This window comes from Calonectris borealis, chromosome 9 (assembly GCF_964195595.1).
Source record: "Calonectris borealis chromosome 9, bCalBor7.hap1.2, whole genome shotgun sequence".
Classification (NCBI taxonomy): domain Eukaryota; kingdom Metazoa; phylum Chordata; class Aves; order Procellariiformes; family Procellariidae; genus Calonectris; species Calonectris borealis.
Window position 1 is genome coordinate 19,833,187 of NC_134320.1, and position 236,195 is coordinate 20,069,381.

Genomic DNA, 236,195 nt, shown 5'->3' on the forward strand with positions numbered 1-236,195 from the left:
CCATTCATACAGTAACTGCTAAAAAAGCTAGCAGGAAATAAACTGATTGTGGCTTTGCTTTAAAAAAGCCCTGACTTGCACAGCTATGGTCCTGAAATGAGGGAGGAGCAGAACTTTTGGACAATAAAACAAAGCAGTGGGAAAACTTAGATGTGTGATGAGTTCAGTGCTGGCTAATCAATCATTCATTGCTGAGATCTGGGGGAATTGCCAGCTACTGAACTGCCTTTTTGTCATGTAGGTTGTGGAGTACGATTACAGAAGCCATTACTGGCGTAGCATCTTGACAGCAGTGTTACTCCATCCGTAGGTCCTAGCTCACCTTCAGTTGCTGCTGCTGCTCAGTGACTAGACCTTAATATTCTTGGCAAGCCAGTTGCATAGGGCTGCCTTCACTTCTGGAGGTCCAACTGTGTCCATGTTTCGTGTGCCTTGTTTGCTTTTGGTAGCTCCTTTTACAGTGGGATTCTTTCCTCTGTGGTGTGTGTCTTCTGGTAGCAATTTGAGTTTTGTTTCCCTAGGTTTAGTTAACTGCTTCTAGTGACTGTCCCTAAATTAAGTAAACTGTGCTTTGTTACTTGATGTAAAAAAATACAGGAGTCGATAGCAGCAGTTGATGACACAAGATGGTGCTCAGAAACGGCGTTGACGTAATTTAGGACGTGGATTCGTAAGCGGCACAGTTTGAATAAAGAGCGAGTCGGTATTTATATATTTCTTTTGTCATGATTATTCACTAAGTTTTGTGAGCCATTTTTGTGTATTTAGCTCTTACTGACTAGGTGCTTTATTGTGCAGTCTGCAGGAAGGTAGAACTGATGGTGGGTGTAACTAAACTGTACTGTGATGTGTTAGTGATTGACCTGGGCTTACACAAACATGTTGAGCTTGGATTTTCCTGTTTTTTTTAAAAAAAAAAAAAACACAAAAAAAACAAACAAAAAAAAACAAACAAAAACAAAAAAAAAACAAACCCCAAAAAAACCCTAAGTTTTCCCACTGGAAACAGTTACATTGAATTAAATTCTCAAGTCGAGTGTGCTGTTCCCTGTTACTTGCTGTACTTGGATTAACTTGGGAACAGTCTGATTTTTGAACAACAGCGTACCTTTTGTATGCCATGTGCCTGGGATCGGATGCCTGTGGTGTGGGAGTGTTAGTTTAACAGAGGGGAGGGAGGCTGAGCTAGGACTTCATACCACAGTACCAACCATTAAATAAAGATCTTATTTTGCAGCCAAGAGAGTAACCCTTTCTGCTCTGCTACTCTCCATAGGATGGACACTTCTTCTGTACTGCTGGCACTAACTGCTGGTTTTTCCTGACCAGACATGACTTTGGTAGCAGCTAGTCCTGTAAATAACAGCATAAACTGGCCAGTGGCAGATAAAAGAGCAGCAGATAATGAGTGGATCTTGCAAAGGTTTGAGGCGGATTAGAGTCATTAACTTGTGTGTAAATGTGCTTGCTTTTTGTGCAGAATTGGCCGGGGTGGTCGCTTTGGCAGAAAAGGCGTGGCTATAAATTTTGTCACTGAAGAGGACAAGAGGATCCTGCGAGACATTGAGACTTTCTACAATACTACCGTGGAGGAGATGCCGATGAATGTGGCTGATCTCATTTAATCCCTGGGATGAGGTGGTTGTGAATGCAGTGCTCGCTGTTGCTGAATAGGCGATTCACAACGTGCATTGTGCTTCTTTCTTTGGGGATACATTGAATCTTGTCTCAATGCTCATAACGGATCAGAAATACAGATTTTTGATAAGCGAAGCGACTTTTTGTCGTGAGCTCTTGTGGGGAAAGCCACTGGCTTTATCCACCTTAGGGTTAGACTGTTGGGGTTGGGTGGAAAGTCATGGGGTCTGTAAATTTTTTCTTTATTAGAAATTTATTTCCTAGTTCCATAGAAGTGGTTGTATTAGATGTTCTTTATCATTTAATAATTTACTTATGGACTAAAAGATATAAGTGCTGTATAAAGTCAGCCAATTATGTTAAACTAGCCTACCTTCCTTTATTGTATGTACTTACACTTCAGATTGAATTGGAAAGGCCTTTCAAAATCTCTAAACTTTTATAAGAGCATTAAAATGCATTTTTGTTTCATATGTATTTATTCAATAAAGTATTTAATTAGTGGTAAGTGTGATCTGGACCCTGTTGCTAAGCCCCAGCAAGCAAGCAATCATACTATTGTCTTAGTTAGGGTTAAACCCAGTAAAATTTGCCATATTGCACATGTCTTAATGAAGTTTGAATGTTCAATAAAATACTTCTATATTCACTTAAATTGTAAATAGTTGCTTCTTGGTTGAGGGGAGGTTGGTAGCAGCTGTGTCTGACCTGTCCTGTCTTCAGCAGTGGGTGGAAGTGTCAGCTGCTGCAGGGGTCAGCTAGGAGCTCAGACCTGTGCTGTATCAGTTACTGGGTGTTGGGGGGGTTCAGTGATTGCAGGGGCTGCTTTTGGAGTAGTAAATGGTGAGCTTGATGTGCTGGAGACTATCCTTATGTGACACAGGTGATGGACGTGTGTCCACCCTCTCATCAGAGTAAAAAATGTCTCACTTAACAATCCATACTGACTTGATTAAAAATCAATTATGCTTGCTGCCAGCCCAGGGCCTTTACTGCATTCAGGGAGATGGGGCAGTACAGAGCATTCAGCTTCCAAGTACTGAATCCAACAGGTGTTCAAAGTAGCATCGATGAAAGGAACAGGTCCGAGACTACCCCAGAGATGCTCAGCCACCACCGAGCGCTGTGGTGTTTGTACAGGCAATAGCTTCACGAACTGGTTTTGTGAGCAAGAATGGAATGAGACTCTCAGGAAAACCTAAGCAACTTCTTCAGAACATGTTCTGACCCATGACCTACCCTTCACCCCACGCTTGAGTAGCTTGTGTGAAATGAAAGCATTGCAATACATTGACTAGAAAGTGATGTTTACAGCATTTAATGCTAAAGGGCCCAATACAAGATGGAGGTGGTGTGAGACGTGTTCCCTCAGGAGCCTGGAGTTCAGTAAAGATGTCATCTTTTTGCCAATGCAACATGGGGCGGAAGGAACAACTCATCCTTCCTTTCTCTGCTTTCAGCTGATGGTGACTAAGCATAGTCTGTATACACTCATTTTTGATGCATTTACCTACGTCAGGAGCATTACTGGCCCCTCAGCAGCCAGAGATCTCTTTATCCTAGTGTTAAAAAAAAAATTCTAATATTCCAGCATGAGCTTTTCCAACTGCTGAGCAGTCCTTTTATTGCAAAAAACCCGTACAAAAATACACAGGTCCCTGCTCACCTCAGAACCTTGACACCCATGAAACAAAAAGCTGCTCTAGGCAGCTGCCAGCCGCTGCTGGAGGAGCTGTTAAGTGTTCTGCGTCAGCTGCTGCATCACAAGGGCACACAGACTCATCAACTGCAAGTACTCATCAGCACCATCTGCCAGGCATTTGTCTACTTCCTGCAGAGAGAAAAGCGAAGGTAAAACCCTCTTAAAACGGTGGTGCTCAAGACAGCTGTCTCTTAGGCTACAATGGAGAACACCAAGATGCAGTTTGCCAACTCTTCACTTAATGGGCAACGACCTCTCCACCAGTGACACGTCATGCACCCATCATACCAAACGGGGGAAAATGACCTCTCCGGCCTCCATCTTCCTGAGGAGGCCAAGACGTCACTGTTTATATACAGGAAGGGATGCACCATTTGCGCTGCAACTAACTGCTGGGAGCATCACTCTGCAGGTCATCGACACTATCTGCCTTTCTTCAGTGAATTTAGCAGACCTCCACCACAGCTGGCCTTTTCTTCTCAGTCAAAATTTAGCAAGTTAATTAACTCTTTTTGAAAAGGCATATTTTACACACCAGAACAAAAACTTGCATTTTGCAGTTCCCAATTCGTTTAAGTGCTGACTTAAAATCTTGCCTTAATTTTCCCTCTCAATTTATATTTAAAAAACCAACCAAGCCACAAACCTCTTGCTTGAGCACCATTAGAACAATATAATATGGCTAATAATTCACTTAACTGGATTCCAATTCCTCCTCATGAAATTTCTCAGAACAAAAATTTAGGTTCTACCAAAAAACATTCAGAACTAAAAATCAAAATGAATCGTTATGTATATTTCTTGGGAGAGAGAGTGAGTAAACAAAAATTAATCAGTGCAGATTAATGTGGGTTTCTTTTAACTCAAGCTACAGACTTACCGCAAGTTTCTCCACTATGACAGATTTCTGCTTGTCACTGTAATCTTCGCTCTCAACAACAGTATCATGCAGCTGGTTTACAAGCTGAGCAACAGCATACCCTTCATTTATGAGATTCTGTGTCAGGGATGATAGAAGAAAATGGAAATAATTCAGCAGCAGAAACACCACAAACTGGAAAACCAGTCTGAAAAATTCTGTCTGAACTGAAAGACCGTACTGAGATTTATTATGGAACTTCCACATTTTAGAGGACAATTCAGCATAGTCCAGCATCCTGCCTGACAGTGACCCAAAGTGAGCACCTAGGAAAGACTGCAAGAGCACGGCAGGCATACAGCAGTAATTTTGCCCAAATATTCTTCCAGCTTCTGACAATTTACGTCTCAGGGATTTTGTGAGCTAGAGACAGTTTAAGCATTTAACAAGCTCCACTGAACCTGTCCAATCTTATTCTAAAATTAGGAAAGCTTAGCATCCACAGCATCATGTGGCAGTTTCACAGCTTTCACATTTTAAAGTGCCACCTACTTTGATTTATTTTCTTCATCTGGTAGTTGCCAGCCTCAAGCATACTGAGATCTGTAGGGGCAAAACTTCTTTCATAAATTAAAAACCAACTAAAGATAGCTGCTTTTTTTTTTTTTAAATGAGTAGTGCCCAGTTTCAAAAACAGCAAATATTGAGAACAATAGTCCATGAAGCCATTTAGGCAGAAAGAAGTTTATGAAAACAGGAAAAGAGTTGGTGCCACCTTATTTTTCTGTACAGCAAAACATACACCCATGCTTTACAGAAGTATGCATTCAAGTTGTGTCAACTGCATATTGAGCACTAATATCTGAAACAAAACCCCCATCTACTCTAGAAACTGGAGAACAGTTCCAAACTACTACATTAGATGAAAGACTACACCAGCTCTAAGGATTTAGAAAATCCGTATCATCACCTCTTAAGATCAACACATATGAGACATCATGGTAAGTAAATGTGAAAGTGTAAGGCAGTGACGTCTGCACAAGTCCTGGCGCAACAATTCTCACATTTGCTGCAAGTTTACAGGAGAATAAATCCAGACTCAAAACCAGAGGTCCTGCCAAAACTATACAATGAGGCTCAGCCGAGGAAAAAGCAGAAGGCTGACCAATACTGGCCTTTTTCATACAGGCATGGAACATTTCACTGGGAGAATGATACCATAGCATGCTCCCCTCTGTCAGGGACAACTCCCTGATTTAAAATCCAGTTCAAGACTGTCTGAGCCTCCTTTAAACTCACAAGATTAGGAATTTCCCATTCTTCAAAGAGAGTAAAATCTTTTCTGCATTAAAGAAAATAAATCCACCTCTATAAACCAGTAGCTTGTGCCTTCTCCAGCAAGATCCAGTTTAAGTCACTGCAGTTTGTAAGACAAACTTACTCACTAGTGTACTGTAAGACCAATATGAAATATTTTAGAACTGAAGACTTATTACAGCTTTATTCAGATACTTATCTAACACAGCTTCCGTGTAACGAAGAAGGTGACTAGTCCAGAGACTAGTCCAGTCCACTGAAGACTCAGTTCTAAAGGCCTGAGCCAAGTGTCTTGCTAGGAATTCCTACTCTGCCTAATTCAGCCTAGCAGCTCCACATGTCATCAGTTTAATTCAGGAGAAAGCCAGAATCACATCAGTAGGGAATCTCATTTGCAGCTTTGGCAGTTCTTCCTCAGAAGGGAAAGATCAGAGTACTAACTGGTAAAAGACACGCTCCCCGAAATCTGCATCCTAACTGACCTGAGCCCAACTTTCTTCAGCTGCAGCCCAGCATCAAAGGATTCACAGGGCAGTGACCTAGAAAAATATCCAGGCTAGAGCACTAAGAGGACTCTACCTTTGCCAGTGTTTCCAGTTTCTCAAATGAACCGCTCTGGCAGACAGATAGCAGTTCATCAGTTGTTTCTTTAGGAATGACCTGTAACAAGAAGTTACATTTCTTAATTCCAACTTTGTAAACTTAAAACTGAAGTTGATGCTTACAGTAACAGAGACAAACTGTTTATGAAGGAGGCCATTAACATTTCATTCCTCTACACACCCAACCACTTTCAAGCAAGTGTGTAAGACAGACTAGCTAAATTTTAAGAATGAAAGCTAGGCTGTAGTATTTGTCCTATATTGGTGATAATAAAATAAAAACTATATAATGATAGTGAATTGTCAACATCACCTTCATAAATCCAACACGCAATCGCTTATTCAGGCCACTGACTAAGTGGAGGATCTAATTCAACAATTAGATCACCCAATGCTTTCTGTACCATTCTACACCTAAGCAAAACAGCAAATCAGTTTTCAGTGACGCACCAGGGACATACAAAAAAAGCCCAGTACAACAAGATCAGATAATAAATCAGAAGATAAAAAGTTGTCAGATACTGTTATTTAGCTCTGAGCAGGGAAGCACTGCCCACATTCTCCCCTCTACTCATTGTCATTCCTGTCAGTTGAGTGTCTGGACAGCTTGGTTTCAAAGCTTCTTTATTAATCTTTCATACTAAGGTCACTCCAGGGTCACAAAAGTTATGCGCGACCAAGAATTTGGAACTCTTTATGAAGATATGAAGTTGGGTTCCTTTGGTTTAAACAAGTATTATTCAATAATGGAATTTCATGCTTCTCTTTCCTATCATTACAGTCAACTTCTGCCAGGTGTCTTAGAAACTGTGATTTACAGCTATCTGTAAGTGAAATACAGCTCTTTTCTACAGCTAGATACACAAAACTGAACAAGTTCACTGAGAGAATTGTTTAAAACTGTTGTGTAAAACACACACAGTAGCAATTGCCTCTGGTTCCATCATAGTGAAAGCCTCATAACCCTTATAATTAGCTATGATGGTAGCACCTTCAAGGGAAGCGTGTCCATCATTAAAGCCCATTTATTTTTCAGCTCCTCAACTCCTTATCTCACATTTCTTGCTTTAGGGGATAAGTGTTTTGTTGCTATAGGAACACCTTCACACAAGTTTTATTAAATGCATTTCCTCTCAGGTTTCTCCTGTCCCTGTCAGTATTACCTATGCCATTCTAGAAGAAATCACTGCTGTTTTGTTAAAAAGCAAAATCTACACAGATCCCTGAAGAGACACTGTCACTGTGAACGTTAAGTTGAAAATGGGCTGCTACTTAAAGTCATTCCCCTGTGGTTTTTCCGTATTTTGCAATGTTCTATACTTATATACGCACACATACATATAAACACACACACACATATATAAAAGCACCAAAAAGACGTTCTAGTCTACTGTCCCAGAAAAGGCAATACATTTTACATTCACGGGCAGAATATTTCAACTTCAGTTTGAATTATAAGACTATTTTACAGTTTTCCTTGACTTGCAGAATAAGTTGCTAGAAACTTGCTATGTAATAAGTGTACAGAATGAGGCAGTCTTTAAAATTCTGGTGGATAGTGTATCGGTACCATACTGCAATACTAATGGGTATAAAACAATTTTTTAATCAAACTTTAGCAAAGGTAGATACAGGTAGCAAGTACACTTACTACACAAATGCTTTTCAGACTAATTACAGGAGCAATTGTAAAGCAAGGCTTACCCCAGCAATTTCAGTGACTATCTTCTCTGTGATCTCTTTCCCGCCCATTAGGCGAGTGGCACTTTGAAGAAAAGTAATTGCTTTTCTTAAGTCCCCTTCTGACACTTTAACAAGGTAAGACACTGCCTGAAAAATAATGTCAGAAAATGCCAAGTTATTTGTTCACTGTTAATTAAAACGCAGTACAGTTTCTCAGCACATTGATTTTAAAACGTCAAGTAGTGCCTAGAGCAGATTGTCACGGACAGGCACAATACACAAGTTACAAAGCAACCTCTACTAATATAAATGTGTGCTGGCAATTTCAGAATGAAGCACGGTTTAACGTAAGTATACTCCGTACAGAACAAAAAGCCCTACAGTTTTGCTTCAATTTTCTCTGGTGGACATTTCTCTGGTTTTAGGAAGACTCTTAAAATTCATCCCATCTATGGAAGGAGAATAATATCTAAATGAACTTATGTATTGTATTTAATACAATCGAGCAGTCTGGAAAAGTGTGCTGGCTTAGCCCCTTTCACAGTAATGCAATGTTGTGGTTTAACCTGGCAGGCAGCCAAACACCACACAGCGGCTCGCTCAGTCACCCCCAACAGTGGGATGGGGACGAGAATGGGGGGAACAAAAAAAAAGTAAAATTTGTGGATTGAGATAAAGACAGTTTAATAGAACAGAAAAGGAAGAGATAATAATAATAATAATAATAATAAAAGAATATACGAAATACGTGATGCACAATGCAATTGCTCACCACCCGCTGACCGATGCCCAGCCAGTTCCCAAGGAGCGGTCACTGCTCCCTGGCCAACTCCCCCAGCTTATATACTGAGCATGACGTCATATGGTATGGAATACCCCGTTGGTCAGTTGGGTCAGCTGTCCTGGCTATGCTCCCTCCCAGCTTCTTGTGCACCTGGCAGAGCGTGGGAAGCTGAAAAGTCCTTGACTATGTAAGCACTACTTAGCAACAACTAAAACATCACTGTTATCAACATTATTCTCATACCGAATCCAAAACACAGCACTATACCAGCTACTAGGAAGAAAATTAACTCTGTCCCAGCTGAAACCAGGACAGCAATTATGCACTGGATGAAGCAACAAAATTACATGGCAACCATGAAGTTACCTCACTACTGATTTTCACATGTTCCTTCTCAGAAACGTCCAATAGCCTCTGCTGTTGGATTTTGTCTGACAAAGGCTTGAAGCGGAATTTGGAGCATCGAGATGTTAAGGGTTCAATTATTCTGAAAGAAAGAAAGGCAAGTACTTGGTAAATGAATGCATGGGTCACGTTCATACAGACAAAGCTATCAAGGCAGAAAAGGGCAACAGCCTCAAAACTGCAACATTGTAAAAAATAAAAGTTGATACCTAAACATTGTCTTCAGTTTTGTACTTACATAGTTACATCTCTTAACTATGAAAACTATATATCAACTTCTCAGTGAAGAAGAAAAAAAAAGGAAAAAAAAAGAAAGAGTACAGAATAAGAAAACCAACAAGTCCAAAGAAGCAACAAATTCCACACATACCTGCTGATGTAGTTACAAATAAGGCAGAAACGCGTTGTTTTAGATTCTTTTTCCATTGTGCGTCTTAAAGCTGCCTGGGCAGCTGAAGTCATTGAGTCTGCTTCATCCAGGATTACAATTTTAAAAGGAGGACAAACTTTACCACTGAAAAATAAGAAATCTGTTATCCAGGAGACATGCAATGTATAGAAAAAAAAAATCACTGCAAGTCATATTTTATTTAAGTATTTATACAGGATAAATAGAACATATTTAGAGGTTCAATCTTTTTCCATTATTTTTAGATAAAAGACTAATACTTGTAATAAGGGGGGGACTGAGTTCCCATAGAAAGACCAACACTTGAATACTGCAAAAGTCCTCTAAAATATGTACTCGTACTTTAAGTTTCTTTTAATAACTAATGCAGCACTTCTTTTTATAGGCTTCCTGACTCCCTGAACTTCAGAGAACACTGGAACAGACTAACTTCAGTACACAAGACCATTTCTTGCCAGATAGTCCTGGCATGCACCTTCTTCCTGCTACTTTCCACAACCTGTTTTTTCCACACATACGGCTTCACCTGTACAGGGCTTCTTCTCACCACCTAACACCTGAATCTGGTTAGTATCTCATAAACTAACACCCATCTTGTACAAAATGCTGCAGATTAGAGGTACTAGAGAAGTAAATTCCACCACCATTTTCCCAAAGAAGCTTTTATATGGTAGTCAGACAACATTTGCAAAGGCAACAACGTATCAACAAATCCAGAAGGCTTGATCTTTTGGGGTTTTCCTTGTCTGCCTCTCTCTCATTCTAACAGCACTAGTAAAAGTTCCTCCCAGGTATTCAAACTCTCAACGTGAAATTGCATGAAGTCAAAGCTTAGCCAAAGCACTGCGTGTGTTGCAAACTTCTGGGTAGTGCTGACCCATCATTCATATTAGAATTATAAAGTTAACTTGAACAAAAACAACCACATGCTTTGTCCTAAGCAAGAAAGCCCACTAAACAGAGCCAGCTTTGATCCAGCACTTACTCTGAACGGCTTCCAGATGCAGTTAGCTGAGCAAAAGCCTTCACTTTTTCCCGAATCACTTGTATTCCACGCTCATCAGAAGCATTTAACTCAAGGACTCTTTGCCGGAATAATTCAGGCCTGCAAAATTTTTATGACAACATGTTAGCTGCTAACTTCTGTAATGATACATTATAAAGTATATCAACAACCCTTCTGGCCTTTTTGAATGGCAGGTATTATTTTTGCCAGCATTACTAAATAACATATTTTGTTAAAAGACAGTTAAATTGAGATCATTAAATGTTAGGTATGAATTTCCATTAGCTATTTTTACAATTGCCTCCCAGACTGCAAAAAACAATGAAGTGTAAAATTACATCAGTTACCAGGGAAAAAAAAGTAGGAAGTTAGCTTCACAAGTTCAGAGCACTATATTATATGCCTTTCTACTTATATGCTGTGAGCAATGTGGAAGAACAAGTAAAACTCCCAGATACAGTGACTGGCAGTGCTCTGCCATTGCAATACTACCAGAAAGAAATATCTAGAAAATATAATAGAGGCAATATTTAGCAGCAGTACTATACAGCAGCACCTCTGATAAAAAAAAAAAAAGAATACAGTGGATTTTAAGTTCTGGGAATTGAAATGGACACACACAATGTGGAGTTGTCTTCCCACTATTAAACTAGAAGGGTCTTTCCAAAAAACAACATGAGCCAAAAATTAAAGACGACGATGAGGGGCGGGGGGAAGGACTAAAGTCAACATTAGATTTGCTCATAACATCAAGCCACCTTCTCATCCATTTTTTGCTTATGGGTCACTGACTTCACTGCTCAAAAACTCCCAAGTGTTACAAGTGAGTTTATGAATGTACACACGCTGAATTTTAGTCTGACTCCCAATATTACTTCCAGACACAATTCAATGGTGCATAATGGAAAGATTACAATCCAGACATTTTATGAAGTGCTTTGAGATCTATGTGTAGCTAACAACTTACTGAATACAGCATTAAAATAGGAATTCCTTTACAAAGTTCAGAAAGGCATATGCAAGCCATTTCTTTTCATACTCTTCGCTACAGGCTTACATGGCTGCTAGTCTCAAGTGTTCTCAGTCTATATTGGTAACAGAAATCAATGACTTGTGACAGGACAAATGAGAAAGAAATCTCACGTTAAGAGCTGAACTAGAATGTGATGATATTCCTGAAAAAGACCTAGAAGCTACCCAAGAACAGGCAATGACCAGAGGCACTCTGTCACACAATTAGAAGACGTGATAGTCGATTACACCAAAGCAACTTTATTCCAGCTTACCCATAGAGTTCTCTTGCAGCTGCTAAAATAGTGGAAGTCTTTCCAGTTCCAGGTGGGCCATAGAACAACAGATTGGGAAGCTGAAACAGCAAGGCACCATTTTTAAAAAAAGCAAATGAACAAAAAAAACCACAAACAGGAAAACCTACTGAAAACCTGAGCACCTAATGGAACAGAAACTATCTACTCCTCCTGGTAAATAATATCAGGTCTTTCACTTCTAGCTCATTGCCCGTAGTGCTCTAAAGGAGGACAAACAGTTGCTGTTTATAACACGAACAAGCACAAACAAGCCGTTATTTGGTGGCACCATCACATGTTCTATCAAAATTGATACTTCAATTTATATTTTATTTTGATACATTCCCTCCAGGTCATGTCTGAGATCACTAAAGCCTACAGAACTTACTGTTATGGCTGCAGTGACGTGCAAATTTATCCAAGGATGCCCTTCAAACAGTCTGGATACTACTAGCAGCGCAGCTGTGACAAAATTTGGCACAGGTTAACTATCCTGTACTTTTTCAGTTCCTCAGACTGCCTTTTCAAGCCATGCTGAGAATTCTGTGCTGCCGTTAACTCCACTGCAATAAGTACAAGGTAGCTTGTGAATGCCTGCCCTATACTGCAGTGAGTACAATGCAGACATACCCTAACACTAATCACAGAGACGCTTGCAACGACTGACTGGAATGCATAGCACTGGCAAATTTCTACATCCATCCAAGGATTTTTCAAACGACGAGACCAGTGGCATTTCTTAAAGAGATTAGGTTAACTGATCTTTCAAATAATTTAATTAATAACCTCAGCATGAAAAATAGGAATGCATTAAAGAAATATGCTGACACAGGAAGACCAAAGCAGCACAGCAAAGACCGCAGTAATAATATAGGATGACACTTAGCAGCACAAAGCATAAAATCTCACAATTTGAGAATATAACTAAGTATCTGATAGATGTCTGGAATTCATCAGCTGGAATAAAATACAAGCTGACTTTGTTTTGTCTGTCAGTCAGAGGAACAGCATAAGCCTGTGTAACACGTGGTCCTAGGATGTGCACTTTCAATACAGAAGGAAAATTACTAAATACTAACATGGGGCTAACAATACTTCATCTGGAAAGCTACACACAGTTCAGGTCACCTTTAGTCAAGGATGATGAATCCAAACTGGGAAAGGCGATTAAAGGAGTGAAGAGCCTATCTCATGAGAAGTGACTCTTTTTTAAAGAGTTTGGTTTAGTTAGCTCAGCAAAACAAAAGCTGAGAGGGAATATGACTGATCTCCATAAAAATCTCAGAGCAACACAGGAACGAAGAACAAAGTTGGCATAAACCAAATTTGTATAAGTTAGCCATGACTAAATTTTGGCTGACATCAAGAAACTTTCTAATTAGCATAGGAGTGATAGCTTTCTATATTACTATTTCAAGTGATCCCTCTTACAAATTATCAGGCTGCACTTTAAAACTGCTGCCTTTGACAGTAGGGGATGTTCCAGTTCTACATTCTTAGAACAAGAATCCAAGAGTCCCCTCCGATCAATAGCAAAAAGACAAACCTCTCAGACTGACTTGATTTCAAGCCCTTAATAAATGTTCTATTTTTAAAGAGTCAACTAAAATTAGATTAGAGAATTTTATGCTGAATATAGCAAGCAATGCAGACAGAATGGGAACAGCAAAACCAAAGACATCCAAAGAGCAGAGAAAAATGCAGAAGTACACAATCCATGACTGGAAAATGAAATAGAGACAGACCAGTTTGGTAACAAGCATCCCAATTTAACAACTAAGATAAGACACAGAGAACAGATTCAACTGTGTATGTACTGTAAAAGTACAGATAGAAGAGTTTCAATCTTCAATCAATTTATAGTAAATAAATCCATTTCAAGTTTTGCCTGCTCTTTCTGCCAATCATTCGTTGCTTGTTCCCCTAGTTACTAAAAAGTAAACAGCATTCAGTACTAACAAATGTTTTTTCAAGTTTCATTAGATACCACAACATTATTATCTCCCTATATCTCTTAGGAAAGCTCCAGGGAGAGGAAATGTTTATGAATGTCAGCTGAAAATTCACAAACAACCATGTTTAAGGTTAGCACACTGCAAGGGTAGACATTTTCGTGGAGATTCGTAATTTCATGTCTCTGTGCTAATTCACTCCCTACTAGTTCTCAAAACAAGCATTAGCAGGTATAAAGTTTTAATAAGAATCTGTTTCCTAATTCCATTAAACCCATACTTTACTACTGTTTCTGTTTCAACCTCATTTATGCTTGCTTCTCCCTGAAGTTATCACCAGTATTTACACTACTTTTTCACCAAGTACTGCCTAATCCTTTACGTAACTGTGGCAGTATTTTTAAACAGACTGCAACCTGATCCGGTTATCCATTTTTCCGTGCTTGCCAGGGGTAAGCAGGATACCTGCTGGCATCATCCTGCTTATGGGAAAGTTACCACATACAGTGCAAACCCCAAGTCCTTTTCTAGAAGTTTCAGTACAAGTGAAGATGTAAATTGCAATGATAATCCTACAACTAACTCTCTTTTCAGTCATTAAGATATCATCAGGGAAATGAAAATTAAAGAATACTATGACACTTGTCAGTTTCTTTGCAAAAAGCAGTAACAAATCAACAGTCCTGGCAGACATAAATCAATTTCTCCAATTCAAAACCACTTGGACTCTGGTCTCCCCAGTTTATAACAAGACAGATGCTTGCTATTACAGATGGAGATGTATCAGGGACTTAAAAGTCCTGCTCCATTTAGCAGCTCCCAAACCAAGGTCCACAAATATTTATAAGCCAATCAACAAAGGACTGGCTCTCCATTTTCAACTCTAAGGTTTAAATAAAGCACATTACATAAACCTACACTGTTGTCACAGCTGTTTCTTTGATCTTCCCAGATCTCCAAATTCAATAAGAACTTCTGAAATAAGTACCAGCCACCTCAGAGTTTAAATTACACTTTTGCCTTTTTGACGGAATGAGTCCTTTCAAGAACTAACAAAAATGCCCAAATTTTAAAAGCATCAAATATTTTAAAGTACTTGCATGATTTTGTTCTCAAATGCCTTGCTGAGTTTGGGTAGCTATGGCAAAATACAAAGCCTGTAACAGTAAGCAGAAGTTATAATTTGTCTTTTCAACTCAGGAGGCAAAAAGTTAAGACAAGTGTACTAGGCTCATAATCCGAGAAACATTGCTGATCTAGAAGCTCTAAGGTTTTAAATAGCTGTTGCTCAAAATAGAATTTCACAACCCATCACCTAAGCGATGTTACATGACTGATATGTCCAGACAGAATAGGTGGCAGCACCTCATTTCTCCTTAGCTGTTAATAGTTCCTCACTAATTACCTCAACTGCACAAATATTATAACATAGCAGCATTGCTGTTGAAACCCAGATTTCTATGGGTACAACATTACATGACAAGGTCACGTTATGACAGCATTCTCAAAGTAAACTAAATCTGGAGACATGAACTAAAGAAAGGAATTATACAAGTCTTTCCCACTTCTACCATACCAGTTTCATTTTGGCTCCCTACGCTCAAACAAAGAAAGTACTTCTGCTTTTGCTAGTTCTGATGAAATGAATATTTTCAGGTAGAAATAGACTCACATTAGTCAAAACCAGAACTGCGAAGTAAATTGTCATAAGATAAAATTTTCAAATACCAAAGAATACCTGTGCATACTGTGCATCAGAGCACACTACAAGTGAAAGGCTTCTTGCATAAAACTGAAAAGTCCAAATTGTTCCTTTCAGCTCTTGGTGAGCAGACAGCCATATCACAAATGTCATTTTCAGAACATCCACCAACCACTTCAGCTGGCATTAGCAGTCCACGAAAACAGAAACAGCTTTTGGAGCACAAGAATGACCTTTCTAGGTGAAACGTGGAGCAAAAACAAGTCTCAGCATGTACGAAGGAAGGAATTGTCCAGATTTGCAAGAAAGCACAGCCATTTCTTGGCTACCTACTTTATTTCTCCCTTCAGTCCCTCCACTTCCGCATCCCCTGGTTTGGAGGAAATAACCACAATTCATACTGAATATTTACTAAATTTTTATCCAAAAGCAAATGCAAGTGTAAAGCAAAAGCAACTGAAAACGCTCTGCTCATCTTTATATTCTTAGGTCACAGGTGCCAACACTGCAGTGAAGCTAGTGAAACTGTCATACTTAGCTTTTTAAAGCCAAAGAGACTTACTTGGAAACTCTAACCCAAAAAGTTTGGGGATCACTATCTTAGTAGTAGACCTGGCACTTATAACTCAAACTTCCCTCGTTAGCAAACAGTACATTTGTTTTAATGTTTGACAGTTTCATAGAAGCACTGATCTATCAGTTCCATAGAACTGTTTAGGAACAATTGGCAATCCAGACTTTTCCATGAAAGAAAAATTTCCCCTCCCCTCTTAAACACAATTGTCAAAAGTACTAGCTGAACAGTTGTGTAGACACAACAAAAACTTTTCCAGATTTGAAACCATTAACAAGAAGTTTACCCATTAAGCTTTTCCAGAAAAATTCCGAACTGCATCACACAGCTGACAATTTTACAATGTTTAGAGGGCTGGAAACATCACAGACTTTACACATATATCACAACACACTACACTCAGCTTGTTTGTAAAGCACCACTGTAAAATGATCACTGCCGAGTTAGGAAAGAGAAGCTTTCGTTATCACTGGCTAAAGTTTCTGCCTAAACATACTGATTGGGTAGATGTTATCATTACACTCACATCAGCACCCTCCAAGGACTTTTTCAGCACAGCAACAACTTCATCCTGGAAGGCGACCTCATCCACATTTTTGGGGCGACTAAATAAAGAGACATTAAATGCAATTTATTAGCTAACAAAGTTTCAGAAGAAAACTGAAATTGAGAAAAACAACATTTCCCTTTCTGATTACATCAGGTACTGAAGAATTACAGTGAATTTAGTGGTTCAGGTCAAAATCATAACACGAAATCTGTCTAATGCCTCTGGTCTGTATTACCGAAGTGATCTAATTTCTCAGGAAGCTGTTTGTCTATTTCTATTGTAAACAGCAGCCTGAGCCATTTTTAGAAGCAGAACTGTATTGCAGACTGCAATATTTCACCACTTCGTGAGCTGATAAAGGCTTCTCAAAAACGAAGCATTTAATGCACTTCTGCACCAAGCCACAGCGATGAAACCGCACCGCTTGACATCAGCGATGGAGGCGTTTTCTGCCCAGTGACACCAACAACGGGCTCTTACAGTAGTTCACAGCGCTGGTTTTCCCCTATAACTGATAAAGTTAAAGCTGTTCGCCCAGGTGGAGGCACCGACAGCTGTAAGCCCCTTTGCCACGCACCCACTCCCTCTTCCACAACCCCCCTCCAGAGCCGAAACCCCACCACGACCAGCCACGGCCACCCCGGCCAGCGACCCCGCTGCCCCAGAGGAGCCCTTACTATTTCTCCACCCAGGGGATGGGTTTGAGCCTCTTGCCCTCCCCGCTGCTCCCCGCTGCGCCGGCCGCGCCCCTCTCCTTGGCAGCGGGGGGCTTGGTGCTGATGGATGACGGGCCTTTGAGGAAGGCCTGCATGGCTCCGGCCGCCACCTCCACCGCACAGCCCCCCCGCCCCAGCCCAGCCGTTAGGCCGAGCACGGCACCGCGGGCCCCACCGCCCCTTCCCGCCAATCCGCGCCCGGCCGGGAGCGGGGCCGCTTCCGCCTGCCGAGGGCCAACCACAGAGCTCGGCGCCGCTGCGGAGGCGGGCGCTGACGTGCCGCCTCGGAGCCAAGGGCCGCGCGGCGCCCGCCGGCAGCGCTGCGCATGCTCCGGTTTCTGAAGCGGGAGGGGGGAGTGGAGGGGGTGCGCGCGCTCTGGGCGCGGAGCGGGCGGGCCCCTGCGGCCGGGCGGTGGCGTTCCCTCAGGGCGCCGTGGCCGCGCTTCTACTGAGGGCGGCTCCGGCAGGGTGCCGGGCGGCTGGCGCCCGTTCCTCGCCATCCCTCCCACATGCCCCTTCCCCGACCAGTGGGGGAAAAAAAAAAAAAAAGTGCTGTACAAAGGCAGCGCCGAAAGCAAGCGGAGGAGGGGCCTCTCCTGTCAGGAGGTGGGAGCCGTTGCGGCCCTGGGGCGGGGGCCGCTCCCCCCGCCTGGCGGCTGACGGGCGCCTTGGGGGTCTCTGGAAGTGAAACCCACGACAGCCGGAGTCTGTCCCAGCCCTGTCCTGCTCCAGCTGCCCCTGCCGATTTGCGATTGTACGGTCGTCGCTCAAACCTCCGGCCCCTGCGGTTGCCATGCGAGCAGCTCCCCCAGGTGTACAGAGGCGGGGGTTATCTATGCAAAAGCTACCAGTGAAACGAAAGTGAATCCTTTCTGTTTTCCCATTGCTTCTAATAATCTCCACTACAGCGAAGCCAGGAAAAAAAAATGAGGGGTGTGATTGATGTGACAGTTCCCTTTAAAGGACAAAAAAGCACCCTACCAGATTTGGCAGTCATGATGCACGCCCACGTTTTCATGCTGCTGGGTAGCTACAGCTTATCCTCCCAATTATGTACCAGTTTTGTGGACAAAAAATTAAAGGAATTCTGCTACCAGCAGTTGTATATTGTATGGTTGCAGATTATTAGCTTTACTATTCCCCCTTGGCTACTCCTGGGCACGAGGCACAGCCGGAGTGGCCTGGGCAGCCGAGGTAGCCATCACCCAGAATAGAACCTGTGCAAGGGAAAAGACTGGATTGGAAATGGTCTCTATGGCAACAGATGAACAATCTTTGGAAAAGGAGATGCGAGAAAGAATTTAGGCTGAAAATACATCATTCTGTCAATGAGACAAGCCTGTAATCCTTGTCCGGGCAATTTTAAATAAGCTGTTTCCTCTCATCTGGCATTCTGCTATTGAAGCATGAAATCCAGATCGTAGCCTTAGCAGCAAGAAATGCCCACACATATAATTACTGAAGTTGTCTTGCTCTAGACAAAAAATGCAATGCTATTTTTTTTCCCCACTGTGATTATATTTGGTACTTCCAAGTCATGGTAACTTGGAAATGATAGGGATGTATAAGCAGCTAGAACTGATCAGTTTTCTTTCTGAAACTGTATAAAGCTTTGTTGTATTTTTGAAGCTTCCTTCTATTCGGTGGTGTCTATTCAATGCACTCTCCTTAATGGGGCCCCTTCAAATGTACCTGGCATTTGAGCATTTTATCAACTATGTGTGAGCCTCAGGTTCAGTTCAGCAATGGAGCTTCCTCTCTGCTACATTAACTTAACTTCATAACACAACTTTGTCTTTCATTATGTTAACAAGAGTTAAAAATTCCAGAAAGGAATAATCAAACCCAAGCTCCTCTCTCTTGCTCCCTGTTTTTCTCTTCCTCCCTCTCAGATATATAAGGACTGAAAATTATGCTTGCTCTATTCTATTGAATTGCATTCATTCACCATCTTAAAGTCCAACAGATCAAACTCAGACAGTTATGATGTCCTCTCGTTTGCGCAACCCAGCATTTCCCATGGCAAGGACTGTGTTTTTCCCTAGCTTCATCAGTGCTCCTCAAATGTGGCCTGTAGAAACTGCTACTCTAATGCACAGAAAGGCCAGTTCAGCTTTAAAATGCTAATCATTTGATGCATGCTGGATTTGTTCTTACATAAGACTATTTAAGATTATTTATTTTAATTTATAAAGCTATACAACTCATGATGTGTTGGTATTTAAAAACCGAAGTACCCCGGTGGCAGATGCCTCATTACTGATACTGATTGAAGGCAACCTTCTTCGTTCTCATCATAGCCAGGTCCTCCAGCCACACTTGAACCCTTGTATCTTCCAAATACCTCAGGTCTAGTTTCACAACCGGTACAAGCAGATCCAGCAGCTCAGTGAAATGATCCATTACATTGCACTCCTACTACAGCAAACAGGAGGTAGAAGTGGGAGCGTGTGGTGGGATGAGTAGGGAGGTGAATACTGCATCTGTTGGTGGCAGGGCAGTTTTTTGGCAGCTTGAGCTGATCTAAATGGGAAGCCTGGTCCCCTTCCTTCCCAGTCTTCTTACGCCGGCATTTGCAGGTGTACAACCACGGAATAAGGGTTCAGGAGCTCATCTGGCAGAAAACCAACGTGTAAGGGGTTAGGGACAGTAGCAGTGCAGAAGAACTGATTAGGGGGAGGACATCTGTCTTTATAAGTTACTCGGCACCCATGCATCTGTCAGTCTAGACCTTCAGCCAGTTGACATTAACACTTCCTGGGAGATAATCTTGGGTTTTTTTAATGACACTGAAAGTGGACAAGTGGCTTCCTTAAACTACATAGAGTTTAGGAAGTAAGCTGACCCTAAAAATTGCAGGATCACTGTCAACAGCTTTGTCCAAAATTCAGCCTTTGTCTTAAAAGAGGAAAGATGCTAGAAAGTATTGAAAGAAATGAATGCAATAGAAATAGGTACATATTGGTTTTCTTAAACGTTTAACAGCAAACATTTATCTAATAACTTTCAGCATTGGAAGACTGCTGTCAGAATTACGTAAGCAACACAAAGCAGACTGAAACTGGCAATCTTCACTGTCCAAGCTGCGTAAACAAGAGAAGGTTCAAAGCAAGATGGCAAGAATGTTGAAAGGTATGAATTGGCTTTTTTTTATGAAGAGATAGTAACTAGGACAGCATTTGACTCAGCTCAGAAAAGTGACCGAGGGATATGATCGCTATATATAAAGTCATGGCTAAGATGACTTCTCAAGATGAAGGAACCAGAGGCCTGAAATTGAACTATCAGGCTTCAGAGTTAAAACCAAAAGAAGTAAAGTAGCTGAAACAGCCTCTGAGGCAAAGCAGGTCAGGCTTTGCAAAGCTTAGCCAAAAGGCTAAGCATGAAGGCAGGACCTAGGCATTGCCGGGGGAGCTGTGTGCAGGAGAAAAAGTGTACATGCACATTTCGGCAGAGAAGCCCAGACTTGTCACAGGAGCTGACTGAAAGGACAGTGGAAAGCCAAGAACAGCCAGAGAAGCACTAGCACTGTGACCCTCTTAAAAGCTAAGCAAGAGCACTGTTGACTGAAGTGTTCCAAAAAGAACAAAAGTAAGAAAACTTGAAATATGGAGTGGTATTTTCCTTTACTATGTGACTGATGTTACAGAAAGGAAACAGCACTCTCTGTGCCTTCTTTGTAGGTGTGCATCAAAGAAGTATCTGACTCATTTATCAGTTTTCTCTACTCACGGAAATGCACTGCAGATCTGAAGTCCTGCCATAACCAGTCAGAAGTGGACAGTGTAATTAACTTTCCTGATTGTGCCAACAGTGTTAGAGTTCTTCCCAGCCAGTAATAGAGCTCCAGCCTTTGATATGGGGATCAGACAGTCTCTAGACAAAAGTTAAGGGAGGAAGAGGTATGATACCAAAGTAGCTTGTTTGCAAAAGAAGAAAATTGGGAAAGGGATTCTAAACTATTCTGTTATTCCATCAGCCTGCCTTTTTTCTGGTATGAAAGTGTCTTCAGATGCACTCTGTACACCACAAGGTTGTGATCTTGTTCTGGAAGGAGATCTTCCTGAAAAACTAAGAGATGGGTGAGCCTATAAAGGTTATGTAGGACTTATGGGAAAATGGAGATAATCAATACAGTGAAAAAGATAGGCTAGTTTCATGCATGGGTCTCATTTTGATCTTTAATAGCCCTTCGATCTCAGTTGGTTTTTACTGACACAAGAAAGAGATATGTGGCTACATAAGATGAAAAACAAGGAAAGATTAGATTAATCTATATATATTTTTTGCTGTGAGAGTTTCCCCTTCCATCTGGCCAGGCCATAGGATCTTGTAAACATTTTTTGTTTGCAGTGTGCAATTTACTCTTTATTAAAATTGCTTACAATGCTTTGGCCTCAGCTGTTTGATTCAGGATCTAATAAATGGCTGGTGATTTGTCAGGTTGTCACTCTATGGAGAAATCAGATTCTTTTGCCTGTTGGCCATCATTTTAATAGTGGAATCATGGTGTTCATACAGCCCCTGGCCCTGCTTTCTGGTGAGACCCTGGCTCATGCCTGAAATGTAAATCATCATCTTCTGTACCTCTAACACATGTGTATCGGCAACGGCTTTTATCCTTCAGAGGGGAAGTCTGTATTTGTAGTAAAAGTGCTGGCTCAATTTCACAAATACGCGCAGCACTGGAAATTGTTACCATCACAGTGATGGACTAAGTTGCTTCAGCATCTTTGAGCCATTCCTTGAGTGATAGGCACAGCGCTTTCATTTCTCTCTGTTCCAGGAGATGCCTATAGTCCAGGCTCCTGCTTTTCCCCCTCTCAACTTGGGTCTGGAACTGTAGATCACCAGTGCTTTTGCAGTATTTCTGACTTGGTTGAGTCCCTGTGTCTCTTCCATTTGGGAATTTGTAATAGCAATACACACTATAAGCAGCAGCCTTTTTTAATGCAGGCACCACTGAATCTTGACAGTGTAAAGAAATCATCCTGTGACTGGTAAAACTAGTGGAGTTTGCTATCCCATGGCTGTGTCCTGCAGACTAAACCTTCCCACTAAAATAACCCCAGTTTCCCCTTTTTGTTCATTATAACTCATATCATAGGATAGCGCCCTCAACTCCGACTGAATCCTGTGTAACCCACCCCACAGTATAACCTGGACAGGGAGGAGACACAAAATAATTATTCAGTCCCTACTGCGTCCTTTCCCCTTTCAGTCTTTTTACACCTTGCTAATTTTCAGTGAACCTGTAAGAACTAATTTCTGTCTCCTGCATCAGATTGCAATTGACCAACAGGTTCCAAAATTATTGAAGGTATAGTGGAAAACTGGAAAGCAGACTAACATAGCAGGAACAAATAATAAGAGAAAAAGGATCTTAAAATAGCAAATATACATGTGTCTGTAGTTACTGATGCTGAATAATAATGTTGGTATAGGAGCATATGGTCTTAAAATAACAGAATAAATTTAGCTAGAAATAAGACAAAGGCTCTTAGCTATCCTTGATGTTCTTGAACAGCCTTGCTGTAGATTAGTGAGAGCAAATCATCTACACTGCTTTTCAGTGGAGTTTAATTCATTTATGAATGGGATTATATAGTGTCTCTGCCTGCAGAAAAAAAAAAAAAGAAAAAATCTGTTAAGTGTCTGGAAACACGGTGACTTTTCTAGTCCCGTGTTCCTACCTGCAATCTGTGACTCTCTGAGAGTAAAATAAAGCATCCCAGATCATTCAGACCCCTCCAAAGATTATGTCTGGGTGGCAGTCTGCTTCCTATATGCTTTTTTTCCCTGATGATGGCATCTCTTCCCTGGTCGAGGGAATCTTTTTAATGTTAGTCAAGGTCTTTACAGTTTGAACTTTACTGCAGTAAAAAGAGGATCTCAGAAAAAAATGGCTTTTGCTTTAATCCCAAAATGTTGGCAGGTGGGTGGCTCTCAAGTCATCCTCCTCACTTCTTTTCAGGCAGACTTGCTGTTAAACTAACTCAACAAAAGTATGCAAGACACCGCTTAGCACAGTTGGTCAATCATCCAAAAATGAGGACAACAGCACAGATACTCACACTGGCTTGTAGGTCAGCCAGTTGATTATAGGATTTTCCCATCACAGAGGTAGGTAAAACCTTTTGCAACACCAGGACTGACGCACTAATTGTGCTCTAAGATCCGATGAGCCCACGGGTATTTTACAGCTCCAGCTTTGTGTATACATGATGTCATGTTCTTTGGCATGTCTGGAAAGGTGGACCCAAGCAAAATTCTATGGATGGGTAGGGAAATCTGGAATTAGAGCTGAATCCATTCTGTGGGAATAGAGCAGATTTTGCAGGCAGCTACACCCTTTTCTATTTTATTTCTTTATTTTTAGATGTGTAATAAATTTCCCCTGTTTCCAGAAGTATCTTGCGTGGAGCTTCAGGTAGGCTTCAAAGGAGGAGGTGCAAAGAGGGAATAGAGACATAAAAGTCTCTGGCATGCGCTGCCCTTTCTCACTTTCTTGCCTGCCTCACTTTCCCTCTTCTCAGATCCCAGCTGGGGTCTGTAGCCAGGAGGGTTGATGAAGCTTTCCCGTAGCTCAGCAGCCAGTTGCCCTATGGCAGCCACGCATCTGTGCAAGGCTCAGCTGTGTCCCTGGCACCCAGCGGCAGCTGCTCCCCACAGACCTGCTCTGGCCCACTGCTGCCCTGCCTGCCCATGGGCACAGCTGATCCCTGTGGCCATGATCGCAGGTGAGACCTGCCCAGCACCCAGGGCTAATTAATTCACCCTTCTTGTATACGTGCAGCAGGAGAGGGTGCTGTGGGCACAGTCACACCAGGATCCCAGGGATCCTGTCCGTGCAGGAAAGCAACAAAGCCTGTGGCCACAACACCCCTAAAAAGCCCACTGACCCCCTGCCCCTCCACATATGTGGCAGCCCCATTTCTCAGGCAAGGGCTTTTAGAGGGGGTGGGAGGAGGGTCTCTGGGGACATTGGGGGGTTCCACTTGGGGACAACCTGCAAGGCATCTGAGCCCCAGGGGCCAAGGGGGAGCACCGGAGGCTGCCAGCGGGTTGTTCTTGACTCCCAGGCACGCTGGTTAAGAGAGCGTCGCAGAGCAGCTGCTGCTGTTACAGCTCTCTTGCCAGCTCCACTCCTCCCGATGCCATTCCTACCTCCAGGATTTTTCCCTGACTCACAGCATCACCATCCAAAAGTCTCCCTGGAGGAAGGTATCTGCCTGCTGGTTTGTCTCTTTATCCTTTGCCTCATCTGCGGGAGAAGGGAGAAAAAAGCCATAAGCAATCAACTCGCCTGCTTCTTTTTCCTTTTTTATTTACCCCCTCCTGCTCCCTTCTTGTTGTCAAGGGGGGTAAAATCCCCCTTTAGAAGGAGCTTTTCTAGGTCCATGCATGGACAGCAGCAAATTGGAAGAGGTGAGCAGCCGGCAGAAGATGTGAGAGCTGGAAGGGCCGTGCTGTGGGAGTGGTCCTCGCTTTGTGTGCAAGCGAGGCAGTGAGTGTGCAGCCTCCCACTCTGGGTGCATCTTTTTTTGGATGCTGTGCAGTTCCCTGTGTGAAATGCTTTTTTGGTTAAAAGAAGAAGAGATGTCACATCAGGAGCTCACCCAGCGACTGACTACGGTTATCACCCATGTGGGTAAGACATCTTTATTTTTCTTCTCACTACATTTGTGTAGATTTGGGGACCCTATTCCCCCAGGAGGTGCTGATGCTCTGTACAGGCAGGAAGCCTTTGTGTGACAATATCACACCTGTGTGTGAAATAGAAGCCATCAGCAGATTGCAAACCCATGGCTTTGGGTGATTAGACAGCCTTTTATTGATGGTTTGGTTTGTTTTTCAAGCATGCAGTTCTCTGAAAAGCAGAAACAATAAGAGCAGAGAGCGTCCTACCTGTGAGCTGATCTGTGTAAAATACCCAAGCACAGCCCTTCTTGCAGGGAAGTGGTAGAGAAAAGGGGATGATGGAAGGATGCTAGAGCAAAATCAGTGCTAATGTGCTTTGCATTTGATTGTGATACTGGAATAGCACCCCATTCTCAGAGAGTCTTTTTTATTGCCATTGCTGATTCAAAGGTTCTGGAAGGTGCTAGACAGGATCCCAAAAGCTCTTCTCCATGTCAGGCTTGATTTTACTGTTTGCTAACCTTCAAATGCTAGTGAATACAGGTAAGGCCCTATACTATGCACTGGCATCCTTGTAAGTCTGAGCTGGCTACCCACTTGCTGGCATTGGTGACCAAACTACAAGGAACCAAATAACCTGAAACTAGCAAGACAGTAGGAGATGCTGGTGTTTAAAATATCAGCTGAGAAAATCTTTTGGGATGCTTTTTTGTTATATACAATTGAGTTAAAGCAGATTGTGGCTGTGTTGCATCATGTAAAGAGAACATTTTTAGTTTAATTGCATGGGAGCAAATTTTCTAGCTGTCAGTGTTTATAATGGATTGTGTGTTGTGAATGCCAAAGATGTTGTACAGGTTCCTGAAATGCCTTTGCCATTGACTTTGCTCAATCTGTATATGAAACAGAGTGTGACCAAAACGTGGCTTTTGGAGAACATACAATTAAGATTTTAGACCAAAATTCTTCTTGGGTTTGACATTAGCTGAAGCAGCTGAACTAAGTTTAACAAAGCAAATGCAATCGGTATCTTGCCTAAAGAAATAGAACAAAAGCAGATTTAAACTGAATACAATACTTAAGAGCAGGTCTCATGTCTCCAAGCTCTTCTTCAGGGATCAGTCTTGGTGCTCCTGGTAACCTCAGCAGGGGCTTGGTATGGGGGAGAGAGTATGATTGCCAGGAGAGCTTGCAACATCAGCCCCTTTGACCCAGTGATGCCAACACAAGTTGTTTGCAATTGTAAAAATTCAGATTGACACATTATCACATGAATTCACATTTTTATTATGAAGATTTTGAATTCAATATGAGGCACATTTAATTTTTTTAGGAAGAGTATTTCAGTGGAGCCAAAGAGATTTGTGCATCTCCTGGTTTTCCTGTTAGGCTCAATACAGGTCCCTATCATCCATACTGAGGACCCTCCTTGATGTCAGGAGGGATGTGTTAGAGGTAACATAGCATTATGTTAGCATTTAGCAATGTAGGAAATCATTCTGGACACTAGAAAGATGTTAATGAACCTTTCCCCTGTTCCCTGACAAACATAGAGGTTTCTGGGTCACGTGCCTGAGGCTAGAGAGTCTCACTGGTTTCCTGGACGTCAATCAGCAGGTCAGTCCTAGGGAGAGGAATGAAGCTCAGGGATCTTGTTTTTTTCCATTTCACACTGAAGCAAGAGCCTAGTTCACCAGCTTCCAACAGGGAAGGATAGTCCCACCATTTTCCCAGCCATTCGAGACCTAGAAATCAGACCCTGCTTGTGGAGTCTGCTTGCCTTTTTATAGACAGTGCTCATTTTTTATCAAATCATGTAACTAGAAAAAGCAGCTGTACAAAAATGGAAGCAAGTAATGTTAAAAAAATTTGTTATTGGCTGAAGGAAGAACATTTCTTCCAAACCCACTGATGATGCACCATGTTTATGAATCACACCTTGTAACATGAGTTGCCTTAGCTGAATCAGCAGTAGCTTATTGAAACAGTAATTCCTGGGCAGCTGCAGGGGTCTCTTGAAAGTTCAGCGGGAATCTTTACAGCTCAAACAAGTGAAAGGGCTCTCATCCTTAGCAAACTGAAGGGGTCCCTTGCCATGAACATACTTTATAGTGTTTACTACTTTTACAGCATCTATCGCCCCCATATTACGACTTGGACTCATGGCATTCAACCTGTTTAGAATGTAGCCAACTCTTGGTTGGAAGCACAGCTCTCAGCTCACCCAATAGCAGGAGGGAAGAAACTTATTCGCAAAATTTGCAAAAAGCCAAACAAGAACTTTATGGGAGCATTAAAAAGAAAGACCTTTATATTTGCAATAAAACCTTTATGGGATCATTTTGGTCTGTGTGAAGTAGATGACACACCAGTTTATTTTTAATGTGTCAATAAGAGTGTCACAAACACAGTTAATTGCCTGGAGCTCAACTTATCTGTCCTGGGCAGAAGCTTTGATCCCTCATTAGCTGACTCGTGTTAGACAGTTCACGTGCTTGTAAAAAAAGCCTCTTATCCTGCTACAGACTTCATACATATAGCTACCTGCTTCACCCAGGTTAAAATCAAAGCATTGAAGTTATTTAACTACTCCACAGTAGCTATCTTAACTCGGTACTTTTCTAGTACCACGCACCCTGACATGTTTACACAGTGTCAGACAACAGAGGACCAAATCAGATCTCTTAAATAGCCCTGTGCTCCCTCAGCCTCTCTGGGATTATTCCTGATTGCCCTGGTGTGGGTGAGGTAATGGGGCCACCAGAGGTGTCTAGGACAGGAGTAGTTTGTGAATGCTAGCAGGCTTTCTCCGTGCTATCCAAGATTTAGCACAAAATGTTACCCAGCCTTGTTACCAAAACTACGTCAAGATTCTTTTTTTAATTTAACCTACTTTCATTAAACTTGATTGTTGGGAGGTGTTGGGGAAACACTCATCTCTTGAAAAAAGCATGTCCTTTGGGTAGGTGGGCAAGTGGCAGCTCTTCTGTGATGGGGAGGGAAGAAGCTTTCCTGGGTGACATGCCTGGTGCTGGCAGCAGGATTGTTTGCATGTGGGAATGGTACAGCTCTTCCAGCTTGTGAAGCCCACCAGAATATGCTTTTGTGCACTCACCACCCACCCACACTTGGCAGTTGGTTCCCAGGAGTCTGATGCCAGCTTCGCTATGTGCGGGCAATGTTCTGGGCATAGTTACGCACACAAGTGCCTCCACCCAGTGCCCCATTTTCCACAGATTTTTATTCTTAAAATGATTTTATAATAAGATGGAGCTGCCAGAACCGACGTCAGCTGTCTCAAAAGGAAACAGCAGAGCTTGGCTCCTCTCTGTTACCGGTAAAGAATTGCGCAGCACACTAGAGGCAGAGTTTTATTAGAGGCTCCCCTTAGCCTCACATCTTCAAATGACAACTGGATCCAGATGAGCTGTCTGTCAGCGTCCCTGGTAAGGGAGGCATTGATGTGAAATTGCAGAAAGCAGTACATTGCACAAATGATATATACAAGAAAAAAACCATACATTCACATCAGCTTTCATCTGGTTTTACACACTCTTATTTGCCCAATCTCCCATTTTATGAATAGAAGAAAGAATTTAAGCAAGATGAGAGATCAAAAAGAAAGTCAGTTTAGGATGGTCATCTCAGGACTTACACAATCACTTAAAATTCCTATCTGTTAACCATGGTGGGTCTCCTACCACTCTTGGCTTAACCACCAGCTCTGAGGAGCAGTGTAAAATATCCTTGTGTGTGAAGAGAAGCTGTGCTACAATTTGGGACAGGAAGAGAAGGATGATACTTCATCCACTTGACTGTTTGAAAGGAATTTAGGTCAGCAGAACGGAATAACCCGAACTGGCTCTTGTCCGAGGCCAATAGCTTAGCATCACAAGTCACAGAATCTGTTTTGTGCTGCAAAGCCACAAATAATCTAATATGTCACAGCTGGATAGACGATTGCAATGTTTCTGATCCATGTCTGTGTACAGCAAGGACACTCAAAAGAGATTTTTTAAGAAATTAGCTTTCAAGGTACCATATCAAATAGGCCTTCTGCTACTTCTACACAAAGGCTTAAATCAAGGCAATGGAAATTCCCCTGCCTGCAACAGAAAATTCTTCCCTTTGTTTTAGAGCATTCATGCATTTCAGGAACTCTTTTCGAACCACCGAGTCTACAGCTCTGTCCTACTTTCAGTTTTCTGGTGAGCAGCTAGGGGCGACTGGTCTTTTCCACCAACCACAGCACACCAGGTTTCCTTACCCAAAAGTAAGATACAGGATGGGATGTGCATCTATCACTGCATTCCCAATGAAACAGGACAATAGATAACTGCAGAAATGTGTTTGCTAAATTTACATGGGATCTCATGCTAACAAGAAGTGGTAATTTGGAATTCCTTTCCCCATTAATCTACTTTATTAAAAAATTGATCGTCTCTGATCATGTTATCTGCATCTTTCTCTCTGTACCCCAATAAAGCTTTTGAACTCTTGGCCAATTTTTACCAAATTTGGTGAAGTGACAAAGGTCATAAAATATTAAGTTCATTCAAAATATGAAAACAGTGACTGAAGAAAAGAGAAAGATGCAATTAGTGAAGAAAAGGCTAATAAGCTCATTCTATTAGACCTCAGAGAATCCACATGGGAAAGTGGAACGGGGGAAAGGCGAACTAATAACAACTTATCTTTTTTCGTTTCGCAGCTTAAAAAAGCTACTTGTTTACATTTTTGTTCCTAGATTGTAGTTATTAATTTTACCCCATTCTATATGGCTTATTCTGTGCAGCTGTTTCACTGGGAACTGTTTAATAAGGAACTATTTAAAAGTATTTTGCTAATGCTGCAAAGTTTCTGCCTATAAAAAATGGAAATCAAGCTTTCACAGAAATCCATGAAAAATGTGCAGATGCGCCTAGTGCACTTTCCAAAATGTAGACTTGTTTAAAGCCCACATTCTAACCTGGTTTGTCAAGGCATGATCAGAAATAAAGACCATAAGAAATTGTTATGAGTTAGGGATCTGGAACACTAGTTTGTCTTTGTCTCAGGGCAAAATATTTATGTGATAGTTTGGCCTCATGTTTAGAGAGACTAAAGAACTTCCCATAACCAGTAGAAACAGTAGTCTGCACTAAGGCTACTTCTGTTTCAGGAAAGAACAGCTCGGAGGTGTTTCTCTTCTACATGCCGTCTTTTACTTTAGCTGAATACTTTTTCATATAGGATGTGACTCTGACTCTACCATCCTTAACAGAATTCAAGAGAAAGTTAGAAAAATCCTGCAATATCCAGGTGTGTTACCATTAATCATTTCTCTTACAGCAGCATGCAGTAAGCAGAGCCATGCAGAGCCCCACAGAACTGAAAGGCTGCTTACAGCCCTAGCTGTTTTCTCATTTATTGATATCGTCCCCAAAACTGGTTGTTAAACCCTGAGCTTTCATTCTCAAGCCAGTAAGAGACCAGGATGTTGGGGAGAAAAGGGAATAGGAGTAGTTACCATCCACCATCTGCTTGCTGCAGGGTTTTCACACTTTCTACTTATGCATTTTGTGATGGCAACTGTTGGAGACAGGGTACTAGGCTGGATGGAACTGAGGTGTGATCCAATCTGTCAATCTGTAGGTCACTGTTTGTTTCGAAAGCCTCCACATTGCTGCTGTTAAATCTAATCCTACAGCAGTCTCCTCCTGTCCTTTATGTTCCAGCCTACCTCAGTGTCGCGAATGAGTGGTCTAGAGGCCGCTTAAAATGCACCACCACACTCAGTAACGGCTTGTAGATGTTTGTTTCTTGGAGTGAATGCATGGAGGAGTGTTTAACATGTGAGGAAATTATTGAAGGAAAGTCAGGTGGCAGAATCTGAGTTTTGCTGTTAGTACTGGTAGTGCCCATGGTCCTTTCCACAGCTATGCATGCGTGCATCCTTAGAAAGCTCTTCTGGGCTCTGTAGTTTGTCTGTTGGTGCCTGGAAAGTAGTTGGGACTCAAACAAATTATTCTAAGATGCATGTTTCAGTTGCAAGCAAGTCTGTATGTCTGCTGTTTGGGTCAGCTCTTCTCATGGCTTTCCTGAACCCACCTTCGTCTCAGGACTGTATTTCAGACAGTGTTAGCCCTCTATGGCAGTTCTAATACAGCAGAAAGCAGGAACTTCAGACTTCCAGAGGAGACATTTGCAAACACTACATGGTGGTTTTCTGTTGGGTTTTGTTTGTTTTGTTTGGGTTTTTTTGGGAGGGGGGATGGGGGAAGCTTGGTTGTTAAATAATAATTAAAAAAAAGAAGAATGAGGTAGCTTAGGTCACAAGCAGGGGAAAAATGCCTTCTTGCAGCATCATTCGATGAGCTACTCAGACTGCGGCACTTCGCCTTCTTGTTTTAAACACTCCAGAGCAAGCCCAGGGCTACCTGGAAGGAGGCGGCAGGGGGAGTCTCCAGGGGAAAGCACGTATAGGAGGTTTCCTCCAGTGTGAGGTCTCTGGGTCAGGCACAATGAAAGTTGCTGGTGGTGACAGAAGTCATTGCTTGCTAAAAGGGTAGGCAGTTGTGACCATTCTGCACTGCTAAGTCCCAATATTAAAAAGCAAATAGGGCCAAAAGGAGGTAGAGAGGAGCCCCTGTCTGTTCCCATCTCTGTGGCAGAGGGAAGCTCAGATGGCCTTGCTGGAAATTAAACTGAGCTGACATCTATCACAATTCCTGGCAGCTCGTTAAATACAAGGGCCTTTTTCCACCTCTTGCCTCATCTTTTATTTAATTCCTTTTCTCGCCTTCCATATGGTGCCTGAATCCAAAAGATCCCCTGAGAGGACATCTCCCTGGGGCAAAAAGGTTCAGCACTTGGCAAGGTACTTGCAGCACCAGACTGTCTCAATGAGTAGAGAATAAGTTAAGCAATTTCAGTGCTGTTACTCCTTGGGGCCTCTCCTAACTCCTGAATGCTTAACTCAGCATTCAATCTAGGATGAACCTTTCTGGATGAGGCTTGGATGACTGCTAAAATCATTTTGACAGCACAATGTCTGGTACACGATACTAGCCCTGTTTGTATATTTTCTCCTGTTTTTCAGTGCTGGGCTTGTGTACAAGCATTTGGGAGAAGATAAACCGTAAATGTTTTGTGTTAATGCTGATGTGTTGTAGCCCACTGACTAAGCCTTTTGTACCTCACTTTAGAGTTCAGCACAGTAGCATCTGGATTTCCTCAGGTGGTCAGTGGGTCAGCGACTGGGAGAAATGAGAGTTCTCTACAAAGCTGCCGGCTCCTACTCACATGAGGAAATGCTGGAGAATGATGTGAAAGGGATAACATGGCACATGGATCATTATTAGTCAGTCAGCTTTGGTGACTCACACTAACCAGTGCAGCAGACACGGCCAGAATTGAAACCAAGGAACAGGAGGGAGACAGGGTGAAGAAACAGCCAACTCTTACATGCATAGATGGAAAAATATCACTTGTAAATACCTTAAGTGATCTGTAAATCATGGCACAGAGGGAGGTACTGCTCTGAGAGCAGAAACATTGTAAAGAAAAGCTTGTAGGTTTAGTGGAGGAAAGGACAGCAGGCTCCACTTTGGCATAGGGACAGATGTGTAGGGGACAATTGGGTTGAGATCACAGCATCTTCAAGCTCCACTGTCATGTAAGCACAACATAGATAACATCTGTGGATCCAAAGACATAACTGTCTCTGACGAATGATTGAGCTCATGTACTGGAACAGAGCCATGTTCAGCATGTGAACTCAGGCTGGTATAAGTCTGAAGCAACAGCATTTACTCAAGGGTGAAATACATTACATTTGTATGCACCCACTTCTTGTCGTTTGCAGTGCAGCATTACAGAAGGCTGATGCCTTTTCAGCAGAGGCTTGCAAATAATTCAGCATTAATGAATAGTCCTTTATCCTGTTTTCTATTAGAATATTCCTTGCAGTGTAGTAGGGAATGAAGCACTGAACTGAGACAGACAATCCCCAGCTGCAGTGGACCCTAGGATTTAGTTTACATAGCTGCTGTGTTCTGTCTCCGTCTTTTCTAGCCATTGGGGGGACCTGACAGTACAGAACAATATCCCAGACAATATGGCCAAAGGAAAGACAGGCTACCAGGATCAAAAATCCGTGCTGTCATGAAATGATTGTCTCTTTTGTTTACCAGAACAACACACACAATAGCTCAAAAACAGCTTTGCACCTGCTGTGCATTGTATTTGGAGTGTTCTTGAAAATGCATTGTTCCGAAATCACTGCTGTCATGAAATTTGAGTTCTGAATCCTTTAGGCAGTCAAGTGCTAAACAAGCACAGCCAAAGCACTGATTCTCCGTGCCTCCATAGAGATGCACTGCCACTCATTTCAATATCATTACCCTGCCTGCCTCAAAGATGGGTTGCACCCATGGTTTGGCTCTGGTATAAGGTATTACCTTCTAATTTGAGGACACAGGGGCTTGTTTGGCACCTCCTGAAGCTTCCCCGATTCCAGCGCTACACGAATGCAACAGAGATGGAGTTCTCCAAGGACTCCATTGCAGGAAGTGCAAGACTATTACAGTGAATGCAAAGCTGACTCTCTGGAAGCTTAAACAGAGATACAAAGGTCCTTTTTGGGACGTTAGTCCAGCTTTTGATTTTAAAAGTCACTGATTCCTGACCTGGATTACTCAAGCATGGGAGTAAAGCTTAAATTGCTGCAGAAGCCCAAATCCTTTGAAACGTTGCAAAGAGGTGATGGGAAATGATCTCTCATCAATATTACAACAGAGAGGCTCTGATCCAGAAAGGTGCAAAGAGCACCTTTATTTCTGTGTGAATAAATGGGGAACTGTTGGCACTCAGCACTCTGCAGGACCAGATATTTTTGTTAGAGTGTACTCAGCTGTAGCTGACCCAGCTATAGCCCCTGCTGCAAACAGGTTTAAGAGGCAGCACAGTGCAGGCACTGCCTTGGGAGCTGAGACTTATGACCTACTGTCAGAATTGCCCTGAGTTCATTTGGGGATCTTGGGTCAGTTCCTATAAGAGCTCAAGGAAAGCCAAGCTGAGAGGATCTTGAGTCAGATGCCCCACATTTCGTGAGTGCAGGCTATAATCTCTGTGCTTCCAGTTACCTCCATCCGTGTATCAAAAATCTTGGATGGAAACCAGCAGCTCTTATCCTGAGACTGTTTAGGCACTCACCTGTATCACCTAATATGTGAGCACCCCAATGGTACTACAGTAGGGCTTTCATAGTATCAAGCCATATATTAACACCATATGTTACAGACTTCATATGAGAAAGGCTGGATCTGCCACTTCCGCAGTGCAGGCTGTTGCCTAGGGCAACGAGATATGAGGGGCTGCAAACCATTTAGCTATTGCTTTCTCTGCATGACTGTGAGCTATATGATTTTCAGTTTCCCTTGGGCAATGAATTCTCTACAGCTGGCCCTGGATACAAGAACAGTTATCTGCAGTTCCAAGACATAAATACAAGCCAAACAATGCTAATGTACAGCATTTTGGCCTGCCTGGCAACAGCTGCTGACAGGATCTGACTCTCCTCATTCAATACATGCCTTGAGCTCTAGAGATTTTATAGGAGTTACTCCCAGTTAACACTGGAGAATCACTTCAAGATACTGGAACATGGAGAGGTGAAGAAAATCTAAATCCAGAGATGGTATCTTTCAGTATTTCAGGAGAGTGATTGTTGCCTTTAAATTCTGAGACCTTTAAGGTAGCAGCCATATTTTAATTATACATAGGTAGAGGATTAGCCCACAGTTACTGGCATCTCCAATTATTATTATTGCAATATCTATAATTTAGTTAGGACTTTCCGAGGATGTGCAAGTGCTGACAGACAGGTACTGGGGGAAAGAACTGCAGCAAACACATGCAGCTCTAGTAACAATGATAAGTAGGAATGAGATGATTTGGATGTGCGAAGTTTGGATATGTTGTCTGTTAATTACATACGTTACAACCTTAACACTTCAAATGCATTTTTTTCTGGTATGGCATTCATATTCTAATAGAATTGCTGTGGCCAGAATTACTATCAGGAGAGTTTGCCTCTTGTTATCAATCAATAATCCTTCACATAACAAAGGATGACTATAAATATTTCCCCCTTTTGAGTCTGAAGTTCACTGTTGCCCATTACACTTTGGTTCAGAGGTCTCTGAAGCCAAGGCTTAATTTCTGAAGTGATCAATATTGGTATTTGCAGCATAAAAGCCAAAGCTGGTGACGTACATAGGAGCCATACTATTGATCTTGCATTATTCAGAGAAAAGGTTATTTCAAACAGAAATAGCTATGGCCTTAGTATGACTCCGAGCTGTAATCAGCTGCATAACTAATCAGAAAGCTCCCAGCAATTACATGCAAGTAGTTGGTGCAGGAAGGTTGCTGGGAAAATCTGATTAATCCCTGTTAAGGTGATCAGCTTATTTTGTGAAAACAAAATTCCTAATCTTTTAAAAGAGAGATTCAAAGCTACTCTCACCATTTCATCTGTCTCAGATATTTGCACTGTTATCAATGTCTAGTATCTTTTCCCCTTCCATACTGTGGAAGCCAGGAGAGGCTTCACAGCAGACTTTGAAGTCACAGTTCAGTTTGAGGTAAACTTCTTGGTTCTTTTTTTGTGTAGCTCATAAAAATCCTACTTTCTGGCTTTGTTTTCAGTAGGGGAGAATGCAGTTTCAGCAACGTGCCATTGTCATTTTGGATCATGTTGCATTACACTGTAGTTATACAGCTGAGCCGTGTGCATAGTTGCATCTTGAATGCGAAAAGAAAGTTAGCAGTCAAGTGCACTTTGAGGAGCAGTATTGTTTGGACATAAGCAAAGAGGAGTTTGTCAGTGATATTCTGTGCCCATTCTGCCCCAGTATCTGCAATAGTAGGTCTGTACAGGCCATACTCTGCCTGTCCCACTCGCCCCTTCAGACCTGGAGTGCCACCACCATGCAAGGTTTCCCCAGTCCAGCCATGGGAAGGAGGAGACTTGAAACACAAGCAGTCATCCCTCTGTATCCTCCTCTGTCCAGCAGGATACCAGATCAGGGCTGCTGCCTGGGGAAGGAGGTGTGTCTGTGGTCTCAGGAAGGCAGCAGTGCTGGAGCAGCCTTGTCGACTGCAGGGGAGAGGGCATCAGAAGGCATGTCAGTGCCATTTTGCGCTACACCTTCTACTGTCAAAGTCCCTCAGAGACAGGGTCAAACCATTTTATCTTCCTTTCTCAGATCAGCTGAAAGGCAGGGTGTTACAGAGTTGAGTAGAGGAGCCTCACTCCCTCAAGCCCCTTCTCCACGAGACTTTATGGCACTGCAGGGTTTGGTACCCATGAGTTACTTTCTGTTGATACAGAGCCCCGTCCAGTGAGATTCAGATGGTCCCCATCATTGCCCCTTTGGTTGAGGAGCCACTAGAGGGCACAGGAGGGTGTAACCATTTCTCTGCACAAACCCTACAGGAGCAAGGCCATCTCCTTGTTCATGCTACAATAGCATCAAAGTGCAAAATACCCGGACAACACGAATTCAAATAAAGGCGTGGTCTCCAGAGATAAATAGCCTGTGAGATGGGTGCTGAACCTTTGACGATTCAGGTACACAAGTTCTCTGTTTAAGCTTTTCATCCAAACTAGGATATACTATAGAAGGACATCACTTGACTACAAGTGTGTAATTCTTGATCTCTTTAGGAACCATAGTTATACATAAAAGCCATTTTCCTGTTTAGGAGTAAGCACATCCATTCCTTTTAATCTCTGGAAAATACAAGAAAGAGCCTAATCTTACAGCAACTTCTCTTTCAGCAAATGTGAGAATCTGATGTGATTTTCGTAACTTAATTGAACACTACAAAAGTTACTAAAAGTCTTAAACATCTGCCAGGAAATGCGAAGACTAGGAATATACCTTACAGGAAAACAAGGCTGGCATACGTATGATCATCCTCACCCCTCAGAGAGCAGTCCCCCAATACCTGAGCAGAGATGGTGACAGATTCAAATGACATATCAGGTCCAAGTTAATCTAGCAAGTCTAAACTGGAGGTCAGGAACAGCAGAGAAAGCAGCTGAAAACAGCATTACCCACAGCATAAGAAAAAGAGGGACTGGGGGCCCTCTTAAATGGAGAAGCGGGAGCATTGGGTGGAGGGTGTGTTGGTGGGGCCCTCAGGTGAGAATGCTCTGGCAGTTAAGGCTGATTAGTGCACTCAGGACCCTGACTACATGCTGCTGCCAAATGCAAAACTTTTTCTCAATACAGCCCGCATTCTCTAAAATACATGCCATGTCCAGTAGCAGTACTGACATTTGGGATCAGTCACTGAGCCTGATTTTAAAACTCCGTGTTAGTGTTTTGTTTTTATTTCAACCAATTAGCTCATTCTTAGTAGTTTCTGTTCAGCAGCCTTCACTATCAGACCTGCTGCCTCTGAAATTGTACATAGTAGTAATTAGCCTGACGTAAACAACAACTGCAAAACCTTAATGAGCAAGATGCTATTTTAAAATACAGTGTTGAAAAGATGGGGATATCTACAAATGATATAAAATATAGTTGAGAAACACTCTGTGTGCCATGTTCAAGGCTGCAACCAAGAAAGGGACATTTCTGGATATGTCCCCATTTATTTTCCAGTTTTACTGCAGTAATTGCAATTGATCTTAGACAAATTGTATGAATACCTTGGGATTCAGTTCCCAGCTGAAGACTTTTTTCCTTATGCTTCATTATTTGTATTGAGATTTTAAAGTTCATTGGTGGGTTCTTATAATGCTTCTGACAAAATTAAATATATTGCTTTATTTTTTGTACAGTTGATTGCTATTCTTGAAGCAAGTGTATTTAAAACAAGAGACAGACAGGAAAATACTGTGTCGAATTATGTGAATTTATGCTACAAAGGAGCAGCAAAGAAATGGTTAAAGAGGGGGTGAAACTATAATTTCCCCACCTGAAAGCAGGTACCAATTAGGAGCAGGTGTTATTACTAATAGTGGCGTGGAGAATGGCTACAGGGCCTGTTCTAAAGGAGCTGTGGAAGAGATACTAGCTGGAAGAAATGAAACAAGAAGGTAGATTGTTAGGTGTAGAAAGAACTATAGAAGAGAGGCTGGAAGGCTGTATGGGAGGTGAGGTTGGAAAGCTGTATGGGTGACCCAAAGGCTGTGTGGAAGGCTGATCTGAGGATTGAAGCTTATATGCTGCGTGGAGACCTAAAGGGTGTGATCTGTGTGGGAATCTGCAAGAGTGTATGGGAGGACTGAAGGCTGTTAGGAAGCTGGAAGGATGAGTGGGATGCTGGAAGGCTACATGGGAGGCCAGGTGAGTGGCTGGAAATTCATGTATTGCATGGACAGGCCAAAAGCCTGATCTGAGTTTAGTGTTATCAGCTCATGTGGCTCAGAGACTTGAGAAAGAAAGATGAGTAATTATTTGTAAGAGATCCTGTGGATATTCCAGAGCCCAGGGAGGTAAGCAACAATTATGGTTTATTTACCAGCACATTAAACAATTAGATTCTCTTTCAGTCAGGGTGACTGTAGATAGTAATTTTGTGGAGTCAGTTGTTAACCTTGAGCTCTCGGAGCCTTTAGGGCTACAGGAGGTGGAAGAAAAAGTGAAGACCATTCAGATGTTACAGCATCTTAAGAGTAAGCAGCATTTGAGAAAGAACAGGCTGTTTACTCTGAATATCTTTATATCACTTAAGAATTAATCTGAGTGATAAGCTGGATGGAGGCTGGCTCTAATATGTTTTCCTGGGTGCTACAGCTGGCTTTCAATGCTGTCTAAAAGCACTGGCTAGGTGAGCAGGGTGGTGCCTGAAGTCTGCCTATGGTGTTGCTCTCCACTGGGGTGTGTGGTCAGATGGCACAAAAGTCCTCATAGTAAGAGAGATCTCTGCAACTGTCTGCACTGTTGCAGCAGCAGATGCACTGGGAGCTGGAATCCCTCTTAAATCAATGCAGACTCCAGCAGATGTGTCACCTACTCAAATCTACTTCTTTTAGTGGTGCATATGTAGTGATAATGCATGGTTCCATTTTCTTTGCTGCCCATATGCAGCATTCCTCTGTCAGTATCTTTGGAGCCATGCTCTAAATACAGCTGACTGAAAAGGGTGCTGTGCTACAGAGACCGTGCTGGCAGATATTTCTAGTTTGCAGGTCCGGGAGCAATCACGCTCATCTACATCAGTGTTGCTATAGATCTTTGAAACAAGGACTGAACACCTCTAACTCCAGGCGGTACCAATGCAAGCATAGGTCTTTGGTACCTCAGAGAATCAAAAGTCCAGTGTAGACAGACCTGTATTTGGGAGCAATTAGGAGAATGGCATGCCACTTGATCCATATGCCCCTGTCCACTTTGAGGTCATGTCAACAGTCTCATATGTTAAGTCTGGCATGGTTTCATTCTTGACAACAAAACAGTCCTAATTGTGAACTTACTGCTTTTAGCTGCTTTTGAACTATTTTGCTGTTGCTTCTTTAAGTAGAACATCTTTGCATTTAAAGATTCCCTTTGCATTTAAAGTATAAACCAATTCGAAGGGCTCTCAAGCCAGTGGGAGATGTATGGATATCTGCTTTTAGCACATTCCTCCACAAATTTTGGCTTTTGTAGGGCAAAACTTTAGGTGAAATTATTCCTGCTCCCCACCCCCAAGCCTTTTTCAAATGGTTCTCAGGTGCATATTCAAATAAAGCAAACAAACAAAATTATTCTTAAACCATATCTTTTTATTGGCAGTTAAATGGGAAATTGTCTATTTCATGGCAGTAACAATCTCTCTGTGGTGCCAAAGTGCTCAGCTGAGAATCACTGGAGAAGTACAAAGCATTATTTAATGCTATATTCCATGAAGTGAACTTATGCCTATTGGGACTAAGGTCCATAAACGGATGTGGGATTTAGATACGTTTTATTGAGTTAATCTGTGCTGGTCAGCAGAAAGCATTTGCAGTGGGGTTTCCTGGCAGACTAAAGAGCAATTTCTCATCTCATCAGAACACTGCACCACTCAGCTTTAGGCAATTAAGTCCACAGTGCTGTTGAAGTCAAAGCACTGTCCTTATTTTATGTTGGCTGAAGGTCTAGCCTTGTGCATACAGTGTTTAGCATATCCCAACATATGAACACTGCATGTCCTGATTGCGGGACACTTGAGTTGACAGGGAAGGTCATTAGTGTAATGTTGCAGAGAAACCCTTGCACTGCCTCTTGTAGGACAAGTTATCTCAAATGCAGCTCTATACTGTTTCTGCACCTGAAGCTCACTTACAGACATCTTTTTTTTACTGTGTGGACCTACTTGCCTGATAGTATATATGGTTCCTGCATGATTTTAGGCTTGCTATGAAAGGAAATGAGGCTTTCATGCTTATGCTTTGTCTGTCTATCCCAGCTGGCCCTTTTCCATATAATTTTAGCAGCTCTTGCTTGGTTTTGACAAAGTATTGAAACTCTCGGTTTCCTGTAAATCTTGTGAAAATAGGTTGTGAGAGAGCTGATCGTTAATTTATCCTACTATTAGACATTACAGAATCAAGACAGAATAGGGTGATGAAAATCAGTAATTGTGCTGGTTGGGGAGGAGAGGAGAGGAAGAGGGCTGGGAGCGTCGTTGTGTGTGGTGTGGCAACATCTTGGCCTTGCTGTGCTCTGGCGCTTGATGCAGCGCTCTGGGTGGGGAGAGGTAAATGAAGTGTACACGTGATGTACACTGATGCACACACTAGCAGATTATCCATCTCTCTATTTTTCTGCTACACACCAGGGTTTAGTGTAACTTGGGAAATCACCCTGTAGATTGTGTCTTAAATCCATTACAGCTGATGGCTTAGAGACAAAGCTGGGGAGAATAACCTGTGAACAGCTCAGGGATTCAGAATGTGGGTGGATGTGAGGAAGGAACAGCTCTGTAGTATCAGGCATTGAGCGGGACAAATTCCTACTGCGTGGGTGTAGGTGTGTGCAAGTGTCCAGCTGCCCGGTGTGATTGCACTTGTGGGTGCATACAGAGGAGAATGCTGCAGCCTCTCGTTTGCAGGTGCCCAGCACTGAGAAACTACCTTGTGGGCAGGTCCTTCAGGACAGACCTCTGATTTCTGACAGCAGCCCTGTCCTGGGAAAAAATAAGAACAGTTCACAGTTGCCAGGCTAGAGGGAGTAACTCCGCTTTGACTGATTTTATCCTCAGTTACCTAGGAGGATGCAAGCCTTATCCTAGGGGATGTAAAAAGCGTGTGTTTGGTGTGTATCTGCCAGCTGAGAGACCCCAATCACTCAAAGCCTTGGTGTTCAGAAAAGTCTAGATAGGAGCTCCCTTTTCCTTGTGGACTGCTCAGAATAACAGTCTGGACTGCTCAGTGAGTGAACCTCAGTGCACAGACATGCAAACAGGAAAAAAATCAATAGTCCCTAAAGCCCAATATCCCACCCTATGTAGTAACTGATGTTGAGTGTTTGAGAGATAGCAATAAAACATTGGAAATGCCTTTACTGTACTCTGTAATGTGAGAAGCTGTTTCTTCCTGTTTAGCTAACATTTGGCATGTGTCCAAAAGCCCTGAGTATCAACAGCCCTTGTGATTCTTACAGATCCTATTTTTATCCCTGTGTCTTTCTGGTTCTCCTTTATCTGCTTTAAGTTATGAATTGCAACAACAAAAAAAAGCTGCTTCCATCAGGGAATGTGCACAGCTGCTCCTCAGGGAAAGCAGCTGTCCTGGTGGTCTTGGCTGCATGGATCCAGCAGCTGTTCTGCACTGCCAGTGCTCCAGTGGTTGGTTGCAGGGAGAAAAAGGTGAAGGGGGAGAGAAAGAGGAACAGCGCAGTGCTCTGGATGAATCAGGGCTACGGTCACACTGGAGGTGACTCAGTGTGTCAGTGGCAGAGTACAGGGAGGAGAAAAACATGTTCCCTTCTTATTGTCCAGAGACTTTCTTTTCCAGCACTCATGCTGCTGCTGGAGGGCAATGGCACAAAGACTGTGCCTGTGCATCCACCTCTCACAGTGCATGCTGCACTGGTGGTAAGGTGATCATGGTGTTTAGGAGTGTGGGAGAATGGTGGCGTGACACACCCAGTTTTATGGATCACAACCTTCTCTGGGTTACCCAGTATCTCTCTCATCTGTTCCTTTTGCATTTACTTGTCTTTCATTTTGTTCCCCTGACTCTTTAAGCCAAGAGCTATGTTTTGGGTATGAGTGGCACAGAAAGGCTCTTAGCCTCAATTGAGTCCTTGGGCATTTTCATGATCAAGATTGGAATAACTTTGCATTCAAGCCTAAACCCTGGATCTAGCTGTTCTTTACCCCTGTGCCAGTTACAGATCGGTAACTTTGGGAATCTGTTGATCTTGCCAAGCAGATGCCTGGCAGGACAGAAATGCCTTCTTGCTGATGTGCGCTTACCTGCAGAGGTCAAGAGAGCTAGATAAAATAAACCCTGCAGGTGCAGCAGCCAGTCCTGTCCACTGCTTGGCCTGTGAAGATTTCACTGATCTCCTGGGCAGCTTCTTTAATCCAGCAGTGATGGCACTGGCTCTTTTTTTTTTCTTTCTTTTTTTTTTTTTTTTTTAATAATGATGGTAATGGTCTTTGTTTAGCCCTGGATCTCTATACAGCTTTGAGATGGCAACAAAAGTTCTTTGGCTAGGTTGTCTTTTGATCTTCACTTTACTCACTCCTGCTTTTGGCAGCTCGTGTGGGAGTAAATGTGCACCAACAGTGGCAGAGTTCCTGTTTCCCACTGCTGAAGGTGACCAAAAATGTTTTGTGCGTTGGTTAGGAAATCACTTTAAGCAGATCAGTGTAATGAGATTCTGAAGCCATATGGCACTGGCATTAGTGCCTTCTAGTGCAGTAACTGCATGCTGTAATTGCAACAGTGCTGTATGCTAAAAGTAATTTCAATAGCAGAGATATTTTTTCCTTTGCTCATTCCTTTAATTCCTTGGGGCTTAAAACAATGCCTGCGATGTAGCCCTTTATTAAAAAAGGAGGGGGAAGGAATCCTGGTCTGCTTTTTATTAGTTGGAAGACAATAAATGGAAGTTAATAGAAAAGACCAGTTTCAGTTTCTTAGCTGAACAGTGGAATGGATGTTACCTGTAACAGCACTAAGTGTGCTCTGAAAATAAACCTTCAAGCTGCTGAAATGCCTTGTTGCATATCAGATTCATGATCTGGATGGTGGGGAAGGTAGAAAGAAGGTCATGGAAGTATATGCAAAAGGAATGGTGTGTTTCAGCATAGCTATAAATGAAAAGAACAGTTCAAACTTCAGATAAAACGTCACATGAAATATAGGAAAATGTGAAGCTGGGGTTTCTGGAATGAAATATGGGTTTTTTCTTATCTTCTATGTATATCAATCTTATAGCAGCATTGGATTTAGATTACTTATTTCTCAGCCTCGTAGAAAACTATACATAGGTGGGGGGAGCTGGTGGTCTTCATGAATAAATGTCTCTTGCTGATCTCACTGTTAGTTTTTTTTGTTTGTTTTTTTTAAATCATTGATGGATAGGAGAGGCAATTTTTGATTCTCATCTACTAAACTTTCTTGATGGTTCTTACAAGGCTCTGTTGGAAAAGGGATGTCTGTTTCCCCTCAATTTTTTTAAGGACTGTGTGGGGTAAGTTGCAAACAGGGAGTGTTTTACGTTATTTTCTAGCTGCCTCATTTACACCTGCAGCAGAAGTAGACTTCTCTCCCTCCTCCCTCTGGCACATAAATGCTGTTCCCAAACTCAGTTCTTGACTCTTCACAAGAAATTATGTCCATTGTGCCCCGTATCGTTGAGATCCAATGTGTTTGTTGCATGTTTCATGCTTAACAGTGATACCAACCATTGGAGCGCTGCTTTTTGGGGCAGAAGCATATTATTTCATGAGAAGAGATACAGGGCTTAAACTGATTTAACTGAGTTGACTTTAAATTTGTGGCAATCCTCTGGCCATACAGTAATCACAGCAAGCACCTTCCAGCAAGCTCCAATTCCAAGGTGAACTGATATTTCTAATGAAACTAGGAGCTAGTGCAGTTCCTCAGGCTGTTTTGGTTAATGGCAGCTGAGGGTATCTGGGTGGTGTTTTTTTTTTTTTCATTTCTGATGACACTTTCTTACATTTATTTACTTGCTTATTCATTGACAGACCAACCCAGATGATGTTGCTAGGCAATGCTGGCAATTCGTGAGCAGAAAATGTCCTCTTCCGTAGCTTTTCCAAACATTTTGCTATGGTTGTCTGGAGCAGCAGGAAAGTAACTCCCTTCCATCCTGTGTTATCTGTGGAGAAGACCCAAGGAAGCATGTTTGCCATTTCTGTACCTGCTCCCTCCACTATATTCTTCTGCATGCAAAGAACAGTAACTTGCTTTCAGTCAGACCGATACCTTTTAGCTAACGGAGCAAAATTGTGAAGAATCAATTATCCACGCTGAGTGCATGTTTGGTAACATATTACATAAAAGCATTCCTGCAAGCCAGCCCTTGCAGCAGCTCCTGTGCAGATACCTCCAGTGCAGTACAGAAGAGGTAATTTGTGTGATAGGAAACAGTGCAGGTCTCTCAGTGCTCCCATGTCAGAGATTTCTGATACCTGTCAGGAGAAGCTACCCCAGCTGCTTGTGAAATGTGAATGAAATGAAACTTACAGGAGAATAAACAAATCCTTCTGTCCATCCATCCTAGTCCTTGCAGCACAGCACTCAGTCCCTGAGGTAAACCTTATGTGCCCTGCTGCTAAATGTGCAGCAGCTACAGTCAGCTTATTTTTTGTCTGGAGCTGGGTGATGGCAGTGGTACCCCAGGCATCAGAGATGTGTATTTAGCATTGTAATGGATCAGTGTTTCCTAGGGAAAGACTGAGACTTAGATGATTTTAGATAGTTTTCCTAGCGTGTGCTGTGGCTACCTGTGCTTCAGAAGCTTACACCTAGGGCAGATTTCTTCTTGCATCCCACTTCCAGCATCAAGTCTCCCCCTTGGAACAGTGTGTCTCACAGATCCTCCTGTTGCTAAGCCATGTGGATACCGGTGGGAACAGCGTATGCAAAGGAGGGTGGCAGACAGAAGCATATTGTCACAAATGCTGGATTCTCCCCTCTTGTATATCTATATATGTGCAAGGTTGAAGTGCAATTATTCTGTCTATGTCGGACATATACACATTGTCAGAAAAGCTTATTTTCCAAGGTACATCATGTTTGCCTGTGTATGGAAGGACACCTTGAGCCCCTGTAATGAAAGAAAAGAGGATGGAAGAAAGGCTTTAAGATAAAACTGCTGGGTTATGTTTCTGGTTTTCTTATCTCGTGATGACGGTTTTCTACAAATTAATTCTGCCTTCTGTGCCACTGCTCTCCCTATCTGCAAAATATTGCAGTCCCCTGGGGATTTCTCTATGGAAGGTCTAATAAATATTTTACAAATGCTAATGAATCAAGTCACCCAACAGCTCAGTACATCATTGTCCTCGCTTTGCAGGCAGGGTTTTGGCAAAGGCAAAGAGCAGGAGAGTGACCAGCTTCATGCCATGCAGCAAATTTTGGGGGGAAGGGAGCACAAATCTTTTACTTTAAGATTGGAGATCCCCTTTATAGCTTCCTTTCATCAAAAGGAGAGGTCCTGAGACTCACTACTTCCCAGGTCTGGTAGCTGTTTTACTGCATGGTCAATTTGTGTGTACTGGGTTAGGGAGCTGAAACAGCTCACTGTGTGGTTGGGGAGCAGTGGAGCTGGCAGGGGAGAAGCGGCAGAAATTTGTGGAATGGGGAACAAGTAGGGCTGAGTTGACTTCTGTATGCTTCAGCTTGCAGGCATTCATGCCTGTCCATCTAGTTATTCACCATTTTAGTAATGGCATCATGTGAGGCTTTTTTTTCCTGGGCATCTTTGGCCCCTCTAATTCATTCTCTGATTTCTATTAATTAGGCTTCTCCTTTCCCAGTCTATGTCTAGGGGTCAGCTGTGATCTGAGAGGGCCACGAGCTGAACAGCACTGGGTGCAACTATGTAAAGGGCCAACAGGTGGTAGTGCTTGAGGCAGAGGAGGGCAAAGACTTTCCTGGCCTGTGTATAACATCCTTGCAGGAAGCTGGTTCTGTGCTCAGGTCCCTGCAGTTGAGCTCTGGGTTGCAGCTCAGCCCTGATTCATTAAGTTCTCATTGTATTCTTTGCACTGTCACCAGTGCTGGCCTTGTGCCTGTTCATGCATCTCCTGTGCAGTCCCTCGAGACCCCAGGGAAGGCTCCTTTTTATTTCACTGCATCAGGATTGAGTGCTCTCTGCACTCAGTTCCCCAAGCACTAGTTCCTTCACAAGGCTCTCTGATCAGTGATTTGTATTACAGGAATTGTTAAAGGGAAAAAAGTCAACTTAAATATCCAGCACCTTCAAAGAGAGATTTCTAAACGTATGTTTCAGATCTCTCATTTTGGTGTCAGACTGATGGATCCAACTTCTTTTTTAAAAAAAATTTGAGTCTGGGGTTGCACAGCTAGCAGAGCACGTCTGCCAGCAATATTTCCCTTTTGTCTTCCATTTGCTATTCTGTTCACTTAGATTATCAGATCTTATGAGCAGGGACCGTGCACAGCAGCAGAGGGCTTTTCTGTACAGTTGCAGCCTCCCAGTAGCACTGCCAGACATATGAGTAATTGGCTGAGCAGCTCTGCAGAGCAGTCTCCTTGCACCATCCAAGCTGAAATGCAGAAGTAAAAGTGATGAAGAATCCTAAAATCATAAGCCTGAAAGGGACCAAAAATCATGAAGAAAAACCTTTTCTTAAAGAAAAATTCTTTGTAAACATATCTGGCATGCTCTTTAAGAGACATTCTGTGATCTTGCAACGTGCTTCTGGGATCTTCTCTCTTCATCGTCGCTTATAAGATAGCTTTAAATTAATGATAAGGAAGCCATTCAGGGCATGGGCTGTGCTGAGGTTCACAGCTTTCATTGTGAATGAGAGAATAAAGTAAACTGATATTGAAAGCAAGGAGGGAGATACAAACACAGTCAGTAAGCCTATAAAAGTCTTAGCCAATTGCAATGGCGAACATCCTGCTGGCGAGGGTGACCTTGAATGAACTAAGTGGGATAAAGTCATCAGCCTGGACTGACGGCTGAAGAATCAGGCTGGATTCCAGCAAACTGAGAGAGCAGATTCCTGACAAGAGTCTCCTGAGCTGTGGCAATGGCTTCTCGGTGTCGGAAATGTGGACAACAGGTGCCCAGGAATCCACCTTTCACTGCTGTCCGGATAACAGAAGGAGAAATGAAATCTTACCATGATTTTATCGGAGGATGCATTAGACTGGAGCGCATGGCAAAGAAAGGTATGTGCAGCATCTTTAAAAGAAATAGCATCTTCTCTTAGTGGTAGCTGCATTGCATTCCTAGGAGATTTGCAAAAAGAGATTATTTTTCTAGTGCTTTCTCCAAGGATTCAGTGGTAAATAAAGACAACTGGCTGGATTTGGATATTAACTCAGGTGTGAGTGCATCATTTGACTTGGCTATATATTTCTGGGATATTTGCAGTGATTTGACATAGAGGAGGTTAAAATGAATGCTAGACTCATTCTGAATAAATGTTTATTTCACTCGGGTGTTAGAGACTGAGGTTTCTGTATATGTCTGGAGCAGGTATTTGCTGCGCATGTAAAATACCTTTTTGAAATGCATGTAAGGAGATGGGGCAGTGGGTATCACGACCCAGTTGACCCTGTCACCCTGTGCTCCTAAATTACTATGTAGAAGGTCAATATCTTTCTCACTGTAAAGATTCTGGTTTCACTGTACTCATAACAGAAACTTTGACTATCGAGCTTTTTGTGCTCTGTGTGAGTCAGTCTGGCTAAGGGTAGTAGTCCACTCTGAGTGGATTGCTAGTGTAAGATGCTGGTGTCCTGGCAATTCATCCTAATTGCATGTTAACGCTGAAGTGGAGTGACGGTAGTTGAAATCTAGGCTGTTGACTGTTTAGTCACATATCAAGATTGCTGAATCATAGAACACTCTTTCTCTATGTGTCATTTGAGAGGAGCCCTTTGGTTTCATTTGCTCTGTTAACTTGAATAAACACTTAGCAAACCTTACATCCAGAAATTTATAACATGTTCACTAGTACATGACAAAAAGATCCCCAAAAGCATGCAATATGATTGTACTTTCAAGTTGAATTGTTTATTATTATTTAATTAGCTCTTCAGCAGAGAGAGTTGCATTCAATGTGGTAAATCGAGAATATTCTGCAGAAAAAGAAGTGGACCAGAAGCAGGTCATCTGCTAGCAGCTCCTGCTTACAAATTGGGGTTTGCAGATGCTTTCTTTAATAGGGCTCTAATGCACAATGCCAGGGTTTGAAAACTGCAAAGCCAGTCCATTGTACCTCTGCTTCTGTTGGCCATCTATCCGTGCTGATTTTTGGGCTCAGTGCCTACCTATGCGTTGTTGTATTTGGCTGACCTTTCGGTAACACTGATGTTTCCAGTTGCACTCTTTGTAATGAGGCATTCTGAGTTCAGCGTAGCATGGCAGAAATGTCTGGTATCTGAGTAAAAGACAGAACAGAATTAATTGAAGTTCCTTTCTGAATCTTTGATTAGATACTTCCAGGTTACTTATGGCTCTGGGGGCCTGTGGGCCTGCTGGAGGTAGAGTTCAGGCATCTGCTGTTCTTTTTCTTCCTGTAGGTAGAGAGGGGAAGACACTGGTAAGAGCTTTGCCATGGTTACTGTTCCCAGGGAAACACCTTCCCTGCCTCTCATGTTGAGAGATGACCCGGCATAGTATTATGGGTGGAAATCCCTTGGAAAATAATTTTCTGCTAGAGAACAGATAGTGTGTCAACTAGTCTGAGCCTGTTGCCATTTTGTGAGGCAGAAAGCATCTTTGCTGCTTTGTTTTAAATCTGACCAAAGAGGCCACAGGAGGGGCAGAAGTTAGGTTATTGCTAGGGGCAATTGCTAGGGCCTTCAGGTGCCTGCATTAGAGCTGCATGAGCTGTGAGAATGCACCAGCGACGTCTGCATGCAGTGACCATGTTAGAAGGGGGCTAAGGAGTTGGCGAGGCGGCACAGGAATTCATAATAACAACACTGCCTAGGTTCTTTTCTCCTGCTTTGAACTGACTCTGACCCTGTACTCATCTCTTGTCTTGTTTTTTGCCTTAGTTTTCTTATCTGTAAAGTAGAAGCACTGGGAATTACCTGCCTCCATAGTGGATCTTGATAATGTACCTATGACTATCCTTTGAAGATGAGACCAGTTTCCCTTTGCAGTAGGTGCTGCATAAACACAGGGAAAGAAAGATGATGTGTCCCAAAGAACTTGGGCTCTGCCTGCCCCGTCTTGCTAGTCCTTTGCTACTAGCAAAGATTTGTTGACAAACTCTAGGGGTGGACGTGTGCCTCTTTCTCAGACTGGCTCTGTCTGAACATAGTGGCAATGCAGAATCATGGATCTCTGTGGCATGTTCTGACTTGACTCTCACTTAGGGCTACCCTTTCTGCAATGTAAAGATCCAGCTGGAGTGTTGTTGAGGGCTAATTGGCTAGTGCTTATTCAGTACTTCAGGCACTCCAAAGTATGAAGCATTTTTCACATACAGACCACATCTGTGGAGCCTTTGGAATATTCTGTGTCAATTTTATCTCTTGTACTAAATATCATAACTAGAAGAGATGGAAGGCACACAGGTAACTACAGCAGAAATAGAGGCCACGTGGTTGCAGTCAGGCCTGCAGGTCACCTACCTTTGATCAGCAGTACCCTATACCCTGCCAAGCTAATCCAGTTCCTGGATCATGCAAGTTCAAGTCTTCCTTTGAATCAATGTGATTTGTTTTGATGAGTGGTTAAAAGCGTGGTTGTAGTCTCCTGTTCATGTAAAGAGATGAAAATAGTGAATGCTTACAAAAAGAAAGTGCTGCTGTGAGGGGCAGTTGAAGGGCAGTTTCCCTATGGCCATGTGATGACTGCTCAGAGCTCCACAGCCCTGGCTCCCTGCAAAAGGCAGAGAAAGGATTTTGCTGTATGAGGTGGCCTACGGGTGCTGAAGTCCCCTCTGGGGTCTGATGTACAAATGGTGCTATTTTGAGTACCAGTATGTGACCTTGAGACTCTCTGGGAGCTGCAGCTCCAAGGTGCTGTAACAGACAACCAAGGGGAAGGAGCCCCCAGAAAGCCAGGCAAGAAATGTGGCAGGGACTCCAGTCCAGAGCTGATCCACCTTGTAGTGCTCTCAGTTCCTCACAAAAGAGATACTGAAGCTGAAAGCAAAGCATAGCCTCTTGTCATGAACTACATCATTCTTGGACAGTGGCTCATGTGCCTTTTCAGCACTGACATGACTATTCATCCAGCTGCTGGTTCACATCTTTTATGCTTGAGGACACCTCCTGCCAAAATGGCCCCCTTTGTCCCCAGATGCTGTTAATTAGCCTGCCTTGTGATGCTCGAGTCCTCCAATGGGACCGTACAGCTACTGGAGCTTAACATGGATGGATGAGCATTGGCTGGTTAGACTGTGTTTCTGCATGCTGTGGAGCCTGAGGCTGCATGCAGATTATATACTTTTAAGTGAATAAATGTGTGGTTTTTATCTGTGCTCAAGGCTGGTGGCTGCATAAAACAGGGTAATGAATCTGCAGACACTAAGGAGTATGCAGCTCATTACTGAGGCTTTTCAGGATTTTGCTGTTGCTGCAAAACCAGGCAAGATCCTCCTTGCCAGTAGGATGGGGACCTGTCTCTTGTGCTAACAGAGTACTTCTGATTTTGACTTTCTGTAGGACAGAGGAATGCTGCAGTTCTGTCTGTCCACCAATCATAGGCACTTGTTTTCGGTCCTACTGCTGTGTCTTTCTTACTGCTGGAAATGAAAAGCAATTCTTCAGATCTATCTGCTCAGGGAGGAAAAGGGACTGAAGTATTGGAAATGGTTTTAGAGCAGTTAAGGATTTAAAGATAGAAAACAACTTCTATAGTGCTATCTCCAAAAGGAGATCTCATCTGAATGAGATCAGGCTGAAATTTCTTTCACCTTCAATAGTGAAATAAATGAGAAATGTTTTCCTTTCCCACATGGCTGACCTTTCTACAAAGGTGCTGGTTACTGGGGAAAGTATCTCTTTCATGTGAAGACTGAAATCTGCAGTGTAAGTGGAAGGTGTTTCTAAACCTCTTGAGACTTAGTCACAGTGCCTCCTTGTGCATTGCTCAGAATTTTGCTTGGTTTATTTGCATTCAGTATTTATTCTCCTCTTTAATGTAAAATGCTACCTAGGGAACCTGGGATAAATTTTTTTCGGCTGGCTTTCACTGCAAAGAAAATAGCTAAAATACAATATTCTGTTTTCCGTAGAGGTTTTTCTAAGAAAAGATCCTTATCTTAGATGCTTGTGTCTCTATTCACCTGTTCCCATTGATATGCAGCCTGCTCTGCTGCTAGTGAACAATACTGAACCCTGTTTACCTAATCAGAAAAATCCAGAGAACGGTGATGAAAATAGGGAAGGCATAGCTTGATTTCCATTTAAAAAGAGTTTTGAGAGATAAGTAGTACTGAGAAGATCAAGAGAACAAATTCTCAGAGGGCAAGTTATAGCAGAGACCTTCTGGGTATTTATGTTTTTCCCTTCCTCCCACGATACCAGAACAAGAAACAACTCAGTGAAATGGAAAAGCATTAAACACGGATAGACAGATTGCTGTAATTGGTAACATTTTGTTAACTTGTGGGACTTATTACCACAAAATAATAGCTCAGTTTGCTTTTTTTTTAATCGCCTAAATTGTAGTGTAAACTGTCTGGGGAGAAGATTTCAGGGGAAAATGGTGCTGAATGTACTGGGAGGTTGGAGATCATCTGTTCAGAGCTCTCACGCTGTTTACGCCCATGGAGCTTATTCTACAATTTCAGCCAGTTCTGCTGCTTCAAGCCCCACTTAAAGACCCACTTCTGCTGTGCTAGTATGTTGATCTTGTGTATAAATTCTGCTGCTTATTTATTATCTGAATCTTGCTGTGGATTAGCCTGCCCAGTGGGGTTTCTAAGTCATGGACTCTCCTCCTTCACCACCTGGACATTATTTAGTAGAATTACTGGTGTTCAAGTATAAAAGAATGATAAATAAAGCGTGGTTGTAGCAGCCCAGCTTCCTATATATGAATATTTGATCTATGCCAGGTGTCTTGTTGCACAAATTTCTGATCCTATTAGTTCATTCCATTTCTCAAGGGCAAAAAAAAAAAAGAATCTTCCAGGCTTTTACAACAGACAAGAATTATTGACCAAACATTTCTTTTTTTCACCTTTTTCTAAGCCAGGATGTCTCAGCAACTTTGTTCTGCACAGAGACAGCACTTTATTCATATTCAGAATCTGTTCCTGTGAGTCATTAAGTTGGGGATTGCTGAGTTCAGGCTATTCATCTAAACTCTTGAGTCACCACCTTGATACAGTGTGCTGCTGTGGGGACCTCTAAGGAGCAAGGGTCTACCTGGCTGAAGATCTGATTATGAAATTGGGATACTGTTAATTAGTAAGGTCATCCTCTGCTAGCACTGGGAAAAGCTGAGGTGAGATGGGAAGAGGTAAAGGAATGGGATAGTCTGTTCCATTTTCCCTTGACTTTACCGCTAGACTTAAGAAGGGAAATCTGCCAGAGAAAGGATGAAATTGAGGGCAACTACCGAATTTTTAAGTGGAAACCACAATAAGAATCAACAGATTGGAAATTAAAGTTAGAGCTTTGAAACACAAGCCAATTTCTTCGTGTTAGGTCAGCTCCAGGGGAAGCAATGGATTCGCAGTTGCCTGGAGTCTTTAAAAGATTAAAGAGCTTTTTAAAATGCTGGTTTAATCCAATTTCTGTGAACTTCTTGTGTGTTCAACAAGTCAAACACAATGAACCTAGTGCTCCCCCCTGGTCCTGCAGTGAAAGAATCTGGGAAGATGATCTCTGAGTTAGAGGCACTCAGGTATGAGCCGTTCCTTGTCATGCTTTTGGAGAGCCATACCCACAGGTGTGAACACATGAACAGATGCTCGGATGGTGCAAGTTATTTCAGTGAAACTGGGATGTATTGTAGCAACTGAGGATCAGGTCCTTGATTTTTTTAAAAAAGTAAACTTCCATATGTACTGCAGATTCTTAGCAGTGACAAAAACATCAGTAAGTATTACTCTATTCCATATGCTGCATGCTGGTGGGACAATATTTGGGTAGTACAAAATATTGTTCTACTGACAGAGGCACAACTAAGCCTTTTGAGCTTGGCAAAGACATTTTACAGATGCACTCTGAAATTACCTTTACTAATTATGCAAATGAAAAAATGTCTGACACTTGTAAATCTAGTTTATGAAACTGGAAGTGCTGTTCGATGAGTTTTCTTTTGCGTGTGCAGTGGACTGAGAGGAACTTCTTGGTGCCCCTTCTATGGTGAGTTCATTCCTCTCCTTGTCTCAGTAGTCAGCACAGGTTAGCCATTTATGTTCACTTCCAGAATAGCATTTAGTCTTCTGACTCCACAGCTGGATCTGCTACTTCTGCAGCATTTCTACACACAGGGTTAAAATGATTTTTAGAGTGTAATCATCTGGCACCTTTATCAGCCACTTACATCGATGTGACACTTGTCCATAGCGCTTTGGATCTTCTCCCACCTCTGCTCCTAGAGAGGACGAGTCTCTGCAGGAAGGTTCCGAATGCTGCCCGGGAGAGGGCAGTGCACTACACCAGACCTTGGCTGGGGAACTTCGCTGTGCGCTGACTGCTGCCTGTTGTGGGGTTCCCAGTGGCTACAAGCTGGGTCTCGGAGCGTAACTGGGCTGTTGTCCCTTCACTGTGCGCAAGCAGAGCTGGAGCTAAATCTCCCACCCACAGCCTCTCCTCCAGAGAGCAAAACGTGTCTGGAATAGGAGACAGATTTTGATTGTAAATTGGTTACGTGTGAACATTTATATCAGTATAGGCAGCAGAGAGTAACATTGCACACGCACTACAGCTGGTAAATTCATTTGTTTAGCATGCAGTTTAGGAGAGGCTGGGGAAAGACAGTGCAATGTAGAAAACTTACTATGCATCTTGCCGCTCTCCTAGTCTACCTTTATCCACCTAGTGTCTATCTGCAACACTACAGGTGTCTTAAGCTCTCATACGTATCTTGTACCTAGCATGGTGATGCTCTACTTTGATTTGGCATTTATCTGTAACTACATATAAAATCCTGTTAGTTTTCTCATGCTATACTGTAAACATTGTGATAATTCGTGTTGGTTGGCTGATGGGGGAAGGATGGAAACACTGGGTGTGTTATCCTTAAGACAGATCCACTCCAGTAGCCTATCTGTACAGAAGACTTTGGTCTGCTCCTCATTTTACAAGTGGGGAAAACTGAGGTTGCTGGTGACCTGGATTCCTCTCCCTGTGCCTCAATTTCCCTGTCTATAAAATGAATGACACTCTTTTTAGCCTGACTGATGGCAGGACATGTAGAAGAAACAAGATGTTATTACTGCATCATGCATTCTAGGAGACAGCTGCTCTGCTGTACCCTAGGTAAAGAGTGACTTGTATCTAAGGTTACTGATTACTGAGCTGCTGGGGTTTGTGGTAGGAAAGGGACAATTTTATCAATAGACCTAATGCTAAAGTGATGACCCAGTATTGCTTCAGACAGCTATAGATGCCGTGTTACCATTGTCACACCAACATGAAAGCACATGTGTACTTTCTTCATGCACTGTGCAAACTTGTTGAATTTGTTGAACTAGATATGTAGAACCGATTACTCCACTGTCCAAGAGCTGGCGTCATGTTTCCAACCAAATTCATAGGTCTCGTGCAGTCTTCTCCTTTGTCTTTAAATGACAGTACTATGCTTTGGTGTGTGGGTGTGCCCTCGGGATAGTACTCCAAGACTATTCACAGCAGCGCTGTTGGTTTCCCTTGGCCCTGAATACTCTACTATTTAAAGTTATTTTAATGAGAGCCCTTTCCATGCCTTAGTCTGAGCAAATGAATCTGTTTTGTCTCTTGTTGGGATGTACCTTTATGTGTTTGTAGTAAGCTGTGAATGCCTCCGAAGTGTCTAAGGGTCTGAGTGGAGAGCTGCCTGGGAGGGAAGAAGCCAGCTGTACCTTGGGGAGGGTTAAAGCCTGGGTATGGTGCGTGTCAGAGGTCTCTGCTGTGGTTTGCGTTGAAGCAGTTACTAAGCAATTTGTGCAGTCTCCTCCAGGAGAGCGTCAGCTCTTTGGTGCACCGTTGGTTAGATCCAGGACTGCTTCCACAGAGGGCTGCCTCTCTTCATCCCTCCCCTCTGCCTTGTGTGAACTCATTACCACAGCGGGACTGCAGAGAAGCCAGCCTGCGACACAAGGGAGGGTACATGCTTGTGAGTGTGTGTGGGTCTAAAGGGGAGGCATCGGTCTTCGCAGTGTGTTTCTGTTGCTTTTTCTAATGGGCATCTGAACTGAGATGGTGGTGACAGCTTGGAGAAGGCTGCTGGAGTGATGGCTGGATCTCGTCGGGCAGAGAGGTCAGCTGTGAGTGGTATTTGTCCTGTTACTGAGATACATATTCAGAGTGCTGCTGGCAGCAGTGATGGCTGCTATGGCTCACTGTTTTTCTCCAATGGCAGTAACCAGGGAAATATTTTTGAGCTAACTGGCCTCTATTCAGGAGTAAGCAAGAAAACAGTCCTTCAGCTCCTGAGCTGAGTGGTCCCTCAGAAGTTATGTGAATAGGCTCTGAAATGATTTTGCTGGTTGCAATAGTTCAGAGCAGAGCCAGTGGCTGGAATTTTTCTAAGATAGTTTCAGCTGTGAAACTGTCTGCTGGCAAGCTCTGGGGAGGAAGGAATGAAGTCTGCCGTATCTCTTGATTAGCTTAGTGTCCAAGTATTGTAGTGAATGTATTTTAGCTTTGCAGTTTGCCACACGCGGTTTTTGTTATTCATGATGGATTTTAACATGACAGTGTGGAAATGTGAAACCTTCTTTTGTTGCGTTCTATTCTCTGAGCAGGAATTTGTTTTCTAGCAATCCAGCGTTGTTGTGAAGCACAGATTTTTGGGAAGAAGACGAAATAACTTTTCTCTGGTAAAAATTAGAAACCATCAAGAAGTTTTTACTACTGAGGAACTAGGCAAAGGGCTGTGCCATGCTGCTGTAAATCTCTTGAAGCCGATGCTGAGATTAGACCTTGGCCTTTAATGCCCTTTGTTAGGGATGTTTCTGTTTTGTGGAGAGCAGGATATAACATCCCCCTATAATATCCAGCATGTGCTCTGGGAAATCAAGCAATGTCTGTCTCAAAAAAAAAAAAAAAAAAAAAAAAAAATTTGCTGAGCAAATGATGTGGAATGGTATGTTTCTTTAGCTCTTTGCTCGTTATGGATAGTTCATAATGTATAGTGAAGATCTGTTAATAATTTCTTATCTATCCCTTGTGATTTTACAGAAATGTTATAAGAAGTGTCTTCATAATAGGATGCGATACGAAGTCACCTGAACTGAACAGTGAGAGTATACACTTTAAGAATTTTATATTAATTTGTACAATTTAGCTTTTATGGGGATTATTAATCAAGGCTTCTTAGATGTGTGCATAAATATATGGTGCATTCTGACAATAAGTAGTTGTTGAAGTCCTTGACGTGTGACTATAGGTATAGATTCATACACACCAATGTATTTTTGTAGAATGTACCAACAGTAAATCAAAATACTGGCTTATTTTCACTTTCTTCCAGTTTACTTATGTAGGAGAAAGATTTTGATTTTTTGATTCACCAATCAATTTTAAGACATTTTCTTTAAAAACAGACAAAAAAATCCCAGCCAAACAAGAACATCAAAAGACTTCAAGAAGTGGTCAAATGGATGTCGTGGTTTAACCCCAGCCGGTGACTGAGCACCACACAGCCGCTTGCTCACCCACCCCCCCACCCCCCCCGATGGGATGGGGGAGAGAATCAGAAGAGTAAAAGTGAGAAAACTCGTGGGTTGAGATAAGAACAGTTTAATAATTAAAATAAAATAGTAATAATAATAGAATATGTAAAGCAAGTGATGCGTGGATGTAATTGCTCACCACCTGCTGACTGATGCCCAGCCAGTCCCCGAGCAGCGGCCCCCCTGCCAGCTTTCCCCCAGTTAATATGCTGAGCATGACGTCATATGGTATGGAATATCCCTTTGGCCAGTTTGGGTCAGCTGTCCTGGCTGTGCCCCCTCCCAGCTCCTTGTGCATCTCCAGCCTTCTCAGTCAGTAGAGCATGGGAAGCTGAAAAGTCCTTGATTTAATGTAAGCACTACTTAGCAACAACTAAAACAGTGGTGTGTTATAAAAATTATTCTCATACTAAATCCGAAACACAGCACTATATCAGCTACTAGGAAGAAAATTAACTCTATCCCAGCCAAAACAAGGACAATGGAAAAAGTGGCAAAATCCGTTTCTTCACCCAAGGAAGTCTATACCAAAATCTTTTGAAGTTGGCTTAGAAAAGCTGAAGTAAACCCTAGAGGGTGCACATTAGCAGTAGCAGCACTGCATATAATAGTAGCAGGGACCCATCCTGTCTGGGTTGGTAACAGCCTGCTTGCCAATTTGACACAGAAGTGAATAATTGATTAAACTATAGATAGGTCTGATTGAGAACTGTCAACTTCACTACTGCTGAGTCTTGGGGTTCCCGGGCTCAGATTTTAATTCTGTATCTGAACTTCCTGGCCTTCTGCTATAATTTTAGATTAATACATATTTAGATGTTTAACAGAACAGGACTCCAAGCATATATACGTTTCCTCTAGTTTCAGTGCAGCCGCACATGGACTTAACTTTGCCTTATGCACATGCCTGAGGGGTCTGCTGAATTAGCAACCACCTGAAAGCCTGGATCTAAAGGCTGGGAGAAGTTCAGGTTTGGATCTAAAATAACTGTGGTTCACTTGCATTTCCAATGTAAAGAAGGAGCATGCTGGACTCTTTGTGACTTGAAAGTCACTGCAAGCAAGTCCTTGAAAAGTCCTTGCAGTTTGCTAATGGCTGGTGTGATCTTGAAGGTAAGCTAGAAATTTCTCTTTTATGTAGTGGCAATGTTGACCTGCAAATAACTGGGAATTATAATTCTCCCCAGTGTCCCTGCTGCTTTGATGCCTGCCTGTCTGTCGTCCTTACCTTCTTACTTGGACAGCATTCAAATGTGTCCTTTGGAGGTTGCCGCTAACATGAACCAGAGTTACTGAAATGTTTTAGAAGAATCTTCTGTCTTTGGAAGTTAGTTAGAAAACTTCGCTGTGAAACTTGGTTTTAATGAGAATAGAAATTGCATTTAAACAAATACACTTTCTAGGTTTTACAGTTGTGCTTGATTAGCAAATGATCTGAGAGAAAAGATGACACCAGTCACCTACCTATGCTGCATTTTGGCTTTTGCTCTAAGATGATCTAAGTGTGATTCTCTGCTGGAAGAGGTAGTCCTGGCCTCACCATTTCCCACCCCGCGCCTTGCTGGCACTTGTACCCTTCAAGCTCCTTTGCAGAGAACTAACCCAGATAAGAAACAATCCACTAAGAAAAAGATTGCTTCACTTTGTTTACAATAACATTTCTCCTGGCTTAGTTTTCAGTTGACTCAACATGGGTTAGCAAAAAAAGAGGTGGTGGGAATGTGCAGAAGAATAAAAGCAAGGATGGGATTTCCTTTCTGTTTATAGCTGGATTTTTAGTTCCTCTTAAAGCAAACAATCTGTAGCACAGCCAGCTTGTATCAGTAACTGATCTTGCTGTTTCTCTGTCTGGGCTGAAAGAATAAACAAACCTTTTCAAAAAGTAAACAAAGGGCACAAATAGTGAGGAAGAGAAATAAACAGAATTAAAAAAAAGAAACCCAAACCAAGAGCTTCTTTCCCTGGTGTAGTAACTTTGAAGTTCTTTTTGGCCTTCAGGAAGGGAAATGTTTTGCTTAATGGTTTGCATTGGGAATTCTGGTGGGACAGAATATTTTCATATCCTTTAGCTTGCTCAAGCCTTATCAGTGAAGACATGCAAATTTGTCTCCTTAGTATGTGTAATTCTTGAAATCTCAGTTCTGCTAGACTCTTAGTTACCTGTTGTTGTTCATGGCCAGCAGAAATTGGAAGAACAGTTGAACTGTAGATACTTTGCAACTTCCAAACTCTGAATTTGTGCATTGCCTTTTGGTACTTTTTAAGAAGAATAAGAACACATAACATTAGGTGTCCTTTCATGCTCTTAAAATGAAATCTCTGGCCTTATTGCTTAACCCTGTCGAACTCTTTTCCATCACATCAGCAATCTGATTTTTCCTCAAATCCACAATTTTGATTTGAATGCTGTGAGGGTCATTTTTGACTAAGCTTGCACACAGTAGAAGTAGGCTGATGTACTCTGAGTTTAGCAAAGATTTTATTTCACTCCCAGCTGTCTTCCTTTCCTGTGAATTATATATTAGGCTGTCATTAAGAAGAGATTAACTTTGCTTTGGAAATTTGTAACCCATTATTCCAAGATTAGTGACTTAAGATGGGGGATTGAGGCAACCCCCTCTTCTAGTCAACAGAAGGCCAGGCAGTTGTAGCATTCCGTCACTAAAAAACAACGAAACCCCAGTGTCCTGTTATGGCTGGTTGCCTTTGGTTGTCTTTCATGGGGCGATAGGCACTGCTGTGTCAATCTGCTCTGTGCAGTCCAATCTTTCACTGCAGCAGGTCATCTTTCCAACACTGTTGGAAACCATTAGTTGCTGTTAGCATGTAAACTAGTTTCTCTCTGCTCAGAGAAGAGAAGAGGGAACAAGATTATGTTCATTGTAGCTTTTATACAGCTGCTGGTGGTGTAGCCTTGAAGGCGGCAGTCTGTGGGCTGTGCTCCAGACATGCTGCAGGAATACATACAGCTGTGCTGAGAAATGAAATAGGCAAGTGTGTGTGGGGGCAAGCCCAACCACGTTTCATTTTTAAGTGAGGAATTATGAAGCGTAACTGAACGGCTTTCCTCTTAAAGATTCGATAGCACAGTTGCAGCTAGCCTCCCTAGAGATCTGGGAGGAAGGAGAAGCTGTGTCAGACAGATGGCTGTAGTAATTGCTTTTTTTTTCTCCCCCTCGATAGAAAAGCTTGGGAAGCAAAACTGTAAGGCCTAATTCTTCTGCAGGGAAACTGGTCTTGCATGTAAAAACTTGAACAGTCTCTGCTAGGAATTGAATTTATAGCAGTTTAAGAGGAGAGCCAAGAGTGGATGGACTGACTTGTTTCTTTTTTTTTCACCTAGTGTCAAATTCTTATTCACATTTTAATTGTCGTGGCAAATTCAATTAGCTCAAGTAATGAAGAACTGCATGGGACGTGTAAAGATTCAACTTTGGTGACCTATGTAGGGGATTGACGTTGTTTCACATAATACTATTTAATCAATTAAGCTTTTTTCTTTTTAAAATTTGAGAAGCTATGTGTAACTGCTTCTTCAATTAAAAAAAAGTTAAGACCACAAGAATAATCACACAGAAGCTAGGAAATACCTGAGTCAAGGTTGCCAAGATAACCATGTTCCAGCGACTTGGCAGGTATGTGTTTTGGTATGATCTTTAGTGGCATGGCTATACAGTTGTTTGGTTTTTTTTGTCAGGACACAGGACTGCTCTGAAGTGACCAGAGCTTGTCCATCTCTTATGCAGATGCTAGCAAGGTGCAATGAAGCAAGACAGTTGTTGTCAAGCTCCTGCCACTAAAACCTTCCCATTGACTTTTGGGTCCCTGTGCAGTGAATAAAAACATGCCTATCATCAGTAAGTTTTTCTGAAGTAGTCTATGAACCTGCAGCTGTTCACTCAATGTCAGCTCATGTCAGCCTAAAGCAGGGTTTTCTCAGCTGTGGTATCTGTCCTACAGGAAAATGGTACATTTCTTCTGCCCAAGAGGCTGAACACCACTTCCTGCAGGCTTGTGCCATGCAGTACACAGGCCAGGAAGGCTACAGAGCCTCCTGGGATAAAGTTAGTGGAAATATGAATGGATTAATGCTCACTAATGCTAGGCATTTGGTTTGCTTTTAAGAATTTTTTCAAGCTTTTCTTTTAGTCAAAGATTAAAAACTTGCTTTAGCAGTCCCAGATAATCACAGGTTTCTAAGGACTGGGACTTCTATTGCAAGCTCTGTGCTTGGTGTTGGTGTTACGAATTCATCAATATTGGAGAGTAACTACCTTTAAGGACTGTCCTAGAGGAAGATGCAAGAAGGCAAATGATATCTTGTGTGCTGTTGGCTACAGCTACTGGCATTTCGTAGCCGTGTGATCTGATTTGCCATTCAGGCTCACGAGGCACTTTTGCTTGTTTCCTCAGACTTTCTCAGTCTCTTGCTAGTTTCTTTTGCTATGATTTCTTTTCCCTGCATGTCAGTGTGTGAGCTATGCTCACTTACTTGAACGTGTGATTCCTAGTCACCAAATGTATTTTATACCACCTTTCTCATCATCTGAATGTCTCCTGCCGAGTGTGGCTTTTACAGCAAATCCCATGTGGCTCACTGGAGAGAGTCTTGCCCAGGCAGGGGATTTGATGAGACCTAACTGGCACTCTGCCGTTCCTGTTTCTATTACTTCATCTTATCCTTACACTGCAAAATTCTTTAGAAACCAGAAACCAAGCTATTTTTAGAGCAAGCTAATAAAGCAGCTATATGAAGGCTGGGGGGCGTGGAATCTCTTTGCTCAAGACTGGTTGATATTAATGATGCCTTCATATTGCAAATATTAGAAGCAAGCTATTGTACTGGCAGGTTTGTTACTCTGGAGGGATGAGCAAGCCTCTGAGAGGCTAGAGATGTGGCACATTTTCTAGTTCATTTTCCATTCCTTGTGATTGTCCCATCCGTTGTAGAAATCTTTGCTCCATCTTTGCACTGTTTGGCATAAGCTCAGTCCTGGTCACCCTAGCCTGAGTGCACCTGTCTACCTGTGGGACCGCACAGTTGTCACAATACCTTTGCATGCTGAAATCAACAGTATTGTCTTCAATGGATGCTGCAAGGTTTCTTGGAGTCCAAGCTCTGTTTTAATATTTTGATTTTTTTTCCTGCTTCTGAGTTGGTTTTTTTTTTTGCTATTTTTTGATTCAGCTATAGTCACCTCTAAACACCCATTTTTCTCTCTGCTGCCTCCATCTTGCTGCCAACCTTTGGTTTGAAAAGGGCATATCTATTACTATTATGGTGATTCAGAAACACTTCAAGTAGACTGTCTGAAGAATGCTAGAAGTCTTTGACCAATGATCTGGAGACACTTGTTAGTACCTGTTGAGAATTGTATTAATAGATTACAGGCCCTTTTTGTTGCTAGTTCCTTGGGTGTAGTATTTATCTGACTCTAAACAGGGCTATCAATATGCTATTCTTAAGCAGCTAGCAGAGAAATCAGGCCTATGGTGTTCTCTGCTTTCTAATAAATAACCTTGTATATTCAAAATTATTTTGTTTTGCCTTTCCTTTTTTACTCTGCAGTTTCCCCCACAGATCCCATTCTGGACATGCATGGGGGAAACTGCAGAGGAAAAAAGGAAAAACTTAATGGGTTACTGTTATTTTGTTTGCTTTGGGAACGTATACCTGCCTCTTTCAGTTTCCTCAAAACCTGGAGTACCATGTGGCTGTTGGCTGGGATCTCTGTACTGCCACTATATGCATAATGAATTGTCATAAAACTCACTTTAGGTGGGCTGGGGGAGGAGGTAAACACAGCAACTCAGGGGGGCAGGCTATAAACTACTTTGTGGGTCCTCTGACTTCCCTGTTTTGTCTGAGACAGACGCGCAAGACGGGTGATGCTGTGCCAGTTCGCACGTCCTTCCTATGCGCAAAAATGTTGTCGGAAGGGGATAAAACAGACTCTGGGAATCCTGATGTCTAAGGATTAAGGATTTGTGGATGTTTGATATACAGACAAGAAAAAGCTGTGGAAGGACAGGTGAGATTACTGCTGCAGCATGGTACTCAGCTGCCTTGAATAATGTCAGCTGGGGTGAGCAGGATACCTGCGGGGAGATCAGGAGGCTGTTTGTCCTTCAGTCTCTAAGTGACCATGTGCTGTACTGAAAGCAAAGCCCAGCAAATAGGATTGCTAGTTATGGTTTTTTAAGGCATAGAATGGAAATCAGTTCTCTGTCCCTAGCTGTTCAGTGGGCTTTCCTTTGAGAAACTGAACATAACTTGCTGAATATGATGTACTGAGTTTAGCTTTACTATCCATTTCAGTGGATTCTCACAGACCATAACACCAAGTTATCTCAGGTCTAGGGTGTCTACAGACACAGAGGCTCAGAACAGTGTTACTGTTTTAGCCGTTCTGTTGTTCTGTCTAGAAATTTGCAGGCTTTTGTCCTGCTTCAAAATCAATTGCAAGTGAGTGTCCTGCTGATGAAAAGGTCCTAATGGCTGTACCAATCCTGGAGAATGACTCTTTTTCAGCACCTGCAAAACAAAGCACAGAGAAGATCATATGCTGCTTGAGTGGAAGAGACCAGCCCTGTTCTGGCCTTGTGCAGTCTTTGGTCCCTTTGGCCTGTTTGTTATAGAAGCCTTGTGAAATATAGTCATGAAAGTCATGAATCTATTTTCCCCAAGCAGATTTCAGAACAATGTCAGTGATATGCTGGAATATCATCCACCAGTGGCACCCTGTGTAGCACAGGGCACTTCTACAGGTAGATGTGCATTGCTTTTAGCAGTTCTCCTGTAGCGATCAAGGCTGGAGGAAAGAGGGTGTGATGGTGTGGTCCAGACAACCACTGCACTGTGGCTGCCAAGAAATAGTGTAATGCATCAGAGTACAAGGTTAAGTTGCCCTGATGTCAAGGCAGAGATGAGGCAGATCCTACTCTTAATTCCTGCTCTGTGAAGTCTGGAGAGAAAAGCAAACACTGAGCTGGTGTCAGAATGTATTTGTACCTGGCAGAATGACCAGGATCCCTTATCTTACTTGGACAAGCTGTGTCAATCAGTCAAAAGCAACGGGGCTTTGTAGGGTTTCTTGTCATCCCAAGCAAAGGCAAACTCTCTTGGTTTTGACAGGGTCATCTCTGGAGGTTAAGTCATGAATCTGTGTGTAATTTGCTGTTGTGAAGCTGTGTTGGGATGTAGTTTTCATTGTTGCAGTTCTGGTGCCTTGGGGTGGGGAGAGGATATGGTGGTTTTCCTACAAAGGCTGTATCTGCCTTCTGATGTGTTGTGATCTCTACTGCATATTCAGGTTTTGACTGAGAGAATAAGCCACAAATCTTAGTTGTCCCACTATGCTTTCTGAAACAAACTGCTCTCTTCCCTACCTGCAGCCCCCACCAGTTCAGGAGACCTTGAGTCTTACTGATCTCTTATGTATACACGCTGTACCTGACACAGTCAGACTCAAATCTTGGACAACTCTTGGGCTTCATTCAGGCGATGAAAAAGGTAGTATAAAATACATTTCATGACTAGGAATGACACATTCAAATAAGTGAGCATAGCTCACACCCTGACATGCAGGGCTCGTGGGCTATAACTGTGTGGCTCAGTGCTCTGCAGGCACCCAGCTTGGTTACTTGGAGCAGTATATCTCTGCTCAAAGTAAAAATAAACTAGGCTGTGTCCAAAGCTAAGCCTTAGCTCTGCTAACTCTGTGCAACAGTGTAAATACATGACCATAGCAGTAGATTGAAATTACAGTAAGTTCTATGAACATGACTGAAACCAAGCTCTTCAGCTATGATTCATTAGTCTGCTCTTCTGGTTGCTCTTAGCCACCTGCAACGTCAAGTATCAGAGAAGCAGATAGTGGGCTGCATAAACAGGATGGAAATGAAGGTCCCACGTCGAAAACATCACTCATTGTAGTTTGACTTTTCCCATTTTTAGTTCAAAGGGAGCATTTGCAGAATCAGCCCCCTTGAGATTTTTTTTCAGTTGCTTGGAATTACTGCCCTGTTTTGTGCATCAGCCAAAATCTACGCAACTTCTTTCCATACTGTGTGTCACCATCTGTCTAGGGGAGGGCAATGACACATGCTTTTCGGTTACTTTGTCTCAAGGCATTAGTGAAGTGTTTGAAAGTCGAATGAGCCTGAAGAATTAGGGAATGAACAGAAAAGTTTCCAAGTGACATTGTGTAATTTGAAACCTGGAAGCCCTAGTTCTGGAAAGGATCAGAGTGAACGTCTGAAAGCAAGACAGAGGGGGTATTTTGGGCAGCAGACTAGGACACAGGAGAAGGAAGCTAACTTCTAACCTCTCTGACCTCCCTCTCTCTTTCTGGACAGTTTCTTTAAAAGTATTTCAGTGCCTGCATTGTATTGACATCAGTGAAGATCTTGGTGCTTAAATAAGGCAACTACCTGCCTTTAGTCTGATCTGTGGTCTATCTGGACCCAGCTTCCTTCCTTCCACCTGTTGTCTGGGCAGTTAGAGGTGAGCTGTCAAAGCCAGGACTGGTGGTTGCTCTGTAGCTGTACAGTGGCTAAAGGCCTAATTATAATAGATGCTATTGTAACGTAAACCTGGCTCCTGCCGGTTGACCTGGCATACACTTGCCAGTAAATGTTGCTGGTCTAGACTGGGGTGAAGAGTGGGGAGAAGAATTGGGTGCACCTGTTACAGAAAGAGATCAAATTAGCTCAATGTGAGATTATAGTTGCTGGTCGCTGAACAGATCACAGACAAAAATTGTGGTGATTTTTCCCCAGCTGCTTGCCAAGTTATTTTTTAACTTTTCAGTGTTTACTTCAAAAGAACAGGCTTTGTTTCATGAGAAGAAAGCCTCACAGCCCCTTATTTCCTCCTTTTACTATGTATTTGCTTGTAGCGGAAAAAGCATCAGCAAAGGAAACTATTCTGGATTGGTTGGTTACACAAAGTCCTCCAGCAGAAACCAGGGAGTTCAGGGTGGAACATGGCACTGTGTCTGAAATAGACTTTACTGTTTCAAAGACTGAAAAGCTGCTTTTTGTGGGAGGCCAAATGCAGCGGCTTAATATGGAACATGAAGTAGTAAGGAGCAGGCTGTCAGCTTGAGCAAACCTGTGACAAGCTCTGGCAAATATACTGGAGCTGGTTTATGAAAAGCTCTCTCTGAAATCACGAGGCGATAGATAAAGTAAGTAGGCTGAAGATGAGACACTGTAAGTATCAAACTCCTCGGTGATATTCATATAACATCTGAACCAATAGCCAAGCCAGGCTCTTTTCCTTTGAGTGTCATCTTTGTTTTGCTGTGTTCTTAAAGGATGGAAAAATTGATGTTAAGGTTTTATTAACTCATTGAAGATTTCTGTTTTCACTTGCACAGATGAAATCATGCAGCAGGAGATACGGCCACTGGTTGCAGTGGATATAATAGAGCAGCTCCACAGGCAATTTGCTATCTTGTCAGGTAAGAAGTTGCTGGTAATTACACTGCAGGATTCTCTTGGAAACGTATTGGAATTTGTCATGCTGACTGTCACCCTTCAGCTCTGTACAGCAGTTGCAATAGTATTTTTATATTGCTAATGAAAATTGCTGTCACAATCAGACATTCACAGTGTGTGGAACTGATAAATGCCAACTTGCTGTGCTTGTTTTTCTTAAGGCAAGTTAATTTTCCGTGTTTTCCACAATGGAACAGATTTAGAGGGTAAGAAATTAAACAAATCTTTCTGTACATATCTTTGCACAATGCCCAAGCACCTTGTTTGTGGGAAAAGATTTTGGTCTACCAGGGAGTTATTCGTGACCTACCCCTTCTTCCTCATTTGCCTTTTGTTTTAGAAATGATTCATTTCTAAAGTGTAAGGTTCTAATCTTTTAAAGATTTGATTATTCCATATTCCTTTGTTTGCCTGAAGTTTGCAATCACACAAAGTGACGCAGTTCCTGCCCCAAATAAATAGCTGATATTGAAATATTTGCCAAATTATTTAATACACTTATTTCAGATACTGTGGCAGAGAAATCCTTATCTGGGTCCTAAAATGGCCTCTGCTGTTGACTGTATGGCCTCTGGCAACTCCTTTTGTCTCTGTTTCTGCCTGTTCTGCAAATAAGGGAATTAAGAATTTGCTTTCCTTCTTCCCCATAGACACACAGTGAAGTATCATGAATTTGCACAAAATACTGAGATGGTCATAATAAGGTTCTCGTGGACAGCCTGTCCCTCTCTGCTTGGTGGAGAGGAACACTGGGTACACAGTGCAGAGAGTACACGGGCCCAGCTCCGCAAATGATCCAACTCAGCAGGCCTAATCCTTGCTGCATCTTCACATTTTTAAGTACACTCTGAACTGCCAAATGAAATCCAAATTTTAAGTTGCTCAGAATTCTTTATGGGGCTCTGAGTATTAAAACTTGATTTGGGAGGTTTCTAGGTAGCGTCTTGTGGCAGTTTCATAAGCTTGATAACTAACTGTTTTGCATTCGGCAGAGGGTATTGACTGAGCAGAGGTGGAACCAGCTGCCTTCTCATCTGCAGTAAAGCACCTCAGGGTCACATCTTTCTAGAATTCCAAATAAACGCACACCTCCATGCAAAACAGTGTTAGCAACTGCATAAAATTGCTCAAACCTTTTGCATCCCACCGTTTTCCTCAGTGCAGGGTAACTAGGAAATGCGAGTGCAGCATCTATCCTAAGACAATTTTTGTGGGGTAATGTTGCAGTATTCTCCATTGGCTGTCCAGGCATTTGCTTGCATACTGTGTGCTTACTATAGCTCTGCCATGCCAAACTGGAGAGGATGGTGAGTAACTTGGTATTATTGTTAAGTGCTCCACACCTGACTGCCAGAGATTTCAATGCACAGATGCCACAAGGTCTCAGAAGCATTAGGTGGTCAGGGAAAGCTGGGTACCCCTTTCCCTTAAGGTGCTAGCTGCTTAACAGGAAAAATAATGACTGATGGGTGGGAGTTGACACCCATCTGGGGGCTATTGTCAAGTTTGAAACCAATCCGCACTTAAAGAGCTGTTTCAGGAATGCTACTCAGATCCCTTTTATTAGTGCTAAACTGACTTAAAAATATTCTAAATACAAGGATGGGAACAGGGAATCTAATCGATGTTCAACTCCTTTTGGGTTTTGATGTTAACTTCAGTCTGCTCTTTGTAAGCAAGAAAACACTTATCAGCTGGTCTCTTTAGAATGCTCTGCTTGCTTTTTCCATTCACCAGGCATGCAGAGCTGCTGAAACCAATATTGTTTTCAAGGCCTTTGATTTAACTGATACACGAATGCCTGAAAACACTTACATCAGTGTAAAGAACATCATGCATGTTGAGAATTCAGTGCCTCATGTGCAATGTCTATCTGGTAAAATGTGGAGGACTGCTTTTCTTAAACCCCATTACCTTGCAAGATTTGAGACCATTAATAAAAAGCTATATATGGCATGTAATGAGCAACTTGTGGAAAGTGGTTTACTAAACAGGAAGAAAAACCCATTTCCAGTTCCAGCTAGAACATTAAACATGGCACAGAAATGTCAAGAGTAAATATAAAAAAGCATTTTCATATTTCTTTATGGACTCATCATTTCAGCAGTACCTGTATTCTCACCTGCCATTTTAGCAAATTCAACTCTTCACATTTGATCTAATTCTTTTATTGTTGGAAGTTATGAGAAAGATGTTTGAATAAGACAATTTAAACCTAGAGTGCTTAAAGACTTTGGAAATAACTCTTCATAGAAGACACGGCTGAGGGGCTTGTTTGTTAGGGATTGGCAAACAACTGGTTCATCAGCATACAAGTACTAATAACAAATATCAAAAGTGAGTGAAAAGGTGTCTTTCATGCCCCCATCTACATAAATAACAAATCCCATTTGAAGAATTCTCAAGCTTATCTAAAATCTCCTTGGTACAGTCCAGAAATAATATCCTAATGAGAAACAGGGCAATATAGTTCATAGTTTCTAAGTTGATTTCAGTCTGAAATTTACAGCTAAATTTGGAAACCTTGAGTGCCTCCCCTCCGAAATCCCCATGGCAGCCTGTGAAAAAGATCATGAACATAAAATCATCTACTCAGAGGCCCCTTTAGCCCAGTATCTTATTCTGTTGGTGATCACTGGTGGGTCATAGGTAAAATATAAGAACAGGAATCTTCCTTACTGTCCCTTTATTGCCTCCTGCAAACTGAGGTTTAGGTACAAGCCAGAAATGACTATACTTTTCAAAAGTGTATTTCTCTAAATAAGTGTAACTTTCTTTTTCCTCTAGCAAAAGATTGATTTTTTTCATCCAATGAAAACAGATCTGGGCACTCGCCTGCCTCATTTCACTTATAAAGTAATTCACACATAAATGACCTCATTTGATTTTGATTATTTTTTTTATCCTAGGCAGCTCTGCAGCTTTTCCTTAAAGCATGCTGCTTTTCATTAGGCACAAGCAACCACAAATATTTTGGTGCTTCAGTGCTTGCCTACATGGAGACTGAAAACCTCCTGATTCTTAGCCTATTTCCTGGTTTTCCATGCTGATACATTCCAGCTCAGTAGCCACTGTCTGAAAAAAATGGCTCTGCTCTTTGGCCCCATCACCGTGGGCAGTAAAAGACATTCCCAACTTACTTGTAGAGTGGTTTGGGCATATAATATGTTTTTCTGAACAACTTCATAAAAATGGTATATGCCGATTTATACTAGTTGGGGTTATTTCTTTCACTCTGTAGGCTGCAGCCTCCAGAGGGCAGCTAGCCACCTCTTCCATGTATGCACGTGCAGAGCTCAGAGGATGTTAGCAGTGAGTCTGGTTTGTGCTACTCCACAGCCTCTAGCTTTGTCGAGCTCTCCTGTTCAGTCCTGTGGACCCCAAATCCATTTGTCCAGTGATAATGAAAGTAACTGGTTGACTGTTGCAGAGTTTGTTATAAATTAATATTTATTTGGTTAATATCAGCTTTTTATTAACAGCTGGCGGCTGAGGCGGATGTAATGAAACCATAATATTCCCTTGCAGTAAAGCAGAAAAGAAAGACGACTGAAGTCAAAGGCTCTTTGTTTTCTTTGGACATGACTCATTAGAAACACTTTCATCTACTATTGCTGTGTACAAACTTCTTAGAAGACCACCTGACTGTCTTGCAGTCTCTGAGCAGATGGTAGCAATTATGTAACAAGCCTAATGAGTTTGGTGTTTGATTGTGTCAGGGTCTAGTTATAATGAATAAATTAGATACTAACAGCCTCCTGTTTGTCCTGGCCCTCTAGCTACCAGACTAACCAAGACTGAACAGCCCATGCCAAAAACAGGGAAACTCTCCAAAGCCTTCCCTGGTCTGCTGTGGTCATGGAAAATGCTGCAGTGTAATGTGACAATGTCCTTAATCACATAGATCTACTTTGGTCATCTCTTTTTCCATGCCCTGATCTAGCCCTGCTTAGCTTGTGAGATCTGGCAGAAGTACTGGTTCTTGTGGTTAAATTCAAGTTTTGAAACCACTACTGCCTCCTTCCATTCCCTGAAAACTGAACTCCCAATTATGGGACTACAGCTGTGACAACATAGGATTGCACAGCTATGTTTGTGTGTTTCCTGTAGCTGTTAAGGGAACTAGATCACAAAGTTGGGTAGTACTAAAAACCTGGCTATTCTAACACACATCAGTTTTTACTGAAGAATGGAGAACCACTGGTAAAATACTGTTCCTGTCCTGCTGACAGTCTAATAACTCGCTGTACCAGTCTGATCTTGGAACTACTACTACCCCCTCCCTTTTTATCTGCAGCTTCACAACCTGTTCCTATCCATAATTACTCTGTCAAAGAGCCCAATCTGCCATATCCAGCAATAATGGATCCTGTTACTAAATCACGAATTTATTAGACACACTGTCACGAAGTGTATTAGCAGAGATGAATTTTCTTTGTGTTCTGTTCCTGTTAAATCAATGGTGTTCAGTGGATGGGAGACTATATCTGAAAATGGTAACTGACTCTGAAGCCAGTTTATTTAATTTCCAAAGCCTGGAGGGTATTTGGCCATCTGCCTCCTGTTTAAACTGAGCCTTTTGGAAAACCTGGCCTGACCTTGCCAAAAGGACAGTTTGGAGCTTGTGTAAAAATCTAGACCCAGGAAGCATGATTTAACTTTAATGAGAAATTCAGCATTCACAACCCTTAATCAATACGGAAAACCAAAACAAGAGAGCATGGAAAAAGCAAAACCTGACCAAGGCAACGAAACTTCAGGCAAGATATCACTGAACTCTTCAGCTGTCTGACCCAGGAGATGAATTGTATTCAGGTCTGCTATGACTAAGGGAGCTCTCTGCATGTGGGCAGACCCAAGCAGTTAGCCTGCACATGTCAGCAAAATTTGAAAGAAAACTTTCCAATACTAACTGATGAGTTGGTGTCTGTGGCAGTTTGGGGAGGTGCGCACTGTAAACTTGCAGACAAACTTTTGGAACTTCTCCTGCCCGTAGCCTATTTGTTGTTGTGGTTTTTTTTCCAAGGGATTCAGCATATTTAGTAAGCTCTAGTTAGATGTTACTTGACGAATCCTGCTATTGGTGTTACAACAAGAGCTGCTGACTATGGAATAGGACTTCAGTGTAGCCCCTGATTGTCTAAACCATGGATATTTTTGGTCCCTGGACAGGAAGCATAGGTGGGCTAGAACCTATGGGACACTTCCTAGGATCCCCATCGTGTCCAGGAACTTGGCCTGCAGTTGTGATTGCTTGCTGCTTTTACATCAGTCATACCAACATGCAACTTCAGCTCTCAGAGCTGAAGCGCTCAGAATTCAGCAGTCGCACCTCATTTGTCAATCACACCCTTTAGACTGCAAAGCAAAATTAAATTTTCTCTGCTGCCATATCCTGTTCTCCCCCATGCATATTCCTCCCCCAAATACTTCAGCTGTTTTGTTTCCACAGCTGAATTCTGGCCCCATCTTTACTGCAACAGCTAGCCAGGCTGCATTGGCAGCTGGGAAGTCTATCTAATAGGAGCAACTATGAATGCTGCTTTGTGTCCTGGGGCTTGGGGAATTGGCACACATAAGAGTGAGCGATGGTCCCATTACCATGCTCTGTACTACCCTGATGCAGCTTGTGCGCTATCTCTTCTACTTTTCTTTCCCTTCTACATTCACTCTGTACTTCTGTCCTGTCGCCCAGGTTCTTCCTGTCCCTTTGCCCTTGGGCCACAAGAGAAGAGGAGAAGTTGAGCAAGAAGCTAGGGTGGAAAATAAGGAAAGTGCCCAGGAAGAGGAGGAAAGGGATGCTGTCATTCTGAGTGGCAAACCAGGCAGAAGGTCAAGCTGACTGTAATCTTTTCTTCTTCAGTCTTGCCTTTTTCCAGGCAGTCCAGCCTTCTGCTTCTCTAACTCCTGATGTTGTCTGCCTCGTTTGTGCTCCACGTTGTTGAGTTTGACACGCCTCTGTGTGTGACCCTGAATGCAAATGATTTAATGGCTTGCTGATAATTTACCTCTGATCATACATCAAGATCTTTAATCAGAATGCCCTTCCCCAAGCAGCAGTGGGTCCATACCTTTGACACAGTGAGTTTGGGTTGGATGCAAGGCAGGTTGCTATCTGCAGAGGTAGAGAGCAGAAAGGAGGCGGATCTCTTGAAGGAAATTGATGGAGATGAATCATGTGTTGCATTTGTGGGTGCTATCTGGGAGGGGAGCTCAGGTCTGCATCGCGAGATGGTAGACAAAATCTGGTTGAGTTTCCTCTGCAGGCAAAACTCTGGGGCTAGCTGTGACAGAGCAGCCTGGGGTCTGACTGAGGAGTAGTGACCCACTGGAGACTGCCAGTGGGATGGCCTGGCTCCCCTAACGCAGAGTCAGGAGAGAGCCTCATGTTAGTTCAGCCAGAGAGTAGCCCTGAACCTCCCCTCCTGCCAGCTGAACCTCCAACTCTTGTGGCTGCTGCTTGCAACGGCCACTGCCACCAGCTGCTCTTTCCCTGGCCTGGCACCAGCCTTTGGAGCTGCCAGAAGGTGTTGGAGGTGGCTGGGTTGCTTGAAGAGTGCTGCAGAGTGGCATCTAATGGCGCCTGGAGGAGCTGCAAGTCAGCGAGACAGAGGCCTGTCCACTGCATGAAGACAGCTGCCAGGCATGGCCATGCGCCTGGTACCTATTTTTCGGTGTATCTTTGTTTCTCCTTCTGACTGCACTAAACTCAAGTTATTGCTCGCATCTCCCATGGGGCTCTTTAGCTCGTGCCTCATGTTGCTCTGGCTTTTTGTCAAGCTCCTTTGCTCCTGGCAGTTGCCCAGGAGCATGTGGGTTATGCACAGTCCCAGCAAATGCAAGGATCATATACAGACAGTCCTTGGGGCCAAATTCCATGCACTTAGTCCTTATGGCTGTGGAACGGACTGGAGACTGTCCCTGTTGGTTTTTAGTTTGTGCTCTCTGCCCTTCCAAGACGTTGAGTAGCCAGTTAAGGTATTTCAAGGACTGGAAGAAATCTAGTGGCAACTCCCTAGAAAGCAAGGTTGATGGCCCAGAAAAAAAGGGCTGCAGCTTGTCAATTCACATTCTGCAGAAATTTGCATACTGCAGCAAATCTTGATTTAGTGTCAGGAAAAAAAAATGGCGTTAACATTTAGATGTATGGAACTGCTCTCTCATCCAGAGGAGAGACTTTTCCAGACACCTTTGGTATATAAGGAGCTTCCCTTATATCCCTTAACATCCACTCTTGTTGCCTTGCTAGATATATGGCTAAATGGATATGGATCGTTTTCCCTTGTAACTCAACTACTACTGAAGGTTCAGATATGGGCAGGAACAACCCATTCCTAACATATTTGTGTTATTACTTGTCACCCAACACTTCAGGCATTCCTGCTCTCTCCTTGTCATAGTACTTAACAATTTCTGACCACAAAACTCCCTCAAACTTCAACTAATTTCATGGTATGGCAGGAACCGAGGGTTTCTTTGTTTGTTTCCCTGTCTGAAATATAGCTGTATTCAAGAACCTTCTGAGCGTTCTTCTGCTTTGGTTGCAGCAGGAAGTGCTACCTTCACCTTGGAGAATGAGATGGAGCCCAAGAGCTGTTAAGGGCACTTGGCCTAGTCAGAGGCAAGGTGCTCCTGGCTCTTAGTTGAATACTCAGTCTGAGGCTGCTTCTAAGTGTCCTTCTAGATTTGTTGCCAGTGGTGAAGGGAAGAAGTCAGTGTTCAGTCTGCTTACATTCATTCCTTGGATGGCTGGTGACAAAAATACACACCCACATACGTACAGTGCGTCATCAGCCTGCCTCATCTAGCTCGAGGAAATGAGGCCAGAGGAGGAAGAGCACATGTATGAATGTGGATGCAAGAGAAAGAGAAGATAAAAGGGACACAAACAGATCCTGGTCAGCAGGAGCATTAGAAGTGCCATGTGAAACTTGTAGTTTAAACAAATCTTGAGTATAACTGCAGGTAAACTATCAGGTGTTGAAGGAGGGGATCCAGGGGAATCTTTATCTTATCCTCCAGGGGCAAATATTGCTGCTTTAAACCAAAATATTCCAGGTTACTACATCTCCCCCGTTTAGAGTATCTTCACATATCTGAAATACATGAAAGGGAAAGCGTGGTGCCCAGGAACCATGTGAATGCATACAAGATACCATCTATACCTTGGCATGCATTGAACTCTACAAGAAGAGACAGAGCAGCAAGCTTACCATTTCATTTTCCTGGCTGTTACTGTTTGTGTCCAGAAGATGTCACTAAGAATCTGTAACAAACCATCCTAACTGGGTACCTGCTGGTTGGAGTTCCTGGTCTCTAGAGCGCAGCAGTCTGGGGAAAGTCTGACTAAATTTGCATGACAGCATATTCTATGTCACTGCTGACTGCAGATAGTGCAGCTAGAGTGCCCTGAGGTCAAGCTGCCATGCATCAGGATTTGGCATTATCCCAAGGCAATGTGGAGGTCAATGTGGAGGCCGTGGCTCTGCTCAGCATTTGAAATCCCCCTGAGTCTCTGTTTCCTCCCATACTCCTAATGGGATAGATTTTTGGATATTTTTCTTCAGGAAGGTAATTTTCTCTCTCTCTTCTCACAGCTTACCCTTCACTAAGGGGAAACCCAGAGCATGGTTCTTCCTTGGACAAGAATCCTTTACGGGTGATAAATGACTAGGAAAACTGTGTGTGCTGCAGGACTAGGCTCAGTATTGGGTTTGTAGAGAATTCCTCAGCCTAGTGCGAAAAATAGGCTTACATAGAGATTACAGGGGAAGGAGAAAGATTCAGGGAAAAGCACGCCCTTAATGCCCTAAGCAGCACTAAGCAATAAGGTACCTGTACAAAAGCTTTGTTTCATCGTACTCCTTTATGTGCTACTGCCTCATTAGTCTGTTCTTGGCTCTGAGTCCAAGTTGGTGAGAAAACTCCTGTTAACTTCTGTGTGGTTTGAGTGACGCCCAGATTTATTAGCAGAACCAAGTTAGGATTGGTCCTGCAATCCAACAGGGTTTGTGCTGTGTACTACAACATCTCCTAGAGCTGAGCAGGAGATGTGTCAGGAGAACTGTAAAGGCTGCTGGGTTATAAAGGACTCTGCTCCATGCTTCCTGTAGTTCTACCAGAGTTTGAATACTGCTGTTTGGATCAGGGAGTCCCTCAGATAGGGGCTTTTCTTGATCTTGCTGCTTATGACCTTCCTGTCCTATTTAATGGAGGTTTGATGCAGATAAAAAAGACAAGAGCAAAACTCATTGATTAAATACTCCATGCACTTCGAGCGGTTTTTTTGTTAAAGAAAGACCTAAGACTGGATTGGTCCTAGGGCTGTGTCATGGGTTATATGTGTGTATTCAAAGCTTGTATGCTCTATTATTTCATTTCTGTTAATGTCTAGAAGGAATCAGAGAGTGCTGTACCTATACATAGGGAAGTGTTGTAATATTATCACAAGAAATTACTTGGAAATGGAAAACAAAGAACCAAAGAAAGCACTTAATCAGAATTATGCAAAAGATTCATAAAAAAGCTGAGAATAAACAACAGAGGCTAGAATCTCAGCTGGAGTAAACTGAGGTAATGAAACTACAGTGAGTTATAATATCAAATGGGAAGCTGATCACGTGTACTGGATCTGCGTGCTTTTCCATGAGGGGTATGTCAGTGTTTCCCATTTGAGTACTGACCAGTCTGTCCAAAGGCATAAAATCACCTTCTGATCTTTACAATCTCTCTTCTGCAGGAGGAAGAGGGAAGGATGGGGCACCTATTATAACCTTTCCAGAATTTGCAGGATTCAGTGACATACCTGATGAAGATTTTCTGAACGTGGTCACATATCTAACCAGCATTCCCAGGTGAGGCTAAGCACAATTGTCTGTTGATTTCCTGCAGACCTTTGCTTCCTCAGTGGCTCACAGCTTTTAGTGGTGCTACCAGGATGTACCAGTGACTCTGCATCCATCCAGTCAATATGAAACTTTCCTATGTACTGGAGGCCCTAGGAACCGCTTACATCATTTGCATGGGAAAGAAAGCTTCACACAGGACAGGTTTTTTGTTCAGGACTTGAACTGGGTGGGAGGGGGTAGATCTGAAGAGCAGCGGTAAAGATAACAGATCAAAAGGGAGCTAAGAGGAGCTATTTGTGAAAACTCTCAGGGGCGTTGGATGCAACAAGTGAAGGGTTGGATCTGGAAGAGGCCAAACTTATATAGGTCCTGTTGCTGCTTATTCTCTAAGTGCATCTTTCTGGGAAAGCAAGCTAGGTGCCCTGTTGACAGGATTCTGGCAAGCACCGTGTGCTTTCTGATGCTTCGTTTATTGGGAGATCGCTCCACAGCTAGGATATTTTCCTTGCTGCTTGCCTGCAGCTGTGCAAGGATGGTGAAACAAACTCACTTCCACTGCTCTGAGGAAATGCGCTAAGACATGGCTGCTGAATTACTTCTTGTTTATCCAAAAAGAGAGCTTAATATTTTTTCAGTCCCCTGATCCTGTCTCTGGACCATGGCTGTTTGTGCTAGTTAGAAGCACAGCAGGGATTTATTATTTCCTGTGGTCTTGTGCATAAAGGTGCTTAGAGGATGATGAGGGGAAAACGTGCCTCCTTCAAGTTTGAGTAAGAAGTTTTCCAGCTCTACCTACATGTATTCCCCATACTGAGTTGCCAAAGCAAGCTGAGAGAAGCCACACACTGTGAACTTAACAGCTTCATTGTTTCCCTCTGCTCTGTAGGGCTTTTGTTCTGCCAGGAGAAAATCTGTCTTATGTATTTCTTCATTAGCTTCAGGACTGGAAGGATGACCCGCTTCAGGATTAATAAAACAGCAATAGTAGCTGAGAAAAACACAAAACTAGTTTTCTAGTTCTTTGTATTTGGTATGCTGGTGGGTGATTCACAGTAATATTGTCACGTGTTGGGGAACTAGCACGTTACATTGTGAAATGGTAGACAGAAATGCTTTATGCTTCTTCAGCCTGTGTGAAAACCAAAAATACAGATGGGTTCAAAAGAAATTAGCCAAATTAGTGAAGGATAGCTCCATCAATGGCAGCTGAACATAACGGCTCAGATGCAAATTCTGGCTGAAGAAATCCATATGTTCCTTAATGTTGGGACTCGGGAGAATATACCAAGAAAAAGATTGTTCTTCTCACTTTCCTTCTGCTTTTGCCTAAGTATCCACTGCCTACCAACACTGAACACAGGGTGTTGGGTTAGATGGACCTCTGCTTTGATTCAGTTTATCAGTTTTGTGTTTTCTCTTCCCCCGAGGAATCCCAGAGCAACGTGCAAAGAATGATGAATTAAGTTTCAAAACTTTGTAAGTCAGGAGCGCTGCAATATGCCTATTTTAGAGATGATGAGGTATGTGTAAGTAATATCTTACACTACAGACAGGCTCACCAAAACTTGTGTTGAGTAAGTGATTATTCTGTTTAATTTAAATGACCTGTTCAAGGTCGGTGAAAGGCTGGGGCTTGAACCTACATTTTCTGCATACTAGCACATTGGTTTGACTCTAGGTTCAATCATAGATCACACTGTAGGGATGTGAGTTTTCCAGGGAGTTTGCTAGTCTTTGTCACAGTGCTTTTAGAAAGTTTGACTGCATTTCTTGAGTCACTATTCGAAAATCGCCACCCTTTATGTAGATGGTGAGGGACAAAGGTATTAATTTAGAAGAGGAAGAACCTGAGCAACAAGCTTTGGTTGTGTGATTTATGACATAATTATATGAAGTACAATCTTAATGTGGCATAAGTAGTGGACCTGTTTGGGTGCAGCAGAGCCTTGTTAATCTGCAGTTGGCTGGGCCATGCACAGAGAGTGTCTCTGTCACACATCTCATCGAGCAGTAAAGGGACTTTCATCAGCCCTACTGTACTGCGTACTACTGTATGTATTATGGTAGTGTTCCTGTACCTGTTATTTCACTTCTAGTGGTTCACCTTTTATTTTAATTCTCAAGGAAGATGTGCAGGTATCAAACAAAGCGACTAAGAGAAGAGAATAGTCTCTAAATCTTGTGGAGTTACAAAGGGCGTGGCCATGAATCAGGTAAGATGAAGTATAGTTTGAAAAGCAGTTCACCCTGTTTATCATAGAAAATACTTCCTTGTTCATAGCTCAGTGAACTGGAGAAATCAGCATCATTTCTCAGGCAAATGTAGAGAAAATATCTGTCTTTTGTAGTGTCTGTTTCTGTGTATCCTGTAGAATAAGGTTCATGCTAGTTGTGTAGATAAGATCTATGAGTGCAGATTACATCATTCAGTGAGTTAGTAACTTCCTAAGTTCCTCTGGAATGATGTTATTCGGATGCACAGGCATGCACTTTTCTTTGACGTTGCTGAGCAAATTTGCTTTACCAGCTGTGGCATACCACAGTATTTGGGGATGGGCTGTAAGTAAACCTTGCACTTCTGGGCTTTAAAACATGAACTACTCCTCAGGATGGAAGATCAGCCCAGTGAGACTTTTGTAATCTGATTAATTTTCCCTCTGGTTCAACACCTGCTCACGAGAGTGCTCCACCAAAGGGATCTACATACATACACATCCACAAACATTGAGTAACATGGTGTATGCACATGCATACCTCTATGCATGCACACTTACAATAGATAGGGCCAGAAAGCCCTTTTTTACTTGCTTTATTCCATGGCTGGAATTCCCTTCTCTTCCAATTGACATGGATCAACAACTTTGATAAAGAGGTGCCCTTGTCTCCTTCCAAAAGAGGTCAGGAAATTTGACATCTCCTGGCCTCCTCAAATCAGCGTTCAAGGGCTAACCTGAATTCAGAGCTCAGGATGGAGCAGCTCTGCTGATGGCACACATTGCATTCAGGGAAAGGGAACCTCTCTGCCAGACATCTGTAGATCTAGGCAAATATGCCAGAATTTGGTTTGGAAGTAAGCTTGATGTTTATCTGCTATGCAGGATTGTCTTCAAATCCCTCTTTTCAGCGAACTGGAGAAACCCCAATGCATTTCCATAATGAGGGTAGAGATATTACAGTACTGACGCTGAGAAAACATTGATAGAGTGTGTGTGTGTGTGTTTGTTTTTAAACAAACTCCCATCCTCTGGATACACATGCTAGTGGGGTTTCTCAGCTGTACATCCACTTGTGCTGATGCTGCCGTCTTGGTTAGGCTTCTTCCCACGCTGTTTGCCTGCATGCATTCCTTAGTGCCAAATGACATTCAGACCTTGGTATGGCCTTTCCTTTCAGCTTGCTGACTGAAATAGGATCACTTGCTGACACTCTCTCTGTTTCTCTAGCTAAATTTAGGTCTTAAATCAGCCCTATCTAGTAAAAAAAAAAAAAAAAGAATTAAAAGAGACATACAAATACCATTGGCTTATCTCAGTGAAGACAATTGATACCATCCTGAATATCAAGGTGAAAAGCAGGGAATAACATTGCAGAAGGCTGAGGTCTAGCTTTGTGCCAGGGTTACAGGCCCATTTTGAGTTTTCTATTGTCCAAAGGTACCTCTCTTGTCTAGCCTCTTGTCGTGTTGCATCCATCAATCTGTAGCAGCCAAGATTTACAGAGGTGTCTCTCTCAATGGTTTTTTGCTGCTTGCCTTTGTGTAGACTGCCAGAGTGATTTTGAGTGATGTAGCTATTCTCCCATATTTTCTTCTATGCTCTGCTCAGCTTCTTTGCTTTTTAGCAGCATGTGGTTTCCTCATCTTCTCTCCCCACTCTTTTCCTCCTTCTTCAGATCGTGTATTCTCCATTTTTTTACCCACTTCATCTCAGACAGTGTAATAAGTTAAACGTTGTAAATGATATATTCTGCAATAGGTAACTGAATTTTTTGCTTAATGGCCTGATTCTCATTTTACCCTGACAAATGTCTCTCAAATTTCATGCCTTGGCTTGTTCTTCGTACTCTTCCGCAGCGAGGATTGTACCTGCACTGTTTGTGTAATAAAGTGTTCTGGCTGTGCTGTCCCCCTCGGCCCCATGTGCCAGGCACGGCTGCTTGGCAGGTTTTGTCTTTGCCAGCCAGCTGCAGTTAGTACACTTGGTCTTGGAGGGAGAGAGTTGCGAGTAGCGCCCCACCATAGCTAGACTGCACACTCAGTGGTGTTTTGCTCTCCTTTGCTCTTTTCTCAGATTTAAATCCAAGTCAGTATATAAGTATCTATTTAATCTTTCATTCCTCAGTCTCTCTCTTTAACTGGCCTGCAACACTGTGATTTGCAGTGGCAACTGATAAGCAATGTTCCTGTTCCCATATGTTTGCTATTCCCAGCTCTCCCCACCCCCATGACCGTTCTTCCCAAGCCTAATTTCATGAGAAAATTCCTTTGCTGCTTCTCTCTTGCGTTTTCTTGTCTCTATCTGTATTTCATAAGCTCTTGTTCCTATTATCTATGAATTTAATTTTTCTTATTGCATCCGATGCCTGGATGCTTTTGTGCTGTTACAAATCTCCATGCAGAAGAACATCTGAAAAAATGAACTGCTCGATCATGGACATGTACTTGAAAAAACAGCAAAGGTCTCTTTTTAAGTGACTTCTGATCTACATATTTGAGGGACTTTTAAAAATGGGACTTAAGAGTTAGTCTGAGGCACAGAGGCAAGTTTTACTTGGCACAAATACTTTTGTGTTTGTTTAAATCACAGTTGTACTTGTTGCTTTTGGCAGATGCTGTCTTGTCAGTTACTTCCATTGCAGTTTGCTCACCCAGGTGTGATTATAAGGGTCTGATTCTGAATTCTTTTAGGCCTCCAGTCCTCCAGGTACACTCCTTTTAGAAAGCCTTTAGTGAGTCTCTCAAACCAGGCAGATGGGCAAAACAAGGCGATTTCTATGTGCAGTCAGCTCGTGTGAATATGGTGCTTATGGATATAGTTACTTGTGGTTTAGCTACATCATAAATTTTGCGAAGAACAGATTTTTCTCATTTTTATTAACCTGATATTAGTTGAATGATGTATTTCTTTAGACCAACATCAGCATTTTGTTAACTTCAGCTAACATACCTACTTTGTTGGTCATTTTGTTATAAATCACTGGTGTCAACTGCATCAGATTTGAACCTGATTCTGTGTGTCCAATTATTGGCTAAGAGATATTCAGCAGCTACAAATTGGTTGTGTGAGTCTGAGCTGAAGACATAATTAGATGCTGATTACAATATATATTCCCTGTTTCTTTGGAGTAGAGGCCATATTTTGGTGATCCATTTGATTGAAATTATGTCCTCTTACATTCCCATCTTCCTGCTGCTTTAACATGGTTCTCAGAAATTAACATGGCTGTCACAAATATGTAAAGCATATTAAAGAGACAGCCTTTTCCAAGATCATCTAAACATGTAACTGTTGCAAGGAGAATTGCATTGTCTTAATTCCCCCTTCATATCTCTATCCCCCCTTCATATTACTAATAACTTTGTTCTAAACAACAGACCAGTTTCAATAACACACTGTAAGCAACATGGATGTTGAATTGTAACATTGTTCTCTTGGAATAATTAGTCACAACAAGCACTTTCTGTATTTGTTCTGGTTAACCAGATATTTGGATCAAATCCTGTTCCCTGCAAGAGCAAAGAAACCTAAGTGGGATGTGCATCTTGGGGTTACTCATTTCTCTGGTCATTTGAAGAACCACGAATAGAAGATCTAACCTCCACCTGTATGGGGCCAGAGCATGCTTGAGTCTGTGCTTTAACAAGAGGCTAGCGAGGGTGCTGGGATTGTTTTTAAGAGCACTGGATTGTGACAACTGTTAGTAATATCAGTATCAAATGTTTAAAAACTTTATTCTGGATTAGTCTGAACTGGTGGATAGTATGTAGGAGAGTTTTCAAGTATTTGTTAATGAGTATGATCCTGTCTTTAACAACCCAATTTTCTGTGGACTGGATGGTCAGACAGCAGTCAGGGTCGACTGGATGGTTTCCTATTCCCTAGGCCAGGGAACTGGGTGCAAGCCACATCAGTCTGGTTTTTAGAGTGTGTTTCTGTTTGACAGCTTCTCAATGGCTTTTTTGCCTTTTGGGGTGGTGGTTGTATTAACTGCAGGATTGGGGGCTTGTAGTTTCCAGGTTCATCTGCAGCAAATGGAGTAACTGGAGCTGTTGTTGGCACAGGGGTTGGTAGACCACTGTGCCCAGGGTGGATGCAGCTCTGATGCTGAGGAGTGGGGGTTCACAGCTTGGAGGGAGATGCTGTGCCAGGGGTATTAAATGGGAACAGAGAAGCAAAAAACCACCCTTCCTTTCCTTTCCCTTGTGTCTCCTGAACGCATTTGTACCCTACAGTTTCTAGCAGTTGTTTTCTTTCTGTAGTGACCTAAATGTTTCTTGGCAAATTACTAAACAAAAAATAATTTTTTTTACATGTATCACACAAGCAAAGGAGGAAAATGACACATGGCTTTGTGCTCATTTTTATTTCCCAAACTATCAGCAAGTTTACCCCAATCTTCTCTGTTTGAGATGTAACCAGAATTCCTGGCACCTCACCTATAATGCAGCAACATCGGTTGTCAAGGCAGAGAGAAAAGCCTGACCTTATCCTATGTGTCTCCATTAGGCAGGGCAGGCACCCTCTCTTCAGAGATGCTACCTGGTGGTCTGGAGGCTGAGGCGGATTTGTCCAGGCCTTTCATGCCTACCAGACTTCCAAAGCAATTTTTGGTCCCGATCAGCAGAAGCAGTTTGAGAAAACTAATGCAGATTTTTGGGTAGGTTAGGAAGCCCCCAGGGTTGAGACTTTTGTGTTTAGTTTCTCACACCCTTTCTGTAACAATCTGCAATACACACAATTTCTTTGTTGCCTTCCTCTGAACCTTTTTTCCCTAACATCGAGAGCAAACACATAGATACCACACTGGGCATCTTTTTCCTTGAAACACTTGTCGGGCTATTGAGGGATATGCATATATTTGTATATATATATGAAAGGAGAAACTGGCGAATTATCTTCCCTGTGCTTGAGAGGCACTGCTGCAAACACATTTTCTGTCCTCTGCATAAAGAGCTGCATGTTGCACTACTTAAGAGGAAACGTTGTCTATTGTCATTGAATTTTTTAATTCTCAGAGGAATGCCGTAAAAAATATCGAAGTGTGAAATTCAGTGAGTTTTCCTAGTACCAGCATGAACTATTAGGAACACTTGCATGGCATCCCAGATTTGCACAACCCTTTGGCTTCCAGGTTGCTGTTCTTGATCCTGCAGAGCTGCAGCAGAAGCTCAGAGTTGGTATTGTTGGTGCTCTTTAGTGGATTATTGACACGAGTTTGCACAAAATGACCCATGAAAATGGTGTTCCTGGGATGCTTCTTGTATGAACAATGGAAAAGGGTTCAAGGAAATGTTTTATACAATTTCTCTTGATCTTAATCTGTAATTAGATGTTCGATTGCAGTATGTCCTTTGATTATGACAACATGTATACTCTTTCTGCCTGCCTCTGGTTTGTCTAGAGATGACTGAGCCATCCTGCTCAGTTTCTGGAGATTTTTCTCAGTGTGTGCTTATTAGCTTCTAAGGACTTCTCTCCAACTCTGAGCTCTCTTGGAAGGCAGGGAGTAAAGCAGTCCCACTGAAGCCCTGCACATCAAAGTGGGATTTTTGAGAGAGAGAGAGGATGGGATATTTGAGGTCTACATAGATGGGATGGAGCATCAGATCAGTGCCTCATAGCTCCTCCTTGAAAAGTACTGAGAAGGAACAGTAACTGTTATTCTAGCCAATATGTTAAAAGGATATTTTCGAATGACTTGCAACCCTAGAACCAGTTTGTGGTTGGCAAGATATAACTCTTCAATTCCTGCTTTGCCTACCAGAATTCCTGGGGCATTGTGTACACAGGCAAGGTGGTGACAGTAGGGAGATACTGACTCCCTGGAGTTAAGTGCCTCTGTCAGATGTCAGCATACTTGGAGAATGAAGACTGAAGTGGGGTGTCTAATAACTTGAATTATTTTGCAGAGAAAACAAGATCTGATGTTTTTGCCTTCAATACAGCACAGTGTAATTCATGATCCTGAACTATTCATATCATCTAGATTTGGCAGCAGAGTAGCATAGCAGCTGAGAGATTTAGCAGATAAAATATTCATGTTTTGTGTAAGCTGCTAGCCTTACGCTGGAAAGAGAAAATTTGCCGGCTTTCATTTTCATGTGAATTTCTGCCAAATATTCATTCTTTCCACTGTACACTGCATTTTCAAAATGGGCTTAGAGGGTGATCTGACGGAGGCTGTGTTTTGCTGCAGTACACTTCCTTGGAACGGGAGCATCTCCATGTAACCCAGCATACTTATTTCATCTGTTTTGCAGTCTGGAGGCTGCCAGCATCGGATTCATCATCATCATAGACAGACGACGGGACAAATGGAGCGCAGTCAAGGCATCCCTGACACGGATAGCAGTAAGTGCTTGCTTTTGTTATTTATCTTCTAGAAATTAAAATTACCTGCTGAACCTTCAGCACAGGATACAGTCTCATGTGCTCATTTTTAGCTCCCATTTTCTGGCTGTGGATGCAGATTCTCCCCTGCCCTGAAGCTCATGAGTGTTAAATAAGAGAGGGAGGAAGCTGCAGTAACAAATTACACAGCCTTGTTTACTGCTGAATTAGGACAAATTCCTTATTTGCTGGGCTGACTGCAATATAAATTCTAGTAATCTGAAGTTGGTTCCTAGAAGAGTATGACAGAGGTACCCTTCTGTGCACCGAGGAGGGATGACGTGGCCTGTTTACGAAAGAAACAGATCCCAAGGGACTTGTGTTTGCGTGGTAGTAAGTGATCTCTGTCAGAAACTCTTAATAGCTTATTATATCTCATTTGCAAAAGTCAGAGCTAAGCACTGATTTTCAGTGCTAATAAAAGCAGATGGTTTTATACATCTATTACCAGGAACATGTGCTGTGTGAGGAGCAAGCACTTATACACAGAGGTGTAGGATGGAGGGATGACCAAGGTGACTTTAAGTTCTTTCAAGGAATTTAGACAGAGTTGCTTTTCATTCTCAGTTCTTTTTAGCTGCTCTCTTCTAGAAATTGTTCTTTTTTATGCTTGGTGAACTCAGAGGAATGCGTGAGAGACGTAGGCTGGGTGTTGCAGACAGGGCCATGTTTGATGAATGTGTTGAGTGCCTGTGAGTGGGGAAAAATATGTGAGATTAAAAAGATTAAAAACCCTTTCCAGAGTGCAAAGGTAGGTCAGCCTGGGGAATTCATTTGTGCCATGAGCTTTTTTCATCAAGTCCAACGTGGGTAGCCAGTTTTTGTAGGTAGCCAGTTTTGCCCTCTAGTGGCTGCAGCCTGAAAAAATGGGAAAACCTATGGTGTGGTGGTGCAAAGGGGTTCAGATCTGGGGGAGGAAGGCACTAGTGCAGAAACTTTAGAGCTCTGTGCTAAATGCATATCAGAAAGCAATGTGTGGCTGGGCAGTAAAATCCATGGGCTGGTCTTTCTGTTGGCTTTGGACTCTGTGACAATGGGCACGTGCTGAATGGACCAGCTGATATTATTAGCAGCTGGACTGAGCAAGGGTCGGTAAGTCCTACCTGCTCTGCCCCCTTTAGGAAACACTTGGCTGAAAATTCCCTTGGCCTTCCTGTAAGGCAGAGTTGTGCCTTCTAATAGTTCTATATTTCTTGCAGGGAGCATTTCCAGGAAACTTGCAGCTGGTGTTTGTCCTGCGACCCTCCCGCTTTATCCAAAGGACAATCGCTGACATTGGCATTAAACTCTATCGAGATGACTTTAAAATGAAGGTACCGGTAAGCATGCATTTTTTTTGTCCATGTGTTTTCGTTATCTCCACGTCTGCAGTTCTTAGGTGTGAGCAATTTCTCATAGCCCAGTAATTGAAATTTGATTGCAAGTGGCAACTGGGGACTTTGATCTGGGTCTCTATGGTATATATAGTAGTAATGCCAAAGAGCTAATTACCAGTGGATGCTTCATAGTATTTATTGGACATGTTCCCATGTGGAAGGTCAGTGTAGCTATAAAATGTGACTTGGTTTTTAAGTATTGACATCTTAACTCAGTGGAGCTGTTCCCCTGATGTAGGCAGAGGTAGATCTTCTCACTCCAGTGACAAACATAATTGTTTAGGACTACAGAGCAGTGAAAGGCTAGGGCTGAATTCTGCACTGTTTTCTGTATTATCCATGGGACTGCTGACAATCTGACAGTGCCCCTGTTAAGTGCTTGCATAGCACTGCCTATTCTTAATGCCTTTTATGATCCCATGACCTCAAGATTCAAAGTTTGTTTTTTACTTCTTTTTATATGCACTTGGCATATGCTGTGGATTGACAAGAATGTGATTTGAGGCAGGTTATCAATCCTGAAAGAGTTAAAAATTTAGATTATTCTGTGACAGCTCTTTTGGGAGTTGTTCCTAGCTGCATGTTTGCATGTGGTTTCAAAATGTTTTATAAATAAACTTGAATGATGATTATTAATGGTATTTCATCCTGGAACAGACTCATACTGTGTTCCACAATGACTTTACTGGAGTAATTTCATACGATTATTTTGGATTTTGCTTGTGGTTTTATATTGCTTTGCAAAAGACCCATGGCTCTCCTCCAACGAATTCTAGCTCTGTCAATGCCTAAGTTTGAAGTTCAGGTGTTTAAGACACTTTATGCTGCTGTTGAAGTAAGAGACAGCAGCCCATTTATTACAATGCATACAGAAAAGGAAGCATGAATATTCATTTGGTTTTTGGGGATTAAATTTTAACGTTGACTGTAGTTTGGCAAAGGTGGCTTTTTGGTAATTAAAATGTAAAATTGATGTAAAAATGTATGTTTGATTACAAAACAAAATCTTTTAATTTTATTTCACCTTGAAAAATAGATGTTCCTGTATTTAATAAGCCACAGTCTGTTACCATAGCAACTGTTGTACCAGTGACTGCAGCCCGGGAAGAGACAACTTCATCAAGGACTAGCATTTTCTATACTTTTAGCAATTTATTTGATGCCAGTGTTGCATTTCAAATAACTAAAACATCCGGTATTATCAACACTGTTTCCAGCACAAATCCAAAACATAGCCCCATACTAGCTACTGTGACAAAAATTAACTCTACCCCAGCCAAAACCAGCACACCTACTGACATACGAATGTGGTTAATAAAACCTCCTGAGGTAAATCTCTGTTGGGATAGTTATTTGATAAAATATCATTACCCGGGAGCAAGACACAGAAATATTGGAGATACACTAGGGTTCATCTGAGATAAAATCTGGTAATTCAAAAGGAACATGCAGAGATTTACCTAAGGAACCTCCCATCATGAGAAGGGAATTAAAGCATCTTCACAGCATACATAAAAGGCTGAATAATGTGTCCATAGCAGGCATTTCTTTGACCTTTGTAGACTGTGACTTCTTTCAGATGGCCTAACCCATCATGAAGCAACCCCACTGCAGCTCTGTGTTCCGTGCTGACCTGCTTATTCAGACCCCCCCTCTTCTAAACTGCTACACTCTTGTATTCTCCAGCTTACTGAAGGTGACTGTCTTCAGTCTGGCAAGAAGTATGGGAGATGCTAATGCTCTGTGAGATTGGTTTCTTAGGTGGGTGTTGGATTGCTCCTAGGCTTTCTCCTGCAGGATGAAGACTCATGCCCTGTTGGGTAGCACCATAGCTGACCATATTAATAGATTTGCTTTGTGGCTCATGCTGAGTGTATCAGGTTAAAACAATCATCTTCCTAAAAGAAAAGTGCATGACAATGTTCCTCTGTAGTTTCAGTGAAGTTTGGAGTATCAAAAGATGTCCAACTTGTCAGCAGCATCTCTGATGGGGAAGAGCTACAAAGCAGTTACGGCTTACTTTCTCAAATGTGATTTGCAATTCAGAAGTAGTGCATAGATTTCACGTTGCAGTCTGAGGCTACTCCAGGATGATCCAGTTTTTTAGTTTTCTGACTTTGATCATAACAAAACAGCATTTGGTAACACACTCAGGGAATAGCTTTCCCTTTAGCTTTGGCTGAGGTACTCTGTGCTTTCTTTGCCTCAGTTTCTTCACCAACAAGGTCTCCTCTGTGTTTAAAAGCAGGGTTCAAGGAGAAGATGAACTGCTGGAAGTGGAAAAGAATTGAGTCAGGGACTACTTGAGAATATTCAACCCGTACAGGTCCATGGGACCAGATGCGTCTCCCACAATATTCTTGTATCCAAGTTAGGATGTTAAAGTCTGGATGTGTGGACAACTAGATGGATTTAAAAACTAGTTGCGTAATTGGGCTCAGAAGGTAATGGTTAATAGGTCATACTCTACCTGTAAGTGGGCAACAAGTGGAGTGGTGTAGTGATATCTGCTGGGACCTGCCCTGTTTAACAACTTTATCAATGGCCTGAAAGAGGCCACAAGGTGCGCTGTCATCAAGTTTGCAGATAACCCTAAATTAGGAGGAGCGGTTGGTACACTCAAAGACAGGGCCGCTGGAACATAAGCTCAAGGAATGGGCTGACCAGCATATTATGAAAACAAAAGGGACAAATGCAAAGTTCTGCAACTGGGAAGGACTTCCTCAGGAAGGAAGAACCCATGTTCTTCCCCTCCAACAGCACAAGAGTGTTGTATTGTTGACAACAATACAAGCTGCAGCTTGACTGTCTGGGGAGCAACTCTGCTGAAAAGGACCTGGGAGTGGGTAGACAGCAAGCTGTACATGAGCCAGCAGTATGCACTGGCAGCAAAGGAAGCTATCAGCGTCCTGCATTAACAGCAACAGTATTAACATGAGCATAGCCAGCAGATTGAGACAAGCGATAATCCCCTTTCACTTGGCTCTCATTAGATTGCATTGAGAGTACCCCTCCAATGCAAGAAAAGTATTAATCTGGAGTGAGCTCAACAGAGAGCCATCAAGAAGGTCAGAGCTTGTGCTCTATAAGGAGATGCTGAGGGAACTGGGCTTGTCTAGCCTGAAGAAGGGAAGGCTTGGGAGGGTTAATATGACATAACAGCAGCTTTCCAGTCCCTCCAAGCAGGCTACTGAGAGCATGCAGCCAGGTTGTGCATGTTCTGTAGGACAAGAGATAACTAACATAAAGTGAAACAAGGGCAGTTCTGACTTGATATAAGGAAAAACTTTTTCACCACAGAGATAATCAGGCAGTGGACCAGACTACCTAAAGAGGTTGTACAGTCTCAATCCTTGGAGGTTTTTGAGAACCAGGTGGATAAAGCCCTGAGCAACCTGGTTTGATCTCACAGCTGACCCAGCTTTGAGAAAGAAGTTGGTCTAAAGACCTGAGGTTCCTGCCAACCTGAATTATTCTAGAATGATTCTGTAACAAAGATCAGCTAAAAACCTGTTCAGGTTTGTTCTCAAGGCTTTTCTTAGAGCACTATCAGCCTAGAATATACATCCTCTTGCCTCCATACATCTGTGCTCATCTCATTGTCCACAGTGCTTGCAAGTGTACTTACCATGCTCCCTTGGACCCTGCTAATAGGCATAGCTAGTTATCCTTTCTTTAAACAGCAGAGTGAAGTAATACATTTGACATATATTAAAGCCTAAGGCTTAAAATTTCTAGTCATTTGTGCTCAACACCTTGTTTTTCTGTTGCTGAAATCATGGTGTATTTTCTAGCCCTTAGAACAACAAGGTATAACTGAATACATGTATGTTTATTTGTGTAACCACTTGTGTTGCCAGATTTACAGTGGTAGCCAAAAGGTAATACTGCTTACCTGAAGCTGAATGCAAATCTTTTGCTTTCATTAAGCAGATCTAGTGGTAAGGAGGATCTTTAAGGAAAATGGATTTAGGTTTGTCTCTCCTTTCTCTTTCATCGTGGTTTAAAATGGAATAATGCCAGTGAGCTCAGTGGACATACAGTGCCATAAAAATGATGCAACTGAAAGGAAAATCTTATTCTCAGTGGTCTTATTTCAGGACTTCCCTGGACCAAGTGGTTAGTGTTGAGGAAGCTGTTTAACCTGCCTACTCCTCCATTTTTCTGTAAATAACGGTTATCTAGAAAATATAGAAATTATTTGATGGAAGTTTGTGTGAACATTATAAATACCATACTTTTGCTCTCGATGCATATGCAAAATGACTGCATCTTCAGCCTAGCAAGGAGCGAGATGATGTCAAATTACGCTTAGTTCAAGAATGGCCATGTACATGTTGAGAAGGCAAAATCTAGTGGAAATAAGCTGTGGCCATTGCATGAACAAATACATAATGAGAACTTACTGCCTATAGTGGAACTGCAGTTTGGTCATATATGTTTGAGGCAAACCCATATCCTAGGAACAATGATTGAAAGGGCTCGTTATTTCTCTCAGTCCATTGTGTTTGGATTTGTTTCAGATCATCATGTTAAATTCTGTCTCTGATCTGCATGGCTATATTGACAAAAGTCAGCTGACCCGGGAGCTGGGAGGAACCCTGGAGTATGGCCACAGTCAGTGGATACATCACCGAACTGTGAGTGTTGGTGTTGCTCTTACGCATGTCTACACCCAGAATTGTCCAGATGATGAATGTAGAGCAACCATTAAGTAGTAACTCTTCAGCTGCATTTCAGCCTACAGATTCTGCTAGGGATTCATGGAAAGAGGAAATCCATGACTCAAATAGAGAAAGGTAAACTCCCCAAAAGTTTATAATAGAAGTAGTAATCTGTCTCTCACTGTTGATCTGGACTAGGGCCTAACAGTGTCATAGTATTCTTACTCAGAAAGGCCCTTTGGCACATTCTTAGCTTTTGAATAATTGATGAGATTTGTAGGCCTTCAGCTCATGGTTGAAGTTAAACATATGCTTTAGCACTTTACTGAATCAAAGGTCAAGATTGTCACTTTAATGATTAATTATGTCCATGTTTTTAAGAGAAGAAAAATACTCAGGATACTAGATTTTATTTTCCTTTGTTTTCATTTCTGTGCTATGTAAACATGTACTCTAGCTGGGTCTTATTTTGAATAACCGAAGAACAGTTGGTAATGGTAGCAAGGCAGAAAGACTTTTTATTCTGTTGCCTTTGAGGAAACTTGTTACAAGTTTGTTTGTTCCCTTTCTGGGTTGCTTCATGCATCTCAGTGGATGCTTCAAAACAATGTAAGTAATTCATTAAGGTGCCCAGAAAAGATGACCGTTTACAAAAACCAGACCCCAAACTCTGGCACATCAGCAGCCAAAATATTGTCTCATTCTACCTAAGCAAAAATGGGCAAAGCTGGGTCCTGACCCTGGAAAATGAATTAATTTCCTGGAGACTGTATGCAATGTTTGCATCTGTCTTTGTGGGTCTACTTGCAAGACTGGTATGTTAGAGCTCACATCTAAGTAGCCCCAATGTTTTGCAGTGTTCTGAGCAGCCTTGGATTTGAGTCTGTTGGTTTTGACCTGCAGGTTAGGTCTAACAGTCGGAAAAAGAGCTTTTCTGAGGTAGCTTTGTTAAGTCAAATCACATTTGTCACTTTCCTGCTATGATTTTCTGTGCTTTACTGTCCGTATAAAATTAAATTTTACTCTCCTTGAGAACCACCAAATATTTCAGGCTTCTAAATATGCACACACAGAATCTGAATTTCCTCTAACGCTGGTTTGCTACATTTATAGCTGTGTTGACTACAGTGAGGTTAGGATCGAGATAGGTGAACAGGCTTACATGTTAAAAGTATCAAAAATATGAAACTGTCCTTGCAGGAGGGGTGATTCTGAAGGAATCATCTATATGAGCTTTCAAACAGCTAAGGCTTGAAAAATGAGGAAGGAAAGTAAAACGAGGCACAAGACAGGCTGTATTGTTTATTAATGACAAGATTCACATAAAGCATGAATATATAGTTTGGTAAAATATGCAACTAAAAGTGATCCAAGATTTGAGGTGAGTGTGGCTATGTAATCCTCACATCTTTTGGTTAAATTTGTTTGAAAAACTTTTACCAAGCACAGAGACTTGAAAAAAACCCCACAGCCATAACTTAGGTATATGAAACAATTTATTGCTCATACACACAGGAGAGAGTGGGGGCAAGCATGCTATTAAGTGAAACACTGATAAGCTCATGGTGTAGTCAGCGAAGGAATCTCTGCTGGATACGAGGTTGTCATTAGGGAAGCGTCAGCCTCCATGGCACCTTGAAACAGCCTGACTTTCAGTCTTGCTGAGCTACTGTCTTCATCCCCTTTGCTATTTCTCTTACTGTTCTCATATCTTGTCCTGGCAGTGCTTTTCTTCTGAAACAGCTTTAAACTGTTGCTAAATGGTAGTGACACAGCAATCTCACTGCATTGTTCTTTGTGTCTGCTTTCTTATCTTGAATGGTTAGGAGCCTATGAGCTTTCTTGCCTACAGAGTACATTTTTGGCTTTTAGTAAACGGCCTTTGGTGGTGGATGGCTCTATCTGTGTTGCAGTCAGAAGTGTGATATTTCAGCCAACTTTAATCCAGTAGTTTCAGTGCTGAGAACAGCAGGCTACAGCTGCTAAGCACTAAGCCAGAGCATATGTGGGTCTGTACTGCTTATGTTGAAAGCAAACATGAATTTATGGGAAAAAAGGGAAGACAGCTATGAACCCTGCTAGCATTGCCTCATCTGGGGCATGTTTCAGATCACATATGTGGCATGTAATTTCTCTCTGCACCTTTTGAATGATGATCTACCTCCAGTTTGTTCTTCACTGAGCATAATTTTAACTGTCATGGTTGCAAATGAGGAATCCCCATCATTGCTGGAGAAGGGAATGCAACTTGCAACAACTATGTAGTGTCTGACTGGGTATAAGAGCATCCTAGTACTGTTGACTGACTCAAATCATTGGATGGTTTAGATCAAAAAGTGTAAAGAATAAAGACCTATACAGGACAATAGAGTCCCTAAAGAAATTGGGGCATGAACATAAACAAACATCCCATGCAGTTACTTGCTAATAGATACAAAGGTTTTAATCACATCTCACGAGTCTCAACAATATATCCTACTCTGAAAAGGCAGCATTCTTTTTAAGACTTCCTCACTTCCCCTTTCTTCAGTTAAACCACAGATTTCAACAAATTTTGTGTTGGTGCACCCAAGTGATAAAGAAACAGCAATGCTCCAATGAATTTATGCATTTTAACTGTATTTGGAATAAGTTGTTCTTCTATTTGTGTACTAATATGAACAGATGGGAGGGAGTGACTGGAACGCATCTAGTACAGATAGGCAGGATGGAGATGCACATTTTCAGAAGTCGGGGGGAAGACAGGTTGCTGCTGAGTGAACAATAACTGTATGAATATAAATGTAAAAGTGCTTTGCCCTATATACTTTCAGAGTCTCGTCAACTTAAATAAAGCCTTAATTAAAATTTTAAACACAGCAGAATTTCCCAGCAAGCATGGGCAGAGAGTCTGAAGTTCCAGTCCTGGCTTTGAAGCTGATGTCCTCTGTGGTTTCATTATGTCTGTTAACCTCTGGGAGTTCCCCAGCTGGTTCATTGAGATTATAATACTTGTAGGCCTGTGAAAAGATCATTTGTGACACAGGATTTAATTTGTGATTTTTAGTATCTCCACCCAAAAAAGGGCAATATGGCCAGCTTTACAGGCATGTAATACTTGCAGCACAGTGTGCCTGAAGAACTAAGCATTGTTAAAGGGCTAAGGGTAAATAACCAGTCTGTGACTTTATGCTCTTGCTTTTCCAGGCTATTGAAAACTTTGCAATGACAGTAAAAACAACAGCACAGATGCTACAGACCTTTGGAACTGACCTAGCAGAGACTGAACTTCCCAACGATGTGCAGTGCACAGAGGAGCTCCTCTCGGCACACACTGACCACCATAGCAAGCTGAAGGTGAATGTTGTCTCATGACAGCTCCATCAGTGTCATATACAATTTTTGATTTAACAAGATTTTCTGCCATCATTTGGGAGTCCATTGTCTGGAAACTACTGAAGAGGAGAGAAACCTGGGTTCAGGAGGTCAATTTGATTCAACTATGAAAAAAGACTTTTTACAGCTTCAGTAATGATAGAACAGGAAAATGTCACTTTTATTGTATGAGAGGATGTGATGGGATCACATCTAGAATAGCATGGGCTCCTGATGAAGAGTTCATCAGAAAGGATGAACTCATATTGGAGCAGATGTAGAGAACATCTGTGAGGATAATCCAGGAATAGACAGAATGATCTGGCTAGATGATGACTGTTGTTTTGTTTTTAAAAAAAAAGTTGGGGCAAGTTTAGCTTTCCAGAGTAAGGCTCAGAAGAAAACATTACTGCTGTCAACAAACACCCTAGGTTAAACACAAGAGAAAAAATACTACTTAATCTATATTAGCAGAAGAACAAGTTTTATGCAAGAAGTGTGCAGTGATGTGGGGGACTCCTCAGCTGACACGTTAATGTTTGAGCCTCATTGTCCTTTTCATTGCTCATCTTCCATGCTGGGAAGACACCTTCTTCTGTGGATGACTCCTTGATAGCTGACGTACTGTGGCTCAGCATGTCACAATGTTGTTTAAGGAAATTCCATTAAGAAGTGCAATGTCTCAGCACAGTCTCTCAGCTCACTGAACGATCTGCGGCACACATTCAATTTGTGGTAGAATAATTTATTCTGCAAGTTGCCTGGTCAGAAATGCAGTCTGCTCAGAAGCTGTATAGTATTCCTTTTCTCAGAAATATATCTATTATTCGAAGTGAATAGATGTAGTCTCTGCATTTCTAGAAAATCCTATCATCTTTGTAAGCATTTATATTTTGTTCCAAGTATTTAATACCTATGAAAGAATCCTCCTTTAGCATTACAGTGTTGTCCATCTAAGAGATGTGAGTGTTGTTAGAATAAGTACATATAATTTGTTTGGCTTTTTTTTTCCCCTCAGGATGAGCTGAAACTAGCTGTGAAGCAGGGGGCCACCCTACTGACGTGCATTAGGGAGCCAGTCACCCGAAGCGCCAACAGCAAACTCAGTCCAGATGAACTGGAAAATGTGGCAACAGTAGAAAGGTCAGTGAAACTAGATTACCTTGTGCAAGTTGCTAATTTATTTCTAAGAAATGCAAGTGTAATTTAAATGATTTAAATATGCAGGTTATAAATTCCCACTGGTTCAGCTCCTCAGGATTTATTGGACAGGTAACTTAGAGAAGGGAATAGCTTTGAGAAAGTTACTTGATTAAACTGTCAGGGCAAGTTCAAACAAGTCCTGAATTTCTTGGTAATTTTTGGTTGGGCCACTAACTACCTGGCTGAAGATTTAATGTGGGACTTACTTTCCCCATAACATATGCATCCTCCAAACTTTTATGCCTGGTTAGAAAGTGGCATCTGAATCCATGTGAGATGAGAGGGTATGTGCTTGTGGATGTCTGTGGAAACACTGGGGGAGGAACAGATGATGGTGATACTCTGAAACATACCCCTTCACAGTTGCATAGAGAGAGAGAGAAATCCCTCTTCCTTCCTACAATGCTCGTTATTACCATAACGCTTTTAGTCACCGTGTAGAAGTTTCTGCTGTGCCATGTGAAGCATTGGAAAGAGAAATGTCATGCTAGTGTTTCAGCATGTCTGCACTCACTGGGAACAAAGCTGCCAAAAGGAAAGTTGAGCTGCTATTTTTCACTGAATACTTTAAAATCCTTTAAACAGTCATCCCAAAAGAATTTGCGAATTCATCTTGAATTCAGCAACTAGCTATGATTAAAAACATGTTTTTCAGGGATAGATTGAAAACAGAACTTTGTTTTTGAGAGGAATAGGAGGGAGCTATTGGTGTTTGCCCCAATAACTTGATTCCAGCACTCATTGGGCTTGTAGGAGATCAGGCCTGGTCCCCTGCCTGCCCAAAGAGTGCCCATCTATTGAAATGTAGGATATTCAGAGAAGACTTTCTTTTCATTTTTTTCTGTTTAAACTGTTCTACTTTGTAATATAATTGATAGATCATTGAGAGATTCACATTGAGGATGACTCACTAGTCTGGTGTCAGACATTTTACTCAAGATGTATGACACCTTAATACTAATTTCTTTGCGAATAAATGTTTCATCATTTACACAAAGTGAAACAATGTCCACGGGAGACATTATGATCTTCTAATCTATTGTTTTTAATGGACTGGGAAAAATTATTCAGTCCTTGCCTATTTCTGATGGGTGAAGAAAATGAACAACTTGTAGAGTTCCGCTTTAAACATTCCTTAAAATAATAATTGCATCATACTCAACCTGCATTAGCCTGGGGTGAATTATCTTTGAAGAATTGGGTGGAAGCTAGGGAGAGACAGCTGCCTTTGGCTGCCAGTGCATGGAACAGCTCTGTGTTCTTGTTGCAGTTCAGGAGGCAGGACTGCAACTGCCACAGTGGATCCATGTAGCTGTCGCTCATCAGTCACACTCCTGCCTGTCCCAGTGCAAATTTCATTCCTTTTTGCTTAAGGGAAAGTTGACACAGAGCCTTCTCATATGGGTGTAGGCTCCCCACCATCTCCCTACTCTGCTTTCTGCCATCAAGCAACGAACTACAGGAAATAAGTAAGTTCTTTTCATTCTAATTTCTTAACAGGTTATTGGCTCAGTTGGATGAAACAGAAAAGGCTTTTGATCAATTTTGGACCAAGCATCACCTAAAACTAGAACAATGCCTGCAGCTTCGACACTTTGAACATGATTTTAGAGAGGTATTTCATTTGTTCATTCTGTCTAGCCTTCTCTGGTAAATAAGGTCAAATTTTACCCATACTTAGAGTATACTGGCAATCCAAAAAGGAGGTTGGGAGAGAAGCCCTTCATTATGAAATAGGATATTCAAAAATTAAATTCTTGACAGCTATCAGATATCTTACAACATTTGAATAAGGCACAGTGAGGAAAGTGCCAAAATGTGAAACGCCAACTTCTTAATAAGTCATTTTGCATTTATGTGTGATGTTACCAAATATCACTTCTTCTGTGATGGTAAGTTGCCAATCCCACCAGAGTCAATGGAATACAGTTCAGAAAGCCCAACTGTCAGCCCAGAGGCTGGAGTAATACAGATTCTGGAGTAATACAGACTCTTGAGTTACAGGTCTTCAAAACTGTGTGCACCTAAATAAATAGTAAGAAGCAGGGCAAGTCTTTGAAAAATAGTTGATTGTTGCTTTATTCCTTGGCTTTTCCATTTTGGAACGAGCTGAAAGACTAAACTCGAGATGCAGACTCTTCTAAGAAAAGATGTAGGTGAATGTCTAGAAGCCATAGGTTTGTTGTAATTTTATGAGTATCTTGTGATGGGGTTTTGGGTGGGGCTTTTTGTTTGGTTTTTTTTTGGTTGGTTGATTGGTTGTTTTTTTTTTGTTGTTGTTTTTTAGGTAAAACTGGCATTGGATAATCTCATGGAAGCACAAGCAGGTTTTGCTGACGTTGGAGACAGTGTGACTCGAGTGGAGCACCTCCTAAGGGAACAGAAACAACTGGAAGAGAAAGGACAGGTTTGCACTCAATGTAGTATTCTAGCTGCTAGAGACATGATCTTCTAGACACTTCTCTGTCGCTGTCCTTACATCACGCTTACTCTCTTCTCATAAGTCATTTTAAACTCCTAAGATCCTAATTTCCTGAAGCCAGGGTTGTTTACACCCAGTAGTTCCAGTTTGTTACTTGGAAAGGTAGAATCCAGTTCAAAAATCAGTATTTCAAACCAGGAAAGGTTGTGTCAATCTTTGGAATCTGAAAAGCTCAGAATACTTAACAGGTTACCTTGGCCAGATAACTTTTAAGACCATTCTGTTCAGACTCATAGCAGATGGAGGAACACTCATGCCTTCCAATAAACACCTTTCTTTTCCAGACATTTGGACTTTGTAATTCCATCAGCTGGTCAGCTGCAATATACGTCACATTTAGTATTATTAGAAAGCATTGAACAAACGAGCAAGTTGATCAGAGGAGGATGCACATGAACAAATGGAAAAGATGATGATCATCTTTTTTAAGAATAGGATTAAGATCTAGAAATATTGTGATCTTTGCACAGCTCTTCTGCAGAAGCCTAAATAAATAAAAGTTATAGTAACATGCATTTTCCTTCCATTGTGCACATCATGTAACATATTGATGTGTGCTCTATTCCCGCTAGCCACCTCTGATTTCATCCTATTCTGACTAAGTTTATGAATTGTACTCAGTCAGTAGGATCTGAAGAGTTTTCCAAAATATATCTTGGAATCAAAAATAAACTAAAGCATTATAAACCTGGCAATTAGTGAGTGAAAAAAATACAGGTTTTTTGATTATTGGGAACTTTGCAGGGAAAAAAACTTGTATGATGAATGTCCCCAGTATGTGAGAAAGAAGGAGGCATACACTCACAGAATCACAGTTATCACAGGAAGGGAGGATGGAAGGGACCTCTGGAGGTCATCTTGTTCAATGCCCCTGCTCAAGCAAGGCCACCTAGAGCCGGTTGCCTAGGAGGGCAGGTTGTCCAGATGGCTTTTTAAAATCTTCAAGGGTGGAGACTCCACAACCTCTCTGGGCAACCTGTTTCAGTGCTCGGCCACCCTCACAGTAAAAAAGTGTGAGTAAAAAAGGATGGAACCTCTCGTGTTTCAGTATACTCACTGACAACGAAGTTGGTCTTCAATGTAAATATAAAGTAAGACATATCAGCTAGATTAATATCCCAAACCTTTAGCCCTCCAGGCTACAGCAGGGATTTACAGAGCTGGATTGTCTTTATTATGCATGTAATTTTAAGATCTAACTTTGGATTTTTTTCTCATTAATTTCACAGGAACCTTTGGAGAAGGCCCAGTCTCTAGCTCTCCATGGAGAACAGCTCATCCAAAACAACCATTATGCAGTTGACTCCATTAGACCAAAGTGTGTTGAACTCAGGCGTATTTGTGATGACTTTACTAATGAGACCAAGAAAAAGTATGATATTTTGGGAAAGTCTCTTGAGCTGCATAAGCAGTTAGATAAGGTAAGTGAACCTTCTCAGACAACAGCCCTGGTAAGGTTCTACTGAAAATGAATGGTTTTATAAGCTCAGGTAATTTGGATGAAGAGGAAAAGTATTTATTCCTTTTTTCTCCATTGCATTCAGAAACTGTTACTATAAAAATTGGCGCAGTAGCTTCCCATAATTATGGTCTTAAAATGATGAAAAGTAGGAAATAAAAGTATGAAAAAATTGAGCTAGGCCTAAATTTGAAATGAGAACTAAATGTATTCAGTGCTTAAAAATGAATAGTTTACTGCTTGTTCAGTTGTTTTCACTTCCTCTGCTCTAGCTAGAATAGCAAGCTAAATGCTTTGATAATGTCTGCATGTTATTGCAGCCTCATCTGAAACAGGAATTACCAAAGTTTTAAGGTAAAAAAACGCTTTGGAGTATTTTTAATTGAGTTTTATAGGCCTAAGAAGTTTTGAGGAGTTTTTATATGGTTCAAATATTCGTTTCGGTTTTTGGATAATTGTGTGAACACCGAAATGAGGTAGTACAGCTGACAGATTCGGTTTGCAGTAACCACAGTAACACTTCTCGTCTTTGCTCAAAATATTATTATTTTACATGTTACTGGACCATCTAGCCCATGAGAGCTGAATTGAACTTGCTAGTGTCCTACATACCTAGGTGGGGTGACTTGTGACCAGGAACTGTTGGGTGCTACGAAGTAACATTCACTCCCTTTAGTGACATGTTAGGGCAAATCTGTATTTCATGGAGTAGAAGCAACACTTCACAACGTGGACTGTCAGTGATGATGGAGTCCTCCTTGCCCCATTTTTCTTTAAAGGCAAGCCAATGGTGTGAAGCTGGAATCTACCTCTTAGCTTCCCAAGCTGTGGACAAGTGCCAGTCACAAGAGGGAGCTGAAACTGCACTCGTTGAAATTGAGAAGTTCCTGGTAACAGCTAAAGAACACCAGCTCTCTAGCCCGAAGGAGTTCTACAATCAGTTTGACATGATCCTCACCTCCGAAATAAAGGTAAAACCCCTCAGATGTGCATGCACTCACTTAGAATTTAAAAATTACCGATTGCCTTGTACATGACAGTGTACTGGGCTATATATTTCATTCTGCTCAAATATGCCTCTTTCCCTACACCAAAATGGTACAGAGGCAAGCACTTGGGACAAAAAGTTTGACTCAGATGTGTAGTCATGGAACACATATGTGATTTTCTTCAAAGTATTGCTAGAAACACTGCATGAGTCACCATGTCCTACTCAGTGAAGCTGAGATCTGTGCAGAGTGCACGGGCCAGGTTGCATGAAACTGCAGCACAGTATGATCTTCAGCTCTAGTCTCAGTCTGGGTAACAGAAGTCCTTTCTTAACTTGCTCAGTCCAGCACTGACAACGATCTGTTGTTTACCTTTTCTTTGCCTAGGCCAATGCCCAAAGAATTCTGCAAAAACTAGAAGATGTACAAGAAATGTTTGACAAGAGGCAAGTAAGTCTGAAGAAGCTGGCAGCCAAACAGACCCGGCCAGTACAACCTGTTGCCCCACATCCTGAATCTTCCCCAAAGCGAGCATCACCAAAGATTACCAGACCTGCAGGAGTAGGTAGGCCATGAAGAGCTGCTTTCAGGATACACACCAATGTTTTGTCATTTTTAATTTGTTATCAGAGTGAAAAATTGCATTTGATGTTCAGTGTCAGCCTTGTAGGCCCAGCTGTTAAAGATGAATGTGAAATATCTGTCACTGCAAACATACAAACAAGGGTGAATCAAAAAAAGTTCAGGCTTCTCTTCCTAGGTCTAATCTACAGAGTACATTTCTATACTGTTTCTCGGTATATCTTAGATTGCTAATTCTTGAAAACCCAAACCAGGCTAGTCACTGCAAGTATGCAAAGTAAGTATGAGAACGTCTTTTACATTGCATATATTGTAATGTGAATACTTGGCTTTAAAGGGTCACAAACCCTCAAGCTTCAATCAGATACTTGCAAAGGTTAAGGGTTAATTAGCGACACTGACTTATTTGTGCAATTTTTGCTTTTTCCCTCTACATAACTGTAGAGTAGTGTTGTCCTCTACTAACTATAAAAGTTGAACATTGCTTCTGTTTGGAATTTACTGAAAGTTCCTGATTTGAGGTTAGCATGTACCTTTAACCAAGATAGCTCTTTTCTGCAAAAAAGAACATGGGTGAAGCTAATTTGAAACAGTGGATCTTGGAGACAAGCTACTCTGTACTTCATGGCAGGAAGGGCTTGTCCCTTTTTGGCAGAGATGGTTATAAGAAATTTAAAAGCAGAATCTTAGGGCTTTTTAAAAGGCGAACCTTTAGCAAAAACCCTTGAAAAAACTAATTTGCATGAAGAGCATGCAATAAACTTTGCTTTCTCAACAGGAAGATTAGGACAGCCAGTAGCCTGACCATTTTGCTTTCTAGGCATACTATCACAAGGTCACACAAATGTCCCTGTTGTTCTCCTCTCACCACTTATCCTTTCTCACCAAGGAGGATCATCATCTTCTTCAAGTTACCATGCCGGTTTGACATCTGTACTTTTTTCCCCCAAACCATGCTAGCCATGTTCTTAACATACAGTTGCTACCTCAAGTTTCAGCTTCACTATTGGCTTAAGGCAAGCTTGAGACCACAGTGCCTTTGAAGAGATTCTGCTCTGCTACCTACACATCCTCCAGCAATGTGTTCCCCTCTTGCACTGTTGTTGGCAGTCAATTAGCTGTATGAGTTGTGATTTACCTTGAAAACTCAATGAACTAACTGCAAAAATGTAGTAGTTAGTTTTCCATTGCATGAGTTAGAAAAATGTAGGGAGATCTGGCGATCACATAGCCCAATCACCTGCTCAAAGCAGCACTAAATTCAAAGTTGGTCAGATTGTTCACTGAGTGGCCACTAATGCTGAAGCAAAGGAAGTTGCAGAAAAATTATGGGGTTATGGGGTCAGTAGATCAGAGCTAGTTAGTCCCTGTTAGCGGTAGTACAGCTTTAGAATGACTTTCACCTATTGTGAAACTGCACCTTCAGTCTAAAAGCTAGTCTTGTATTTCTGTTTATGCACGCAGTCTCTGTGTTTGTGTTTCTTGAACTTCTTTCTCGTCATTTTAAAGCACTTGCAGATTTTTTTAATTAAACTTTTGGTATAGGTAGAACCTTAAAAAATAGTCACTAATAATGAATAACAATGTTTTAAGTTTTGATTCTTGTTCATACAACCAATTCAATGCTCTCAGCTCATTCACAGAAAATCATGAGATGCTCCCTTGCTCTGACCCTTGCATTGCATTTCAGTGTTATACAACACAATACAGGGTTAATTGTGTGACAAGGATTAGCCTCTGATGTCCTGTTGCAAATTAATAGGTAGATGAAATTTATTTTAAAATGTTACTCCAGTTGTTCTCTGAGGAGATGCGAAGTGCAACCCAGTCCTGTTCAGACATTGATAAGTAGACTATAGCATCTCATTCAGATTGACCTAGAGTACCTCTGTACAAAGACTATCTACAGCTTATCGTGGGGCTCAAAACCAGTTACTTTAACTGCTGTGAACAGTACATGTATATTTACATATACTGTGTCATGGCATCGTTTGGGTATTATCCAATTGTCCACTACAAAGACTTATACTTTGAATTTCCTGAGTGCCCTTTCCCTCAGAATGCCAAAGCACTTGGCAAGTACTGGTAAGTATTTTAACCTCTTTTTTTTCAGAAAGAAAAATGAAGCACAGACAAACTGAGTGATTCATCAAGGGGTTTCACAGTCTGAGTCTGAAATGTGGCTGAGAATAGAAACAGGGACACGGAGTCTCCTGTTCCAACCTTGAAAATGAGGCGGTGAAATTCTGTTCTTCTTGAAGCTACCCTCTTTTGGACTTTCCTCTGTGTCCTTTTTTCACATTCACAGGATCAATGCAGAATCAGCATTTATTTATGGGGAGAATTTATTGAGCACCATCTTGGAAAAATGAAAGAGGCTAAGAGCATCTTCTTGAAGCAGATATTGTAGCTCATTGTTATTTGTTACCCAGGACATACCTGAATATTTCTAAAAGCTTGCAAAATAGAATATGGCAACAGGAAAACACTATTTTCCTAGGCTGTGTAAATACAAAGGCAGGCAAAGGCAATAAAATGTGGTAAACAGAAATAGAAGACCAGAAAGAAAGGCTTTTGTCCCCAGGCAGCAGATGTAACAATGCCATGGCAGCATTGCGGTGGTTGTCTGTGAAAGGAAAAAAAAGTTACATTCGTTCTAGAATAGATTTTGTTTTGTTTTGTTTTGTTTTTACTTGCTGACTCTCCATTTCCCTAACAAGGAGTGGTAGGGAAAATTCAATCCAATTCAGGGTGCTAATGGAAAAATCTTAACAGATGCAAAGGCTCAGGCATGAAATACTCCATTATTGTAACTGTGAGACTCTTCATTTTACATGGATATATACATAGGTGCATACAGGCAGAGCTGATGCATATATGATGCTGATACCATATATGAGAGAAAGGGCAGATTTCTATCAGGGAAATAGCTGTGACAGTGTCTTACGTTTATGTCCTTATGGTCTCTGGTGACTCTTGGCAAAGTCTTAGCTCAATGAAGATCCAGAAAGGCAGCTCAGAGCCGCACTGCAAACTCTCCCTCACCCAACGCTTTACTGTAGGTCTGGAAATTCTGAAGCAAAATTTTAAATTCATCCCATTTTTGCTTGAAGCTTTTGGTTTCACAAATGAACTTGTAAATTTTGCAGGGACAGGCCTGTTCAACATTGAAAAAATAGTACTGGAATTATCATGATGCTCAAAAGATTATGCCAGCTGGACTTGATGCACGTTTTAGCTGTGGGAATCTGCTTAAATATTATTCACAGATCAACCCAGAAAAGGCAGAAAACCCTCTGCTGACCCTTTTATAAGTGTCTTGAAAATATTTAAGTAGTATACATGACACCTCATTTCAAGGAGAACTCTGTTTACTCCCAATGGAAGCTGCTTGAATGCTGCTAATGGCTAAACTGGTCCCTGTTATGTGTTGGGGGGAAAGAGGTGGCACTTGATGGGAAATTCATTTGTTCTAGTTCACTTCTGAGGGCATCATTTTTGATGATTTGACTACATGTTTGTGGACTGCGTTTCTGTACAAAACTCCTCAGCTGGAGTGAATTGGGATAGGTCCACAAAGTTAAACCATGCAGGCTAGTATTGCCCATAGGCTGTGAGGCACAGTGGGATATGCCACAGAGCTGTAAAGGATAATGTAAGCTCTTAGGGATGACTGTAGTTAGCATTTCTCTATAACTCTAACTCTTTGAAATAAAACTTTCCCAAAGGCTATCTTCTTCAGCCTGACCCTTTCTTGGAAAACTTCAGTAAAACATGGTTGGCCATCTCACTGAACAAGGCTAGGAAAACTGTCTTGTTTTAGTTACCTTCGTGGCAAGAGCTGGAACATGGCAGTACAAAATAGTTTTGTCCCTTTCTAAGTGTCCAGATTTGGCAGAATTATAAGCACCTGGGGGGGGGGGAAACTCAGCTCATACATGTTCATTATGTATGAACTTCCTAGTTTGGCTCCTATAGTCTCATTTCCTTTGCTGTCAGGAAAAATCTTTGGAACCCAGAGACAAAATATATTTCTTATCCCCTGCACTGCTTGTTTCCTTACAGTATGATCTTGCAGCAGCTTAAGCCCTTCTTAATGCAGGGCTGTCACAGTCTCCCTTTCTCGTCTCCTCTTTGCCCAGCACAGCAGCGTGGTTGTGACTCTGCTTTCTCTCAGTACTTATGGCCACGTAACTAGTGGGAGGAACAAAGGAGGGAACTGAAAACTGTCACGGCGTGGGAGAGGGTATTTTGTTTTGGCTAGCTCAGCTCCTCATCATCCGATTCCATGAACAGCAGTCCTGACAAAAAAGGAGACAGAAGTGTGTGGCCAGAGGTTGGGAGGAAAGGGAGAACTGTACTAGACACAGTTCAGATGGGTTTCAACTGTTTTGGAGTTATCCCTGAAACTGTGACTACTTACTGCTGCTTTTACTCCTGCTGACATGGGAAAGAGAAGCTGGTGCAGTAGGTGTAAAGGTTTCAACCCTGTTAAAAACCCATGTGGGTGTTAACGTGATTCAATTTAGTGCAATTTTGGGGGTTTTGTTTTAGTAAGTTCTGTGCAACTACATAAAGAAATCTAAATGGAAAGAACAATGAAAGACCGAAACCAGAATTGCTGGGCAGGGCTTGTGCTCTTGAATATGTGAAGTGGCATATAATACTCAGTAACCTGAAAATTCAGTTCGAAAAATGTCAAATTGGTCTCCCAAAGTAGTGTGTTCTCTTTTGATCTTTATCTACGAAACTCAGAGATGTCTCTGTGGTTGATAACAGCCTGTTACCTCTGAGAACCTGTCACCTGTTGTGAAAACAGTTCAGTAAATATTTATGAAGCACTTGAATTGTAAAAACGACTATTAGAAAAAAGACAATTATTTTCAGAGCAGGGATTGAAATAGCATATGGATAGATAAGGCTCTGAGACCCAACTAAGAAATACAGATAAATCAAAATAGTGAATAGCTGCTCATGAATTAAGTGGTTTTGATTGCATGCGCTGAATGAGGCAAGGATTCATAGAGGGGGGTGGACCAAGATGCCTTAGCAGCAAAGAGGCAAAATTAGGGTTGCACATGTAGCTTTGCTTCTGGCATCTCCTGTCTTCTAAATGCTATAAAATATTCACCTAGGGATTTCTTTGTGTGCAACATAAATGTGAAAAACAGGAGCAGAGATGTCAAAATTTCTGTGAGCTCATTAAGCAAGTAACATGTTTAACAGCACATTGCACATACAAAATCCATGACTCATCCTACAAGCATCTTAGAAGGCCAACTTGGAACATGAAATTCATAGGGGGGAACACAGCTGGAGCCTTTAAAAAAAAAAATTATTCTTTAAATAATAAAATTTAAACTGGTTCCATCTCAGTTAAATGTGTATGACTGCTCATTGGATCCATTCCAGCGTTCCTCACAGTCGCTAATGCAAAACACTCACTAACTAATAACATCTGGATAGAGGATAAAAGAAGAATGTCTTGCAAGAGTCTGGGGATGTGTGCAGGAGAAGTGAGGCTGCAGAGAGATTAGCTGACTCAGAAAAGATGGTGCATGTGATTTTCATTAATGGTTTTGGGAAACCACCAGTTTCTATAGTTCAAGATATTTCTGTAAACGAAATAGAGAAAAGGAAACGATGCTTTCAATTTTGCGGCTACAGGGCTGCTAAGACAATTGGGCAAGTCTGAGGAAACCAAGTAGTGTGTCTCCTTGCAGAATAATATTCCACATACAGGGGCCTCATTCTATGCTGCTTATACGGGCAGATTTTCAGGGAGCTTGACAGCAATTTTGCTAGAGCAAAGTAGTATAGATTATATTGCCTGAGAATGGAAAAGACTTTCTGTATTAAGTCATTAAATGATAAACCTTAGATGCTCTGGTGTTTCTTTAGCTGCTTAAGCATGCTGTTTTGTCATCACCAGCATTCAAAACCACTATGAAGTCATTAATTATCTTCAATTATCTTTGATTATCTTTGAGAGGAAATGGCCTCAAGTTGCGCCAAGGGAGGTTTAGATTGGTCATTAGGAAAAATTTCTTTACTGAAAGAGGGGTCAGGCCTTGGAACAGGCTGCCCAGGGAAGTGGTTGAGTCACCATCCCTGGAAGTATTTAAAAGACGTGTAGATGAGGCGCTTAGGGACATGGTGTAGTGGGCATGGTGGTGTTGGGTTGACAGTTGGACTCAATGGTCTTAGAGGTCTTTTCCAACCTTAATGATTCTATGATTCTATGATTCAAAGTCATGTTCCTGTGGGACAGCATGAGCTGCAAGCCCCAATGAACCGTTTAGCAGACTACTCGTTTCCATGCCTGTTCTTGCCAAAGGGCTTTGATTCTGCTGCAGGTGATTAGTGAGAAGGCACAAACTCTCCCACAGAACAGATGGGGAAGCACGTCGTTGGGAAATTCACACAAGACCTAAACGTAAAGCATGGTACTTAATTGAGGGGGGCTTCGAACATCTTACAAGTGCTGGGTGTGTGTCATAACCCTTGGCTACAGAGTCCGTGTCTCTTCCTAGCTAATGAGCTACATTTACTTTAGCAGGAGCAAATTTGAGGCCAGTTACCCAGATGGACTAATCCAGCTGTCTCTGAGCACCTGGGAGCTGCACGCAGTTCTGTTTGTGCCTCATTGTGTGATGTAGCCCCCCTGTGAGAGATGAACTCCTGAGAGATGGTGCCTGTACCCTGCCATGCAGGAGCAGGGTGGGGAAATGGGTGAAACCGCAGCCTTCCCTCACAAGCAGCACAGCAAGTTGTCCTCACTGAATTTATGTCAGTCCTGGAGTGGTGGAGAGACTGCAAAGCAACATTGAGCACATGAGTCTATCACCTTTCCTAGCAGCTTTAGGGACAGTACAGCCCACATTACCACTTGCTGTAGGCTAGGTAATAAAACAGTAATTCCATATTTATTGTGCAACTTGTTCATTAAAAAACTAGTAAGCAGCGCTAAAGCCCCATAGGAGAAGCACAGTGGTGCTCCAGGTGAATGCAAGTGATAGACTCAAACCCTGCTTTACTGTAAATATCCTTGCAATAAAAAGTTTACCTCTGCATAAATGCCCTTTAACAATATTTGCTTTAAAAGCAGCATCAAGCAATTTAAAATATTAATGAGTTTAAAATGAAATCTTCATTACTCATTATCCAGGGGAGTACTGTGAAACAATAGGATGAAAACAACCTTGAAACCAAGCAGACCTTAGTTTTTTTATAGATAGTTGTAGTTTTCCTTTGTTCCCGTGCCTTTGTTCTTTCAGTAAGCAATTGAACACTGTAACTTTCAGCTTCCTCAGCAGTACAGTACAGTAATGACCTTGAAACAGCCAACTGTACTGAATTTTATAAGGGAGTTTCCCTTATAAAATATTTCCAGTTCCACAGTAATTAGTGCAATAATAACTGGCAGGTATTTGGGCTGTTTCTTTCTAAATGACTCCAGAAACTACTTAAATGTAGTGACATGCAGCAGTCTCTGAATATGGGCCAGTCAATAACTCAACAATACTCTGGAGCATAACCGAAAACAGATTGCTTCCCGTTTTCAATTCATTTCTGGGTCAATTGGAAGTGGAAAGTTTGCTGTGTCAGTCTGAATCAAATTCACCCTTGACATATAAGCAGACATATAACCCTTGACTGTTTCCTGATCTTGTATCTGCCTCCTTCTTTCTGAAATATGTCATACTGATGAAGCCACGACTAAGCTAGTAAACTGACCAGAGTAATTTGCTCGATCAAGGACCATCTGCACTTGGGCTTTCTTTGAATGGCATCATCTTTCACTTAAGCTGGCCAGTGCTCTCTTTCCTGGATCGCCTGGAGCTGTCTGGGTTTGCAAGTTGTGATCCAGACATCAAAGTCATAACTGATATCCACATTTTCTGCTGACTACTTTCAGGCAGGATTTTCATACCAGTATCAACCATGCCTTCAAGCTAGAAAGTTTTCTGATTCATGAATAGGTCAAACAACTTGGTATTGCTGACTATGCTGTTCTAAACAAAAGTTCTCATGTTTCCTAAAGTTATTTCCTTTGCTTCCATTCCTTTTAATAACACATCCAGTATATGTGAAACTTGGGAATTAGCTTTGTAGAGCAATCCAATGGACCGAACTCAGATTTAGGGTAACTGGACATTGGCAGCATATCTGGGGTATTCAGGAATGCCTGGTAGGTGTGTGGGGAAGAGTATGAAACAATGTCTTGGTTTTCTTTAATTGAATCGGGATTTTTGTGATCAAGTCTTAAATTTATTTTTTTTAATGCTGATTTTTTCAAGGTATAAATAGAATATAGCTGGGAGAAGCTCCAGGAGAGAATATTAAGTGTGATAGGTATAATCACAGCCTGCGTCTTGTCAAGATCGTGGTAGATAAGAATTTAAGGCTGAACAGAATCTTCAGGATGCATTAGCATGGAAAAGAGTGAATTTGCTGGTGCTTGTAACCACTTTACTCAGGGATTCATGGGAAAAACATAAAAGGGCCTGTTTGAAAATTTATCAAATAGTTGATGAAGGTTGGTATTCTGGTTTTGCCAACGGTAGAAATCATCCTTCCTTCAAAAGGTATGAAGAACTTTAACAATAAGGACAGATAGCTTATGGTTGCTGCATCTTGCCTTTTTTTTCCCCTCCCTTGGTTTCAAAATGTCAGTACACCACTTTTTGGGTGAAATAACAATACCTTTGAGAGAACAATTGCTACTTCATGGAAAGCTTTCTTTGGGATGGGAAAAAGGCATCTGTTGAAAATAGTGCTCAAGATCAAAACAAATCCCCTGCTGTATATTCTGAAAGAGAGTGATGGAAGAACCAAATAGAGTCGACATTTGCATTTCAGCTCCGTCCTGGAAACCATAAGAATCTTCTATGGGTCAATTATAGCTGCTGGTGGCTGCCAGACTTTGCTGTCCGTTGAAGAAACTTTCTAATATGGAGTCACTGTGAGGAAGTAATAGGCATGAAATGGACAGTGCCAAGTCCTCATGTCATTCAGTATGGGATAAAACCAGGATGATTTAGGAAAGAGTTGGAAAGAAACTGCTTTACTTAACTCTTGTCCCAGCTGCATGATAAGGCAGTTGAAAAGACACAGGGTAGAAGAAATGTCAGCTTCTGTTATTATTGCCTATGAAACCGATATGTTGTCTTTTTAACGGCATATAATTTGGGGTGTTTCTATGGGGTTTTTTGCCTTTTTTTAAACTACATTAAAAAAAGAATTTAATGACAAGGGCATTTGAAAATTTGTTAATGTGTTTCTTTTAAAAAAAGTGTTCAGTCCTCTCCTACATGAACCTTTTGATACTATGTCTTCCTCATTCAAAGACATCTGCATCTTTTTTATTGCATCCCTCAGCTTCTCCCAGAGAAGAAGTTATTAGTGACCACCAAGACTCTCAACACCTCAGAACATTAAACTTGGTGAAACCGTTTTAAACAGAATGTTACTGGATGCATTTGAAAACACCAGCTTTTATTTTTGGAAAAGTTCTTGTTCAATTTGAAAGTTTTCCCAGAATAAAACTGAAAAGGACTTAATCTCAGAATTGCAACAATTCTATTCTTTGTTGCCTGACCCAGATTCTTTCATCATTTCATCTGGTATTCGTATTTGTTTTTACCATGACATGCATGGCTGCCTGTATCAGTTCAGCAACTAAGAAAAAGGAGAGCACTGTTCACCTTGTACTTACGTAACATGCGCCGCAAACTCATTATCAATTTAAAACAAAGATACAAACTGTAACAGCGAAATTATGTATAATTCCCCTTCTCATAGTTCATTCTAAACCTTCTCTTGGGACAGCAGTCTCAGGATAAGTGGTTATGTTGTTAAGGATGATTTCCTAGTAGCATCAGACAACTCTGTAAACTGATTTACAGAGCCTGCAAGGCCCAAGAAGTCTGAGATGACAGCATATTCTGAAATAATTTCATACATACATGGTCACAGTGACTTGTTGAACACCTGTATGATTACTCTTTTGAGACTTGTTCATGTGATGAAACCTTACAGGGAACAATCCTTTATAATCCAACATTAGCAAACCCATTACCAGAACCAAAATTTCCTTTCTTTGGGAACCCATACAAGTAACAACACCTGAGCTGAAAAACTATGCAAGTGATAATTACCCAACTGCTGGTAGAGCTGGCTAACATTCACCTGTGCTACCCTAAAGATGGTTGCCAGGGAGGAAGCCAAACCAAAGCAGTCATTACAGCATGGAGCTGTGGCTGCCAATTCGAGGCACAGCGGAGCACCGAACAGCATAGCCCATCCCTTGTGCCAGCTGGTCCTTCACCACCCCAGCCACAATTCAGTTCTCTAAGCCAGGTCTCAGTTACCACTGATGTGACAGGATCTTTGCACATTGCTTTTATTAGGAAATAGGATTTCAATTTTTAGCACACATTTTCTAATATTACTTTCTTTTTGACTCCTTCAGCTACCAACAGAAGGTCCACAGAAATTTCCTGCCCTCCAAAGTCCATTTCTGAAGTAGAGTTATCAAAAAAGAAAAGCATTAAGAAGACTAAAGGTGGAATTAAGGTAGGAATATCTGTGTTTTGGGGACATCCCATATTGTAAGAGAACTCAAACCAATATAAATGCAGATTTACATATTTATACTTGGAATTAAAAAATTGAACATTTATAAGTTAATTCTGTGGTAAGCATTTTTTTTACACTTTGTGTTGCAGTTTGAAAGTTACTCAGATGACAGTGTTAAAAAAGATTTATGCTCATGTACATGGAAAAACAAGTTACACTAAAGTAGAAATCACTTTCAAAGGATGAAAGGGGAAACGTGGAGGGAATGTGCCACAATCATACATTAAAGTGCATCCAAAGTGTCCATCCTTCTTTACAGCAAATGGACTGTTTCTAAAACTGGAATCTTATTCCAGCTCCTCTGAAGTTAAGATGTGTTATGTTCAGGGTTTTACAAAAGTTATATATTTTTCCTCATTTAAATATTTTCTAAGGGTAGTTTCTACACAAAGGAGGAAAGACCAGACATTCAATACTTAAAAATAAACCAACCCCAACAAACCAATGAAAAATTCCACTGTTACCTGTTGCTGCATGGGCAAGTAAGGTTCAGGGAAATGTATTTTGCTTTTGCATCTCTATGGTGAGATTTGTTGCATTATTGTTTCTGCACCAAGATTGTTTAGGACCCTTTGGACATCCTTATCCTTTCCTCCCTATTCCCCAGCCTTGCAGCATTTAAGAGCCCTGCCCTTACAGCACAGAGTCTTTTGTTTGAGCTGTAAAGACTGACTGGGATAACGAGCTATCAAGACAGCCGTTTGACCCTCCTTGAGTATTTTAAGACTGGAGACAGAAGGATCCAGAAACTTCACTTACCTGCAATTCCTGTAACTAAGATGAAGTGCAGCTGCATCCTGAAACTTTTCATTTGCCCAAGCTAGCTGAAATAGCCACTTTCAGAGACCAGACTTCTTTTTTTTCCCCCTGTCAAATTCAAGTAATGCCCCATTTGTCTTATTTAAAATGTTTGGGTTTAGACCATGTAAATATCCCTGTGTACCACTGAAGTTGTATTCTGAATGGTCTGTGCACAAATGTTTTGTAACTTTGCCAGCATCCCCTTTAGTTACAAGTTTACCAAAAATAAGACAAAAATCAAAACATATGCAGTGCCATTCACTCACAACCTTTTAAATAACAACATCCTTTTGCCATAATTTTCTTGCATCTTCCGTGCATTAAGATTCATATTACTAGCTTTTTAGGGCAGCATATCATTAGAATGGTAAAAAATGCAATTTAAAGTATGTTTTGAGAAAAAAAAAAAAAAAAGAGAGGCCCTGACTCTGTTGAGGGAAATAATACAACTAATATTCAGGAAAGAATAGCAGAAGAAGTTGGGTAGCGTGGGAGAGAGGTACAATCTTAATTTGGCTGCCTCATGAAAGCGTGATGAAAACAGCAAGTAGCCTATTTCGCACTGTTCAGGAGTTTGGGGGGGCCGAAGAGGAAGGAGGGAATAAGCTTTGTCAGTACATCTCTAGGGGAAAGAAATAACCCAACCTAAAATAGATTATATACCAGGGAAAGGAGATGACACACTAGCCCCTGCAGTTGCAGTTGTTAACTTTTTCATAGTCATTAGTTATTTTAAAGGTGATTTTTAAAGGTGAGCTCTATATGAGAACATAGCCAATAACAGAGATCACGTTTTATGATAAAAGTTTTCTGGGTGTTTTCCAGTTTAGTCCATTATTACTGAAGGTATTCGTAAAACAAGCATTTTGGACTTTATAATTTTTAATGAGTAATTCACAGAACAAACCCCTTACATTAGCACTTCTTACACCAGTAACAGCCACACACGGATGTGCTACTTCGGCCTAAATATCCAAAACCAGTTTAATCCTGTTAGTGCAGAAATTCCACACAGAACAGAAGTAGTTGTTTTGGGGTTTTGTTTGTTGGGTTTTTTTTTTTTGGGGGGGGGGGGGGGGGTGGAAGGAATGGGAATATTTAGGGGGGAGGAGGGGAGGAATAGTGTTACTCTGAGGCACAAAAAGCTAAAAATGTATCAAATGTCTACCTGGCACAACTGTATTTTTTAATATAATGCAAGCTACTTCAATCCAACTCTTCTGCTATCCATGCCCCTGACTTGCTCATACATTTGACCTTTTTTTCCCTAAAGCTGAAAAGCAAAAATTAAATTCAGTCCATTTTCTGATATGGCCAAAACAGCCTACAACTTCAGCAAGCAGCACTGAATAAAATCTAGTTATCAGCAGGAACATACAGCTGGTCTCACCCTTGTCTAAACTCACAGAAAGTGACTTTGGAATTAGTCTTATTCTCATCAGTAATGCAGATAATCAGTTGCATTCTTCCCACGTAGTTAGGTATATGCAACAACATGGTACAGGATTTATAAAAACATCCATTCATTCATTTTTAAATCTACTTTCCAAGACTACAGTGCAAATTATGCCCCCTCTCCTTCCCTCCCATTATTGCTATAAAATGTTTGTATTTTATTTGTTCTGATAATAGTTCAGGTAAGGATAGTTTATTAATGGATTCCATCATCATCACCAACCAGCTAAATAATTTAGCTATATAGAATATAAGACTGGCCACTGCTTTTTTCCCCAGAATCAGCCCTTAAAAATTAAAGTGCTCAGGAACTTAAAGACTGTACTGGAGTTTAGATATTGGCTTGGATTAACTGCAAACTCAGCAGCTGAGTTGTTTTACTGAATTTGAAGAGATTGCATTTGACTAAGCCCAAGTAGTGCTTGGTACTTTTAAAGCTACAGGCAAAAGGAGGAAAAGCCTGCTTAAAATTTGCCTGGAGCACACTTGAAACGATCCAACTCTGCAAGACTGGACAAGGAAGTAGGTTAATGTTTATCAAAATACCACGTAAAAAGCCCCAGTCCATTTCAACCTGGGGACAGCCTTTGCATATACATGTATACTGTGTTCAGTATTTGAGGGTACGCGCTGTCTTACGTAATACTGTTACTAGTACAAAGACACTTCTCAAAGGCGCAAGACGGATTCCCGAGACTTCTCCATATGGCACTGTACAAAGAACTCTGAAAATGTGAAGTCTTTGGGTTGGCTTCAGGCAGGAAACAAAAAAAAAAAATAGTATTTCAAAATCTAAGGAACACACTGTTATGCCTGTAATTATCTACATAAGGAGGTAATTCACCTTCTATGATGGAAGAACATACTTTGCCTGGAGTCAAGCATGCCTCCCATGCCAATACTTAGAGAGAGGAGGTATTCTTGATTTACAACCTGCACATCTACACTTCAATTTTAACTTGTCCAGTGATTTCTAGACTAGGTAAGATCTGGGTTTTTTCTTTAAAAGAGTTAAAGTTCTCTAAATAAAAGCATCAGCAATTAAGTATTTTTACTTTTAATGTGTCCTTTTTATTCAGATTGAAGTGATGCATGAAGCTAGTCAAGGAGGATCTAGCAGAGTCCTGGTGATGAGTGAGAGTGATGAGAACTTGTCAACAAGGAGGAGGTAAGACTGCACATGAGCCAGTATCATTTTTTTGTTCTTAGAATGCAAATAACTATATTTATAGTACAGGCTCTACGACTTCTTTGAAGTTCACTAAGATTAATAAATAATTAGATATAATCAAGTCACTGAAATGCTTATAGCCATACATTTATACAGTCTATCAGCTGGAGAAGCAAGCAAGATTTATCTGTTGTTTTGGGTTGGGGGTTTTGGTTTGGGGTTTTTTTTGCCTTTTTTTTTTTTCCTTAGAAGCATTAATTACTCGAGAAAATAAGTCATTAGAATAAACCTTGCATGTATTTACAAAAAAGCAGTATTAAAGATCATCTCATTGTATTCAGGATATTCATATTTGACTATATGCCTCTGAGAAGCTTCTGTTTTTTTAAATGCAAGCAATAATCTCTTCTCCCTTTCTGCAAAGTCTTGTGAAAGAGATTATTAATGATGTATTCTAAAATACCAAATACTTAGGTCATTTAATTTAAGAAAAAGTACCAAGCAAACCCAGTTTAATTTAGTTGAACTGCACTGTTCCTAGGCCAAAGGGAGCAATTAAAAAAAAAACAAAAGCCACACCACCACACACAAAACAACCCACCCTGCACAAGCCAAACTCCACAATCCTCACTGACTTCATTTCCTTTGTTCTCTTCTTCAGTATGATTTAGATAATTTATACTTACGTTATGCGCCTCTCACACAGGTATACGCTGAAGTTACTTGATGCAAAATACCACATTTCTAAAAACACTAGCTTGATACATTATGCTAGACAAATTGGAGACACATACAAAAGTATAACTTAGTACTGTCTGAATTTAATTATACCCTATGAAAATACTATGACTGGTCTCCAAACCATCAGCTAGTTTTCAAAAGGTGCAAAGTGTGATCCGAAATAGAACTTATTTAGATAAATACACATGTCTTGGGGAATGATTGCTTAAAGAGAACATGCAAATTTGGAAGTTAATATTAACAACAGGGTAAGCTTCTAATATTTGGCAGCTTTAAACAACTTTAGACCTAGAAGCTTGGTAAAGAAATTTTTGAACTGTCTCCTTTTTTGGGAACACCAAGTTTATCTTTTGTTCCACAAAAGGTTTGGTTCAAGATAGAACAGAAAGGGCAGGGGAAGAGGAGGGAGCAGTTTGAAGTCCTCTCGTAAGAGGGGACTCAGTATAGCATTTAAAAGCATCAGAGCTGAGCGTGTCAGTTACAAAGAAGGCAACAAGAGATATTTACCACCTTTGTTGTGTTGTTTTGGTTTTTTTTTTAAAAGAAATAAGTCTGTTTATTCAAAACAAGTTTTACAAAACAATTGTCTTTTTGTGGTACAGAGCAAAGTTTAAGAATAAATATTGAATACTTTGTATAAAAATTAGTAATATCAAAGGGAAACTGATGCAAACCAAACAAACAGGTAAAAACAATTTTAGCATTAAATATGCTGTGCGACAATGTCAAACACTTAATGAGGAGTGACCATTCAGGCTGATACAGTTTTATTTGTAGAAGTAAAACCTGACAGCCCTGCATTGGAGCACCAGGAATATTGTTAAAAAAGGTTCTAGATAAAGGTGTACAAATCTTAAGTCGGTATTTAGAACCAGAAAATAAGAAGTTTTCTAGCTTCTCCATTTTTTGAAAGGAGTGCTTTCATGCTTTCCTTTTTATTCAACAAGCAACTTCTTTTCACTTCAGCAAAAGAAAATGCATGCTACAAACATCAAGGCCCTTTTAAGATTAAGAAACAATCCAAACAAAACTCAAACCAGCTGTAAAATAAAGTATTTCAATGGTCAAAGGTGACTGTCAGATAACAGCAAACTACATTTAACCAGTGTTTTAGATGTTAGCTAGGTCATTACCCTATAGAAGTTTAAGCTACTTAAAACTTATTTTAGCTTTGTTTGTATGCGTGAAAACAGTAAATCCCAACACATAGTTATGCTGGAAAAATTGTAGTCTTAATAGTACATTTTGGTTGCATACTGCGTATGAAGACCCTCTTTCCCTACAGTGAACAGGGTGGCTTTTTCTAATAGTGCAGTTTTGCTGTGCAGCTTGTTGATTTAGATGGCTCACAACAGGTGAGAGATCTGATGAAGCAGCTTTCCTTCAGTACGGAATACTACTTTCTCTGTATGTGCATTTATTTCTCTATAAGCCAACAGGTTATATAGATCTAGGGTTGTCTTGTGTTCTGGTTTTATTCTTTTTAAAAACACACATCCTCAGTACTGTAATCAATCTGTTCAAGCAAGAACAGGAGCTGGATTTGTTCTTTCTGACGTATAGCTGCTACATTCTTCAATCATTCTGACACTGACAAATTATTTATTTGTGGGGTCTTTATATACCCAACATTTGGGTCCAGTTAGGATTCTTATTCTTTTCCTTCTGGAAAACCAATTATAGAAAGTTACATGTTTCACTTAATTCCAGAAGCTACCTACCATCTATTTGAAATGGCACCTTAGAGAACGGTGAGCAAGCTCACTCCTGGATTCTGTCTACATTAACATATACCATTAGCCAGTCAAACCACTAAAACCTGCAGCACAGCTTCAAGAGCAGTAGCAATTATTTAAACAAAAGCTTACTACTTGTAGCTTAAAACTGCCAAGTCCTGTATAGCTGTTCTATAGCAAAGTCAGAAGACACAGATCAAGTACCTCACTACTCCACACAGTGAGAAACTTCAGGCCGAAGAAAAAGGCTAGTCTTAGAAAGCAAGTAGTATTGCTCCTGTAATTAGCACATTTCCAACAGATGCTTGATAATTTGAGAGCTTTTGCATTATTAGTGGTCTGCTGATAAACTTGACTCATTCAAGCTTTCAGAAGCATTTCTGACGCTACCCACACTAGCACTTGTTCCAGCATCAAATCAGTTCACAAGCAATATCTGACTGTACCTTGCATGGGCTGTCTGTCCACTCCAGGAAGAGCTACCAGAGGTCTGGCAATTAGCAACTAAAATATCCGTCCTGAGAGTCTGTGAAAACACCATTAGTGAGCTATACAAGAAAAGACTGCAGACATCCTACAACTTTGGTTCTCTGCAATATTTATATGGCACCACAGTACAACTCATAGTAGCTGGACTTTGAGCATCACGGAGTTTGATCACCTATCCTGATTTACAATGCACAGGTGTTTTGTTCCTCCTGCAGGTGATATTAACATTGAAATATATTCAAGATACAGGGTTTTGTGGACAGAAACTACCCTGAAATTTTAACGACAAGCTTGTGCTTAAGACTTCAGGAGAAATATTTTAGTGATTTTGATTTGTGTACCGCGTTTCTGTGGATCACCATCTCCCTATCCCTTCACTGTGAAGTCAAACTTTATGCAGAAAATACCCTCCCTCTTTGTTAGTACAAGCATGAAATTTTGCTTTTTAAAGTCTTTAACAGCTTCAAATCAGCTATAAGTAACATTCTTAGGGACTTTTGCTTGCTTTTCACCTTTAGAACCATGAAGATTGGAAAGCAGAAGCATTGTTAAAAGAAAACTTATTTAGCTTATTTGCTTATTAAAGACTGGACTGTTTAAATACACTGCTTCAGATTTCAGAAGGCAGAGAAAGATTAGCAAAACCAGTTACATGAGTAGTATTTGATTTTTATCCTTTCAAGTTCAGTCCTGACCTAAAGGGGCCTCCTTTGTTACTTCTTAAAACAACCAAGTCAGAGGGCGCTCAAACACTGTCTCCCTATTTCAAAGATTTAGGGAACTTTGAGAAAAAGACTGTAGCAGGTCTTCACTTCTAGAACTCACTGTACGTCAATTGTGCAGGTCCAGGCTTACTTTCTATGAAGCATTGAGAAATGGTGAATATTTGTAACCAATTTACACTGCCTTAAACTACTGCAATAGTCTCATTCATCAGGTCAGAAGTTCTATTTTCCTTGTGTTTTGAAAAGTCTACTCCATTTTTATATAGCAGATTTTCTTTTTTTTTTGTCATCATGTGCCTTAGGTCACATAGCTTTTTTAAAAAAAAAAACTTAAGACTTACTGACAAGTTCAAAGTAACAGACATTTTCACCAGCATTTCAAAGTCTAGAAGTCAAGTCCATTATAGTTCATTTAATCCAGACTTGCATCCCTTGAAGAGTGTAAAAAAAAAAAAAACACACAAAACAGGCTACAATGTAAGTTGCAGTACAATAGGAGAGCTATTCCAATAAGAGTTTCTGAACAGAATTTGGGACCACCTTTCCCTCCCACCCCCAACTATTCACATTTAAATTTTACCTCTTTCCATGTTTACATATATTTTGAATAAACAGCTAAAAAGTTGTTGCTCTGTTTTGGCTCAGTGGATCTTCAATGCAGATATTCAAGTATTAAGAAAATGCAGCTGAACAAGGGTATGTGTCCTCATAGTATAGTTTACAGAGAAGCACAATATTGACTAGTCTGCAGTATATTCTACCCCAAATCCCTGAAGAAAACTTTTTAACTTTGGGATCTGTAGCCTGCTTCCAGAGCTGGTGAAGATCATCTACGTGTCCATGAGATGTCATCATTTTGTTATAAATGCAAGGATGATATGGAGCCTTTCCTTCCCCAGAAAAAAATACATGATATTGTGGTACAATTCCCATTTTATTGGCACAGAGACCCATGAAAACATCATCTATATAAAGACTTGTATTGAGAGTCAATGAAGCCTCATATACTTTAGCTGCTACATCATTTGATATTACATATGCAGCTCCTGCTGTGTAGTCAGGATAAGAGGGCCACTGGTACATTTCATATGGAACATAGTATTTGCTACTCTTGTCTCTTACGGGAGGGGATCCGCGATGGACACGACCAATCCAGAGATCTTGAACCCCCATTTGTGCCAGACTTTGGAGATAAGCAACAAGATTTGGCATATGGATAAATATATCATCATCTGCAGACATAATGAACCTGGCGTGAGGACAGTAGGCATTCACCCAGCTAAACTGCAAAAGCAATTTAAGAGTAAGATTGTGAAAAGTATCCAAGAAGTCTTGCTGAATCAAATCACTGTATTTCTGGTCTTCCAGCTGAAGTTCTCTTTGCAGCTGTGTTTGCTGCAGATGATCTGTTGGTCGTCCTAAAGCAAAAAGAGTTTTAATATTGGCATTAAGTTGAGAACGAACATACTTCTCATTACCCCAAGTTTGTCTAATTGCATCCCTCCGATGACGGTTTTCAGGAGAAGTCTTCACAAACAACAGGAGAAGGACATCCTGCTGCTGACATTTCTGTCTGTGGTTGATCAAGTACTGGTAGCTTGACACTCTGTCCAAGTTATCCCTGTTGACAGATAGACTATCATTCACAAAATGGTAGCTATTTATGAGGTATCTGTATGAATAGGACTTCATATGGCTCACAATGTGATTATCAAATGGTCCCCAAAAAATCATGAGACACAGTATGAAGCAAGTGGCAAATATCTGCAAAAAATGGCATTTTCTGACTCTTCTGGGACTAACAAACATTCTGATGCAGTTTCTATAATCCTTATTCTTGTTCAGGATCAGTGTTTTTACAGTGCCTGTGTTTTAGTTTAAGAGCACAGTGTCATCCCTTCAAGATAAGTGTCCTTTGTAAGGCATGTTGTCTTTCATTCAGTATCCTTGTAAAGCCAGCTTTGTTCACAGATTTCACAAGTCATCTTTCTCAAAAAATGTTTTTCTTTGATCGAAACAATGCAGACAGTTTTAAAGGATGAGACTTGCAGATGAGTATTTTCCCTTTGGGGCATCTTGAAGTGAACACTACGGTCCTAAATCGGATCTTCTCACGTGTTTCTTTCCTTCTTGAACATCGATGAATACCTACCAATTGTGAGGTGGGGGGAAGAGGAGAAAAGTTTTAATGAGCTGTTATTAACACATCTCATTTTAGGTTTGGTCATGGAAATGAGTTAACTATTCAGACGCTCCCCATCACCTCCCCAAAACACCGGCAGCAAGTTAGAGGTTGCCAGGGGCCCAGAGCAAGCTCGCGGGAGGCTGGTGAAGGAAAAGGGGAACCTGACACAGAGGCTCAGTTCTGACACAAGAAACTTTCTTAGATAAAACCCACTGCCGTTAACCAACAGATGACAACATTTTATTTCTTTTAAGCTATGAGGGAAGCCACACCCTACAAATGACCGAGTTTACAAGATGTCTTTGGGCGGTCTCTTAAAGAGCGAGACCCACGCAGAGACCTGCATCGGCTCACGGATGTGGGAGCGCTGGGCCACCACAAGAGCCAGAGCTGCCCCACAGGCCTCCCCTCCCTCACAGCCCCGCAGGTGCCCTGCGCTGCCGCCCTCCCCTCACCCCTGCCCCCCCTCGACCAGGCTCTCTGCGAGAAGGGCCCAGAGCTGACTGGGAAGGAGGCAAGCAAGGCAGCCCTGGCTCCCGTCTGGCTGAAGGCCGTGGGGCCGCAGGTTAGGCAGGGCCTCCTGTGCCTCAGCTCCTCGCGCGGCCACCGCCTCGGCCCTGAGGGAAGGCACCACCTCCGTGTCGTCCCCTTGCCCGTATTGATCCTTCCTCCCCCAGCCCTGGTAGCACCGCAACGCACCCCAGGCCACGCAGCCCCAGGGCGGCAGTGCTCTCCTGCCTCGACCCCACGGGCAGGCTTGTTGAAGGGAAGCAGCCGTTTGACTTCCACAGCCAGCCTGAGGTTGGCTGAAAAGTGCTCCAGTGGCACCCGTTACCAAACACGTATCAGCTTAGAACCTCTACTTTTTAGCCGATGGTGCAGACAGGGATTGTTTGCAACCCAAGCTAAGGTCCAGAGGCAGGTTATGCAGCAAGCTACACCAGACAGGACCACAGACAGACTTCAGTCAGACACCCAGCTATGAGAGCTACACCCGTTAAGACCAGACAGCTAACACTGCGGGGCTACCGACTCTGCTACCCACTAGGGTTTTAGTGAAGTAAAGAACCCAAAGCACAAAAAGCCACCCAAGTCCAGCCTTCCTGCCCTGCAGTTTGTAAAATTTAGTTCTTGTAGCCGGAGCTCGCTTTCCTGTCTACCAGACAAGAACAGCCCGAAGGAGCAGCTACCCAATCACAGTGTAAAAACCCACAAACAGAGTGAGCTCTCTGTCAAGCCGGAAACGTAGGACTAGCACCATAAGGAATGGCACCCCACAAGCTAAGCACTTCTTGCATGGAAACACAACCCCTGAAGCAAGAGAACACAAGCTATCACTACTATGTTAGAAGTTATGTGCAACACAAATTTTTGAGAGATTGTTCTACCCATTTGAGGTCTTGCAACTAGATAGCATGATGAGAACGCAACAGACTGTACAGAGATAAGAAAACCTAGAGCAATTTTGTGGTGTAGTTATCTACCACAGGAAGGGGACTGGCTGCTCAAAATGGAAACCGTGCATTGGTGCAGTTGAGGCTTGCAGATTGTCGTACATAACAGAAAAGCTGTATGGGCAGTTTGGTGAATAAAAGTCAGTCAGCGCTTTTTATAGCATCAGTTTAAACCCTTTTTATTTTAGAAACATGAAGTTAAACAATGCATCTCAGAGTTATAAACTCAGCAACTTTACAACAGAACGCTATTGCAAAGCTTATTCTTGTTTCAGATGAAGCACAGAGATGCAGACAAGCTGGAGTGTTACAGAAATCCAGACATTTGATAGCTCCTTTTGGAGGAGTAGGTCTGAAGATACCCACTACTTCCTGAGAGTAAGGCTAAGTTCTGGTTTTCCCCTCTGACCTAGATGCATATTTGTGCTCCTGTCCAAAAATCTGTACTCTACATGAAGTTGGCCAGTTAGCACAAATGCTGCAGCATCATCTCCCCCAATTAAGTTTACAAAGTCTAAAAAGAAAAAAAAGGCTCAGCCTAGATGGTCAGGTTGCCCCCTGCCATCATGATAGCTTAAAAGCAGCTGACTGACTTTTCTGAAAGTAAAGGGAGCATGAAGCCATCTATTTAACCACTTGAAGCAGTTTACCTTGGTAAGCACAGGGATCCTAGTCACTAAATACAACTTTTTTAGATTACACTTGGATAACATGTTTTGCCAACAGTCTGCAACTGCCCATGGTAAAAGGAGACAATAGTCAACACCACAAATACAAAGTTGACAGAGGTCACTGAAGACTAGCAGTGAAACTAACCTACATGACAGTTATTGCTGCTAGGGAAGAATAAAAGCCCCCAGGAAAACAAAACAAAACACAGAAGTCACTGTGGAAAGAGCTTTAATTATGGAGCAGATAGCAGGGGACAAGAGATGTGCATAGACTAAGTTTTCTGCTCCCTAGCACCTCCCTCCTGGAAGTCAGAGATGCTGGGAAGAAAACTTAAGCTTTTCCTTGAAGAAAAAACAAGCCATAAGATCAGCTGGCTAAAGGATGGTACAGTCTAGTCTATCATTTCCTTGATCTAGTTCAGGGAAATTAGATCAACCTTTAGTAGACAGAAGTTGTTCAGAATCCTCCTCAGAAATATACCCCTCAGGTAAAACTTTAAAATGCAATTATAGATGAGCAATACTGATGAAATTTAAGAAGGCCTATACCTAACCCCCCTATCTCCCTCTAAAAAAGCCTGGAGATTTGCACTGAAGATGCCAATGCACAAGTAGAGTCTCTTTCATCGTCAGAGCTTTTTATAGCCCATTTGCAACACCCATCCTTTGGGCTTAGTCATGCTCTCCTTCCCTTAACAGGAGAACAGGTTGAGTCACCACAGGAGCTATTCACTGCCAATTGATTCTCATAATTCTGAGAAAAGAAAAAAAAAACAACACACCAATGTGTTCTCCCTAGCAAGAGGAAACATTGTGGAACAGAGATAAAACCATGTTTGACAGTCATTTTTTTGACCATAATTAAGGTGTTTTGCCTCTTGGTGTGCATTTTCTTACTTGTGGCTTGGAAGCTTTTAGATCCATTCTGAGATTGGAGAGAGACTGGGAGAACCAAGCACCCATACGCAGTTCGTGTAGCTGCCTTCACCTCCAGCAGATTTAAGATTCACAACTGCATGTGGTCTTCCCCCAGTTGCAAGTACTGCAAGCTTTTTTCACCCTGCAGCAATCCTACCTTTCCTAAAGGGGTTTGTTATTTAGCCTTTCAGTATTACCACAAGCATGACTGTCACTTGAATGTAGCAACTGTTTACAATTCTGTATTTTGCATTCAGCATATATTCTGGGATGAAAGTGGAGCTAGCATAGTTTGTTATGCAAACTCGATAGTCTGTAGAGTGAGCACTGTGGAAAAGCAGATCCTTAGGGAGCTACTTTAAATGTCCACAGAAGTCAATATTTGAAAAAAGTCAATATGAAGTTCATTTCAGGACAGAAGTAGAACAGTTTTGGAAAGTCCACTAGGAGAGACAGGTAAGAGACACCCTAAAGAAACACAGGGACACCTCAGACATGAAACAGAGAGACAGACCCTCACAAGAAGATCCATGAAGAGACAACATTCACACAAAAAACACTTCAACAGGGAGATTTTTCCAAGTACCACCACGCTGATGAAAACCTAAACCCAAAGGAGACCAACTAAGACTGCCCAGAGAGAACACCCCACAACTCCCAGCTACAAGTGTTGTCATGTGGTACAGTACAAAGGCTGGGCTTCAATTAATCTGTAATAGATTCAGTATACCACATCCCTGCATAACATGTATATTAGGACAAAGACCACAATGTATAGTTATTTTTCGCTCCTTCTGCCTAGGACAGAAAATAAGTTTAGGTCACAAGTAGCTTTCCCAGGCAATGCAGAATATTCCAGGAAACATTATTTTAAACAGAACCATTTTTTTTACTATCAGCTTGTAGCAACTGTCCCTTTCACATCAACAACTCTTGGATAAAGAAAGTTCAGAAGACTTATGAGAAAAACCACCTCAAACATTACCTAGTTTCAAACAGAAGTCATCTGAAGAGCTGCTGATCTCTATGTCCATGTCTTGTCCTTGGCTGTGCCAAAGAGCCACTTAGTTTAAGGGTGCAGTTCCGTGTGATGGTTGAGCTCAACCAAAAGCTTACTGCTGCCAGTTGGGGACAGCCTTACAATCACTATTCCCCCAACCCTGCCCTCTCATCCTCACCACACAGTCCTTCCAAGGCTTGCAACAGCTCTGGAGCTTATGTAGTTGCTCAACAAGCCAAATTCAGCTCCACCCAACCTCTTCCCCTCAAAAAGCAACCTACTGAAACCCTGAAGGAAGTATAAGAAAATAGTTAATTCAGGTCAAGCTGTATCTAGAGCCTAACCTAAGTTCACAACAGGACTCAAGGGTTGCTTTTGTAGAACCAGATGTAACACACATTGTTTCTAAAGCTTTCAGTCTTTTCAATTCTAAGGCTACTACCAGGCTCTGTGTTACTACAGAAAACTTGAAGCCCTAGGACAGGCTTTTGGTCTAAAGTCAGGATAGTCCTGTCACATGAGCTATTCCAGATCAGCTTGTTTGATAGCAGAGTGGGATGTCCAGGTTAGAAGGCACATTGCAAAGATCCTCCATCCTGCTGGAAGACTTCAGATGTCACACGGACCTAAGCTGCAACACCACTTCTACAGCACTAAAGGAATGTGCCCAACCACAGAGGTGACAGAAGCAGACACGCTGCAGTTAGAGCTGCAGAGACTAAGATTAGCACTGCCTGGATTTAAATTCAGACAGATTTGTCAGGCCTATTGTAACAATGAGAATCCTGAAAAGAGTGGGTTGGATTTTCTTGAAGCTTTCAAGATCTGTTTAGAAAGGAGCTATGGGGTTCAAACACGTTTTGGCGTGTTTGAGAGTTTTGTTTGTTAAGTAGAATTTAAAACTTTTTTGCAATGTTTGGTTGCAAACAGTTGTAATTCCTATGAAAATTGAACTCTTCCATCTCCAGCAGTACTGACTGATGTACTGCTTCCACCAAAAGACTAAAGGAAATCTAGTCAAGTTAGCACATCAAGTCAGTCATCAAAACACAAAATTACATGTTTATCAAGATTTTCCCTTCCGATTGACTAATTAAAGGGTAAGAAAGTATGTGCCTAAGTTAATGGGAGCAAAGCCTGAGCGGACATTGCTGCTTACAGCTTTAGCTACAAGATTACATAACCCAGGTTCCTCTTACCATTTTTCCGTTGCCGACACGTCTTCACAAGTCATGCTGTCTGTCATCTCTACCCTGGCCTATGTCCTCCTTCTTCACTCCCCAGCATTTGAAGAACTTCTTATAAATTAAGAAGTTGCTTTGAAACTAATCTTGGAAGTTCCTCTTACATATGAGCTGTATCACAAAAGAAAACTGAACAGAGACACTGAGCAAGTTATGCCCCTGACACTCCTAGGACTTCCTGCCATAGTGACAGAAGGTCATTTTAAGGAAAAAAGATGCAGGAAGGTATTTAGCTAAGCCTTTCTTCCTACATAGTTTGCAAGCACCAAGGTAAAAAGAAAGCACAAGCACACACCCTGTAAAGAAAATAATTTCAAGTAATGTCAAAACATCCACTGTCACACCTTGTTCTGTACAAAACCGGTGAGAAATGGAAGTCAACTCGGACAGCTATCCTGTAGGAAAATATGGTCACAATGACAATGGTATTAACCAAAAGAAACAGTCTAGTGCTATAAAGATCTATGAAAAGTTTAGAGTCAGGTCGTCGATGTTGCATCAACAAAGAACATTAATGCAGGGATGACTGACAATAGCTTGGAAAATTTTGTTTCAAGAACATTTAACCCATGTTCTGCAATCTCATATGCAGGCTTTGACTGCAAGTTCTTTAGTTGGCCTGCAACTTGCAATCAGGGTACAGTTTCCTGGGATGGTAGCATCAGCATTCTTAGATGCTTTTTGTGCATGCGTTGAGGACTTCTCAGGTTGAACAGACACCTGATTTTCAGAAGGTAGACATCCAACACCTTCTAAAACATCAACTCCTTAAATGATTCTGAAGTTGCTCAGTCAAGAGCAATTCCCTTGTTAAAAAAAAATGGCAGTGAAGTACAGCACTTCCTCCAGGGGAGCTTTGTATCAGCAATAACTACAGCAACATGTAGAAAAATGAGACATCGAAAGCTGTGACCACTTGCTGCTTCTTATTGATGTGTTACACTTAAAAGTGCTGAGGCAATCTCTGAAGTGTTCGTTGGCAGAGAAATTCAAAGGATGGCAAAGTATGAGATGGCAATTGAGTAAAGCATTTAACTCCTTCAGTGCTGGAAGCAGAAACAGGTTGTAAATGCTTACCACTGCCAGGAAACAGCTAACTGCCAGTAGAGATTTAGTTTCTACAAAGGTTTTGCGCTTGCTCTAATTATTGGGTGGAAAGGAAGAGAGTGATTTCTTCAGTTTCCCCTAAAATGGAGCAGCAAGCTTCCCAGCTGCTACAAGCAAATCTAAATGGAGACATCTGCCAGAATGGACAGACCTGCCTTCTTAAATCGCTTTCATCAGGATCAGTTCCCTGAAACAGCTCCTGTGCAGATAGCAGGTGAGGAGCAGAACCACATCTTTCAAGCGCCAGTCTACATTTAGACTGCAATTTTCAGTTGTTTTAACCTGCTATATCTACTGGATGCTCTTCCCCGTACAAGCTAGAAGGGAGGACTGCATTTTCCAGAATGAAAGCCTCCAAAATATGAGTCATTTAGTTCAAGGGATTTTGCACAAAATGCACAAGCACAAACATGAAATTCTTTGCTTTGTGTGCAGCAGATTGGGTAAAAAGAGCCAGTTCTTTGTACTGACAGTAAGGATAATATTCTGAAGTTTCAGAGTCTGGCAGTGACACGATTGAGGCTGCATGCCTTCATTCTCTGAGACAAGTGACCAAGTACTTAACTTCATGCACGCAAGTCAGAAGTCTAAGACTCAGCTACAAAGGCCTGTTTTACAACCCATCACATCTGTGTTGGCAGATGCCAGTGATGTGCTCTAATGCTATACTGAACAGCAGTCTGCATTTATGTAAGTTCACTTTTACAGTGCCAGTATTTAAAGACATGCCAGATTGGTACACATTCCTTCCAACTCCCATGTACCAAGGCAAAAATATGCAGCAAAGGGGCAGGGCACATTAACTGCAGCTGTTGATGTTACCCCCTCCGGTGGATGGCAGAGCTTAAGTATCAAAACCATTTGTACAGCACTAGTCTTTCTGCTTCAGAGTGAGACTTCAGTCAGCACTTTTTATAGCCTCTAGAAAGCACACACACACCCTTTTTATAGTAGATAATTTCTGTTCGTATTTGGAACCTTATCTGGAAGCTTCTGTATAAGCGGTGTAAAGCATTTTCTAGTGACTATTTATCACTTAGTCTCAGAATATTATAAATACACCTTGCCGGCAAAAGTGGGTGAGGACCACGAAAGGCATTACAAAAAGGACTAGCTTGCCACTGCTTTCTATCCCACGTTAGAGTATTCATCTCTCTGCAAAAGTGTGTTTCAGACAACCTTGCAAGAAGGACATCCCATTACACATGGCAAGCTTTGAGCTGAAGGTTGACTGAAACTGAAGGCTGAAGATTCCCCATACTAGAGAAAGCAATTGTGAAATATCAATCAGTTAAGGATCCAGTCCAAAGCACAACACTGGAAGACAAAAGAATGCAAATTCTCTAGTTCCACATTAATGCTGAATCCCTGGTTTATAGCATGTTAAAGTTGAAGAGCTACAACATCACAGCCCCATCTAATGACTAATTCCTTCTGCTGCCTGTTTTCAGTAAGCCCATTCAAATACTTATTTGCAGTTAGATCCAGAGATGTTATTTCCTGCCTATTTTCCCCACAAACCTAAGGTGATTTCTGTTCCAGTCTACAGGCCATACCTGAAAATCAAGCTGAACAACTATCTGAAGCAGACTTTTTCCATGCTAGCTGCCAAACTAAGAGGAAGTCAAATTTAAGACTAACACAACTAATTGCAGGATGACTAGTTTAAGCTGCCTTTCTATGGGGCCTCACTTTGAAACTTTTTTTTTTGCCTAGTAAGAATACTTTCAAAAAAATATAAGTTAGAAAGTGTAAGGACTTATTTAAACAGAAGGCTAACACTGGTGTACCATGGCCATTTCTAAACCATGCTAGACATTACTATCCTAGTTCCATGTTTTAAGTTTTGCATTCCAGATTAAATACTCTCTCATCTGCTCTCCAGTCTATCCCTCTTCCTCAGGCAATACTCTAGCCTATGATCCCAATTCAGCATCAAACTCCAGATGGGTCTCCCATTTTGCAGCAAGAGTTTACAATCAAAATTTGGATGTTACGTGTGTCACTAACATGTGGACACTAAGGCAGAAAGACAGACAAACGAGAAGTTCAATTTATAGATTAGAATGCAGGGGTTTTTTGTGCCAAAGTATTGGCGTTTTGTTTGTTTGGTTTGGGTTTTCTTTTTTAAAATCTTTTTTTCTTGCAGTTAGACCAATGATGATAAAACATGTAGGAATTTAGAAAGTCAAGTCACCCCTTCATCAAATCTTTTGCTCCAGTGGTTATGTTCCCAAACCTACACAGAGAGCCCTGGGAGACAAGTCTGCAGGTTTACTTGTCTACCTGCAAACCACATACACAAGGAAGCTGGACTGCAGACCACCTGTGCTGGTTTGCATCCTAAGAGTACTGGTCAGTAAGAACCAACATAATTTTTGTTAAGAATTCTTCCAGTTAGATGACCCCAGCCATGCAGTCAGGAACATAGCCTGTTTTTCAGTTCTTCAGATGTGTTATAGCAATCAAGGAGCAAATCAGGTCCCAATCCTATGCACAGAGATACTAGACAGTACAGACTAATTTTCTCTGTTGCCAAGGAAAGTACCCAGGTCTTCAGTTTCAAGGCCATGCTTTCCCCGCCACATATAACACAGTCAGCAAGCACAAGGTCTAATGCTAGACCAAATCCACCATGCACAGAGATGTACCTCAAACAAAGCACACACCTATATATAAAAGTCTCCTAGTAATTTAAGATAGTCCTCTTAAAGCAACTATAGGATCAGCCTAGAACAGAAGCAGCTCTATGGAGAAAAACAAGACTTCTATCATCTCTAAGAAAGCATCTGCATATATAATTAAATTTAAAAGATGAGCTTTCTGCTGAGTGAGAAATCATGAGGAAGAGAACCTCTTTAAGATAACCCCACAATGGCTTATCACCTCCTCAAATGTAGTGGAGCTGCCATTACCACAACAATTCAAAGCCCTCCTCTTGAGATCACCAAGAGCAAATATTGCTTAAGCCACTTCAGCTTTTCTTACACCCACAGATCTACAAGCACTTAAGAACAGATAGTCATTGCACACTCTATTCCCTTGTCCCTTAACAGAATCATGCCTTGTTCATTCTCACCCCCTCCTGTCACTGCTATACATAGCTGCCAGCAACTCTTAAGCTGAGAAATGTTGTATTCTACTCGAGGCTGAGGGAAGAGGAGGAGAGTTATTAATGACCCTGTCTCCTTCTTGGATAATCTCATCTACTGGGATGTCTTCTTTTATTGATACATTAATTTCCTATCTATTGAATCAAGCAAGCAGCCTATCTGACCACATAGTCTCTTCTTATTTAGCATTTGTACTTCAGTTATTTTCTTAACAGATTAATTCCCATTTGGGGTAGTTCTGCACTAATTTGCTAAAACTGTTTCAACACATGCAAATGCAGTGTAAAAGTGAAGTGTGTATATATATATACACACACACACTCTTTCTATAGAAGCATGAAATCCTAGTCATTCAAGATACACCAACAGAAGTTAAAGAACTTACATTTTTAATGAATTTAAAATTAGTTACATAAACAGCACCTTGAATTCAATTAAAGAGTCACCCTAACTTTAGACAAATCATTATCTAGAAATAGCGAATGCACCAGACTGTCCATTTCTCTTAAGTTTTAACTTCCAGACTGCAATTCTAAAAGCATTCACAGTCTTCACTGGCCCAAGAAAGCCCCAAGTAAAGTTGAAACTGAATAAACATGCTAGAAGCATTATGTTAAGAGGTACATGTAGCTTGAGGAAAGCCTATCAAACAAACACATATCATAGAATCATAGAATGGTTTGGGTTGGAAGGAACCTTAAAGATCACCTAGCTCCAACCTCCCTGCCATGAGCAGGGCCACTTTCCACTAGACTAGGTTGCTCCAAGCCCCATCCAACCTGGCCTTGAACACTTCAAGGGATGGGGCATCCACAACTTCTCTGGGCAACCTGCTCCAGTGTCTCACCACCTTCATCATAAAAAAAACTTCTTCCTTATGTCCAATCTAAATCTACCCTTTTTCAGTTTAAAGCCATTACCCCTTATCACTACCTGCCCTTGTAAAAAGTCCCTCTCCAGCTTTCTTGTAGGTCCCCTTCAGGTACTGGAAGGCTGCTATAAGGTCTCCCCAGAGCCTTCTCTTCTCCAGGCCGAACAACCCCAACTCTCTCAGCTTGTCTTCACAGGAGAGGTGCTCCAGCCCTCTGATCATCTTCATGGCCTTCCTCTGGACTCACTCCAACAGGTCCACGTCCTTCTTATGTTGGGGGCCCCAGAGCTGAACACAGTATTCCAGGTGGGATCTCACAAGAGTGGAGTAGAGGGGGAAAATCCCCTCCCTCGACCTGCTGGTCACGCTTCTTTTGATGCGGCCCAGGATACGGTTGGCTTTCTGGGCTGCAAGTGCACACTGCCAGGTCATGTTGAGCTTCTCATCAACCAACACCCCCAAGTCCTTCTCCTCAGGGCTGCTCTCAGTCCACACTCTGCCCAGCCTGTATTTGTGCTTGGGATTGCCCCAAACCATGTGCAGGACCTTGTACTTGGCCTTGTTGAACTTCATGAGATTTGCACAGGCCCACCTCTCAAGCCTGTCAAGGTCCCTCTGGATGGCATCCCTTACCTCCAGCATGTTGACCACACCACAGAGCTTGGTGTCGTCAGCAAACTTGCTGAGGATGCACTCAATCCCACTGTCCATGTCACCGACAAAGGTGTTATACAGCACCAGTCCCAATACCGACCCCTGAGGAACGCCACTCGTCACTGGTCTCCACTTGGACATCGAGCCATTGACCGCAACTCTTTGCATGCGACCATCCAGCCAATTCCTTATCCACAAAGTGGTCCATCCGTCAAATCCATGTCTCTCCAATTTAGAGACGAGGATGTCATGCAGGCCAGTGTCAAATGTTTTGCACAAGTCCAGGTAGATGACATCAGTTGCTCTTCCCTTATCCACCAATACTGTAACCCCATCGTAGAAGGCCACCAAATTTGTCAGGCATGATTTGCCCTTAGTGAAGCCATGTTGGCCATCACCAATCACCTCCTTATTTTCCATATGCCTTAGCATAGTTTTCAGAAGGACCTGCTCCATGATCTTGCTGGGCACAGAAGTGAGACTGCCTGGCCTGTAGTTCCCCAGGTCTTCCTTTTTTCCCCCTTTTTAAAAATGGGGGTTATGCTTCCCCTTTTCCAGTCAGTGGGAACCTCACCAGACTGCCATGACCTCTCAAATATGATGGATCATGGCTTAGCAACTTCATCCACCAGTTCTCTCAGGACCCATGGATGCATCTCATCAGGTCCCATGGACTTGTGCACCTTCAGGTTACTTAGGTGGTCTCAAACATGATATTCTCTTACAGTGGGTAGTTCTTCATTCTCCTGGTCCCTACCTTTGCCTTCTGCATCTTGGGCGGCGTGGCTTGAGCACTTGCCAGTGAAGAGAGGCAAAAAAGTCATTGACTACCTCTGCCTTCTCCATATCCCGGGTAACCAGGTCTCCCATTTCCTTCCGGAGAGGGCCTACATTTTCCCTCGTCTTCCTTTTATCCCTGACATACCTATAGAAGCTTTTCTTGTTGCCCTGACATCCCTGGCCAGATTTAATTCTATCAGGGCTTTAGCTTTCCTAACCTGATCCCTGGCTGCTCAGACAATTTCTCTGTATTCCTCCCAGGCTACCTGTCCTTGCTTCCACCCTCTGTAGGCTTCCTTTTTGTCTTTGAGTTTATCCAGGAGCTCCATGTTCATCCATGCAGGCCTGGTGTTTTTGCCTGACTTCCTCTTTGTTGGGATGCATTGCTCCTGAGCTTGAGGAAGTGATCCTTGAATATTAACCAGCTTTCTTGGGCCCCTCTTCCCTCCCCAGGGCTTTATCCCATGGTACTCTACTAAGCAGATCCCTGAAGAGGCCAAAGTCTGCTCTCCTGAAGTCCAGGGTAGTAAGCTTGCTGTGCGCCCTCCTCAGTGTCCTAAGGATCTTGAACTCCACCATTTCATGGTCACTCCAGCTAAGGCTGCCCTTGAGGCTCACATTCCCCACCAGCCCCTCCTTGTTGGTGAGAACAAGGTCCAGCATAGCACCTCTCCTCGTTGGCTCCTCTATCACTTGGAGAAGGAAGTTATCATTGATGTACTCCAGGAACCTCCCAGATTGCTTATGCCCTGCTGTGTTGTCCCTCCAACAGGTATCAGGGTGGTTGAAGTCCTCCATGAGGACCAGGGCTTGTGAACATGAGGCTGCTCTTATCTATAGAGGGCCTCATCTGCTCGGTCTTCCTGGTTGGGTGGCCTGTAGCAGACCCCCACTATAATGTCACCTGTCCCTGCCCTCCCTTTAATCCTGACCCATAAGCTCTTGGTCAGCTCCTCATCCATCCCCAGGTGGAGCTCCATACACTCCAGCTGGTCACTGACATAAAGGGCAACACCCCCTCCTCGTCTCCCCTGCCTGTCCTTCCTAAGGAGCCTGTATCCTTCCATTCCAATACTCCAGTCATAGGAGCCATCCCACCACATCTCCATGATGCCAATAAGGTCATAGCCCCACAGGCATGCGCACATCTAACTCCTCTTGCTTATTCCCCATGCTACATGCATTTGCATAGAGGCATTTAAGTTAGGCCCCCGATGAAGCTAACTTACTGGCTGGAATTCCTTTGTGCTGCTCTTCAGGTGCTCTCCTGCTGACCTCCTTCTCCAGGCTCTGGACATCTATTGCTGGCACTGGCATCAAACTGGTAGGAGTGGGATGGATTATGGTTCCCCTACCCCGGCAACTTTAGTTTAAAGTCCTCTTCACCAGCTTGGCAAGACTATGACCAAAGATACTCATCTGATGCATATCATCAGATGTTTGGATGATATCATCCAAACCTGTTAGGTTCATGCTCTCCAATCAAGAGCTATCTATATCAAAAGATAGCCGCTTCTTGGGGAGTGGTTGTCAGTTTGGGGAGAGTGTTAAGGAAAACAGCAAAGAAAGTTCTGTTAAAGCTAAGTGTACTGGAAGAGCTGGCCACCGAAAAGGACTAGAGAGGACAATGTTTTCTGCATTTGCAACAACAGCTGCTGACAGAATTCACCACTGTTTTAATACTTCCGTGAGATCTGGATTCATAATGGCTAGCTGACCTTTTCCCTTAGTTCAGTAGTGAAATGTTAAGCTAAGGTCTATTTCAATTATTTTATATGGCTACATAAGTTTCAAGGCTTTAATGTAGTTTTCACATTTTGAATAGTTTTCAAGACAGTTAAATATTTCACATCAAAACCTGTTGATTCTTTGCAAATTTTAAAATACAGAGGGCTCCTACATACCTGTTGTGGGCCTCCATGTTTGTTTCAAGCAAGCCAGAAAGGCATAAACATCTCAGATTTTATGATAAAGTGGATTGAGAACTACCTCAGCATATACAAAGCAACTGCAGATTGGCTGGAATAATAGCAGTTCAAGGCTTTGTTTAAGCCTGTCTGCAAACTGGGTGGGATGAATTCCATTAATCCTCTCCTACTTCTGTGGGAATTAAGTAGAATTTTGGCCTTTTATACAGCCTTCTCTGCAATTGAACAGGAGACACTCATCTGCTTTTTTTGTTATGAAATATGGGGAGCAGGAACAGCACAGGCTCATGGTAGAAAAGTGAAGAGAACCAACACCCCCCACATGCACTTATGAGAAACGTGACAATACAGTAAGCTGCAGCCACTTAAGAACAGCATCCTGCAGCTTCTAGCTTACCACAGTTGAAGAAACCTCCCTGAGAACTGCTAACAAGTCACTGGCTATAACAAGCCACAGAACAGAGGACTAAACAAAGAATTCCTCAGGCCTAGCTTCAAGATTCAAATCAGATAAGAAAAGTCAAACAAAGGAGCTGCAAAACACTCCCAACATGTTTAATAAGCAGTGAGATTTCTCTAAGACTTCAGTCTTTGTCAATTAAATGGAGGAACTCGTGCATTTGCATTTAACCAGAAGTACTTGTCTCACTTAAGAGAAATGGATAATAGGTCACACTATTTAATAACATCAAAAGCCAGTAAAAATAATAGTTTGATATATATAAAAATATGTGTCTGTTGTATGTACGTGGGTATATATACATACACACTTCCATGCAAGACTAATGTAAGGCCAAGAACATAACTGAACTACACAGAGCACTAGCAAACACACAGCACCAGAGTAAGAACTGCTATGAGGACAGGAACAGAATTAAGTAGAAACGACAAATGGAATTCATTGGGAGACAGACTACAAAACGCCAGACTGTGGACTCTAGAAGGAAGCTACAAAGATGGGAGCAGAAGCTTATAAGACAGGGATGACTTAAGGCAGAAGGAAAAACAAAGACATCCATTAAAGCAGCCTGATCATTCTAGAAAGTTGAGCTTTGAAAACAATGCAATAGAAAGTCAGCACTTGTCATTACCACAGGACTTTACTCAGGTCTTGGGGACAAAGCAGCCAGAACTTCAGAAGAGAATTAGTCATTAAGTATGGTCCCTTTGCCGCTCCTATTACCCACTATAAGGGCTTCCTTATAGTGAATGTAGTGAATAAATATTTTATTGGAAATTCAGAAAAGTTTCAAGAAGAGTTGCGAAAGCACTTTGTCTAGTCTTAACAATAAAACACATGGATTACACACCCCAGTTATGTATACAGTGCAAAGTGAAAGACTCATTTTCCTTTAAGTTAACCAAGTCAAGTAGAATAAAACCCATCCATCCTCAGTCTGTTTCATACTCCATGGAAAAACACAACTAACTGGCTGGTGGAGAGGGGCTGCAGTGGTGTACGATGAATAGCAGTTTAAAGAACAAGAAAACCTGCCCTAAGACAAAAGGCCAGTTTACGTCAATCAGCACAAGCCTCTTCAGGTCTTAGCAGAAATGAAACTGGAAGAAACAAAAGTTGCAGGATGCAGCAGAAGAAGAAATGCGAGTAGAAAGTGACTTAACTGGGCCAGCAGTAAGTTTGATTTGAAGCAACTTTCCTCACCTCTAAATACAGAGGACTAGCTAAAATCCCTTCCTTTGCCGATATGTCCCAAAGCAGCTCCAACAATATGATCTGTGTTGACAAAAGGAGTTCTTTATTTCAAAGTTGCTGCACCTGAGTTGGTGAGGTTGAGTTCCTGCACCTGAAAGGTGACAGTGTACCTTCAGAGCATGGCAGCATTCCTGGGAGTTCTGAGTGACCAAACACTTTTTATTCAAGTTTAAGACTACATCTAGCAATCTGGAGATGGTACCAGACAGTCAAGCTTCACCTCATAAAACTGGTTTGCAGCAAGCAAACTTGCTCTGCGCTACAAGGCAGAAACTCCTACAGTCCCTGGTCTTCGCAATATGTAGACATACATCCCTCTTCAACAATCCTTCAAACTAAGTTGCTTTTGCTTACAACAACATTCCCTTCTTTCGAGGTCATCTGTCCACTGGTGGTTTAAGCAGTCTTGGGATCTGTTAGATTTTCTGAGCTATTTGGCATGTAGCAGCATCATCTCCAAGCCACAATTCCGTCTAATTTGAAGATCAGAATACGCAGCCACCCAAGCAACAGGTAAACTTCAGGACTGATACAGGTTCATTCTAAAAAGTTGCAATTCCAAAGCAAAGGGGTTGTTTCATCACCCTATTTCCATACATTGACTATAGAATTTAAGTCAAATGTCATCTATAAAGATCCTTCCATAGTATTCCCCCTGCTTGCTGCCAAGGGTAAATGTCCTATTTGCAAAACTTATGAAAGGGGAAAAACCTCTCAAGTGTCCATGACTATTATTTCAGTCCTTGAAGACTCAGGAATGCACAGATCTCAGTTCAGGATCTGGACCACAATTTCCCAAATGTTGCAAAGATTCCAAATACACAATGTCTCCTGTATCAGTAGAAAATCCTGCTGTCACTTCCGGCCAACCTGACAGAGGTGGACCATGCTGCTTTCCACTGGAATTTAAAGATTAGTTATTACTAAGGTCTGCTGAATAATCAGATAGCCTCACTCGAGATGTGCATATCCTAGGATGCTGAGGAAGGTAACTATATTAAACTCTGCAAGTTTAGGAATGGAAGAACTAGTGGTGCACTGCTAATCCATCACTTTCTGGTTCCCTCCACCACTTTCTGCCAGTTCCAAGGCCCAGCAGACCCACTGCAGCAACAGCAAAACCACAGCAAGTTTTCCCAACAACAAAAACCCCTCAGTACTTCTGTAGTTTTAGTAAGCGCCATCTTCAAGTTAAAGGATTACCCAGACAATTCTTCAGGCATAGACTGATAACCATGGGAGATGAGGCAACACTTAGTACATCCTAGATGCCGTAACAGTGTAGGTGCAGAATAACACCAAACACACAAGCCACTGGCATTTCAAATGATAAGCAACGACTTGCAGGGTTTTCCACATGCTTCTCCCTAATCTGTAGGTGAATTACCATTCCTAGCTTCAGTACTCACTACTCCAGCTTGGCCAGATGTCAGAGAGACTGTCCCGACTACTGCTTTGAGCAGCATGAGCAACTAGTTTGTTTCTCAGTAATTTAGGATCTTAGAGAAAGCAGAAAGTGATATAGTTTTGATTCACTCAATGGAAGAGAGCTAGTAAGCAGAAAAAGAAAACCAAAACCTTACCAGTGAAAAAGTGCGCATTTTCACTGAGATGCTACATTTCTGTGTATCACAGATGGTGGGCTTCTATGAAACTAGTTCTGTGCAGAACAACCAGTAACTCCCATAATACCAGAGCAACACCCAGCTCTATGTGACAGTCCAACCTTCTGGAATACTGCTAGAATATTCCACGGCTGTTGTTATCAACAATGATTTAATGTCTCCTGCCCTGCTCAACAAGGGGGAAAAAAAAAAGCTGGCATTTATCCTGTCTTAGAATACAACTATTCTCCCTTTTTAAAAATAATCTGTCCCTTTGCTAACCCCATCCTTTTCCCTTTCCAACTACTGGAGAAATGCAAGAATTGGGGAGGAGAAGTGAGAACAAGACAGCATCATACACAATAGATTTCAACAGCTGCACTAGTAGTTTCAACACTCCTGCTAAGAGATCCTCGGCAGTCACTAGATAAGGATGCTGCAGTACAAGAAAGCAGCACATACCGAGTTCTCCACTGCTTTGTGTAGCCAGAATAGAATTACAGGCTTTTTTATCATTGACTTGCACTTAGTTTAGTTGCTTACATTGGGGTAAAGCCAGTCTCTCATCTCTAGAGAGACTCCAAGAACTTGCTCCGAAGCAGTTAAAGCTACTTCTCCTAAAAAGCTCAGATGTTTCCTACGGTCCCCACAGCGAGAGTGAGCCCATGCGACTCCCCCTTTTCTCCGGCCCCCGCCGCCCCCGCCGAGCCCGGGGCTCCCCCCGCGCGCCCCACACCCGCCTCCCAGCGCGGCCCCGGGAGCATCCCAACCTCTCCCAAAAACCTTTGAAACCCAAGAGGCTCGAAGACACTCGGAAGCTCGCACTGGCGCGGGCTGGAGGTCCCCCCCACCGTCTCCGCGGTGTTTCCGCCGATTGTTGCCGCCGCCGCGCCTCACCCAGCGGCTGCGGAGGGGCCTGCCGGCACCCCCGCGAACCCCGAAATGAGCGCAAATCGATCGTCAGCTTCCACACCGCCCCGCCTTCCCCCCTCCCCAGCCCCCGGGGCATCCGCGGAGCCCCGGGAGCGGCCTGGGAGGGGGAAAAGGGCAGAGGCGAAGGGGGAGAGAGAACAGCCTTCAGCCATGCGGCTGCGGGCGCCCCTTCGGGGGAACAAAGGAGGGAGCCGGCCCGGCCCTTCCTCTCGCACACCTCCCGCCGGCGGCCGGGCACGCCCGTCCGCCGGCTCCAGCCCACACAGTTTGAAAGTCCGCAGCCAGGCCAAGAGCACAGACACAAAAAAGAGGTTTTTTTAGGCTTTGCTTAGCGCAAACGCGCTTTTTGAAAGCGTTCAGTATCTCCCCCTTTCGCCTAATGCGTTTTCTCAAGCCGATATTTCCTACGGAGTCCCCAAAATAGTTTGGGAGAGGGCTGCTCCTGCCGAGCGGCAGGGCGGCCGGCAGCCTCCGTGCCTGCTTCCACCGGGAGAGGAACTCCCGGCGCTAATTAGGGCACTAACGAGGCCAGGGCGGGAGGGTTGCCCCAACGCTTTCGGGGGTGCGTCCCCGTGTTGCAACCCAGGGCTGAGCGGAGAAACTCCGAGCCGGATTTGCGAGTTTCTTGGGTGGGAACAGTTGAGGAAAGAAAAAAAAAACACCAAACCACTTTTCCTGTAGCAAAAAAAATAATTTGGAGAAATAGGAACCCGGGAGGGGCCGCCGGAACAAGGGGCGGGAGGAAACAGCACCGCTTTGAATGGGTTATTTCATCGCACTGCTCGAGTGGCTGCGAGTTTTCCCTCCGCGGCTCAGGGGACGAGAAAGACCCTCAAAGGGCCACAAAAATTTTTTTCTGAGGCTTTTCTGCCTTTTTTTTTTTTTTAAAGAATATAATCGACTGCCAGACAACGATCAGAGATTTGGGAGGAATCTGCTAGAAGGCTACACAAAACAGACATTAAAACTGCACCGAAGTTTGGGTCTCGTTTATCACAGAAATTTGAAATCCCAAACTCCCACCTAACCCTTCTTTTAAGACAGGAGCAAGGCAACCGCGTAGAGTTAATGGATGCGGTCTGTAGCAGAAACCTTTTAAACAAAGCAGTTGGAAAACTTGTTTGTCCAAAGCATGGAACCGCAGTTCCCAGAAACGCGGAGAAGTGAGACACCCTCCTCCCCTGAACAGGCCAGCTCTTACAATCCCTAAAGCCAGACAGAGAAGAAAAAAAGCATTTAAGAAAACAGAATATTTTCGCTAATTTTAATTACCCAACTACTCGCTCTACACATAAATGAGGAACAAACAAGCCGGCTGCTCTTTGCAAGCGAACAAACTTAGAAAGCGGGGGGGGAGGGGGGAGGACGGGGACGGGACGGCACCCAGCACAGATTCAGGTATCTCACCAACACAACTGGACAGCGAGCTGCTTGCTCCTCCGCTTCCTTCCTCGGGGAAGAGGGATCGCCCCGGCGCGGCCGCCCGGCCGCCCAGCCCGCACTCGGGCCGCCTCATTCACTGGCAGCATATAGGATCCCTCGGCCCGGGGAGCCAATCGGCTCCGCCTCTCCTCCCCCTCCGCCGAGCCCGGCCGGCTCCCCGGGCTCGGCCCCGGCTTCCCGAGCTCTTCTCAGACGTCCCGCTGTTTATAAACACCCTGCCCGCCTGCGGCACTCTGCGCATTTGCGATTATCCGTACTCCCGCTGTGCCAGGTTGATGCAATTTTATTTTTTCCTCTTCCTCTTCCTCTTCCTCTTTCCTGAGGAGGTGGTGAGGGTGAGACTGCAGTGTGCTATGTGGGGAAACAGTGTCTTGCAATGACGCTCAAAGTGCTAACAGTAATGTTTCTTGGAAGTTCAAAGTTGCTTATGTCTTAAAAAAATCTTAGGAGACACGATAGGAAGTTTAGCTAATTGCTGCTCTAAGTCTCCGAGGTGCTAAATAACACCTTATTGTTGGGTAGTTAGTTTGTAGGTCACAATGAAACTTGTTTATTTCACTTTCTCGTTGGAAATCTTCAGAGGAGGAAAGAAGAGTGGGGTTTAGGGTTTTTTTCTCTTCTGCCTCCCCCACAATTAGTGACTTATTTGCATCATCTTAAGGGGAATGCCCGATGCATTGAAGAACATCAATAATATCAGTTTCTGTGGTTGGTAGACTGAGACAGAAGTATTTAAAAAACAAACTAAGGTAAATGCTATGAATGTGCCTTCTTTAAATACACTTTTGCAGAACTTTTGTAAAGAGAAAAACTAGGTTAAAAAAAAAAGCTCATTCAACTTAAGTTGAAAAGCGACTATAATGCTGTGCCTTGTATGGTTTATTGGAAACCTGGGATTTCTTACTGAATATAAATATCAAATGCAAGCCCATTCCATTCTTTCACATGACTGTGATTGATCTGAATCATTCCTGACCTCATCATTGACTTCATAGAAATTTAACTATTGCATATCATGACAATTAGTGTCTGTTTGTCACTTTACAGCCATAAATCTGACATCTTTGGGAGGTGAGGAATTGTTTTCTTTTTACACACAAGAGAGAAAATCAGAGATAGGAATACTGTTGTCAAGGGCACCCAGCAAAAGTAGAGCAAGAGTAAAACCTGAGCACTTAACAATCCCACGGAAGGATGTGTTGCTTTGTAATACAGGTTTTGTTTGGGGAAACTTCAAGGCCTAAGGAGTTTTTCACTTGATGTCTCCTTTCTCCTGTTGTATGTCTTAATATGGCTAAACACTTTATAGCAGCCTTCCCAGATTTCTCTTCGTCTGTTTGATTCTGCAGTAAGACAAAATAGAATTCTTTACAATTGGCAGTTCACCCTAGCAGGAAAAGTTTGTAGATTGTTGTGTAAATTTGGCGTGTTATCTAAGCAGTGTTTAAATAACAGTAGAAATAACGTTATAAACAAAGCATCATTCATTTTTCTTACCAAAACGATAATTGCTGATTCCTTCCCTAGATCACAAATGTTTTTTTTCTGTAAGTTTATTCTTCATTCTTAAAGTATTCAAGCATTTTATCAGTGATAAAACGGTCCCTTTCAGAATGAGAAATTCTCAATGATAGATATTTTAAAAACTCTAGAGCACCGATTTCTTGGCTGGTGATACAGTTTTTCCTGTTTTCATTTTTAGTTGCAATTGGTAAACCAGAAAGAAAAAAAAAAAAGCAGCTGGATTCTTCCTTCCACAGCTAATTAAAAAAAAAAAAACCAACCAAACCATGATTCACTTATGCTTCAACCAAATATGACTACAAGCATGCAATTCTAACTTAATATTTTTAATGTGTAGGAGGCCAGCTTGTCAAACACAAGCATGAAAAAGTATCAACTTGGAGCCTTCCAAAGTCAAATGTTCCAAAGACATTTAAAAATTAAAACCAAAATATTTCTGTGTTATCTGTGTCTTGATAACGCAGTTTCCAGAAAATACCACTTCAAGGAGTCACATTTTCAAAATCAGGAGATACCTTTAAAATTTAAGGTATGTGTATGGGGAAACACAATTCAGACATAATTACAAGATTCTAAGAACTAGGTCCATAGAAAGCAACGTCAGAGGTATTTAAATTATTGAACAAAAGTGACTGCTTCTAATCAACACTACAAATAGACTTAGTTTGGTGTGACTGAGTTTGTCTTACAGTTGTGTCCACTTTTTTCCTGAAAAGTGACACCTGCTCAAAGGATGAGCAACCTTTCATTTGTGCTCACTGATTTCCCATCTTGGTTGATCTGAATTTTCCCCAATTTAAAAGAGCATCTCTTTCAGTGAAGTAAGCAGACTTCATCCTGCTTCTGACCTGAAATTACAGTAGGAGAGTTTCTATCTGTATCACTTCAGGAATTTTATTTTCTAGTAATAAAAAAAATGGACTTACTGTCTTCTCTCTCTTTCTTTCCTTTCTTTTTTTTTTTTTTTTTTTAAACCAAAATCCTGTTAGGGTCAGATCCTCTGCTGAGACAAGAACTTATTTAGAAATAAAGCTCCACCTCCTCTTTTTCCCCAGTAATGTTGTTAGGGAGAGTTTTTTTAGAACATCACCCTTATTTGTTCATGAATTAAATCTTTAACATCCCATCCCAGCCATATCTTGTCCACTTTGGCCTCAGCCCTGACAGAGATGCATAGCAGGTTGCATATCTAAACTAACAAAGAAGGAAACAGCACTATAAGCAGCTATTCTAGAAAGCAGGTCACACATGTTTTTCTCCAGGAAACACCTACCCTGCGTGTTAATCACACTGTCATGCACTACTACAGCGCACACAGGCTCAGGTCTTCAGAGCTGTTTAGAGAGCAAAGTGGTTTATTGGCGTAAGGACTAATACTTGAGAACGGATGCAGGCGAGTGCAGTCGCATGCCTGCAGGAACGGGATTTTAGACAGGCTGATTCCTTGTACGCATACAGCCATCTGGCACTGTTGGCCTCAGGCCTGGCTGGAGACTTCAGGCCCTATTTCAGCATAAATAATGAGTTGATAAGATTCACCAGAACAAGGAGAAATACCTAGATGTTGCAATTTTGTAGAATGAATTGCAATTCCTGCAGATTTGTGTTAAGCTGCTCTGCTGTTATTGTTTCCTACTCTTGCTATGAGCAATGTACTTCTAGCTATTCTTGCCCAGTGGGAGAGGAAGGTAGGAGGGAATTTTGTTTCTAGAAAAGAAAAAGCAACACAGAAGCCTGCTTACCGGTGAAGTACTTTTACAAGGAGGTTGGGATCAGAGATCTGTCATTTAACGCTTCTGAGCCTTTGAGTCTACGTGGAGCCCTGACGAAGTTGCACAGTGCTCTCAGAGGGGTTGTGATAGGTGCCTCTGGCCCAGCTGCTGCCTTCTTCATCACATAGACCCATTCCAGCAGTATGGACTAGCATGATCAAACAGCATCTGTGTGCTGTAACTGTTGTGTTGTCCAGTGCAGCCCAGTATACAGAGTCTGGGCCTAAGATTCATGAGAGGAGGTATTTAGTCAATAGGAAGACGATTTTTAAATCCAGAAGTGCAATTCTGTTTGATAAACCAAACCAGCACCCTCCATGCAAAAATCGTAATTTTGGACCCTCATTGCTTTTACTTTCAGGTGGCCTTCGTAGCTCTCTTGTTATATCTTATTCTAACCGAGAGCCTTTTAGTTTGCATTTTCAAATCTTTCTGTGTATCCATGAGATGTTTCTTGTATGAGAAATCTGATGGTCTTTCATAATCACATGACTCTGAGCTTAGACTGTAAGCATGAAATAGTTGGGCATTTTTGATAAAATCACAAGGAGGGCAACCCTTTCTAGTGCATTTACACAAATGGCTGTAGGCTGCCTGTATAGATGTTATTATAGCATATTGACCAAAATTCATGGAGTCCTAGCTACTGCATTCCTTATTATCTTACGTGCATTAACTACATTACTGTGATATTTTGCAATTTATGTTCAAACGTTATTATGGGGAGCTGATTTGGTCAGATGTTCTGTGGTATCATTTTAAGAAAGGAAATCTGATTCATAGGTCTATTCTGATGACGGTTTCACAATCAGTCTAAGTTCATTTCGGGCTGCTGCTGCTGCTGTCCTTTCTTCCTCTTTCTCTGCCCACACTCATCCCATGTAGTCCCTTTGTATCCTCGTACAGGTTTAGCAAGTGTGCAGCTAGTATGACTTCTTTTCTTTTTGTGACGTTAGTTTTGAGTTGGGTCAATTAATCTTGCTCACCAGTTTATCTGAGTGTCCATGCTGGTGTACAATCACTGTCAAATGCAAGGGAGGGGGCAGGATGGAGTGACTGGGAGCATGCAAAGGTGCATGTTTATTCCTTCATAGTTACAGAATGGATAAACTGATCAAGAAACTGCATCCAAACAGTTGATATTGATCCCCATCAGATATGAAACTGAATTTCCTGTAAATTTGGAATATTTTCTGGTTGATTGGCTTTGGATCCGATTTGCCCATCATTTTTCTAGTCCACCTTGCAACAAAGCCGAGGAGACCTTGTTAGTCAATGTTAGTGCTTCCCTTTGAAAACACAGAAGTATGACATCTGTTCCTGGACTTTCTGACCACAGCTTAACTCTTTGAATGAGATGACCCCCCAGATCTTGCACGTGGTGTTGATGTTATCAATGGGTTGTCAACGTGGCCTTGACAGTGATCACTCATAAGCATAGCAACATGTATATTGAAGTGATAGGTGTGCAGTGGCAGGAGTTACAGTAGTGTTACTTGTGTCTAATTTTCATTCATGTCTATTACTACTGAATAATAAGCTGGAAAATTGCAAGGCGTTGGTGGTTTTGTACTCAGATATGGCATGTCACATAAGCAGCATAATCCCTGCTTTCTGAATTAAATTCTCATGAGACTGTAAGCTCTTCTAGAGCTTATATTCAAATAGAATTAACTTCATGAATGACCAGCTCTAGGGTTTGGAGTCTGAGCTATCATTTATGGGACTTAAATGAAAGAGAGTCAAGTTTAAGCATATGGGATGGCCCTAGCTATCACGTATGCATGGAGCGCTTCTGTATACATGCAAAATAGTCTCCAAGCATGTACACAGTCCAACCTCATTGCTTATCCTCTGAATACGCACATAAAGTTTGCTGAGGAAATCTGTGGAGCATCTGGCATCACTTCTGCACACCAGTAGCCAGCTGTCACTTTGCAAACTCACATCCTGGATTGTGCAACCTACGGGTCTATGCCTGAAGGTGTTTGTACCCTTAAATAACAGGTTCCAACTGCAGATTTGGATATGATTTAAATTTAAGAGTCCTTTAAATTCAGTGTATTTTAATATCTGGGTCAGGCCTACCCTCAGTGTTATTGATCTAACAAGGACTGGGGAGCTTCATAAATCAGTCTGTGCATCACTCTGAACATGAGAATAACTAAGTATATCACTGAATCATCAGGTTGTGTGGGTAGAACAGGATAGCGCTTCTGCCCTGGGTAAAGAATTAGAAGCTATTTTCAGAATGAGAATATTGTGCCAGAGCCCTACTCTAAATCAGCAATAGCAAAGTTGCACTGACATTAGGTCTGGGAATTGCTAAATTTAGGTGTGGACTGGTGTCAAAAATACTAGTAGCTCAGGGAGTGCTGCTAAAAGCTTTGGTGTCCAAGTTGTAATCATCAGAGCTGCATATGGCAGGAGAGAGGAACTAAGATCCTTGATTTTATTAGCTATTGGCCAAAGATGCAGAGCTTCTGCAGGAGGCAGAGATAAATCATAGAATCATAGAATGGTTTGGGTTGGAATGGACCCAAAGATCATCCAGTCCAACCCCCCTTTTCATAGGCAGGGACACCTTTCACTAGAGCAGGTTGCTCAAAGCCCTGTCCAACCTGACTTTGAACACTTCCAGTGATGGGGCATCCACAGCTTCTCTGGGCAACCTGTTCCAGTGTCTCACCACCCTCAACATTAAAAATTTCTTCCTTACGTCCAATCTAAATCTACCCTCTTTCAGTTTAAAACCGTTGCTACTTGTCCTGCCACTACAGGCCTTGATGAATGTCTCTTTCTTATAAGCCCCCTTTATATTTTGAAAGGCCATAATAAGGTCGCACTGGAGCCTTCTCTTTTCCAAACTCAACATCCCTGAAAGGGGGAATGAGTTTTCCCTTTTATATGGTGTAAGTAAGATCCATTGCAAAGGTTTCCCTACAGTGTGTAAATGCAAGATGTAACAAATTTCACAATATAATATAATATAATATAATATAATATAATATAATATAATATAGACTTCTATTACAATTGAGATAGGGTGATTTTGGTGAGTGGTTGAGACATAAGTGTTACAGTAGAACCCCAACAGCGTGTCTTTCCAGTCTAATTTTCAGACTCTTGAAAACTTTCAGCTGGTAGAGGGGAAGAACTTGGAGCCTATATCTTAAAAGAGAAACCATGTTCTTGACTTTATTGTTAGGCACAAAGAACTGTATTCTTTCACCAGACTTGATGAAAGAGCAGTCAGCAGGAGAAATTTCAAGAAGCCACTAGCCATTTCTTGTTTGCCATCATCTCTTTCAACCTTTACAAAATCTTTGTTTTCAGAGAAGTTTCCCTGCTGGGCAGATTGGCTCCAGCACTTACAAGTCTAATTACAGCCTAAAGAGTTGGGAAGATCTTTGAAGTGAAGTATATGCTGCCATGTAGGGAGATCTTGCTGCTGATAGAAATGTGTGTAGAATAGAAAGAGGAAACATATTCCTACTATAGATCCAAATAGTTCTGGGAACTGGGAAAATTATTAGGAACAGGAGAAAAAAAATCTTACTGTTGCAATGCAGTGGTTTACTGAGTGTTCTGGAGGCTTCCTGAAGTCCTTGTGTCCTTGCTCCCAAAGAATCTGGGAGGTAGAGAAAAGCTGAAATAAACACTCTCAACATTCACATGCTTTCTTACAAAATTTGCACTTAATCAAGTATCAAAGAGGGATAAGCAGTCACTTCTGCTATTATCTCTCATACCTGCTTGCTATTGGATACTAAGGTTATTTTAATACTCTTCAGAAATTCCAGGAATTCCTCAACTTGTTTTCTGTGCAGTTGTTCTGCTGCCTGCTGGCTCTGGGCAGGCTCCTGGAATGCAGCTGGCCACATGCACGTACTGGATGGTTGGTTTGTTTTAGGCACATGGGGAGATTATGATCACAGGTATCTTCTGTCTTGCCTTGTGTCACAGGAATGTGTGTGCTCCACTTGAAAAGCAGTGGAAACTTCAGCAAGCACATAGTCAATGGGGAGCACTCTGTATCATCTCTTTGACGGCTACTTGCTATGCCAAAGTTCTGCTCTCTCCCACACCCTGATCCATCTCAGGGTTTATAAAGCATATGCAAATAAAGACTGCTCTGGGTTGGCTTAGGACTGGATGCATCTTGTCAGAAGCAGCACATGTGGGCCTGAAGGCTTCTATGTTTGTTTGCCCCCTAACTGTAGCTATATGACCTCTGCATAAACACCCTGCTTTGCTCTGACATAGAGGGCTGACAGTCCTTGGCCTTTCTGTCCTTCTAGGTGAAGGACACCTAGAAATCTCAGGTAGCATAGGCACAAGCCAAGGAGCAGAGGATGCTATTCAGCCCTGTTATCACTGCCAAGCTGATGGATGGGGAAAGAGGAGAGGCACTGGTCTGATTTTATACTACCTCAGTTCAGCTGCTTTCTCTTTGAAGGGCAGGCCAGTGACAGTCTCCAGGCTAAGAAACCACTGAAACAAACTGGGAGCAATCACACCTCACAGGGCGCAAAATTCTCCAGACAGAGCTGCCAAAGCATTCACACCAGTTCCAATGAAATCTGCTTTTAAACTGATCTGAAGTTAAAAACATGCAGCTCCTGTATGTCAATTAGCTCATGAAGAAGTGCTGAGCACCTCACATTGTCATTTACAGCAGCACAAAGAGCATGTCATGTTGCCTAATCGGGCTATCAGTGACTTGCACCCACACTGGGCTGATCTAAATAATTGCATGGTTTGCAGGATAGCAGCAGACAGGACTTCGCAGATGCGAGATCACGCAGTCCTGTGTAGCTAGTGATGCAATGGAGCAGTGATTTATCAATTGCACCGTTCGGTAAATCACCGCTGACTTTACTTCCTGCATTTAACAAGCTGCTCGTTAACCGGGAATATAATAACCAGGTTTGGAAGATTTGTGACATATTCATGTTTAGAATGCTATATTTACTTCCGAAAATTCATTTACGTTTTTTCATCCAGCAGGAACCTTCTTTCCTCATACGGGCCTAAACAGGAATTCTGTTCTATGTAGTATCACTTGTTTGTCAAACAGATCCTCTGCAGACTCTGCAAAGGTCCCATGCATATCCAGATTATTCACTACACTGTTGCTGGTGTTTCTCTGTCGCCTCTAGTTTGAAGGCTGATGCTTTATTTGCATTTCTAGTTATTGCAAACCTGTCTTCAGATGCTGTTCCCTGGTTAATAGCCATGTTGGACAAACTAGTATGGACAATCTTGCTTTTATGGTATCTGATTTGAATTAGGGCTAAATAACGTGGCAGTGAGCATGCTGTTCTTGGTGAAAATGCATAGGTTCTGTTTGTCTGTGCTGGCTCCCCACTAGTACTCTCAGGCCAGACTTACTGCCTGGGTAGAGGGCACCAAGAGCTCCAACCTCTGTAATAGCTCTGTCTGGTATGGCGTGCTCTTACCTCTTCCAGTCACCATTGCAACTCACCCAGCCCCAATTCTAACCACAAACACTGAAGTGGCAAACTAGACATTTCCCACATAGGCAAGGCTTGTGTAAGACCTGTAACAGCCACTGAGATTGATAACCCAAGCTTCCTGTTCTTCCAGGGAGAAAAGCAGAGGAATGGCAGTCCTGGGTGAGCCCAGAAATCTATCTGTCCCATTGTATTATCTCGGACATTGGCCATTAGCAGCTGCTTAGAGAAAAAAGCAAGAAACAGGGGTAATACTGTAACCCAAATACTAGGTAATATCGTCCCAGTTTCCTGCAACCTGCAGTTGTGAGAGTTATCTGTAAAGTGGCCCTTTGAACACATTCTGCAGCTGGAATCTATCCTACAATTCTCTAAAGCTGCTTTCTAAGTTTGGAATATCTTCCAACAGACAGTGTCTCTCCCTCTTTCTCTAAGCTTATTATCAAATTCTGCAAGCTGTGTTCCAGAGGTGTGGTAGAGAGGGTTGTCCAAAGTATAGCTTAGTAAATGGATATGGGTGTTGCTAAGAGCTGTGATCCCCAGTCAGTGCTGGGTGGAGCGTGGTAGCTGCAGATGGTATGACCCTCGCCTGCCCCTCTGCCCCAGGTTACCGCTGCAGAGAAAGCATGACACACACACAACAGAAGGATGTGTTTGCTCCTCAGCCATGGCAGTTCACAATTTATTGATGTAAACGTGCCAAGAAGAGATTAACTAAAGCAGAATATGTGTTCCAGCTGCTCCTATAAACTCAATTTTAGCTTGTCGGGATTTACTTTCCCTGTTTCATTCCTACTGTCATGTAACTAACACCTGGTTTATTTCCCCCGAGGCCCAGAGAATATTCATTCTTGAAGGCATTTAAAAGCAGGGTATATCCAAGAGATCACCAAAGCTCGGGCAGGAGGACTGTAGATTTTAAGTCTGGCACAATGCTGTGTCCTATTACAGGGAGAAGTGGATTTTGCAGGGTGGAGTTTCCTTAGGGTGGCATCTCAGACTGAAATACAAACCCCCACAGGAACTAGGCATCTTCATCAAATCCATCCCCTCCCTTCCAAGTGCAACACGGACTTCTCTGGTCTGCCCTCCCCGACATAAACTCAGGGCTGTCTGTAAAATCAATTGTTATTAATTTTAATAATAAAACTAATTCCTCATTCTACCCAAACGGCCTTCCAAAGTCTCGCAGAACAAAGCGGTCAAGAGCAGATCTGCTACAAGAATCAAAATCACTGGAGCTCTCCTCCTCCTCCAGCAGTGGGCCCTTCAGGGTAGTATTTGTGTTGCTACTTGCTTGAAGTGAACAATAGTTTTGTGTTCAGCTTCTCTATCCCAACCCAAAATGGCTCTGCATGGCACAAAAGGTCCTTGCAGGGACAGGAGGAGGACGAGGGAGTGCCACGGGCGTGGGAGATGTTAGCTGCACCACCTGACGGAGGTGCTCTGGAGGTGAGGGTGGTGTAGGAATCTGTACGGAGCGGAGTCACATGTGCCTAAATCCTTCTCTGTCACACCAGCTCAGCAAGGATACCCACCTGAGATTACACACAATTTTGGAGAGAGGCTGTGGGCATGTTTTAAATTTACTTAAAGCCTAGTAGTCAACATGAATTCTCAGTATAAATAGTTCCCATTAAGCTTCCTTTAACCTACTTTTGGGTTGGTTTTTTTTTTTTTAGGTCTTGTTTGTTTGAAAGTTTTGGGGTTTTACCACTGTAACTTTTGCTTTTATTAAAAAAGCCCTTTTCAAATATCATGCTTTACCACTCTGTGTGGGAAAATCCACAGCACTGTCAGCCTTTATCAGATTTCTTGCTCAAGTAGATCAACTGGTATTTGGATATCATTATATCGTGTCTACCTAGGAATGGAAAAAAAATACTGCATGTAAACTGAAAGTAGTTTGTGTCTTAAAAATCAAGTTGAGCATAGAAAAAAGCTGTTAAATAGTTTTTGCTAAAGTCAGAAACTATTACATATCTAGAGATCTTTTACCTGCTCTATTTCCAACTTTTAAGAAAAAAGCATCCAGGAAGGAAATGGCTTCCAGGACACAGGAACCCTGTGAATTTCCCACAACGATAGGACATGCAAAACCTGGAGTGCTTTATGTTATAGGTCTCATCTTTTGAATACAATCTGTGACTGTATGTTCTAGTCCTTACTAGCTGGAAACAAGTAAGAAGGTAAATCTCAAGATGAGTATATTAATAACCTTAATTTATTTTTTCTGTATATATTTTGTATTTTTCTATTTTAAAAAGCAGTGAGCTTCCTTTGTTGGCTGGTAAACTTGAATGCCTGTAATGACTTCAGTTTAGCAGGTCCTCACTTTAAGTCCTTTATGCAATATGCGTTGCTGTAATAAATGAAAGATCCAGCTGTAGTAGATCTGCCTGGCCCTAAGAAATCAGAAGGTTTGCTTTTGATTGGATAATATTTCTAAGGAAGAATACTGAAATTTGAGTCATTAAGTTAATTCTGTGGCCTATATGTAAATACACATAATCTCAAGCAAGCAAACAGTGCTAAGAAATTACGTGGAAGTCTCCACAGTATGGGAGCAGCCGGTTAACCTGCAATGTCTCAGTTACATGCAGATATTTTACAAGCATGTGTGTGTCACGTAGCTTGTACGGATAACAATCTACTAGCAACCTACTACAATCTGCTAAAATATGGCCTAATACTAATACCACTTAGCAGTTACATTAGTAGCAAATTTGATCTATAAATTATTCGCCTGCTTTTAGCTAATTGATTACTCAATGCTGAGGTATCACAGAGCTAAATATATCTTTATCATCAACTAGAAACCGTGCAGCTGCAAGGTTAAAAGACCAAAATCACAAGGTGGTCCTGATGGGTAGTTCACAAATATGGGTAGTTGACAAATATTTAACCAGCTACTTGGCATGTTATTTTGGTCACAGTAAGGACCAGTCTGCAGCATCCACATTATCTAAAGCTAGCTCAGATTTGAGTACAGAGCTGCATCATTTCAGTGCAGATGCACAGCTGAGATGAGAAACAACTCCTGCTTGACTTTTAGTCCTCTATTCATATTATTCCTCTCTGTAGGTGATTTAATTAATTTGCCTCTCCATTAACAACTATGTTCTGGTTTCTATAATGTAGGTCAACTAATTAAGATATATAAAGGTATTTCCCCAAGGTAATTTGTTTTGGGAACACTGAATGTGGGACAATTCCTTATATGTGAAGAGATCAGATCATTTCAGAAGCAGCAAAATATTATAAATGGTGACTTCGGTGGTGAAATATATTTCTAACAAAGATACAGTCCTTCTGCTCAGAAGAACTTCCATAATAACTTGAGCATATCCATTTGACATTGCAGCAGAATAGGATCACCTAGACAGGCAATTACAATATCTTCACTAAGGGGCATTAATTTTCAGATGAGATGGAGTGTACTATCTAAATCCCTTATGCTTCTCAAAGTTAGTTAGTTGGGGTTCATTTGCAGCCATGAAATATACTTTAAGAACAATCATTGTTCTTTCAAGGCATTGCTCTCTTTCATTTGAAAAAAGAAAAAAGGGAGAATATGTGTCAGAGAAATCAGAAATGTTTTCTGTATCAACTAACAAATATAAAGTTCCATTCAAACAAATGTTCTTACGTCCAGAATGATCTTTTATTCCACTTCAGGAGGTAAAGTACAGCAACTGACTCATTACTTAAATTTCACTTGAGCTGTTGCACAATCTCAGCTGAGAATACTTTTCAACTGGGAAAGGCAATTTTCGCACTGTGAGAAATGAAAAAAAATTCCTCTTAAAAGCAATTATGTAGGTGGAATGGAAGTTTCCTCTACGCAGCAGCTGACATGCTGTCATTTCTTTTGATTCCATAGCACAGAGATCATTTTGAGATTTTAAGATTAGACCAGTCTTAGAATTTCTTGTAGCAATTTCTAGTTCAAAACTGGATGTGCTATTTATTGTTGATTCCATTTCCACTGGGACAGTGAGATTTTCTCCACTTACTACCTGCAAAAGAGATACCTCTGCAAAAAATATAATTTTGTTATATTTTATTTACATTCAGAAATAGAAATCTGACAACACTTAAGACTAGCCAGAGTGCTGGGCTAAGAAGGTCTTTACCATTGTGCTCATTTTTGCAGGCTAGTAAATTTTTCACTCTTACTTCTCTTATGTTTATCTCCAACTCTATCCAATGTTGATGTTTATTCCAAGTATATGTATATATCCCTTGCACTGCACACAGTTCTGTTCAGTTCTTTCTCTTGGTTTTGAAGCCTCAGGTATTTAAAAAGCCAATATTTTCCATTTAAGTGGATCTCTATCTAAATTAGATATATTAATAAAGGTGATGTTTATTTTATTTTTATCAATTTAATGGATTCCACTGAGTATTTTGCTCTTGCACACTGGTATTTTGCTGTTTCAGCTGTTGCAAATATTAACTTTTCATCTTCCAGGCACTGTGTGTTTTTGCAAGACAGATATGGAGTACCCATGCATGAGTGCCACTTTTGTTGGCTCCACATCAGTCATGCAGACAGGTTTTCTGCTGCATAATAATTTTGGAGCACCAGTTATGATTTATGAGTTGGGTTTTTTTTTTTTAAAAGCTCACTGGTTTAATTCTATTTGATGGCTCCAGTTCCTCTTCTGGGAAAAGACTCCTTATCAGGACAGGCACCTGTGATAGCAAATCCTGGCATAGAAACAAGTTCTGTAAATGGAAGTGAGCCAATGAGTTTGTTAGAAAAGAAGCACAGTTATGGAAACAGAAATCCTGAATTAGTTTTATGTTGCCATCTGAGCAGGATGCACAAATAGTAACTGTATGAGCAAAAACCCATTGAGATTTAGCCAGAGGAGATATTAATAGGTTGTGGTAGTCTCTAGATATTATTTCTGCTTAGTGTTTCATTATATTTGATAGGGGTTTTTAAGGTAGCACATATCACAGCAGAGGAACAATCTGACACTGCTCCTACCAGAATTATTATGATACAGAACTGCATAATGACCTGACATACCTGGGGAGCTTGGCCAGCCATTCAGTTATGTTTCCTTTTTCTACTGTTATTAAGGAAGAAGGAAGGAGGAAGAGTTAATATATAATGGGCTGGTACATGTCTTCTGTATGGTCATTGTGGTAAGGACCTTCCTAATAGCGTGCTCTCAGTTACCGGTAGAAGCCAGCTCATATAAATACCTATTGACAAAGTTTTGTTGCAACAGGGTAACACAGTGCAGGATTAGTTTATACTGGTTAACAACATTGCTAGTTGCTATTTGCACAGTCCAAAGCAATATAAATAGCTACATTTGGTCTAAATGTCAGCACAGGCAGTGACAGATAGAGAAATGCACCACTACAAGTGAAAGGTGCTAATTAATAAAAGCATTTACCTCAGTTTCAAGGTTTAACTTACAACCTTGGCTAAAAACAAGTCTCTTCCCGATGCTTTACTGTCCTTTGCAGCTCCTACATTCTCACCCCTGTTGGAGAGAATCCTTTATGCAATCATTTTTTTTTCTTCACTTCAGCATGGCACAGCTAACTTGCCAGAGGTCAGAGAGAGCACTAATGACAAAGTAGAAATAGTTTTCCTATTACTTTCTCCTTTCTTATCATCGTTATTGTGCTGGCACTGCAGTGCCTCCCAAAGCTAGGAGTCATTTTGGGTGGAAAGTGGCTCAATGTGTGAGATCTTAGTAGTGCTGCAGGGCCACAGGATGGCATGGCTGCCAAAGCGAGAATAATCTGCCCAAAGGAAACTGGTGTGAAATCACACCTCTGGGCAATGTGGTCTTAGTGTAATCAAGGTCATCGTGTTTCATTAGAAACAGATAATTCAAAGAAATGTGAGCTAGTTCATGCGTTTTAACTGTTTCCCATAACGAGAAGTTTCCTTTGCCGCAGGAACATCTGACGACATCACATCAATGGGCCTGTGTGTGATCTCTCCCTGCCACAGCCACATTCTGTGGCTAATTCTGCCAAGTTATGGTAGCAGCAAAGGCCCAGCCATACAGAGTGCTTTGCCAGGTTAGTGGTGGCTGAGCCCTCTCTGCTGGGACACATAGCAAACTCCCTCCACAGAGGGAAAGCTGTCCTTGCTCTCCCGAGCAGTGTTTCATGTCACTATTTCCACACCAGGAAAGCTAGTGGGTCAGGTATTATTGGGACCAGAATATTCCACCTTTGGAACTCTTCTAATTTGCTGAGTCTCTTTGTTTCTTTGGAGAAGGAGCAAGTATACTCCAGTGGAATGAAGGTTTACTGGCAACAAGGATGCCTACAGATAGGATCTTAGGGATTTCTCAGACTCCATGGAAACCTTAGACCTTCAGGTCAGATGCCTAATCCTTCACTATCCGTGCTGAGATGGCCTGCTTACTTGGGAATGATCCTGGTGAGGACAACCCTTGTGAGAGCTGCCCATAAACTTCAGCCAACTCAGAGTTTTGTTGTCTTTGAACTGTTGCCATCCAAACCTCATATTCTTGTAAAATGTCTCTGAAATAAAGGAACAATGGAGTGTGGAAGATTCCCCCTCCCTTTACCTCACACGTCCCAGTTACACCTAGTTTTTTCTCCACCTTCTAGTCACCAAGGGGAGTGTTTGGGTCTTTCCTGTAATTACAACGCTGAGTCCAAAGTTGAGGCTGCAAGCTTCTTCTATTCTGAAATTATGTCCGAGTCCTCTCAGCTGTCCTTGCAGCCAACTGCAAGGAGCTGTTTATAGGATGCAAGTTCTCATACACGGCCAAACCATGAACAGTCCCTTAGCACCAAGGGCAAGATTTCAAGTGGTCCCTCCTGGCTCCATCTCCTGTTTTCATGTTTCTCTGTGAAGGGGAAAGCAAATACAAAAGCAGATATATCAGTGCTGTGTCTGCTGCTACCTCCAAGGGAGCAGTCTGCTGGTTGAGGCTGGTGAGCAGCGTGTGTGGCAGCACTGGAGGCTGGAGAAAAGCCCTTGGAAGCTGGTAGAAATCTGCATGAAACTTTGCTATGTAGTTTGGACATGGGCACAGAAAAAAAGAGAGAGACTGAAGGAACTGTGAGATAGGTTTAAAACTAAATACAGTAAGGGCCTGTATCTCTGATCTGCCATTGGTTAGCTTGTATTCTTCATTTTTCTGATGTGCCTTCTCATTCCTTCACTGTTTCACCTTTTGTTTAATTTCTGATATTATTGAGAAACATTAGGGTGAAGCCTGGTGCCTGTACTTTCTTAGCAGTTAGAAGGACAATGGATTAGCTGCATTTGTCTTAATTTCTTATGTACAGTCCAATGTCCTTTCTCTTTAGAAACAATGTATGTTTGCATTTGCAATATTAGCTTTGTTCGAATGTTGGACAATGTGAAGAGGACTTAATGATGTAGCTGGTCACCAGAAATGACTTCTAACCTAGTCAGGCTTGTTGAGACCACGCAAGGGAAAAAGGGAGTTGGAAGAACCGCCTGTGACAATAGTCCTGTCAATTGCTGCATCATATTTTCCTTAAACATGATACTCGCAGCAGGTGCATGCTGACTTACCCTCGCTGCCCCATGACATCCTGGAAGAAATGATGAACATTTCACATTTCACCCCTCACGGCTTGATGTAATTCAGATTATGTCACTACCAGTTTTCTAGGCCGTTAGACTATCTCAGATGCCATTACATCCCTTGTGCCATATAGCGAGCTCTCTACTTCATCATTTACCACACAGTGAGCGTAAAAGTATCTCCTTTATACCCTCTCAATGCTTTCCCCCGCAGCAGCAAGACACATTTATGTAGCTCTTCAATTTACTGTTCTTAAATTGCATCTTTGTCAGGGCAACTCTGAGGTCTGTGGAAGGCCCTTGCCCAAGTGCACAGCTGTATATTGTTAACAGTTTGACAAGAGAGTGATTCATGGGCAACAACCTTTAATGTTTGAGATCTTGCTGCTGTGGATATTATTTGGAGAGCAATTCAGGTAAGTTACTCCGGGAGCACTGGAGCTAAGGAAGGCTCTTTTCTCACGGGTTTGTGCTGAGTGTTCCTGGTGGCTGCTGCAGCACCAACCCTGTTAGAGAAAGAAATACAGGATAACACTTTCAGAAGAATAGTGTTGTAATCATGTAAAATAACATCTGGAGACTGTGGGATGGGCACAGATAGATGGATGGATGGATTATATCATGCAAGACTTTCAACCAGTGGCAGCCTTGGGAATAGAGTTTGCAGCTCTTTGCAGAAGCATGAGACGTATTCTTCTTTGGGGACAGTGGGAGGCTTAAGCATACGGCTCCTGTGTTCCAAGTAGGAAATCCCAGAGATGTACTTGGTCATGGGTACCAAGAGACAAGTGTAAAAACAGCTTTAAAGCATGTGTGCTGAGTCTGACAGAATGCTGGATGTTTGGTCAAATTCCTCTTTTTTCATGTGGACACAATCTGTGGTTGGAAAACAACTACAGTTAAAAACAAAAAACAACAACAACAACAAAAAACCCGCCAAAAAAATGAGCAGTGAAAGTCTTATTTAGGCAACAAATCCTGCTATCTCACTGGAGAAATATTGGAAAATGATTACCCTTTATGTACAGACTCATGGTTTAGAGACATGAAGCTCTCGAACTCTAACCAGGAGCTGAAGGAATACCATCATGATTTTGTCTCTGTTTCATTGTCATTGAAACCGAGATGATAAAATGGCTAACACCACCTTTACAAGGAGTGAAAGGGTTAGCTAGAGAAGTTTTTCATAACACTTAAAGAGCTAAAGCATTTACTCTTAGTATAAATCTAGATATAGAATTAAGTTAAATAATAAAATCAAATCTTCTTAAAGAATTGTGTTAGATTTTATGACAACACCATAACTACAATGGCAGTATCTTAGGAGCCCCACAGAACTTCCTCTAATAAAACGTTCCTCATATGTGATTTTTTTTTTTTATGATGCCCTGAATGGACAATGTTTCCAAACAAAATTAGGTTTAGTAAATCAATTAAAAAAACAGATTTCTTACAATGAGGATTCAAGAACTGGTATTCTATGTTAAACTAGGCTTCAGAAAAGATTAAAATAATTCATTTTTGCTTCATCTTTCATAGAAAGCTGGATAGTAAAATATCTTAAAGGCCTCTGTTCCACTTACTGGATTACTTTGAGTTGTGCTTTTGACAGGCACCACACTGTTGTTTGTTTATGACAGTTACTAGGAAACCTATGGACTAATAATTTGCTTTTCAGGTGTAATTGTCAGCTAGGTGTTGGGTTTGCTTCAGAGTCAGTCCTGACGTAATCTGTTAGGTAACAGACTAAATAACAGATCTGTGGAAGATCTATGTCTTGTTTGCAGGTAAATAAGCATCTTTCAACAGTAAGATGAACTTAAAATTAAAGATTAATTTAAAACTTAAAGACATTAAGGTTCTCTGGTGACTTTGTCACACCTGCTTTGTTATGTTTTTTTAAACAATGCAGCAGCTCTTTGTAAATGTGAATCGTGAGCATTAAATAACCCTCATGAAGTTCCAATTGCTGCAACATGAAATTTTAGGCCTTCTGGATCTGGAGACCAGAAATAATAAACAGAATTTGAGGCTTCCTTAAAATAAATTTAGGTTAGAGCTGAAGTTAAAGGTGATACTTCAAAACTTATAACTGATGGAACAACCTTTTCAAACAGTGTCAAACCTGCTCTCCAATTCATGAAATAAGTGTGGAGCGGTAGTTCTTAGATCTACCAAGGGATCCAAAAATATAACCACCCTTTGGCTCTGAAGCGTGCTAAAAGTTAAAATATTTCTGTGTATCATTGCAAAGGCCATAGCTGTGTGCACAGGTAGGATGTATGCACAGTTTCCATGGCCACACTGTCGTGCCAATACAAATACGAAATTTGCATAGGACGTTATATTTGTATGTCTCTGTTTTATTGTATCTACTGTTAGCTGCCTACCTGGACAACAAAATCTCCAATTTTGTCTACTGAAGCTGATAGCCAGAGTGACAAATGTAATTTGAACTACTTAGTTTGAAGTAGATAGTGACCACCAAACATCTGTCTGATTCAACAAGTTTGTGCCACTAGAGTTTGTGTTGTAGCTTGATAACCATTAGTGGCTTGAGCTTGATGAGGTGTGTTAGTTCAGTTTGAAAGCCAGCCTAAGTTTTTGACTCCAGAAACAACTTGTGCATTGTGCTCATGATTTCTTTTCAGCGCTGCAAGTGGTAGCGATGCTAGAACAGTAGCAATCTGCTTGTCCCCCTTTGCATCTGGTCTGTGCAGTAACTTCAATAGCTGTTGAAAGGAAAGGCGTATTTAACGATAAAAGTTTTATTTGTTTCAGTCAGCTGTAAAAGCAAGTGCTAATGTTTGTAAAATAATTTTTTTGACAAATGGCCCCTTAGGCCATTGACTGTGCAATTCTCATGAAGGTGCATTAAAGTGGCATGTATATCTATCTCATGAGGAGCAATCTAGTACTCTGAGCATACCCCAAACATATTTTCCAGCTCAAAGGTGTGCAAATTCAGGGAAAAGTGGACAGAGCTCTTACATGGGTTAAAGTCCAACATAGCTTGGCTTTATGAGATCATGCATAGTACTACAGAATCCCTTTGCACCGGTGTTTGTTCAATAGTATTGCTTAGTCATTTTTTCCCTATTGCTAGATGCGGCTTTCCTGTGCATAAATATCTCAATTTGAGATCAATGTGAAGGTTAACCAAATGGAGTCAGTAGTCCTGGAGTGTGCAGGGTACAGCCCTGACCCATTTCCCTACCTCGTGGGAAATGCAATTTTGTCTTTACTTAAGACGTTAAGGCAAGATACCTATGAAATCCTAGTTACTTTATTACAAAATTTGAAACATTATGGGTCAGTTGAAGGTAAGGTCTAGTTTTCTCAGTATTTATAACGTTTCTCAAGCAGTGGTCCATGAAGTAGTAATAGCCTATGAGACCAGACTAAGTGGTCCCCACCTAGCCTGTAAAACCATATTGCCTTGAAAAAGACTAGGTAAATCGGAAGCAAATCAATGAATCTATTTTAGTAACCTAGTAAGGTTTTAGTCAGTGCTTTTGCATTTCAGGCTGCCTGAAATGTAAGTATTTTACATTCAAATGCCTGGCCAAAGCATTTAAAGGAGGCTTTATCAGAAGTGGGATTGATCTATTAATCTCAAAAAGGACATCCTAAAAAATGCACAGAACGACAAAATCCCTTACAGTGGATGCAACAGTGTAGATGTGGTTCATGATATAAAGGGCTAATGGAGTTTGGCTGATTGCATGACTGTTGTGTGATATACAAAAACCAGGTAACCAGACATAGGCAGAGCAAAATTCCCAGCACTTCCAGAGTGATGGAAGTGACTTTGCAGTCTTTGTATTTTCCTCTAGAAAGCAGCCTTGAGATGCTTCCAGCTTCTGGCACTAGGCAGCAGAGCAGCAGATTTCTATCTCCTCCAGTCTCTTGGAGAGCTTTTCACCAAAATACCAGAAATCTGTATTTTTGCCAAAAAACATGGTTCCTGTAGCATTTACTGTGGAGGCTACCCTCCAGACACATGATGTCTTTGGCTGGCCAGTAGCATGCTGGGCAAGTACATTTCCAGGGGAAAATGTGGGATTGATGGTACTGATTGTATGTGTGAAGTGGCAGGTAGCTCCTAAGGTAGAGGGGTCTCCAAGCATAAGATATTTTTCTTCTTTCTAGCCGTCACTGATTTCATCCTTACCCTAACGTATGTTGGGGAGAGAGATATTGGATAAATGCGTGTGCTGGTATTGATGCCAAGAGTTGCCTACACTTTACGAGCCTCAGGTTGTGTGCTGCTTATGGCTGGCCGTACTCCAGTTCCTCTAGACATTACTCCCCAGTGTCCTTCTGGTGATGTGTTTTTGCTTGATGTAGCTGTGTGGTTACAGACTCTTGTGCAGCATGGACCAGGAAAGCAATACTAGGCATTAGTCCTTTTTTACTTGGAAAAACTGCTCAAACCTCTGGAAGAGCTACCCTGAAAACTTTGTTCATAAGAGTATTAAAGAGAACATTTTCTTGATAATATAGGACAACTGATGCATAAAAAAAGTTGAGGGATTTAATGCAATTTTATTTTAAAATCTAATTAGTTATTTGTCCAAAAGTGAATTGGTTACATTCATGTTTCTGTGAAATAAATCAGGCATCTTCAAGATATATGTCTCCAAGTTACCTAGGAGCATTGAACTAATATTAGAAATGAAAAGTCCAAAATATAGTATGAATATTTTACTCTAATTTACTTTCATGTTTTCAGACTTCTGACATCATCCTGTTGCCTGTTTTTTCAATGTATTAAAGAAAGGAAGCCTAATCACCAATTTTGTTTATTTTATAAAAGAAAGCAAAACAGAAACGTAACATAGCCTTGGGAAATATAATCCCCTTTTATTAATTATTGTTAATTATTACTAGAAGAGGAAACCTTTTTTGTTTGCCTTCTGGGGCATTTTTAATCTTTTTATTCAGATTTGTAGGTATAAAAATGACAGAAGCAACCAAGATGAAGTTTAAAATGAGCTGAAAAAACAATAGTCCAAGGGGTGTTTAGGACTTTTAAGCTTATCAGCAAGGCACAATATTGAAGTATGGAGAAATGACCTTTGGAGGGTTTTTTTTGTGTAGTCAGAGGCATAAACAGGAATATGCAAAGAATACCGTTTTTTCTTTCATGTGTGCTTTGTTGAACTGTTGGTAAACACTGTAACTCTCCACTTTCTTGTCTTTTAGCCACATAATCAATGAGCTGATAGAAACAGAACGGGTTTATGTAGAAGAACTTCAAAGTATAATAGAGGTAAGAAACTCTTCTGAAATGACTTCTGGTGCTTCACCTCTAAGCCATCACTGCGGGTGCACATCCTTCATGGGCTGAGCACCCTCACCTCCCACCTCGTGTTTAGAGTACACAGGCTCTGTTAGCAAGATAGCTCAGCCTTGGAGACGGAAGGTGGAAGGATGTTTTGAACATCTTTCCTCAGGGCTTAAAAGAAGAGGCACCTGTTCTGACTCCAGCCCACAGAATGATAAAAGTTGCGTGGTTCTCAGAGTTACGGACAGAAGAATAGTTAATAATGTGCCTTTTCAAAATACCATCAATAGGCCTCAGAAACAGCACCCTTGATTTCCATGGGGCCAGACACTAAATTTCTGTGAATGTAGGTTTCGAAAATGATTGAGAAAAAGGAAGGCCCTCTTCCCCCTCTTGTTTATTGTCCCATGTAGTGTCTGAACACAGAAAAGAGCAGCTCACACTGCAAATACAACTCCTGAGCTTCTGAAACTCATAGGATACCAGCATACTCTCTGTGTGGAGTCTCAGGTCCCTAATCTGTGGGAGGGTGGAGGCTGAGTAGGGCTCAATCACGCCTGTATTTGGGTGGGACTTGAAGGACTGGGTAGTTTCTTTTTACAGCCATGTGGTTGCTTCTTTATTGGATTTGATCTGTGGGAGCTGACAGCTCTGATAATTGATATATTACTCTTGAGTTTAAAATCTGCACTCAGAATGTTCTTGTCTCAAAGTTTTTATTGAAGAAACACAATCCAGTTTCTACAAGAAACAACCAAATAATCAAGCCAAATACCACAGTTCAACAAATAAATCCAAACTAACCCTTTTGCAATGAAGCAGTGTAGCAGAAAGATATGTGTCTATCAAACTTAGCAGTTTCCATCCCTACATGACCAAAATGGCTTCTGAATGCTAAGGACATCATTTCATCTTTTTTGTTAATCCAGTAATCTGTCCATTTGGTTAAAAATGTGTTTGCACAGCTATCAGGGATAAAAGCTCTGGGAAAAATTAGAAGCATCAGAAATTCATGGGAGCAACAAAGAAGCTGGCATAGGAGAAGCCTTTGTATGCTCTGTTGAGAACAAAAAGGCCATAGCCTTTGGGGCTTTTCAGTGTCTCAGACACAGTATTTCTTCCCTGGTAAAACCAGCCTGGTTTTATTTTCCATTCTTTGCAGGGCTATGCTTCAGAAATGGACAATCCCAATTTAGTACATCTGATTCCATCTGCACTCCAGAACAAGAAGGAAATTCTTTTTGGGAACCTCCCAGAAATCTACGAATTCCACAACAGGCATGTGGGAACTGGCGGTTGTCCTGCGTCCTCGGGTGCTACTGTCATTTCTGCTCCCTTTATGTGGGGTGCTTTGTCATACTCACACATACACAGGCAGGAAAAGTCATCCCCACTTTGCCTCTGTGTGTGTCCTATAAAACCCACGTGTGGAGAACACCTCCGAGGTCATCTATTTCATCATCTTTTTTGTGAAAGATTATACCCTTTTGTGCATTTACTAGTGATTTCCCCTGGCATTATCCATTTTGAATGTCCCTCGTGGCGAGTATTTTACCACCTCCCTTGGTACACTGGTAGATGTCACAGGACTAAATCCTGATGTTCTTTCTCTGGCAAAACTCCTCTGTGAGGAAGTTTTCTTAGCGTTCAGCTTATTTGCCCTATAGTTCTGTTATCACATCAGAAGACGTGATATATTTGATAGCACTTTTCTTACGGAATTTTATCCTTCACATGATCATAAACCTTTCCAGAAGCCTTGCCCGCACTGTGGACAAGGTGATCTAGTGCCCATAACTACAGAATACCAATTATGAACAAGATGAACCTCTTTTCAGTCCTCTTTCAAAACACAAAGCTTAGGGCTACTTCTGTAAATTTTCTGCTTTTCCTAGCCTTGATTAAGTAAAACTGGCTGTAGCCGAAGTGAGAATTTAGGAATTCTTTTGGATAATATTTGCCCGTAAGATGTAACAAACAGTTGAAGAAAAGAAATAAAAAAGTATCTCTTTTGAAAGTTTACATATTATGCCAGATATAGTTGATATATAGTAGAAAAATTCTTAACTATTATTTTGAAAGAATGTGTTGTGTATTTGGAGAATGACATTCCCCTCCCTTTGCAAGCCTGGTCTTTCTTTCCCTAAAGGCTTAGTGCATTGACTGCCACTGCAGAAGCCTTTGGACTACATCCCATATTTTCACTGCTTGCTGATTAAGCAACTGCATCTGACAGAGCTTTTCTGTCTTTTCTAGCCGTTCTGAAAAATCCTCATAACCAAATGGGAAGCAGGTGTTTGGGCTACATATTGGAAACAAATCTCAACAGCCAGAGGAACCAGATGTATCAGATGCTTGTGAGCAGATGAAAACATGATAACATTGGTGATACTGGCAATCAGTTGTGAACCACATCCCATTTTTCTAAAATATATATAATATATTTCTTTGTGTGTCAGAATTGTTACCTTCCCCATTGAATCCTCTTGCTACAAAAACATAGGCTTTAAGCTGCATTTACACAGAAGCTAGCACACAGTGTGAGTGGGATGTTACATTACTGTTTGCTTTCCTTTCTCCCTCTCAGGATTTTCCTTAAGGAGATAGAAAATTGTATTGAAAACCCTGAGCTTCTTGCCCGATGCTTTTTGAAAAGAGTAAGTAAATCCTTTTGCAGGTTTGTATGACTATCTATGGTCTTATCCTACAGTACTTACAGATTTACTCCTATCCTTTCACTCTGATTGCTTTTGTGAATGAGTGAAACTCACATAAGCAGATATTCCCAGATTAAGCCACAGTTAACAAGTGTGTATGCTGAAATCTGAACCTTTACCTGGTTTACTGACAGGAAGAGATCTGTTACCAGTGCTTTACGAATGTATTTTAAGCCCTGGTTAAAAAAAAATCAGGGATCCAAATGTTTGACATGCTTTTCATATCAGACAAATCTATACCAGCAGTCTGATGTATCCCAGACACCACCCTACCGTAAATAAGCAGAGAACGGTATCACAGCGGGTTGCTCTGAGTGCAGACACGACATCCTGTTCCTGCCTTATCTCTCTTTTCTCCGCACCACTCAGGAGACTTACTCCCCTATAACTGGTCCAGCAGAGTCTATCACCTTCCTTGTGTGGCGAAACCCCACCAACTCCATAAGGTCGATCCCTTTACTTGTTCACACAGTTCAACAACCAAGTGGGATTCTCCCCACTTGTATGAAGTGGTGAGGGTTAGCTGTTTGTTTAAAAGTAGAGTGAGCTCAGTTTATGAGAAAGCCCAAAGCCCAAGAGGCAGTGGTGGCTTTGGTCAGATGCACGTGTCTTTGCTTCCTGTGGCTTTCAGTGCCTAAGTTCTGCAACTCTCTCCGCCGAGAGCTCCCAGTCATGTCCCTCCCCCACCACCCCTCCCAATTAGCATGACTTAGTTCTGTTTCCTGTAACAGAACAAAAGGTGCTTGTTTATATACCACTCATTCAGAGGCCCTACTAATAAGAAAAAACCTGTTTTGGTGGGTTGCTACCATTTTCATAGTCTGACAGAACTGCTTGAATAAGATCCTGTGTTTTGCACGAGAAATGGAAGAGGCATGAGAAATGGGAAAATCTGTCCTCTTCTCTGTAGTCAAAGGTACCTCCTGCTTCTGCTGTATACTACATCTAGCATTGGCTGCTTTTCCAGGGTACATGTCGAATCTTCTTTTTTTTAACAAGGTGCTGTATGAAATACAGACAGATTTGGATGACACATACATACCCCAGTTGTCAGAGGTGTTGAGCACTGCCGCATCTCTAAGATTTCCGTGGGAATTATGAACATGTGATACTTCCAAAGGGTAGGCCCCCAATTTACAAACAGGTCAGGCTGTTATACGAGTATAAACATGATTATAAGTCCACTGTATTATTTTCTGTTTAACAGCGAAGCATTTAGAGCTTAAGTAAATTACACTACTAAGGAATATGTTGTTACCCTAAGATTCAGATGCTGAGCAGGAAAATATTGTGGTGAAATCATTATGCAAAATAGGATAAACAGTCTTTGAAGAATGCAAACCTTTGAAATCCAAGAAACATAAAATAGTCTGTATATTGCAAATATCCCTGGATTTGGAGCTAAAGAGAAATTCTTGATACAGAATTGATCCTGTAATTCCATGTTTAAATATTGTAGCTTGTGTCTCCCTCTGTAAAAACAGCTGTTGAGCCCAATTCTCCTCACTGTTCTACCAATATGAAATCAGCAGCACTAAAGCTATGGTTCAGGTGTGAAGTGAAAGAAAATCAGTCCCTGTCACCTTTGCTTATCAGTTTCTATGGCCTAGTCAAACAAACAGTAAATCTATTGAATAAGAGGTTAAATCACGCATTTGCTTTCTCCCTAGTTCAAATTTCGCGCTAAGAAAGCAAAAGCCTCTCTCCTGGGATGTCTCTGCTCACACAGTAGCACCTTTGATTCAAGAACTTGCCCTCATGTTCTGTTTTTAGAAGAAGCCACATAAAGTCCAGAAATTTGTTGTTTCTCTTGGACTGCCTTTAGGAGGCACAAACAAAAGTCTGGTTGTGTGTTTGTGTTTCCCATGATTTGGCAGCTTTTTACGTCTTCCTGCTGAGCAGAGGCTTCTGGTTTGCCCCATGAGTTATGACCGTGCTTGCTTTGCCATGGGGGAAACTGAAACGGCTGCTGTTCAAGGTGATGCTGAGTTCTGGGAGGAAATTGCATTGTTGCAGATTCACTTCTCCATTTCTCCTTCTTTGTATGGGTGTAACCATCCTGCCACAACATCATGGTGGGCCTGTGATTAGAAACAGACTTATTTTTAGATTCACATTTGAAGAATATTACCCTGTCTGATCACACTGGGACTTTTCAGCCCTGATTCTAGAGCTGCTTGAAAGCATCCTGAGAGCTGCAGTGGGACACCCTGGTGCCTGAGTCCCTCCACCCCCTGCCAGTCATTCCTCTGCCATGTGCCCACACACTCTGCCATGTCAGCTGTCACCATGGATGTGAACCCTTCTTCTCAGGTGATGGCAGAAACAGTCTGTGGAGTCCCTCCATTTCTCCTCTCTGGCTTCTCTCCTGGAACATGGTAGCAGAATCAGGTGAAAGATGAGCAGAAATGCCCTCTTGTCCTCCCTCCCACTTTGCCTGACCTTGTTAGGGCATGATCTTCATATGGACTAAATTACAAGTAAGCCAGCTCAACTTTGCCCACATGGCAGCTATTATCACCAAGATGCTTGACCTTGCTTAAAGCTCTGTGTGGCAAGGACTGCAAGATGCTCAGAGAGGGGAGGGATGTGTGCTGAATGCCTTGCAGGATGGGTCTTCTAGTGCTTTATCAGCAACAAGAGGGACACGCAGGGCTGATCTGCTAAACACGGGGCTGGGAAGAAGGAAAGCTTACCAAACCAAGGCAAGAATGCCCAGGAAGAAACAAAAGGTGTGTCAGACTGCTTACCAACATGTGCCAGGTGAGGTGCCTGGCAGGATTGACTCACTGTGGATTACCACTGTTTACTTATTCATATTGCTAACCTTGGAAAAAGAGAATAATTTAATAGGAGCCAGCAGTTGGGGCATTTGGTCATTCAGGGAGAAAGAAGCATTTAGAAAAGGAAGCTATCGGTGAAAAGGCTGTAGCAGCTGACCAGAAACCTGTGAGTTGGATTCAAAGGTCTAAATTCTTATCTGAAGCAAAATTTATTCACAAATCAGCAGCCAAAAAATAACTGGAACTGTGCATATATGCCATGTGCATGAAATCTTCCAAAGATCTCAGGATGCAAACCACCGTGGAAAGGAAAAGCATTACAGGAGAGATGAGCATGGCGTAAAAGTACCAGCAAGAAGTCAGAACCTCTGGGTATGAAAATAGAGACATGTGGAACATTAAGACTGGGATTTGAGTAATTAGGCAATTAATTATTTCTTGGCATTTTAGAGTCTGGTCCTAGTAATTTCATCAGGAATTTCCTATTCCTTACACTATTACAAAAGTTAAAGCTGTATTTGAAGATGTAAGTATCTGCCTGAGCAGGTGTCACTGATTTAGGCAGCAGTAGATTGCATTGGCACAGGGTGGTTCCACTATGACGAATTACTGGTAAATTGTTGATTATTGTACCTTTTCTTTAAATTTAAATTAGTACTTTTCTCTTACTCCTAATAATGCTCTTGACTGTCGCTGTCTCTGTTCTTCTTGCACAGTCCCATTAGATTTCTGTGGGCCAGGAACAAATTGTAATGCTTGATTACACTTCGTTATTACTTTTAGTTTTCTGGGTTTTACCCCCTGCTAACTTCCCTCCAAGGCAACATGTACAAACAATTCTATTTGCGTGAAGAAAACTTATTTTGAAACAGCATCATTAATACTCTATTGAGTTGCAACGGAGCTTTTTGTATTGCGTAATCCTTAACACATTAAGGTGTTGCGTATCATAGCTCTGCTTTCACGTCTCATTCACCAGAGTGACACCAGTATAGGTCTATAGAGGAAGATAGCAGCAATACTGATTTCTTATAGTAACTCTATACGAAAGAAAATGCTTTCCTTGCACCAAGAGTCTATAGGCACTGTCTAGCGGGCTGAAAGCACAGAGGCAAGAGCCAGGAATTCCTGAGATTTATTTTTGGCGCTGTCTTTGATTCACTGAGGTCACGTCCACCAGGATAGGTGCAGACAAAGATGAGAAGCTCCCAGCTGGTCAGACACAGCCAGCCCTGCTCAGGAATCCGTATGGCACCGCTCCACGGTCGCGTGGCTGCAGGGCTTCCGTGCCAGCCGGGTGCGCAGTTAGTGAGCGGAGAACCTGGCAGAGGAAGGCCTGTCGGTACCCACCCATATAGTCTAGGGAGCTTAAAGTACACCTCTGTGGGCTTTTATAGAGATTGCCTTTGTCTTCACTCACTGAAGTCAGTGAGATTTTTTGCCATGGACTTCAGTGAGAGCACCTGGAGTGTAGTCAAAGGTAAATAGAGGTCAAGTGAATCCACCCACTTCTAATTTGGATAGGACAGAGTTTAAGCACTTCTCCCTGCCTGGCCTAGGACATCAACAAGACAAACTTTCTCCTTTTTAATTCATCCTTGTACTATTGAGAGCCAACGCCATTTTCGAAGTGTTTTGGCTAAGTGGTGAGTATTGTTAGCAGTTACAGTTCTGTGCCAGTACTGTTAACAAAATTTACATTTCTAATGTTTTTTTGTTTTCAAACCATCTATTCCCCTCTCTGGAAGATAACAGTTTTGCAATTAGATGATGTGTCTTCCAGTCTGCAGTCTCCTTACTTTGTGCAAAAAGTGTGCAAAAACTTACTTTACAGGAGTAAAAAGCAAGTTTGGTAGCTTCAGTATATTTTTTACATACAGAGTTATCACCATGAATTACTTACTTCATGTGTTAGGATGGAAGGTAAGAAAAAGTGTGACTCAAGGCAGATGCTCTGTGGATTCTTTTTTCTTACCTTACTTAAACTCTCCTTTTCTTGCAGAAAGAGGACCTCCAAATATATGAAAAATACTGTCAGAACAAGCCAAGGTCTGAAGCGCTCTGGAGACAGTGCGGAGACAGCATCTTTTTTCAGGTGGAATTTCGTTGTAGACTAGCAGTGCAAGACCATCAAAGCTTGTTTTCCTTCTGTATCTCTTCTTTCTTTACAAAACTTAGAGAAATGTACAGACTTTTCTGCATGCTTCTTATACTGATGGCAGGTCCTCAGCATGTGTCAAGGTGCTCTCTACAGGAGACTACGCAGGTAGAGTAGCAAGTAGATTTCCTGGACAGGAGCCTGACTCTTCAGGCTATACCCAAACCAAAGGAGTGCTGGCCTCTTTGCAAACCCCAGACGACTGCAATCTCATGAGCAGGGCATGCCAGACACTAAGTTGAACCTAAACATTAGCTCTTGTTTGGATATATTTTCACTGTGGCATAAGTAACCTGGAAACTCCTATGCAGATGGAACAAATTCCTCTCTCAGTTAATTCACAGACATATAATCTTCAGATTGCCAAATGATAATGATCTTGGTGTCTTGCCTGTGCTTCAAGAAACAATTGTATTTTTCTTCCCTGTTGTCTCTTACAGGAATGTCAGCGTAAATTGGATCACAAGCTCTCGCTAGATGCATATCTCTTAAAGCCAGTCCAGAGAATCACCAAGTACCAGTTGCTGTTAAAGGTAAGTTCTCCATGACAGTGCAAAGAATTCCAATGCATAGCTTGTTTTACTTACAGAATTGCATATCAGCATTATTTTCTGAAGGACTACCTAGAAATAAATCCTCTCTCTCTTCTTCAACGAATACTTTGTAATGCTAAGTTGTAAAATGGTAACAAACAGTGAAAGAAAAGACTTCTATTTCAGAATAAGTACCACTATTACTTAGCAGTACTTATATACTACGCAATAGCAGTATATTATTTTATATATGTATACTAATATATATATATAAAAAAAGTAAGATATTTTATATAGTAAGTATTTTATTGTCTTATTTATTCTTTTATTTATCTTTAAACAGGCTGCAATTTTATTTGCTAATAGCTGTCGTGGCACTGGTCAAATTGTGCCAGTTTAAGCCATGTGAGGATCTGGCTGGCCATTCACTTGTGCAGTATTTCTGTGACCTTTTTATTGACTTTACACAAAACTGTAGAATCCAAATATCGAAGGGCAATATTAACAAGGATGCAATTTCACTCATTCCAGTAGATTTACATCAATGTAATCCAGAAGAAAATTTGGTGCTATTTCTTGAAACTATTCTGTGACAAGGGAGAAAATGTCAAGGTCTTCAGAAGAGCAAGGATAAACCAGATTCTACTTTTAATTTGAAATATGAATGACTGTAAATAAAACCAAGATTAGATCAAAGAGTAAAATTCTCAGGCAAAACAGGTTGCAGCCATTGGGGTTGAAGCTGGTCAGACCAGTTTTGCACTTAGCAACAACACACTGGCACGGACATTTACTTTGTCAGGGATTATGAGATCTGTGAAGAAGGTGCACTCTTTCCCTGGCAGCAGGAGCATTTAAAAGTGTAGGAAAATTGGAGTCAGTGAAAAATTGGTAACAAACAAGTGCCTAAGAAGCCGTGTGCCTTGAGTGATGGGCAGACTGGTTTTAAATACTGTGTCACAATTATTGCAACCCTCTGGTTTCAATCACTTTAGCTAATACTATAAAGCAGCATGCCCACTATACAGAGAGCAGGGATCCATCCTCATCCCAGAAATTGCGCAACAGGTACTACAGGGATGCATCCTGCATTTACCTTCTAAGCCCTGAGCTTGAGGAGAGACTGCTGCTGTTTGGGGTTTGCAAGAACTACCTTTTTGCAGCCCTGTTTTACAGGAACACAAGTGCCTCAGCTTTTGGATTAAATGATTTCCAAACTCTAAATGTGGCTGAAAATGATATGCCTGAATTAAAACCACGTCAATTGCCAACCCTGCTGAAGGGATCTAATTCTTACTAAAATAAAGATTACTAAAGTTAGTAGAGTCTTGATTCATTCCTAGGTGTATTTCTGGAGCATAGTTTCTGTTGACATTGTAGTCAGCATAAGGGAAAAAAACTAAACTCACTTACGGTACAGTTCGTAGTGAGGTGCTATTATTACAAGAATTTATGTCTTAGTTTCTTCACAGCTTGCATTTCTGAAGTGAAAATTGCATCCAGCCAAACACTTCTTTCATTCCACTGGTAGATATATAGGGGAGGGACAAGTCAATAATGGTGAATAAAATGGTTATTTGGTTATAAATTCTGCCACTGGAACTATTGTCTCATTACCAATCAATAAACTTATTCTTTCAGCTGATTAATGGATGCAGATTCCAAGCATCAAAATCACAGGTCACTATATGTGACAGTTGTCAGTTTTCTTACTACTTTTGGTTACAGTCATCTTACTTTTTCTGTTTAATAGTAGGAATCCTGATTGGCTTTGGTTTCAAATTCTATGGTGTAGTCTTGGGATTTTCCAGCTGCTTTGAGATTCATGTCTTCTCAAGACTGTACCAACCATATGTAGGTTTGTATCTGTTAACCTTTTCTTCCCTAGATGCCTTTAGTAAAGATATAGAGTCTGATTCTGATCTCAAGTGGATACTCATTGGCACTAACTGCTTTTTACACAATAAAGTGGGGAAAAAACAATCTGTGCATCTGAATCAGGTTCAGGGCTCCTCTGTAGGCAGAAGAGCAAGAGGCAAGGCAGTTAATTTCATTTAAAATGAAGATTTTAGTGTCTTTCAGGATTTGCATAAGTTATAACTCTTGGTTACAAGAAGAGAATTAAGTCCTGAGCTATGACTAGAACTTTTCAAGCAAAAGACATGTATAGAAATAAGCAAAGTCATCCTTGTAAGGAACTGTACTGGGCTATGTAACTAGTTGGCCCTAAATATTTGGAATTCTAAATAGGATCTCTGTATGTAAAGCAATTACAGAAATTGAGCCCTCAAAAGGTTTTGTTTGTTTCTTTGCTTTGGGCACATGTTTCTTAACTTGTCCAGAACTTTGTCTCTTGTTCCTTGTGCAAGGTTGGAGGATGAAATAACTTCCCTTATTTCAAGCAGAATATAATGTTTGATGAGTTTTTGCTAGAGGTCAGCATTGTTCTTCAAAATTACTTTCTCTCAAAAAAGGTTTTCAAATTTGCAAATGCGGATCTGTAGATTGTAGTGGAGAGGTAGAGACTAAGAGGTAAGGAAGATTTATAGTAATATGGCCTATTTCCCTCCCTCAAAAAAATTAACAGCTGAAAAACCTGTCTTGCAGATTAAAAAAGTCTCATTTAATTTAAGGTCAAGAGATTTGTGAGATGATTTGACCATAAGTCTACAAGCATCTACACAGGAAGTCACCTCTTCCCATGCAGAATTTCTTTATGTGACAAGAGCTTGCTAAGACCTGATGAGTGGAATGTCAAACCTGCCAAATTCAGACTAGAAATTAATTTATTTTTTTAACAGTGGTAATAAGTACCTTGTGGAACAAATTGCAAAGGGAAATGGTGAATTCTCTAACACCTGAAAACATTATATTAAGATTGAGTTTCTTTTCTAGCAGATGTGGAGTAAAAAAAACCTGGATGTAATTCTGTGACATGCAAAATGTTCATTGTAAATACATCAGAATGGTCCTGTCTCATCTTAAATGAACCCATAAAACTTGAAAATGTCCAAAAGGTCAAAATGTACATCCTCCGTGACAATCCTGATGAATGTCCTGTTTTGGTTTTGGTTTTGGGGTTTTTTTTTGCTTGTTTGTTTTGGTTTTTTTTCCTATAGTTCCACTACTTTGTCTATGCAGTGCAAATTTCATGGAGGATTGTCTTATTGTGGCTTCTGGTATAAAAAGTTTTCAAGTAGTTTTCATATCTTTTTTTTAAATCAGGAAATGCTGAAGTGCAGCAAGAATTCAGAGGGTACTGCTGAATTGGAAGAAGCCCTGGCCACAATGCTTGATATCATCAAATCAGTAAATGACTCCATGCACCAGATAGCGATCACAGGATATGAGGTATTATTTGCTGCTGTTACTCTTGCTCTGGTTTTGACCCATCCAGTGTTCCTCTCATTGTTGATCATGCTGTGCCCATGGCTGGTACACTTTGCAGGAGCCTGTGCCACATTCTTCAAGGATGCCACTCAGTGGCATGTTGTGATGACCCAAAATACATGTCAACATACCTGTCATGTGGAGGTGGGGGTGTGGATGTAGGAAGGGACAAATGCAGTCCTTCTGAGTAATCACACCCAAAACTCATTTGTAGGTGAGAGGTAGCAAGTGTGACAGACATAACTTAAGAAATTTGCTGAAACTTTGTGACCGCTATGCAACTCAAGTGTTTCCAAATCTTTTGCACTTAGGGAGGAAAATTTGGCTTCCATGTAAAGTGAGTGATAGAATCCATCCCAGTGACTGGCAAACTCATTATCTGAAATGTGAAATAACAACCACAGTATAAATCAAAGGCCACAAATGTATGTATCTCTCTGCTGAAGCTCCATTGAAGTCATATGACTTTCAAGAACCAGTGTTGCCTACCTAAAATGAGCCCTTAAGTGAGAAGTGGAAGTGATTGACACACAAAGAAGAAACACGCCTGGCGCAATGAGCCTGAGGGTGATGTGGTTGCCCATTCTGAAATAGCTGCAGGGTGAAAATGTCGAGAGAAAAAAAATGTACTGAGAATCTGGGTTCAGTAGAGTAGAGTAACAGAGTTTAGTCTGGACACCAGAAAAGCAGTATTTTGTGCAGAATGTGATTCTCGAGAAAGCGCTAGGGTCTATACTGACTGTGTGGGTGGGTGTCACGAATGAGCAGTTTTAAGGCCGCTTTAAAGATCACTGACAAAGATATCGGCAAAAGGTGATTTTAATAGAATTTTATAGAAACATGACTTAACAGGATTCGACGGCATGGTTCACTCTATTACTCATTACATGGATTAAGTATACACAGAGAAAATCGTGTCAGAGTTGTGTTGGAATGATTTGTACAGAGATTGAGGATAAAAGGGTGAGGGAGACCCTCCCATTGAGTCACGAGGTTCAGAGTAGACCCCCTTGCTCTCTAAACTCCTTCTCAGAGAGGAGTCTAGGTGCGGCTGGATCTACGCTTAGTCTCAGACCTGGGCAACGGTTTATAACTAAGCAACTTAAGAGTCCAACAATACTTAAGCATTAATCAATTTGGGAGCTACAAAAAGGAGTTAGTCAAGTTTTTCTACAAATACTAAAACAACTGAGCTACAAATAATACTTGTTAGTGGTTATACAAATAAATGCGCAAAAGATCTAGATCGATCAATCTATATATACATATATATATAAAAAAAAAAGAATATGGTACCAAAGCTAGCTAAGTTTATGAAGGCCTAAAGCTAGATAAATTTATAAAGGTATACCTGTTAAAAATTCCCCTCGAGTCTCGTGAAATACTCACGTTAAATGCCTTGGCATCTCCCAACGGGTGAAGGGTTGAGCCCCGAGGAGTGTCTCAGCCGAGGAGTGTTTCAGCCCAAGTCTCGGTGATCCTCCGAGTCCTCTCGAGAGTTTGCGAAGCGTCCCACTCAGAGGGAGATTCTGGGCGCAGCCCGCTGCGGTCCGGGAGATCTCAAAGGGCCTCACTGAGGACCACTGTTTATAGGTTCGTTAGATGATTGGCTTTAGTCATGCGTAACAATTCTCAAGACCTCATTAACAATAGTGCCGTTCTACTCGAGATACAACTCAGATAAGGGTGTCAGGGAAATGACGGATTATTCCCAACCTTGGACCCCACCTGGGTTGAGTAGCGAAAGTCCTGGTACAGCCAGTGCAGTTCTTAATTTTGGCCATGTAGGAGTTCTGGGAGCAGTCAAGGGACGCTTCACTGCCCGACTCATTACAGGAGGGCCAAAGTTTATCAGGAATTTCTGAGGTCTTAGAGTGACCCTGGAAAAAGGGAAAGGGGGGAAGGAATGCACCACCACAGTGGGAAGAGTTATTCTGTGTTCCACTGTTTCGGTCTCATCCCCAAAGAGAAAGGTAGCTTTCTTCCTGTGTTTCCCTGTTTAAATATATGTAGTTACAGCAATTTTACAAAAATCTGGTTTTAAGCAGTTCTGTAAGGGATGGGCAGAAGAACTTCTCCAAGAAAGGTAACATACTATCCTGAGCAGAGGGGATCTACCCAGATCCCTATCCATATAAATGTTGAGGTCATCCTTTTGCCTATTCCTTACTTTTAAATCTCAGAGTAGGAATTCAACAGAGCTTTTCAGCTTCTACTTTTGAATTTGCCAGCCTTCCATGTAGTGCCAGATAGTAGCTCCAAGGACTAGATTTTTGCGTCTGCTTTGTTAGCTGAACTGAAAGACATGACAAAGTGGAACATGGCTGCTGTGCAGCCTAATGCTGACAGCATTCCTGAGATGGTTTGTTACATGATTATTAAATGGGGTGAAAGAGGATGAACCCAATAATTTCTTCTCCCTGTTCCGCCTGTGCCAGGTGCTCAGCTGTGATGCCAAATAGACACCTCCCATAGCTCATGAAACTTCAACCATGTCTTGTGGAGTGTTTCCCACACAGGCATGGTAGAAATACTTGCCTAGAACACCTTTCAGAGAAGGATATTATGCCAGCAGAAAAGCAGGTTTTGTGGCAGCTCATGAATGCTCCTAATTGCATAGGATATTCTGCTTCTTGGACCTGTGCACATGCAGGCTTGAGGAGCTGAACCCTTGTGTAAGAAATTGCTAACATGTAAGTTTGGAGTTGGTTTTGTTTTTTTTATTTTTAGGCAAAGCTACAAAAAAAAAGTAGAGTAAAGCTTGAAGAGCAGAAGTTTTAGAGAGGTTTCCTATGATCACCTTAACATTTGTATACAATCTGGCCTGGGTAGTTTGTCCATGAGTTATGCAGCAATTAAGCCATTCATAGGTATCTCTCATCTTCCATAAACACGAGAGACGGTGTATCGTTCTAACAGGGAATAATTATATTTGAGATAGCGATCAAATCCTCCATTTTAAATAAACTTCCTTTAGGACAAAATATTGCTGTCCCTAGCACAAGTTACGAGAAACAGCGTCCTCCTCTCTATTTGCTGCCCACGCTGAAGAGAGTGTCCAGGGCTTGTGGGCTAAGATTCAAAGTCTTTTGTGGGATTGCTGCAGACTGCCATCCCTGTCCATCCTCTTTCTCTCTGCAGTGGTAGCCTCCCACTTCACTTGCTATAATCCCAATCCGAGATCCAAGATTGAAGGGACAGACCTATCGCAAGAGTTAAACTGAGCTTCTGGATCTCGGTGCCGTATTGAACAGTGCCTGGAGTGACAGAAGCCTCTCGCCATTGTCAGAACTATGTAGAAAATATGTTTGGTTGTGTTTTTTTATTTAGCTTTACATCTCATCAATACGCTTTTCACAGGCTTGCAGTTTACACCTGCATGCACATATAAACAGAAACACACACAGTCCTGCATGCACAAATAAAAAAATCCAACTCTATATATTAGAGATGAAAGACTTATAGAAATTACTGAGGTTTTTTGAATGCTTTGGAGAGTCTAATAATACCCTGGTATGGAGTGGAAAAGTACCTAATCAAACCTTGGTTTTGCAGTTGGATCTAGGGTAGAGGATGGGGAGTGAGAGGGAGAACAGGTCGCAATCTGTAGTTTAAGAAATCAGACATTCCCACTTGGAGCCAACATCTTCACCTTATAATCAACAGAACATACAAATGTTGAAAATAAGTACTTTAATAATGCACTGAGCTTACTGCCTCAACTTATTATACAAAGCACTCCTAGAAAAACTTGCTGCTAGGATAACTATGTTGATCATTATTTGTTGAAGCCCATTACCATACAGATGTTGCCATGTCCTCTATCCACACATTGCTACAATCTTTAATACGGAACTGTGGTATAAATGTTTGTGCTGGGGGCATCTGAGCCAAATATTTGTATATCAGTTGAAGTATTTACCCATCAGTGGTCCTCAGACAAGGGCTTTAACTTAGAAAGGTCTGGTTCCTGCTTAGTTTCACTCTCCCTCGGGTACTTTTATGGCTCCTTGATGCATTTACTCTCTCTCTGCCCAAGGCTGTGCAGCATTGCGTAGTTTGTGGATGGTAAGCCGAGAAACTATTGACAAAGCTTTTAAAGACTATTTTACAATGGGAGGGAATTACACACCCACGTACCTCTAGGCACCAATCTGTGACTTCAGACATCTAAGCATCTTTCAAGGTTTTGCCCAGGGATAGAAGCAGCTCGTAGCAGAGCAGAAAATGAACCTAGATCTTTCAGAGCCAAGGCCTTTACTTGGATACCTGGACAGCACTGGGCCTTCATACTGCCTTGGAGTCAGGAGTCTTGAAACCCAGTTCTTGTCAGAAAATGCTTCCTTTGAGGTTATCAGAGGGGACAGCCTGTGTGTCAGATCCAAAGAGGTCCTGAGACAGACCTTAGACACTAACTATGAATGGGGAGACAAACTGAGAATTATGGACATGAAAAACAATGGGTTAATAGTTATATGAAGAAACCATACAGGTTTAGCAAGGAGACATGTGCAGATGGGATTCCAGCTGTAACATGTCCACTCCCCAACACAAGGGATGCCTGGACATGTGCCTCTGCCTGGAAGTTTAAACACCACTAGAGGAAAGAACTGTGCCTGGGATTACCCTAGTTTGAACGTGATGTGCGCTCTCTCTTTTCCTTGCTCGCTAGGGGGATGTCAGTGAGCTTGGCAAGCTGTTGATGCAAGGTTCCTTCAATGTGTGGACTGACCACAAGAAGGGGCACAACAAGGTGAAGGACTTGGCTAGATTCAAACCGATGCAGAGACACCTCTTCCTCTATACAAAGATGCTACTTTTTTGCAAGAAACGAGAGGAGAACACAGATGGCCATGAAAAGACGGCTTCATACAGCTTTAAAAATTCGTTGAAGGTAATGAATGTAGTAATGGTGGGAGAGAGAAATAAATCCGGTGTTCTCACAACACGGGAATGTTGAAGAAGGTACACATACCTGGAGCTATCTTGCAAGCCTGAGTAAATGAAAGCTCCCATTTAGTTTTGACCTAGCCCTATGTCCTGCAACTCCAGACGTGAACCTTGGTTTTGCAACTTGATACAAACGGGCACCTTGTGTGTTCTTGCCCAGTGTCCCATAAAGAGAAGCAAGACTTGAATGGACCTGCATTTTTCATTGTTCTGCCTATAAGCATCCTCCAAGTTCAGTCCTATTGTGAGTTTTACGATTGACATCAGTTGAGCAGATATATTCTGTGACAATAATAGCTACAATGAATCTCAGTGCAGTAGAAGTGCCCTTTTATTTGCAAGAGTGACATTTCCAGATATGAGTCAGGACATTTTCTCTTAAGATGAGATTCACAAGTAGGCCAAATTTTCCCTTTAAGCAGATTGGTGTGACACTTGTGAGTTCAGACAACTAACATGGGTCATCAAGTGTAATGCTGCAAACTTATTACAGGGTAACCAGACAGGAATTGTAACAGAACCTGGTTCAAGGAGTGAACCAATTTGTATAAGCGTTTGAAGTTTCTTTCTGTGGAGATAGCAGAAATGATGACATAACAAAAGCTGTTTAAATCTTCAAATCTAATGCTGAGGCAAATCAGAACAAGGGGGATGAACAAATACAGGAAGAAGATGGGAAGCTGGTAAGTATAGTATCAGCTGGACTTCAAAATTGTGGTTAAGAATCTATCATTTAAAAAATCTAGAATTATTTTCTTCAGTTCCTTGTTTGTCTTGCCTAGTTAGGCACTTAGCTCCTTTTTCACCTCTTTTTTTAATTTTCCTGAAACTATATCAAATTTCTTGCGTTGCCTGGATTTCCAGATGAGTCGTTAAAACTCACAAAGCCCTGTTCCATCCCTCTTCTTCTCCCATCTCAACAGGTCAGTGATGGCAAGTTGAAAATACCGTCTTCCTCAAACTGAAAATTTGTATAGGTGGACAAGAGCCAGGATAGGATTGAAAACTGACCCACAGTTCAAGCAAAAAAAGCAAAGAGGATAAACTCATGATCAGACATTAGCTTGTGTTACTTTTGAGCATTTTTTTTATTTTTCCTATAACAGTCAAAAAGCTGAATGATAAATTAGATGTTGAGAAACAACATGTTCTGAATTTACTTTTAATGAGTCCCTAAGGTGCAGAAGTGAATGCAGCCTTTTAAAAATGCTTCTCAGAGGATAAAGATTTTAAAGACTATTGACATTTTCCAGATTCCAGCTTCTTCTTTTCTATTTTGAAACAGATGAGCACTGTGGGCATTACAGAAAATGTAAAAGGGGACAACAAGAAGTTTGAGATCTGGTATAATGGCAGAGAAGAGGTCTATATCATTCAGGTAACAACAATCCTTTTTTTTTCCAAGGACTATACTTCCTTTAAATTGAATTGTTTTTAAGAAATTTTTCAGTATCATGACTTACACTGTCCTGTACACTCAAGAAACAACAGCCATTGGAAGCTTCATTGTTGTGTTGCCGCTGAAATTATCAATTTATCATTGTGAAAATGGTCACAATTTTGGGTAAAAGAGGAAACAAAGTAGTGGAAAATTACTTGGAACGCTGGACAGAAAAGCAAGGACAGGACCTTAGATTCATGGTAGCTTTTCCATCTTGAAAAGCGTCCTCTGCTCAAAGCTGGCCACGGTGTTCCTTGGGAAAATCGAGAGCAAATGTAGGTCAGGGCAGCCAAGTGATTGGCAGCATGCTTTAACTAGATCTAGTTTGCCTTTTCCTCTTGTCTTCTCAGGCGTCTTCTGTTGAGCTGAAAAACACCTGGATTTCAGAGATTCGCAAAGTCCTGACAGGACAACTGGAAGCATGTAGAGGTAGGACACACAGAGCGAGATCTGGTAATGTTGCCTTTCTTCTGTAGCTGTGTGTGACAACATGGAGCTGGGATGAGTTACAGTGCTGTCCAGTACCACCAGTGAAATCAGCAAGAACGGATCTTCTATGTGAGGATCAGTTGGGTGGTTGCAGCATTGCTGGGATTTAAACCCTTGTCCTGATCACAGAAAACTTCTTAGAACTTTAGAAATGGAATAATTATTCTGAGGAACATGATTTTTCATCTGTTCTCCATCTCAAGCTGCAACCCTAGAAACATCAGCATGTGAGGAGATGGGGTCCCAGTCTTCACTTTGTGCCTTCTCACTGACCTGACACAAAAGATCTCCTTCCATATATGTGATCAGACACTGCAACTGTTCCTCCCCGTCCTATTGTTTGTTTTGTTTTGTGTGGTTTTTTGAGGGTTTTTATTTTAAATCTAGTCACCCGCCTTATGTTTTAAATGTCAGTCAGTTATCCCATCTTTTTATCTTAGTGACCTCCCTGTAAAACATGATTAATGACACTTCCCTTTCTCACAGAGATGTCACTATGAAGGTGATATGTGATGTGCTCAACACGTGAATGATTGAAGCCTCATAAGCGCCTAAAATAATGACACCCTTTTTAATGTAAGATATTGAATCCAAGACAGACAAAATTCAGTTAGGTTATTCCAGATAGCTTTCATCACTATGTTTTCTTACTATCTGAGACACTATTCTATTTATGAATAAGAACGTACAGAGTCTTAAAAACCATTTTTTCAGGCTCTCTTAGGACAAAAAAAACATAGCTGTGTCCAATACAGACTTTTCCAGGGCCCTGGCATTGCTTCTCACCTTGACCTGTCACTTGCTGCGTCTCTCATACACACACCTCTCTTTAAAGCAATGCAGGCAAAGCCTCTCCACCCACATCCTTCAGATTCCTAAGCAGACTTTGTCGTAGGTGGAAACCTGTGCCTGTGCGTAACTTTAGAGGTCACCTTTATTTTAACTGTCTGTTTCACAAAGACAATGAGTTCTTACAACCTCCCTAAGTGGAGGGAAAAAACTATGTACATTAGCCTCAGCAATTTAATCCAACCCATAACAATATACTTATTTACAACGCTTACTACTCAGGTCTTTTGTTACTATTCTTGTCTTCAACCTTTCTCCTTTTTATTCTGAATTTCACTGTGGTCGGTTCAGCAGGAACTGCTGAGGAAAGAACTCCAGATTCTTATCAGTGAAGCTTCAGGACTTGATCTAGGGACTCTTTGATATGGTTTGTAATACTTACTTCTGAAGTATAAGAGCTGGCTTTACTTAGGCTACCACAGAAGAGTAGAGTAGTTTATGGAGAGAATGTATGTGTTTAATAGGATAGAGTGCTAATCCTCCATGTGTGTTTCTAGGCAAAGAAAATGAAGCTTGTATGTCACCCAGATGAGCATTTGTGAATCTTTGTAGCATACGAGACCTGTATGCTAGAGTTACTATGCATTTTCCAGAGAAAACTACGCAGGGATCAAGACTGAAAGTTTTTGAAAACATTTACATTTTGATATTCTTTATTGTTTTGTCTTAAGATCATAGGATCCCGGAATATTTCAGGTTTCAAGGGACCTCAGGACATCATAGTCAAATGTCCTGCTCAAAGCAGAGTCAGTTATTGGTCAAACCAGGTTGCTCAAGACTTTATCCAGGTTGGTCAAGACTTTATCCAGGTTGGTCTTGAGAACATCCAAGGATGACTTTCATCCTACTCTATGAGCAAAGTCAAGCTTTTCTTCATTATGAATCCAGCAGAAGAGCAGCCAGAGGGCAGAAATTGTATCTTTTATGCTATTGCAACTCTTCCCTTTGAGGGGGAAGAGTTTTTCCCAAATGATCACATGAATCAAAGCCCTTATTACAATACTGACGGCAGGAAGCAAATGCTTTGTCCTGTGGTTTTAAATAGTTGTTTCTATTTCCAATGACTCATGAAAGAAGAGGCCTTATTTCATGCTTAATCCAAGACTGGATATTTCTCCAACTGTGTGTTGTAATGAGAGAAGGAAGAGAGAGACATTTGTTTGTCCGGGCAGTTTTTAATGACTGTTGTTAGGAGTTGCACAGGGGGTTGGAATGTTGGAAGGAACCAGCTGAGATGAATGAGTGAGTAAAGGGCAAAGAAGGTGGCCAAAGGTATGTGATAAATAGCTTAACGTATGGGTCATTAATGTCCAAACACTTAGTGTATATACACCCCCTATCGTATACTGCAGTGAGCATGGAATGCTAACACGGCTTTGGCTAACATCTGGATCTGTCGATCCCAAAGAGCATAACTGCCTCTTGCAGGCAAAGGAGTTAGAGAGGCAGCTTAAGAGATTTGTGCAAGGCTGTGAATCAGGTGCCAAAACCAGGAAAGGAGCTACTTCCGACTCCCCACCCAGAGCGCTCCTTTCTCCCAGCATTCCCACCCACAAAAGACTTTGTTAATTTTAATCTTCCAGTGCTGCCCCTGTCCCTTTGTCTGTTCTTTCATTGACTGGAGCTTCATCTTCTTCCAGAGTGAAATAGCCCCAGGATCTCAGCAATCTGAGAGTCTGAAAGCAGCTCCTTCTGTTGCCTCCTCACTTCTCAGTGTCTGACTTTTCCTGGCCCTGAAAACCAGGTTGTCAGCATCTTTCTTATCATTTTTCTCCACTCAGCAGTTACTGGACATAGGTACAAATGAGTCTGTTGCTACCTTGAGGCCATGCAAAAAGAGTGAACAAATGGCGTCTGAGTAACATTTTATTATTGCTGTTTGTCCAGGATGCTGAGCAAAAGCATTCTCCAGAGGGATGGGGATATTTTCTACTAGATGGCTGGGTGTGCAGAAGGGCTGATGTACGTGTCACTAAATCCAGAAAAAGCTGTGAGCCGCAAAACTTGTATTGTATTCTGGGAAAAATGCCAATATGTCCGTTCCCTAGATCCAAGTTGTGCAGTGAGCTAGGAAGAGGTACAGAGGAAAGAGAAGGTGGTAGGGGAAGAAATTTCTTCTGCACTGAAAAAATATGGGTAGAAGAGCTGTTTGGGTAAGCTAAGTTTTCAGCCTTTAAGATCACCAGATGCCTTTCTCTTCAAGTAGGAGTATTCCATTTTGATTGCAGCAGCAGTCAAAATCTCTCCTCTCCTATTTCTCTCTCTCTCCCCCACCTTCTATGCAAACAAGGAAGCAACTTACACAATTTGGAGCAATTTCTTTTTACTTTTTCTTTAACAGAAGCAAGTCAACTGCACCAAAGAATCACCGAGAGTGTATACCATGCACCAATGGAGTCCTCCAATGCAAGCAGGTAACCCCAGCTATCATGGCATATCAGGGCCGTGTTTTGTCTTGCCTTTGTGCTTTTGCAGTACATAAATTCTTAGTTTTCTGTGTTTAGCTTCCTGGGTACAAACTTACTCAATTGTCTTCAAATTCTTTAAAGACATATAAATGCAGGTAAAGGTTTTGCTTATGGGGAAACTAAAAATCACAACGCAGAATTCATTTCAAAGATGATAATTTGGTTTTGCAAAAGAACCATATGCTCCGAATTAACTCAAGTTTAGACAAAACGTATTGGAACATTTCCAGGGATGTTAAACAGAGCTGTCAGCAAATTTTTGTAATGACCCAATTGCTGGGCAAGTTTAATGGAAGTTGGCATGGGATATCACTGTAAAATTTTAGCAGGATCAACGAAATGAAGAGAACCCAGGTAACACAGCCAGCCTTTGAGAGTTGTACAACTCGATGCAAGAAATTTTAAACAGATGCAGTGCTGTTAATCCTGCACCGTATTTTCTCTAGGCTTGGTTACATTTGCTTTGTTTAAGATTTAAGCTGAAAAAGCTTAAGGGTGAAAATCTTTCAGCAAAACCACCTTGGGGATAGGAGAAAATTATTCCAGTGAAATATAAATGCAATCACAAAGATGTTTCAAATCAAACCAGATGTATGTCCCTCTTATAAAGCTCTTAAAGTGAGAATTTTCAGAGCAGAAATTATAGACAAAATATGTCAACAGAAAATTGATTAACTCCAGGAGGAAAGGCCATGTGATTACTTATTTGTCCTAGAGTGAATTAAAGCAAAGGAGAGATGAAGTGCTTGTTGTCCTCACTCTGCCAACTATGGCAGAGAAGGAGAGGTTAGATGCTTCTGCTCGAAATGCTGGGTTATTGTAGGGTCAGGAAGAATATGGTAAGTCTTCATGAAAGAACAAAGCCCTGGGCTTTCATGAATGGAACAAAGCACATAGTGTCCTATTGGCTGTTACAAACTGAGGCCACCTTGATCCTCTGTAATACGTGTCTCAGAGAGAAGCAAGGACGGGAATTGCAGCACGAGGTGGCTTTGCACTGGCTGGTGTGAAATAGTGGATCCAGAATTCTCAGACTGTGGAGCCTCTTCTGCAGCCTGTTTTGGGATGCTGGGTGGAGGCAAGGAGAGGAAGGAAGAAGCTAAACTTTGTGATAGTCACCCACATGGGCGTAGACTGTGTTTATGACCGACATGACTAAGCAGCCCCAGTTGTGAAAGGCGCTATAAGTAAGCCAGTGATAGATAGTATTATCTAAAGAGCAACCAGCCTCATCAGTGCTCTGCTAGTGGTTGGAGGCTAATTAATTATTGAAGTTTTATCTAACCAATGGACACCCTCTCCTGGGTTGCCCATGTGTAACAGTGACTCTACTGTTTATTGGGAATTGTCAAACCTGTACTGTGACACTGGGGAAATCTGTTTGCAGGACACTCTCTCGTCCCATATCCGTTCAATGACAAAGACTATCTCTTGTTTATAGGGTATCGCAGCACTTAGGGCTGCAATTCCATGAGATAAGGCAGGACTGGGAGGACTCAGGACTGGAGCTGAGGTGTCTGCAAAAGAGACACTTAAGAGCCAGTGCCCTTAATACAGGCAGTTACTGAACGTCCCCAAGTCCTGTTCAATCTATTTAAATTCTCTCTCTTAAATTCTTTCCCAAAGCTTCAGTGTTTAACCCTAAAATGAGATGTCCTGTGGTATCTATTGCTGTTGTATCTCTCTCAAGGGATGGCTGCTGCATTTCAGTGATAATGAAATTATTCCTTTGTATTGTTTTCTAATCTGTTTAAACTTATGAAACTTCGATAGACTATTGTTCTAACTGCTTAACTATCTGCTTTCTTGGAAATGACTGATTCAGTCATACATCCATGTAAAAATATCCTGTGCACATAGATACACACAAACACCTGGAGTTTTACTCTGCTGTTTCAGAGACGCTCGTGTGTTTTCTTGGTGTCTTTCTCACAGCTGTAAATCTTTAACTCTATCAGCTGCATGTTTCACGGTTATCTCAGCCTAGCTGGGAAGGAACATACAAAAAAGAATAAGGAAATTTGGATTTTTTCCCATATTTACCTTGAACCCCATTTTGTACCTGACATCCGGCTGCAAAATCACATTTTGATTTAGTACAGGAGGTAACAGAGATCACTGTTAAGGTTCCACCAGAAACAGGTCAGAGGTTGAAATACAAAGCAATGAGACCCTGCCTTGTAGTTATAAAAGGTATTCACAGATCTCTAGTATTCCAAGTGTTTTTAAGTTTTTAATGATACCTTGGAGCTTCCCTTACGGCAAGACAAACCCTATGAATGTTAAGTATAACAGTTCATATGTTAATTGTAAACAGCAATGTAATTGCTGATACATGTTAATAACGAGCATTTTGGGAAAGAGTATTTCAGGTCTGTAGATATAATGAAATGTGTGGAACATTCAGTCAAACACTCAAATTAAACCACCAGACATTTGCAAAACAATGAGGGTAAGAACCATGAGAAAATCTTGCAGCTCGAATGCCCTACAAACCTGGGGCAGGGGGTTCATTCCCGTTACAGATGGCAAGGCCGGTACCTGTGCAGATCTGGAAAGATGGATCCCCTCGTCTGTGGTTCAGCTGTAGATAGGGATATCCCACTTAGATTCATGTTCTCAAAGAGCAAAGGAAACAGAAGTTGGGAGACCCTGGAGCCAGTAGAATCCGTATGTTCCAATCCATGGTATGACCTCTACGTGACCATCCAGTACCCATTTCTCTCCTGGAGTCAAATATACTTATGCTGCAAAGGATGGAAAACTGGGGTCCTCTTTTCTAACCTGGTTTCCTACACCTTCCTTCCAAATCTGTTGGACTTGCAGAAGGAGCTTGTACAGATTTAACCGGTTTGTTTCTCCATTTTTCCCTTCTCGGCTCTCGCTAAGGACATCCCTTACTGTGTAGTGTGGAAAGGAGGCGGGGGCTAGAATGGCTTTTTCCACCATACCTGCCTACACAGATGCAGAATTTATAGTGCACACAATTTCAAAACCTGCCTTTTATTCCTTAGGCTTCCATATCTGAGGGTAAGAAAGAATGCTTAGTGCTCAGGTAGGTATTAAGCAGGAATGTAACTATTTTTGTATTTCTTTTGTCCAAAGGTATAGCAGGAAGTCATCAAGTATATATGAAAGTAAATCTGAGACATCAAACGTGGAAGCATCTAACAATAAAAACAGGAATTCCAGTCCCAGCTCCAGACAAAAGAGAGGTAGGAGTTCTGACACAGAGCTTTTTGCTTCCAAATAGTAATATTTTTAATTTTGCACACTCATTTCTAGAGTTTGATGAGGATACTTTAAATGTATGTTGTTTAAACCCAACATAAAAAAACCCCAGTGCTGCAAAACTGAATGACTGTACCGTGAAACTTCTTGAACACCAAAAAGTGTTACCAGTTTAGGATTTTTTAAGTCTGAGTTTTGATGCATTACAGTGCTCTTTATATATGTTTTTTAAAAACAGAATTTTCGGGTGATAGTATGTGTGTTTTAACCTTCTATATCCTGGCTAAGTTGGTTTCTAGCCATATTTAATATTAAGATTGTCAATGGACTTTGCTAACAAATCTCTTTGCTTTATGTCGAAGAGATTTTTTTGCCTCTTATGTGTATAGGTTCCCCTCTAGCGTGTAGTAAATAAACACACATGCGATCACTGAAAGTCCCTCCACTATTTGAGGCCATAAATACAATAGATGTATTCTGTACAATGTAGGTTAAAATGAATACTAAAAAGAAACTGATGTCATCTGACAGTAGCAGGAACAAAAAATCTTTCAACATCAGTTTCTCTTTTAGGTAGTGTTTTGAAATGTTAAAGCAATGACTTTCTAATAATATAAAAAAGAAAATCGTGAGGTCTTAAAAGAAGAGATGAATGTCTAAATCAGGCTTAAAGTAACAGCAGGCCCCTTTATAAACAGAGATGGTAAAAAAACATTGAAATAGGCTATTTACCAAAAGATTTTTCATTGCAATAAGTTTTTATTCTGGGGAGAAAGTTATGGATTCTTCATTAAAAAATCCAATTTTATTAAGTAAAAACTTCTTTTTTAGAAATATGGTTTTTTAAAAAAATAATTAAAAAAAAAAAGTTGAAAAGCAGTCTTTCATTTGAAATTCATAAACCCTGTTTTTAAAAAAAGTTCCAGGAAAATTATTGGTATTTTTTAACTGGTCCAACTTACACTAGAGTGTGGGAACTGGGATCACCCTGTATGCAGATTTTCATCCTTCTGCCTTCTGCTTTCCCATGCCCCGTCCCTCAGGGCTCCCGCTGCAATTCCCGCTGGCTCAGCCGGGAGCCTCCTCACCCCCGGTACGCGGCTGCTCCTGCGGAGCCCAGCGCCAGCCGCTCCTGGCGGGCCCGGGGTGCGCGCCTGCAGCCCGGGCTGCACCGCACGCTGTGCCGGGCGCCGGGGGAAGAGCGATCCGGCTCCAGATGTCCCACCAAGCGTTGATCTGTGGCCCTGGGAGGCACCAGAGCCTCTCGCGGGGACTCCGCAGCCGCTGGACTCGTCTTGAAAATGCACGGTTAGGTCCCGTTTTCAGAGGCGCGGAGGAACGGTGCTGCGGGCCTCGTGGCTGTGCTCGTCTGCAGTACAGGAGCAGCGGGGAGTCTGGTCCTCTGCCAAAACTGTCTCTTTCGTGCCACCTACTGACTGTAATAGTCCCAATAGCTATGTAGTTAATCTGAACTCAAATTATTTTAAAATATTGTTTTCTTTCTATGGTACAGAGGGGGAGGGTACTATTAGCAAGCTATTTCAGTTTCATTATTCTTATGGATAAGTGCCTGTGATTGAGTTATCTACATATAAAAGAGTATTTTGTGTGGACCTGATTGGTACATTCACTGATTTGAAGCTATATGGGAGTCGAGTCCTGCAGGAACCTCTGGAGACCACCTAGTCTAACCACCCTGCTCGAAGCTGGGTCAATTGGAGCAAGTTGCTCAGGGCCGTGTCCAGTTGCGTTCTGAGTATCTCCAAGGGTGGAGACTCCAAAACCGCCTTGGGGACGCTGTTCCAGTCTTTAACCACCTTCACAGTAAAAAAAGTTCTTTACTATTTTAAAATTGAATTTCCCATATATCAATTTGTGTCCATTGACTTTCATCCTGTTAGTGGGCTCCACTGACAAGTGTCTGGCTCCATCTTCTTTACTCGCTCCCATTAGGAATTCGTGTACGTTGATAAGATCCCCCTGAGCCTTTTCTTCTCCAAGCTGAACAATCCCAGGTTTCCCACTCTCTCCTCATGTCAGCTACTGCAATCCCTTAATCATCTTCATGGCCTTTCACTGGATTCTCTCAAGTATGTCCATGTCTCTCGTGTTTTGGGGAGCCCAAGACAGGTTCCAGCACTCGAAGCTTGTCTCACTTGTGCTGAGTAGAGGGGAAGCATCACCTCCCCAGACCTGCTGGCAAGGCTCTGCATAATGCAGCCCAGGATGCTGTTGGCCGCCTTTGCCACAAGTATGCATTGCAGGCTCGTGTTCAACCTGTTGCCCATCAGGACCTAGTTCTTATTATGTTTGGAAATGGTTTCCAGGCTTATTTGGTATATCTGCAGAATGAAGGAAAAGGTTTGAAATAACTCAAGTGGAGACAACATGTCTTTAGAGACCAGTCCCTAATGGTTGGTTAGTGCTGGGAAGCTGTGGGGACTTGTGAAATCCTAAAGGGTCTGTCAGTTAAGTCGTATAATTGCATAGCTAAAGAACTAGCATATAAACCTTCCCCATATACACATGCACGGTTGTACTTGCTGCATGACTCTGTGATAATCAAATACTATGGATTTTTTTACTCTGTGCAAACAGAAAGTAAAGATATTTTATATACCAGTTTATGGATTCTTTATAAGTTACAGTATCTTTACAAAGATTGCCTGGCAGTGGGAGCAGCCATGGCAGGGAATGGCTCTTAGGCCAACACAGGCAGTCTGAAAGTCAAATGCTTCCCAGTGCACCTTCCCACCGCTGAAACTGCTGCTCGGTGGCAGTTCCTCACCAGATGCACCTGCCTGGCCCAGAGCCGGCATCAGGCCACTGGCTGGAAGAAGCTGAACCACACTGACATAATGCCTCTGTATTGCTAAAATCTGTTCATCTCACACCCACCTACGCATGCAGGCACCTGGGATCCTGGATTATCTTGGCTGCAAATCAGGAAGTGATGGGATGCGCTTTCCTTTGGAAGCACAGCTGGTCTGTCTGTTGCTTGTCCATCAGTGTGGATTCGCTGTCTCTTCATGTTCCCTTTGTACTTCTGGTCTTCATTTGTGCCTCTAATGATTTTCACTTGGCAGTGTATGAAATAAAGAGGAGGAGAAAGCTAGTGGTTAAATCCCAAGGCGCAGAACCAGGCAGCCAACACATGGCTTTTCTCCTGCTCCTTTGCCATAAGCCTTCTGTGTGCTACCTGCCCACACAAAGAAAGGGGGAGATGCAGAATTTGGCAGGAATGCATGGATTTGGGGGGTTGATCTAGGTCCACCTCTTTCCTGCAATGCAAGTAACTGAGTATCTTTCAAACCCAGAGTCTCAGGACCTAGATCCATCTGTGACTTATCTCTATAAAGGCGACGGTCAGGCGGCATGGCTGGCTTACTCATATAGGAGCCTGGCATGTAAGCTTTGCTGGCATGGCACTCCGTACATCCCAGCAAATCATGAGATGAAATGCATGACTATATGCCAGCTTTGGAGCTGTTAGAAAGACTTCGGCAGGTAAGGCTGAGAGTGTATCAGCCACAGGGCTGATGATGGCAGACTCTTCAGTGCTAGTACTGGATAGCAGAAGTGGGACTGCTCGCAACACTGGCTGTCTGTACGTGTCCTGCACTGCAAGGCTTCTCTTATTTTTCCCTGCAACCTTGCTGTTCCAATGACAATGATGTGTTTTCATAGTAAAAGTCACTAGATCCTTTTTAATGAGCTTGCTGCTAAACTGTATTTTCCTTTGATGAGAGCTACATCCCTTCACCTGTTTTTCTTTGTTCTTTTTTTGTTGCTGTTGGTCTACATTAAAACTCAGTGAGCCAAACTCCACCCAGGGGCTCTGTTTGGCTCAGCTGGTTTAATCACCCTGACCTCATGTCACCTTTCTAATTGATTAGCTCTTGCTCAGGCTTGAACTGAATCAAAATTTATTTATTTATTTTAAGTTGTCATCCAGTGCTAACCTTTCCTTTCCCATACACTGAACAGCTGACCCTTCCTTCCTTATTTCTCTTCCCTCTCCCTCTCTCTCCTAGTTGATGCTTCCACCAGCCTTAACCTTGAGCGCACAGCGCTTGCTAGAAAGCGATTCACATTGCAAGGTCTTTCCAACCGCAGAGCTCCACCCAAAGGTAAAATCACCCCATGCAGCATTTGGTCTCTGGCCATCTGTCCCCAGCACTCCCACAATGTTCTCTCCATCCCATAGTGCCATCCATCACTATTTCCTAAAGTGCTGCTGCATCTCACCAAAATGCTCCTGTCTGATACACACATATGGCTTCTCTTCTCAAAGATGCTGTTACCAAAAGTTGCTCCCATGGCAGTGTTGGCAAGGCAACCAGTTTCTCTCAAGGGCCAAAGTGTGAACATGTTTTAAACCACCAACCTAACTTCTTTCAGCAGTTTACTGGCTTGAAGGGAAGAGTACCGTTGTGTTGTGCCACATGAGGTTTTTATGTGTTAAATTGTTCATTGGTTGGCCTCTTTGTTTTTTCAAATGTTGCTCAGCCATGGCTTAGTGGTTATACTGAGGAACCGGAATTCAGAAAATCTGGGGTTTATTGCCATTTCTACTTAATTATGTTATATGACACTGTAAAATGGCGTGTTCTGAGTCTTTGTGCACGGATGTTTAGAAGACACTTAATATCCATGAGTAGAGAGCATTGTGTGTTCCTGTGATGGCTGTACAAGGAAGAGACTTTAGAGGAAAGAAAGAAATGTGAATAGAAATGAAATTGCATTACTATTTGCAATTACTTTCTGCAAATATAATGTAATTACTCTTTTTATTGTTATTATATGACTTTTCTCCTGTTCTGATAAATTATTTCTTCTGTGAGACAAAGGGTTAGTGTGCAGTGATGGAGAGGGTGAACATCAAAGGAGGAAGAAGCAAGATGAAAGAATAAAAATTACAATGTTGTAAAGTAGATGAGAATACACCAAGAGCCAGAGCAGCCATAAGATTCTGGCTGCAAGATTGAGGCTGCACTTGGTAGCGAGATCCAAGATGGGCAAAACAGTTCAATGTTCTGAATACAAAAAAGGGAGTGGTTTTCAGATCCTGTGACTTGGATAAATCAATTACAAAATACAGATTTCAGAAATGCAGTAATTTGGGCAAGTTTGGATCTGCAGTTTTGGTTTGGGCCTCTCTTGCTCTTTTATCTGAATTTTTCTGGTCACATTTGTATTTTATGCAGTCATTCCGTGTTCCAGACAGCAAAGCACAGTTCAGAAGAGTTCGTACCCCCTAAGCTGTAGGCACTCCCTGCTCAAAGACTTGCTGGGTCACATCATTACTTGAGATTCCTGTGAAGCACCTCCATTACACAATGTCCCATTTCACTTTCTTGTGCTGTTCAGTTGCTAATCTGGGCCTGGCGTAGAGGAAACCAGTTGGCAAATAGCCTGGATGATTTGCAGAGTGTGGTCATTTCTGTAGGCAGTGGTGATGCAAAGCTGTGTTAGCACCATTCGGACTGGCTGTTAAGGCAGATCGGACGCTGTAAGAAGTTACTGCAGGAAGAGCTTGTCCTGCTCTTGAGCCCTTTGTCTGAGGATTTGTTACTGGCCATGGCCGGAGGTGGCATATTGAGCTGGGCAGACTTTGGTTCAGACCCACTGTGTCTGTTCATGTCCAGAACACATAAAAGGGAAGGTTTAAACAATAAAATAACAAGACTAAGTAGGGGGAAAACAAGATTGCCTGATAGATATCAACTAGCATAGATGCTGAAAGCATTGTTAAACTGTCTGTCCAGGCTGGAGATGATGGGGTAGAAAAAGTTGTATATAAGCACCTTGGTGTTTTGGCCAAAGAAATGCTGATGTCTGGAGGAGAAACTTTACCATCCTGCACTCAATCAGTGCAGAGACTGCAAGGCAGCCAGACCAGAACTGACCCCAAAGTGTGTGGAAGCCCACACTCGTAGCACATCTTCCCGGCCTGGGTCGGCATTAGCTGTCCTGGTTTGCAGAGCCAAGCTCGTGGTCCTTGGAGTTGGCAAGGAATTCCTTGGAGTGTCTCTAAGAGCTGCTTGATGTGGCGTAAACGTAGCCCAACACCATAGTTATAAAGTGAAAATTTCTTTGTATTTTAATAAAAGCAGTTACAGCAGTCTAAATGTGGAGTCATTCCATTGTAATTATCACTGAGAGCAGAGTTTAACCTCTCATTTTTCTTTAGCCTTTTAGGAGGTGTGAATAACTATGTACTTGAATATATGTGCTTTTATGAGTGAATTGATACAGAAGTGCATCGGCCGATAGAGAATTTACAGTCTTTTTATAGTAGCCAATCTACAGTTAAAATTGCACTGAGATTTTAAGGAGCTAATACGGTTTCCTGATGTTTTGGCATAATAAAGCATTGTAGGAATTGCTGTTCAACCAGTCACGCTAATTTCTGCTCCACTGGAAACATACAGTGAATGTGACATTTACTACACAGAAATATGGAAAAAACAAAGTAAAGAGAAATGTTGCGTGACTGAACATTAAAATAAGGAAATGTGAAGATGAGGAATGGGAAAGAGAATTTTAAGATCCCTGGCAAGGAAATCTTCTCAGTAGTATAGTTCTGCACAGGATATTTAAACCTGAAATTTAAAATCACCTGAAACTTATTTTACTCCAGTGCTGTATGCCAGTTAACCATGAAAAAAAAAGAGAGAGAGAAAAGAAGATAGATGTGATAAAAAAAAGGAGACAATTGGAACAGAAAAGTCCCTCTGAATCACAGGCACCATCTGGGAACATCTGGGCTAAGATTCAGCAAAGCATATAAGCATGTGCTACAGAGTTTTGTGTGGAATAACTCTTCGCCTATCCCAGGAATTTTTTTCAGTGAAAATAGAAACAACAATTTAATTTTTACATTAGTATTTCTTTGATATTTTTAAAAATCAAAACATGAAAAACACAAATAGTTTTTGACAAATTTGAAAATCTTTAACAGAATATTTAAAGCCATTTCTAATACCATTTTCAACGGAGGTTGTGTCCTGGTAGAGTTAAGTGTTCAAGTATCTTACTGAAACTGAGTAATGAAGCATATGAACAGCTTTACTCATGTCTCAGTAGAAATACTCACTTGAGTAACGCAGCACATGTGCTTAGAGTTTTCAGCAGAAGAAGCTAAAAAGTTAATCCTTAAATATTTGTAAGCAAGCAACGTTTCCTCCCAAGTGGTGCTGCTGTAGTTGGTAGGTGCAAGAAGTCTACTGCTGTGCTTGTAGATGTGTAGACACAATCTCCTAAGAACTGCGTAATGACCTCAGCGTGTTTTGAAACATCATGCGCTCTCTGAAGCTAGCAGGCAGTTCGTCCATTTATACCTCTGATCTATTGATGAAACATTTTGAGTCAAAAATGCTACTCACATCGCACAGTGAAATCTGAGGAAGTTGTGTCTTCGTTCTTGAGCGGACTTTGAGAAAAAGCAGGATCCTAATTGGAGTAAACGAACAAAAGCTCTGTTGTCTTCACTTTCTCCGAGTTGATTTGCACCAGTAAGGATGGAGACTCAGAGAAGGTTTTCAGGCATTCACACAGTTAACGTCTAGAAATTACAAATGTGAACTCCAAACCATTCATGTGTGTTTTTCAGTGTATTTCAGGTCAGTCATCACAGAACAAGCAGTTCAGTGTCTAAAATAACGCAAACCTCATCTGTAGACACACACACCATTCTAACCATCATGCTCATCTCTCTGTGTTTTGTAGCTGTACTAGTTGGTTGCTAAAATATTAATTGGCATAAGTCTCCCTTCTGAAGTATTAAAATCGGTGCAATTGGAATTGCTTTGAAAAAATATGTTCATATAAACTGTTTTCTATGTTATTCACTTTATTGAGGGTATTTTTCCTGGCTGTTTTAGAGGAGCAACCTACCTTTTATTTACCCTTTTCCAGCTGCTGCTTTGCTTTGGACATCTTTTACCCTCAGTGCTTATTAACCTCTAATCCTGCCCTGCATTGCATCTGTCTATTCTCCCAGATCCAGAATCTAAGGAAAGAGAAGTTACCCGTCGCTTTTCCCTAGCCTCCTCCATCAGCACCACAGTTAGTGCTTCTGCTGTGACCAAAGGTACCGTCACGCTGCTTGCTTAGCTACCCTTCTCCCTTCCTGCTGACTGATACATTTACTGCCAAATGCTGTTCACAGAGTGAGTACATCAGGCTCAATTTTTATAAATGCAGGAGGTTCCAGTAGAAGAAGAGTCAGGACCAGTATAACACCTGCAGGGAGGCAGGCCAAGACATTTTGAATGTATATCAAGGTGTGCTGCCAGCATACATAACGTCTCTTCTCAGTTTCTCCATAATAGGCTTCAAAGAGTGGTGCTGATTTCCATGGAAACTGGATTAATTTTTGTCTGATGTGGGGTTAGGTTTCCAATTTCTCCCTGGTTTGGATTAACTGAAATTCAATAGAAATTATTTCTTCATTTCCTTAAAGCTGTTTAGGATTTTTGCTTTCAAGAAGGAGAGGATTTCCTCATTGTGTAGCAGATATCAGATGGTAAGAAAGCCTGAAACGAAGCCAAAAATGGAGTAGCAATAGATGCCAGGTTTAAGAATATTTAGCATAATCACAGTTTTGATTAGAAATTACGATTGCAAGGAAATTTTCAGATGTATAAGGGAGCTGGGCGCCTAGAATGCACTGAACTCTATGCAGTTTGTGTGGGAACTTATGAAAGTTGTATTTTTGAGCTGTAATTATTTTGAGAAAAGGCACTTTTACAAAATTTACTTTAAGTTATTGCACTAGTACCTACATTTAAACTCAAAAGCAACTCATCCATTTGGGCAAGCTGGTTGAGTTGAAAATCAGTAGGATTGTAGGCACACATGCCTACATGTCAGAGTTACTTTTGAAAACAGAACATACATCGAATTCTGAATATATTGTCTTTTGGCAGTTCTTGGAATGAAGTGGAGGAACTGATTTGCAAGTTTAAGATTTCGGGGCAATTCACAAACCGAAACAGAAGGAAAAATGGCTGAATTCATTTGTATAAAAATCTTTGCTATATATTTGTCAGGAAGAAGGTTGCACAGTACTCGATGTAGTGCATTCTAAATAATTGTGAAGGATATGAACCGTATCCTTGACTGTGCAATGAAGCAACAGGTATCTGAAACGACCTACTTCCAGGGTGTCATGAAATGAGAGCGCGGTGGGGTTTATTGGCAGAAGGACAATGTTTCTTTGCCAACCTCTTTAGACCATAACACTACAACATCACTACATGGAAATGATAGGCATACACAGGAGGAGAGGTTCTTATAGCTTTCTGTCCTTGGCAACAGCTTCAGAAATACATGATCAGTTACTACGTTATGGGAAGACAGAATGATTTCCTAATACTGATTTCCTAAGCTGGGGAACAGAAAGAAGCATGTATGTAGAAAGAGAATGGGCAACCAAGGGTTGTTCTTTTGTGTGGTTTATCAAAGAGACCATGTGTGAATTACAATGAAATTCAAACTTTTTTACAGTTTCATATAAAAAATTCCTGTCCTAGGATCCTGTCCACCATAAGACTATTGGCAATTTTTTGGAATGCTGAGCAAACTACTTTTGTAATTATTTTAAATGCTAGAAAACAAAATCAGTGCTTTTCAATTAAGTGTTTTATTTACAGCATCTGTTTTAAGAAAATATTTCAGATGACAAAAGAACTGAAGCCTGAGTCTTGTCTCAGCATTAGCCAAAGGCAGGTCTAGCCAGGGTGTTTGGATAGTGTCATTCAAGGCTACTGCATACTGCTGTGCACTGATCCTCACTGCTAACAGCTCAGCCCCGTCACAGCACCAGTCCCCCACATGTGGGGTCAGGACACAGGAGAAGCACTGTACGTGGACCTGTGATGGATGCCCTCCACTTCTGTGGGGCAGAAGTGTTGGCTTTTGTGGGCTCTTCCCTGCCAGCCTCATGGGTAGAAAGCTGAGATTGTGAGTCTGCCTGGGTTAGTGCCATCTCCTGGGCAAGCATGAGAGAAAACATCTGTGAAACCTGATTGGAAGCAGATACATTTACTGTGTCTTAAGGTCTTTTGCAAAAAGGGCCCTGTTTCCTATCCACATCACAGAAGTGTTTATCTTCACCGCTTAAAATTTAGGGGTTGGTCATTTTTCTGGGTGAAACAGAAAATATTAGGCAGGTAGTGTTTCCAGGTAATGGGAAAGCAAGTTTCTACTTTAACGATATTTACAGCCTTGTGACTCTGCAAACTTCACACAGGTCCCCTTGTTCCTGCAGTTAAAGTCAAGAGACATGAAATAAAGAGTGACCCAACTCCCCTGGGGTTTGAAGGTATGAGTATTTCCATACTGCATGAAAACCTGTTTGGCAATCTTTTGATATTATTCACTGAATTCACATCTCATCACTGCTGGCAGACGACACTGGAGTCCATTAGGGGTTTGGTGTCAGTTTATCTGTTTGTGATAAACACAGCTTGTCACCCCCTTGCCTGTCCCCTGCACTCATCAACTTTTACCTAGGGATGGGCCTAAATTAAAACCCCTGTTCTCTGCCTGTTTTGGGACGTAATGCTCTAGACGGTGATCTGGATCTGGATTTTCTGCCTGGCTTCTACCTCACTCCGTAGAACGCAGCAGCAGGGAGCCAAGGGGCTACTTTTCACCTTCACCTGCAGTCTGGCCGCTTGCATCCCTCTTCCCTTGTTAGTGTCTGTACCTAATAAGAGGAGCAGGAGCCATGTGCATGAAGACTACAGGAGAGGCTAGACTGTGCATTAATATCCATTTAAGGTGCAGTGTTTCATTTCAGCCAAGCAGAATTTCCACCTATTTGTTGCAGCAGATTCATCAATTGCTGTTTAATAAACAATACCAAAGAGTTAAACTGGAAAGTTATTTCCCAGCCACTGGAAGGTCACCAGCTTCCATTGTCAGCTTTTCCCTTTACAAGAGGATTTGCCAGAGCATGTTGCCTTGTGGGGCACAAGCAGTCGGGTACCCTTGCTGCAGGACAGGGAGGAGAGAGATGTAAGCTGAGGAATTCTTTCTTAGGATTGTGTTGCTCTGTACAAAACCTTGGTAGAAAGGACAGGTGGCCAGGTCAGTGATGGAATTGCGGACATACCGGAACTATCTATCTCCTATGTCACTCCCAGTAGAAAAGGACGCTGGAAACAGAGTTTGGAAGAAACAGTTCAGAGGCAGCAGGGGAAATAGTGGTTTTGCTGTTTGCAGATTATTTCCTCTTGCCAGTGACCCCTGGCACTAAGTTTGGAATCATTCTGGCACCCAGCACCAGAGTTTCCCAAACTGTGGTGTTTATACCTCACTTTCCTCAATTACAGATACTTCTGATCTCAGCATACCATGTGGCTGCAGAGGCAGGGGGTATTTCACAGTGCAAGTACTATCCGTAGGATAGAGCTGAGTTGATCCTCACTGGTTAAAAACATGGTCCTACTGCACAACATTCCTCACCAGACTGAGTTTCTTTAAGTAGGAAACAATGAACATTGTCATCCCTTTCGCAGAAGATATTGCTGCTATTGCCAGAGCTCTGACAGAGTTAACGCAAAGGATTTGATTTACTTAGATAAAAACTTCCCCCACAAAATTGCGTTGCATTAATCAAGAGTGAGATCACTCATTTCTGGCTGGGAAGAAGACCCTCCCTGGTCCCCTTTCATTGCTGTATGGATGGGGTTCAAAATTATATACTATCACCTACAGAATGATTTGAAATGCTGCAAGGAAAATATGTTAAAAATGTGTAAAGAAGCTTAGTGAAATAGAACACTGCACTGTTCACTGCACCCAGCAATCGTTTTCCTTAATTAACATCGATATTTCTGTTTGATTCATTTGGCCGTTCTCTGTCCTTCTCAGACTTACAGTTTTTCTGTGGAATGCTGCTGTCTTTTCACTCATTTGTGCTGGTCATGTGTCTCCTCTTTTATAACTGTTGGACCCCAGTCCACCTGTTTGTTAAAGAGACTACCAGTTGCAGAGGTGATACAGGAATTCACTTCGTACTGGTTGTCCGGTCACTGTTTCACCTTGAAGACACAAAATTGTACTTCCTGTCACAGATGCATTTGAGAACACCATATTGGCCCAGACTAAATGTAATACCGGTTCCACCACGAGACCTGTACCTAGATCTGCTTCACAGACAGGTAAACAAAATTAAAACATTTATCATCTCGATTTGAGAGTGTAATATAAACTTATGATAATATTTACTCTCTTTAACTTAAAGAGATTTTTCTCTTTTAATGAATATTATTTCCTGTGAAAGCAATAAAAGAACAAGTTTGGATCACTAGCAGGTATAGAAACAATGTTCCAGATTCTGGTTTTCTCTAGGTCAGGCACAGCTGAAAACAATTCTTTTAATTGATGTCAGAGAGCTCAGAATTTGATCTGTGTTATTTTATAGTTTGAATTAAGTACATAAAACTTAGGCTATTTCTTAGAATAGCAATTTGTATGGAAGAGGAAGGCTGATGCATGTATTTGTAAGGAATACTTGCTGTTCAGGTTTCTGCCTTGGATGCTTTCTACAAATGACAGTGGCAAAAGATCACTGAAGCTTTGTCTTAAGTGGGAAGGGGATATCTTTTTCTTTTTGTGTTTGTAGGCCAACCAGTGAATTTGAACTAAAATTGCTACAGCAGTTTACAGCTAATTAGCATCAATGTATTCTTGTACATTTAGACAGTTGCTAGTATTTTGCTGGTGTGATTCAGCTGATACAGAATTGGGGTCCAGTTCTATATGCTGCATAGTCTGTAATTGAAATTGTCTTTTCGGTCTCAAAACTCGGTTGGTATAGACCTTGGCAGGGACACTCATGACCCAGCACATGAAAGCCACTTCAGAGGCAGTTTACACCTTGAAAAGTAGAGATGACCTAACCTTACCTGTGGGGTTATAACTGGGGATGCTGCTCTGGTGGAAGAAGGTCACTGTCTCTCTTGTAACTGAATTGCAGTGGTCGGGGCCGTTACAGCCCCTAGGTAACCAGAGGAGGAGAAGGGGCTGCAGAGCTGCATGACCGCGTGTTGCACCAACCAATGCTTGTAGCAGGGAGGATGTGCACGGGGAGGGATTAAATAAATCGATTAATAAACCTATTTCTCCCAGATCAGATGGCTTTTCTGTTTACTGCCTGAACTGCCTGGCTTGGGTTTTGTATTGTCTCAGGCCAGGTTTTGCTGTGGGTTGTGAGTGCTGGGTTATGCATAATCCCACTGCATGAGCACCTGTCTCCTTGCCTTGTTGTCAGAGCACTGCTTTGCTATAAAGAACTTGATTCAGCATCTGCTCAGCCCACGTCCCTGTGAATCAGCTAATGCACAGCAGGTACATTAGGTAGGAAGGCGCATGGTGATTTGACTGACTCCATTCAGCTTGTATCTGTCAGGGCTGCAGAATCCTTTGATAGATGCTAGCTCTGTTTCCTCCTAGCTGGACTGTAGTCATCCCCGTCAGAAAAGGGACAGGCATCAAGCGTGAAGGAAAGCGTAGATCACGACTGCCATCTGTACAGAGGAGGCTGAGTTACTTTTCCATCACGGGAGCCTCAGGCAGGCAGGTCTTACAAGGCTCAGCCTGAATTTCCCTCAGGACACATCCTCTGGGCCTGCCTTTGCGCTGGGTTGTTGTGCTTGGGCTGGAAATCTCTCATTAAGCCCCTTCCACTGGGCTGGGGTGTTTTTGGGTGCAAATCATGCAATAAGACTGCTAACAGCAGAAATATTAATGAGATCTTCTCTACCTACCACCAAGGTCTGGTTGTCTTTGTGCCTTGTTGTTTGCTCTGTCCCTTCCCTGCACTTCCAGCCTGCTCCAGGGTATAGTCCTGTAAGTTGCTCAGGTGGTAATATCACCTTGGGGTGAGACGGAGATAAGAAGTCAACCAAAATTCAATGGCTTTGGACTTCAATTTATAGATAAACATATAGATAAACATTTATAGATAAAAGCTGGAAACTGAATGAGCATGGCTTTCTGAAAAGCATGTCAGCAAAAGTTATCATTTGCTACAGTGCTTGCTCTGCAGAAATATTCCTGGTCCTTGCTTTTTGTACCTCCTGAACTGAAGAGATTTAGCAATGCTAAACACTCAAGGCATTGATGGGCACGCACACTGTGGCCACACAATCTGCCTTCCCACAGATGACAGCAAGTGGTACAGGTTTTTAGAGACAGAATAATGGCTGCAATGTAATTTTTAGGGCAAAATCAGGGAACAAGCTGTAAAAAGGTACAAGCAATTCAATAAGTGGAATAACGGGAAGTGAACCTGTGACATTAATTTTTAAAAGACTGAGTCTGAAAGAGGGTAATGACTGATAGCTAACTCTTTTTGTTTTATCTCCTTTGAAAAGGTTGGCCCAGCAGGCAAATGCCATCTCTAGACACATTTGAAGATTTTGAAGCCATCCCCTCCAGCACAGATGAACTCTCCAACTCTTCTGACTTGGAGGAAGAGACCAACCCTAACAATGTAATTCCTTTTTCAAATTACGCTGCTCTTTCCCAGTGCAACCTCCTCTGCTCTAAAGATCACAATTTAACCTGCAAGGTTTGGGTCATACTAGCCTTAAATTCATGGATGTGTGGGAACAGAGAAGATGGGAATTCGATCGGGGGTGTTGGGAGATTATTCCAAGACTATTTTGTTAATCAGGATCAGGACCATAAAAAGTCACCCTTACTTGTAGGCTGTAGCTTTACCTCTTACAAAAGTGAGGAAGAACTCTGAGCCTTTAAAAAAGTAATTTCAGACTTTTCCAGATAACTTAACCTGGTGTCACAAATGCAATTTCTATATCAGAATAATGGCTGGCGGTTAATTCTAAAGCCTGAATGCACAGCACAGTTCTGTCCTAAGTTTGAATAAAATTTAACCTGGGCATGATAAAAGGAATAAAAAGTGACACAATACCCTAGAGAAGAAATCTCTGCCAGCTTGAAATGCCTAATTCAGTATTTAACTTAACCCACTCTCTCTTGCACAGTGTTCTTTCATCCATAGTGACTGTATTTCTGGTGCATTGTTTCATTCATTTTAGGGGACCAATCTTTTTCGGGTAGAAGGCAGTTTTGACAGCTGTTTCCCGGATTCTCTTACCCTCGAGGATGGAGATTTAGTGCAGTTTGTGCAGGAAGGAGAGAACGGTCAATGGTAAGTACAGCAGAGAGACAGAATTTGACAGGTAGGACAGCCATACCTCCTGGAAAAGATGGAAAATATTCAGAAGAATGTCAAAGCCTCTTCAAAATGAATCCAAATCCACTCACCCCATTGACCACAATGTGAAGGAGGCAGTGGGAGGCATGAACATACAAGCAGCTTTGGTTATTTCCACCTGGTTGGCTTTCATCCCAAATGCTTGTGACATGAGGCTTAAGGGGACAGAAGTTTGTATAAAGGAAATGGAGGACAATATTTGGGCTTTTGACACCTTCGAGCCAGAAGGACAACTGTCAAAGGCAGCACCCTCCCATTGGATACATCAACAAAATCCCCATGCCTTCCATCGAGCTGCAGCAGTGAACCAGAGAGCATTTCTAGCCCCAAAGGCTTAGATATAAGATGTGATTGACAAAGTGGAATGAATCTGGCCCCCTTGAGCTCACGGAGTATTTATTGTCTCTTGCTGACAAGTGAGTGTTAGGAACAGACCTGGCTGGACATCTGAATTCTCCTTCCATGGGTAATTTGGAGGAAGAAGATCTGATCTCCTTGAAGTGTCTGTGCAGTCAGACCCTTCACTCAGAACTGACATGCAGCTGAGATGGGAGCAAGTCCCGTAGGGTGAAGTAGGTGGGAAGTGAACTAAACCCATCCACCCCAGATGGTATTTACACCAAGGGGGACGGACAATATGAAAGATTCATTTTCTTCAGCTCTGAATTAGGTCCAGGGTCTCAAACACAGGCCAAGGCCACTGCTTCCTTGTCACACAGTCTGCTTGCAAGAGAGCTTGATCTGGAATGCTGGGTCACCATCTGAGACTACTGAAACTTAGTCACCGGCTAGCTGTAGGACTGCCCTGGGTCCTCTGCCTTCTTCCTTAGTTTAGGAAATAGCTGCCCAACATGCACCTCTAAGAAATACAACCCAGGGAAGGGGAACGTAGGGAAAGTCACTGACTGTTTTCTGAATTTCAGGTTAGTGAAGAAACTGGTCTCTGAGAAAAGCGACTGGGTTCCTTCCAGTATATTGCAGCCAGCAGAGGGGGACAGTAACAACATAATTAAGAACAGCAATGCAGGTAATAGAGAAATGTGTCACTGGCATTTAATTTTTGTTTTCATACTCAAAAAGAATGTGATAAAAAAGGATATGATAAACAGTGCCCTTTCTGTATTAAAGCACTCAGCCTGAGTGTATCTCTGTGCTGCAGTCTCTGAGCTAGCTGAGCTAGCCTGAAATTTGGTGCCATGGGTGTCAGAGCTAGTTAGGCACAGCGGCTCACCTTGGCATGGTTTAATTGTTTTTCCCTTCCTGGGCAGAACTTGAAGCTCCCCCCAAACTCCCGTGGCTACCAGTAGTCAGGCTGGCTACTTTACAGCTAGCCCAAGTGTGTCATATGGCAGGGTGTGTTGTAACTGCAGGATAGCTTTCATCCTGACAGAGGTAGCTTTTGGATTTAGATCAGCATCAGGGCTGTGGTTCTGGTCTAGGTTTGAAAACATTAAAATCTCATGAACCATTACGGCTTTCATCATATTTCACTGCTGGCTCCAGAGGCTGGAGGAAGGGCTGCTCTGGCGAGATTTCAGCCAAATCAGCACTAAAAGTCATCCTTTCTTCAGCTTGGGTTCTGACCTAACACCCAAACAGGTTGCACTGGAAAAGCTGAATCTCAGCAACTCTGCAGATCAAAGGTTTACAATTTTAGATTAAATTTTGCCCATCCTTAAATATAATTTGCCAAAATGTGTCCTGCTTTTCTTCTGGTAACAGAAGAAAGCAAAATCTGGCACAGCCATTCCCTGGGGACCTGCAATAAAGAGCTACCAGCATTTTATTCTGAGTTACTGGTTTCTTTTGATTTTTTTTTTTTTTTGGTCAGTTTGTTAAAGTGGAGAAAAACCTTTTTGAAAGTTAACCAGGATTATATGCTGTGGTTTAAAGGGAGTTTGGTAACTGCTGCTCCTTCACCTCCACAGCAGGTCAGTTCTATCTTCACCCTCAGTGCCTAGCTATGGCTCTCATTTCTTTGGCATGTCTAATGCTTTAAAAGAAAAATAAAGCCACACACACATTACAGTTAGTTACATGCCAAGAGCCTCCCTTGCCTTTAGTGAAGGAATTAGGAAAGCAGTAGAATTGTGATTATTTATTTTTTATTTTATTTCAGGCTTTTAACAATGAACCTCAAGACTGTAGATGGGAAATCCTTTAGATGTATTGTAGTGACAATGCCCATGTCCTCCTTTTCAGACATGTACAACGATTCCTGCAGTACAGCCTCAGTAGAGTCAGACACCAAGGAGAGCGAGGTGGCCAAAAGCTTCCCAGCAGAACAGAGGGCTGGCAGCTGAACAGCAGGACCAGCCTTCCTCAGGACCCCATCCATCTCTGTTTATTTTGGGTGGACACTGGATCAAAGTTGCCTTTCTCACAAGCTCTGAGGTTCATAATTCACTAAAACTTTATCAGCATGAACAGATGAGAACTGTGCTGTCCACCTGGCAAGCTGGGAAAAACGAAAGGAGCATTAAACGTCCCATTGAAAGCATCAAAACCCACCTTCAGTATTAGAGGAGAAAAATGCTTCTCGCATTGATTATCAAACTATTTCAGAAGATGTGGCCTAAATTAGGTCGACAGCAGAGCTGAAGAGTTACTATGCACGCACCTTTTGGCAACTTTGCTTGAACACCGAGTTACTGCAGAGGGACACATGCATGGTTACGAGTTCTTGCTCTACCATGGGGTCACCTGGAGGTTTTTCCATTTGCTTGCCTCTGGCTGTGCCTTCCCCGTCCTCCTTAATTCCAGCTGATACATCACAAATGTGCCCTTTTTGCTGATGGTCAACACCAAAAACATCCCATTTTAGGGTGGCTGTGGAAAGGAAGCTTCTGACTTGGACCATCAGAGAGGCTTCGCGCAGCCTCTTTGCAATGGCACGGTGCACGACCTGCTGCATACAGCATTATGTTGGAATGATGCAGATGGCAACTCCTGGCTACGAGATGGAGGTGCAGGGCTTAGCAAGGAAGCAAAGACGTGTGACAGCTACTGTGACAAAGAACATTTTGAACTCTTTTTACAATATAAGTCATTCCTCTGCCCCCTCTGCAGTCTGTGGTTGCTGGATCACAATCCTTTGTATTTGGTGCCGAGAATTCAATTGAATGCCATTTAATGTCATATGTTTGAGTAGACTGCATGCTTTCTTTCTGTGCTGGGCTATGGAGTAGATACATTTCACCCCCCATTTGGAATATACTTAAGCATTGCAAATAGGCAGTGAGCATTAGATGCTCCAATGAGTGGATAAGTGTTGTTGTTAAATACTTCTTTCCAGGACATTTGATTAAAGGACTGTACCAAATCTCTGCCACATAAGGATGTAATGTATAACATAAAGTGATTACAGATGTTATTATTCCTATACAAGCCATTAGCTCATTTAGAGCAGCTGTTAAGGCATGAAGGCATTTTGATGGTAATTGGGTCTTAGGTCCCACAAAAGCTGCTAATACTTTAGTAAAGGTAAGTAGTGACTAAGGGTTGCAAACAGGCAAAGATCAGCCTGGTAAAAATGACCCTAGAAGCTCAAGAGTGAGTGACTGGCTTTCACTATTAGGGATTTTTTGTTTAACCCTGAGTCTAGTGGTGCTCTATGTAAATAACAAAGGGGACAAAAGCACTGAAAATGCAGATGAAGCAAAACCAAAACCCACTCTTTAGTAATTGAGCCTCTGAGCAAAATAGGAGTCTGTATCATTTCTGCTATCATCTTTGCAGGGACCCAAATGCTTTTCTTTGTGTCTCAGTGGAAGCTGCCATTGCAAATATCTTAGTGTGTGAGTCAGGATAGCTGTGAAGCAGGTAGATAGTCCCATTCAAGAAAAAGTTTTGGAGTAGGTAAAGGCTGACTCAGATTTTGTTTGCCTGTGAAGGCTTATTGGTTAATTATGAGTTGCACTGTGGTGGTTAATTCCCATGGTTCTTCTAACCCTCAATATCTAAACGCTGTGATTTCTGACGTTTTCCGTTCATGACTAAAGGACCTGAGAGTTCTGTACCTTTCTGGAAGCTAATTTTGTCTTACAGAGATAAGAGCTGGTCTGTTTTGTGCTGGTCGTTTACTTTAAAAATGACACGTAGGTTCTCAGGAACATGAATCCTGTTAGTCTACTGTAGTTGTGAGCATCTTGAGGGACGAATTGATTCCTTTCAGTCCCCTAAGGAAACATGCAGTGTCGTTTTCTTGGAGTGCAATTATTTTATCCTCTCCCTAAAATGAGTTCACTTTGGTTTCCGTATTACTTTCAGTAATTTTTGCACAGCCTGATAACAGTGCTTCTGTCTACCCCTGCCCTAAGCATAGGAGAGGAAAGGGGTAGGGAGCTTTGATTGCACATTAATAAATATAGCAAGCTTTTGTGTGTGTGTGTGAGAGATGGGGAAGGGTTACCCTGGGTATGTGAAATTGCCAAAACTAGGATTTGTGACATTGCTGACAGATGGAAAGATGCAAACCTGCACTTTGGAGTTTCCTTCGAGGAATCTCATTCTAACAGTGAAATGGCAGTGGGAAGTCTCTGTTTGAATTGAAGATGGAAAATCAGGTATTGTCAGTCCATTTCCTACCTCTGCTGTGTACAGGGTGACAGTGTGCTAGTCCTATATCCCCCGGTGCCTCGAAATCTTCCTGTAAAATGGGAGCGATTGGATTTCCCACGTGTCGAATTCTGATGCTAAATTTTAACATGTATGCAAAAATTGGGGACCCTCCAGGGGAGAGCAAAGCATTCAACCCCATATGTCCCGCTGTGCCCACCATGAGTGTCAGTGGTGGCATCCTGTGGGGCAGTCTAGAGCTGGAGCAGGGAAGAGGATTGCTGCAGGAGTGTCTTCTCTCTCCCAGCTCACCACCTCATCATGACAACTGCAAAGGTATGGGCTGGATTATAACAATTCTCCTCCCTACTTTGCTTTTGAAAACAATTTTTTTTTTCCCCAAAAATCTCACGTTTTATCCTGTTGGACGAAGTCACTCCTGCACCATGAATGTCCTGAGGACGACGAGCAACTGGCTGCCCCATGGCTGTGTGCAGCAGTGCCACAGCACTCTGGTCTCAGCGGTCCTTGGGAGCTGATTGTGTCACAGCTACCCTCGGACACTACTGGACCTGAGCAGGGAGCCCACAACCATTAATTGTCTCTTTAACCTTCCTGCAGTGCCGGCGAGCCACAGGCAGCTGCCTGTTCCTGTTTCCACAGCCCCAACTCAGGCCGTACTGCTCCCATTGCAGCTGCTGCGGGGCAGGAACCGGGGCCCTTCGCCTGGCTGATGCCTGCGGTGCAAACGTCAGTGAGACAGTGCCACGCTGCGGGGGTTGCTTTTTTAAGGAATGAAGGTTAATGACAGATCAGGCTGCTGACAAGTCTGAGGGCAGCCAACAAGAAGTAACCTTCTGGCTTTGCTGACGAGACAAAATGGGGTTTGAAGACTTTTTTTTTTTTTAATTGTAGACAGGATAGTCTTTTAATTAGTGTATTTCTGTCAAGCAAGGTGATAATTAAGGGAATGACTCTCCATGTACAGTCTAGAATATGATTTGGTAATGTCTAGCAAGACTAATGTGCACATTAAGGTATACTTATTCTGTATGTAGGTCTTTGACACCATCATTTTCAGGTAGATGGACCTAAACATCATAGTTTTCAAATACGGATTTCATTTCAGTCTTATTTGGAGATGATATAGTGACCAGAAAGTCATTTAAAAGTAAAGGTTGCCACTAAGTTCCAGTTGTAGAAGAGACAAGGTCCAAGGTAAACCTCTGCTGTAGCAGCACTCCTGGATGAGCACTGTGCCCTTGCTGCTTGACCAGCTGCCTGGCTGGTCTCTCCAGGTCCGGACTAGTGAGACCTGCCCTCCGGGCTGAGGTTTTGACTTGGATCTCCTCCCTCTGCTCTGCTGCCATCTTCTGTGAAACTTCCACAAACTTCACATCCTCAAACCCTGCCCTCTGCTCAGGCGGGTGTAGCTGGGCAACAGACTCCTTCCTTACTGGCGGTAATGACAAACAGATAGACGGGCATTGCAAGATACGCAAGTCTTGCATTTAGTAAACCGGGCTAAAATGTAATCAGGCCTGATCCTCTCCTTCTCTCACGTCTAACCCTACTGGGTGGAGAATCAGAGCAATGGTCGTCGTCTGGATCATAAATGGCTGCAGCGAAACCATGTCTGAACACTGGCTTTTCTTGCCAGTGACAACAAAGCTGTGCGTGTGTCTTATATTCTGGTTGTGTATGTGATGAAAAGCCATTTTATTATCCATAATTTTCTTAGACTCTTGAGATTTCAAACAGGATCGAGTATGAGAAAGGCCATGCACTTCCTTTCCGAAAATACTCAAAGCCTGACTTCAAATATATATATGATTAGAAATATATAAGAAGAAAAAAAAGCCAAATTGTGTATTTCTTCTTGCAGCTGGAGCTGAAATAGCTGCTAAGATTTCCTCTCCCCAGCTGAGAATTGGTACAGTTTGTTTTTCTTACATATTTTCCATGGTGTTGATAATGATGTATTTGTATATTGTGACTGATGAGAGATAATCAGACAGGGAAAGAGCACAGAATTACCTGTCCTTTTTTTCCAGTCAAGACAGAATGTATGAATTTATTACAAGAAAAAAGTGTGCAAATGAACTTCCTGTAATTAGGCCATTCTGACCTGTGTAGAACCACACTTTGTGTGAAATTTATAAAAACTATAACTAGTACAAAACATTGTGGTTGATGTCTCTATATGAAGTAACAAGTCAAATGAGCTTTCTTTCTATTCAAAATAAATGAGTATTAGTAAAGGCACATCATCACAGCTGAAAAAAATTCACACATCTATCTGTCCAATACACCTTCATTTGTCCAACACACGTGTTACAAAAGGCACGGTGGTTTTTTTTCCTTTACTCATCTCCCTTAGTCATGTTCCTGAATCCCTGGGACTCGTAGGAGAGTGCAAAGGTTCACACAGACGGTTCAGAGTTGCCTATGCTAATGCTGCAGCCATAGGGCAAGGAAGTTGTAGGATAACTTTATTATAGTTACCCCCAAGATATTTGCATACCTTTGGCTACCAGTGGTTTATTAGGGAGCGCTAATTGACCCAAATGCATGTTGTGGATCATGTAGAAGGGCAAGGAGGTAAAAATGAGAATGTAGAAACACAATGCAAATATAGAGAGCAAAATAAATTGGAACTAATTTCAGCTGGTATCCAGATTTCTGGGGGCAAACTTCACCTCACTTGAATTTTCAAGTCATTGGCCTCATCATGTTACTGCAGCGCGATATTGGTATGAGAAAATGAAGAATCAGGACCACACCAGATCCCAGGCGCGGGGCTTGCTTTGTTCCCCCCGCACCAAGCAGGCCCCATGGCAAAGGCGCAGGGCTGGAAATCCAGCCGCGCACGTGGGCAGGCGTAACCTCTCCTGCTGCAGATCTCTGGCGCACGGCTACGCATGCCGGGACCTGCCGGCGCAGCTCCTGTCCCGGCGTGGCGTGGCTTGCAGGAGGCACTTCACGGGACAGAGGTGGGTCGTTGTTATTGCTGAGGGCTGTGTTCGGACACAACGCTAATGGTGAGCCATCCCGGCTGATCCACCTTCAACAAGCTCAGTCCTTGGAGCAGGACTGAAGCAGCCGGCAAAGGCTGCCGACAGCCCCCCAATGGGACCAGAGCCCGTTTGGGGCTCTGCCCAGCCCTCTCTTGCTTTTAGCAGGTGCTCCGCAGAGGTGACTCAAGATGACACCTCTCTCTTCTGTAAGCCTTAACATAAAGAGTTTGGCCCTGAAAAAAGTACTTTTTTAAAGAACCCAGGGGAAAGTAGTGATTTACAGGTCTTAACACTCCACTGGGGTATAGCTGCAGTCTGCACCGAGTTATCAAAACTGGAGAGAGGAGCATGAAGCTTTTCCTGGCCTTGCAGAGCCCCAGGTCTCAGCTGCAGAGTGAGAGCCTGTCCCCCCCCAGTTAGCCCCACAGTCCTTTCTGTTTTCACTTTCTTTCCTAACCATCACTTATTTCCTTCTGTGGTAGTTTACAGACGAGAAGCATCGCTCGCTCCCCACCTCCTTTCCAGCCATGTGACTGAGCACTCCCTGCACCAAGTGAAACTTTTCAGTCCCCAGGGACCTTGCTTTCCTCTCCACCCGCTCCACGGTAAGAAGCAGCACCTCTCAAACCTGCGTCGTGCTGGCCATGGGGAGGAGCGCACGGCAGTTCGTCTTGCTAACCTTCGCCTGTGGTAAGTATCATCCTCCATCATTTCTCTCAGAAAAATGAGATAGACTATGCTGGTTTTGTTCCCTTGCAGTCAGGACAGCACCTAACAGACTGAAAACTTGAAGTAGTTTTGTTGCTAGCACTTTTAATAAAGTCCCACTGCTAAGACATAACTATAACTACATTTAATTGCAGCTGGTAGAGACATAGTCTGGTGTTTTCCTGTGTGTTTTCCCTTGCAGTCTGTGGTGACATGAATTCTGACTCTGTGATGGAGTCAGCTCAAAATAGTATTAGAAGCAGGCTTTTTTGGGCTTGCTTTTCTTAATTAAAAATAATTCCCAGACCACCAGAACTGACTGAGGGTCCTGAGTGAGACAAGCAGAAGTAAAACTGAGGAAGCGTTGCTTGAGTCATTCGTCTGCGTTGCGAGATGCAGAGCGTGATCAGAAAAGCAAGAGTGAGGCGGGGGGCTCGGGGAAGGCGGAGGCAGGCTGGGGCTTAGCTCAACGAGAACCCAGATCAAAGTCACCGTTCAGTCCTTAACGCTGCTCTGTGAAAATCTGGGGAGCTGGCCTGCTCAAGGACGTGTCCCAGCATGTGGAGTCATCCCTCAACACCCGCAGCAGTACAAAATCTGCCAGGTGAAGAAGGACAGAGCGTGATTTAATCTGTGCGATGGCTAAAGGTTTGGGCTCGCGGGCAGGGCGCTGGATTTCCGCGGTGTGTTTTGCCATCGGCACACAGGGATCGCACAGGTAACAACCCCCGTCTCCCTCCCAGCTCTGCTGCGGCAGCGCAGTGAGCAGGGAAACGGCCCAGGGACTTGGCCCCAGGCGGCTCCTGCCATGTCTGCTCTGCTCTCCCACACCCGCTTCATAGCCAGAGTCTGCTGAAGTAGCCCCAAAACGTATACACGAGAGGAGAGCAAGATCAGACTGAGAGAAATAACACTACTAACTCAGTGGTCAGCAAGGGTCTTTTTGACCAGGAAGAACTTGTTTTCTCAGCTCTTTATCCATTTTTGATCGTTCCTTTAGTAATTTGTTGTGATGTTTTATTAATGCCACAAAGTCCCGTCTTTCTGGGCAGATAGGGAATTAAACATAATTAAAGTTTAAGGGATAAAATCTGATGGGTTGGAGGTTTAAGAAACTGCTCCTGTGTTGGAGGGAAACTATAACAGTACCGAAACCTCTCAAAAAATTTTGGTGCTTTTCCAGTTCCCCAAGGACTCAAACCAAAGCAGCCAGGGCCGGTGAGAGTGTTTTCAGGGGTTGTAGGAACTGGGTCAGGTTTTTGTGTCCACACAAAATCAGTCAGCTAAACACGAGCATTTCTTCTGGGCAGCACAAAGCGGAACAAACCTGCTGGGCTGCTGGGCAGCATGGCTGTGTGGTTAGAGGAGACAGGCAACAAATCCCCAGCAAGAGTTTTTCTCACCCACCCCATTACAGGTCGGCAGGCTGAGAAACGCCACAGCCAGATCACGGCACTGAGCGCTCCGCTCCCCACCGTAATGCCTGGGAGCAGGCATCGTGACGTTCCTTTGCTGGCACTGACTGAACCTCCCCGGTCACCAAAGCATGCAAATGGGGTCTCCAGGTCCAGACTGGGGCCAGCAAATTTCTGAGAACTGCCTGATCCTTTTCCGAGAGTTTTGTTCTGAAGCGTGGTGTGCATGGAGGCTTGCTGGGCAGAAACGCAGCCCTTGGCATTTGTAACACACAACTTTGAAGCCAAGGTGAGATGAGGAGATTGCAGCTGCTTGCTCCAGGAAGACACACCGCAGGGAGCACGCGTCCCTTGAGCCAAATGTTGGTCATATGAAGTTTTGGGATGGCCTCATAGGAAAAAGAAACAGAGACTCACAGGGGGATGCAGAGCTGCAATTCGTTGTTGCTCTGTGGCCCCTTTTGCCACCGGAGCCATGAAAATGGCTGCGGTGGGGGGAGCCCTGCAAGTGGCTCCTTTCCCAAGTTGTGCCAGGCTCCCTGAGAGGCAATGCTGCAACGCTGAAGGAGACGTCGTGAAGCTTCCCAGACCTTAGTTGGAGGGTAGGTCAGGCATCCCATGGGCCCCCCTCCCCCTTCGCACACCAGAGCTACCAAACTACCTCCAACAGCCACCCAAGAAGAGCCAAGACCATTAGGTGCAAGCGGAGACCAACCCTTACCCATCCCTGGGCGCTCATGTAGCCAAATGCCTTTTAAGAAGATGACCCAAACCAACAGGTTTAGCAGCGTGGCTGTGCCCCGACAGAAGCTCCAAAATGCTGGGGAGAGCTGTGGGAGGCTGGAGGAGCGGTCTGGCAGGTCACCTGCTGAGCATGAGCCACGGGCCACCCCAAAGACATTTCTGACTTCACCCCTCAGTGACCCTGTCAGGCTGAATGTTTCTCTAGTGAAAAGTAATGAGGTTGAAATGACCTTTTAGGGAAAATGAAGTTTGATTTAAAAGCTGTGGGTGGCATCCAAATGTTAGTGAAATAATGTTTCTCTCCACGTCTGTGAGATAAGCGTTATCTGGCAGTAATCGAAACCAATCCGTTAACTAAAAACTAAGAAGTACTGACTATTTAAGACTTGTGTAAATTTAAATATGGGTTGTTTTGCAATCTTATAGGGGAAAAAAGAGTGAAAATTGCAACTTCTTCTTTTTTGTTTTCATCGTGCCGATACTCTTAGATGCAACTACCTATAGCTGGGATATGGCAACTGCTCTGATGTTCCACTGGCACACAGAGAAGGAGATAAGTATCTGCTTTTCAGCTCTGCCAGCAGGTGTAGTAAAGCCTAGGGGAAAGTGAGAAAATGAACTGAAGTATCATATTAATTGTGGCATTTTTAGGTTCCTTCTGATAAATTCACAATCAGAGGGAACTGTCTTGTCATTTTTGTGGCTTTTCAACTGTATCAAGTTGTACTTCTTTGATGGTAACAGCTACGCTGGCAGTCAAGTATATTCTGTACAGCACAGAGGTGAAACCCAGGCAGTTTTAGGAATATGGACTATACATGTACACTTCTGCTCTTCTCTAGCATAGCCATTTTAAGGGAAAATTGAAGTGTGGGTTCAGATCTATACATCTGGTCTCATTTCTTTCGTTTTGATCTTGAATTTGATTCAAAACCCAGTAGGTTTTATTATTCTGATGTAGTCTATATGTATCCTAAAATGATGAATTCAGTTATTGTTGCAGATCTCTGTTCATGCTGAGTGAAAATAAATAAATGAAAGGAAGATGAGCTTGTGAGATTTCAGCCATTTCCACTCTGAATGTGCCTCTGGCCTTAATTGATCCTAAAATCCAAATCTCGGCAACCTGCCTGCCACAAAAGCTTTGATACCAATTCATGAGAAATTTCTTTGGAAAAAACAGCACATAACAAACTTCTCGGACAATGTGTTGTGGCATCCTCTGTGGAGCTATACCGCTAGGAATATGAGCTGTCTTGGACTTTTGGGTCCCTTCTGTCTCCAAACTGGAGAATTCATCTCTGTCCTCCAGCTAATTTAGGCAGTAAAGCATTTAACTACACCTGAAGCTTCATGCCCATCAAGGAATTCATGTATGTCAGTGATTTATGATTTCTTTTGTAAGTCTTGTTGCATACTTACAATCAAAGACTCATGCAGAAGAGTTGTGACCTTCATCTATTCTACAATGTACTTCTCCCACTTTTTCTTCACTTTGTTATTTACATTTAGGAGCCAGATGTTTTCTTTTCAGTTCTGTAAGGGGGGTACATGTTTCTGTAAATGTTATAAGGTGGAAGCATAGTTTTGGTGCTGTGACTATTTTTAGATGTGGTCCAGAAAGCCCCTGGATGCTGTACTCTGAAATTTCTCATTGCTGAAAGCCTGTCGCTAAGAGGGCTGCTCTTCCCTTGTTTGGAGCATCCCCTTGGGTACCTCCCAGGAGGAAGAACTTCAGGGATCAAGCTAGCATGGCTACAACAAAACCATAAATAAATATCTGGAATTTCCCTGTCTCCCAGACCGGTTTTCCAGACCATTGTGAGTCAGTGTAAGACCATTACGCAGCCTCACTTCCTTCACACACAAAAAAATGTTCCCTTTCCCCATGCTTTGTTGGTAAGTACCCAACCACCCCTTTGCCCGTTACGCCCACTTCGTCTTCCTTAGACCCTGATAATTTGCTTCTAGCAAATCTTGCTGTACTGCTGCCTGCAAGGGAATTCTTGTGCTGCCTGGGATTGTGCAAGGTCTGCTCGCGCCTCCGGCATCCTCTGGCTTCTTCAGCAGTAAAAGCAGCGTGTGGGGAGCTGGGAGCCAATGTGCTTCCACTGCAATGGGTATATTCAGAGGTGTGAAGATTGGGGGAGTGGTGAAAAGTTATGGATAGTCCTACAGCATGTCTGCTTTCACTCTCCTATCGTGACTGGAGCCAAATGAAGAATAAAATCATATCACCCATTTGATAACAAAACCAGTGCAGTTATCTTGTGGGTATCAACAGAAATGTTAAACCATAAAGGTTTCTAGACTACTGACTTATTTGTTTCTTTGCAGTATTTTCCTCCTGCTTTGCTGAAGTGGCCCTGGGGGCCCACCTGTCTCCAGAAACCACATCCTTCCACCATGTGGCTACTTCTGCTCAGCCACTTTCCCTTTATCATTCTTCACCCCATCAAGGCGCCACAGTTCATTTTAACAGCACAGGCTCTCTTCAAACAACACCCATAAGCCATAGAACAACTGTGCAGACAACAGACCAGGTGACAACAGCATCAGGCCAGTACACGACAGCCCAGGCAGGAGCAACCACCATACAAGTGACCAGCCAGAAATCTCCCACAGTGGTATCTACAACATCAGCAGACAACACCACTGCAGCTGGTCAGGCTACAACCCAGGCAATGGAAACGGTTACACCTGCAGTGGAGAACACAACTGTACACCCTATGTCCTCAACCAAGCAAGCCAGAACACATGTGAGCACAGAAACGACAGCGGCAGCCACAAACACAACCGTAAATCACACAACGCCAAATACACAAACGGCAGCTACTGCCACAACTACTACAGCCACGACCATGCGAACTGTAAAGCCCACCACAGGGTCGGGAAATCAAACAACAGCGCGTAAAAGTCCAACAGCCACAGCCATGACCAACACAACAACCATTCGTCCAGGCACCCAAACAACCATCCCATCTACTACGATGACAGTAATACCCACTCTTGCACCGCAGCCTTCTCCCATCCCCACTGGCACATACACCGTTTCCAACGGGAACAGGACCTGCATCAAAGCAGTCATGGGTTTGCAACTGATGGCTCAAAATACACAGAAGGTGAGTGTCCTGGTTTCGGCTGGGATAGGGTTAAATTTCTTCCTAGTGCTGTGTTTTGGATTTAGTATGAGGAGAATGTTGATAACACACTGATGTTTTCAGTTGTTGCTAAGTGCCCTCCTAGTCCAAGGACAGCTCCCGTGCCCACTGACTGAGCTAGGTACACGAGATGGAAGGGAACGTAATCAGGACAGCCAGCCCAGCTGGCCAATGGGGTATTCCATACCATGTGACGTCATGCTCAGTATATGAACGGTAGGCGTGATCCCAGAAGTACCGATCGCTACTTGGTTATCGGTCAGCGCGGGTGGTGAGCAATTGCATTGTGCATCACTCATTTTGTATATTTTATCATTATCATTATTATTTTCCCTTTTTCTGTTCTATTAAACTGTCTTTATCTCAACCCACGAGTTTTTCTCACTCTTACCCTTCCGATTCTCTCCCCGTCCCGCTGGGGGTGGGGGGAGTGAGCGAGCGGCTGCGTGGTATTTGGCTGCCTGCCGGGTTAAACCACGACAGTGAGGTAGAAGCACTACAAGGCTGAGCTTTGTAATGACTGTTTCTTCATTAGCTGGAATTTATTCTTCTTCTTTCAAAGTAATCTTCAGAAGTTAGCTTGTATGATAAAAATAAGTGGTTTGCTACCAGTCCAAGGCCTTTTCTGTGCCACAGCATCTCAGCTGCTGTACTTTGGCTTGTATGATGATGTCAGTTGGACGTACGGGTGCTTTCTTATTTCAGCGATCTATCTGTGGTAGCAATACTTGGGAGGGTAGGTCAGGCTTCAGTGTTATTTGTGTTTCCCAGAATGGGAGACTAGTTAAAATCTGAAGTGACTTCAGTGAAGGGCTTGACGTTGTGAGTTGCAATGAAAGCAAGAATTTGTCAACCCTCAGACTTGGATTCAGAGGTGGGTTGTCTTGATGCTGACACGTGGAGATTTTAGGCTCACAGAAACTGCCAGGCTGGATCAGAGCAGGGGAGCTGGTACCCTCTTCTAGCAGTGATCCACTGTGAATGATTCAGCAAAAGATGTCATAAAACCCAAAATGGTGATTATGTCCCTCAGAATTAAGGTTCTGTAACCTCCATTTATAAAATACATGGGGTTACATCCTCAGGCTCTGGAGTTCATGTGCCATCCCCATTAGAAATCCAAATATTCTTGCCTGGAGTCTGAATGTTTCTAACATGGGATGAGTATCTAATGTTGGTGAAAGTAATTTTCATAGAATTGTAGAACCATTTAGGTTGCAAAAGACCCTTAAGATCATTGAGTCCAACCGTAAACCTAACACTGCCAAGTCCACCACTAAACCATGTCCCTAAGCACCACATCTACACGTCTTTTATCCCTTGTCCTGTCTGAAGCCAGGCAGGGAGCATTGTTCCCAAGCTCACCAGACTACAGTGAGATGTTTATTACAAAAGGTGTGTATGAGATGAGACCGAAGGAGCCAAACTATGTATTCAGGGCCCCAGAGCTCTCCTTCCAGGCTACAACGTGGGTTGGCTGATGCTAGAGATGAACTGTGCCGGACTCAATGAGGAGCTGATACGAGGAGCACCACGTTGAAGCCAATCTAACCACTGCCTGCCTCTGTCTTCATCTTTCCTCTGCCTTCAGGCACAAGTTCCCACTGCTCCCTCTTTTCAAATTACCACTGGTGTTCATCTGAACCTGCTCTGAATCATATCAGTTCGTCGAATGAGCAGAAAACGATTATCTTCTGCCAGCTTAACGCACTAGAACAGCTCGGTGCTGTGTCAGACAAGCGCTAGTGCTGGTTGACGAGCGGGGAATGACGCCGGCAGCCAGCCGTTTGGCTGCCACCGCCACTGCCCTGTTCACTCAGCCACACAGAGCCTGTCGGGAAAAAAAAAAAGGCAGCTATAAATCTCTGTGTGTTTCTTATTAAGTTTTCCTCTCCTCTTCATCAGCAGCCCTGCAATGTCTCTTCTCTCCCCAGAAGCGGATGGAGTACATGGCTGTCAACCCCAATGAGACACAGACTTCTGGCAGCTGTGGGACGGTGCGGTCTGAGCTGAACATAACTTTCAGCGGAGGGTTTATAAACTTCACCTTTGTAAAGGTAATTGTTGCATTTAGAGGGCAGGAGTGTTTCGGATTGGGGAGCTGGAACTCAGGCTGCCTTTGATCCAGCTTGTGCTGTGGGAAAAGGCATTTTATCCATCTCTATGCCTGTTTTCCACCTGTGTATAAGGCATTATCACTCCTGTCCTTCCCAAGAGGCTAGAATCATAGAACCATGGTTAACTCAGGTTGCAAAAGACCTTTGGAGGCCACCTGGTCCAGCCCCTGCTCAGAGCAGGGCTAACTTCAGTGTCAAATCCGGTCTATTTGAACTTTGAATTTGGAAAGGTGAAGGGCAAGCACAGTGCCTTGCCGTCCTTTGATACCCAGTGCTAGAGAACGGTGTTAAAGCTACCAGTCTAGCAACACAAAGTCTAGCAATAGCCCCAAACAAAATCTGCATCTCATTTTTACCTAGGTAAAAATCTAGTGGGAGGGAAGGCCGGGTCTGCTGTTTGCATTGGAGCGGGACAGAGGGAATGGGTTTGGGACTGGAGTCCCTGCGCGGGAACAAGGCGTCTGTGCCGGGAGCTCTGACTCGCACTATGAAGTTGCCCTTACGAAATGGTGTCTAGGGACCACCTGAAGGCAGGTGAGGTTCGTCATTTGCTTCCCATAAACGCCAAGTATCACAACTGCTCAGCCAAAAGGTGGGTGGGTGTTAAATCCAAAGGGCAGCCTAGGCAGTTGTAAGTGCCCAGGAGCCACGGCCCATCCGCAGCTGAAGGGGCCTAATTTCATCTATTTCTGAGTGGAAAATTCCAAAAAAGTGAACTACAACACCGAGATTGTAGATAAGTGCCCTTAAAATGCACCACAGGGAGACTTACAAGTACCCACAGAAACTCGGGCAAGAGAGAGGCCCTGCTTACGCAGTGGGAAAATGAGCTTTCTTTTTGACGTTGATACCATGTTCCCCACTGGGACCGCATCGGATGTGGATGAGGCTTTAACTGAAGCTACCAAGAGCGCTGCTGCTGTTACAACCACAGGAGAAAATTGCTGAGCGCAGCCACCCTCTTGGTTCCTCAGACATTTACAGGGTTACATTTTGGGAGGCAGCACGCAGTGCTATTTATCTGAAGGCTAGTAAGGGCTGGGCGGTGATGCCAGAGGGCTAAAGACAGAAGTTAATATTGTGTATAAACTCACTAATGGGCAGGGAGGAACACGGCACGGGTTGGATCCCGACAAACTCTGAGTGCAACATGCATCAAGGCCATGTCCTGGAGCTCCACAGCAGTTCAGAGCTGCATCTGGCCATCAGCGCTGATCTGTGCCCTTCAATTACTCAGGCCAAAATGTCAATCTTACAGCCTGGTTCCAAGCTCAAATTAGTGATAATTAAGAAAAGTACAAATGGTTAATCAGTCATTTCCACAGAAAGTCCAAGAGGCAACAGCAAATTATACCACACCAGGGTCATTAATGCTTGAGCAGAGAAAAGATTTCAATTAATAATCATCTTGATTTTAGTTTATGGCAGAAAGCTTTCTAAAAGCTACAGAGCAAAAGTGAAGTGAAAAATCAAGGAGCTGTTTTAAAACAAAGGATCAGTTCAGACCGTGAGTGTTTGCTTTAAATGTAGGCTTCCTGCAACAAGGGGAGCATTTTCTGTGTGACAAGGATCCTTAGAAAAAGTCTGGTGATTCAAGTACCCATGAAAGCCCCAGCTCCAGCAGTGCTGAGGAGAGCGATGTGAAGCTTTAGGAGGTACTTGACCTATCTTGCCCTGAAAAAGGTGGTTATTGGCACAGCATTAGACAATCCGCCCTTCACTTAAAGATAAGCCTCAAGAGCATAGCAGGGCTCGGCTTAGACTTCTTTGAAATTCAAGTTAATAAGAAATCATTTTGCTGCTGTTTTTTACATGTTTGGCCCCCACAGTCTCTCTAACTCCTTTGAACCAGGAGTGCTCCAGCGATGGCACTTCTGATTTTCACCGGTGAAAGCAGAGCTGGATCAGGCCCCGGGGCTGGGGTGCTGGTGCGGGGTAGCGGGAGGTGAGCGGCTGGCTCAGTACTCACCACTGCCAGCTGCTTTTTGCAAAGCACTTGAAAAAAGGAAGTTTTTTCACCCACAAGATGTGAAGTAGGAGCAGGTGTTTTCCCCAAGCGAAGTTATTAACTGTGGCCAAACAGAACATAGTGCTGCCGCCAAAAAAATGGTAACATTTGACCTATTTATGTCTTTAAGTAGGAATAATGCTGAGAACCTCTTCTCCGGTGTATTTCTTAAACTTTCCCAATCCACCCTACCAGCTTTTAAACTGCGTAATGTTAAAACTGGGTGCACAGGAGACGTTCCTGTCTGCTGCCATTTATCCACCAGCTGCTCTCACCAGTCCCTGTGTGCTCACAGCTGGAATTAGGATGAATGTAGGATGAATGTAGGGCTGCTACACAAAGACTCACGGTATACCCCCACGCTGCTACCAGGGACAGCTCGGAGGGCTGGCCCTCCCTCGTGACGGTGCTGGGGAGGACAGTGCTCAGTGCACCAGGGGTTCAGGGCAATGCAGGCAGGACGTCAGCTGGAAATTTTGCTCTGTGCTGTTGTACCAGGTGCTTTCCAGGTCAGCAGTCTGTAGGCATATGAAAAAAAGCCAGCCAGCACCGACGGTGTCTGCAGGGTGAAAAGAACAGCTACTTCTCCCTTACACAGACACATCCAGGTTGCCGTTTCCTCATTCGTAGTGACTGCTGTTGGCAGACAAAATAGGAAACGAGTGGTACTAGCATGGGATGAGCTCCCGATTCTCAGCTTGTTGCTGACCTCCCCCAGTTCAAAACAACGATGAAGACAGAAGCACAGCTGCTTTCTGCAGTTTGCTCACGCGAAGGGCATCTATGCATAAAGTGCACTGCAGTGCCAAGAGTCCCAGGTGCTTCTAAAGGTGTCGGCTTAGGTCCTGCAAGCAGTCAGACTGCAGGTCAGCAGGGATTAATTCAGTGCAGGATTACTCACGAGAGCACTGTAGGGACTCTCAATGAAAGCAGCACAGGTGAATAAAAATAAATTGGCCTTATCACATGCCTGTTAATTTGTGCAATGTACAATATTTGCTTAACTCCCTCCTACTTTAGGTTACCACAGTATCACACAAATGTCTAGCTTCAGCAGTGCGTGCAAAAACACACCTGCATGGTCCAGTTTCACTGAACTGAGCAGAACTGGTGATGTAGCTGAGATTGTTGCATTACATCAGCTTCTTACCTATTAGATGGAGTGATCTGGAAAAGAAAAAGCAACACATCCAAGCAAGTTGGTTCTTGGGTCTTGAAGGTGATGCTTTAAAATGTGTTTCCTTGGGAAATTCTTTGTGACCATTTTGCTGTGGTGAATTGTATTTTTTTCACAAATATGAGATGTATTATGAATAAAGACATATCTTCTTTTGCAGCAAGCTCCAACATACTATGTCAGTAAAATTGAGACCAGATTACAGTTATCTGCTGAAGGTCAGTGATTCTACATTGTCTTAATTTCATATCAAACTGTTCTGAGTGTGGGATAGGCTTTCATATCTTTAAAACACTGTATTTTGCAAATTATGTATTTTATCAGGCTTTCAACATGTCATTCACCTAGATCTTATGGCATGAAAATGGAAGAGAAGGGACTGGGCTGCAGTTTCATCAGAATTGTTCAATTTTCCTTTTGTCCTCAAAAATTTTCCCTGCCTTTCTTTACTCTTTCAGAATAGAGATTACTTCAAACCTAAATTTAAGATACAAAACAGTCCTCAAAGGTTTTATCTGCAAACACACAAAAATGCTGCGACTCCAGTTCAGTTGCATGCGCCCTTCCAATCTAATATGCAAACTAAATGAATACAGAATCTGGATCACGGAAATGCAGAGCTGGATCCAGACTGCAAATACATCAATATGGAGAGGAGGTGTGTCTGACGTTTTGGTTTGGCAAAAATAAGAACTGGACACAGGCTGAGGTTCTTAAAACTATCCTGAAATCCTAGACATTGTCTGTGCTCTTCTCTGGCAATCGGATTTTCTTTTTCTTACATAGCCCTGGTTCTCGCCGTTTGAGTAGTAGCCATTTGCTACCTCCTGAGAAATACTAAGAGAACATCACTTAGGTCAGAGAGAAAAATGCTGAGCCATCACTCCAGATTTTGTCTGACATTAATTTTGCACAAATTCTTCCTGATATATCAAATCTGTGACAGAGTAACGACCATATTATGTCACTTCTCTGCTTGTTACTCGTAAGTATTTGGATTTATTTTTGTCCCTGAAAGAAGAAAAACAAATCAGGAGCTTGACCAGGTGTGTCCTAATTTTTCTTCTCACTGATGAGCCTATTCTGATCTACAGAAATTAAAGTAAAAGAAAAGCTGATCCAGAGGACATGTCTGCTAGGGATGTTCTCAGTCTAAATGATCAGAGTTTTCCTGTGCATTGCTAAGTGCAAATTGCAGCAAAGACAAACTAATCGGCTTAATCATAAGTTTTAAAATCCTCAAATACACTTTGAGTCCTCCACAGTGATGCTGGCAAGAGACAGGGTTCTCCCTGGCTGTTTGTTACTGCCGCTCTGCCAGATCTTGTCATTTCACAGTCCACCAGCAGTATTTTTGCAGTGAGCAAGCCTGTATCTTTTTCTAAGACAAAAATTATCGAATTAACGGTATCAGTACACACTGGTGTACTGATTTTGACTAAAGAGGACCAGGGGTACGCTGGCAGATGTGGTTGAGATACAGTGATGCAGAGTCCGTGATGTGGATGATTTGTCTTAAAGTGGTACATCTGCTTTCAAAGGAGGGCGTGCATCCAGGATATGCCCAGGTTACCAGAGCTTTTCATGCTTTGAACTTGACCCATATTTTCAGTAAAGTACTGTGACACTGAAATATGTTTAAAAACATATTTAATACATAAAGCAATACAGACTAGATATGTCAAATTCCCATGCTAGAGATGGTATCTCTGTTTTGTCTGGAAACAGCCGTGCTGGAGACGTAAGACAGTTGTCTGCTCCTGTGAGAATCCAGCCCCGTCATGAAGACTCAGATTGTTAAACTGGGATTTGAAGAAGCATCTGAAATTTTAGCCACTTTTTCAGACCCAAGCTCAACTGAGTTGCCCATTGGTAATTAAAGCACTCATTTAAACATGGAAGAAATGTAACCGATACATTATGGGGAGAATGTCCATGCTATAGTCACATCTGTGACTGCTGCTCTGCCAAAGCACCGTGGATCCTCCATTTTATCTCAGAAAGATGTTGGTTCCAACAGAGTTAGTGTGGATTCTCATTTGTCTCTCTCTTTATGGCCTCCAGGTATGTTTTGCTATGCAGCCATACATGAGAAACTGTTTACAACAAAGCTGGGGAATTCCTTTAAGTGTGCCAGCAAGCAAACCTTTGGCTTGGAGAAGAACTTCCAGTTACTCGTTGTTAATATGCAGCTGCAGGCATTCGATATTGTCGGTAACCAGTTTGGAAAAGGTAGGTAGAAAGGATACCTTTTTTCCCACCCTTCCGAGATCTACATGTCAGCATTCTGGTAGCCTGAGGTATCTCCTTCTGCCAGATTATAACCACACACGTGCAGTGACCCTATTACACCTATAGCACAATCACAGCTTTGTAATAGCTCCCAAATCCTGTAACCTGCCGGCTGCTGTATTCTCACCCTTTTCCGAGTCATTTTCAACACAGTGCTAATACCTATGGAATATGGAAAAGTATCTTTCCCTCCTACATTCAATACCTTCTATGTCACCTTCTCATTAAAAATGTTCAGTTCTACAGCCACCGTTTTATTCTTCACCCGTTTTCTGCCAGAGCAAGCGGAGGTGTGTTCACCACCATTGCACTGCCCAAACCCCTAATATGTCCAGTTCAGTTCAAGGTCACTGTTCTCGATATAGTCAGATTTTAGCTATTTTGAAAGCTCTTGACATTCATGATGTCCCACAGCTGCAGCAGCAAAACTGCCAGCTAATAAGGGATATTTGTGAATGCAGGATGACACTTTCAGAGCAGCTGTGTCTAGACATGATGAAATGCACTCCTGAGGAGGAGCACAATTGGCATGCTCCCTAGTTTCAGAATTAAATGGGATGCTCATCTCTGCAATTTGTCTTTTCCTGAGTACAGCCACAAAGAGGCAACCATGTAGCTTAGTAAAAGACAGAGACAGACCAGTACTGACTCCCCTGGTCCCTGCAGTGCCCACACTGTGAGAATGTACTGAGGCTCATCACAGCTTCTTCCCTACACCCACACCTGGGGTTCCTTCCACAGGGAAATGAGATGTATTTAAACTAGATATAAGGAAAAAATTTTTTACAATGAGGGTGGTGAAACACTGGAGCAGGTTGCCCAGAGAGGTGGTACATGCTCCATCCCTGGAAACATTCAAGGTCAGGTTGGACAGGGCTCTGAACAACCTGATCTAGTTGAAGATGTCCCTACGGCAGGGGGGTTGGACTTGATGACCTTTAAAGGTCCATTCCAATCCAAACTATTCTATGATTCTATGTTGTCGTCCTTGTTTCTTGTCCAGTGATGCAGCCAGGTCTGCTGGCCAAGGTCCAGGACTGCTGGGTGCACCAGGAAACTCCTGTGTCCCGCAGTATGGACACTCTCACGGTCTACTGCCTTACTTCTTATGAGATGCATGAAAGATCCTACAAAAAGCAGAGAGGTGGACTAGATGGCACCCTGTGGTCTCTTGCAAATTGTCCATCTTCACATTTCTGTGACTTCCCCTCAGGGTGTTTCCATACAAGAACTCAGGTGGGCACATAGGCTTATCAGCTCTCCAGCCCTTCACATGCACTAATAAAACATGCCCTTCTTCTGACATTTGACTATCTGCATGCTTACAAAATATTGCCCCTGTATTCTTCTTTTTAGTTTAGATCTGTCTTTTGACTCACTTTGGCTCTGTTTCTGATTCTTCTTTTGTTAGCTCAACATTTTGGCTGCCTTTCTTATTCTAAAAAGAATATAATGGGAAACAACATCTGGGGCTTTTTTAAGACATGGACTTTTTTTTTTACATACTTTTCTTTAAGTCGGTAAAAGTCACACTGAGAATCCAATCTATGCTCTCATTCTCATGAAGATTTTTTTCATAGGATAAAACTGAGCTGGAACAACTCATAGGATCCCATCTGGTCCCCAAACTCCCATTTGAATTTGTACAATGAATGAGTTCAGCTATGGCTTTCGGTATGGCCTCACCTCCAGCAGAGACAGAGCTTAGAAAGACTCTCGCTCCCTCTTCCCCCCAAGGTCAGGGCTAATCTCTGCTAATCAACACCATATACAAAATTAATTAATTAGTTTTGCTCTTAATCAAAGGGCTGAGAAAGCAGCTACCACCTCTGAAATAATTCCCCAGTGGCCATGAAATAGTTATGAAACTGTTATGTACCTCTGCTGTGTATGCAGATTTTGAAAGACAAAATCCCCAGTGAAGGAATGACTCTATACACATCACTAGCCTCCTCCCCTCAGGTTTCTCGAGACTGGTAGTTTCACTTCTGTTGTTCCTGCTTTGCTTATCTTTAAAAGGGGAAGAAAAAGAAAACACTAATGATCATTGGTTTCAAGTTCCTTACAATTTTGTACAGACTGCAGCAGTGTTACATCAATAGCTTGGCCTGTGCGAGTCTGGAAAGCTGTAAAAGTGTCTTCTGAACTGCACTTCAGTATATCAGAAACAATTCCTAGAGTTCATAGCCAAGGTTTCGTCAAAGCAAAATGGCCAATTCAAACATCTCTGGCTTTTGCAATACTCAAATGTAAATACTCTTCAGCTCACTTCCTTAGCAGCAGGCGACATTAAGCAGACAAAGCTTTTTTAAAAGGCTAGCAGAATGCTGATGCCTTTGGCTTTGTGGCATTGCATCACATGAAATCACCGTCTGGATCAGAGGAGAAGAGGATCAGATTTTGGGGAGAGCTGCGTGGAGGCTCTGGAGCTGTGACATGATGTCATGCACTCCACATGCTCCCCGGGCTAACTGCCCACCGTTGGCGTAGACTCCCACTGGGGAAAAGCCCAAGCTAAGCTACAATCTGTGCCAGCAGAGTCATCAAAATTAGACAATAACAGAGGACTTTGTCTCAGAGCGCTGTCGAAATCTGCCTTGGAATACTTACAGGGAATGGAAGAGGCGGAGGCTGTTGGATCTCTTAAACCTTGGGTATAAACTGGATTCACTGCTGAGTTGTGATATACTTTGGAGTTTAGCTGATCAAGCTACCCTACTTAGAGGATAGTTTGCTACTCAGATGCTACTCAGAGCATCATGCTAGAGGTCTTTCTTTCTCTGGAGCCCAAGGAAAGACCATTCCTATAGATCAGATGTAAGACATAGGTCTGATCCAATTCTGGGATAACACATCAGTGATCATTCCCACACCTTCCCTTCACTCCTAGGGCTACACTTGTTGTATTGTGACTTTGAGACTGATCCTGCCATTGTTACTTGGGTAAATATTCCATTTATGTCAGTGACCCAGATGGTACAGCCTCTCCATAGGAAAGCTGCCAATTTACCCCAACCTGGAAGTTCATTTTTAAGTAATGAGTTTTCATTTAATCAGAAGATGACTTGGATATTCATTTGGGTAGGGACCGGCTGAGGAAGTCAGGATTTGCCCCGTCTGTAGCTAAGAGGTATGTTTGGAGTGAATATATCTTTGGATGTTTCTTAAAAGATATTATTTGTGTCAAAACTTTTTCTGATATCATCATATGTACAGTAAAACCACAATGGTACTGCTAAAGCAACCCCTTGAACTAAGTCCAAGGCTTCTGCTGTCCTAATCTCTTAATGTTCTGAGTTAGACACAATTATCCACAAATATTCTGAATTAAACACAGAGAACCATTAGAATTTGATTCTTCTTAGGAAAGACTGACTTAGCTAGGATCCTTGCTGCGCTAATGATGTGCTGGACTATGGGCTCCCTTCTCTGGCCTGATGCTTTTTACTGGGCAGAAGCAATTGGATGCCACATAGGAGCAGTTTTTGTCCATGCAGGTTGTGTCTTGCTCTTTATTTTCAGACTTGCAGTTTGTAGTGTGATGCTCCACATCTGCTGTCAGCAAGAAAACCTCCTGCTGTGCATGTACTGATCTTGATGGTAAAACAATTACTGCGGACATGAAAGAGCAGAGTCATTCTCCAGTGAAGCATGTAGCTATTTCGAAAGGTCAAGTATTGTTTTCTTGAGATAAGATTCACCACAGATAAAAATGTATTAAGTATAGCTCAGAAAAATGAAAGGAAAAAAAAGGAAACAAGGTTTTGAGATCTTCTGGCTTGTATTTGCTAACTTTTCTGGAATATAGATGTATAGTCTAGGAGTATGGTGTTCTGCTATAACACATTCTCTGATCTCCTTTTACTTTCAGAAGAAGAATGTTTTCCCGATAAAAACAGCAAAGCAGCTCCCATCGCGGTTGGCCTGAGTATCCTGGGATTGTTTGTCATTGTGTTTGCTACATTCCTGATTTCCAGAAGAAAGCCGCATAGAGGATATGAACGTATCTGAGGTGCCCTTGTACTTCCAAATGTGTGTAGCAAGTAGCGAAGTCAGTTTTAACTTCTACCTGGCAATCTCATTGCCCTGAAGCCATGTTTTTAAGTGGGATGACATCATGTGTTTAAAGCTAATGAATATTTCTGGAAGCGATTTCTTTAAGGTGGGAAGGAGAGAACTCACACCATCTACTTCAGGCTATTCTTAGCATCTAATTTAGATGTAGTCCAGAGGACCAAACTGAGGAGGCTAAATTCTTTATATTATCAACAAAAGACTCAATTCAGACCACCTAAGTCAGATGCCTAAAAATAGCTTAAAGCGGGCAGTATCACTATCCCCCAGAAAATCCATCAAGTTTCTTAAAGATGGCATTTAGATTTATTAAAATAGATGAGTCCAGTGATACGACCTTCAAGTGAATACAGCAGAGGTCCACAGCTGCAGATAACCCTGTTAAATCAGAGCTCAGTGAAAGCCTTGTGAAAACATAGAATCATAGAATAGTTTGGGCTGGAAGGGACCTTTAAAGGTCATCAAGTCCAACCCCCTGTCATGGGCAGGGACATCTTCAACTAGATCAGGTTGTTCAGAGCCCCGTCCAACCTGACCTTGAATGTTTCCAGGGATGGGGCATCTACCACCTCTCTGGGCAACCTGTTCCAGTGTTTCACCACCCTCATTGTAAAACATTTCTTCCTTATATCTAGTCTAAATCTACCCTCTTCTAGTTTAAAACCATTCCCCCTTGTCCTGTCACAACAGGTCCTGCTAAGAAGTTTGTCCCCATCTTTCTTATAAGCCTCCTCTAAGTACTGAAAGGCTGCAACAAGGTCTCCCCGAAGCCTTCTCTTCTCCAGGCTGAACAACCCCAACTCTCTCAGCCTTTCTTCATAGCAGAGGTGTTCCATCCCCCCGATCATTTTTGTGGCCTCCTCTGGACCCGCTCCAGCAGGTCTATCTCTTTCTTGTGCTGAATATGCTGAAGTCTCAGGGCAAGTGTAAGTGTGACTTCCATTCATAAACAAGTTCTCATCCATCCTGTAAATATCAGGGTTACGTTTCATAAGTTCTTGTTTTTTCTTACTAAGCCCTTCGGAAGAACACAGTGGTAATATGTGACTCGCACCCTGGAGGCAGTATTTTTAGAAAATTTTCTAGTTTCCAGTGACTGTGTATGTAAATAAGAGAAGATTACCCAACTGAGGTCACACAGGGTCTGCCTGACCAGCATGTGCCAAAATTATCACTTGTCATTGCTTGTCTCAGCCCTGCTGCAAAGATGTCTGAGCTTCTTGCCAATAATCCTTGAACTGCAGCCTCCTCAAGCACAGCACATTAGAGCAATCTGACACAGGTAAGTTTATCCTGCAGCGTTATGTTGCAAACCGCACAATTCAGGAGCTGATTGACAGGCAGCTGAGATGTCTGTGCAGCAGAACTGGACAGGCGTTTGGAGGCGGTAACTCCATCCATCTGCCACACCAGGCCAAGCCATCCCACTCATCGATTGGTGCCCATGGCACAGCATCCCTTTGCCACACAACGTGGAATCATAGAATCATAGAATCATTAAGGTTGGAAAAGACCTCTAAGATCATCGAGTCCAACCGTCAACGCAACACCACCATACCCACTACACCATGTCCCTAAGCGCCTCATCTACATGTCTTTTAAATACTTCCAGGGATGGTGACCCAACCACTTCCCTGGGCAGCCTGTTCCAAGGCTTGACCACTCTTTCAGTAAAGAAATTTTTCCTAATGTCCAAGCTAAACCTCCCTTGGCGCAACTTGAGGCCATTTCCTCTCGTCCTATCGCTAGTTACGTGGTAGAAGAGACCAACACCCACCTCGCTACAACCTCCTTTAAACAAAAGAATCATCCATTAAACAAAAGACTGAAGTAATCTGCAAAAATTCCTTGTTGTTAGTTTAATCTGGATCTAAACAAAGTAGAAATGCTGGGAGAGAATTTAATTTCCATTAATAATGGCCCAAATCCTGAGCAATAATTAATGGTGATGGAACCTCACTGGTAAACCGATGATAATATCTTGTGAGTTTAATTTCCCTTAAGTATTTTTAAAATAGTTTTGACATTTTACTAGCATTTAACCATTGAGAGTTTACTTATTTAAATCAAGAAAGAAAAGAAATCCTTCTATTCAATGCATTACTAGAAGATGCTGGTCTGTGACAAGTAGAAACATGGTCATACTGTTCCATAATCGACATAATATGTAGCTGTGGAAGTAATGAACAGTCTCCAGAAATGTTCCCTTTGAGTCTGAATGAACCAATAAATAAGAAAGATAACGACAATTTTGAAGCACTTTTGCGCTTGGAGAAACATTAGACAGAAGTCAGAACCAGCTGCAAGCAAGGGAGGCAGTTGAATACAATTATAAGGTAAAGTAGCACAGGAAACAGAACACCAAACTTTCAAACCTTTAATACAGACACGGTGATTTGAACTGTATTCAGTTGAATACTCAAACTGAAATCTGAGTGTTTCGACTATTATTTTGTAAAAGGCTCCAGCACTGTTAATATTGCTTAGTCACCTTTGTCTAGCTCATTTTCACCCTTCCTCCTTCCCCCCTGGTTAGTGGACAAGCAGCCCACTGAACTCTGGCATTGTTCAGGCCCTTGGATTATAAGATCCCTCTAGTTCTCAGGGTTAGTTAATACTATTAATCTGTTGTTTAGAAAGCAGATTTTTATACTTGATTAAAGCAATCACATTTTTTTAAAACAAGAGAATTGATGAGGTGTCCAGCAGGAAAGGTAAATATATGGAAGAGCTTCCATTCAAAAATGAGCCTAACTATGCGATAGTGATGTTACTGTCCCAAACTGTTACATGTGGACATTTTAACAACAAACACTGCCTAAAAAGCTCAGCCCTGCACATGATCTGACCCTACGCCGTTCTGACCAGTGATCAATAGACATCTTTCCCATTCAAAACTAAGACCTGTTTCACATGTTCTTTGGATTGTTGGGTTGCATGATCTGTACAGTTTGTTATTTCGATTGATATGGATATAGCATTTTCTTGTTATGTTCTGTACTGAAAAATCTATGTTAATATTCAGTCTTTTAATGTTTGATATCATCATGAGGAGAGAAAACTGTTCTTCATGACTGATAATTCTGTGTTTAATCTTGTGACACCCTCTGGCATTTTTACTGATGATGCAAAGTTAATGTTTTTTCCCCCTCCTTTTTTCTTTCTACAGTGAATCAAACTGTTGGTGTTGAACAATGTTTGGATTCAGGTTTACCTGATTTGTTCTTATGCTTTTTATTGCTATTATTTGTTTGCTATTTTTATGAAGCTGCATACTGCCCTTTCTACATGAATAATACTCTGGGCTTGCTCTAAACAGCACGTGGTACAAAGCGATGAAGCAACTGGAGGCTCCCATGAAATGCTGCCAATGTGCAGCAAACTGAATCCAGTGGAGTTAGTACTTTACAGTAGTAGAGGGTCCACTGGAAAATTCCTTACTGCATCAGATCCCAGCCCCTGAAGTGCAACCTTTCTCCCACTGCAGCCCAGCCTGCACGCCATCACCTCCTTCCCTGACCACAAAACACACAAACAGCCTGCAGCAGGGACGTGTGTCGGCACGCCAGCGTAGCAGGGAGTGTTGCCTCTCTGAATTTAATGTTGAGTTAGAATTAGACAGCCCAGCTGCTCCCTGAGTTGCCATATGCAGCTTTTAAAGCTGATGCCTGTATTTGTTTTCTGCCAGAATTTAGGTAGATGTTTGGCTGGCACTTTCTTATCTAATGGAGTTGCTTTGAGGCCCTCCTCCCAGTGGGAAGACTCTATAGGTGTAATTGGTCTTGGCTGCCAGACTTTTTCTTTCAAATATCTTGTCTGAGGAAACATTTTGAGCAAAAAGTCTCTAAAGGAGCACCACACAAAGAAGACCCTCTTATGATAAACTGGTTGTACGCTAGGTGGGCCATAATAATTATGCCATGGGCAGCAGTGCACAGTTTCTTTGTTTCCTGTCGGTACGGATGTAAATGAAGACAGTATTTTCTAAGCCTGGCGGATTGCTTCCCTTCCAGGGCTGCTCTTTGCCATAGTCAGACTCTTGTTCAGAAACCTGCTGACTGCTTGGGACAGGGCTTTACCAACCAACCTGCCCTAAAAACCTGCATGCCAAAAACCTTCACAGAGTCAGCATGAGCCCATGTACCCAGAGAGCTGGGAGAAGAGCACAGCCTGCTGTAGGAGGCGGCAAGGCTGCAGCTGGCTCTCAGAGTGACCAGCAATGTTGGTCTCGGCAGCCCCAGCTCACTTTTTCGCCCCATTGCAGACTGAGATCAACCCACCCCTGAACCAGAAGATAATGACCATGATGACATGACGCATCCCATCAGGGAAGCTATGCTTAACTTGCTTGCAAGCGTATGCTGGTCAGGATACAGTGGGGCCACTCATAGAAATTAGGAAGTGAGCACATCCCTACAGCTCCCTGATGCTCTGCTGCAGCTCTCACCCCAGACCATTCACTATGGTCTCTTGCACACCCAAGGTGTGCCAGACCCAAGGGCATTCCATGAGTATGATGATGTCATACTTAGCCAAATCGCCAAGGACTTTATAAAGCAAGATTTAATTTCTTTCAGTCCTTTTTGCTCTCTGATGGACAAACAAAGTCCAAATTAAAAAACTGCTGTTAGTTCTGGTTGAAAGAGGAAGGGAGATGTAGATTAGCTTCTTAAGTGTATGCATATGGTTTGGTTGATCACTTCTAGCTTGCTATAATATATGGTTGCTAGAAATCAATTTGCTATGAGAAGTAAGATATGCTCTTTATTTTTCTATTATTGGTGTTTCTATAATAAAGGTTGTATTTAGTCATTAAAGCGTGCATTGCTGTGCAATTATTTTATCTCTTGAGTGCTGTTTCACCTAAGCTGTTCAAAATACAAGTACAATCTAACAAACAGGCAGGCTTGCATGAGCTCTGGACACAGGCCACTGACAGAGATATGCTTATATCCTAACCATAACTTTGATGATTATTTCTTCTGTGGCTTGGGCAGCTCAGCTGACATTTCTATCTTTGTTTCATCAGCATTAGGAAAAAAAAAAAGGGTATTGAAAATATTATGCGGTTTTCTGTTAATCTCCCCACACCTTCCAGAGTATCTGAATTCACTATGTTTCTTTATACGACTAGATCTCTTTTTGTTTCCTATTGGTCCAATAAACACAGACCATAACTCACAGCAGATGTGACGGATGCTTGTGACTTCATGTTTAAACTGCTTTCACAGATAATAATCTTAGGAATTACGATAAGAGTCTTTTGAGGAGAATGCATCCTTTCAGTGTGCAGTTATGGAAGCTAGAGGAAATAAACAGCTTGGAAAATACCACACATAAACTTGAGAATTCAACAGCTTCTATGTCGGTCAAAGGAACTTCCCAAAGAATGGGGGCTGGACTAGATGATCTGTAAAGGTCCTTTCCAACCCAAGCCAGTCTATGATTCTATGTGACTTTGCTGTGATTTTGCTGTTTATCACATCAACAGCCAGCTTAAAATATCATAACTGTGGGACAACTGTGTCAGGTAAACTTCTCAATAAAAGGGGGCACTCAAAAATTCTTCAGCTTCATCTTTAAAGTTTTTTCAGAGAAACTTTAAACCAAATCTGTCTAGAACTACGTTTGGCTAATAACTGCAGCCAGACCCTGTTTTGGGTGCAGGCTCCTGTAATGCCTCTAAGGCCGCTGCTGGGAGGTTGCATGATAGAGCTGGGCTGGCTAGGAAAGAGAGGGGTGGGCAGGCAGATGAGGGAACAGGATACTACCTTCCCTGTGGTGAGCAAGATAAAGCTCTGAAATGGCTGAATCAGTCTAACATGTCATGCTTTTCATGGCTAACGAAGCAAAGGTTGTTAGACGGATTGCAGGAAAGCAGAAGACGTGGTAAAGATGGGGGGGGGCCTATCTCTCTGCTGCTGGCAGCTGATTCAGGAACTTAGCTGTTAGAGAAGTGCCAATGAGGGCAGCAGAAAGAAAGAAACTTCCCTCAGGGATAAAATACCAGAATTATGCTTCTCTTGCTATTACCATTTCTAGCGTCAGTGCACATCCCTACATGATGGATAATTTAATGGCTACAGCTCACAAGGTGAAAACTTTGCGAGCCCCTTGATTTGTCCTTCAGTAGAAAAGCAGGGAGAGCAGGGTCAGTTTGCTCTGCTCTTTTGCACTTGCTTGCCCTGGTACAATGTTAAATTTGGTGCCAGGTTCACCTAAGTGATACACGTGTTTAGTGGACAACGTTCCTGGCTTGTTCGTGTTAATTTTAGAAGATGGCCTGGTAAATACACACTTGAGAGATGCATTTCAGCTGGTGAACTAGGATTTAGATGGGGCCTCCTGCATGTTCATTGCCTGGTGTGGGGGGGATGTCTGAAGTGGACCCTCAAAGGCTGCTGGATGTCTCAAATTCTCACTTTCTTGACAAGTTTAATGGCAGATGGAGGAACAGTCAATCATTTTTCCTTTTAAAGCAAAAACCCCTGCATCTGTAAGTCACACTATGGACCGTCCCAGAAGCACAAAGGCTTCAAATCCACTGGAGAAATGTTTTTGCACCAGTGTCTAGAAGAAAAAAGTATTTTTTTAAAAGCATCAATTTGAGGAAAATAACAAGGGTGAGGAGAGAAAGATTTCTATGAAGATAACCCTCACTAGTAAGGTGACAAGACACTTGGAGACTACACTTACTTTCTCACATCCACGGCTGTGGCCACTGCACGCCAGTAATGCAGGGGTATGCATGTCTGAAGTTTATCAGCCACAGCAACACTAACACTCCTGGGCTTTCATCAACATCTGGGCTTTCCCAGCTAGCCACAAAACGGCACAGAACCTGCATTTCCCTTTTTCTGCAAGTTCTGTTGCCTATGAAGTTGGTAGATTCCAAGTATTTTATTAAATTGTAAGTTAATTGGCTCAGTTTCTTACTTAAGTCTCTCTTCAAAATTTTAAAGAGGAGTAGGTTGCATTTCCCACATGCAGCAACAAAATAAATGGCTGTTGGGAAAAAGGAAAGTGTTCAATCTGAGTCAGAAAATCTGTGCAGATTAGAGACACAGATCTTGGTTTTGAACCTCAGCTTTGCTGGGGCTTTTCTATATCCCAGAAATTTCTGAAGAATATGACTCATGAGTCCAGCCAATGTTTAACCTCATTCATTTTGCCAAGGAATGACGTTTTTTTCATCTCCTCAAGGAAAATGAATTCATATTTCAAACAAATTATGATGTTCACAACCTGCTCATGGAAAAAAAAAAAGAAAAAAGTACTCAAATTAGTAATCTAAAGCAGCTTTCAGAATATGTCAAGCTTCCATGATAAAATTTAAAATGTTGCCGGTCCAACCTATCCAGTACATCACTAGGTTCATCACAGTGCCTCTATGTATGTATGTGCGCATTAAGCGTGTTATTGGTGTCAGTGAGAAAATGATTATTTTCTGCATTTCAGTTTTATTACATTGTACTTTCAAACATCTATGTACACAATCTGATGAGCCCACTTGACTTTGCAAGCCCTAAAAGACATGCAGGATGGCTTCACCAAGAGCAGATTTGCAATATAAATGAGTTTGCAACTTCCATTAGTTTTACTGTTCAAAGCGTAAACTCCTCCACCACCTCTGATTTACGTATTGTAAAGTATCTTTTGCTCTTCCCAATGTTCAATGTTAAACTACATAAAATGCTGCCATCTTGTGTTTAGAGACAAATTAAACATGCTGAAATTTTCTTAAATCTGGATTTCAAAAGACAAAAGTAGGATCTATGCTGTCAGCACATTATGTTGAAGAAGAATGAAGTGAATGAATTATGGAAAAGTGGAAGCTTCACTTAATAATTTTGTTTTTAAAATCTCATCTTCAGAGCAAGTGCTGAACCGACCACCTCTTGCAGTCAGGTTCAAGGGACCATACTATTTCCCCAAGCTCATCTGGCGTCCATTTAAGCTACTACAATCCCTCAGTCCCTGATATGAGAGGTCACCATGCCAAATTAAAAAAAGCAACAGTGGAACAGGCAGAGATTACCTCCATACCAAGAATGCTCTTTATGTAAGAAACTATGTTAATGCTTCAGAGTACAGAGAACACATAAGACATGTTAAATACTACCACTATTACAACTGATAGCTTGTGTATTCCTTGTGTGAAAAAGCATGGTTGCTTTGCTATTTGCAAACAGCAACTAGAAATACTTATTTGACTAAGTGCTACTGTTTGGTATTTTTTTTAATTTCTCTGTATAATTAATATTAAAATCATGGTCATGTGAAATACTACTTTGGAAGTGTTTTGCTGTAGTCCATCAGTATCACAGTTTCACTGAACATTATTGTTAACCTGGGTTCAGTAAATCAGTGTGACTGAGGCAAACAAGGTGACCTTGGTGATTCACACTCCTTTTCTTGCTGCATTATGAGATCCAGCTCAACACAGAAAATAAGAACGGCCAGAGGAGGCCTGACCAAAGGCCCAGCTCCCCTGCGCCCCGTCCCCTCAGCAGCACGGGCACTGCGCAGGAGCTGCGTGGGGAGGCTGAGCAAGGCACAAGGGCGACCTGCAAAGCTGCGAAGCCTGAGGGCGCGGTACTGATCCTGCCTGCTTTCTGCTCAGGAGGCGGTGGGGTGTGCTGGTCCCACAACCATCTGAACCTCTTCCAGCTACGTGACAGTTCCGAGCTGGGGAGTCGGGCCTGGGCACAGGGATGTTGCGGTA

At 42.1% G+C, this 236,195-nt stretch overlaps 5 protein-coding genes across 9 annotated transcripts in view; 3 read left to right on the top strand and 2 right to left on the bottom strand.

The window, feature by feature from the left end:
- EIF4A2 (eukaryotic translation initiation factor 4A2) overlaps nt 1-2,293 on the top strand; it is a 7,718-nt gene extending 5,425 nt beyond the window's left edge. Inside the window, exons 11-12 of one of the 2 annotated variants that reach the window (XR_012674666.1) lie at nt 598-703; nt 1,481-2,293. Coding sequence is in view for 1 of the 2 variants with exons in the window: in XM_075157289.1 (XP_075013390.1) it covers nt 1,481-1,625 (145 nt within the window). In the remaining variant the exon portion in view is untranslated. The remainder of the gene's footprint in view (nt 1-597; nt 704-1,480) is intronic. The other variant, XM_075157289.1, reaches the window with a different exon arrangement.
- On the bottom strand, nt 1,873-17,408 carry RFC4 (replication factor C subunit 4). Of its 2 annotated transcripts, XM_075157291.1 has the most exons (10): nt 17,168-17,408; nt 16,467-16,545; nt 11,692-11,771; nt 10,385-10,504; nt 9,361-9,504; nt 8,952-9,072; nt 7,823-7,948; nt 6,096-6,176; nt 4,221-4,337; nt 1,873-3,469 (listed from the first exon to the last, which is right to left on the bottom strand). In XM_075157291.1, exons 1-10 carry the CDS (start codon nt 17,299-17,301, stop codon nt 3,374-3,376), a joined length of 1,098 nt encoding a protein of 365 aa, XP_075013392.1. In that variant the 5' UTR covers nt 17,302-17,408; the 3' UTR covers nt 1,873-3,373. The 2 variants fall into 2 exon arrangements, with proteins under 2 accessions (XP_075013392.1, XP_075013394.1); XM_075157293.1 differs by lacking the exon at nt 6,096-6,176 and having other exon boundaries at nt 3,232-3,469; nt 17,168-17,401.
- A 29,119-nt stretch (nt 17,409-46,527) lies between these two features.
- Nucleotides 46,528-208,927, top strand: MCF2L2 (MCF.2 cell line derived transforming sequence-like 2). Of its 2 annotated transcripts, none has more exons than XM_075157294.1 (32): nt 46,528-47,222; nt 66,235-66,318; nt 76,095-76,209; nt 84,683-84,773; nt 86,012-86,131; nt 90,712-90,828; nt 94,039-94,188; nt 95,225-95,349; nt 96,910-97,024; nt 97,697-97,816; nt 99,121-99,312; nt 100,130-100,321; nt 100,727-100,904; nt 111,396-111,499; nt 114,898-114,986; nt 161,851-161,917; nt 163,095-163,210; nt 164,520-164,589; nt 169,435-169,527; nt 170,031-170,123; nt 173,349-173,474; nt 178,186-178,407; nt 179,749-179,841; nt 180,255-180,333; nt 183,584-183,656; nt 186,816-186,925; nt 197,200-197,271; nt 199,031-199,117; nt 201,335-201,453; nt 202,022-202,134; nt 203,124-203,227; nt 204,403-208,927. In XM_075157294.1, the coding sequence occupies exons 1-32, from the start codon at nt 47,081-47,083 to the stop codon at nt 204,501-204,503; spliced, it is 3,672 nt and encodes a 1,223-aa protein (XP_075013395.1). In that variant the 5' UTR covers nt 46,528-47,080; the 3' UTR covers nt 204,504-208,927. The 2 variants fall into 2 exon arrangements, with proteins under 2 accessions (XP_075013395.1, XP_075013396.1); XM_075157295.1 differs by lacking the exon at nt 46,528-47,222 and adding an exon at nt 65,829-66,042.
- On the bottom strand, nt 118,966-140,377 carry B3GNT5 (UDP-GlcNAc:betaGal beta-1,3-N-acetylglucosaminyltransferase 5). Its single transcript, XM_075157296.1, has 2 exons — nt 140,264-140,377; nt 118,966-120,828 (listed from the first exon to the last, which is right to left on the bottom strand). The coding sequence occupies exon 2, from the start codon at nt 120,487-120,489 to the stop codon at nt 119,353-119,355; it is 1,137 nt and encodes a 378-aa protein (XP_075013397.1). The 5' UTR covers nt 120,490-120,828; nt 140,264-140,377; the 3' UTR covers nt 118,966-119,352.
- Nucleotides 208,928-210,282: 1,355 nt separating the features above from the next.
- On the top strand, nt 210,283-232,287 carry LAMP3 (lysosomal associated membrane protein 3). Of its 2 annotated transcripts, XR_012674667.1 has the most exons (7): nt 210,283-210,464; nt 214,979-215,763; nt 217,737-217,859; nt 221,265-221,322; nt 223,169-223,336; nt 227,268-228,752; nt 230,640-232,287. XR_012674667.1 is itself a non-coding variant. In XM_075157298.1 (6 exons), exons 1-6 carry the CDS (start codon nt 210,419-210,421, stop codon nt 227,405-227,407), a joined length of 1,320 nt encoding a protein of 439 aa, XP_075013399.1. In that variant the 5' UTR covers nt 210,283-210,418; the 3' UTR covers nt 227,408-229,427. The 2 variants fall into 2 exon arrangements, 1 of the variants encoding a protein (XP_075013399.1); XM_075157298.1 differs by lacking the exon at nt 230,640-232,287 and having other exon boundaries at nt 227,268-229,427.
- The last annotated feature ends 3,908 nt before the right edge of the window (nt 232,288-236,195 follow it).

Coding starts and splice junctions, on each gene's coding strand:
- MCF2L2 (XM_075157294.1), top strand. CDS start 47,081: ATGGCTTCTCGGTGTCGGAAATGTGGACAACAGGTGCCCAGGAATCCA. Junction 186,926..197,199: donor CAGCTCCAGACAAAAGAGAG/GTAGGAGTTCTG, acceptor AACTTCACACAG/GTCCCCTTGTTCCTGCAGTT. Junction 201,454..202,021: donor AAGAGACCAACCCTAACAAT/GTAATTCCTTTT, acceptor CATTCATTTTAG/GGGACCAATCTTTTTCGGGT.
- LAMP3 (XM_075157298.1), top strand. CDS start 210,419: ATGGGGAGGAGCGCACGGCAGTTCGTCTTGCTAACCTTCGCCTGTG. Junction 210,465..214,978: donor CTTGCTAACCTTCGCCTGTG/GTAAGTATCATC, acceptor GTTTCTTTGCAG/TATTTTCCTCCTGCTTTGCT. Junction 223,337..227,267: donor CGGTAACCAGTTTGGAAAAG/GTAGGTAGAAAG, acceptor TTTTACTTTCAG/AAGAAGAATGTTTTCCCGAT.
- RFC4 (XM_075157291.1), bottom strand. CDS start 17,301: ATGCAGGCCTTCCTCAAAGGCCCGTCATCCATCAGCACCAAGCCCCCC. Junction 16,546..17,167: donor ATCCCCTGGGTGGAGAAATA/GTAAGGGCTCCT, acceptor CTCTTTATTTAG/TCGCCCCAAAAATGTGGATG. Junction 6,177..7,822: donor TAGTCACTGAAATTGCTGGG/GTAAGCCTTGCT, acceptor TTCTTGTTACAG/GTCATTCCTAAAGAAACAAC.
- B3GNT5 (XM_075157296.1), bottom strand. CDS start 120,489: ATGTTTGTTAGTCCCAGAAGAGTCAGAAAATGCCATTTTTTGCAGATA.